This window comes from Aristolochia californica, unplaced genomic scaffold (genome assembly GCF_029961685.1).
Source record: "Aristolochia californica isolate CCGP_79_NKW_82.1479 unplaced genomic scaffold, dmAriCali1.0.hap1 SCAF_16, whole genome shotgun sequence".
Classification (NCBI taxonomy): Eukaryota; Viridiplantae; Streptophyta; class Magnoliopsida; order Piperales; family Aristolochiaceae; genus Aristolochia; species Aristolochia californica.
Genome location: NW_027181837.1, coordinates 22,249,790 through 22,503,104, shown reverse-complemented (window position 1 = coordinate 22,503,104; position 253,315 = coordinate 22,249,790). Strand labels below are relative to the sequence as shown.

The window sequence follows — 253,315 nt, the reverse complement described above, 5'->3', positions numbered from 1 at the left end:
TGCACCCACTCATTCACTCATTGTCACACGCCTGCGTGCTGCTGCTTGTCTGCTTCGTTTCTTCTCTCAATGTAATGAAACCTTTAGGACAAGTTTAACCAACCGACCATTGTACCTTCTTCCTCCAAGCACATGCTGAATGGACTGGACTGAAACAGTCGAAGGACGAACAGCAGATACACCCCAGAAACGACGGTATCCACCCATCCTTTCTATTAGCAAATACAAGAACTATCGCTTCCCCCGCAAGCGATGTAATGCTGCCTTCTGCTCCTTGCTCTGCAATCGATAGAGGTCAACCAAAGAACAGTTTCCAATTTCTTTTGATTAGGTTGCTAGGGAGATTGAGATGTGTTGTTAAACTTGCTTCCCCAAAAGCGAATGGAGTGAGTAGTGGCTTCAATAATATCTTCGGCGGTCTTCTGTTTACCTTCAAAAGTCTATTAATTTCTTTCTCTCCAAATGTTCAAAAAATTGCAACAAAAGTTAGCATCCTATACTGTTTTTTCTATTATTCCCATGGGCTGAAAGATGTCTGGGCTAGTAGGGAGTAAAGGGTAGAGGAGAGGCAAAGTTGAAGACCAAACTTAAGGAAGAATGCATCTCCAAATGTGCCCCAAGATGGGATAATGAAGGAAGAGATAACCCACAGGTTAGAATACTCTTAAGAAGGTTACATTTACATTTACATTGAAATTAATCTTTTGAAGAAAAAAAAAAGATCATAATGATTATTGTTTTTCCTTTCTAATACACCATTTTGTTGAGTTGTCATTGCATTGCTTGCTGATTTAATGAAGCCACAACTTATACGATTTGAGTATCCAAAAAATAGAAGATTCCTCTCTTATGACCGCCACCGATCACCTGTTTCTTTTGGATATCCTCAAAAACACAATGAGAAAGAAAAAAAGGATATAAAACAATTGAGTTTCTTGGTCAAATAGCTAACAGACATAAGACTTAGTGGGAATTGAGGAACAAACAAAAAATTAAAGAGAGATAATAAAGGAGAAATAATGGAAGTACATATACCCTATCTTTAGATTAGGACTCACCTGTAGTATAAACAAAGTAGTACATAATACAAGGTGATAAAGAAGATAAGTTTCCAACTTTACCTGTAAGATGTTTAGAGGATCCAAAATCAACGGTGGCAATTGTGGTTGTAGGTACAATAAGAGAAGAAATCATCAAACTCTTGCAAATGATCAAAATCTTCTTCTATGAGTACCGTCTTACCTAAGGGTGACTTCAAACCGAGCCAGCTCGCGAGCAGCTCGGTTCGATTCAGTAAACTTGGATCTCTAACTGAGTTCAAGATCCAGCTACGACTTGTTTGAGTTAACGAACCGAATTCGATCGAATCAAGATTTAGCTCGAAAGCTCGCGAGCATGCTCATTAACGGGCTCGTGAGTTGCAGGAGCGGGGAGGGGGGGACCGTCGAGTTCCTCCCATCCGCCGATCTGGCCGCCTCTGTCGCCGTCAACAGCTCCTTGTCGGCTGCTACATCCCCTTCCCTCCGATTTCTTCCTCTTCCTCCGATTTCTTCGCCTCTGTTTTCGCCCCCGCAGCTTCCATCCCCCCCCCCCCCGTCATGAAGCCGATTTCACACGTGTGAAAGTCACATGTGCGAGATCATAAACAAGTAAAAAAAAAAAAACTTTGTCCCTTCCTCATGGCTCTTGAAGAAATTGAAAAAATATTTTAGTAGAAATACATTCTTAGAGACTATTAGTGGTTTTTTCAATAAATATTGAAAAGAAATTTTTAGTAGAAATATAGGGATTATTAGTGCCTCATGTTTTTTGGAAATATTTTTCGAATTAGAAATTATTATTAAAAAATTATATAATTTTCTAAGTAAGATTTTCTTGCCAAGATGGGCTAGAAAATCGTATAGAAAAATTTTGAATTAGTATTTAACAGTTGACTCTATAATACTTTTAGCATGATGCAATTTTCATATCAATTTTGTGTTTGATATTTTATTTGATTAAAAATTTATCAATAAGTATATTAATATATTAGATTGATTATTAATTTTTATTTATTTCCCTAGAAGAGGCAATAAGAGGTCTATTTAACTTTCCTAAAAAAATTTTAAAATATTTCTTGTAATTTTCTAGTAAGTCTCTAATAGTAATAGGATTTATTTAAAGGTTATGTTTTTCCTAGAATATAAATTTTCAATCAGGGGCACTAAGGAGGCCATAGTAAATTTATGGCCAAATTACAAATTACAAAATAAGCTACACAACATTTGGGGTAAAAAATATTAATATTGGTGGGTTCTAATCCATTATAGAGATTCAATCTCGAACCTCCCCTATCATTCTTTTTTTTTAAATGTATGCATAATTTTATAGCTAATTTATTTGATATATATTTTATGTAAAGTATTAAATGTAGGTTATCCTCGAATTCGGCTAGAGCTCGAGCTCGAACTCGGTTAAAATTATTAGGCTTGAGCTCGATTACAATTTTAGGCTCGAGGTTAGGTCGACTGGAGCTCGAGTTCAAAATCTTTAAATCAAACTCGACTCAAACATAGGAAGGTTCAGACTTAGCTGGATTTGATGTCACCCTTATGCCCAATTTTAAGTAGAGGTCATGCCCAATTTTATGTAGAGGTCATGCCCAAATTTGTGTAAAATGTATGCCCAAATCTATGTAAAATGTATGTATAATTTTATATATAATTTATTTGACATGTATTTTTTGAAAAATTTTAAATGTATGATGGAGCTCGAACTCAAGACATGTAATTTTTGAAAAGTTTTAAATGAATGTTGAAGCTCAAGCTCAGCTCGAACTCGGTTAAAATTATTAGGCTCGAGCTCGAGTTCGAAATATTTAAATCAAGCTGGGCTCAAACATAAGTAGGTTCGGGCTCGGCTCGGCTCGATGCCACCCCTATACCCTTATGTGTACCCTCTTTGTTAACTTTAGATGCGATAGTAGAGACTTGATTAGCTTTGCAAAAATCTAGTTTGCCATACATTTTCTGACATCTCTCCACTACATGATTATTTAAGCCACAATAACTACATGTCCTGGAAGTATTATCTTTGAAATTGGAAAATCTACCACTTAAGCTTCTACCGTGACCACTTTTGCCTCATCTTCCTCTGCCTAAGTTGCCACTCCTCCTCTCTTGGGAGAACATGGCATAATTCTCTAACATATCATATTGTGAATCTATATTCTTGGCTTAAATTCAAAGCATGGTTGCACAAATCTCATCAAAAGAAGGTTTAGTAGAGGCGCTAAATACTTGTGATTTGACAACCTCAAGGTAAGACTTTAAATTTGAAAGACAAATAGCTGAAACAAGTCCTTTTCTTTGTTTCTCTTGAGTGACAATATTTATAGAGTATGATTGAGCAAGTATCCATTATGGTAAAAGTTCTTTATACCTAGCGAAGTGCGCGTGAAGATTGTCAACTTGCTTGGTTGTGTACATCTCTTGAAAGATATCATAAAGCTTTTGTAAGCTATCAAGAGTAGAATGTATTTGATACAAGTCTTCTAAATCTCTTTACAAGTATTCTAAATATATTTTATTTCAAGTATTGAATTTTTTCAAAATTTTATAGATTTTTAGTCCACTTATTTTTAAAACAATTACTAGATATTTTAATTATTTAGTTATTTTTGTTTTTATATTAAAATACTTTGATAGTCTAAATTTAAAGAAGGTTTTTTTTACCAAAATACCTAATTTTGAAAAATACCCAACTTTGACTGGTCCACTGTATATGTGTAAGTCAAAGGTGACACGTAAACTTTGACTGATTACATGTCACCACGTCATCAGTACAATGTGAGTAAATGAATACATTGATTACCACATCACTATTCCAACACGTCATTGTCTATTAGCCCTCTTTTTTGCCCTATCGTCTCGCGCCACATAAGCCCTCACTTCTTATTTTTTTCTTTCTATCTCCCTTCCTCGATCTTTCTCCTCTCCTCACCTCTCCTCTCGCCCACCACCGCTTTCCTGCCGCCACCGCTCAGCCTCGCCGTCGCACTCGATGCCCCCCTTTCCTCTTGCCCGCCACCACTCTCTCTTCCTCGATCTTTCTCTTCTTCTCTTCTCTCGCCCGCCGCCACTCCCCTGCTGTCGCTACTCGGCCTCGGCCGATCCCCTGCTTCCTGCACATAAAATTAACTAATATTTAATAAATATTTTAAATCAATAATAAAAGGTGTTGTAAAAATTTTAATTAAATAATATTTTTTAATAATTTTTTTTAAATAAGGTGATAAAAATTATACAAATAAATTGTATTTTTAAACTCTAAAATAACTTTTTTGTATTATTTTTTCAATTTATAAATATTTTAAATTGATAATAAATGGGTAAGACTTAAGAGTAAGATTTTTTCAATTTATAAATATTTTAAATCCATAATAAATGGGTAAGAGTAAGATTTTTCTATTTATAAATATTTTAAATTTCTAAATATTTAAATCAATAATATATTAGTAATTTTTTAAATTAATTAGTATACTTATTTTATTTTAATTAATAAATATTTTAATCGACAATAAATGGTGTTAAATAAGTAAGAGTTGATTTTTATTTTTTTATTAAATTTTTAAACAATTTATTATTTTAGATATAAGGTAATTATAAGTGTATTCATAAATTTGATTTAAAAAAATTATTCAAATATTTTTCATTTAATGATGTGGCAACTTACACGTGTCAGAATGGTGACGCGGCAGTCGATGTGTCCATTTACTCATGCAGTGCAGATGACATGTGACACATAATCAGTTAATGCTTACGTGCCACCTTTGATTGTACACATGTACAGTAGACAGATCAAAGTTGGATATTTTTCAAAATAAGTTCATGACATCGTTGTTTCTCAAAATATATTTTTGAAATTGGATATTTTGGTAAAAAACCCTTTGAGGAATTCTCTTTAGACTTGTCTCTCAACAATGTCTACCCTTAAACTGTACTTTCCATTATCAAGTTTATATTCAAATATAATTTAATAAATTTAAACTATTATAACATATTATAAAATAAAAAAATTCACCGGTTCTTGAGGATTGTATTGAGATTAAATTTATAGTCCGGCAAGGCGCGAACTAATCGAGCGGTCAGCCAGTCAAGCGTCTGCTCCTCAATCTCCTACGGCCTTGTCTGTACTCTGTAGTACCATTTCCGGATTCCGGAGTTCGATTCTTTCTGGTTGGTCCGAGTCCGGCCAGCCTCACTACCGTCCTTCTCTCTCTTCGACTCGCTCCTCTATCCCTTCTTCTCGCGCTCCTTCCCGGCCGTCTGTGTTCCAAAGACGGCGTCGTACGGCATGTGTGAAGCTGACCCATCTTCCATTTGTGCGAGGACCCAGTCCGCTATGCGCTAGTGTCCTAACTCTCCGTCCCTCATTCTTCACTTCTCACCTCTCAACAGACGAAGCCCGCCGCAGTGCTCGCACCAACGGACCAGTGTAACTTCCAACTCAGAAACCCAGTTCTTTTAACTCATTACTGAACTATATCGTTACCAAAAAGCGCAAATGGGGTTCAAGTTTTCTGCAGTCTTCTTTCGTTATTTCCCCATGAGTGACTGATTGAGTCTGCTTTTTTATTCGGATACTCGTTTTTTTTTTTTTTCATTATCCCGATAATTCTGTCTCGTTATGCTTTTTAAGCGTCTTTTTTTTCCCACTCTTCACATTTGGGACATACCATAGTTCTGTAACTTCGCTCAAGCTGAAGGCTTTTTATTGCATAATTGAATCGTTTTAGGACAGACTAAAATTACATGGCAATAAACATAACGTATTATGTGGTTCGGTCGCTATATTGTACGGAGAACAGCGTCGTTTTATTTTACCGCCGATCTGAAATCTCATATACATGTTCCTTTTGACTATACTGCCGAGTGTGGGGTATTGTTGATTTCTATGGGTAAGGTTGATTTCATGATTCAAAGGAAGGTGAGAAGAGATGAACTCTAGTTCATGGGAAAGAGGAGATAAGAAACCAAGGGAGAGAAAGAAGAGGAAAGGAGAGAAAAATGTATGGACGAATTTGAGTAAAAAAAGAAGAGGCTTGAATGCTCTACCCCGTGCCTTAAGGTAATATATATAATCGTGTAAAGGTGACTACAATGCCCTTAAGGCTACATCCATTAAAAGGAAAAAAAATATAAGTGGACATGTACCAGTTTGCATAATTACAATTCTATGTTATCTCAATGAAAGTTCTCCTTATTTAGTAGCCATGCCACCACTACACACATGGGGTGTCTCTTAACAAGTATGAACAAAATCCATTGTGCTTATTATTGCTACAATCTGGAGGGTTCCACCTATCATCTGGAGAATTGCATAGTGGAGGTGATGATTCTGTTATTCTTCCTTAACTAATAAAGGTTCGACAGGAAAACAGAAAATTTGATAGTTAATAGGTGAAATTCTGTTATTCCTTTGGTATGCTTATGACTTTGCAAGTTCTTCTGGTAGTTGATAGGTGAAGTTTGCTAAATATGGTGGAGATTGATAGAATGATGGTGCGTTTATATCTAGAAACACCTACTGATGTACTTTGTTCTTCACTGTTAAAGTGTTTTTTTTCAGAAAAAAACAAGAAAAAAGAGGAAAATAGGAACTCAGGCTGTCTACTTCTCTGGTGTTTTCCTTGTTCCTTTTCCCGCGTACGTTTGGAAATCGTCAATTTGTTGATGAAGTGTCACTGTTTATTTTAATATGATCAATCCCATGATTTTAATATCAACTTGATGGCTATGGTTATTTTGTTTTTAGGTGATAAACATGCCTTGGCGTGAAAGTATCTTTTTTCCTTTTGACCTGGATTGTGATGTCGTACGAAAGAGTTTACATGTCTGTCCCATCACGGTATTATCCTTTAATTGACCCAGCTACTTATTTCATATATTATTCATTTATATGTTTGAATAGATCTGAAAATATGTGGAAATGTTCCATTCAGAGCTGTATACCTTTGTCTTGGGATGATGCGTTCTATTTATGAAACTTGTGTTGCTTATTTCTGGTTTTCTACTTTAGTTTCATCCTGAAATTCTGACTAAGTAAATTGGTACTTTAAATCAAGTAAATGAAATATAGAATTCTTCATGATTCATAGGCCTTGTACCATTTGTTTGACATGGAATAATTAGTCGGAACTGTTTGTATAAACAGCTCGTTGGTTGTTGTAGAAATTAAAAAGAAAACTAAGACACTATTCTTAGAACTATAAACCTTAAATCATAGTGGTTGGTCTGGTAGAAAGCATCAAAGTTAACATACTAGGAGCAAAATGGATAACTATTGTAGCATGTTTATGTGGTTAAGTGCGACATATTCTGAAATATTATGTTCCAGAGAAAATAGAGATGCCACATTACTGATATTGATGATATGGAGGAGCTTATCTGGACAAAGATGCTAATATATGATATTGCCACATCATTTCTGTCCTATTCTTGGAGTATTAGGTTTACTAGGCAGACAGCAATGTGTATGGAGCCAAGATGTGGAATAGAAAACTGTGGAAGATCCTATATGCACTTAGTTTCTGACACTATGAAGTTTGTTATTGCCCAATAAGAGAGTAAAACAAGTAGCGTCAGCGCCTACAAAGTTAAGTCAATTCGATGATGAAATATTCTTTCTAGAATGTTTTATTTTTTATTTTGGTAGTGTATATCTATGCAATGTGCAGTGAATGCGTGAGGGATCAATTATAAATTTAAGGTTGAGCTGGGCCTTAGAGAAAATCATTTGCTTTATTGTATTTGGTTTGTTGTTCTCATATTTCTTTTTTGTGTTGGTCTTATTCCTTGAGCTTTTGTCTTGGTATTTGTGCCTTTTTATATTCCTTTACCCCCGTAGTTTGTGCCTCCTTAATGGATTCAAAAAATTATTTGCTCTAATTTAGAATTGAAGATGTTAGATTCTAGGCATTTAGCTCATGTGAATCTCAGTTTAGTGGAGAGAAAGTGGAGGAGAGGGAAGAAGAAGAGAAGGACAAAACTAGGAGAGGTTTTGAGGGAGAAGTCGAGCGAGTGCGAGAAGAAAATTTGCAAGGAGAGACTAAAAAAGTTAGGGTGAGCTCTCCTCTTCTTTTATTTATAATGAGCTGAAACTTTACATAATGACAAATATACCTTTTAACATAGTTGAGTAAAAAAAAGTTTTTAGCTTAAACAAAGAGAAACTAAAAGAAAGTACATATGATTACATCCCCCCCTAGGTTGGTGCATAAACATCAAAGACACCAAGCTTGGAACATGAACTTTGAAGTGGACCAGCCCCAACTATATTTGTAAAAATATTTGCTAGTTGATTCTTAGATGGAATTTTTCTCGAACAAAATGACCATCAATCTCAATATATTTAGTTTGCTAATGAAAATCTGGATTTGTGGCAACATGGATGGCAGCCTAATTGTCACCATGAAGTTGCATGTTTGATGCCATTGCATGCTGAGCTCGGACAATAATTATTTCAGCCAAAGTTGCTCACTTACTGTATGAGCCATAGCACCATATTTTATCTCTACACTTGATCTTACTACCACTTTTTGTTTTTTGTTTTCTCATGTAACAAGGTTGCCTCCAACTATAGTGCAATAGCCCAAAGTCAACTTCCTATCATTAGGAGAATCTGCCTAATCTACATCTTTAAAATCTTTAATGTTAACAGGCCTTGTCCCAGATTTTTCTTAGGATATCCCAAAATCCTTTCTAATGCTTGCTAATGAGAAAGCTGAGGTTGGTGCTTAAATTGATTAATAACACTCAATAATAAAAGAAATATTAAGTCTTGTCACAGTGAAGTAGATCAGCTTACTAACCAAGCATTGAAATTTTTCCACATCTACCTCATTGCCAGATTCAGCATGTAGTTTAATATTCAGATCCATAGGAGTGCCAAGAGGCCTACTCCCAAGCATGCCAATTTTTTCTAGTACGTCCAACACATACTTCCTTGGGGACAAAATTATGTCATGCCGAGACTGCAATACTTCAATCCCAAGAAAGTATTTTAATAAACTAGGATCCTTGATTTCAAAATCCTTGCATAACCTCTCCTTCACTTGTTGATACCATTTTTTGTTGTTGTCTATTAGAATTAAATCGCCAACATATTGCCATGAGAATCACACATAGATTAGTATTTTGTCAAAAACTGAATGGTCCACTTCTCATCTTTTAAAATAAAAACCAATGATAACTCTGCCAAAATTTTCGAATCAAACACGTGGGGACTGCTTGAGCCCATAGATGAACTTTTTTAGTCTACACACCTGCTCCCCCTCAACCACAAATCTGGGTGGTTGTGACTTGTAAATCTTCTCATGAAGATCACCACTAAGAAAGACATTTTTGACATCTAATTGATTAATAAACCAATTGAAGTTGTCAACAAAAGAGATAGGATGTGTACCAAATTAAGCTAGCTACCAAAGAAAAGATTTCTTCGTAGTTAATGCCATAGGATGGAGTGTGCCTTTTGCAACCAACCTTATTTTTAGACAGGCAATGTTGCCATCTAGATTTAGTTTCATTGTAAAAACCTATCTACAAGCCATGAATTTCTTACCATGTGGCAAAGTGGTCAACACCCATATGTGATTGTTATACATGGCAGCCTTCCAAACTGGATCTTGTAGGCCTCTTGATGAATTTTGGGAATAGACATAAAAGACAAGACTACGAGAAAAGAGCAACAACTTGGAGACAATATGTGAGTAGAGATAAAATTTGAAATGGGGTGGGAAGTAGATGGTTTTTGTTAAATACAAGAACGAGTAGGTTTCTAGATTGCAATGGGTCATTCATCATAGTGTAGTCCAAATAAAATGGGTGAGGAAGGGGAAAGACTATCCTCAGAATCATCGCCAAACGACACATTTGATTGGCTGGCCAGTCCAGTAGGTCTTTTGTAGGTCGTCATCCAATGGTTGTGGTATATGCTGGTCCAATAGCACAATAGGCCTAGACATACTTGTAGAAGAGTTAAGGCCTAAGGCCTAGAGGAAAGGTACCGATACTAGAATAAAAAGGCTTGTCCTCAAAAAAGGTAACATCTGTTGATGTTAAGGTTCTATAAGTAGGATGATAACTCACAAATTTTTTAATGTGAGAATAGCCAAGAAATATGCATTTAAGAGCTTTAGGATCAAGTTTAGTTCTATCAAGGGAGAGATTATGAACAAAACAGTCATAAGAAAACTCTTAGGTAGAAGTGGAAAAGGGCTAGAATCAGGAAATATTGTAGAAAATGGTTTTTACAACCAAGGACACTAGACTGAATTCAATTTATAAGGTAACATGCTACGAGGATTTCATATGGTCAATAAAACTAAGGAATATTCATGGACAATAACAATGCTCTAGCCACTTATAATAAGTGACTATTTTTTTCTTTTAATAACACCATTTTGTTGATGTGTATGCACTATCATATTTGGTGAATGATACCTTTACTTAGATAGTAAAATTGATATTGTAGAGAGAGATATTCCTTAGCATTATCAAATCTAAAAAATCGCACCCCTGCTTTGAAATGAGTCTCAACCACTGCGAAAAAATTAAAAAACAAGAAACACTTCAGATGGTTCTTTCATTAAGTAAATCCATATGACACAAGTACAATCATCCACAAATATAACAATATTTAGATTGAGTTATGTTAAAGACTTGAAGCGGTTGCCTCACATCCGAATGAACTAAAGAAAAAGAGCTAGAGCTAACTTTCTCTGAATAGGAAGGAAAAACACTCCTATGATGTTTACTTAACTCACAAAACGTGCAAGACAAAAACACCCTTTTTCGACTTGCTTGTTGATGGAAGCGAGGCAGGAGGCGTGGAATGAGGCGAGGGAGGTCAAGGAGGATGGAAGAGCTACACGAGGATTTGAACCAAGCTAAAACACTATTACACAGAATGGCGTGATCTGTCAAGTGCAATAGACAAATTTCGTAACCGGAGAAGATAGGAGGAAACACGAAAGAAAATGAAAGGAGATGGTAGGTTGTTGAAAGTAGAGCTGACCTGAGGAAAAAATCTTTGGAGACGCAGATTGGCATGTCTGCCTCCATCTTCTTGGTAGGAAACACTTCCTACTCCATTGCAAAAGTCACTGATAGGTCGAGTCAGCTAATCTAGATCTCATCTATCATGGGGAGCAAGTGGTCTTTTATATCCACCCCCTTGGTGGCCTGTGACACTTTCGTCCAACAGTTTGACATTGTCACCCATTCTCTGAGAGATGGAAAGAACAACTAGAGAACTTTGGACTGATCATATTGTTTTTTACCTCTTTGTTTTCAAGTAAAAGGGGGCCAACGGATGTAAAGTTACATAGTTCAAGGAGGGAGCAATCATGGGAAGAGTCTACCTCCCGAAGCTTTCCAACTCTGGCTTTGGATGGAGATAGGTTAGAGGCACAATTCTTCGGCAATCCACACTTCACCAGCCACCCCCTAGATCAGCCCACAGCCAACTCCACCATTACCCCCACTCCCTAAAACCAACTCGCCAAACCCAATTGAAACCTTACCAAGCACCACTCCAAACATCTCACATGCTACCCCCTACACTAACCCACTAGTCATCAACCTGGCAACCCACTACCTAGACGAGGGAAGTGAAATGCTCACTCTCTCTTATCTTCTCTTTTGACCAGCCCACTACTAACATAACATCAACCATTTGTTGGATAGCCAAAAACTTTTAAATTAGTTACACCCCAACCCACTCATACCTCTGTAATCAGGATTGGCTCCTATACTTCCACACCCAAGAAGAAAAACTACAAGCCCTGAAGCTCTCCCTCACCCCAGAAACACACATCAGGAAAATCTATGAAAGACCTCCTTTCCACCTAGACCACCTCCTCATACAAGAGTTGTGGCACCTGCGAGTCCTCACCCAAATCTCAAAATGTTATGGACAATTTGTTAAGTTGGGAGATGCCATCGCTAAGAAGACCAAACTTGACATGGCAAACCTCTTCCTCATACCTTTCCAAGCGAGACATGGCTTCTCTCTCCTCAAGATCTTAGTTGGAATTCTGTTCGGAGCAGGCTCTGATCACTGGCAAGAATGAGACGACAGATCTCCCTCAATCTCCCCTGATTTGCACATCGATCATTGACCATAATCATCCAGGTGGCCAACCCTCCTCAGTTTCTCACTTCCCAACCAATCAAAAATCCCCCACTGTCCCTCATCAACGGACACACAAAATTTCAACTTTAAACGCCCCACCTACCCACTGGCAAAAGCCAACCACAACTGAATCTGACCCCATTTTGACAAACTTGTTCCCCTACCCAAATGCTTTTCCTACCACCGTAGGCCAAACAACTTTCACTTTGAAAAGGACGTGACACCTCTACAATTTTCCCACATCCCGAATTCCAATATGGGAAGGGACACTACATTTGACCTCATTGATCCCCAGCTTATCCGTCATGTTGACAATTCAGTGGTCGGGTCAACACTTCCACAAGCGCAACCCCTTACTACCTTCCAGAGAGAATCTTCTTCCCACCAGAACAATGAACCTAACAAAGCTGCATCATCTGACTCTCCCCTCACCCAACAAACAGACTTGCACCCATTGACCAACACTCTCCTCCTCCGACTTGCACTTTGTTAATCAATTAACATGATATCAAAATATCATCTTTCCCTATACATTTTTGTGACATTCATTTGGAATAGAAGAGTATGTGCTACTTCCAGCAAATGGCGATTTTTACATCTGCAACCCTTTTTTTTGTGGGTTATACATACTGAATACTGATGAATAATCCATGAGAAGCACAAAAAAAATAAAACTTATGGTTCATGAACTCAGGACCATTATCTAAGCAAAAAGTACGAACGGAAACACCAAATTGCAATTTTATTTCATTGAAAATTTTGACAAATACATCGAAATTTTTTTACTTATCCCGAAGGAGATACACTCAAGTGAACCAAACAAGTCAGAAGTCCTACAAGGACACCAGACATCTGAATGTACTAATTCAATCAGACTGACTATGGCTGATACTCGGTGGAAAAGAACTCCTGCGGTACTACCCAGTCTACCACAATCGATATTGAAAGCTAAATCTGAAGGTAATGTAGGAACTGTAATAAATCTGATGCAGCTTCAAAGTAAATGGATGTCCCAGCTGTAGATGCCTTAAGTGAAGTGTCATATTAGAAGCCCTAAGTGCTATCTGTTGATTGTCTCGAGCGGCGTCCAAGTGGTATAGGTCTCTTTTCTCATGTCCGAAAATAATCATCCTTTTAGTTTTCAAACCTTGAAATATACAATGAGAAGGAAAAAATGTAATAAAACAATTTAACGATATAGTTAGTTGGCTTATTGATAGTAAACTGACTGGAAATTTAGGAATATATGAGACAAAAAATACAACAAAAAAATTGTATGTCGGGTGAACAATCTTTCACCTGTAACAGATGAAGAAGACCCCTTCACTTGTGATAGTTGAAGGAGACTCATTTGCTATTTGCACAGACTTACAAGATGAGGAAGGAGATAAAATAGTGAATAAGGATGACATACTTGACATATGTAGTGATGCCCCAAAATCAATAACCCATAAGGACTGAAAGACACATGTAATACAGATGTACCTGGTGTAGCTATAGCTGAGGACGAATTGTTGGCTACAAAAGGAATAAAGGTAGGAGTAGATATGTGTTGGCTCAATCAATGAAAAAGTTATTGAATTTCATCTTGAGAGCTATTGATAATCCTTGTTATCTTCCAGTGACATTAGATACAGTGAATTGGCCCATGTTGGACCAAACTTGTTCCAACACTTTTCAGAATTATGCTTGGACTGACCACAATGTATACACTTTTTGTTCTAAGACCATGGCCTCAAACTCTTCTATCACCCCCCTCTCCTTCTAGATGTCTCAGATTGAGTGGGAGTAGAGGACAAGTTAAGCTCTGCAAAATCTGAAGTCTTAGTGACCCTACTAGCTTTAGATACAACTGCACTTTCAACTCTAATTACTCTGTTATAATCTTTCTCTAGTGTAGGGACATTGTCATCTACTAACAACAGTGTTTGTAGGGCCTCATACTCAAGTCCTAAGCCATCCAAAAATCTTGCCACTTGAATCTGTCCTTTCTCTCATTTTTTTACAGGGTCTGTGGTAAGGGATGAAACACTAGTATCTCCTGCAGCTCCCCATGCTTTTCTGTGAGATACCCTATCACAGTCATTTTATCCCCTGCTCATACTAAATAACTTCACATACAATTCATAGACACGAGACAAATCGTTTTTTTAATAGAAAATAGACTTGAGCACGTCTTTAGCAGTGTCACAACTGATTATTTGATTCTGACATTGGGCTGCATAGAATTCAACATCCAACTTTGAACTAGATGATCCTCTTTCCCAATTTTCAGTTATATGGTCAGGATGGTGTAATCTCTTTGCAATAAAAAACTTCTTAACTGCTTGAGACCAATTCAGATAATTTAATCCATTTAACTTAGCAGAAGTAATTTGAATGTCGTCTTTATTTTTTGTAGACTCAGTAGTCTTAACGGAAGTAATAACCTCTCTAGTGTCTGCCATAATAATTATCAACTAATAGCCAGTAAAGCAGAAATAACTGTTAAGTTGGGTCCAAGGCCCATCCCAAAATGACTAGCCAACTTAGGAAACCTCTTTACCAACTAATGAACTCAAGATCTTTGTACACACTAATCTATGTGGGATTATTCCTTAACACTCCCCCTCACATGTAGACCCTTTTTTTTGTGGCTCTACAAGTGGATAATTTAGGTGTAGGTCCTCTTTTGTGGCTCTACAAGTAGATAGTTTAGGTGCAGGCCCACATATGAGAACCCGCTCTGATACCATGTTAAGTTGGGTCTAAGGCCCATCCCAAAATGACTTGCCAACTTAGGAAACCTCTTTACCAACTAATAAACTCAAGATCTTTGTACTCACTAATTTATGTGGGACTATTCCTTAACAATAACAATCAGCCAGAAAACTTCACAAAACACCTTATGAAAAACACCTTTCAGATTCAAAAATAGTGTGCCTAGACACATGTAGGCCCCACATTTCACAAAATTCAGATTTATAGAAGACCAACTTTGATACTCGATAACCCCCTAGTAATAGCAATTGCAGTAATTGTGCAAGAAACAACACCGAATATAAGCCCAATCAAGTCTGCACTGACAAAACCTATGTCCCAGACTGGATGACGCAGGCACTAGATTATTCTTCAGGACTTCATTCGATCCTCACAGGATTACAAGGACACAATAACTGCTTTAAACAGTAGCACAAGCCATTAACCCATAGGTTAAAGCATAAAAGAGGATAAAGAACTATCCTTTAAGTTCAATCAGTAGAAGCAATTGAGAAATCCAATCTTGGAGGGAAATTACAGATTTCATTAAGAGAGGAAACTCTACCTTAAGCTTCAATTTATGGATTAAATCACTCTGATACCATGTAAAATAGAAAGATAGAAGAGAAATTGAAGAGAAGAGAGAGGAAAGAAGCAGGAGAAAGGAGAGAATAGGGCTGCTTTGAACAGCCTACTCGATGGGAGAAAAGTCAAACCCATCTTCTTTTATTATTCTCACTTAAGCTCTTTTACTGCTACACAAAAATGCCCCTTATAAGAGGACTTATACATCAGTGAGTGAAAAGGCTTTAAGACATCCAGAATTACTAGTTAAACCACACCAACTTCATACCACTAATCTGGACCCCTTTGACTACAATATTACAGTACTACCTACACGTGAAATACTAAAATGCCCCTAACTTCTAACACTGATATACCTTTGAACATAGTTGGTTAAAAGAGGGTTTCTAACTTAAAGAAAGAAAAACCAAAAGAAAGTAAATATGATTACATATTTGTTTCTAACAGAAAAGAGGAAGTGCATTCTCCTGGTAAACTCACACCCTCATCTCCAATTGTACCAACTCATTTTTTTACCTGTTTTTTGTAGACATTCAAATTTCTAGGTGGCTTTCCTTTCATATCAAAGGACAATGTCTTCTTCTCTATCTTGTCTGTGACTAACAGGAAATTTTTTAAATATTCAAGTACACACCTAGAGCATACCATGGTTTTCCTGAATGTCATATAAGGAGATGGTTCGATGCAACACCTGTTCAAATGTAGATATTTTAGAAAGAAATAATACAATTTCTTGACACTGCCATTATTGCAGAGGTCAAGGTGCCTTTTACAAGTTTTCTAGTAGTCTGCTTCTTTGAGCTCGCCTAATAAAGTGCTCAGTGTAAAAAAAAAATCTTTTCAGTCTCTCAATAAAATGCTGACTATAATTTCTGTATAAAGCATTTTGGATGGGTTTTTTGTGTGGAACAATTGCAGGAAATGCATTGAAACTAGAAAATGCATGCAAAAACACATGGAGAGGATCTACTTCATTTCAGTTCAATACCCTGATCCCGGTAACTATTTGACTACTACGACACCCAGTCGGACATTGTTTTTCTGGTTTATGCCTCAAAAGGTTGCAGTAGGATATACAGGCAGGCTTGTTATTTGACCATGTCAGCTCTATGTCATTTCTATCTGAGCTCTATGTTTTTAAAATGTTTGTGTAATTCATCTCACCATTCTCAGAAAAAAAAAGAAAAAAAGAGCTCCTTAAAAAGACTAGTTAGAAATTGTATTACACAAGAAGATTACAAATACAAATAAATACCAACAAAGAACACAATTTAAGATCAAGCATGTGATACTGTGGTCAATCACTGGTGCGAAAGTGGGAGGTTAAAATATTTCGGCTGGTTTTCTCTGCTCTAAAAGTTACTGACATTGAACCATTGGAATGAATTTCTTTAATGTGCGACATGTTATTTCTTGAAAGAGTTGTGCAAGATAAATTAAACAGTGGGCTAAAGTCAGAAACTAGCCTTCTCCACAATCAAATACTAGCTTTGTATCTTCATGCTTTAGAATCTTGCTAGTTTTTGAATCTTGTATATTGATAAATAAATTTTTGCTTGTAAATTTACTATAGGCATTGCCTTTGAATAGTCTGGCAGAGTAGAATTGTCTATTACATACGAAAAGGTGGCAAAGTAACTGGTCTGTTTCCTGTCGTGTGATACTTTTAAGTTCTATAAAAAGCCCACTAGACTGGGGCAGTCAAACTTTTGATTTCTGGACGCTTCAAAACCCAAATTCCCGCTGGGTTTCGAAATGCTTTAAAATGTTGGGTGTTTTGTTTTCTGTGATATATTCTGTGTCCAACTGGGTGAACAGTTTTGTGATTAATCTACTTCTTTTTGAAAGGCCCTTAAGCTTTGGTGGAAAAGGATGGCCTTTGTTGGTTACCCTAAGAACCACAATCCCAAGCATAGGAAGTATTGATACAGAATCAGTAATTCCAATGTCCTTTTTCCTGAACAGAATGGAAATGAACAACCAAGTCCTTAGATGAATAGATGCTCTGGAGAAGGTCGTTGCTGTGTGTGGAAGGATGCTCCATGGTCCTGGTGTTAGCAAGCTTCAGTCTCCTGAGTCTTCAATGCTTATTATAGATCACTTTTCTGGAGACTTTATCTATAGAATTGTATTGGTCCAGGTGGCATCTCAAGAAAAGAGAGGGGAGGGGGCAGAGGAGGGGGTCAATTGAGTGCAAATTAATGTATTAATAACGCACACTTTATCTTTAACAAAGCCACAGAGTTAATCTGAGGAAAACGTGTTCTTGCCTTGTTCATATTGATCCAGTTTCACATCCCCTTCAACTGAAAGTGAAAAGCAAATAAATTTGAAAATGGTAACTTAACTAGTCCTTTTCTCTTTCTTCCACAACTTGGTTTCTCCCTCACTTCCAGTCGCCATTGATTTAAAAAAACTAAACAAAGACAAACCGATACCTTTTTTACACGCTGATAGCTTTTCAACAAACAAAGACATATCATCGTCCAGGACTTTGGTGATGGTTTGGATAGTTATCGATGAATTAATCAAAATGGGGACTTCTCTGACTTTCGGTGAAGATTAGGAAGTCGTCCAACTTTTTCAGGGCAGCGACAAGATAATATGAAAAAGTCTATCCGAATAGTGATGGAGAACAGATTTGCAGAAAATAAAGAACTTTGATTTGTTCGTCAATCTTATTTACAAGATCAATGAGAGTCTTCTGTTTGTTACCCCATTATATAATAAGTACTGTGAAAACAACTGGAGGTTGTTGCAAGTTATCTTGACGAAGATGGAAAATGGCCTTTGCCTCCCTCTTCCGGCTATTGTTTCCTGGAAAAAAGTTGGGTATCGAAAAACTTGCCCTCCAAATTGCCATTCTTATTTCAGACCTCAAATAATTCTTCTGATCAGTACCTCGTAGGTTCAAATGATCAAAATTATCTTTGGCCTATAGTTAGTACTTTTTCTTGCGTTTTTTTTTTTCTTTCATGTAGTCTTCACATTGGTTTTAATGGAGACCAGATCCCCCAAAACGAGTTCAGATTTGCTTCATTTGAAACAACGATTCATACCCACATGGAGAGATGCATCTGCGTCGTGACTGGACAAAGGGTGGAGGCAGGCCTTTACCTGCTAAATTCCATTTCCTGCATTTACTTGCGAGGAGAAAATTCTGTTCCGACTTTTCGGGCGGGCTACTTCTTACTTTGCAGGTGGGACACAAGCAGCAGTTTACTGGAACAAGCTTTCGTCGGCTTGTACAGACGACAGAAAACGAAAGCTTGCGAACTTGCAATTTATAGAATGAAACCATTTCCCACATTTCTTTTCCGTCGTAACTAGAGTCGTCTTAGCTTTTCTGTGCTAAAAATGGAGAAAGAACGAGACTTGACGAAGAGGAAGAGGAAGGTTGCGCGTAAGGATGGGATGGAAGCCAGTACCAACCCCACTACTCTCCGTAATCGAACAGCCAAAGGCGAATAATTCTCCTCATGTTACTTAATTTTAACTAAGTATGAAAAATATTAAAAGTATCCCATCATTCATGATCATATACTTAATTAATAACAACAACAACAACAACAACAATCGAGCCCAAGGCAAATCTATGCATGAGAAGAATTAGATTAATAATTCTAGCTTAAAAGATTCAAAGTAACTTGGTTCATAAATTGTCGGAAAGTAAAAGGTGGACTTCAAAATAATGTCCTACTTGTGAGATTTCATTAACAATCTCTTTACTTACCACGATTATAACTAAGATTATATTAAATATTTATACATAAAAGTGAAAACAAAAAATGGATATTTCTGGTACTCGGAGATTTGGTCATTTTCCTTCGATTCCGATAAAAACTTGGTCTGCAGGCTTCTGTTACGTTGGTATACCGTTCACACTTATATCGAAGTAGAGGAGACTCCCCTTCTCTATCAATTGACTATTTCGATAGCAATCTCTTTAGTTACCATGATTATAACTAAGATTACATTAAGTATTTATACATAAAAGTGAAAACAAAAAATGGATATTTCTGGCAATCGGAGATTTGGTCATTTTCCTTCAATTCTAGTACAAACTTGGTCTGCAGGCTTTTGTTACATTGGCATACCGTTCACACTTATACCGGAGTAGAGGAGACAGAAAGGAGAGGGAAAAACTCCCCTTCTCTATCAATTAACTCTTTCGACAATAGTAGCAGAGAGATAGAGGAGGAGGAAGAAGCTCATAGAGGAGACTAAAGGATAGACAAAAAAGGGAGGGGACTTCCCCCCTCTACTAAGAACATAGTAGGGCAACCATTTCTACTAGGCAAAGGTAGGTTACTTCAATCCACCCTTTCTTGTCTCTAGTTTTCGTTAAGATTTGAAATGGGTAAGAGTTATTTATACGTCGAGAGATGGCGTAACCGACTTTAAAATGCAAAAAAAAAAAAAAAAAAAACACTTCTCTGTATCGAGGCAGAGCTATCGGGTAACTAGATATAAAATAACCTTTATCGATATTTATTATTTTCTAATAAACAAGTAAATTGTAATTCGAACAAGGGTTTTTATTCCATATCCATTTATAAAGGAACAAGTTAGTTAATAGAAGAAGGGAGTTGGGCATAAGTGGGAGGTTCATTAAGGCAAACCCAAATGTGTGCTTACCTCCGTGACAAATCAAAGGGCCACGTGCATGGCCCTTCACCATGTGCCTTTGCCCCCTCCGCGTCTCTGACTATTTATGAGACTCGGAGCCGGCGCATTGCAACTCGGTTGTATATCCATTTTAATTGAAACATTTTCATTATTAGCTTTTATTTTTTATTTTATTTTATTTATATTATATTATATTATTTTTTAGCTATAAAAATGGACCAAATATGAAAAATTGATCGATCAATGTATTTTGATTAATTATATTTAGTAATTTTATCTGATTAATTATTTTATTACTTACGAATATATTAAAATTTTATTAAAAAAAGATAATACGATTTTTTTTGTGTGTGTGTGTATATGCCACAACAGGTTTTTTATTCTAGGGTTTAGGGTTTAAGGCCTAATTATTAGTTAATTAAATATTTAAATATTTTTAAATATATATTTAAAAAAAATTAGCCTTGGTTGCACTCTCGAAATAGGCTAAGGTGGGGGAAGTTAAGTCGGTTGAAGGAAAGCAGAAGTTGGGGAGGAGTGGACGGCATAAGAAAGTGGGGGCCCACCAAATCAAAGCGAGTGAAATACAGCTGGGGGAGAGAGCCCACAGACTCCACCTTAACTAACCTCGCAGAAGAAAGCCTACTAAAAACGGAAAGTGGAATTTCGACACGTGATTACGTGAACATGTGAAACGAAATCACGCATGCTTCACATGCAAAACTGTAACGGATGTCACGTTTCAATCAAGCCTCCGGCCAGCTATTTATTCCTCTTTCTCGAACCGCTCCAGAGCTCATTCATCCTCACTCTCTGGACTGCGTCGATCTTTGCTCTGTTCGGACGCCATGGATGGACTACTTCTCTGCTCCTGCTAATGCCGCAAGACTGCCATTAAGAGGTGGGTTGTGTTCTACGCCCCGAACGACATGGGGAGATTCTTTAACTTGGATCTCTGCCTGCTCCCCACTGGTTCCGCCAGCAGTGATCCCGCCTCCTCCTCGGATGCTTCTTCCCCCTCTCAGGAACTCCGCATATCGAGGTACGTACGTGTTCATAGTTCATACTTTTGCCTTTCTTCTTCCTCTTCTGATTTTTCTCTTACGTCTTTTTTTCCATGTTTCTCGACTGATTTTCTCTTTCATTATCTGGCATTGAAGAAGCGAGATTACACCGATGGAGAGCTCGCAACAGATAACGATATTTTACAACGGACGGGTTTGTGTCTGTGACGTGACGGAGATTCAGGTTCGTTTCCTTCTTTCGTGTTACCGGATATCGAAAGCTTCATTTCTTGACGGCCGGACCTGTTTCGCAAGCACTCTTAACGAAACTGAGATCGTAGTTTAGTTTCTAGCTTCACTATTTGCGCCGTCGGAGAGATCATCGTGATTTCATTTGAATCTTTGTTCAGGCGAGAGCGATACTGTGCATGGCAAAACGAGAAACGGAAGAACGACTTCGAGCCCATTCATCCTCGCCATCCTCGCCATGTACAACACAAAACACTCAAGCCCAGCCGACGGGGCTGTCGATGAAGAGGTCTCTGCAGAGGTTCCTCCAGAAGAGGAAAAGTCGAATCCAGTCCACTTCGTGTCCGTACACCCAATAGCCGCGGTCGCAGCAGACTTAGAACGACAAGATGATCATTGGAAGATCTGTTTCTTCAAATATTTTTATTATTATCACCCCCACGCAGCGTCTTCCTCTGCAATTTCTCAGGAACTAGATAGCGATGTAGAGCTGCTTGTGCCGACATTGTTGAACAAGACCGTCACCTTATCGATTAAACGCCTTGAAATTGGAACGGTGTGTGTCGGTATCGTGTATCGTTTTAGGACTTTAGTATTTTAAAATAAAAATAATGACACGATTTATTTGTTTAGATAGGTTTTAAGGCATAATTTTCGCGTTTGATTAATTTTAAAATTTTTAATATATTATGTAAGAATAGGCATGTTCAACACGTGCGTTCAACACTTTGGGTGGGACGGTGTGACTTTCTCTGAGACACATCTCTGACTCATGTCTTAGGAAAAACAGGAAACACAAACTGAGACGCATCTCAGACCTACAAGTTTCCTGATGGTCACCAGAAGTAGATTTTACTCACTCCAGTCATTGCACCTCCAGGCTTCAAATATATCTTCTTCAAAATAAGCAGGAAGCTTACATACTTTCTACTGCTGGACTAGATGGGTGTTTCAACTCAAACCTACCTCATGAAACTACATCAGTACTTCTTACCAGGTTTTTCTCTTCTTCCTTATCTTCACCCATAGCAGATACTCAAGTGTTGCGAGATACTGGTTTCACAAGAGTAATGGCTCTGGAATTCATTTGAGATTAAATACATTCTGCATATGAGCTGAAGAAGAATATACAGGGGAGGGGTGGGGTGGGCATTTGGGTTCCAGATAAGAAATACCAATAAAAAAGTTTTTAAGAGCATTCATAGTGTATTGGAATCCTATAATGAGTTCTCTCAAGTGAAAAACAAGCTTATTAGAGAATCAGAAAATAGTACACTTTTCTCATGCTGAGAAAGTGTTCCATGTTCTTCAATGCTAAAAGCATTTTATAACCTGGAAGTGGGGCGAGGCTCATCCCAATCTGTGATAATGTGATTGCGGGTGATTCCTTTGAGAGAGGTACATCCACTTAATGCCATTGTCAGCTCAAACTCTTCACGAAGCATTTGAAGAACTTTTCTTACACCAGCCTCACCTTCTGCTGCCAATGAGAACACTACCGGCCTTCCAATCTGTCCAATAATAAGAATAAAAGCAAAATGATAACTGGTTGTATGGCTCTCAAGAAGATAACTGTAATTGTACAGTCCAATGGGGGTACAGGACCAAGGAGAAACAGAAAATTCAAGCTCCACTTACAAACACGCCAGAGGCTCCAAGTGCCAAAGCCTTGAAGACATCTGTTCCACGACGAACTCCACCATCAAGGAACACGGGGACACGGCCTTGTGCAGCCTTAACAACCTGCACTTTGTGTTTATTATGAATTCATATCTAAATATCTTACCTCGATTAATTCCTTATGCAAACTCAATTACTGATAAAGAAAACAACTGTACATGATATAACCTTTATGAAAAATGTATGTAAAACTACAGAATCAAGTCTACTTCCATAATTTTAGTCACACTTGCAAACTTTACCTCTTCCAAACTACTAATAGTTGCTTGTACATAATCAAGTTGCCGAGCACCATGGTTAGACACAATGATACCAGCAGCTCCTGCTTGAATAGCAAGTCTTGCTGCAAATCACAAAAGAATGTGTTGGTAATGGAAGTTGTCTACAAGCAGATCAAATCGGAACAAATATATCTGATATCCAGAGTACATACTATCCTCTGCTGTCATGACACCCTTCACCAGAATTGGCATTGATGTGATTGTCTGCAACCATTTCACATCCTGTCCAAAGCAAACTAAGATATCTATCATCTCTATAAGAATAACATGAATTTGGAGCTCAAATAAAATGTTCTTGTCAATATTTCCTTGTGCATAATAAAAGTTAGTCTCAGTAACACTGCAACTGAATGTGCATTATGCTGTGCTGCATCAGGTGTTTCTACCTATTCCGATTTTTGTTCCTTCTTCATTAGTTTAAGTTGCTCTATGTAATCATCTAATACGAATCCCAAAAGGTGAATCAACAAAATCATAAAAAATGCAATCTCAGAAGCTTCATTTCTTAAGCAGAAGACATACAGCCAATTACAAAGATTTGGATCTTCTCTCCATTTCACATACCTTCCAGCTCAAAGAACGGTCAATTTGATCAGCAACATAGGAGGCTAGTCCAGAGTCGTTAGTCTGAATCACCAAGAAATAGATACAGTGAGACATGGAAAGCAGGGTAATGGATTGTATTCACTGTGGGCTACTTTCAACTCACCTGATCCATCGTGCCAAGGTTCAGGCCCTCAAAGTTTTTCAGTGTCAAGTATGGAGGCAAAGTAAACCTGAAATTTCATCCATTAGGATACACTTCCCATACTGGGATATAGAACAAGTGACTAAATCTGCTGTAATTCATAGGCAGCATGTTTGGAGAACACTTGAATAACGATAATCGGTACAGAAAGTTGTCATGAAGTTATGGAAATATTTTTGGAGTATTTGGTGTACTTTATAAGAGCCCATCTCATGATCAAGATTAGGCAATTAAATTAATTTACAAACAAAGAGTTCAGTTAACAATCTTAAAATAAAGGTCCTGACCCAAGAACAACCATTACCACCGAAAAGAAAAGAAAAAAAAAAAAGAGGAAAAATAGAATAAAATTTTGTCAAAGGAAAATTTTCAGCTAGAAAATGAGAAGATGACATCATGTGTATAAATCAGCCAATGTCATGCATATTTGCTGGTAATAGCAATATTAAAGAAAGAAATAAGAAAGAGACCTGTTCTTAATGTCAGCTTCCCTTCGCCCAAGTCTTGGAGTATCAACTGTGAGGGCAATTGCTTTGAAGCCAGCCCGCTCAGCCCTTCTAACAAGTTGCGCAACCACATTTCTGTCCTTGTAAACCTTCAGCATTTCAAAAGAAACCGAGGGGAGTTGGCATCAATTTGCGTTCCACAAATAAAACATTGAAACATCCATAGGTTGGAATGTGCCTTACAAGAGGCAAATCTTGTGATATGACAAAATACTTACATAGAGCTGGAAGAAGCGAATACCAGGTCCTGTGGATGCAACTTCTTCGACACTGGAGGTAGCCCATGAAGACAAAGTCTGTAGCAATTGTGCACCATACCAAGTAACATCCAGTCATGAATTACTACAGATGAACGGTTGGAACCACCCAGAAATGTTCAGAATAGAACAAATAAATCAATGAAAGGGATTAGAACAGTAGCTCAATGAGCACTGAATATAATGCCACCAAACATTGACATAGATATCAGTTAGGACATACAAAATAATAGTAGACTTTAAGGTGGTGCTTCTTTCACAGAGTAGTTCAGTCCAAGATATCCTATACAACACTAACTGGGATAGGGGTATAATAATAGTATGCATAACATAAGCTGAAAAGAAATGCTGTCCAGACCAATGTCACATCTAGACTGCCATAAATAAACCTGAAGGGACAAAATTGAGAATTGCATTTTATCAAGTTTAAACAGGGCATTTAAGATGACATCAATTCATAAAGACACTTAAGATCATGAAAGTCAGCCAAAACCGTGTTTTAGAAATAAGTTTCAGCTGAAGTGCCATCGTGCTTTAGATGGTGTACACGGTAAATAATGACAGGCCAAACAAATCACTAGAGATAAGGTGTCAAACCATGATAGTCCCAGCTGCTGATGCTGCTCTAGCTGTTGCATACTCTCCTGTGGAACAGAATCAAACTAGAAGTTAAAACATGCAATCTAGATTGGTCCGAACTAGTTTGTGTTTCTTTCTATTAAAAAGCTCAACAAAAGTTTGAGAATATTCCATACCTATCTCAACAAAAATAAATGTTCAAGTTCTGAAGTGCCTCAAAATATTTCACAAAAAAACATCTAATGCTTCTTTAAAAAAAAAATAGTGAGAATTGTATTAAAAGATAAAAAAAAAGTGAAAAACAGTACCCAGCTAATAAACCTGCTGATTATCCGTAATTACTCAACAATACAAAACAACAGAATTACAAAGTATCCTTGACAAAATTCCAGGAGGGACTTCTTGACTTTATATATGTTGAGGAAGCATTCCAAGGACTTGTTCAAGCAAATCATGTACCTTCTGGATGGGCCATCTTTTGCTTTGCTGTTGGAGCAATCATTATTGGCATTGATATCTTGTACCCCAAAACAGTAGTTGTCATGTCAATTTTGGTAACATCTATCAGTATACGAGGGCGAAACCTATGTACAGTATTTGGAAAGGATGTTAGATGAAGTGCAAAAAAACAGAACCAACAGAAACAGGGTGCCTGATTAAAAAATGAGAAAATTCATAATATACATATGGCTTTCCCTACTTCTAAAAGGCTGACTAGTGCAGACATGACATTTTAAGTAGCTAAACCTTTATATAAAATCCAAAGTACCAATGACACAAACTCTCTACTGTTTCAACTGGAAACTGAACAACCAGCTTTGCTAAGAAAAGAAAAGGGTCAAGATAGCTCATCTAGTTCGATTCTAGGACAGGACAAGGCAAGGCCATTACAGTTGTTTATTGTAAATGCTAGAAAAGAAAAAAAGGGAGAATATATTAGAAAGAAAACTCACAGAATCCTTGAAAATGCATTTATGTTCTCCTTAAGCGTCCACTGATCCTCTGCACCTGATGCATAGTAATCATATACCATCTTCGGGAGTTTCTCCTTGGCAATTGCCTCATACTCGGAAACATTAGTGATCTCCATCTTCACAACTTACTTTTTAAACCTTCATTTTCAGATAAACAAAATTAGATTCTTCTCCAACCCATAGAAACAGAAAGAAATAGGCATTTATCATTATTCATCCAAAAATGAAATGTAGAATTTCACAACAAATTCCAATGAAAGAAGTACATTAAAGAGAGCACCAAATTAGAAGTCAGCAAAGCAAACCAAAAAGAACAAAAAAAAAAAGCAGAACACAAGATAAGGCTGTGACATTTGGCCATACAGTTTAGATGCCTATTCTGACTCAAAACTGCTAATGCCAAGAAAAAAGAGGTACGATCTTGGACAATAATTTATTGGATGGAAGGAGAGGGGGAGAGAGAGAGAGAGAGGCAGGGACAAATATGACAGAGAAAAAAATGTCCAGAAACCAGACCATTAGACAGATCCAAGCCAATAACTTTCTTTGAAAAGCCATATGATTTGAAAAAACAAACAGCATTAGCTAATACAAGGAGAACAAACATAAGAAATTTAAGCCTAACCTGGGACTCAAATACCAACCATGCAATTTTGAATCAAAATCCACCAGAAAAACTAGATAAAAGAACTGAACAAAAAATGCATGCTTGAGCCAAAAGTTGAAGTGGAACCAGAATCTACAGCTCTCACAAATTGACAAGCCAAAATGCTAATGTTTTAGCTGCTGCAAGATGTTCACTCACAGATCAACCCCTTGTAGTAAACACAACAAAATGAAGCAAGTTAAAACAAATCAACTTTTAAAATTGCGATTATATTTGACACATCCACTTCATACATCAAGAAACAATCGATGGTAGATGGAGCATTGACTGATTCCGTAGTATGAAGATGTAAAATGATATATAAACCGTGCTTGAATTTAATATTTAGTCACGCAAAAGCATGAAATTCTACTCAATCTCTGATGATGTTCTCATAACCAGTGTTAGATGCGATAAACGTCTTATCCTTATGAGGTTTCCAGTTCCTTGAATACGCAAATGACAGCCCATATAGAATCGACCACTCGAAAGATTAAAATTTGCTCTAACCATTGAAATTCGTACATATCGTGAGGCAATCAACTTAGAAAAACAGAGAATTTAATCAGATATTACTATCTTAAAAACGTCCGGAAGCGCCACTGCATGTTGGAAGAAAACATATTCATGCTCATTCTAGTTCAAACAATCTGAACTAGAGCATATAAAGAAGCGTATCGTCAAGCATCCGAGAAGGTTAAAAAGCAGAGCCGTCTCGATTCACAGAAACTCCATTTCAGAAACACAATCTGGTCAAGCTTACTAGCTACAGTAAAGTTCATTTTTTTTATTAAACCCATTAAGAAAACGGTAGCATCTCCGTCTCCCGACACGAATAAGAAGCAGAAAACAGACAAAAAGTAGGAAATCGTAGAACATCTGACCCGTATTACAAAAAATAGAAACGACGCAAATTACAGCATTCCCAGATTGAAATTTGAAGCGAAAAAACGAAGAAAGCAAACCTCAGAGGGCGGAGGCCAGGTCCTCTGAGAGAGAAAAGTGGACGAAATGAAGCCGAGGGGGAGGCGCAGATAATAATATGATTGGCGAGGTTAAAACAGAACAGAACGATGTGGAAACGAAACGGGTAGCATGAGAGAAGAGAGAGAGAGAGAGAGCACGTAAGGATAAATGGGCAGTTATGAGTAAGAGTTACAAATGGTATGGATCAGTTTTTCGAGGTGTGGGAGAGCAGCAGCATCCAGTCGGAGGAAACGAGTTGTCTCTTTGTCCACAGATATCGAGCCTCCCTCCGATTATCTAAAACCCAGAGGAAATTCTTTAAGAAATTCAAGTGGATACGAATGGGTGCATGTGTCTGGCAGTCTTCATAGTTCTGTTATCATGATAAATGCTCTGCGCTTTTCTCTCTTTTTTCAATTTTTTATAGTCTTCAAAAATCCAAACTTGGTTTTCTACTAAGAAAACTAGAACTCAACCGAAAATCAAAAATAAAAAATAAACATAGGGTGGCGAGGAACCCTTATCTTCATGAACCTTGACTACTATACTGGGAATGATTAAATGGGTCAAGCATTGAAAATTTAGATTCATCATGTACCAGAGCTCGCAGGATATTGAGTTTGATTAAGCCTCGGGGCTCAAAATCCTGCAGGTTGACGTTGATGAATATTTTCAACGTCGTGCAGATGCAGAAGTACTTTTTGAAACTTCCCAGTTTCACAGGGAAAGGTGGCGTCATTTCCCACGGCCCTCCAAGATTGAGAAACTGAGAAAGACAAAATGATGGGGGAGATGATGTTTGGAACTTTAATTAATAATTGTTTGGAACAATTTTTTACCTGAATTATAACAGGTTTATACCCTGTAACTCCCCTTAAATAAGACTTTCATCTGTAATTTTACATTAAATTTTGTTATAATTATATCGATCATAAATTAGTAAATGATACACACTTTTATATAAACTAATTAAAATTGTATTATATTGTTAATTAATTGAAAATTATTAATTATATATTTATAATTGATAAAATATAATAATCATACACAATATATGAATATATAATATGTTTATCATATATTAATCAATTTATTATATATTAAATGACCTTTACTCCAAAAAAAAATTATATTACTACCATAGTATTTTACACAATCTAAATTAATCCTTGTAGTTATCTAAGTTAAAATTAAGAAATCAACTTTTAATATCATTTAATTACATTTATTATTAAACTCTAATTCTTTGACACTTGATGGAAGAAAAAAAATTATCTGCTAGGGGATAGAGCCTAGAAATCGATGAGGAGGGGAAGAGGAAGGTAGGTAACAATAGAGGAGGAAGAAGGTGAACTTGGTTGCTGGGGTTAACTTAAAACATCGGGTGATAAGTTTTGACATAGAAACGACTATAAAGCATTGATAAAAGTGTTATGGAAGTGGAGAAAAGAGGGAAAGTTATCGAAGGAGGGAGGTGTTGGAAAACAGAAGTAAATCCTAATCCAGGATTTACAACATGCCAGAAAATTAGGATTGTGGATAAATACATGGATCCATTCCGAAGTTTCATCTTTCTGTTGCGGAATCACTATGACAAACGATATAAACGGATGATTGGTATTGTAGTCTTCCTCGATTAAATCTCTTTATTCCTCAATGGGACCTTCGTTTTCTCTTCCGAATGGGGAGAAGGAAAACTCTGTGTGATTTAGTATATTCAGGACCATAACCATAATATGTCTCCTTATATAGGGTTCTCATAATTCTTTATGGTATCTACTCAATTGGCCCATATTTATGACCCATATTCTTTAATAGGCGTAACAAAATTAAACCACTTAATTCAGCATATTCCATTAAAAATAAAAAATATAATTACATAATAAATATGATATCGAAAATGATTAAAATTCAACATAGACATAAAAGAGGTGGGAAGAAATGTTGGTGTAGGAAGAAACAATGAAAAAACCTTAATTTGTGGTGATTTCACTACCACAACTGACCCAGCTCCCATAAAATACGAGTGGACTCGTCCAAATCGCGAGTCAATCCGGGAAGTAGCAAAGCGCTGCTATTAGTGACTTTCGATCCTCTTTGTCATGATCAGATACTGACGTGGCGATTTGTAGCCGGCCACGTCACACGTATAGATACGGAATCCGTAACACCAAGCTGCGAGAGTTTGCGAGGCATGTTAAAACGACAGTGAGCTCCCGAATCCCGATATTCTACACGGGCCAAAAAGCGACGATATATCGGGCTACAAATGGTTTTCTGTATGATCTTTGTCCGAGACTCGGAAGGACTGCACCAACAAAAGCAGATCTGATTCTGAAGCAAGCAGTGACTACGATTCCTCCTCGTCTCCGTTTCCTGCTCCTTGTTCTCCATCATCAAATTCACACGTTTTCGCTTCCTTTAAGCTCTATCAATATTCCCCTCTGCTGTAACGAATAGAATGGTGAGATTGAAGGAACAGGGTCTCACGTATGCTTATATCCTTCTATACATTACTTTGTCTAGTGGCCAGATCTTCTTCAACAAGGTCAGTTGTCTCTCTTCTTTCCTCTCACTATACCATTTTTTTGTGTTATTAGTGTTCGGTTACTCCGTGCTGTCTTTTGGTTTATACGCTTTGTGACATCTCGTGCATTTTCTAGAAAGTAATGTTTTAGGGTTTGCTGATGAACTAATTGTATCTAAAGATCATCTTCCTGTATCATTTTTTACCTTATTCTTTCTTCTTTATTTGTGGACTGGAGCGAGGCGGAGTTGGTACAGCGGAGTATGCACTAGAAAGGTCAATCCCGCCCCGATCGACGACTCGGCCAACCAGTAATTTGGGTGTTTTTTGACTTTGTAGTTGTGCTTCACACTTTGGTTATCAGTTTTTTCTGTTTCCAAGAAAACATCATGAGTGGACTTGCTCAAATGTGAAGTGATCCAACATCTGCGCTGACTTCCAACTCCAGTCCACTCTATTCTCAAATCATTGTTTGTTCTCTAGTAAATTTTATTTGTTCGAAAAAGAAAAAATGATTTGTTCAGGCAAATGCAAGTTGTATATTGATTTGTGTCTCTCAGACTCAGGAAACTGCTAAAGTTGATATTACCTGATATAATAAAAAATCATGCAAAGTCAACCAAATAGCTGTTATTTTTTTTGTTTTTTGAGAAAGGATGATTTTATTAAAATGAAGACTAAGCCCGAAGGCTACAAAAGCTCAAGAGAGCGATCCTATAACAACAAGAGATTCGGAGGAAAACTCCCTGCTTAGCGAAAACTACAAAATTAGCAGATCTAGGAATATGAGACCAAGTACAATTAAAAAGAGAGGCGATTTCCATCATCTCAAAATTATCTACCAATGATGTTAGGGGGGAGGCATGATCACACTAACCTATCACAACTCTGGAATCCCCTTCAACCTAGAGAGGGCTGCAACAGTGGTCTTGGAAAATACGGAGGCCGTGGAGAAGACTAACAAGCTCAGCGGTTGTCGAGTCAGTAATTCCTAGGGGGCCAGCATAGGAGATAATCTGATTGCTAGAGGAGTCCCGAATGATGCCACCAAAACCAGCCAGTCCAGGATTGCCGAGAGAGGAGCCATCAAAATTCAACTTGAGAGTAATAGGTTGCGGGAGGGGGGGGTTGCGCTTTACTAAATGTTAGGGGGTGCGAGGGAGTTTAAAGTTGGGCCAAACGACCATAGCTATTCTAAAAGTCCAAATTGTCTTTTTCCTTGTACAAGTGACCAAAAGTTTAAGGTGGTATTAACTTGTTCTTGTGAAGGCCTTAAAAATGAGGATGCCATCCCTTTTTTATTGAGATATGAATCATGTAGTCGAGAGAGAACTGAATATCCATGTGTGTCAAAAATAAAATGGAAGAGAAAAGAGAAGAAAAAGAATAGGGGAGAAAGGGCCATTGTACAGCCTGCTGGATGGGGAAGAAATCTACCCCCTTCAGGTTTTATTTCTCACTTAAGTGTTTTTATGAAAAGTCCAAAAAGCCCCTAACTTAAGGACTTATAGATGTGTATATAAAACACCATTCCAAACCCACACAATTTACACAATAACCACACTTCTTTAGATACTCTAATCTGGACCCTTTTGTCTAAAAAGTTACAGATTTACACCCCCCACCCCCCCCCCCCCCCCTCCCCACCCCCACGAGTAATTACTAAAATACCCCTGACTTTTAACACCCCCTAAGCTACAGTATATATGTCCAGTAATTCTAGTTTGGTGCAAAATTTATTGAAATCTGGCTTTCCAAGAGGTTTTGTTAAATGCCCAATCTGCTCAGTAGTGCTGGCATATGGGGTAGCTACCTTACTGTTTATCACTGTATTCCTTACAAAGTATAGATTAACTCAATATGCTTTTTTATTTTGTGGAATATAGGGTTGCTTGTAATAAATATGGCTACTTGATTATCACAATTAAGTACCATAGGGTCCTCTGAAGCAAGTTTTAACTCTTTTAACACCGACTTTATTCACATGAGTTTTCTAGCAATACGAGCCATTGATTTGTATTTTGCCTTAGCATTAGACTATGTCATAAAATTTTGTTTTTTAATTTTGTAACTAAACAAGATTCCCTCCAACAAATACACTGTAACCAGTGGTAGACTTCTTGTCAAGTTTAGTGCCAGTATAATTTGCGTTTAAATATCCCTCAACTCAGAGATGATCATGTGGAGTATACAATGGGCCTGTTTTTTGGAGCCCCCTTCAAATACCGTAAAATTCGCAGTTTCAAGATGAAGTTTTATAGCTTCAAGATGAATTTTGCGTGGAGATTCCATAAACTGGCTTACCACACTAACAGGAAAAACAATGTTTGGTCTCATAATAGTTGCATATAGTAATTGCCCGACTAACCTTCTATACATAGTTTTATCTTTCAACCAAGTGCTACTCTCATCCTTAAATACGAACCAACCTCATTAGGAGTATCTGCTGGTCTGGCTTCTAATAATCCTTGTTCACATAACATGTCAGTGATATATTTCCTCTGTAAAAGGATTGCTCGCTTACTCTTTGAAACTTCAATCCTTAGAAAATATTTTAGAGACCCAAAATCCTTGGTTTGGAAGTGTTTACTTAGATAATCCTTCACTTCCTCTATCCCCTTGGTGTGACGTCCAAACAATACATTGTCTTCAACATACACCACAAGAACTATGCTGCCATATGCTCGATACAAAACAAACAGAGAATAATCACAATAGCTCCACACAAACCCAAAGGCTGTGACAACTTTATTGAATTTGTCAAACCAACCCCTTGGACTCTTCTTTAAACCATACATAGATTTATGTAGCTTGCAAACATTCTCATTCTCCCTTGAGAAACATATCCAAGAGGTTGCTCTATATAAACTTCTTCTTGCAAGTCACCATAAGTAAATGTATTTTTGCTATCAAGTTGAATTAAAGGCCATTTCTTAGTAACTGCAATAGATACTTAAATTTTGACCGTACTCATGCAAGCCATTAGGGAGAAAATATTAAATACATCTACACAATATGTCTGGGTGTAACTTATGGCTACCAAATAGGCTTTCTATTTTTCCACTGTCCCATCAACATTTGATGGTATACACCCAATGCTAACCAATCACTATAGCACCACTGAGGGGGTCTATCAAGTTTCAAGTTTTTCTACTCATAATGCAATCATTTCATCATCCATAGCTTTCTTCCACTCAACCATCATAAGGCATCATGCACTTTGGTAGGAACAAAAATACTAGACAATGAAGTAGTAAAATACTTGAATGGAGATAAACTTTGGAAGAAACATACTTGGAAATAGGGCACCGAGTACCTTTGCTTATGGCAACAGGAAGATACAAATCATCAAAGATTGGATCTATAGGCATGGAGGATGATGATCGGACCATGTCAAGGGGAACGATCTCATGAGTTTGAGGTTGTTATTCATGCTTGGATTGTAGTTTTTGAACCTTTATGCTTTGATAAACCTACACAGGTTTCTTTTGAATAGAAGTAGAAGGTATGATGGGACTATCCATAAAAGGAAGAGGAAGAGGAGGCTCATCAACCACTATAGGATGTATACCCTAACTCAAATGCAGTGCCAAAGAATGGTGTAGAGTAAAAAAAATGTGACATTTTCTGAAATATATGTTCTCTTGTTAACTGGATTATAACATTTATAACTATTCTGAGTACGAGGAAAACTCAGAAAAATACACCCTATAGCAAGAAGGGACAATTTAATCAATTTGAGGATTAATTTAATGAACAAAACAAAGTAAACAAAACACCCTGGGTGTGACATCATACAAAGAACATTATGGTTTAAACACTTGCAAAAGAATTTTTCTTCCCAAAATTGAAGACAACATTCTATTGATCAAGTAATAGGATGTCAACATTGCATCTCTCCAATACAATTTTGATACATTCATTTGAAATATAAAGGTGCATGCCACTTCCAACAAATGGCGATTCTTCCTTTTTGCAACCCCATTTAGTTGGGGAGTGTACATGCATGATGATTGATGAATAATCGCATGAAAAACACAAAAAACAGCAAACTTATGATTCATAAACTCAAGACCATTATCTGTACGGGAAGTACAAATTGAGTTTTTATTTCATTAAAAAACTAAAGAAATGCATTAAAGATTTTTTATTTTTCTAGAAGGAGATATACCCAAGTAACTTTGCTACAATCATCTATGAAAGTTAAAAATATTGACAACCAAACAAATTGGAAGTCCTACAAGGACCCTAGACATTTGAATGTACTAACTCAAAAGGAACTTGAATATGATTGCTACACAATGGAACGAACTTCGATGGTGCTTCCCATGTTGACACAGTCGACATTGAAAAGACAAATATAAAGGTAGAGTAGGATTAAACTAACATAACTTCAGTGGAGATGGATATCCCAACCGTAGATACCACAAGTAAGGTGTCATAGTAGAAACTCTAAGTGTAGTCTGTGGACTATCTCGAACAACATCCAGATGGTATAGGCTTCCATTTTCATGTCCGGAACCAATCCTCCTCCTCATCTGCAAATCTTGCAACGAACAGTGAGATGGAAAAAATGTAATGAAACAAATAAATGATTTAGTAAATTAATTTATGAATAACAATTTGACCTGGAATTTAGGAACATACTACACAAAAGATAATGGTAAACTGTGTGTGGGATGTACTATTCCTTCACCCGTGACAGATGAAGAATATCCATCTGCTAACTACACTGACTTATACGATGAAGAAGGAGATCAGTTTTTGAATAAAGAGGACATACCTAACATATGGGCCAATGGACCTAGGAATACTGAGGTGACACTTGTAGTGCAAACATACCTGGTGTAGCCAGAGTAGCATTGGTTGTGGATGATGTAGGTGCCACTGTAGGAGCATACATTGGAGCAGCGACTAGGAATATTGAGGTGACACTTGTAGTGCAGACATACCTGGTGTAGCCAAAGTAGCATTGGTTGTGGATTATGTAGGTTCCACTGTAGGAGCAGACATAGGAGTAGTTGTGAGTTGGCTTAATCGATGGAGGAGTTGTTGGATTTTATCTTGAGAATTACTAGCACATTCTTGGGTATTGCCAGCGCCTTCAGATACGAATGTGTTGACCCATGTTGGTTTTCCAAACTTATTCCAGCATTTGTCACAATTGTGGTTGGACCATCCTCAATAAACCCATTTTCTATAACCTCGTCCACGACCTCTTCCTCCACCATCAAGTCCTTGCCCTCTACTTCCCCCTCTTCCCTTGGCTGTCTCTGATCCAGTGAAAGGAGAAGACAGGTTAAGAGCTGCAGAATTTGAGGCCTTAATGTCTTTACTAATTCTAGGCACAATTGCACTTTCAGCTCTAATCACTCTACTATAAGTTTTTTCCAAAATAGGGACACTATCAATTGCTAACATCTGTGCTCGTAAGGCTTCATATTTAGGTCCTAACCCATAAAAAACCTGATAACTTGTATTTGACCTTCCTTCTCACGTAATTTCATGGGATTTGTAGTAAAGGGGTGAAGTACTGCTATCTCCTGCATTACCCCACACATCTCAATAAAATATTTGGTAACCATCTTGTCACCCTTGTTAATACGAAATTTTTTACATACAGCTTGTACACCCGAAACAAGTTGCTTTCTTGGTGAAAAATAGATTCAAGAGTCTTTCACATATCCTTTGCTGTCTCACATCTGTTAACTTGATTACTAACATGTGGCTGCATAGATTTTAACATCCAAGTTTGAACTTGATGATCATTTGCTTCCCAATCTTCGGTTATATGATTGGGAGGATCCTCTTATATGTACTTTGCTTTTCGTTCCTCAATGAAAAATTTCTTTACTGCTTGAGACCGATTCAGATAGTTAAGTTTAACAAAAGTAATCTGAATATAATCCTTGTTTTTGCTGAATGGGCGTTCCTAGTAGGAGTAATAACCTCTCTAGAATCAGCCATAATAATTCCTCCTTACAACCACAATAACAACTGTAATACGAAGCCAAAAAAAACTTCACAAACACCTTGTAATAAACACCTTTCACAGTCAATAAAGGTTTGCACAGATACCTGTGGGCACTTCGAAATACTGAATTAGTGTTACGAATACCCTTTTGGAATACTCAATAATTTCTTCAAAAAAAATATTCAGAGATCGAGGATGAAATTACATTAAAAAAATGAAGCCTTGTGAAGTCTATGTAAGCTAACATGTATCCCAGACTAGGTGACAGGCAGTAAGTCCCTAGATGGCACTTCAAGACTTCATACGATCCTTGTTGGATCAAAACAGCACACAATAGCTGTTTCTGGTAGCAGTACAAGCCATTAACCCTTAGGTTAAGGCACAAAATAGAATAAAAAACTGACCTTTGATTTCAATTAGCAGATGATAATTGAGAAATCCCTGTCTTGGAAGAACTCACAGCTTTTAAAAAGAGAAAATTCGACTTTAGGCTTGAATTTGTGGATCAAATGACTCTGATACCATGTAAGAAAGTAAAATGGAAGAGAAAAGAGAAGAAAAAGAAAAGAATAAGGGAGAAAGGGCTCTCATTCAGCCTGCTGGATGGGGAAGAAGCCTACCCCCCATCAGGTTTATTTCTCACTTAAGTGTTTTTACAAGAAGACCAAAAAGCCCTTAACTTAAGGACTTATAGATGTGTATATAAAACACTCTTCTAAACCCACAAAATTTATGCTATAAGCGCACCTCTTCAGATACTCTAATCTGGCACCTTTTGTGTCTAAAAAGTTTCAGATTTACCCACATGAGAAATTAATAAAATACTTCTGACTTTGAACAGGAGATAATATTCCTGATTTGCATTACCCAAGCCTGGACTTAGATCCTTAGGCTTTTGCACTTGATGATGATGATTTATCTCCTTGGCTAAATACTCTTACCTATGCTTGTTCTGTTATATGCCACTTTAATTTGTTATTTGAGAGATATCTTATCATACAGTTTTGGTTAACAATTTTTTTTAATGTGATGGCAGTGGGTTTTGTCATCAAAGCAAATAAACTTTCCATATCCTCTGGCATTGACTCTGTTGCACATGGTCTTTTCTTCTGTTTTGTGTTTCGTTCTCACCAAAGTTTTGAAGGTAATTTTGCAGTGCTATTTTAAGTACTCATATATGGAAAGGAAATTGTCTACTTATTCTAACCTTTTTCTTTTGCATGTATTTTTATTAAATGTTACTATTGACGTTGGATTTGTTTAATGTAATCTGTTTCATTTCTGGAGCTAAATAATATTTGTATTTGTTTGCTCACAGATAATAAAAGTTGAGGAAGGAATGACTCTCGACATGTGAGCCCTGATGTCCTTCAATGTATTCATTACTTTCTGTTTTTTTGGAATAGATGCTTTTTTTCTTGTAGATTCATAACGTGTTTTCTACTTCTTTTATAAATGAACTTATAGGTTAAATGACTTTTGGTCTAACCACTTTCGGTTCAGTGGAGACCTGTCCATCTGGTTAACAAGAGCTGTTGAAAAAGTATCAGCAAATAACTAAGTAGAGTTGCTTGCTGGCCCATGTGTTTCTCATGATCAACATTTGCAGCAGAACCTTTTGTCAGTATCTAGCAATGACTTTATTATAAATTATTTGAGTGTACTATTTGCTTGGTTTAGCATGTACTTCTTTCTTCTATTCACTTTTTTTTTTTTTTTTTTTCAAATAGTGTAATTATATCTTTGCCATGAAGATATTGTTTACATAAGAAATCCATTGATTTGTGCAAATTGCAAAACATTTTTCAGTGAACATTATTTTGCTCCTTTATTGTTTGGATTTTTTGGCTTGTTTTGTGGACACCCCATTCTGATGACACTTTTTCAGTTCCAATGCAATCAAACTCTAACTTACTTTTCAATGTTTAGATACTTTACTTCAGTTGTCCCCATTGGTGCGATGTTTGCAATGACACTGTGGCTGGGAAACACTGCATACTTATATATTTCTGTTGCATTTGCACAAATGCTGAAAGCCATTAGTGAGTCACGGTCCTTTTCTCCCTCAGTTTTGTTGTTACTTAACTATTTTAGTTCCAATTTCCCTTTCATGTTTCTTATGAGATGTGTACCCCAATTCAGTGCCTGTTGCCGTGTTCATTCTTGGAGTCGCTGCTGGCCTTGAAGTAATGAGTTGCAGAATGTTTTTTATAATGTCAGTTATCAGTTTTGGAGTTCTAATAGCTTCATATGGGGAAATAAATGTGAACTGGATAGGAGTGATATACCAAATGGGTGGTGTTGTTGGGGAAGCTCTGAGGCTCATTTTCATGGAGATTTTTGTTAAGAAGAAGGGTCTCAGACTAAACCCCATATCTGTCATGTACTATGTGAGCCCATGCAGGTATGTCTTACATGCATACCAGTTAAAAAAGGCTTTCCTTATATCTGTCATTATTGATGTCGATTGATGGTGTTCTTCGTTGCTTGTAGTGCTCTTTGTCTGTTGATACCTTGGATTTTTCTAGAAAGACCAAAGATGGATGCTTCAGGGACATGGAACTTCTCGCCACTTATACTGGTCCTCAATTCCCTTTGCACGTTTGCTCTGAATCTTTCAGTTTTTCTGGTTATTTCACACACAAGTGCTCTTACCATCCGTGTGGCTGGAGTTGTGAAGGACTGGGTGGTTGTTTTGCTGTCAGCTCTTTTATTTGCAGATACACAACTGACTGTCATTAACTTATTTGGCTATGCAGTTGGTAATACATTCAGAACATATTATCTCTTCTGTGGTTTTTGTTACTTGTGCATTCTGTCGTCTCTCTCTCTCTCTCACTTTTTTTAATCATATTTCATCATCATCTTCTTCTTTTTCTTCTTCTTATCAATTAATTTCCTGTCTATCTAGATCTCTGGTTTCGCGCTTCACATACTCACGTCCATCCAAATCAACTGAAGATTTAATTGAATTTGTTCAGTGCGGAAGCTCCTTGTAAAATGTTACTTTTGATTTGTTTTATTCTATTCAGCGATCGGTGGTGTCGTGGCATACAACAATTACAAGTTAAAGAAAGAAGCTTCTCGCGTTTTATCTACCGATGTTGAAGATGGCACTAAAGAAGGCAGTGCTCAAGAAACACATGATATTGCATCATCAACGGCCTTGTCTTCAGTTCCTCAAAAATGAGTTACTTGACAAAAGGAAAATGTAATTCCCTGCTAAGGTAAGGTGCTTGTGCAGTGGATTAAAAGAGACCTCAATTCATATCCTTACTTCTCCTCATCTTTTGGAACTGAACTTTGTATGTAGGGTGGTGCTTTTGCAGCCATGGCAATTAAGACAACAGAGTGGCTGCGAAGGTAGATATATGTGGCATATTCTCCATTCATTCTTTGTCTTTGTAATTCTCTAGCCTCATCAAGCTCCAAAAACGTATCGGACTATCAAAATATAGGAAGGAGACAAAAGAAGAGAGTTTTGGAAGTTAAACCTTGAATCTTTTGAAAAAAAAGAATTGTATTGTGCAAAATCATTGTCATTACATGAACCCAATTTTGCTGCTAGTTTGTTGAGAATTGCCATGTCTTAAGACCTTATTTGTGTCCCGGTAAAGAGTTTGGTCCAAATTTTGTTTTTTTGCCTTGTATCTTTGATTGTATTATTTTTGAATGAATGTTTACATTATAAAGCTCAGGAGGCGTAATCCATTATAGGGTATTTCACAACCTTCCAGTAGGCGAAGATCACGTCAACTTGTGTTAGCACCTTATATTGGAGTTTAGTTATCTCTTCCTCCAGGCTTTCTTTTGGAGCTGCAGCAGGAAGTGGAAAATCCAAGGGAGAGGAGATATCATAGATGCTGCGAGAACTGATTAACATTAAAATTTACAATTCAATTAGGTAACCAAACTCTCAGTTGATAAATCATAATGCTCTTCGCCATAGACCATTCGGTTTCTCAAAAAATACATTGAATTGTTTAAAAGGATTGCTTCCCTTCATGCCAGGAGGAGAAAATTATCGTTTTAGTTCGATAAAATCAATCTAATCTTAACAGATGCTACTCTTTCTTTAATAAGGAAAGGAGAGCGAAGAACTGAAACTGTGGCTCAATGGTTTCATTGGGTTTTCTATTGGGGTCTCAAGTTTTATTCTCCCAGTGCTAAAAGTATAAGCCCGTGAGAAGAAGCCAACCAGAGTGAAACTTCCAAGCGTAAAGCGGGCGGGCGGAAAAGGTCATAGCTGTTTCTTCTAGCTTCCAATCTTCGGACCGAGCCCCATCGTCCGACACGCTTTGGCGAGGTAGGCGAGTTAGTAAAAGAAAATGAAACCGAAACGGAGTCGTCTTTTCTCTTTCGTTGGGTCCGGGCAACCCAACCAGCGCGCGCGGGGAAGGATAGTCGGCGGCCAGCCGCCCGTCCCTTGTCATCGACGCAGACGATGCGATCCCGGCACTCTGATACTGCGCCTCGTTGATGGCCTTGCAAATGACTTGGCAGCCCACTCTCCATCGCCGTAAATCCGGTCCTCTAGGGCTTCAAAACCTCGGTAATACTTGCTATCTCAACAGCGTCCTCCAGTGCCTTACCTACACTCCTCCTCTCGCCAATTTTTGCTTAAAGAATCAACACTCATCTCTCTGTAAGTAATTAGCCTCTTTCTCCTCTCCTTACCTCCCTGTTTGTTCCTCCTCGTTTTTTCACATTTCCAAGTCTGTGGTTTCTGCAGGTGAATCGTTGTCGAAGGCAGATAACAGACGAGACTGCCCCTTCTGCATCTTGGAGCGACGAATCGTCCGCTCTCTGAGCATTGAAGCGCCACTTGACGCTCCCACCAAGATTCAGAACTCTCTTCGTATTTTCGCCGAGCACTTCCGCTTCGGAAGACAAGAAGACGCACACGAGTTTCTTCGGTACGTCATAGACGCTTGCCATAATACCTGCCTCAAGCTTTTCAAGGAAGGCCTTAAGCATCAACGCAACGGCGGCGTTGTCGACCCGCTCTGCCATGACACTGTCGTCAAGCAGATCTTTGGCGGGGCCCTTCAGAGTCAGGTTAAATGTCTCTCCTGCGGGGCCGAGTCTAATAGGACGGATGAGATTATGGATATAAGTCTTGATTTGTTCCAGAGCAGTTCTCTTAGAGAAGCTTTGAGGAGGTTCTTCCAGCCCGAGGTATTGGATGGAAGTAACAAATATAACTGTGAGAAGTAATCTCTCTCTCTCTCTCTCCTTCTCTTTCTCTCCCCCCTCTCTCTGCCTCTCTCCTTACTGTAAGTCTTTCTTCTCACTTCCAGGTGCAGAAAATTATCTCCAGCAAGGAAGCAAATGTCTGTTCTCCAAGCGCCTAATATTCTTGTCATCCAGCTTAAGGTTTCTCTCTGTCACTAAATATGAAACTGTTTCAGTTTTGTTTTGACTATATTCTATCTTAGTTCTTTTGTTTTTCAGAGATTTGAGGGTATCGGTGGGAAAATTGACCGACCAATTGCCTTTGAGGAAGTTTTGACACTTACGAATTACATGAGCAAAGGAAGCCAGGTCCGTCTATGTGCAGAATTTGGCCAAATTCCTGGTCTTGGTATTCATGTCATCTATTGGATACATTACTCATTTATGGTTTACTTGTACACTTTATATGCTCTTCTCCCCATTACAGTCTGATATTTTTAGTGGATAAGTGGGTCTAGCCTTTATTCTAGACTATTTGAGGAGTCTAAAGGTCTAAAAGTATTTGTCTCACTACCCATGTGGGTTTTTCTTTATCTAAGCTCTTGGTTCAAGTTTCATGGGTGTCTAGGGTATCTTTGACTTAAGTATCGCATTAATATAACAGGATGTTTTAAGAGTTATTTTCTTCCAGTTCTACAAATATACTCATGATCCCTGTGGAAAACCACATTACCCGTATGTGGAAGTCTTATGCTATCTTCTACTGCATGGCGATCCCCCATATTCTTAGTTCAACAGTCTAGGTAGATTGCAGACATAGGAGCAGTCTTAGTTCAACAGTCTACAAATTTTATATTTCTCTGTACGCTTGGATACATACTATGACAGGAAGAAAAGAATAGATAAACAAGAGTAACTCCGGATGTATGCTAAAAGATCAGCTCAGTCAGATGTGAAAATGGGTTAAATCTGTGCTTTATCCCATTCACATCTTGGTACAATAGAGATTGGGTGATGTACTCCTCAGTTAGACGGTTGGGGCAACCTGGGTATTGTGGGTGGAGGAGGTGTACCTTGGGATAATTAGAAAATTAGTCGTCTTACAATCCAATTTTTTGCTTTGTGCCTCTACCCAGCTAAGGTGCGGTTTCTTCTGTAGTCTGTCAGCATTTTCATTGAATCCCGTTATAGGCCACTCTTGGTGGATGCTGATTCTGATGTTGTTCTCAGTTGGATATCTTTGCAGTGTCTTTTGTATATCTTGCACATATGCTGACTAGTTCCAATCTCTTGTTGAATTGCTTAGAGAAGAAGGGATTTTTCCTTTCACTCCTTACTGCTGGGATTTGTCATTCACTTTTGATATAGATCTTGATTTTTGTCTTTTTCTGTTGATTCCCTCTTTAAGGCCTTTATTTTTCTTGCTAAAAATATTTCACTTCAAAAGAAAAAGGAAACTGAAACATGCGTCCGTCCAACTTTAAAAAATAAATACATATAATGGGAAGTTGAGAAAATGCTTCACTTTATAATATCTTCCTCATTGAATCTACTTGGTGATTCTGTTATGTAGTGTGAAAGATCTCATTCTTATGGGTCAACTGATTATCTGTGTTGGTTTTCAGGACACAAGGCCAGAGTATAACCTTTTCGGAAGCATCGTGCACTCTGGCTATTCACCAGAATCAGGGCACTATTATGCATACATTAAGGTCTCTGCTTATGACAAGTTCATGTGCCCATCTTAGCTTTCCTCAATTGAGGCATTTTTTTATTTTAAACTCTCTCATTTAATTATTTTACTTCCTTTACCAAACCAAGGAGGGTTCCATCAGGTCAAAAGCTGATATAAAACTTAAAAACAGAGCTAATCCAACATAGTTAGGGTAGAGCTCTCAGGTTGACAAAGGTGGATTTTTTTTGTATGAAAATATGAACTGATTTTTACTAGAGAGTATGTCTCTCTGAGTTTAAATTTCTCCATGTGCTCTTCAGGATGCATCTGGCCGCTGGTATTGTTGCAACGATTCACATGTTTCACTCGCAAATCTAGAGGAGGTTTTGTCAGAGAAGGTTTATATTTTATTTTTTTGCCGAGCTAATCAGAGGCCTAAGACGGCAACTAAAAGTAATATTTCTGGTTTTGCCAGCAATGGGGGGGTTAAGTCTGTCTATTGCAATGGAAATGGTAAATCTGTGGATGAAGGAGCTAATCAGAGGCCTAAGACAGCAACTAAAAGTAATATTTCTGGTTTTGCCAGCAATGGGGGGGTTAAGTCTGCCTATTGCAATGGAAATGGTAAATCTGTGGATGAAGGAGCAACTGTGCCATCAAAACCAACAGTTCCTAGAACTTATGGGCCTGAACTCCTGCTAAACATTCCACCCAAACAAAGGACAAGTAACTTGAAACTGCCTGAGACCAACAAAAGGGTTGATGCGAATGGGAATGGGATCTTGAAGGCCGTCTATAATAGTTTATCATCTGTAGGGAGCCACGATGAGCAACCCAAAGAAACAGTGGGCATGAAAAAGATGAAAGTACCATCAATATCTGACAACTCTGAAGAATCTAAAATTTCTAAAAAGAAGGCAGAGTCATCAAGTGTATTTGATGGTAAGAACATTTCTGGAGGAAAAGGGCCATCTGATGTCATGGATAATGGAAGTCAAAAAACTTATTCGTTACCTGAAAAAAATGGAAATATTTCAAAGAGTACTGATGTTAATTCAGAAGAAGTCTGGGTTAGTGAGAGTGACAATGGTACTGGGAACATGGTAGCAGAATCCAGAAAATATGTCCCCAGCCATGTCAAACATCTTGAGAAGGGTGATTGTAATGCTGGATATTCAAAGCGAAAGTTTCAGGACATTGAAGAAGCAGAGATTCCAATTGCCTTGTCAAAATCAAGTGGAGAGGCCAGAAAGAATGACAGTTCTAATTCAGATCTTGACAGGTTTAAACAAGTGTAAGTCTCTCCCCATCTCAGAAGCATAGGCTGTAAATGAGCCAAACTAACCTATTTGCTGTAGCTTGAGGTGGGTTGAATTTGTTCATTGTTACCTTGAACATAGTTGGCTTGGATTGGCTAGGCTACATTACTCTTTCATGTGGAATATGGTATGCTAGTTGGATGACCTTTATGCATAAATGCTATGGCTTGGAATTATATATGTCACAATCAGCAATTATAGTAATGGTGCACTCAAAAAAAAAAAAAAAAAGTAGTGTTGGAAATGTGATTTATATGGATTTGACCTCTTTGCTGTTGTTGATCACAGTTCGAACTCCTTTTGTGAGTGACAGAAGCTGTTGAATCTTGCAAATGGTTTGATTGCATGGGTTTTCAACAGTAGTGATGGTACTGTAGACTGGGCCTTTGGCTCAATGTCTATTGAGGTTTCTAGCTTGAAGTCTTGGGCTCAAGTCTTACTAGAAGCACTCGGTGTAGTATGTTTTTGTGTGACATCAATATTAGTAAAAACAGTTGTGGTGGTACTATTAATTCAGTTGTTTGAACTGGGTGCTTAATGTACCAAGCCTTAAATCATGAACAGTCTCGTTAGGAAACTGAGGTAGCTCAACAGCATGCAATTCAGCTTGGCTTTTGGCTTCTTGAGGCATCACTAAAGATGCATTTTCTGTTTATGATATCTGTTTCGCAAACCATGGATGTGCCTACTATTCCACACAAAAAAATAAAATAAATAAAACTGTAGATGGCTGGTGAAACGAAAATTAGTGTGAAACATTTTGGTGATGTTAGGATTATGGACAACATATTCTGAAGATATAAACATAATTATAATTATTAGTTGCATAACACAGAAATCTTTGCTTTTAACCCATCTTTGTCTGTTGCAGTACTGTGCTTCGGTGTTTGGGTGATGTTAGGAACATGGACAACATATTCTGAATATAAACATAATTACAATTATTAGCTGCATAGCTCTCGTAAATCTTTGATTTTAACTCATCTTTATCTGTTGCAGTACTGTGCTTCAGAATGCCAACTTTTCTATAAAACAAGTCTAAATTTCTATGCCAGGTTTTTTTCTGTTGTGTGGGATACTTGTATATGATGACTAATATAATCTGTTTGATAGTTGAAGGCTTCTGTAGGATGATTTACTATTCTTGATTTCTCTCAGGCTTGTAAAAGATGCATCTTCAGAACTGCGTTCTTGTGGTTGGGCTGATGAAGTGCAGAATTTCATGTGTGAGAAAAAGAGGTTACATGTTCAGGGAACAGGCAACGTAATGGATTTGAGGTAAGTTTTTTATTTTATTTTATTTTGTTTCTCTCTTTTGTTGAATGCATTTGACAATCATTTGGCATCATGTGCTTTGTATCTTGTTAAAAGAAAATTCAATTTTTGTATTTGTCCTACTGTTTTACTTTTTAGAGAAAAAGGTCTACAATTTGTGCACATTCTGGCACTGTAGTTTACTTCCAAAACATAGTGACTATATACTTTTCCTTGCTGCAGGGTCTACCTTTATCCCTAGGCAGAATCTCCTGGCACTATTAATTATTTTTTTAGAGTTTTGATCATAAGCTATAGTTAACGCCTTTGTGTATCATCAAAGCCATTTTAACATAAGAAAACTGCTACAGAATTTTTATTGCATGTGTTGGATTATAATCTTTATGTCACATAATATTGAGGTAATTGTGGTCTCACTTCAGCCTGTATTGGATGTCATATACTCTGCCAAAATATCCTTGTTTTATCATGAGTTTAACTTTATTGATTCAAATTTAGAAAGAACTATTCTGTGTAAAGTTTTTTACAAACAATCATGTTGAGTAATTTCATTTAAGTTCCTGCTCGTGCCTTTTTTCAAATGTTTTGGGTATCTTGCAATGTTGTCAAAACTGGACCGAACCAGCTGGTTCAACCGGATTAAATCAGAATTGGACCCTTTTCTGGTTCTTATTTAGGCATATACTGGATTTTACTTAAAACCCGATGACCCGGACAGTTGGTCCAATCCAACCATAAATTGGATCGTTTGAATTGGATCCAGTTCAATAATCTGTGTAAGAGACTTGATTTTTTTTTTTTGTTGGAGGGAGGATATGAAGTTGAAACCCAACACTTGCATGAAAAACATCATACAAACTTACCAAACTATTCAACATAATTCACCATATATATATAGATAGATATAGGTGCCTTGGGTGTTTGAGTGTGAGCAACCAGCATTAAAAAAAAAAATGGTCTGCATGGTCTTTTTTTTATGAATTTTTGTTTACACATATTAAAAGCTCATCAAACAAATATAGGACTATTTGTTATAGATATTTCAAGATGTGTTCTGATAGCTAAACTTTCTATGTTGAGGCTTTTGGCTGTTGACTGGGACATGACTGAGATGTGTTGTTGTTTTTTTTTTTTTGTTTTTTTTTAATTTTTGAAGAGCGTGAGTGCATGTCTTCTCCAACCACTTAAGATCTTTTGTTTATGTTTTTCTGGAAGTATTACAAAGTGTAATAAAGAAGAGAATCAAGGCTTCTCTGTATGTGAAAGGACTGGTTAAAAACAGAATACTATCTATCAATCTAGAAGAGAGAATCTGACTTTAAAATGTTGAGTCTAGTCTTCTGAATAAGGGGTGGAAATGAGCCGAGTCGAGCCGAAGTAACCAGGCTCATACTGGAGCTTGAGCTTGGCTCGTGTATAATTCCATAGGCCTAAGTCCGGGTTGGCTCATAAAAAAATTATGGCTTGGGGTTTTACTCTGTAAAACATCATGACTTGACTCAAACCTTTTAGTTTTACCTCTTATACGATATGATACTTTTGTTAAAAATATGTAACTTTTGAGTGTGTTCATTAGCCATTGAGCTGAGCTAGGCAATGCTTGAGCTTGACTCTTTTTGTTTGTTGAATTTAGTTTGGGGCTTGAGCTCAGCTGGAGATTAGGTGGGAACCAAGCTAAGCCTAGTCAGCATCGAACTGAGACTGATCTGCTTGTGAACTTGCTTGCTTCAATGCCACCCCCTTATGACTAATGAGTCCGAGTCTTCTGTTTAGCGAACCTTGTGTTAGCATCCAAGCCCTGCAGGGGTGCCATTCTATGATATTGAGTTGGCTGAGCCACTGTCATAGGCCCCAAGAAATGAGAGGAGAGTTTCCTGAACCCCTGTGCTGTTGTACACATGGTCTCCATGGTGTCCGATGCTTCCCCTTCCCTTCTGTCCCGAGTTTTTGTGAGGACAGACTTACCCATGCTCTTTTTTTTTTAGTTTATGTTGATGACATAATTCACACAACGTGTGAAACTAGAGACAATTATTACCATTCCTTTTGATGATTCAGCTAGGTAGTTTTGTTCAACAAAATATTCAGCTTGTTAGTCTGTTGACATTCCTAGGTCTGTGCATTGTCTTTGTGCTTTGCACACTCTATCTTGAAGGGTCTATTCTGAATATGTTGGTTTTACTTACTTGAAAACTAGAGGTTACTGTAATTTGTAGAGTTGGTGTAGAAGTGCTGGATCAAGAGTTAGTTCATTTTGTTTCCTCAAAAAGTAAAAAGAGTTCATTTTGTCTTGCTGAAACCTTTTAATTTCTAGACCTTCTTGGAACTAGAGAGAGCATTCTATTTTGTTCCTAGGTTTGTTTGTATTTTTCTTACACCATCTCATGGTGTCTCTTCTGAATATGTTGGATTTATTTCTTGAAAACTAGAGGATACTGTAATTTGTAGAGTAGGTGCAGAAGTGCAGGATCAAGAGTTAGTTTATTTTGTGTTGCTGAAACCTGTTAAGTTTTAGTTCTTCTTGGAATTAGAGAGAGCATTCTATTTTGTTTCGGGTGAACTTTAATTGTTTATCGCATCTTAATTTTTGAACATGTGAATAGTATTCAATGGTTCATTTGTCATGTAACTTTTTTTGTTGTTGTGATGCAGGAGGATGTTGATTGCTGATGCCAAGCAGACTTTTATCTCTCAGATCCCTGAAGCATTGAAGGAAGATCTTATTGGACGCCTCAGATTATTTTGTAAAGAAAAAATGCTAACGGATTCTTAAAACTCAGACATGATGGTATTTTGCAGAACCCTCCCTCTAATAATTTCAAGAAGATGAATCTATTGTTGAGTATATACACTAAACAGAAACTGTGGACTCTTTTGCAGGCTCTCAACGCACTACTTCCTTGGCCGTTGAATTAATTTGTATTAGAATGCAACATTTTTATTTCGGCAACCGTTCGTTTTTGTGTGATGTGATCACTATAGGTATGTGATAGATTGTTTCTGGCACCTTGGTCAGAATATTCTTCAATAATTGCTTTGGGGTATGTCAGTTTCAACTAATATTTTTAATGCTGCCCATATTTTAGGTGCACTTAAAAAGGCAGATTGGAGAGGCAGGCTAAATTTTTAGGATGGCGTCTACCATGAATAGGTTATTTGTCTTTGGGAAATTACTTTCCCATTGGAGGCTGGAACTTGCATACTCGGAGATTGGGTTATATTTCTGTGTATATCCTTCTGTTTTGTGAGCACCCTAATTTTCATTGTGATTTTTTTTGGATTGTGTCGTCCATCATTGAATTTGAGAAATTACTTTAATTGAATAGGTACTTTCTTGAAGCATATTGGACTTGTATTAACTTTTACCCACCCAGTTAGTGCCTCTAATTCTTTTTTGTATGATCAGCTTGTAGTTCTCGATTTGTAAACTAAAAACAGAGAATAAATGGAAAAACAAAAACAAGCTGTACACTACTTTCATATGTGAAATGTTTTGCTTGTATGATGTGTCAACTTTTGATTGGATTTTCCTTCTCTATTGATGCTTCTTTGTTCAGTAATACTTAATTTTTTATCATTCTATTCTGTTGATGTAATTATCCACCAGATAAACTGTTGGCACATCATACAAGTGAAGAATTTTATTTTATAAGAAAAAAAGTGTTGTTTTCGGGAAGCAAAAACAGAAAAGGAAATGGAAAATATGGTTTTTGTTAATAGTTAGTATATAAAAGAAAGCTTTAAAGTGATCTGGATGAGTATCTTGTGGGGATTTGCAGAGTTTGCTTCGATTCACCTTTGAGTTCAACCAGCCTGAGTTAAAGACGACCAATCTCAGTTGATTTCACCACAAGACCTAATGGATCCCAAGTCAGGACAGTTGTATGGAAATCTTTGATGTCACCTCAGCTGCAAGGTGTTTTAGTGGAAGTTCAGTCATTTAATCCATAACGTATTTAGGGGATAAATGAGGAGCAAAAGATGATCAATGAGCAAACCCTCCACTCCTCTTATCTGAACCCAAAAGTCCTTTCATCCATCATGAGAAAAACCTCACTAGTCATCTGCCAGAAAGCTTAGCACAGAAGGAATGATGCCAATCAAACACTTGGATTACTCATCGTGAATAAAGAGTACTTCAAATTTTAAAGTGGAACTGTTGCACCAGGGTCCACTACTCAGTCCCCCGATCATTCTCTCTCCTCCACCCCCAACGTCCCTCAATCTCATTGAAAATGACAAAAGCTGCCCCTCAATAATGTAACCCAGGCTTTTTCATTCTTCTTCCACGCTTTCGTCTTTCATTCTATCCTAAAAAAACGAGTAAACGCTGAACTTGAACTCGTAGTTGGATTCTTCTGTTCCATGTAATTAAGCACCTTTTGCATCAAACGACCACGTTTACACTTTTCAATAGTACTTGGATTGCGATTTTCGGATACATTGTCGCAGTCTACAGACAATATGATTGATTCGAACAGTCTGCTTCTGGCTTTGAAATCTCACCTTTCAATGGAGACATTTTGATCCTTACGAGAGTGTCAAGGAATTACAGCCGCCAGTATGTAGCTTCTTCTTCAGCACTCCGGGCATGATATTTTACTGTAAATTAAATGATGAAAATCTCAAGCCCAGAACTGATAATGATCAAACAATAATAAAGTGGTGATGATTAATGCTGTGTGTCAAGTCGTCTTTCTCTTTTTGTTTTTGCTTTGCCCACTTGTGTAAGAAATAGATTTTCAGATTTCTGGGCATCTGTATAGTCCTCTCTCTGTTGACTGTAACAGTCCCCACTATTATTCCACCTCAAAGCTTCCACTTTCTGGAACTTACTCAATCATCGGATATAAATACAGGGATTCAAAGCGCTTGAACTGAAATCCAGAGCAAAGCAAACGCTTCCCTGGTTCCCTGATCCCCTGATCCCCTTGGTAGTGTTTCTCCCTTCCTTCGTCTCCACAATGGCACCACCACCCAGTCAGGAGGCGAGCCCGCTGCAGAAACAGAAGAAAATCCCCCCTTCTGTTTATTTCTTTGGAATCTCTCTCTCGCTCCTCTCTTTCTCCCTCGTCTTTCTCTCATTCCGAGACACTAAATTCTGGTTTTTGTTAAGCAACGCCATCATCTTCTTCGTCGTTGCGGATTCCGACGCTTTCTCTCCCAAACCCGACCTCTACGACGAGTTTCTCAAACACAGAGGCAGAGAGGCCAACTGGGTTACCTCTTATGATGCGTATTCCCGACAGGAAACTGAAGAGAAGAAAGAGAAAAAGATCGAAGAGGTAGAGAAACCTCCGAAAGAGAAAGAGATCAAAGAGGTAGAGAAACCTCCGAAGTATTCTAGGAGCGCGGCGGAGACAGCCATCGTTGCTGTCAATGAGGAAAAAGTGCTGCCCCGGTGTGATGCAACAAGACTTACAAGTACGGTTTCGTCCGAAGAAGACAACTGCTCAGGCATCTCTGACGAAGAGCTGAATCGCCGAGTGGAAGAGTTTATACAGAGAGTTAACAGAGAAATCCGTCTTCAGGATATTCGAGAGAGAAAATCCTTACGTGTTTAGATTATACGAAGATCATGTATACTGGATAATGCAAATCATGTCTTTTGGCAGTTTCCTGTTTTATTTTACTTTTTTAATCCTTCTTCTTCCTTCTTCCTTCTTTCTTTTGTTTTTTTGTTTTTTTTTTCTGTACGTCTTCGAGTTCACTTAGCTCTGAAACATGGTGAAAGCAGCAGTAGTAGCTACTTCAGCTCATGACAATGGGATCCATTAGCTAGAGAGTAAATCATTCAGCCATGCAACGCTCTCGCTGCGTCGATTAAACAGTCACAGAAGAAAAATCGTATCAGCAGGGACAATCATCAAAATTGTTTAAATAACCAAAAAGATAAAGCAAACCAAACAGCCGACTGATTCGCTGAACGGGTTCACTTTCTCAACCAAACCAAATTACATGCAAGGGAGGAGTCTGCAGACCCACCTCGCAGACGATCCATAAGGATTCCCATGTCAATCAAGAGGTGGACCATGCAAACTACAAGAAATCAAAACTTCCCCATTTTCGGTCTCCCTGAGATCAATGATTTGATCGAACAGGCTCGTGAGATATCGTTTTCTTCTTCGGCCCAAAAAATATCATCAACATGGAAACTTAAGGTGGGTAATCCCCCAAAATAATTTCTCAACTCATGACTGACGAATCGAAAAACATCAACATCTCTAAAGCAAGAAAGTGGCTAGCAGCTTTTAAAAGGATTTCATCCGAGGAAAGAAATGACAAGTCGAGGATTACCAACCACTGAACAAACCAACGGCAACAATTGCAGTCAATCGTTATTAAATCCGGGTTTAATATCTTAGAGACAGGATTGAATGGTAACCACTTGACAACGAAGCTGAATCCTCAACGTGAAGATTGAACAAGCAGCTTCATTAATGTTCGGATGCTGAAAGATCATTCAACTAGTCAACTCGTTCTCCTCGTTGCTGATAGTTAAAAATCATTCAACTACTCGACTTGTGCATCACGTTGCTGATAGTTACCAAAAATCAATTTGTACTAAATGGGATTGGGATTGGGATTGGGATTGTAACTAGCTGTGGTTGTGGCCATTGTTTGGCTAGAATGCTAAGTTAATTATGCCAATTTTCACTGGTTTAAGTCCTAGTCAGTAATATGACCACAGTTACTGCTATCTACTCTTTAATAATATGTAATTGTCGATGTTAGCTGCAGTTCTTCCATCCAGAAAATGACCAGTCAAGTTATAAGTTCATCTTCCTAATTTTTTCTGAACATTTATCTAATTGTAAATCATTCTCATTACCAGTAATAACATGATTACTAAGTTTGATTTATGAAAACATTTGTGTTTAACCATATGGTAATGAAGAAATGCAAAGGCTTGATCTTGCCAGGACATTTCAGACTTTTTGTAAGGGAAAGGGAGGGGGACCTCAAAAAAAACCTTAAGACTCCCACTCCAAATTAAAATCATGCAAGGATCTTAGCTTGCTGCTATAGCTTAATTAAGCAATGATATGAACTGCTAGCTAGAGTTGACATCAAAGAAATTGGCTGGTTAAAGGATATCTTTCTTGATTACAGCAAAAAAAAGTTTTTTGAATTTTTTGTGGTGCTTACACTGTCACCGCCACCTTCGTCTCTCACAGCACTGTGCAGATATTCGTGTCAGGGCAACAGAATTCAAGAAATGCTCTCGAGTCTTATCAGCCACGCCCTTCTCCTGCTTTCCTCTCCAATTGTCGTTTGACGTTATCTGATTTGTGAATCTTCCTTTCCGCAGATTTCCGCCACGTACCTTCTGTTAATCCTTTTTCGATTCTTCTTTCTCTTGTCTTCTTTCTCAATCATTGCTATTCTGTCCCGTGATTCGGAAGAAACTTCTTAGATTGAGGACAGGCGTCTCCCGTGGAGAAAAGAAGCTTTTGTTTCCTTCAAAAGCTTGTTCTACTTATTTCTAACCAGTTATAAGATAGTAGTAGTAAATGGGTGATCATACTTACCAAGAACTGAATGAACTGACTGCATTTCTTCAAAGAAAGGCTTAAAGCTTAAAGCATGCAATGAAGTTGTCACAGATTTGATCCTAACTCAAAATTTGACTGAATCATATAGATCTAACAACTTACAAAATCATGCTTTAACACAGTAATCTCGAACATAAACCTTTGACTTTATTTGCAGATATGGTGCATTGAAAGCTATGCCCCCTAGGGGTCTAGTGATGAAAGGTTGTGTTGTTTTATATCTCTTTTAGTGGATTTTAACTTAGTTTTTTCTACAAAAAGAAGAAGAAGAAGAAGAAGAAGAAGAAGATTTGGTGCTTTTATGAAACTAAATCGACTGATTGAACTGGGTTTAATTAGAACACGAACATTGGGTTGCTTTTGAAACGAAAGAGCTAGGAAGCAAAAGCCAATCAATGGATTCTAATGATTGGAATACTGAATAGACAAATCTGTTCTCCTTACCCCTCTCACAGATTTATAACACCATAGGGGTAAGGTCCATCTTTTATTAATGAAAAAGACTAAACATGGAGGGCACCACACCTCCCTCTCTTTTTCAAGGGGAGGGCCTATTGTGTATAATAATCTAAGAGGGAGGGAACATTTCTACCACATGCCAACAAAAGTTGGAAGCATAGGGTAGAGCCCCCTCCACCCCCTCTCTATTAGTGGCTTATGGGTCAACAATCCTTTTCAGTGGTGAAAAAGAGAAAAGGACTGGAGTAGAGCCTCCTCTAAAACCTTGAGTTTTGTTAGTGTCATCTTTTCGAATTTATGATGTTATCTCTATTAGGACTATGAGTTTAACCTGGTTGAACCATGGGTAGGTGTATTAGGAAAGATAGTTGACTTGCACATACCATCTGAGATTATGTTAAGCATTTTGGATGATTGTCTCAAATGTAATGTTATATAATGATACTTTTATATAGGGGTGAGACGTGTAGGCTCTAGTGATGATGTTGACCTAGGCGGTTTCTTAAGAGGGGGTGAATTAAGATTCTCAATTAAAAATTCAGTAAATAGTCTGAGAAGATAAAATATGGCATATAATTAACAAATACACATCATAAGGAGAGAATGATTTTTTTCTTATCGATGTTTCCCTAATGGTAATCACACACCATAAGGAGATAATGATTTTTCTTATCGATGTTTCCTTGATGGTAATTACACACCATAAGGAGATAATAATTTTTTATTAATGTTTTCCTAATGGTAATCACCGCCATCTCTCTTTAAGCTAGGTATAATCCTAAATTACACATCTAATCTCTCACCAAGGGATTATACAACTAGATTATGACTCTAGTAAGCTCTTTTCTTCTAAATTGAGATTCTAGAACACCTCTCAAAAGATAAATAAAAAGTACATAAATAAAAAGGAAAACTTACACCTTTTAATAGAGGAGACAACTTTCTCCTAGAGAGATCCACGTCTCCAATCATTTCCTCACAAGAGATGATATAGAGGAGTTTGAGATATTTGGGAATGTTGAGTGATTTTGAGAAAAAAAATTGTTATTTTTCTCTCAAATAGGGTTTGTATGAAAATTTCAATTGTAAAAGCTTTTGAAGTGCTTTGAATTGTAAAAGCTTTTGGTGACTGTCTAGATTTCTTGAGATATTTTTATTTGACTTTGACTCCAGGTCTTCAAGCCTTTATGCTTCCACTTCATGTAAGTTCATCTTCAAAGTAACAATCTTTAATGAGTTTTTGCTTTGGGTCTTGACTTGGCAACTTAATTGATCATTTTTTTGTCTTGAGCTTTTGCCATAGACCTCATAATATTTGTGCAGGAAGGTATTGTTTAAATACATTGATAACACCATTAATAACACACTTTCAAGCTACTCATTTAGTTATCATTAAAATAGTGGTGACCAGTATTATTTTACATAGGTCTAACAGATGATAGACTTCGTTGCTTTGGATATTTTTTTGTGAGAGTTAACTTTTTTTTTTCAACAAAAAGATACTCTTATGAGAGCTAGATCAAATCTAATTATTGAATTGGAATAAGATCCTAGGTTGCTTTCGAAATGAAAGAAAGGAGACAAAAGCTAATCAAAGGATTCTAATGATTAATGACTGAATAGACCAATCCTTTTGGCCATAACCCCTCTCAATTTATAGCATGATAGGAGTAGGGTTCCCTCTTTATTAGTGAGAAAGACTAGGCATGGAGGCCGCCAAACTTGCCCTCTCTTTTTCAAGAGGGCTTGTACAATAATAACAAGAGGGATGGAACACTTCTACCATATACAAACAAAAGTCGAAAGAAAAGGATAAGTGGAGGCTCCTCTACTAAACCTCCCCCGGATGGTGTATTTTTTTTTAAATGTGGCTCTAGGTAGCAAGACATAAAGACTCCTTATTTTAAAGAATAAATAAATTAAGAATGAATTAGTAGATAAAAAAAGCTAAACTCGTTGAAGTACTATCAAGAATAATGAGATGAATTGTCTCAATAACCACATTATTTTATATTTTTTATTAAATCTAACCGCTTCAATGTTTTGTTTATCCACAGTTAGGAATTTTGGTAAGATAGACTTCTATTTCTCTTGATGCTATGGAGACAAATTCATGCCACAAACTGCATGGATATTTATCATATAAGAATTATAGTTCTTGGGTTGGGTATGGTCGCGGACTATCCACTGATACACAAATTGGTGCACAGCTAGAGACAGAGTCCCAACTACTAACAACTCAAAAATGAGAGGAGGTAGCTTACCTAGGAGAGCAGAAGATATTCCTTCTTCTGGGTTTAAGCCTCTCTCTCTCTCTCTCTCTCTCTCTCTCTCTCTTTTTGTTTCTCTCTTGGGGAGATGGTGCTGGGATGATTGGTTGGTCATCTTTCACCTTCAACCACAACATTATCTCCTAAATTCAGTGTAGTTGTTTTTAAATCGACTCTTTCGTATTAAACCTCCTTTAAGGAGGCGGGAAGCAACTACCCTCTTCGCCTTTGTTTTTGTTTCTGTTGAGATTTCTTCCCCTAGGAAGAAATATAAAATATAATCTTATTTTCTCAGTACATATTCTGTAATCTCTGTAATTACGTGATTTATGTTAATCACTCTTAAACTCTCCATGTATAGTTTGTAAAACGGAAATTTAAGCCGACGATGTGAATGAGAAAATATGAAAGAAGTTTAAGTCATAATTTTTAGTTGGTATCAGGACAGGAGTTCTTCTCCTTCTCCTTCTCGTGCCAAAGAACAGAGCAGAAGCTCTGTCCTATAGCTTTCCGTCGTCTGAAGAACAACGCAAAAGCTCTGACCGGTAGCTTCTCATCGTCACCAATTCATTTCTGTCGTCATCCCACTTCGACGGAACTTCCGAACAACCCTGATGATCGTAGTCAAGCCACTGCTCGGCCTTCCATCAAACAGCAACCCAAACATCGCCAACGACGAAAAGATGCACCAACACCAACACCAGTGCCGCTGACTGCAACCGAGCAACTAATCGGCCTTCCAACAATCTGCCATCATCGCCGGTGAAGACGAAGCTGCACATTTCAACGAAGAAGACAAAGGTACAGGAAATTTTTTTTTTTGCTTCTGCTAACTTAGGTCTCGCATTTTATTTTTCTGGCGGGTCGCCAAATCGGACCACTTCTCGGACCGGACCGAAAACAGATACCCAACCCGGGTCAACCCAATGGCAGACCGAATCAGACCAGTTATCAAACCGGACTGAACCAAAAACAAAAAAAATGATGAAGTTTTATTTAGAAAGTGGACCGGACCAATTCTCTAACCGGACCAAAATCAAAGACCCAAATCGGATTAACCCAACGAACTGAAAGCAGATCAGACTAGTATTTTTGGGTGATCATCAAGGATCTTCTTGCATCATATCGAATGAATCAAAACCAGAGCGTATTTGTACTCACTGTGGTGAGACTGGGCATACAAAGTCAAGATGTTATGAACTTATTGGGTATCCAGAATCGTGGGATCCTACTAAACTGCCTGGTAAATTGAACACTAAACCAAAAAATCATGTTTCTGTTGTAGTAGCAGAAACCTCCACCTTTGTTACATCAAGTAAGGTTCTTAATACTTCCTTTCCTAGTAGAAATAGTGAATGGATAATTGATTCTGGTGTTACTGATCATATGACCTTTGACAATCATCATGTTATAATTATGAAACCATCTGAACAACATATCATATCTACAACAAATGGTACTCTCTCTCACATTATTGGAGAAGGTTCCATCACCCTCACTGAAAATCTGAGTCTTGATTTTGTATTAGTTGTTCCAACCTTTAATCATAATTTATTATCAGTGGCTCAAATAACTCGCACTTTGCATTGTATTGTGATTTTTTGGCCTAACTGTTGTGTGTTTAAGGACATTCGAACTCGGAAGACAATTGGTTATGACACTAGAAGGGGGAAACTCTATTACCTTGATTTGAAGCTAGAGAGTTCTCATAAGTTAGCTCAAGTATTCTCCGTGAATAAATTTGAAGAAAATGAGACTTGGTTATGGCATAAAAGGTTGAGTCATTCATCTTTTGATTATTTAAGGAAACTGTTTCTAAAACTATTTGCTAGATTATCTATTTCAGATTTTAAGTGTGAGGTATGTGAATTGGCCAAAAGCCATCATGTTCCATTTCAAATAAGCATAAATAGGAATTCAACACCATTTATGATTATCCACTCTGATGTATGGGGTCCACAAAATATAGCCTCTCTGAGTGATAAACGGTGGTTTGTTTCCTTTATTGATGATCACACCCGAATGACTTGGATTGGCTTAATGAAATAAAAAAATGAAGTTAGTTAGCTGTTCAAACAATTTCACAAAATGATAGCCACTCAGTACCATTCTATAATACAAACTCTCCGCAGTGACGATGGTAGAGAATTTATTAATCAAGGTTTGAAAGAATATCTAGATGATCATAGTATTAGTCATCAAACTACTTGTTTGTACACCCCTCAGCAAAATAGGATTGCAGAGCGAAAAAACCACCATCTTCTTGAGGTTGTTCGTGTTTCCTTGTTTGAAGCTCATATGTCGGCTAGTTATTGGGGGTGGAGCCATCACAATTGCAGCTTATCTTATCAACCGAATACCCTCGAGTGCGTTACAATTTTAAACTCCCTTGAGTGTTCTTCATGAAACTATAAGTTCACCTATTGTGCCAAATCTGCCACCTAGAGTTTTTGGTTGTGTAACCTTTGTTAATCTCCATAAGCCATTGAGAAATAAATTGGAACCCCGAGTTCTCAAGTGTGTCTTTGTTGGTTATGCTCAATATCAAAAAGGTTATCGTTGTTATCATCCTCCCTCTTGCAAATTGTATGTCACTCTTGATGTGGTATTTCATGAAGATAACATGTATTATGGTACTCCCAAATCTTCAATTTAGGGGGAGAACAAGATTGAATTGCTGACCCTTAATCATCATTTGGATATCTTGGATACTACAAGTAGTAAGTATTCAAATTACAACAGTGAACATCAAAATGATACAAATGAGCATGATTCACGAGATGAAGGCAGACAATACTAGATGGAAGTGATGCAACCAGAGTCTCAGCCGACATCTTCACAGGATGAAGACAGACAAGACCAGATGGAAGTGATGCAACCAGAGTCTCAGCCAACATCTTCCCCCCTTCATAATGTACCAGTGGATCAATTGCCTTCTGAGTCCGAGTCTATTTCTGAGCCTCGAGTAAGTTTCAAAACTCAACTAAGAGTGCTACCTCATAGAACCACAAGAGGAAATCCTAGAGTCAATTATGAACCTCTTCTCACCTCTAAATCTCAGTATCTCATGCATAATTTTGTGTCTTATCATAGATTGTCAAAGGCAAATGAAGTATTTGTGAATCAATTATCTGTTATATTTATTCCTAATAGTGTGCAGGAAGCCTTGAAAGATCCTAAGTGGAAAGAAACTATGAATGAAGAAATGATATCCCTCCAAAAGAATTCAACATGGGAAGTGGTTGACTTACTTGTAGGAAAGACACCAGTCGAATGCAGGTGGGTATTTACCATTAAATAAAAAGCCCATGGCAAGATTGAAAGGTTCAAAGCAAGGCTTGTCGCCAAATGATATACTCAAACCTACAGAATCGATTATATGGAGACACTCGCACCAGTGGCCAAAATCAATATTGTTCGGATTCTACTATCTCTGGTTGTGAATCTTGACTGGTCCTTATATCAGTTTGATGTTAAAAATACATTTTTGCACGGAGATCTCCAAGAAGAAATATATATGGAATTACCTCTTGATGTATTATGCAAAATAAAGGATTCAAACAAGTATGTAAAGTGAGGAAAATTTTATATGGTTTGAAGAAGTCCCCGAGGGCGTGGTTTGGAATGTTCACAAATTTAATGAAATCTATCGGATATAAGCAAAGCAACAGATCATACTCTTTTCCTGAAATATAACCAGGAGGTCATTACAGGTCTTATTGTGTTTGTTGATGATATGATAGTAACTGGGAATGTTCCAGAAGAAAAGAAAGCATTGTAAAGTCATCTTGCTAGAGAGTTTGAAATAAAAGATTTTGGCTACTTAAAATATTTTCTTGGTATTGAAGTGTCAAGATCCAATGAAGGAATTTTTCTATCTCAATGAAAATATGTTTTGGATTTATTGAAGGAAACTGGTATAACAGCATGTAATTCAGTCAGTACTCCTATGGAAGAAAATTTGATACTGGGAACACATTCAGATCAAGTCCCTACTAACAAGGAACGTTATCAGAGACTAGTTGGAAAGTTGATGTATCTTGCACATACCAGACCAGATTTAGCTTATGTACTAAGCGTGGTTAATCAGTTTATACACTCTCCAAGTTAAGAACATATGAATGTCGTCAACCGTATCTTGCTCTAGTTGAAATCATCTCCAGGAAATGGAATTTTGTTTAAAAAAGGTGGCGACTTGAAAATTGAAGGTTATACCAATGCTAATTAGGCTGGGTCAATAGAGGATCGACTATCTACATCTGGATACTTCACATATGTAGGTGGAAATTTGGTTACTTGGAGAAGTAAGAAATAAGAGGTGGTGGCTAGATCGTCAATTGAAGCCGAATACCGGGGAATGGTCAAGGCAATATGTGAATTATTGTGGATCAAAAATCGCATACAAGAACTACACATTGAGCAGACAAGTCCTATGAAATTATACTATGATAGTAAGGTAACATGTGATATTGCCCACAACCCAGTCCAACATGATAGAACTAAACACATTGAAGTTGATAGGCACTTGACTAAGGAAAAGCTAGAGGCAAGAATCATTGAAGTCCCTCATGTACGGTCTCAAGATCAACTTGCCGATGTGTTGACCAAGCCAGTGTCTTACCGAGCTTTTTACAATTGTCTCGACAGGTTGGGTATGAGTGATATCTATGCACCAACTTGAGGGGGAGTGTTGAGATTTCTTCCCTTACGAAGAAATATAATCTTACCTTCTTAATATATATTCTGTAATCTCTGTAATTATTAATCACTTTTAAATTCTCCATGTATAGTTTGTAAAACGGCTATTTAAGCCAACGATGTGAATGAGAAAATATGAAAGAAATTGAAGTCGTACTCTTTAGTGTTTCTACTTCCTTTGCTTTGGATCCCAATAGCCTCAAATTCGATCCATCACTCATGTCTTAGCAACTGAAGAAGCTGAGTTCCAGTAGGAAGAAGAACTGAGTGTCAAGATTTTTTAGGTAAGTTCCTTTTCTGCCGACCTTGAACTAATTTTATTTTGTAGTCGATTCACCTTCTATCTATTCATGAGACTTTTTCAATGTTAGACATGTTCAATGAAGTTGACCCATTCAATGTGATTTTCCCTTATTAAGTGGGACATTTATAACTACCCATCAATTCCAACTTCTTCTCTTTTGTTGGGAAAGAGTTTGAGAAGTTGGTACTTGAAGTTTTTTCACACTAAAGACAAAAAAGGGAATCTGGTCTGTCTATGACTCCATTAACTGTACTTTGGATATACTAGACAGCTTTCTAGAAATTTTTGAAATTTGTTTGCCATGGCTGGAGGTACGCAACTGGGTTTATGCTTTTCAGTTTTTTTTTTATGAATTTCAAAATGTATTTTAGAAATTCCAGATTTCATTTTCACATGAAGAACTTAGACCAGATAGTTACCAAATTCTGAAATTCAAATGCTCTTCATTTTGTTCAATAGTGCCCTTCGAACTCCTCAGCTTAATATTAAATCAGATTGAATTAGAGTTTCTGCTACTGGTGCATTTTTCCCAATTTAACATTGAGCAGGGTCTCCTGTTTCTTCTAGCAGAAGGCCTCACCTTCAGTCGTCTTCATTAAAGATCTTGAAATACCCAAAAACTCCAAAAACAGCTTAGACTCGATCACTGGAGAAAATGACGACAATGCAAAGGTTGAAGGCACTGGCTCTGGTTTTACATTGCAAGCATCTCCTTGTTCTCTCCTTTTTTCTTAAGCAGTAACAGTTTATTCGGCTTTTCATTTCTAGGTCAAACTTCTATTTGGAATTTAAAACGTCTTCCAACGATTTACAGGTTACTAATTGTCATGTGGTAGCCAAGATCGTCACTGATACTAGAGGTCTCCAGCGTTGTAATGTCAGTTGGTTTATTCAAACCTGAGTCTGGAGCTGCTGATCCATTTACAACAGACCTCTTTGATGTCTCCTTTTACTCTTCTTCCAGGTCTTTTTGGTACATACAGATGGAAATTCTTTCGCAAGAGAAGGCAAACTGATTGGCTTTCACTTTCATATAATTTGGCTGTTCTCAATGTACCAAATCGATCATCTATTTTCTTCCTCAAAGCCAGCTAGCTTGTTCATCGAATGACCTGATCTGTAATGACAATTCTGATTTTTACGGATGCTTGATAGGTACTGTCAAACTGAAGCCAGCAGTCACTGGAACATCAAGTGATCTACATGTCGAGCAAAGCTGCTTTGCTATTGGAAATCCTTATGGATATGAGAACTCTTTTGCCACTTGGGTGCACCCTGTTTCTTTCTTCTTAAAACATGTTTTTACAATTGTTGGGTGCAATATCTGTTCCAGATTTTAAACAATTTTGCCACTTGCTCTTCTAATTCTATTGATCCGATCCCTTAAGAGATGACAAAATCCTGCTATAAGTAGCTGTCTTAAACTGGGAAAGAAACAAGTTGGATTTACATCTTCCTGAATCTTTTATGTAATTCATTCTGATGCAGGTAGTGGACGACCTGATTGTTGATGGGACAGGTTTTGAATACTGAAGTTTGCTTGTTTTTCTCTTTCTTTCCTTCTTCTCCCTTTCTTTTGTTTATATTCAGCTTTAGATGATTGACAGGCTTTTATCAGTTTTCAATTCGTTCTTTACAACTACATAACATCCACACATGTAAATTACTAAAGCAACTTCCGAATCCAATCTAAATTCGGGTCAGAATTTTTGGGCAATTATCCAATTTGGAATTCGGAATGAACTTAATTGAATCGATATCCGTCAAGGAATCCGACATAAAACCAAAACGACACTAGAATCAGAGATCGGGCTTTGGTAAAACTTCAGTTGTTAAATGTATATACTGGTTTGAAGCTTGAAATTACCATAAAAGGGAACTGGTTTGAAGCTTGTTAAATTACACTAAAGCGATCGCTTACAGTCTATCACTCAGAAACCCTCAAGCACACGCAGTAAACCATCGTTTATTCTTTCTACATGCTGAAGAACAAGACATGGTCTGTTAATCCTCTCACTCAACGCCGTATCTTTTCTTCAGGGTAGTCATCACGAAATCACAGATTTTGTGGGAGTCCGGCAGGCTCTTGGCGACGCTGTCGATGTCCATGGACCTCTTCACCCAACGCATCAGCTTCGGGCACTCTTCCTCCACGCTGAAACCGCCTGCAGTCTCGTATGTGTAAAACCAGGCGGTAAATGGCAAGAGGGCGACGTCCACGTACCCCAGGCTGTCCCCTCCAAAGAAGGGTTTCTCTCCCAACTCTTCTTCCAGCAGCTTCAGTACCTCTATGTAGTCTTTCTTGGCAGCCTCCTGCTCTTCTCCTTTCTTCGTCCATATCCTCGTTCCGTAATCCCACATCTGCAGTAACACAGTACTGATTTAAAACGCTTCAAAAACAAAACAACAAATTTCATATATTGTCACCGACCTTCTTCTATGTTCTGGTGATGATTGTTGGAATTTATGTTTATATCGATCGGGCCAATCCTTGTATAAAATCCGTGGGGTTGCTTTCTTAATAGGCTCGAGCCTTTTAGCTCAACGGTTTCAACATGGTATCAGAGCAGGTTGGTCCCGAGTTTGAGTTTCGCTCCCCCCGAATTTTGTCCCAGGTATTTCTGGTGAATTTGTCCTGGGTTTTTCCAGGAGTTTGTTCCGGGTTTTTCCGGTGAATTTGTCCACGGTTTTCCCGTGCGGGGGAGTGTTGGAATTTGTGTTTGTATTGACCGAGCCAATCCTTGTATAAAATCCGTGGGGTTGCTTTCCTAATAGGTTCGAGCTTTTTAGCCCAACGGTTTCAACAATGATCGCGATGAACAAACAGAAACCCAATGATTGGAAATACTTCAAAAAGAAACTAACCACGTGAAAAATTACAGTAAACAGACTCTTCTTATCACTCGTAAGATAGTTAAAGGGTAGACAGACCACCTTCTTGTCAGTGAAGTCAGCCCAAAATCTAGCGTTGGCTCTTTCATAAGGGTCAGTAGGTAGAAGGGGAGTCTTGTGAGGCCAGACCTCGTCGATGTAATGAACGATGATGAGGGATTCGCAGATGGGTCTGCCGTTGTGGATGAGAACAGGGATTTTCTTATGAACACGGTTCATTTGCAGCAGCAGGGGGCTTTTGTTGGTGAAGTCTTCGTGCTTGTACTAGTAGTCGACTCCCTTCAAGGCCAAGGCGATTCGCACCCGCATTCCGAAGGGGCTCGATCAGAAATCCAGAAGAGTCACTTGGTCCGCCATGAGAACTGAGAGGTTTGATGAAGAGAACTAAAAATCTGGGTTTTTCTCCTCGATTGCTATATGTTTCTCGTACTGATCATCGACCAGGAAGTAGAACTCATAGCCGCAGGAGCAGGAGGGGTTAGTGTCTGTGACCGTGGATTACGACAAAACGAATGTTCGAGGCCTTTGTTTGAGCAGCTAACGCTTAGAAGTCAGCTACTCGATGAAGAGATGTGCACTGGTTTTTGTTCTCTTCCTTCACTTACAACAATGGTGGCTCCATCGTCCACTACCCATTGATTTACACTTAACATTAACTAATTCCAGTCTCGCACGGAACAGGAGACAGGAAATTTTTCTTGGCTGCGATTCCACATTACCCAACACCTGTAAAGTGGAGAATAGCGTGGCATCCTGCATTATCTATAGATTATCTCCACAAACAAGCATTACACTAGACACCCATGCAGCGCCACTGGGCTCAGGTCACTGTCCATCTTAGGGGGTGAAACGAGCTCCGTCTGGGATGGGGTTTTTAAAATCGTTCCCGTTAAAATAGTCAATAAACCCAACCCCGATCCAACCCAGTTTCCACCTTAGTGAGCTGGCTACCCTATAAATTGTCCCTGAAGACAACGAGACGATAAGGAGGGCTTGGAGCTCAGGTGATATCAGTCAACAACTCTCAATGGCCCCAAGTAAGAGAGAAGGGTGGTCCTTTCATGGTTCACAAAGGCACCACCAATCTGAACTCTACCTAAGCATCCCCATAGTGTTGCAATCAAAATCTAACTAGATGGTACCCTGAGGAGGAGATACCCATTTAGACATTAGGGCAACTTTTGTTGGGCCAATCATATTAGCAATCAAAATCTAACTAGATGGTACCCCAAGGAGGAGACACTCATTTAGACATTGGGGCAAATTTTGTCGGACCAATCATATGAGTAATCAAACTCCAGTTCACTCTGATTGAAAGGCTTCTAATGTTATCAAACTTCTTTCTGAAATAAAACCAAGTAGCAATTGTAGAAGTAATTTTGTTGATAACTTCCTTTCCTGAAGAGTATTTGTTGTTGAATCTTCAATTGTTCCTCTCAAGTTATAGTTCCCCAAGGCATATGAACAAGACAAGCGGAGAGCAAGGTCTTACCAAGGTTAGGAAGCCAGATAACCTTAGGTGACTTATAGTCTCTATGGTGCAAAGGACATAGAGTTCAATGCCAATTCAATTGAAAAAGTTTGTCCAAATGTACCTTGCAAGAGAATCATCTATGAGGAAATGGCTTACACATTCTTCAACCCTTCTATAGAATGAGAATAAGCTATTGGACATTCATGTCTGTCTCCTCCTTAGGTTATTTACAATGAGTATCTTCTTTAGAATGACACTTCAAAGAAAGAAGAAAACTCTTAAGGGGATTTGAGAGGTGCCCTGAGATTTCTGCTCCACTACTTGTCTCAGTATGCCAACCTTTAAAATGCTTATATAGTGAATAAACTTTAAATTTCTCTCTTTCATCTTGAAACTATATAATCTTATCATCAATAATTCACTTTCCCCCAATACCAACAACATCTCAAGTCACCATCTCAGTTCCAACTCAGCCAAGCTCTGATAGCTATCACCTTCACAGTACCAACTACCCACCTCCACCTTAAACTATGGGTCAAGGAGGTTATTGTTTTAGGCTAATAAGAGTTTACAACTCGTCGATGTATTTATTTATTTTTTGTTATGCTTAAACAAGCCGTGATTTGTTCTCATCACTCTCCACCGTATCTCTTCTTCAGGGTGTTCATCAAGAATTCGTAGACTTTGTGTGAATCAGGGAGGTTCTTGGAAACGCTCTCGAAGGCCAGGCACCTCTTCACCCAACCTATCAGCGTTGGGCATTCCTCCTCTATGCTGAAGTTAGCTGCAGTCTCATAGGTGTAAAACCTGGAAGAGAATGGCACCAGGGCCACATCCACATACCCCAGGCTCTCCCCGCCGAAGAAGGGCTTCTCCCCCAGCTCTCCTTCCAGCAGCTTCAGTATCTCTATGTACTCCTTCTTGGCTGCCTCTTTCTCTTCTCCCTTCTTCATCCATACCCTCGTTCCACTGTCGTACAACTGCATATACAGAAACACAGTGACAATTTCAAAACTAGAAACAATTTTTTTTTTCGTCTGATCAGGTGATAGAACAGACGAAGAAAGGAATGGAAAAAACAAATTACATTACCTTTTTGTCTATGAAGTCGGCCCAGAATCTGGCTTTGGCCCTTTCGTAAGGGTCTGAGGGTAGGAGGGGGGACATGTCTCTCCAGACCTCGTCGATGTATTGAACGATGATGAGGGACTCCGAGACGGGTCTGCCGTTGTGGATGAGAACAGGGATTTTCTTATGAACTGGGTTCATTTGCAGCAGCAGAGGGCTTTTGTTTGCGAGGTCTTCCTCCTTATACTCGTAGTCGATATCCTTCAAGGCCAAGGCGATTCTTACCCGCATCCCGTACTGGCTCGCCCAGGCATCAAGAAGAGTTACTTGGTCCGCCATTAGAACTCTGATCAGACAGTACAGACCGCCTCAACAACCAGAACGATTTTCCTGTCCGGTTGGTACTTAGTTTCTGGGTATCCTAGGAGAAGATTAAAATATATATAGCGGCTGGAGAGGAGGCTCCAGGCTCTTCTAAACTCTTGCATAGTCATCGGTTACGTCAGAAGAGCATTCGATGTCTTGTTGGCCACCGATGCAATGAAGTCATCCACTCGAAAAACACGAAGAGAGGTGCTCTCGTTTCTTCGTTTACTTGCCCAACAAGGGAGCCGTTCTCCATTATAAGCTCCGTCGATACAATCACTAAACCCTAATTCTCGCACTGAACTCGTTGGAGGTGAACTCTGGGACATAAATATGGGCCATGATCACATTTCCAAGACACTACATGATTTTGCATTCTCATACTCCGTTGTATTTAAAGATAATCACTCGTCCAAAGCTGCCTTGATCTAGATCTCTCATCATTACCTTCTATTGTCAACTGACGTTTCTTAACAAGGTTTTCACTAGCCACCAATGGAATGCTAATGAAGTTGTTCGTCCATTTTGAATAGTGATACAAATCAACTTGTTGAGATGATTGCCATGTCCTCGATGGTGAGTAACATTCTCATTTTGACTTGGTTTTGAGAAGACTCCCCGAGATGTTCGACTTTGTCCTCTTAGAGATACCCTCTTTTTGTCATTGTGTTGTGCCTTGTCCTCTTAGTTGTCTATTTAATGTAATCTTAGATAAATTACACTGTAGGAGATTATATGCATTTTGCATAGCTTGCCCCCAAAATATAGAAACACTCTTCTAATGTAAAGAGGTGAGTGACATTTTACACTTCTAATGTAAAGGTAAGTAAGTGATATTTTAGGCTAATAAGAGTTTTCTTAGTCGAGTAGTCGCATGGAAAAGTTTTTGTCACCTTCGTTTAGGTTGTGTTTGGAGCATGGAAAGTGGAGAGAAAACACAAGACAGAGAAGAGAAAAAAGAAGAAAAAATATTTATTTTCTCTTGTTTTGATGCTCATAGAAAATGAAAGAGAAAATAGAAGAAAAATATAGTTTATCTTGTTTGGATATATGAGAAAATTGAAAAATAAAAAATAATAATATTTTAAAATTTTTGTGATAAAAATTCTCTCAAAGTTTATTTTTCTCTCATTGAGTTTTTACTACTTAACAACATAAAATATTTTTTTCTCCCCTTCTATTGTCTTTTCTTTTCTGTTCCGTGGGTTCCAAACAGGCCCTTAATGTCTTTTTCTCTTATTGAAAGAATATCTCTCTTCGTTGGTCTTACCTTTTTATTACTCCCTCCGAACTAAAAAATAAAATAGTTACAATATCTTCCTTTTTATCCCTCCATATTTAAAAATAAGATAATTACATACCATAGAGATGGTAAAAGATATTTTTCGTATTTTAGGGGGAATTAGTCCACAATGAACTTGAATTGAAGTGAAGAATTAAATTGAACTTAAATGAATTGATTAAACTTCAACTCATCCTTGGGTGTTAGTGTAGACGAGTTCAATTGCACTGGAAAACAGATTCCAATGTTAGTGCCCCCGAATGAAAAATATGATATAAACAAGAGAATGAGTAACCTTTTATAATATTCTTAAATAAAACATATACTTAAACAAATAATTAACCAAATTAAACATGGTTACTACACTTATAAGTGATTTAACGTGTAGTATTAAAATATGTTAATAACCTAATTAACAAAAAAAACTATATTTTAATGATTCTAGTTTCTTATAAATTAATAAAATAATTATGTGTGACTAGAATAAATTACTAAAAATTAATAAAAAAGTAAAAAATAACATAAGCGCATATAATAAATAATTAAATTATTTTTTAATAACATAAGAAATATTTTAACATTAAAACTCACTAATTTAATATAGTAATAAAAATTAATATAATAAATAAATAAATATATTTATCGATAACATAATATATATTTTTATGTATTAATAATTAATAATATATTGTTACAAAATTTAAAACCATTGGTTTAATTAATTTTAGCAATGGGATAATTAAACCAAAACAATTTATCAAATATTTATTTTAAAAATATTTTAATTATGATTATTAAATAACTAATTTAATATAGTAATTATAAAAGAAATATATTAAATAAATAAAAATTATAAATTATTATTCTTATTACGATGGTTTAATTTTTCCTTAACTTAGGAAAAATTAAACCATCATCTTCCTCAACGACGGGCCACGACGACGGAGGCGACCCTCCGACGGTACGTCGAGAGTGAGGCCGAGAAAGAAGGCCTCCCGTGCTCTACGACGGAGGTTGAGAGGGAGAGGGGAGGGAGGAAGGCTGAGGGGGGGGGGAGGAGGAGGGAGGCCGAGAGAGAAGAGAAGTCGGGAAGCCCATAGGAGGGAGGGAGGGAGGGAGAAGAGACAAACAAAAAATTGGGAGAGGAGGGGTAAGAGCAACGCGCGAGTCAATTTGTTGATTCGCAAAATAGGTGTGATTCAATTAGTTGATTCATAAAATAGGTGGGAAACCAAATTCCTTTATTTTTGCCTGAGAGAATGAAGTGATGTAATTTAACTTCAATTCAATTCATTTTACACAAACGACATTATTTAATGAACTGCAGGGGGCGATTCATTCCACTTTATTGTGGACCCCCCTTAATTAAATTTCTTAAAATTTTTATCTTAATGTTTTTGGAAAACTATTTATGTTATTTTTATCTTAATGTTTTTTGAAAACTATTTATGTTAATAATAACTTTCTACAAAGCTACAATTCACTAATTCTGATAAACTCATATTTTTGAATTTTAAAATTCCATTAAAAATATTATCAATTAAAAATTCTTTCTTTGCTATTTTCTTATATAATTATAACTAAATATATATATATATTAATATTATATAAAAATTCAGTAAGAATATTATGATATAAACAATTAATGAATTATTATTTTTTTCACATAAATTTTCAACTTTACCAAAGAGTCGGTAAAATTGTTCTTAATCGTGACAATAATTTTTAATTAAAATTTCAACTATTTACATGGCCATAGAGAGCGACCTTAAGGAGCAAGAAGCCAAGCCAAAGGCGGCCGTGATAACCTTGTTTAGCGTAAGAATCTTGACTGAAAATCCTCTTTTAAAAGCAAAGAGTAGTGATTGAAGAACACTATTCATGGCTGCGCTGTCCCAATAAAGTTACAGAAACTCAGCTCACCTAATTGCTCTTTGAATCTACAGACTGATCTGAATACTATCTTCCAACAGTGGAAACCCAAAACACTTTCGTAACCACAGACTGATCTGAATACGATCTTCCAACAGTGGAAATCCACAACACTTTCGTAACCACTCTTACCTGTGCGCACGAAACACAATCAATCCTCGTTTATTTATTTATTTTTCTTTATGCTTGAACAAACCGTGATTTGTTCTGATCACTCTCCACCGTATCTCTTCTTCAGTGTGTTCATCACAAAATCGTAGACTTTGTGTGAATCAGGGAGGCTCTTGGAGACGCTCTCGAAGGCCAGGCACCTCTTCACCCAACCAATCAGCGTTGGGCACTCCTCCTCTATGCTGAAGTTGGCTGCGGTCTCATAGGTGTAAAACCAGGAAGAGAATGGCACCAAGGCCACATCCACATACCCCAGGCTCTCCCCGCCGAAGAAGGGCTTCTCCCCCAGCTCGCCTTCCAGCAGCTTCAGTATCTCTATGTACTCCTTCTTGGCTGCCTCTTGCTCTTCTCCCTTCTTCATCCATACCTTCGTTCCAGTGTCGTACAACTGCATATACAAAAACACAGTGACAATTTCAAAATTAGAAACAAAAGTTTTTTTGGTCTGATTAGGTGATAGAACAGACGAAAGGAGGGAAAAATACAAATTAAACTACCTTTTTGTCGATGAAGTCGGTCCAGAATCTGGCTTTGGCTCTGTCGTAAGGGTCTGATGGCAGGAGAGGCGATTTGTCTCTCCAGACCTCGTCGATGTATTGAACGATGATGGAGGACTCTGTGACGGGTCTGCCCTTGTGGATGAGAATAGGGATTTTCTTATGAACTGGGTTCATTTGTAGCAGCAGAGGGCTTTTGTTTGCGAGGTCTTCCTCCTTTAACTCGTAGTCGATTTCCTTCAAGGCCAAGGAGATTCTTACCCGCATCCCGTACGGGCTCGCCCAGGTATCAAGAAGAGTTACTTGGTCCGCCATTAGAACCCTTATCAGACCTCAAACCAGAACGATTTTCCTGTTCGGTTGGTACTGGTTTCTGAGTATCCTAGGAGAAGAATAAAATATATAGCGGCTGGAGAAGAGGCTCCAGACTTTTCTAAACTCTTCCCATTGTCATGGGTTACGTCAGAAGAGCATTCGAAGGTCTTGTTGGCCGGCCATGCAACGAAGCTCGATGTACTCTCGGTCCTATTTTTTTTAAGGGAATTTTACCAAAATATCGGTTTTAAACAACTTATTTATGAAAATAACGAAGATCACAAATTATTTACAAAATTACTAAACTTTGACCGGTCCACCGTATATGTGGACAGTCAAAGGTGACATGTAAGCTTTGACTGCTTACGTGTCGCTCCATCATCAGAGCGATGCTGTAGATGAACACATAGACTGCCACGTCATTATTATTGACACATCATTCGCCACATCATTACATGATAAAATTTTGAATAAATTTAAAAAAAATTAAAAAATCACATACACTTTTTATTACCTTATATCTAAAATAAAAAATTATTTAAAAAAATTAATAAACAATTAAAAAATTAACTCTTACTTATTTAACACCATTTAATATCAATTAAAATATTTATTAATTAAAAAAATTATCGTTATACTTTTTATTTTTTCATATTTTACAAAATAAAATAAAATAAGTAAATTAATTAGATTTAAAATATTTATAAATTAAAAAAATACAAAAAAAATATTTTAGAGTTTAAAAATACTTTATTTGTATATTTTTATCACCTTATTTACGAAATAATAATATTTACAAATTTTAAATATTTATAAATTTAAAAAATCTTACTCTTAAGTCTTACCCATATATTATCGATTTAAAATATTTAAAATTTTAAAAAAAATACAAAAAAACTATTTTAGAGTTTAAAAATATAATTTATTTGTATATTTTTATCACCTTATTTATAAAATAATATTTAGAAATTTTAAATATTTATAAATAAAAATAATCTAACTCTTACCCATTTACTATGGATTTAAAATATTTATAAATAATTTTTTTTATTTTTAAGTCTTACCCATATATTATTTATTTAAAATATTTATAAATAGAAAAAAATTTACTCTTAAATCTTACCCATATATTATCCATTTAAAATATTTATAAATTAAAAAAATACAAAAAAAATTGTTTTAGATTTTAAAAATATAATTTATTTGTATACTTTTTATCACCTTATTTACAAAATAATAAATTATTAAAAAATATATTATTTAATTAAAAATCTTACAAAACTTTACAATAATTTTAATTTGGCAAAAATTTTATTAACATAAAATCAGAAATTAAACAGTAAATCACATAAAAATCAATACAGTAATTAAACACATAAATTCAAATTAATATTATAATTAAATACAATAATTCTATTCAATTAACAAAAACCCTAAAAAATCACCCCAAGGTTTTGAGAGAATGGCCGGGACGAACAAAGGGGAAGGGAAAGAACGTTGGCGGCGAGAGGATGAACAGAGGGTTGAGCGGAGGGCGTCGAGGGCGAGGCCGAGCGGCGGCAACAGGGGCGAGGTCGAGGCCGAGGCAGAGCAGCAGCCGCAGGCGAGCGGCGGCAGCGGGGACGAGGCCGAGGCAGAGCAGCGGCCGCAAGCGATTTTCTCCTCCACGATTTTCTCCTCGCCTCTCATCTCGGCTGCTCTCCTCTCGCCGCTCGCCTTCTGCCGCCTCCCCTGCTGCCGCTCACCTCCCCTGTTGCCGCTCGCCTCCCCTGTTGCCGCCGCTCGGCCTTGGCCGCTCGCCTGCGGCCTCTGCTCTGCCTCGGCCTCGACCTCGCCCCTATTGCCGCCGCTCGGCCTCGCCCTCGACGCCCTCCGCTCAACCACTCTCTCTTCGTCTCAGCCTTATCATTCGTTCTTTTTCTCCGTTCCCCTCTGTTCATCCTCTCGCCGCCGACGTTCTTTCCCTTCCCCTTTGTTCGTCCCGGCCATTCTCTCAAAACCTTGGGGTGATTTTTTAGGGTTTTTGTTAATTGGATAGAATTATTGTATTTAATTATAATATTAATTTGAATTTAGGTGTTTAATTACTGTATTGATTTTTATGTGATTTACTGTTTAATTTCTGATTTTATGTTAATAAAATTTTTGCCAAATTAAAATTATTGTAAAGTTTTGTAAGATTTTTAATTAAATAATATATTTTTTAATAATTTATTATTTTGTAAATAAGGTGATAAAAAGTATACAAATAAATTATATTTTTAAAATCTAAAACAATTTTTTTGTATATTTTTTTTAATTTATAAATATTTTAAATGGATAATATATGGGTAAGATTTAAGAGTAAATTTTTTTCTATTTATAAATATTTTAAATAGATAATATACGGGTAAGACTTAAAAATAAAAAAAATTATTTATAAATATTTTAAATCCATAGTAAATGGGTAAGAGTTAGATTATTTTTATTTATAAATATTTAAAATTTCTAAATATTATTTTATAAATAAGGTGATAAAAATATACAAATAAATTATATTTTTAAACTCTAAAATAGTTTTTTTGTATTTTTTTTTAAAATTTTAAATATTTTAAATCGATAATATATGGGTAAGACTTAAGAGTAAGATTTTTTAAATTTATAAATATTTAAAATTTGTAAATATTATTATTTCGTTAATAAGGTGATAAAAATATACAAATAAATTGTATTTTTAAACTCTAAAATATTTTTTTTGTATTTTTTAATTTATAAATATTTTAAATCTAATTAATTTACTTATTTTATTTTATTTTGTAAAATATGAAGAAATAAAAAGTATAACGATAATTTTTTTAATTAATAAATATTTTAATTGATATTAAATGGTGTTAAATAAGTAAGAGTTAATTTTTTAATTGTTTATTAATTTTTTTAAATAATTTTTTATTTTAGATATAAGGTAGTAAAAAGTGTATGTGATTTTTTAATTTTTTTTAAATTTATTCAAAATTTTATCATGTAATAACGTGGCAAATGACGTGTCAATAATAATGACGTGGCAGTCTATGTGTTCATCTACAGCATCGCTCTGATGATAGAGCGACACGTAAGCAATCAAAGCTTACGTGTCACCTTTGACTGTCCACATATACAGTGGACCGGTCAAAGTTCGGTAGTTTTGTAAATAAATTGTGGTCTTCGTTATTTTTATAAATAAGTTGTTTAAAACCGGTATTTTGGTAAAATTCCCTTTTTTTTTACTGACCCAACAAGTCTCCATTATCCATTGAATGAGGCTAAATTCTCTAGCTGAACTGGAAAAGGAAAACTTATTGATCAATCTGAAGAACCTACCAATAGGCCTGATATTTATAAATAACTGCTGAAAATTTCGTAAATCTGTCCCTCGGAATCGAACATGTATTGGAAAGAAGATTATCGATTCGTCCTCCTCGGGCTGTCAAAGCTCTTATGGATGGACAGAAACAACTTCCTTATCTATATATCATCTTCGTCGTCTTTATGTGAGATTTATCAATGGGAGTTATATACGACGAGAATAAAGAGTATGTCTTTTTCCTTCTGCACTGAAAATTGAAAATCATATTTCAGCCTAATTTTATAAATTAGCCCAAGTTCTTATGTAACCTGGGATTCTTATATTATTGAAAAAATAATAACAAAACATGAAGAAAAAAAATATATTAGAGGAATTATTGTTTAATATTTTAAAACGGATGCAAGATTCATGTAGTAATTAGACAATTAGACAGTAAGTCAAAAAGGGGGATGACAGGGAGAAGTTTGCACACAGCCCTACCTTGTTATGAGTCCACCACTAATGTAAAGAAGGGGCAGGGCAAATAGAAGCTAACCCCTCCTCCCTTCCATCTTCTCTATCACTACCAAATGGGCAGTGGAAGAATAGGGAAAGAGGGCCAAGCTGCCTCCAGCTGGTAGACAATATGTGTGGTAATAAGGAACAATGCATTACTCGTTATGCAGTGTGATTAACTTTAAATGTTAATATGGTGCAGACTAAGGAGATCAAATTTAAAGGATATATAATGGATAGAAAGCCAACCTTGGTTATGATCTTTATCTTCGTTCCAAGTGCACAAGAATGTCATTTACTTATTACATTTCCAATAATGCCATTATCTCCATTTGATTATTAAAATCGATAAAAATCTCAAATAAATAGTATACGAATCCATGAGATATTAAATAAATTTAGAATAAGAATAATCGATTACTAAGTTATTCCATTAATAATTGATAATTAAATTAAAATTTAGGTGCACTTAAGCTTATATAGACTTAGATTCCCATCGTTTTATCCCTCTATAATACATTATGAGGTCATAAAACTCTTAGTGTGACTCTAAGAAAGATACATGAAGTATACTAACATAAAAGAAAATTTTGTGGCTGACAAGCTAGCTAAATGTGACTTCATATTTTTTGTCTAGTATAGGGGATGGTACTAAATTTTTATATCATATACTGTCGACATCTACATATATGTATGTAGAGGGTTGATCCAATACGAAAAATCATTTGGTGCAAAACATGTGAAACACTATATCAGCCATCCAATCAACAACTATTGCAGTCATCCGATCAACGGATATCTCAGTCGTCTGATCATGATTGGACAGCTGAGATAGCCATTTCGCATGTTTCGCACCAAATGTGTATGTGTATGTGTGTGTGTGTGTGTGTGTGTGTGTTGTGTGTATGTTATATATATGTGTGTGTATGTTATATATATATATATATATATAATGGTCCCTATATTTCTATTTATTGAAAAAACCACTAATAGTCTCTAGAAACGTATTTCTACTAAAATATCTTTTCAAATTATTTAAAAGCCATGAGGAAGGGACAAAGAGTTTTTTTTTTCCTTGTTTATGATCTCGCACGTAGGGGTGGCTTTGAATAAATTATATATAAAATTATGCATACATTTTTAAAAAATATAATGATAGGGGAGGTTCAAGATTGAATTTCAATAATGGATTAAAATGCACTAATATTAATATTTTTTACTCCAATTGTTATCTAGTTTGTTTTGTAATTTTTAAATCTGGCCATAATTTTTGAATCTGCCTCCTTAGTGTCCCTAGATAAAAATTTATATTCTAGGAAAAACTAAAAATATTTTTCCTATGATACATATTCCCAAAAAAAACCTTTAAATAAAATCTTATTACTATTAGTGACTTATTAGAAAATGACAGGAAATATTTTAAAATTTTCTTAGGAAAGTTAAATGGACCTTTTATTGTCTCTTCTAGGGAAATAAATAAAAATTAATAATCAATCTAATATATTATTATACTTATCGATAAATTTTTAATTAAATAAAATATCAAACACAAAATTGCAATGAAAATTGCTTCATGCTAAAAGTATTACAGCATCAACTGTTAAATACTTATTCAAATATTTTCTATACAGTTTTCTACCCCATCTTGGTACGAAAAATCTTACTTAGAAAATTATATGATTTTTAATAAAAAAATTCAAATAGAAAAATATTTAAAAAAACATGAGACACTAATAGTTTATAGAAAATTATTTCTAAAAAATTTATTTCTAATTTTTTCCAGAGGAAAAAGTTTTATTTTATTTTATTTTATGATCTCGCACGTGCGATTTCGTACGTGTGAGATCATCTTCACGCGAGGGAGGGGGGAGATTATTTCTCCCCTGTTTTGGTTTTCCGTCGAGACGACGCGGAGGGAAGGGGGTTACGGCGCCGGGGAGGACCTATCGTCTAGGATGACGGCTACAACGGAGGTGGCGGCGATGGAAGCGGCGGCGACGGAAGTGGCAGTGACGGAAGCAGCGGCGACGGAAGTGGCAGTGACGGAAGCAGCGGCGACGGAAACAGAGGTGACAACGAAGAGAGGAAGAAATCGAACGGATGGCCACAGAGGCGGCCGGCAAGCAGCTGCGACGGCGGTAGAGATTGCCGGCGAACAGCTGCGACTGCGGTAGAGGCGGCGACAACAACCGATGGGAGGGGTCGGCGGTGACGAGGGGGGAGGAAAAAATTTTCCCCCCTCACTCTCGATCCCACTCCCGCTCCCCCGCTCGCTCGCGATCCCGATACCGATCCATACAGATCCGACTCACTTCGAGCCGGCTTGCGAGCCGACGAACCGAACCTGGCTTTGGTCGAGCTCGGCTCGTTAAGGTAAACGAGCCGATTTCGGTGCTCGAGCTCGGCTCGAACTCGATAGATGACGAATCGAACCGAGCTGGTACCGAGCCGAACCAAGCCGGCTCGGTTCGAAGCCACCCCTACTCTCGTCTTCCACTTTCGATTTTATACTTTGACTACGCCATCCATGGCAGAAACACTACGCATGGTTTCCAAACAGCTCTTCGAATCTGCAGAGTCGGAAAACAATTTTTGAACAAAAGATCTAAACCACAAACCCAGGCCAAAACGCAGACTCTGATAATTAAGCCGTAAAACGCAATTGGTCATCCTTTTTTTTTTTTTTTTTTTCTCTTCTACTGTAAACAAGCAGTGGTTTGCTCAGAAAAATATTTTCCTCTCGCTGAACTCTTGTATAGACTAGTACTATTTCTTGCAGTTATTTCACTCACATCGGGTATCCAGCAAGCTCTGTGAAATCAACTGGCTGAGGGAGTATCATTCCTACCACGGAACAGGAAAATCCTAAGCGTATGTACCAGTTCATCCATAGTTCTAGCTGTTGTGAATAGACTGAAAGCGCTCTCCTTTTCTACATACCATCTCTCTCACCTCTGCACTTTCCTTACCCGGTCCTCACGAACTCCCTCCATCTCTCCACTCATCTTGCAGTTGGCTTTGCCTCCTTTTCTGCCTTTCTCCCTTTTTGACTTTCTTTGTCGCTATAAAAAGTTGATTTCGTCGTTAAAATTTTTGCACAACATAACATACAAAAGGATCCTGTTAACGAAACAAAGACCGTAAGTATAATAGCAATAGAAAAGTACGAGATTTTAAATTAGGTTCTATCTCAGATTTATGATGGATGTAATAGAACTCCATTGGTTGATTAGCTTCAATCTTACAGTTAGTCTGTACTTGATAGTTGATGAGAAGATTTGATCCTATATTTCATGTGAAAAATGTTAGAATACCGTAATCTTAAATCATAATCCAAAATTTTCATCACACTAGAATATTAGGATTCAGATACATACCTGGATCTATTCCGAAATTTCGTCTTCTAATGCGGAATTACTGTGACGAACAGAATGGTTTTTATGATCTTCCTCAACTAGTTGGATTTAGTGTGTTGGGGACCGCAACCCTGATGTTCTATTTATATTGTTTAATTAAGGTTCTCATAATTCCCCAATTAAAACAATATGGGTATCAACTCAATTGACCCATATTCATTCTTTAGTGGGCTTACCAAAATTAGACCGCTTAATTTTAGTCTATACTAAATATAATTAAATAAAATATGTTACCCAACTTAGGAAACGTGAGTTTCCTAACAAAAAAATCCAAGGATAATCACAAACTAGCAATGATTGTTGTTATATGTACTACAAAAATCTGGTTACCCTTCAAACTAATTTAAATTTTGAGGCATTGGGAGGGAACACAAAGTTGTGACAGAGTATTTACTTATTATAAGCTCTTGTTGCAGGTTTTTTTGTGGATTTTGGGAGAATTTTGTATTTTTTTGGATTTGGAGCTCATCTAGATTATTAATTTCTCTGCCTCTAAAAAACCTTGTATTTTCCAACAAAAATTTAATTTTATTCTTAAAAAAAGTAAAAAATTCATTTTGATAATTACAAATTAGTAAAAAGTAATTTTATTTATCATAGTGACATGCCCATGACAATGCATGCTGTAGCAACAAATACAACTACCAATGATGTCATATAATCTTAATTTGTAATGTATTCTTATGATTTTCATGAATATTATGCATTTCATATATGAAACATGTATAATTTTACATATGATATTTATTTATTATTTAATTTATTAAAATTACATATTTTAGTAAATCTAATTTCTCTTTAAGGTTAGGACTTCAATCTAGGCCATAAGCAGTTGTTGATAATGTCATCCCCGCCCTGCTTGGGTTGACGCGAACTCTATTGAAATATCCAGGATCAAATACTTGGAGCAGAAGAAACAGAGTGCTGGTGATGCATGTCATGACGTCTTCTTTGGAACTAAACTAGTGGAATGCCACCTTAAGAGTCCTATGATAGGATTATACAGTCAGATTATACCTAGGGAGCAATAATAAAATACACAGATTTAACGTGGTTCACCCAAATCGGGCTACGTCCACAGCTGCTGCAGATAATTCTTTATAGGGAATATAGTCTACAATCTTTACAATTTCCTTCTCATACAAATCCATACATTAATTTACTACTGCAGATAATAATAAATACAAATCTGTAAAAGAAAACAATGTAACCTGTATGAAGATTCTGAGACTCGTCGACACTCAAATAGCACCGGTCAGAAACAACACAAACCAAATACAGCACCGGTCAGTAATAAAACGAACCAGACAAAGCCTCTATGGAGGTGTTCCTTCTTCCTCTCCTCTGCTCTCTCCTCGACCATCAGGATACAACGCCCTTCTTCCTTCTCTGGTCTCTCTCTCTCTACACTGAGGATAGAGACTCCCAAAGGAAAGGAATCACGCAGCGTCGGAGCAGCACAACGACGACAAGCACAAAATTTTTGTTTCGATAGCAACGTCGCGGCGGAGGAAAGAATAGTCTTCTCACTGTATCGATCGCACAAGAGCTTCTCACTCGAAGCAAAAAGATTTATCTCTCTCTGAAAATCAGTCGTTCAAAGAGCTTCACTGGAAATTTTACTGTTTCTATTTCACACTGTGAAAAATCCCCATAGATGGAAAACCTCGGGAGGGAAGATATAAGGTGAAAGGGGTTTAATGAGGTTGAGTGTTCCAGACGCCAACCTCATAAAAAAAACCAAAAATCCCGTTATGTCCCTTTGACTATTCAAACCGAGTATTCCCTAACAATCTCCCACTTGAAGACTGATATCAATCTGTCTTCACACATATCAATGCAATAGCTTTATCTAGGTTTCTTCATTCTTGCAGACCAACTGAAGCTGACATAGCTCCAATTTATCAATAGTCACCGGCTTTGTTAGCATGTCCGCAGGATTTCCGTTACCTTGGATCTTCTTCAGCGTTAGCACCTCATCCTCTAACAAAGATCTGATGAAATGATAACGAAGACCAATGTGCTTGGTTCTAGAATGAAATGCAGAATTCTTTGCCAGATGTATCGCACTCTGATTGTCATTGTACAAAGCATTCATCCTTTGTTTGAATCCTAGCTCGGTTAACAATCCTTGAAGCCATATCTTCTCTTTACTGGTTTCTGTTATTGTTATATATTCAGCCTCAGTGGTGGATAATGCAACAATCTTTTGTATCTGCGACATCCATCTAACAGTTTTTGTGCCCACGGTAAACACATAACCAGTGGTGTTTATCCGGTGATCAACTTCTCCTGCAAAATTTGCATCTGCCTACCCTTGCACTTGCAATTCACCTTTGCCAAAGTGCAAACACTTATCTGTGGTGCCACGTAGATATCTCAAGATCCACTTTACTGCCTTCCAGTGGGTCTCACCTGGGTTTAACATAAATCTGCTAATAGCTCCCAGTGCATGACCAATATCTGGTCTCGTACAGACCATGGCATACATCAAACTGCCAATGGCTGAGGCATAGGGAACCTTATCCATGAGCTCTCTCTCTTCTTCTGTGTGAGGAGACTGATCCTTGGATAGACATAAGTGTTTGTCCAAGGGTGTGCCAACTAACTTGGCATTGCTCATGTTGAATCTCTGCAAAACACGAGTGATGTACTCTGATTGAGATAACTGTAATACTCCACTTTGCTTATCTCTTGTGATTTACATTCCGAGAATCTTCTTAGCTGGACCCAAGTCCTTCATGTCAAATTCTTTTGACAATTGCCGCTTCAAACTTCTGATCTCATCCATATCTGACCCAGCTACTAACATATCATCGACATAAAGTAGCAAAATGATATAACTAGATGTGTACATTTTGAAGTAGCAACAGTGATCAGCATTGCACTTCTGGAAACCTTCCTTCTGCATGAAACTGTCAAACTTCCTGTACCACTGTCTTGGAACCTGTTTCAAACCATACAAGCTCTTTTGGAGTTTGCACACCATATTCTTTTTCTCCTTTTCTGAGAAACCTTCTGGTTGATGCATATATAAGTCCTCATCCAAGTCTCCGTGAAGAAATACAGTTTTCACATCTAACTGCTCTAGATAAAGATCTTCAATGGCAACAATGCTCAACATTGTTTTGATAGTGGTGAGCTTCACAACGGGAGAGAAGATGTCAGTATAATTGATTCCTTCCTTCTGTTGGAATCCTTTGACAACCAATCGGGTTTTGTATCTCTTAGAGCCATCGTGCTCCTCTTTCACCCGATACACCCATTTGTTATGGAGAGCCTTCTTCCCTATGGGTAGCTCAACTAGTTCCCATGTCTAGTTGGAGGTTAGAGAATTCATCTCATCTTTCATAGCAAACTCCTACTTGCTAGCATCTTCAGTCTGACATGCCTCTTCATATCATTCAGGTTCTCCTCCATCAGTCAACAGTAGATAATTGATGTATCTCCTGTTAGGCACATGAGGTCGAGAAGATATTCTCAATATCGGAGCTGGAACAAGGGACTATGATATGTCGAACTGTTGTACACTATTCTATTCAACAGATTCCTCTGGCTGAGGGCTTACTACAAAATTATCTGGGACACCATCCACATCTGCATATACTAGCCCACTCTCTACTGAGTTACTGTCATCTGCAGTATGTCTGTCCTTGTACATCATCCTTTCACTGAAAATCACATCTTTGCCGTGGACCACCTTTTTGTTTTCATCATCCCATATGCGGTATCCAAACTCATCCTCACTATAACCAAAGAAGGTACATTTCTTGGATTTGGGATCAAGCTTATTCCTGCCTTGATCACTGATATGCACATACGCCATACAATAAAAAGCTTTAAGGTGAGAGAGTCTTACTTCTTTTCCGCTCCATACCTCTTCTGATATTTTGTACTCCAGTGGAGATGCTGGACCTCGGTTGATCAAATAAGCTGTTGTGTTGACTGCTTCTGCCCAGAATTGCTTTGGCATGACTAACTGTATACGCATACTTCTGGCTCTCTCAGTCAAAGTTCTGTTCATACGCTCAGCTACACCATTGTGCTGAGGCGTACCTGGCACGGTTCTCTCCAAGTGGATCCCATGATCATAAGAACTTCTTGAATCTAGTGTCTTCATATTTACTACCATTATCAGTTCTCAGCTTTTTGATCTTAAGCCCTGTTTCATTTTCAACCATGGCTTTCCATTTTCTGAAGGTATCAAACACTTCAGACTTGTGACTTAGGAAATAAACGCATACCTTCCGTGAATGATCATCAATGAATGTCACGAAGTAGTGTTTTCCACCAATGGATGAAACAGTTGTTGGCCCCCAAACATCAGAATGAACGAGCTTTAGTTTTTCCTTCTTCGGAGCTCTGTATGTGTCTGAAATCTAACTCTCTTATACTTTCCAAGTATGCATTCCTCACACATATCAATTTCTACTGACTGTAGCTCTGATAGTTTCCCCATGGAATGCATAATCTTCATTTCTTTCACACTCATGTGGCTAAGTCTCTGGTGCCACAAGTTGAAACCTTGGTTGCTTGTTGCAGCAACAATGGTACAATATGCTTGTGCTATCATGTAGAGAGTACCACTCTTCTTACCTCGTGCAACCACCAATGCACCCTTCGTAATCTTCCAATCATCACCATGGAAGGTCGTGGTGTAGCCTTCACTGGCTAGTTGCCCTACTGGGATTAAGTTCTTTCTTAGGTTGGGAATGTGCCTGACATTTTTCAGCTCTCATACAAACCCATTCAATTGGATCTTCACTACACCTTTGCCTACAATATCACACGGTTGATCATACCGAGATATACCTTACCAAGGTTCTTGGACACATATTTTTCAAAGAGTTTTTTTTGCAAGGTAGCATGGAACGATGCTCCAGAGTCTAATACCCAAGACTCCTCCTTGCTCTCTAGAGAGCATATCAATGCAGCATCATTCCCTGAAAAGGAAGCACTATTACATTGACTTTGGTAGTGCCCGTTTTTCTTGCAGTTCCAGCACCTGACACTTGAGTTCTGAGATCTGTTTGGGTTTCTGGATTGAGACCTTCTATTCAGATGTTTGTTTGGGTTTCTTGATTGAGACCTTCTATTCTGAGAAGTGCCTCGATGAGTTGACCTTCCAGGTATATTTCCTCTAGTTCTTCCTCTTGCCTCTGTAGACAATGCTGAAGAAATCGTTCCTTCACTCGATGATTTTCTTCTGATTTCTTCACTGAGAACTAGATCACGTACATCATTGAATTTTAACTTGTTACTTCCAGACGAGTTGCTCACTGCTGTAATAGTGGCATTCCATGTCTCTAGCAGGGAAGACAAAAGTATCAATGCTTGTACTTCATCGTCGAATTCAATTTCGACTGAACTTAATTGGGTTGTAATGATATTGAGTTCGTTTATATGTTGAGCTACTGATGCTCCTTCCGTCATTCGCAAATTGAACATACGCCTTATCAAATGCACCTTATTTGAGGCTGATGGCTTCTCGTACATCTTGGCGAGAGCTTTCATGAAACTTGTTGTGGTCTTCTCTTTTACTATGTTAAATGCAACATTGCGGGATAACGACAGTCGGATAAATCCAAGGGTTTTCCTATCAAAGAGGTTCCACTCTTCATCCTTCATACTGTTTGGCTTCACTCCATCAAGCGGTAGGTATAAATTTTTCTAATACAGATAATCTTCTATCTGCATTTTCTAGACACCAAAATCCGCCCCATTGAACTTTTCAATCTTTAACTTCCCTTCATCTGTAGACATTGCTCCCACTCAAATCTGACTTTCTGTATAATCTATCTCTGATACCAATTTGATAGGATTATACAGTCATATTATACCTAATGAGCAATAATAAAATATACAGATTTAACGTGGTTCACCCAAATCGGGCTACGTCCACAGCTACAGCAGATAATTCTTTATAGGGAATATAGTCACAATGTTTACAATTTCCTTCTCATACAAATCTATCAATTAATCTACCACTGCAAATAATAATAAATACAGATCTGTAAAAGGAAACAATGTAACCTGTATAAAGATCCTGAGACTCGTCGACGCTTAAATAGCACCCGTCATAAACAACACAAACCAAATACAGCACTGGCCAGTAACAAAACGAACCATACAAACCCTCTGTGGAGGCGTTCCTTCTTCCTCTCCTCTGCTCACTCCATCTACTCTGAGGATACAATGTCTTTCTTCCTTCTCTGGTCTCTCTCTCTCTACACTGAGGATAGAGACTCCCAACGGAAAGGAATCACGCACCGTTAAAGCAGCACAACGACGACAAGAATAAAAACTCTGTTTCGGCAACAACATCGTGGCAGGGGAAAGAATAATCTTCTTGTTGTATCAGTCGCACAAGAGCTTCTCACTCGAACAACAAAGATTTCTCTCTCTCTCTGAAAATCAGACGTTCAAAGAGCTTCACCGGAAATCTTATTGTTTCAGACACCTAACCTCATAAAAAAATAAAAAATTCTCGTTATGTCCCTTTGACTATTCAAACCGATTATTCCCGAACATTCTAGTCCAACCCGATCGACCTCACCGCTTGTGGCAATAAATTCTCGCGCCTGTGCTGCCTTCGCTTCATCGTCTACATTCCAGCAAGCGATACAGCTTTCTTTCTTGCTCGAACAGCCATGGCGGATGAAGTGATTCTTTTGGATTTCTGGCCGAGTCCCTTCGGAATGCGGGCGAGAGTCGCCTTGGCCGAAAAGGGGATCGAATATGAGTACAGGGAGGAAAACCTTGCCAACAAGAGCCCTTTCCTGCTGCAGATGAACCCTGTGAACAAGCAGATCCCTGTTTTGGTCCACAATGGGAAACCCATTTGTGAGTCGCTTATCATTGTCCAGTACATTGATGAAACTTGGAGCGACAAAGCTCCTTTGTTGCCCAAAGACCCCTACGAACGTGCCAGGGCTAAGTTTTGGGCCGACTTCGTTGACAAGATGGTGAGTTCTTCGGTCTTCGTCTTCTCCTCCCCTCGCCACCGCTCCGTGGTTCTTTAAATAGACATTTATCAGTTTTGTTGGACGCTTTGGAGCTTTACTGATTTGAACTCTGTAATATGTTAATCAGTACATACGAACCGACTGTCTGTGGTAAATGCTAATTGTTTGACGGGTTTTCCTGTAACAGATGTATGAGAGCGGATCGATATGGAAAACAAAGGGGGAGGCTCAGGAGGCCGCCAAGAAGGACCTTATCGAGGCGTTAAAGTTGTTGGAAGCAGAGCTTGGAGAGAAACCATTCTTCGGAGGAGACGGCCTTGGTTATATCGATATCGCTCTGGTGCCTTTCTCCTGCTGGTTCTACACCTACGAGACAGAAGGGAATTTCAGCATTGAGAAAGAGTTCCCAGTACTGTCGGCTTGGACGAGGAGGTGCATGGAAAAGGAAAGTGTTTCCAAGGGTCTTCAAGACCCTCTCAAGATCTACGAGTTCATGGGAATGTTGAAGAAGAAGTTCGGAATCGAGTAGAGCAGAAACTCTTCGTTTTCTACGTCAGAAGATGGAGCTCAGTGTGTTCTTCTTTTTCCTTTTAGCAGTTCTAAAAGATGCATTACATGCGATGTAATGGGATCTCTCGCCATGTAGCCTTTGTTTATTCCTTATACTGTATCAGTGTTGCAGAGCTCTTAATTGGTTAAACTACATCTGCCATGTTTTATTCTCTGTTTTTTCCCTAAATGGATTTGGTGTATTTTAATGATCTTATTTGCAAAGGAAGGTTTCCACCTTCTGCAAATCCAGCAAAAGAATAAGAAACAGCTACTCCCTGTTTATGCCATTTTGACTACAGCAGCAGAAAGGAATATGAAAACCAGACGAATATTCGCTTGTCCGAGACAGTAATGGCTCTAGATAGTTGAGGTCCGTTCACCCAATCAAGATTCTAGAGATAAGAGATTTGGTCGCCATTGATGCTGAACAGATTCAACAATGATGAGTTTCTTAACTTCCCTCTATATGTTCAAGCTTTCAACTACAAAAATCTGGAGCTCCGTTCGCCATTGATGTCCTGAACAGATTCAACAATGATGGGTTTCTTAAATTCCCTCCATACGTTCAAGCTTTCAACTACAAAAATCTGGAGCTCCGTTATCTGAATCGTCTTAAAAGATGAGCTGTTGACCTAGGGGCGGCTAAAAGTTGACGTGCAGCTTTCGAGTCAAAACTGAATTGGATCGAATTCATTTACCTGTCGCGATCTCGACCTAAAAAATTGTTTGAAATGATCCGGCAATGCTCGAAAAAATCCAGACCCGGGTTTCCCCGTTGATTCCATTTTTTTATTATTTATTAAAATAAAATAGAAATAGAAAAAAGTTATTAGATTTGTAATTTTGCTTGATTACTGGTTTATGTTTGTTGAATGGAATGAATCTGGATTCTCTCACCTCCCGCTAGCTAAGCTATTTCTGGCTGACAGCAAAAATCACTGTTGTGTGAGGAACAGTGAAATAAAAAATCGGAAATTGGTGCTAACCAAGGATAGTCGAAGACACTTAAAAAATCACGGCGAAAACGAATAATTAGAGAGGAACAGAATTCATGGACACAAATCTTTGATCAAAACAGAATTTTCCATTGCTTTTTTTTTTCTGTGATAAGCGTTGCTTTCTTATTGTGGATCAAAACAGATTTTTTCTGACTTGTTGATCAAATCTCCTTTGGATTCAATCTTTGTTTCTTTACTTCTTACGTAGAGACCACTAACAGCTTACGAGAGGAAGTCTTCATCACTTTCTCTTAATGTCTGATGTTCCTTGAAGAGGAAATCTCCCGTATAATCAAAACGAAAAAGTTTATTATGGCATGATTATAGGAAATGGATTGTTTCCTTGATCCTGTGATTTTATTCCTTTGATCCTAAAATCAGCATGTAATGCATTATAAATTGCCTTCTAAACGGAGAAGAATGATAAGTCGGAAAATATTGTTCGAAAGTGTCTGTGTCTCGGTTTCACTTATCTATGTGTCAATTCAACATAGTATCAGAGCGGGTTAATAACCTAGAGATTTGATCGAGATATTGTGATCGTCGGGACGACACAGAGAGAAAATTCCATTCTTTCTCCCTACGTCGTGCTTCCTGTTGCGGACCCGATTCCAAAAGCCGGGAATCAACTAGGAGAAGGTGTTGATGCAAGCTGACGGACGACTTCCCGCGACGCACTACCAGAACTACCTAAGTCTGGCTGATCACGTAGTCTCCTCAGGAGGAAGTCGGAAAAAAATCGTCATGGAATTGCAGAACTCTAGAACTCTGTTTTCTTTCTGCACCGACTATTTTCGTAGCCAAACCCCGCTGGAACCCACCAAACCGTTGCCGAATCACCGCTTGGTTTTTTGGCACATCACCAGCCCGTGCGAAGAGGAAGAGAATCGCCATCGCCGTGAACAAAATCGCCGTCACAGAAGACCGGTGAAAGTTCTGAAAGCTGCCAATGCTCGGCCTCCCAGAAAACCGTACCGTCACCGACAAAACCAGAAGACCTGCCATCACCAAAAACAGAATTGTCGTCGTCAAAGACGAAGACGACCAAGTAGGCGGAAAAATATTTTTCGCTTAACTTATGTCTGATTTTTATTATTCTGCCGACTCGGACCCGAACCCGAACTGGACCATAACCGGACTTGACCAAACCTAACCCAAACCGAACCACATCCGGACCCAAATTGGACCCGAAGCAGTCCAAAATAGGACCAACAACGGACCGAACCAGACCAAAAATAATTAAAAAATAAAAAATAAAATATTTGCAGCAAGCTGGGCGTTCATGCTATTCACTAACCCCCAACTTGAGGGGGAGTGTTGGAAAACATGACCCAATTCCACAAAACCGAAGACACTCTGTCGTCACCGAATACGCTATGTTGTCATCAAAGACGCTATGTCATCACCGAAGACGCTCTGTCGTCACCGAAGATGCTCTATCATCACTGAAGACCCTTTGTCGTCACCCATCACTGAAGATGCTCTGTTATCACCACATTACCGAAGACGCTATGTCGTCATTACCAAATATGCTCTGTCGTGACCCCGTCACCGAAGACGCTTTGTCATCACCCATCACCAAAGATGCTCTGTCGTCACCCGTCATCGAAGACTGTCTCAAATTAATCTTTGGTTCACCGTGAGAGCACGGTTTAGAAGTGCTCTCGACGTAGAAGACGATGAGACCAGATTTGACTCGGATTAGACTTAATCGAACTGATTTACCGAACCGGACTGAACTGAACATCTGAATCGGATCGTACAAATAGACTTCCGCTGATCACACCCGATGGAGCACTCAAGAAGAGCAGATATATGATATATTTTTGTCTCAAACCAAGCATAGTATGCAGCAAGAACTTATACAACTCACTTGGCAAGTTGGGCATCCAATATCTGAACACACCAACTTAAGGGGGAGTGTTGGCTTGAGCTGTCTGAGCTTCCTTTCAGAAGAGGAAATCTTCCGTAGAATCAAAACGAAAAAGTTTATTATGGCGTGATTGTAGGAAACAGATTGTTTCCTTGATCCTGTGATTTTATTCCTTGATTTTAGGATCTAAATTGATCCTAAAATCAACATGTAATGCATTATAAATTGTCTCCTAAACGAAGAAGAATGATAAGTCAGAAAATATTGTTCAAAAGTATATGTGTCTCAGTTTCACTTATCTGTGTCTCAGTTCAACACATTGCAATATCTTCTCGTTGTTCTTATTCTTTGTCTGTCTTTCATGGCCTAATAGGCTTGCTACCCCTTCCGTTGCAGTCCTGGAAGACAATGGCGTCATCCGAGTAATGGCTATAGTGGGAGAGCTGCTCTTTTGCAATCTCAAGTAATCCCATTGTCTCTTTCCTGCACAGAGATAACTCGCCAAATATTTGAATTTTTTATGTCGTTATTTAAATATAAAGATTGACATGTAATAAATAAATAAATAATATTATGGTAAAATGGATAAAAGTGGATATTTTAATATACATTTTAATAATTATTTATTTTAAAATTTAAGTTATGATTTTAATATATTATTTTTTATAATAAAAATAAAATATTATATAACTAATAGTCATGTTTTACTTACATATTATTTATTCTAATATTTATATATCGCCTATTTTAGCATCACTCTTTTTTTCTATAATTATTAATTTCAATAAAAAATTTTAAAACTGCTTATAATTAAATGATGGTATTTTTATTTTAAATTAATATTAATTTAGTTTTAAAATAAAAATATAATTTATCTTTTTAAGTATGGGATAATACTCGCCAACTCATTTCTGGCCCATCTCTAACAAACCCGAGAGGCCGATACTTGAAAGTCGTTAAGCCCGTGTTGGATATGAGGGTTCTGGGAGGGCATAGAACCATATAGGTCCTGGCATATTCCATTAGTCACCTTGTTCCACTCGACGGGAAAGTTTCAATTTAGGAGCCAGCAGCGGAGGTGCGACAGCTTCTGGTGTAGGGTTTTGGTTCTTCTTTCGCAAGGTAAGATTCTTCACGTTCGAAGGTGCTCGCTCTTGTCTCCTCTTGCTTGAGGTTGTCTAGGTTTAGGGTTTGAATGCCCTCCTTTGCACCAGTTCCTTCCAAGCTATGCCGTCTTTGTTGCCCGTTACCAATAATTAATTCTTTTTCACTTCCAGTGTGTTTTTATTTCCACCATTTCACTTCTTTCGCGGTTTATTCTTCTCCTTTGAAGGCTGCAATGTTTCGTTGTGTTATTCGCAAAAAAAATTGCGTTTTTTCACTGCGCGTTGTTCGCTCCTTGTGCGTGTTTCTGGTACAGTTAATATTTAGATGGTTTTTGTGGGTGGACTGAAGTTGTTTGTCTTAGGTAGGGAAAAACTCGGTGCTAACAAATGGAGCTTGAGAAGATTTGATAAAAACCACCACACCTCGAAGGTGGTGTTGATGATGAATTTATAATATTTACAATGCCATATACAGAATATTACAATCAAATTGAGACAGAAATTATACAAAGAATTAGCCTGTAATCAGGGCTAATTATCCTCAATGGAATATACAAAAATGGAGCCTTGAATCAAGGTGACATATCTTCAACAGCCTTGAATCAAGGCGACATATCTTTAACAGTATCTTCAACACCCCCCCCCCCCCTCAAGCTGAGCGTTGGATTGGAACGAACGTGAAGCTTGGATCGGAAAAATTCACAAAGCAGTCGAGGAACACTTTTGGTGAAGATGTCAGCAACCTGTAGGTGAGAGGGCACAAACTGGGTGTGAAGTTTGCCAGCGACAACAAGTTCCCGAAGAAAATGGTAATCTAATTCAACTTGTTTGGCTCGCTTGTGGAACAGGATTGGAGCTTAAGAAGATAGCACTTTTGTTGTCGCATAAGAGCAGAGGCGGCTGTGGAGCTGGGATCTTGAGATCATGCAGAAGATGCGTAAGCCAAAGAAGTTCAGCAGCGGTCATAGCTAGGGCGCGATACTCAGATTCACAACTAGAGCGGGAGACAGTAGGTTACTTCTTTGCACTCCAAGAAATGAGATTGTTACCAAGATAAATGGAGTAGCCTGATGTGGAACGATGAGTATCGGGGCAACCAGCCCAGTCAACATCCGAATAAGCGACTAGCGCACTAGGAACAATGGATGGACGAAAAATAAGGCCAAAATGGAGAGTGCCCTTAACATAGCGAAGAATACGCTTAACAGCAAAAAAATGATCTTCAGTAGGGGCGTGCAAAAATTGGCTGACAGAATTAACAGCATGAGCAATATCTGGGCGCGAAATGGTCAAATACTGAAGGGCGCCAACTAGAGACCAATAGAGAGTAGGATCAGAGAAAGGAGAACCATCAGCATACAAGTGTTAGGAAATAACCATGGGAGTGTGAACAGGTTTGTTGTTGAGCAACTGAGCACGAGTGAGAATATCCCGAGCATATTTTAATTGACTGATAAATAGACCATCAGAAGTGGGCGAAGCTTCGAGACCAAAAAAGTAACTGAGGGATCCCAAATCCTTGGTAGCAAACTCAGAATGAAGCTTATGAGTAAAGCTGTCAAGCAGAGATGGATTGTTGCCAGTAAAAATAATGTCATCAACATGAAGAAGCAAATATATAAGGCTAGAGTGTTGATAAAAGACAAAGAGAGAGGTGTCAGCGCGGCTGCAAGAAAACCCAAGTGTGAGAAAAAAGGAGTTGAAACGCTGAAACCAAGCACGAGGTGCTTGTTTGAGGCCATAGAGAGCTTTCTTTAACAGATAAACATGAGTGGTAAAGCGAGGATCAATATACCTAGGAGGTTGTTCCATATAAACATGTTCAGTAAGGTTGCCATTGAGGAAGGCATTCGTGACATCAAGTTGCCGAAGAGGCCATTTATTGGTAACAGCAAGAGAAAGCACAACACGGACAGTGGTAGCTTTGACAACCGGACTGAAAGTGTCAGTGTAATCGAGACCAGGTACATGAGTATAACCTTTGGCAACAAAGCGAGTTTTGAGACGCTCAACAGAACCATCCGACAAATATTTAGTGCGAAACACCCATTTAGAGCCCACTATGTTGGTGTTGACAAGACGAGGAACCAAAATCCAAGTGTCATTTCGTTGCAAAGCTTGAACTTCTTCATCCATGGCAGTAAGCCAAGCAGGATTCTTAACAGAAGATTTGAATCCTTTGGGTTCAGTGGAAGTAAGAAGAGCCGGAATAAGTCTAGAAGATCCCAAGACACTGAGATGCGCTGGATGACGAGGCTTAAAAATATCAACTTTAGCTCGGGTAATCATAGGATGAGAGCCCAAGGGAGAAGGCGGATGAGCAGCGGTCTCAATAGAAGGCGGACTAGAGGCCGAGGGTGGCAAAGAAGCACCTGCAAGAGGATTATCAACCTGCACAGACTCATCCAAAGGGTCAAAACAAATATTACACAGGGAGGAGCTGGATCGAGGAATGTGGAGGAGGGGAAGGGGTGTGTGGCTCAATATGATGAAGACGTGGTTCCAAGAAATTGGATATGTGAAGAGAAGAGAGTGGTTGGGCCTGGGAGCTAGGGATTGTAGGAAAGTGAGTTTCATCAAATTGAGCATGACGGGTGATATATAGCCGAGAGGTGAGAGGATCAAGACAACGAAACCCTTTTGTGAGAGGAACTATAACCTAAGAAAATGCAAGGAACACTGCAAGGAGAAAATTTGTGAGGCATATAATCACGCAAGCAAGGATAAACACGACAATCGAAATGATGAAAATTTTCATAATTCGGAGAGTAGTCGTATAAAAGGGCAAAAGGTGACTTACCTCCAAGAAGCGAAGTGGGCAACCGATTGATGATATAAGCTGCAGTGCTGAAAGCGTCAACCCAAAAGTAAGAAAGACGATGAGAGTAGAAGAGAAGTGTTAAGCCAGTCTCAGTCAGATGACGATGTTTTCTTTCAGCCCGACCGTTTTGAGCAGGAGTATATGGCAAGAGAATTGATGATGAATGTCGGAAGAATGTAGATGGGCTTTGAAGCAATTACTAGTAAATTCGGCATCACCATCACTTGGGAAAATCTTGATACGAGTGGAATGTTGGGTTTTCACAAATTTTTGAAATTGAAGAAAAATATCAAAGAAATCATATTTAAATTTCAGAGGATAAAGCCAGGTGAATCGAGAATAATCATCAATAAAAATGACATAGTAGAGAAAACCCAAAGTTGATTTGGCTGGGGAAAAACCCTAAAGATCGCAATGAATGAAATCTAACACATGAGACAAATTGCATTCATTTTGAGAATAAGGCAAACAATGATTTTTATCAAGTTGGCAGGTACTACATAGTTTGGGAGAAGGCAATAAAGACGTAAGAGAAAGATGTCATTTTAAAAAAAATAAAAAAAATAACAAAGTGATTCACATGACCAAGACGAGCATGCCATAAATCATATGAAGCACACAGAGATTTAATTCGAAGAACAGAAAGAAAAACAGTGTTGTCGCGCTCCAGCACATAAAGCCCTCCAACTCTTTTACCTTTTGCCACCAGTCTTCCTGTTTAACGATTCTGGATAGTGAAAAAAGTATTATTAAATGTAATAGAGAGGGGAAAATCAGAAGTTAATTTACTAATTGAAAGAAGATTTTTTGTGAGATGAGGAACAACCAAGACATCTAATAAGTGAATATTTGGAACAGGAGAAAACGTACCAGTGTGGGTAATGGATAGAGATGCACCGTTTCCTACGATCACAGAGTCTTTACCCGTGTAATTTTTGGACTGATCCAAAGTACATGGATCGGTGGTCATATGGGTAGAAGCCCCAGTGTCCAAAAACCAGTCAGCAGCCTCAGATCCAGAGAGAGAACAAGATGTGTTGAAGGCTTCAGCAAGATTAGCCGAGGAATCAGTCTAAGCATACCGCTGATTGCAACGATCAGCATAATGGCCCTCCATGCGACAAATTTGGCAGCGGGGTGCGCCCTCGGTTGGAAGAGTTGCGGTCGTGGGAATGAGTACGACCTTTGTGGTTACCACGGGAAGCAGAGGAAGTTCCATGGGTATTGGTACACCTGCAATTAGTGGTTGTGAACGTTGCAGTGGTGGCAGGAGGCTCAAGGGACCGCTGGAACAACTCAAAACTTTCTGCTTTAGAAACTAAATCTGAAAAATATAGGAGAGTGGTGAGAGTCATCTGAGCGGTAGAAAAATTGGAAAACTCAGCGCCGAGGCCACGAAGGAACCAGTGCATTTTTTCAATGTCCTCGACAGGGCTACCAATCACAGAGGGCTTTAAAAGTACGAGCGTACTCAGCAACTGGTTTGGTGCCGCGTTTCATCAGTTGCAAATCATCTTTGAGTCATAGTTCAGGGGCTTTCGAATGATGGCTGAAGTATTTTCCAACGCGACCCAGACATCACGAGCAGTGAAGAGGCCAACAACGACAGCCATGGCTTCCTCGGTGAGAGAGGAGAGCAGTAAACTGAGAAGTCATTGATCGACTGATTTCCATGCAAGAAATGTGGGGTTGAGTGTGGTAGAGGTGGCTGGTTCAAATCGAGGTGGCGGGACAAGAGTACCATCGACGTAAGCTAACAGTTCTTGACTCTCAAGGAGAGGAAGAAATTGGTTTTTCCAGAGAAGATAATTAGAGGAAGAAAGCTTGATAGTGATCATGTGGATTAGAGTGTTAAAAGGGAGAAGATGAGAAGAAAATTTGGAAACTATGGGAGACACTGAGTATTTTTTGTTGACTTTGACTTTGATCAAAGAGATAAACTAGAAGAAGTTGGCCCTCAATCCGAAGGCGAAGAAGGGTCCCGAAGGGACGATAGCTGATTCACCAAGAGGCATGACGACGTCTTTTGTAAAGACAGAAGCGAGAAGCAGCAAAGCCGAAAATAAACCGGTGGACGTGGAGGAGAAACCGGCAAACGGCGATCGGACAGCGATCGATGGCAGATTGAAACGGGAAGCGGCGATGAGTGAAGGACGAACGACGACAGAGAAAATGTCTCCAGCTATAGGTTTGTGTCGGATGGCAAAGAGCAGACGATGAACAGTGGAGATGAACAACGATGGGATGCACCGCCACCGGCTCCGCCAAGAAAGCGAAGTTGTCGTCTTCCTTCAACGACGACGATGACAGAGGCGATGAACAGTGATGCCGCGGAAAAGATAATGGGGTAGTGAAGCTCGGCGGAGAAAGAAAAAAAATTAGAATCGCTCGGCAGAGACAGGGTAGAATGCCTGCTCTGATACCATGAGAAGATTTGATAAAAACCACCACACCTCGAAAGTGGTGTTGATGATGAATTTATAATCCTAACAATGGCATATACAAAATATAATGAATTTTGAAATAAAAATTAGCTAATCTAATTTTTAATTTAATGCAGTCCTCTCTTTCCATTACTTTTTGGTGCCAGATATTTGTCTTTATTGGACGCATTGTTTATTCTTCTTCTTGCCTTTCTTTTCTTTTTTCCCCACAGGTAGTTGTGTTATAAGCTTAACTTGCAAACTGTTAATAAAGGAACCACCTTACTTCTTCTAGTATGGGTGAAACTGGCAAGAGATCACGCTCTCATAGAGATAATGATGTGGACGAAGCACCAAAAGAAAAGATTTAATCAAATACAGAAAGATACCCATGCTGAAGGAGATCTGGTTGTGTATCGAATACTTTGCCCTGGTAATGTTATTGGAAGTGTTACTGGAAAAAGTGGCAAAGTAATAAATTCCATCAGACAAGAGACACGTTCAAAAATCAAAGTTGTGGATCCTTTCCCAGGATCAAAAGAAAGAGTTTTGACAATCTACTGTCATGTCAAAAGCAAAGACGATAAAGAGCCAGATGAAAATGATATGAAACCTCTTTGTCCAGCTCAGGATGCACTTCTCAAAATTCATGCTGCTATAGCCAATGCAGTGGCTGCTACTCAGGATTCTGACAAGAAACGCAGGGAGGATGCTCAAATTCTTGTCCCGAATAGTCAAGTGGCAAATGTTATTGGTAAATCTGGTTCTACTATTAAGAAAATTAGAAGCAAGACCAGAACATTGATCAAGGTAACTCCAAAGGATCCCAATGATCCTACTCATTCATGTGCAATGAGCTTTGACAACTTTGTTCAGGTAAATGCTTACATACCTGGATTCAACTTATATGGCATGAATGGTTTCATGCGACTTCCATGGATAAGTAGCATCACTAAACCACAAAAACCCTTTTGACCAAGAGAAAATTCGTATTTAAGTGAACCCATTACTTTTTACATCAAATGCCCCAAAAATTGCAAGTTTTTGTTCGTTTTTGCGGATCTTGGTGAAAGTTTGAAGACAATTAGACAATAAGTCAAAAAGGGGGATGACAGGGAGAAGTTTGCACACAGCCCTACCTTGTGATGTGTCCACCACTAATGTAAAGATGGGGCAGGGCAAATAGAAGCTAACCCCTCCTCCCTTCCATCTTCTCTATCACTACCAAATGGGCAGTGGAAGAATAGGGAAAGAGGGCCAAGCTGCCTCCAGCTGGTAGACTTAAGTATATCATCTTGGGGGCTTCAGAACAATATGTGTGGTAATAAGGAACAATGCATTACTATGGTTTGCTTGATATAACAATCAGCCTTTACAAAAAAAAAAAAAAAAAAGAGAGAGAGAGCCAATTAACAGTCTATTCCTCAAGACTCCCTCGAGCACACACAGTAAGCCCAATCTTTTATTCTTTCTACAAGCTGAAAAAAAAAAAAAAAAAGCCATGCATCTGTTTAGAAGAATTCTTCCTTTCATGCAAGTCCGAGTCTCTTCTTCATGGCGGTCATCGCAAAATGGTAGATTTTGAGGGAATCAGGTTGGTTCTTGGAGACGCAGTCAAGGTCCATGCACCAGTTCACCCAGTCCATCAGCTTCGGGCACTCTTCCTCTACGCTGAAATTGCCTTCGGTCTCGTATGTGTAAAACCAGGCAGTAAATGGCAAGAGGGCGACGTCCACATACCCCAGGTTCTCCCCTCCGAAGAAGGGTTTTTCTCCCAGCTCTCCTTCTAGCAGCTTTAGTATCTCTAGTAACTCCTTCTTGGCTGCCTCCTGCTCTTCCCCTTTCTTCGTCCATGTCTTCGTCCCGTAGTCCCACACCTGCAGCAATCCAGTGATTTGGAATAATGCTTCAGAAACAAAAACTAATTCAACCGATTATAATAAACCTTCTCTTCTGATCAGACAGAAGGAACAAGGAAAAAGAAGGGAGAAAAATAAATAACCAAGAAAAAGGAACAAAGGGAAGAAGAGTTCAAACTTCAATCACCTTCTTGTCAATGAAGTCAGCCCAGAACCTGGCGTTGGCTCTTTCATAAGGGTCTGTGGGTAGAAGAGAAGACTTGTGACTCCAGACCTCGTCGATGTATTGGACGATGATGAGGGATTCGCAGACGGGTCTGCCGTTGTGGATGAGAACAGGGATTTTCTTATGAACAGGGTTCATTTGCAGCAGTAGGGGGCTCTTGTCTGCGAACTTTTCTTGCTTGTTCTCGTAGTCGACACCCTTGTAGGCCAAGGCGATTCTCGCTCGCACCGCAAATGGGCTCGCCCAGAAATCTATGAGACTCACTTCGTTTGCCATGAAAACAGATCGAGAGACTGGATGATCAAGATCAGAACGAAAAACCACAACGTTTATGCTCCTCCTTCGAGTACGTTTCCCGTATTGATCAGCCTGAAAATAGAATTACTTAAGCAGTAGCTCGGGTGCCTCTGTGGTCATGGATTACGCATAAGAGCGTTCTATAGGTCTTTCTTTGACCGCTGAATAATTAATATGGCGGTTCCCTGTCTAAATGGTCTCGTCTTCCACTTTCGATTTTATACTTTGACTACGCCATCCATGGCAGAAACACTAGGCATGGTTTCCCAACAGCTCTTCGAATCTGCAGAACACGCCATCCATGGCAGAAACACTAGGCATGGTTTCCCAACAGCTCTTCGAATCTGCAGAGCAGGAAAACAATTTTTGAACAAAATATCTAAACCACAAACCCAGGCCAAAATGCATACTCTGATAATTAACTCAAAAATACTACTTCAATTACTTTCATATTTTATCATTCACATCGTCAGCTTAAATAGCCGTTTTACAAACTATACGTGGAGAGTTGAGTGATTAACGGAAATCACATAATTATAGATATTACAGAATATGTACTGAGAAGGTAAGATTATATTTCTTCGTAAGGGAAGAAATCTCAACACTCCCCATCAAGTTAGTGCATAGATATCACTCATGCCCAACTTGTCGAGAAAATTGTAAAAAACTTAGTAAGACACTGCCTTGGTCAGCACATCGGCAAGCTGATCTTGAGACCGAATATGAGGGACTTCAATGATTCTTTTCTTCTAGTTTTTCCTTAATAAAGTGTCTCTCAACTTCAACGTGTTTAGTTCTATCATGTTGGACTGGGTTATGGGCAATATCACATGCTGCCTTACTATCACAGTATAATTTCATAGGACTTGTCTACTCAATGTGTAGTCCTTATAGGAGATTTTTTATCCATAATAATTCACATATTGCCTTGATCATTCCCCGGTATTCGGCTTCAGCTGATGATCTAGCCACCACCTCTTGCTTCTTACTTCTCCAAATCACAAAATTTCCACCTATAAATGTGAAGTATCCAGATGTAGATCGTCGATCCTCTATTGACCCAGCCCAATCAGCATCGGTATAACCTTCAATTTTCAAGTCGCCTCCTCTTTTAAACAATATTCCTTTTCCTGGAGATGATTTCAAATAGCGCAAGATAAGGTTGACGGCATTCATATGTTCTTCACTTGGAGAGTGCATAAACTGACTAACCACACTTAGTACATAAACTAAATCTGGTTTGGTATGTGTAAGATACATTAACCTCCTAACTAGTCTCTGATAACATTCCTTGTTAGCAAGGACTTTATCTGAATGTATTCCTAGTTTCAAATTTTCTTTCATAGGAGTACTGAATGGACTACATGTTGTCATACCAGTTTCCTTCAATAAATCCAAAGCATATTTTCGTTGAGATAGAAAAAATCTCTCCTTGGATCTTGACACTTCAATACCAAGAAAATATTTTAAGTAGCCAAGATCTTTCATTTCAAACTCTCTAGCAAGATGACTTTGCAATGTTTTCTTTTCTTCTGGATCATTCCCAATTACTATCATATCATCAACATACATGATAAGAGTTGTGATGGCCTCTTTGTTATATTTCAGGAAGAGAGTATAATCTGAGTTATTTTGCTTGTATCCGATATATTTCATAAAATTTGTGAACCTTCCAAACCACGCCTTCAGGGACTGCTTTAAACCATATAGGGATTTTCTCAATTTACATACTTGTTTGCATCCTTTGTTTAGCATAATACATCCGGGAGGTAATTCCATATATACTTCTTTTTGGAGATCTCAGTGAAAAAATGCATTTTTAACATCAAACTGATATAAGGGCCAATCAAGATTCACAGCCAGAGATAGTAGAATCCGAACAATATTGATTTTGGCCACTGGTGCGAGTGTCTCCATATAAACAATCCCATAGGTTTGAGTATATCCTTTGGCGACAAGCCTTGCTTTAAACCTTTCAATGGTGCCATCAGCTTTATATTTAATGGTAAATACCCACCTGCATCCGACTGGTGTCTTTCCTACAGGTAGATCAACCACTTCCCATGTTGAATTCTTTTGGAGGGAACTCATTTCTTCATTCATAGCTTCTTTCCACTTAGGATCTTTCAAGGCTTCCTGCACACTATTAGGAATAGATATAGTAGATAATTAATTCACAAATACTTCATTTGCCTTTGACAATCTATGACAAGACACAAAATTATGCATGGGATACTGAGATTTAGAAGTGAGAAGAGGTTCATAATTGACTTTAGGTTTTCCTTTTGTGGTTCAATGAGGTAGCACTCTTAGTTGAGTTTCGGAAGTTACCTGTGGCTCAAACATAGACTCGGACTCAGAAGGCAATTGATCCATTGGTACATTATGAAGGGGGAAAGATGTCGACTGAGACTCTCGTTGCATCACTTCCATCTGGTCTTGTTTGTCTCTATCTATCCTATGAAGATATCGGCTGAGACTCTGGTTGCATCACTTGTCTGTCTTCATCCTGTGAATCATGCTCCTTCGTATCATTTTGATGTTTACTGTTGTAATATGAATACTTACCACTTGTAGTATCCAAGATATCCAAATGATGATTAAGGGTCTGCAATTCAATCCTGTTCTCCCTTGATAGCTTGGGGTTCCAATTTATTTCTCAATGGCTTATGGAGATGAACAAAGGCTACACACCCAAAAACTCTAGGTGGCAGATTCAGCACAGCAGGTGAACTTATAGTTTCATGAAGAACACTCAAGGGAATCTTGAATTGTAATGCACTCTAGGCTATTCAATTGATAAGATAAGCTGCAGTTGTGATGGTTTCACCCCAATAACTAGCCGACATATGAGCTTCAAACAAGGAAGCACAAACAACCTCAAGAAGGTGGCGGTTCTTTCGCTCTGTAATCCCATTTTGTTGAGGGGTATACGAACAAGTAATTTGATGACTAATACCATGATCATCTAGATACTCTTTCAAACTTTGATTAACAAATTCTCCATCATTGTCACTACTGAGAGTTTGTACTGTAGAATGGTACTGAGTGGCTACCATTTTGTGAAATTGTTTTAACAGTGAACTAACTTCACTTTTTTATTTCATTAAGCAAATCCAATTCATCCGAGTGTGGTCATCAATAAAGGAAATAAACCACCGTTTATCACTCAGAGAGACTATATTTGCTGGACCCCATACATCAGAGTGGATAATCATAAAGGGTGCTAGACTCCTATTCATGCTTATTTGAAATGGAATACGATGGCTTTTAGCCAATTCACATACCTCACACTTAAAATCTGAAATAGATAATTTAGCAAATAGTTTTGGAAACAGTTTCTTTAAATAAACAAAAGATGAGTGACCCAACCTTTTATGCCATAACCAAATCTCATTTTCTGTAGATTTATTCACGGAGAATGCTTGAGCTAATTGATGAGAACTCTCTGGCTTCAGATCAAGGTAATAGAGTTTCCCCCTTCTAGTACCATAACCAATTGTCTTCCGAGTTCGAATGTCCTTAAACACACAATGGTTAGGCCAAAAAATCACAATACAATGCAAAGTTCGAGTTATTTGAGCCACTGATAATAAATTATGATGGAGGGTTGGAACAACTAATACAGAATCAAAACTCAGATTTTCAGTGAGAGTGATGGAACCTTCTCCAATAATGTGAGAGGGAGTACCATTTGTTGTAGATACAATATGTTGTTCAGATGGTTTCATAATTTCAACATGATGATTGTCAAAGGTCATCTGATCAGTAGCACCAGAATCAATTATCCATTCACTATTTCTAATAGGAGTGAAAGTATTAAGAACCTTACCGGATGTAGCGGAGGTGGAGGGTTCTGTTACTGCAACGGAAGCATGATTATTTGGTTTAGTGTTCCGTTTGCGAGGCGCTTTAGTAAGATCCCACCATTCTGGATACCCAATAAGTTCATAACATCTTGACTTTGTATGCCCAGTCTCACCACAGTGAGTACAAATACGTTTTGATTTTGATTCCTTCGACATGATGCAAGAAGATCGGTGATGATCACCCAAAAATACTGGTCGGGTTTGCTTTCTGTTCGCTGGGTTAATTCGGTTTGGGTCTCTGATTCTGGTCCGGTCCACTTTCTGAAAAAGACTTCATCAATTTTTTTTGGTCCGGTCTGATTTCTGCCCCTAGGTTGACCCGGTTTGGGTCTTTGTTTCCGGTCCAGTCTGATCCGTGAAAAAAATCCGGTCTGGTCCGGTTCGCTTACTCTTGTTGGGTTGATCTTGGTCCGGTCCGAGAACAGGTCGCTTAGCAAAATAATAAAACCGAGACCTAAGTTTAAGTGGGAAAAATTAAATTTCTTGTACCTCGTCTTCTTCGTCGAGATGGTGCCTCTCTTCCTCTTCGTCGACACCGATTGGGTTGGCGGTTTGCTGGAAGGCCGTCATCGTCGTCGTCGTCATCGGTGATGTCGGGAAGGTCTGCCGAAGTAGGTTTTGACGGAGTAGGTTCGTCTTCGTTGAGTCGCACGCTGGTGAGGCTCTTCGTCGTCGGTCGATGACGCTTTCCGATGGAAGGCCGATCACTGGAAGGTGGTTCGACTGCGGTTCGTTGGCGAATTTTGGGAGTTCGGGTGGCAGCGGTTTTGTGTTCCAGTGACGGCCGAACGGAAATGCAAACATAGTCTTCTTCGTTCACAAAGCAAACCTGCTTTTTTTTTTTTTTTTTTCGGCGACAGAGTTGAAGGCCGAGCGATGGCGGAACTTCCGAACAACGACTGAGATTACGGGACAGAGCTTTCTCTGTTCTTCAGTAACTGAGATTTCGGGACAGAGCTTTTGCTCTGTTCTTCGGCTGCGAGAGACTACAGACAGAGCCTTCACTTTGTTCTTCGACGACGAGAAGAAGAAGGAGAAGGATTCTCCTGCTCTGATACCAACTCAAAAATACTACTTCAATTACTTTCATATTTTCTCATTCACATCGTCAGCTTAAATAGCCGTTTTAAAAACTATACATGAAGAGTTGAGTGATTAACGGAAATCACGTAATTACATAGATTACAGAATATGTACTGAGAAGGTAAGATTATATTTATTCGTAAGGGAAGAAATTTCAACAAATTAAGCCGTAAAACACAATTGGTCATCCTTTTTTTTTTTTTTCTCTTTTACCGAAAACAAGCAGTGGTTTACTCAGAAAAATCTTTTCGTCTTGCTGAACTCTTGCATAGACTAGTACTATTTCTTGCAGTTATTTCACTCACCTCGGGTATCTAGCAAGCTCTGTGAAATCATCTGGCTAAGGGAGTATCATTCCTACCATGGAACAAGAAAATCCTAAGCGTATGTACCAGTTCATCCATAGTTCTAGCTGTTGTGAATGGACTGAAAGCTCTCTCCTTCTCTACACACCATCTCTCTCACCTTCCTTCTCTCCTCTTTTCCCTCTAGAACTCTCCCCCGTCAACCCCATTGAGCCCATATCTCCTTTACAACTCTCCACTCATCTTGCAGTTGGTTTTGCCTCCTTTTCTGCCTTTCTGACTTTTTTTGTTGCTATAAAAAGCTGATTTCGTCGTTAAAATTTTTGCCCAAAGGAGGGTTTTCAGCATAACATACAAGAGGATCATGTTAACGAAACAAAGACCGTAAGTACAATAGCAATAGAAAAGTATGAGATTTTAAATTAGGTTCTATCTTAGATTTATGATGGATGTAATAGAACTCCATTGGTTGATTAGCTTCAATCTTACAGTTAGTCTATACTTGATAGTTGTTGAGAAGATTTGATCCTATATTTCATGTGAAAAATGTTAGAATACGGTAATCTTAAATCATGATCCAAAATTTTCATCACGCTAGAATATTAGGATTCAGATACATACTTGGATCAATTCCAAAATTTTGTCTTCTGATGCGGAATTACTATGACGAACAGAATGGTTTTTATGATCTTCCTCAACTAGTTGGATTTAGTGTGTTGGGGACCACAACCCTGACGTTCTATTTATATTGTTTAATAAGGGTTCTCATAATTCCCTAATCAAGACAATATGAGTATCTACTCAATTGACCAATATTCATTTTTTAGTAGGCTTACCAAAATTAGACCACTTAATTTTAGCCCATATTAAATATAATTGAATAAAATATGTTACCCAACTTAGGAAACGTGAATTTTCTAACAAAAAAATCCAAAGATAGTCACAAACTAGCAATGATTGTTGTTATATGTACTACAAAAATATGGTTACCCTTCAAACTAATTTAAATTTTGAGGCATTGGGAGGGACGACGGAGTTGTGACAGAGTATATACTTATTATAAGCTTTTGTTGTAGGTTTTTTTGGGGATTTTGGGAGAATTTTGTATTTTTTTAGATTTGGTGCTCATGTAGATTTTAAATTTCTGTGCCTCTAAAAAACCTTGTATTTTCCAACAAAATCTTAATTTTATTCTAAAAAAAGTAAAAAAAATATTTTGATAATTACAAATTATTAAAAAAAATTATCATAGTGGCATGCCCATGACAATGCATGTTGTAGCAACAAATACCACTACCAATGATGTCGTATAATCTTAATTTGTAATGTATTCTTATGATTTTCATGAATATTATGCATTTCATATATGAAACATGTATAATTTTACATTTGATATTTTTTTATTATTTAATTTTTTAAATTACATATTTTAGTAAATCTAACTTCTCTTTAAGGTTAGGACTTCAATCTAGGCCAAAAGCGGTTGTTGATAATGTCATCCCTGTCCTGCTTCGGTTGATGCGAACTCTGTATTGAAATATCCAGGATCAAATACTTGGAGAAGAGGTAACAGAGTGCTGGTGACGCATGTCATGACGTCTTCTTTGGAACTAAACTACTGGAATGCCGCCTTAATAAGAGTCCTAGTCCCAACCCGACCGACCTCACCGCTTGTGGTTATAAATTCTCGCACCTGTGCTGCCTTTGCTTCATCATCTACATTCCAGCAAGCGATACAGGTTTCTTTCTTGCTCGAACAGCCATGGCGGATGAAGTGATTCTTTTGGATTTCTGGCCGAGTCCCTTCGGAATGCGGGCGAGAGTCGCCTTGGCCGAAAAGGGGATCGAATATGAGTACAGGGAGGAAAACCTTGCCAACAAGAGCCCTTTCCTGCTGCAGATGAACCCTGTGAACAAGCAGATCCCTGTTTTGGTCCACAATGGGAAACCCATTTGTGAGTCGCTTATCATTGTCCAGTACATTGATGAAACTTGGAGCGACAAAGTTCCTTTGTTGCCCAAAGACCCCTACGAACGTGCCAGGGCTAAGTTTTGGGCCGACTTCGTTGACAAGAAGGTGAGTTCTTCGGTCTTCGTCTTCTCCTCCCCTCGCCACCGCTCCGTGGTTCTTTAAATAGACATTTATCAGTTTTTTTGGACGCTTTGGAGCTTTGCTGGTTCACCTCATTTACTGATTCGAACTCTGTTGGTAAATGCTAATTGTTTGATGGGTTTTCCTGCAACAGATGTATGAGAGCGGATCGAGATTATGGAAAACAAAGGGGGAGGCTCAGGAGGCCGCCAAGAAGGACCTCATCGAGGCGTTAAAGCTGTTGGAAGCAGAGCTTGGAGAGAAACCATTCTTCGGAGGAGACGGCTTCGGTTATATCGATATCGCTCTGGTGCCTTTCTCCTACTGGTTCTACACCTACGAGACAGAAGGGAATTTCAGCATTGAGAAAGAGTTCCCAGTACTGTCGGCTTGGACGAAGAGGTGCATGGAAAAGGAAAGCGTTTCCAAGGGTCTTCAAGACCCTCTCAAGATCTACGAGTTTGTGGGAATGTTGAAGAAGAAGTTCGGAATCGAGTAGAGCAGAAACTCTTCGTTTTCTACGTCAGAAGATGGAGGAACTCAGTGTGTTCTTCTTTTTCCTTTTAGCAGTTCTAAAAGATGCATTACATGCGATGTAATGGGATCTCTCGTCATGTAGCCTTTGTTTATTCCTTGTACTGTATCAGTGTTGCAGAGCTCTTAATTGGTCAAACTACATCTGCCATGTTTTATTCTGTGTTTTTTCCCTAAATGGATTTGGTGTATTTTAATGATCTTATTTGCAAAGGAAGGTTTCCACCTTCTGCAAATCCAGCAAAAGAATAAGAAACAGCTACTCCCTGTTTATGCCATTTTGACTACAGCAGCAGAAAGGAATATGAAAACCAGACGAATATTCGCTTGTCCGAGACAGTAATGGCTCTAGATAGTTGAGGTCCGTTCACCCAATAAAGACTCCCTCTAGAGATAAGAGATTTGGTCGCCATTGATTCCTGAACAGATTCAACAATGATGCGTTTCTTAAATTCCCTCCATATGTTCAAGCTTTCAACTTAAGAAATCTGGAGCTCCGTTATCTGAATCGTCTTAAAAGATGAGCTGTTGACTTGGGGGCGGCTAAAAGTTGACGTGCAGCTTTCGAGTTAAAACTGTACTGGATCGAATTCATTTACCTGTCGCGATCTCGACCTAAAAAATTGTTTGAAATGATCCGGCACTGCTCGAAAATATCTAGACCCAGGTTTCCCCGTTGATTCCATTTTTTTATTATTTATTAAAATAAAATAGAAATAGAAAAAAATTATTAGATTTGTAATTTTGCTTGATTACTGGTTTATGTTTGTTGAATGGAATGAATCTGGATTCTCTCACCTCCCGCTAGCTATTTCTGGCTGACAGCAAAAATCACTGTTGTGTGAGGAACAGTGAAATAAAAAATCGGAAATTGGTGCTAACCAAGGAAGGATAGTCGAAGACATTTAAAAAATCGCGGCGAAAACGAATAATTAGAGAGGAACAGAATTCGTGGACACAAATCTTTGATCAAAACAAAATTTTCCATTGCTTTTTTTTTTTCTGTGATAAGCGTTGCTTTCTTATTGGGGATCAAAACAGATTTTTTCCACTTCTATTGATCAAATCTCCTTTGGATTCAATCTTTGTTTCTTTGCTTCTTATGTAGATACCACAAACAGCTTACGAGAGAAAGTCTTCGTCTCTTTCTCTTGACATTGTGTTCGCATGAGTTGTCTGAATTTTCTTTCATAAGAGTAAATCTTCAGTATAATCAAAACAAAAAAGTTTATTATGGCGTGATTGTAGGAAATGGATTATTTTCTTCATCCTGTGATTTTATTTCTTGATTTTAAGATCTAAATTGATCCTAAAATCAGCATGTAATGCATTATAAATTGCCTCCTAAACGGAAAAGAATGATAAGTCAGAAAATATTATTCGAAAGTGTCTGTGTCTCGGTTTCACTTATCTGTTTGTCAATTCAATATGGTATCAAAGCGGGTTAATAACCTAGAGATTTGATTGAGATATTGTGATCGTTCAGGGACGACGTAGAGAGAAAATTCCATTCTCTCCCTACGTCGTGCTTCCTGCTGCGGACCCGATTTCAAAGTAGGGAATCGATGAGGAGAAGCTACAGATGCAAGCTGACGAATGACTTCCCACGATGCAGTACCGGAACTACCTAAGTCTGGCCGATCACGTAGTCGCCGAAGGAGGAAGCTGGAAAAAATTTATCATGGAATTGCAAAACTCTTTTTTTCTGCAACTCTATATTCCGGTCGTTCCGTAGCCAAAAGAACGTTGTCGATGACCGCCGACGACCTTACCACCAGCCCGTTATTGTTACCGATTACTGCTATCGCCGAGAGAAGCCGACTTGTAGAACTCTGTTTTCTTTCTACATTGACTGTTTCCGTAGCCGAACCCCGCTGGAACCCACCAAACCGTTGCCGAATCACCGTTTGGTTTTTCGACACATCACCAGCCCGCACGAAGAAGAAGAGAATTGCCTTTGCCGTGAACAGAATCACCGTCACAGAAGACCGGCGGAAGTTCTAAAAGCTGTAGACGCCGAGCCACCGCTCGGCCTCCCAAAAAAACTTATCGTCACTGACAAAACCAGAAGGCCTGCCATCACCGAAACCAGGACCGCTGAAGACGAAGACGACTAGGTACGCGGAAAAATATTTTTCGCTTAACTTAGGTCTGATTTTTATTATTCTGACGACCCAGACCCGAACCCGAACTGGACCATAATCGGACTTGACCAAACCTAACCCGAACCGGACCACATTCGGACCCGAATTGGACCCGAAGAGGTCCAAAATAGGACCAACAACGAACCAGACCAGCACCGAACCAGACCCAAAAAAAATTAAAAATTAAAAAAATATATATTTGCAACAAGTTGGGTGTTCATGCTATTCACTAACCCCCAACTTGAGGGGGAGTGTTGGAAAACAAGACCCAATACCACAAAACCAAAGACACTTTGTCGTCACCGAATACGCTATGTCATCACCGAAGATGCTCTGTCACCACCGAATATGCTTTGTTGTCACCAATCACTGAAGATGCTCTGTTGTCACCATATTACTGAAGACGCTATGTCGTCATTATCGAACACGCTTGGTCGTGATCCCGTCACTGAAGACGCTCTGTCATCACCGAAGACGCTTTGTCATCAAACATTACCGATGATGCTCTGTCGTCACCCGTCACCGAAGATTGTCTCAAATTAATCTATGGTTCACCGTGAGAGCATGGTTTAGAAGTGCTCTCGACGAAGAAGACGACGAAACCAAATTTGACTCGGATCAGACTTGATCGAACCGAATTACCGAACTGGACTGAACTGAACATCCGAATCGGATCGTACAAATAGACTTCCGCTGATCACACCCGATGGAGTGCTCAAGAAGTGCGGATATATGGTATATTTTTGTCTCAGATCAAGCGTAGTACGTAGTAATAACTTATACAACTCACTTGGCAAGTTGGGCATCTGATATCTGTACACACCACTTGAGGGAGAGTGTTGGCGTGAGCTGTCTGTGCTTCCTTTCAAAAAATGAAATCTTTCATAGAATCAAAACGAAAAAATTTATTATGGTGTGTGATTTTATTCCTTGATTTTAGGATCTAAATTGATCTAAAATCAACATGTAATGTATTATAAATTACCTCCTAAACGGAAAAGAATAATAAGTCATAAAATATTATTCAAAAGTATTTGTGTCTCAAGTCAACACATTGCAATATCTTCTTCTTGTTCTTATTCTATGCCTCTTTCATAACGTAATAGGCTTGCTACCCTTCCGTTGCGATCCTGGACGATGGCGTCATCAGAGTAATGGCTACTGTGGGAGAGTTGCTCTTTTGCAATCTCGAGTAATCCTATTGTCTCTTTCCCGCACAGAGATAATTCGCCAAATATTTGAATTTTTTTATGTCGTTGTTTTAATATAAAGATCGACATGTAATAAAAAACAAAAATTATAGTAAAATGGATAAAAGTGGATATTTTAACATACAGTTTAATAATGATTTTAATGTATTATTTTTTTATAATAAAAAAAATATTATATAACTAATAGTTATGTTTTACTTACATATTATGTATTCTAATATTTATATATCGCCTTAATTTTCAGCATCACTCTTTTTTTCTTTTTTCTATAATTATTAATTTGAATAATTTTTTAAAAACTGCTTATAATTAAATGATACTTTGCCCATGCTACAATTCTAAATACAGTTTACTTAAAAATTAAATGAATAAAGGTATTTTTATTTTAAATTAATATTAATTTAGTTTTAAAATAAAAATATAATTTAACTTTTTAAGTATGGGATAGTACTCGCCCACTCGTTTCTGGCCCATCTCTAACAGACCCGAGAGGCCGATACTCGAAAGTCGTTAAGCCCGTGTTGGATATGAGGGTTCTGGGAGGGCATAGAGCCATATAGGTCCTGGCATATTCCATCAGTCACCCTGTTCCACTCGACGGGAAAGTTTCAGTTTTGGAGCCAGCTGCGGAGGTGCGACAGCTTCTGGTGTAGGGTTTTGGTTCTTCTCTCACAAGGTAGGACTCTTCGCGTTCGAAGGTGCTCGCTCTTCTCTCCTCTTGCTCGAGGTTGTCTAGGTTTAGGGTTTGAATGCCTGCCTTTGCACCAGTTCCTTCCAAGCTATACCGTCTTTGTTGCCCGTTACCAATAATTAATTCTTTTACACTTCCAGTGTGTTTTTATTTCCACCGTTTCACTTCTTTCGCGGTTTATTCTTCTCCTTTGAAGGCTGCAATGTTTCGTTGTTTTATTCGCAAAAAAACATTGGTTTTTTTTCACTACACGTTGCTCGCTCCTTGTGCGTGTTTCTGGTAGAGTTAATCTGTAGATGGTTTTTGTGGGTGGACTGAAGTTCTTTGTCTTAGGTAGGGAAAAACTCGGCGCTAACCAATGGAGCTTACGTTTCCCCCCTTTAGTCTAGTATTTCTTTTCGAATAATATATATTTCTTCATTTGCTAATGTTTTTGGCTTTCTTTAAATATCTTTTTATTCTTGTTAACCGTTTGTAATCTTTGTTTAGTGAGTATCGGCTTTTTGACTCTACCCATTCGAAGTTATTATCTAGGGCTCTTCGGTTATCAAAAGACTTTTAACTTTTTAAATACATCGTGTTAGTAAATCACATGTTTACTGTTTCTCTCTCTTTTGTTTTATTTCTTAACGCAATGTAACGAGCTTTGGTTCCTGCTTAAACTTATTTTACACTGAATCTGTCTTTTTTTATTTTCTTTTTTTTGTTGGTGTTGTTATTTACTCGAAAAGATCTTTTAATGATGTTATCTTCGTGCTTAGTTGAATCTTTATGCTTTTCAACTTTAGTTTACCATATATCGTTCTCCATTTAATCATAATTTTGAAATAAAAATTAGCTAATCTAATTTTAATTTAATGCAGTCCATTACTTTTTGGTGCCAGATATTTGTCTTTATTGGACGCATTGTTTATTCTTCTTCTTGCCTTTCTTTTCGTTTTTTCCCCACAGGTAGTTGTGTTATAAGCTCAACTTGCAAACTGTTAATAAGGGAACCACCTTACTTCTTCTAGTATGGGTGAAACTGGCAAGAGATCACGCTCTCATAGAGATAATGATGTGGACGACAAGCACCAAAAGAAAAGATTTAATCAAATACAGAAAGATACCCATTCTGAAGGAGATCTGGTTGTGTATCGAATACTTTGCCCTGATAATGTTATTGGAAGTGTTATTGGAAAAAGTGGCAAAGTAATAAATTCCATCAGACAAGAGACACGTTCAAAAATCAAAGTTGTGGATCCTTTCCCAGGATCAAAAGAAAGAGTTTTGACAATCTACTGTCATGTCAAAAGCAAAGACGATAAAGAGCCAGATGAAAATGATATGAAACCTCTTTGTCCAGCTCAGGATGCACTTCTCAAAATTCATGCTGCTATAGCCAATGCAGTGGCTGCTACTCAGGATTCTGACAAGAAACGCAGGGAGGATGCTCAAATTCTTGTCCCGAGTAGTCAAGTGGCAAATGTTATTGGTAAATCTGGTTCTACTATTAAGAAAATTAGAAGCAAGACCAGAACATTGATCAAGGTAACTGCAAAGGATCCCAATGATCCTACTCATTCATGTGCAATGAGCTTTGACAACTTTGTTCAGGTAACTGCTTACATACCTGGATGCAACTTATATGGCATGAATGGTTTCATGCGACTTTCATGAATAAGTGACTTTGTTTTACCCTACTGAATGTGCTAATGTATTTGAAGGGACCGAACTTTGAAGAACTCTTCTCTGCCCTGTCTGCTAAATACAAGATCTGGTATTAATGGTTGAACTTTTTCAGACCTCTAAATATGGGTGTGGTTGAATCCTAGTATGCATTGAGCAGGCTCATTGAGAAAGCTGCCACAGAAAAAAATAAAAATTGGAAGCATATTTTTATTGTTCAGAAGTATCATGTCCATGAATTTTAATCTTTTCCATTTTCTTGGATTGAATTTTTTGTTAAAATTTTTTATGTTTTCCATCCTCTGCATTATATAGAACATGAATCATGAATGTGCATGTAAATGGGAAAAAAGAAATATGGAGTCTTAATCTATCTATGTATAGTGCACGGACTTTCTAATTTAGCTGTTAGGTTTTGTATTAAAAAGAAGGACATTAGGTTGAGATCTAATAGCTTGAATCCCATTTTGTCTGAGTATATTATCTTTATTTTTGTATATCTTTATTTCCATTGTAAGTTATTGTTTTGACCTTTTTTTTTCAGTCCTGATGATAGGATATCTTTATTCCAATGTTAGTTATGGTTCTGATTATTTTTATAATTTTTTCCATCTTGGTGATAGAATAAGATAATAGCACTATTGTGTGATCCATATTTTGTTACATACTTTTGCTAATATTTGTTCAAACTGTACAATTTTCATGTAGATAAGTGGTGAGGCTGGAGCAGTGAAGAAAGCACTGTTTTCTATATCCGCAATTATGTATAAGTTCTCTCCAAAGGAAGAGATTTCTCTTGAAACTTCTGTGGCAGACCTACCACCAAGCATCATCATTCCATCAGATGTTCCCATTTATCCTGCTGGTGGATTTTATTCTAGTGCAGATGCTATGGTTGCCCCTCAATCTGCACCACCAGTTATGGGTGCAACACCTCATGTCCCAGAAATTCATGGATATCCTGATACGTCAGGTGGATGGCCTATTTATTCATCTGCTCTTCCTGTTGTTTCTGCATATGGTGGCCCGACCCACTCAGAGGAGATGATAGTACGAGTATTGTGTCCCTCAGACAAGATTGGTCGTGTCATTGGCAAAGGGGGAAGCTCCATTAAAAGTGTGAGGCAGGCGAGTGGTGCCCGCATTGATGTCAATGATCCAAAAGAAGACTGGGATGAATGTGTTATCACCGTGACTTCTTCAGAGGTTTGGAACTTAGCCTTTGCGTTCTTAATGTATTTTCCTCTTCAGTTCACAAGATTAAAATCCATATTATTCTGTTGACAGTCCTCCAATGATATAAAGTCCACTGCGGTTGAAGCTGTTCTTTTGTTGCAAGGAAAAATCAATGACTATGATGATGATGATACAGTGACCATGCGTATACTTGTGCCATCAAAGATTATTGGTTGTCTTATTGGAAAGAGTGGTGCAATTATCAATGAGATGCGTAAGAGAACTAAAGCTGATGTTCGTATCTCAAAAAGTGAAAAACCAAAATGTGCCTTTGATGATGATGAACTTGTAGAGGTGTGTTTGTACTCTTGTGGGCGTGTTTATTTATTTGTACGGATTAAACTATACAGTATCCAACTTATGATGTTCTTAATCATGTTGATCTATAATGGGGATTACTATTTCCCTTCATATCTGCTGTCAACCTCTGCCTGCTCTCTTCTAGCTAGAAATGGTTGGTTAGAGATTCATATATAATGAGTTAAATGCTATGCATGTGCTATGTATGGGATAATTAAAATAGTGTTATGGAGTCTGTCAGGCCAATTCAGCTTGGTTGAGCGTGAACCCGAGCCTCTGTTGGTTCTTACTGGACAGAGAGTTGGTCCACCGGCTCAAATGTACTTCGAAGAATTAAAAAACTGAAATCTCTGGAGAAAGGCCAGCCAACTGATGTCTTGACTGGCTTGGGCCTGAATTGGCCATGCCACCAGTCCAATGAGCTTTCTGGTGGCTTGAGCTAGTGATCTCTGACTAATGGGGTTTGATACTATTCTGTCATGCAGGATCCTTGAACCTCTCATCCATATGATAGAAGTGCAGCAACTTCTATTTAGCTATAGTGTTCCACTTTCTTGTGCATTTCTGCTTTTGTTTAGTTCTTTCCTTCTTCTGTGGAGTATTTCCTGTTAATGGATAGTTCCTTATGCTGCTACTCTTTCTTTTGTTTGCATCCAGGTGGTTGGAGAGGTTGGAAGTGTGAGAGATGCTCTAGTTCAGATAGTTCTGAGGCTGAGGGATGATGTGTTGAAAGATAAAGAAGGTGTAGGTCGCAGTGCTCCACCTCCCCTTCCTCCTGTAGAACCTCCCATGTATGCTACTGGTGGTGGTCTTGCTGTTCCATCAGCAGCTTTGCCAAGTGTTGCTCCTTTGGGTTATGATCAACGCATGGATCACCCTAACTCTGGCTTAGGCATGTTTTCAACCAGCAGTCTCTATGGATATGGATCATTTCCGGTACTTAATGTCTGCAACCTAGCAACTTTTTCTATTATGTTAGTTAGGTCTATCAATTTGGTAGAGGAAGTATCTTACAGCATTTCATGGTTTTTTTAGTGTTGAAATTGGATGGGACAATATCCTAACATTGTGAACTACATAAACTTCTGTACATTCTTAAATGAGGTCCCTTGTGTGCAGAAACTGCATTAACCAACTGAGCCTGGGTTGCTTTAATAGGTCTCTATAAGTGAAAACTAACTGAAACAACATTATTCAGACCAAATTTTTGAAAATCTGCAACACTTCTGTTATTGAAGAAACTTATGTTTTTGTTTGTCAATCAGTTAAATGCTGTTGTTGGTAAGAATTATTCCTATAATTTGTCTTTGTTTTCTTGTCCAGCTTGATGACTCGCTTGTATTTGCTTTGTAGGTTGAAAATGGTTATGGATCCATTCCTTCTTATTCATCAAAGGCATATGCAGGGTTTGTATTGACCTGGAAATTTTGGTGTTTAATTGGCATTTTTGTAGCTCTTATATATTTCTTTTTTTTAAAAAAAATCTTATTGTGCAGATTGCAGCCTTCACCTCTTGAGATTGTGATTCCTGCAAATGCAGTGGGTAAAGTGATAGGAAAAGGTGGGGCAAACATTGCAAATATCCGTAAGGTCAGTTCCATCCATATATTGCCTTGTCTTATTCCCGTATTTGGAAGTCCTATGTGGAAGTGTACCTTTTATCTGCCTTCAAGTACTCTTTTCTATTTGCTATGTTCTGTTGGTCTACTAAAAAACTCAACATGAGTATATTTTGTTGTCACTTTCCTTTTGGCACGTATGCTATCTAATTAAGTTCATGTCATTTAGTATGGCTGCTTCTTGAGAAAATTGTTCATTTGTTGATTTTATTGACAGTGCATGGAATTCTTAACTTCATGTAGCTGTTAACGATAGTTTGTATATCTTATGCGTTATCAGATTCTCACTTTTTGTCCAAAGAAAAGAATCACATCTTTTTTTTTCTTTTATTCATACTGATTTTCAAATGAACGATCTCATCTCTGATTGTGATTTGATCAGTTTATTCATCATTGTTCAGTTTTCAAAACATAGTCCCATATATTTATTTGTGCTCTCTGTTCATTTCTTCTGCTTGTTTTTGTAGATTTCTGGTGCCGTTGTTGAGATTCTTGATTCAAGATCATCTCGTTCCGATCGTATTGCTCAAATATCTGGTACACCTGAGGAGAAGCGTGCAGCTGAGAACTTGATTCAGGCCTTCATTTTGGCCACATAAATCATGCTATTTTCAGTTTGTCATGAGTCTGGAAAGGTGAACTCTACTTTTATTTGGCATATTCCGTCTCAGAGGCATTCCCTGTCCTTAGATCATTCTAGGTTCTGCCTCTTGAGAGAAGGGAAATGACATGTCATCCTAGGAAGTCATGCTGAGCCACTCTTTTCATTCCATCAAGGCAAAGTTCAACTCAAAATTGCAAAGGGTTTCATGGCTTGACGTATTTCTGGCTAATCAGACCATTCTGTCTTCGACGTTTATGAATCTGTTCTCTCCTGTTTGCCTTTAGCAGCTTTTAGGGTCTTTCTTTCTCTGCTTTTTGTTTAATCTCAGTGCGCTCTGTGCGACTGGTGTGCCTATCGATCATCTCAGTTCCTGTTTCTTTTGATGTTTTATCCAAATTAATCTGATCGTTATCAAACACATTGTTCAATCTATGTATGTATTTTCTTTTTTCAAGTGTTCCCAACATTCCTGGCATCACTGGTAGTATGATCTATCCTCTTTGTCTCACTGGAGTTAAAATTGTTTGATTGGTTTTTTTTTTTTCTCAGTGCTTTTTGAATTGTAATTTATATTAGTAAACTTCTACTCCACCTTAAAAGATTTTATAACTTCTCCCCCCTGGATGGAAGTCTGATAATCCCATTCTGGCATCTGGAGAATATTTTTGAAGTCTAGAAGAATCGTCATTGTTAGGTTTTTTGTTGCTTCTGTTTAGTTTTCAAGGCTGCAATAGGCTACTTTCACAAGCTGGGAGACATCCTACTTGTGTTCATTCTCATAACTCCATTTTGGCTTCAGAGTTGTTGTTCGTCAATCTGCGGTTTGATAGTTGGTCCGTATTTTAAATAAGTCTCTCATTTTAGCTAATATATGACTGTTCAGATGGATCCAAACCATTCCGTCCACTGCATTTTTCCTTCTGTTAAGTTCTCTAGGGGCAGTAATATGCATAGTAAACTGTCTTTGTTTAATCTGTATACTGGTTTTTTACAAACTGGCTATTCTCATAACCTGATGGATGTCTTCTTGAGCCATGTACATAACCAACCGAAGTTTCATCTGACTGGTAGATTTGTGAATTCTATTATATAAACCGTTTTCATCAATTTTCTGTTTGCTAGATCTGTAGGAATGTAGCAGCATATCTGGTTCTTCTCTAGAGTCATATCTGTCTAAACCCGTAGATTTCCACTGATCTGCCCAATTGTTGACAACGTCATATCTAGAGTCATATCTGTCTAAACCCGTGAATATTTCTGTCTGTTGAGGTGCCCTAAGCGGGTGTTATGTTTTTGAGGAAAGGCAAATGTACGGTACTGATCGAGCACCTATGGCAATGGGTCTCAGACCGTATTAAAAGGGCAACTGCAGCATGGGTTTCTGAAACCCATTAAAGTTTAGGACCTAGTAATGTTTTGTTATTTTTCTGGGGATGCTCTGGTTCTTTGAAGAAACTGTTCGAGTCGTGAGAAATGGTGGCATGGCTCCGTAAAGCCTATGATTTTGGGGAAGAAAAATGACTTTACTGTATGATGTGTACGTTAACGTGCTGGCTTGCTTTCTTGTTTTCTATGTTGTGTGTGATGCCCCTTGCAATAGCAAATGTTAGTCCGGGCTTGCTTTGTACTTGTGCGGGTATGTGGGCTGTTCTGTGCCTGTGCAAAATTGTTTACTTTTACAATGGCGACCCCCACTAGGCCTAATCTAATACCTTCAATTATATGAGAAATACAACATCTCAGTCAAGATTCAAGGGCTAGTAGGGGTTGTCTTTCCCATTGTTGTCTCCACAAGTAGAGTTAGTTTTTGTGTTTGTTTTGCTAAGCGCCAAAAAACTCAAATGTTGGAAAATATTTTGCAGCTTTCTGATGCCTTTGCTATGTTATTTCCTGGCGCTCCCACCCTCTTGAGCGCTTAGATAGGCAAAGAGAAGGAATATCCAAGTAATGACATTTTACCGGTTTACGAATGTCACTTTTAAAACTGCCGGTCAACCTTACGGGCGGGTGAGACTGCCCGGCGGCCTTTTCTCTGGCCTCCACCGCATGCCTGGCTAATGCCATCAGATTTCATGGATGATTCTTTGATATCCTAGTGAAAGAATGTTGTTTATCTTCTATTTAACGCAAGCAACCCTCACCCAAGGCGCAGTTCTTTATTTCTCTCTTTCAAGTGGTCTCTGACGTGTGTTTCTAAGTGTTTTCTAACCTCGAAATGTCATTAATTGTTCTGGGATCAGCTCCTACCCAAAGGAAGGGATTCCAGTAGCCGGTGAGCTACGAAATGTAGAAAACCCAGCAGGGAAAATTGATTCATGTACTTCGTTTCACCGACTGGTATGACTTTCACACGTCTGAAACGTCTTGTAGGCTTTCCAGTCATGGTGCATGGGGTGAGTCACTTTTTGTGCTGGTTTTCGTGCCCCTTACGCACTCCCAAACATCCCTTTTTGTCGGAACTCGTGAACACCCACCCCTCTACCCTACGATTTTTCCTAGCCCTCAAGAGACGGACAAAGTTGTTCACGGCTGAGGAGAGAAGAGCCAGGGCCAAGGGGCAGTTTCGGAATCTCAGAAGTATCTGAATGATCCTAAAATGCATTTTTAAATGCTAAATGGGTAAGACAGTAGAAAAAAGAAAGCTGCGAGTTGCGACTGAGTGATCCGAATCAGCTCTGCAAATTCAGAGCAGAAAAAACGATTAAACAGAATTCAGCGAGTGAGTTTGGTGTATGATTACTTTGTTCGAAGCAGGCAACAGAGTTTTGGAAAAACGTTTGGAGGATGGCAACCTGGAGAAATTTGCCGTGTCTGTTCAATAGGATTTGTAAAAGGAAGTTTAGCGCTCTTCCTCATGGGAGCCCTTCCAGTTCTCTAGAGCTGATTGGCTTGGAATATGAGTACAGTGCTCACAAGTACGTTTTCTTCTTCTTCTTCTTCGTTTTTTTTTTTTTTTCCTTCTCTCGCGTCGTTACTTATAGTATATTAATGTTCATTCATGTGTTGTATGATTGATATGTTTTCTCGGTCGGAATTTTCTAATTTATCGGGATGAGCATTCTTGGATGTGTATGCGATTACAGTGTTATGTCCTGTAGGCTCATGAAAGTGCTGCTAGAGCGAGCTATGCGATATTCTATTTTCTCTTATAATAATTTGCTTGGATGCTTGCATCGTAAAACTTGTCTCTGCCTTTTCACCGTATCAGTTTACGACTATTGTGCATCTGTTTCAATAGGTTAGAAGTTTGTCTAGATGCGATAAGCTTCTTTTGGTGTACGAGAAAATCAGTGATCGATTTGTATGAATTGCTCGTTATGGTTAACATATACTGTTTTCATAACAAATATAGCGCATCATTACCATTCATTTGACAAAGAGCTTCCATCGGGTCTTCATTTGTTAAAGGAGTTTGCATGCGAATGATTAATGGATATTTGGTCTTCGCATGATGCTATCTCCGTTTCCCAGAAGAACAGATTACTTAAACTGTTGCATTTGTTCTCTACTCTTAGATAGTTGTTTAAAGTTTTCCTGCTTGCTTTTCGCATTACTTGAATGGAAGTTCTATCACCTGATAATCTCAGGTTGAAGACGAGCGGTCAGAAACATGTTAATCTTGTATCTGGTTTCAGATCAGTTCCAGAGGCTGCCACACAATGTAGTATATTACCTAATTAGGATGCTTTCATTTTTTTCATTTTCTTTTTTTCATTTTACTCTTTTATGAATGATGAAGATGCTTGAAGTTCTCGTTTTCTGTTACATCCATATGTATAGCGTTTCATCAAAATCATACACAAGGGAGTTATAGTGCCCTTAGTGTGTGAGGCTAACTGACAAGGAAAAAAGAAGCTGTTTGAGATGGTTATTATATCGGTGACTGAGAAGTGTTCCACCAATTTTGTTTGGTTGACTAACAACAGGTAGAGGAAGTCTGATAGTAATTTGGGTAGAAGAGGAGAAAAGGTTTTGTAGACTGAAAAGGGTTCAGGAAGATTATTCCAACACTTGATGATGGGATCCCTGTATTAACCTCTATGCCATCTACAAAGTGTTTACTGGCTATCTAGAATCTGGTATTTGAAAGACTTCAAGCATTGTCAGATCGTGTTGGTTGCACTATTAAACCTATATGCTAGCTATTGAGGGTTCATTTGTCTGTGATTTTAATTTTTCATTGGTGGAAAAAGATGAAACTTCCTATGGTACACTTGAAATGGTTATCAAAATCTGGCTAACACTCAAACCATTTGAACTTGTACATGTAAACTAAGATCTAATAACAAGGAGCATATCCTTATAGTTAAACAAGATCTGAATATTGAACATCATGGGACCTATTACTGATTTTTTTTGTGACTAAGCTGTTCTGATCAGTATGCTGGGAATGGCTAACTGTCTCTTGTCATTGCAACAGAGTGCCTGTAGGCCTGGGACCATTTTCACTTCACAGGGGCAAGACCTGGAGAGCCGTGCTAATAACTACTATACTGGTTTTTCTTTGATGTGAATATATGACATTCCACTTGGTCCCTCTAGGATACAGAATTATTATTATTATTCTTATGATTATTATTATTATTATTTTAAAGTAGGGTACAGAATTTTTTAACAACCGTGATGAGAAAATTGATCATTTGGTTAATTATGAAAGCTTATAGACTATGCATCCAAGTGTGACATGGTTTCTCTCCCTCTCTCTCTCTCTCTCTCTCTCTCTAACATGTATATTATTCCCTTCTAATCTCCTTTAACTTCTACCTTGAAAATAACTTGTTTGCTGGAGGTCATTCTTAATCACATGCTACATGGGTTCCCTTCTCATCATGTCACACTCTTAGAACTGCTTCACACTAGGACGTAATGCAGATATGTTGTGTGCTTAATTCAGCTATCATCCCATCCCCATGGTGTTTTCTCAAGCCAAGGGTACTTGCATATGGGATCCTGAAGGCCACAAATATTTGGATTTCCTTTCTGCTTACTCTGCTGTTAACCAGGTTTGTATGGTTCTTTATGAATAACTGTTATTGGCTTTCCATTTTTTATCTCATGTTATGTTCATAGAATTTTTAATTTGTCACTCACATGTACTGCAGGGACATTGCCATCCAAAAGTCATGAAAGCAGTAATTGAACAAGCCGGAAAACTCACTCTCAGTTCTAGGGCTTTCTATAATGATCAATTCCCAATCTTTGCCAAACGCCTGACAAGCATGTTTGGCTATGAAATGATGCTGCCAATGAATACTGGAGCAGAAGGTGTTGAAACAGCTCTTAAATTGGCAAGAAAATGGGGTTATCTAAAGAAAAATATACCCAACAATAAGGTGCTCAATGTTATTTATGAATCCTATTTGAAATTTTTACTATGATTAAACAAACTAGTTTTGCTCAGGCTCTTATTGTCTCTTGCTGTGGTTGCTTCCATGGTCGAACCTTGGCTGTGATTTCTATGAGTTGTGATAATGATGCTACCCGAGGCTTTGGGCCCTTGTTACCTGGTCATCTGAAAGTTGAATTTGGAGATGCAGATGGTCTTGAGAACATCTTTAAAGGTCTGTTAGTTGGGGTTTGCTCTTTGTCATTGGGTTTTTTAATTTGAATCTCAGTAAAGTTATTATATTATGTGGTATGCACATTCTTTTGGAAAAAACCTTTCCTGCTAACACTTGGGAAAAAGCTAGCGTGCATATGCTTGGGAAAAAGCTCTGACCCTCTCAAAATGGTCTGAGTAGATCCCAAAAAATGATACCTCTTGTTTTTGCAGTCCACAGTAAATTGCTCTTTTTCAGGAAATGAGAGTCGCATTCTTCTTATGGAAGTCACTGTGATTCAAGAATTAATCTGGAATTTTTCTTCTGGGTATTTCAGAACACGGAGATCAAATAGCAGGGTTTCTATTTGAACCTATCCAAGGGGAGGCAGGAGTGAGTACTCTATTCCCATCTGTATATGTTGATGATTATGGAGTCATGTTCCTGTGACCCTTTTTTTGTGCAATTCCTTTCTTTCCTTGTCAAATTCAATATTTATAAGCATGTGTTACTGATCCATAACAATTGATCTTCAGTACTTTCCTAAATTGTTTCCTAGTCGACACTGGAGACTGTGTGGTTTATATGTATGTACTGTGGAGATAATTACTCTCTGAGAAGTGTTTACTTCCATCTGATCATTGCAGTATCTAGTTGGCTGTTTCGTGCTATGAATTGCTTTGCTTATTCCTTTTTCTCCCCACATACTTCCAGGTTATAGTTCCACCTGATGGATACCTGACAGCTGTTAGAGAACTTTGCTCTAAATACGATATTCTTATGATAGCAGATGAAATTCAAACTGGCATAGCACGCACAGGAAAAATGTTGGCATGTGACTGGGAAAACGTCCGTCCTGATGTTGTGGTGAGACAGTAGTTTAATTTCACATTTTTATTTTTCTGGAAAGTTTGAACATGTCAAACATCCTAACTTCTTCCTGCCTATGGCCACGTAAAAGTCCTTCATTGTCCGCATTCTGTTCTCTAGTCTGACTTTCTTTTTGTTTCTATTTTTTTGTCTTACATTTTACTTTTGGGTAATAGATACTTGGAAAGGCACTAGGGGCTGGAGTCATACCTGTGAGTGCGGTTCTGGCTGACAAGTATGTCATGCTTTGCATTCAACCAGGAGAACATGGAAGGTTTGAGTTTTTATTATGATTTTTGTGCATAGTAACATGAGCATATTGTCCTTCCAAATGTCAAAAATAGTTCACATACTGAAAACACCTTTATGAATTGAGAGAGCTGCCTATTGAAGATTAACTGACCATAGAAGTTGTGTGTACTTATATCTCAAAATTGACTTCATTTAAAAAAGACATTTCATAGTTCAATTGGAGTTCACTTCTCAATATTTATAATTTGTAAGTAAAATATCATGACTTGTTGTAGTTCATGCTATGTGAATTATGATGAGTATTTGTATTGATCACGTGTACCTGATTTAGACAATGCATTATGATTTTGCAAGGTCATAATCAGATTATGAAAATGTGGTCCTTTTGAGACATCTGATACGCATCAGATTTTTGCTATCAATGTGGAAGACCATCATTTAGGTTTGTTTTCGGATAAAAATGGAGTTATTCTTGTCATTTCAAGTTAGTTGTGTTTAATAGCTATTAAAAGTTTTAAGTTCCTCTCCTAGACAGGGGACATCATATTTTTTAAATGGTAATGTGGTAATTTATTATTACTATCCTAGGTAGTTTTTATTGATAGATGAAAATGTAACTTATAACAGTAAACCGCTAACTGTACGAGTAGCTCACATGGTTGTGGGACATGTGCAGAAAGGTTATTTATATCTGCAAATTGATAAGACAACACATCCTCCTGTACCTGTCATATCTTTCAGTAATGAGGGGCATGCTGGTGAAGTAAAATTGTTATCAGACCAAAGAATTGGGCCTCTATAGATAAATGATGATTTTCTTAACCAGGACATCCCCATGAGAGAGGGAAAAGACACTAAAAGCCCTCTATATTCATATTAATTGTTTTCAAGATATTATGTTTTACCAAAATAATCTCTAAATACATGTTAGTAGAATTATAATGCGACAGTACTTATGTCAAAGATTTCTTATGATGAAAGTAGGTCATTTTACATGGTAAATATAGATGTAGATCAAGATCAACAAACTTTTTATTATCTAATAGATGTTGGCTTATGTACTCTCACTACAGTTTCAGTTTATATGAGGAGGGAATTTTGTCCTGTATCTGTAAAAATAGAGAAACGAAAGAAGATGAAAAGTCATCTATATCTATTCCTTTCCTTTTTTACCCTATGTTTCTGTCCTATTTGCTTTCTTTTTTAAGATGTTTGTTTTATGTCAGTTTTACCAGACAACTTTGGTTGTTCTTTTCACAGGCAAGCTTTACTATAAGAGCTTGCTTGTGGAGGAAACTCCAGTTTCTTTGGTATACGGGGCCAAAAGTACAGTCCCTGATTGAGGAAAAAGGGCCTATTCTCTTTAGATCTGTCAACTACTATCATAACAAGCTTGCCTTCTGATTCATATCTTGGTATGGATCAGAATGAGAAGTTTTGTCTCTGTATCCGTGTGGACAAATGAATTTTTTTTTTTAATCAGATGAACTCTGGGAATTTCAACAAAAAAGCTAATCAGAAGAAGTCTATTCAGTCTTTGCTTTCTCTTTTTCTTAATAAGCTCATTTAAAAAAAAAAACTAAAAGTACTTCAGTGCTTTAGGAAATAAGAACTTCTATATCTAATCCTATCTTCTCATCTTAAAGATTCCTTTGTTAGATGACATTGTTCCTAGAATATGGGAGTTTGAGGAAGGTAATGGCAAATAGTTGTAAGCAAAGGTTGAACTTTATTTTTTTGCAATTTTTTACCATGTTGCATGTGAACATTGTATATATATACCTATAACTAGTTTAAAAATTCCAGTTAAAAACCATCCTGATTTAAGGCCAATTTCATTCTCAATCAATAAAATTCAATTTTTTCACCTGGCTGACATCTTAGTGGACCCAAATGTAGCCAACTGGCGTTCTACTTCTATACGAAGAAGTCATTAGAAATTCGTGGGTCTCAATGTTTTCTGTCTTTGAATATTGTCAGCACCTTTGGAGGAAATCCTTTGGCAAGTGCAGTGGCAATGGCTTCACTTGATGCTGTTGAAGAAGAAGAACTTGCTAAGAGGTATCACCTTTTACAACACTGATTTACTCTATCAGGCTAAGTACAGAACATGATTTCATGTCAGTATTCATGGTGATGTTCGATGATAAATGGAGTTAATATCTTTTTCTCAACAAAACCTGGCCCAGGGAAAAGGCTCTTAACCTACTTGTTATTCATCTACACTCAATCCTTGCCTTGGTAAGTTTAACGCTGGCTGGCCTGGTACAAAAATCTCTATTTGGAACCATGGCCAGAGCCTTGATCTGTGCTCTGACTGTGGTATATGTGATAAATGAGCTTAATATGATGCCATTTCTGGGACGGTTGATATTAGCCTGTGTGATTTTTTTGTCCAATAATAGATTCACTTCACCCCTTGTGCTGTGTATGCAAATGCAACGTGTGCATATGATTAATGGCTATGATCCTTGTGAATACTACTTTCAGGCAGGATTTTTAAAGGATGACCTACATACTCTAAAACCGTTCAAAGATAATTTTTTCTGTGTATTCATATGGATCATCATGTAAATTATCACCATTTAGAGCCTTGTTCCAACTATGTAGGAGTTAGCAATCTGAATCCTTCTCTTCCTTTGTGGTGTAGTTTACTTTCCTTAACACTTCAATTCAAGTACATTTTTACTTTTCTCCATTTCTTTTCTATCAATTGTCATTGATAAAGCCTTTCCTGGGCTGAATCGTTTCTGATTTCGTTTTTCATATCTTTACCACCCATATATGTTGACATTCTCATTTCCTCCACACTCATTTTCCGTAGGTGGTGCTTCTCTACTATCCAAACACACTGTAAAATTTACGATATTTGCACTGCATTTTTTTCCCGTTCTACTAATCCATAGCACCAAAGCTGCAAATCTTTTCTTCATTCATTATAACTAGTGACTTTTTATGCTGCAATTTTGTAGAGCTGCTGATATGGGGCAGGAATTCAGGAACCAACTGAAAGAACTGCAAAAGCAGTTTCCACAAGTAATAAAAGAAGTGCGTGGAAGGGGTCTTCTCAATGCAGTGGAGTTGAACAGCGAAGCCCTTTCTCCTGCCTCTGCTTATGATATCTGCCTAAAGTTAAAGGAGAGAGGAATTCTTGCTAAACCCACCCATGATACAGTAATCAGATTGGCACCTCCGCTCTCTGTAAGGTGAGAAAACATTACTTGCTTAACTAGAAAGCTGATTATGCTAAGTTTAATTAATGCAAACATAACATGTACAAACAACTGCTTGTAGTCCCTTGTTTTGTTTTATTAGGTGCTATTTTGTATATGGCTTCTTTAAGTTGGGTTTATTCATCTGGTGTGTTGGTTTCAGTTTGGAGGAGCTTCATGAAGCATCTAAGGCATTGTCAGATGTGCTGGAGATTGATTTACCAACAATGCGAAAACAGATTAGAAAACTAGAGACAACATCAGCTCCCCAAGTGTGCGACCGATGTGGGCGAAGTGCATATGCTTCTGTGGATACTGATGCTTGAAGTACGTCTTTATTATGTATCTCGTGCATATGAACTAAACTTTATAGCTGAACGAGAAAGTTTTAATAAAATTTTGAGATATATGTTGTCGTTTTCACTGGTACATCATATTACTCCTCAAGAATGACCAGGCATCTGTTATTGCCACTATGGTACAAGGTCTAGGCCTTGCACTTGATGAGCTAATTGTTTGTGGCCTAAACATTTCTAGTAGGGTTCATTCAGGACTTAAAGATGCAGAGACATAGGGTTATGTTATCCATATTGGAGGAACTAAACTGGTTCTCTTCCATGCAATCCATTCAACCTTGTCCATTGTATATTTTTTGCTCATTTCTTGTTCTTTTGCTTATTGAATGTTGTTAGTGGGAACAATTTACACTATCACCATCTATGTCAAACTAATGAAGATGCGTATAACCATTTCCATCTCTTCTTGATCAACATCCATGTAGTCATGCTCGTTCAACATAACTTCATCCTCACTAGAAGACCACTTTAATGACCATCTCTACTGGAACCAGATGACTTGATCTCCTTCAGATACTTCTCGGATGACCTCTCAGGGCTAGAAACCCTGTTTGACCCTATAAACTCGTAACCTATCTTCATCCTGGGAGATGTTCATCAAGGTGGTCTGCCAGTGAAGATGATGAAGTTAGATGAGAATGACTATTTGGATGTTGATCAGGAAGATGGAAATGGTGATGTCAGTGGTCATCAGTTTGACCCGGATGTTGATGGTGTAAATGATTCCCACAAGCAAATATGTTGGATGAATTTGAGTTACTTGGTTCAGCACAAAATTCGTTTCTTATAGGTTTTCTGTGAAGAAGCTAGTTTATTTAATTGTTCCTTATCGAAAAGATTGTTCTTTAGTTTCTTCAAATATTATACAGCTAAAACGGGACAGGTATAGCATCAGTCTTGTTCATTTTATTGGTTTACATTTTTTTCGGTTGAAAATTCTCCTTTTTAATTTATTCAGTGTTTTAGGCAGGTGAATCTGATTGAAGACAACCTGGCTGAGTGAGGTGGAAGATTTGACTCCCAACCTGATTAATAATCATATTTGCTCCAATCAGCCTACCTATTGATCCCCTTCTCTTTAACTGCCCCTTGGTAGCTCCTTTTTAAGTGTTTCATTATATGATGGTATGCATTGTCCCATCTGTTAATAGTTTATACTTCTCAGTTTCGATTATCTGCAAGGTCTAGATCCAGAATATGGAGTACTAATATAAAAGCTTAATGTTTTGTGCTAGAGACTACAGCTTGGAAGGGATATTGTGGGAATTAAATATTATGAAACATAGTTGTACTGTGAACCTTACCCATTTTTTAATAGATATGATCATGTTTATGGAATATGAATGTATAGGGGAATTGATCTAAAATCATAAAAAACAGAAAAGCATTAGGGAACATGGTTGAGACAAAATATTATAGAAACTCTGGTACTAGTGTCAAGACAGCCATATATTACTTTTAAAATATAGTTGGATCTGTAGGGTATTAAATGGAAGAGAAGAAAAAACAATGTGAAAGGCTCATTTCTTTTGTGATTGCAGTATCAAGACGACCCTTTAGTTCCTTGTAATACTATATACATCTATAATATTGGCTAATTATGGTGCTAGTTAAAGACTGGAGAGTAGTTTAATTGAACTTTAAACAAGAACGTCCTTACGTTATGGAGACGTGGACGTTGCAATATGTTGTAAAAGAAAGAGCTTAGATTGTCTGAGATTGTTTGTATTATTTTCAGCCAACATATGATAGGATATATTTGAATATGGTATGAATCTCCTTGAGGTGGGGGGGGGGGGGAGTATTTTAGTGGAAACGAAGACATTAAAGCTCAAAGTGTTTGTTTAGAAAAGAGAGAAAAAGAAATCTTAGTTGTTTGATCAATGAATGGTGGAGCCAGGTCATTGTGTTAATGCTTTTGTATATCGTTATTCTTATTATTACATGATGAATACGTAAAGGAGACAATGGTATGGATATAAGAGTGGTTGCAGGGAAAAGAGGGAGAATCTTCTGTAGGGCCCTGGTCTCACCTAAACATGAGGCTGAAATCCGTAAACATCTCAGGTATCACTTGATCTCTGCCATTAATGAATTCTTCTTTAAGGTATCTATATCTCTCATCCTCCCCCAACGGAAACAAGAAAAAGTGTGAGCTTAGGATCAGAGATAAGTGTACCTTATTTATAAAACCAAGTGGATTTTACAGCAGTCTGCTGATCCCGGAAAGAGTTTCAACTCACTCAGGCTTCAGGTTTCTGGGTCTAGAAGTTTCAACTGAACGCAGGTTTCTGGGTCTAGAAGTTTCAACTGAACGCAGGTTTCTGGGTCTACAAGTTTTAGCTGAACACGGGTTTCTGGGTCTTCAAGTTTTAACTGAACTCAGGTTTCTGGGTTGAACAGATCCCATTCCGAGATGGCTTTGGCTTGAATCTTACGCATTAGTTTAATATACAGGAGAGACAGAAAGATAGATGACGGGAAGGGAAGGGAAGTAAGGCGTGGGTGCATGTGGAGGGTCATGTGGGTTGATTCTGAGTGCGTGAGGGTGTGCACGTCTGTGGCCATTCACATGAGTCATAAATGTTCATGCAAGGCCGTACAGAGTCGCATGTTTTAAAAGAATATTTTGAGTTTTTTTTTTTTTTTTTTTTTTTCCATAAGACCGAAGGGGGTAGTTTACCCTCGCCTCTTTGCCTCTTATCTTTCACATGCCAAAGTGAGAAAAGAGGAAGGGTCCTTCCATAATTGGTTGGAAAGGCCGTGCTCTTTCATAACATGGGCAGCCTCGGTATGGATAATAAAAATTCCGGTTTCTGTTTTATAGTCCAGTTAACTGAAATAAATTAAATCTTCCCATTCTTTTATGTTAGAATGAGATTTGAGGTCGGTCTCTCCCAGCCTGTTCTCCCTCCTTTTGGAGAAGAAGGAAAACAGCAATGCAGGTAGCTTTTAATTTAATCAAAATGCCGTTTCCTTTGTTGGTGGGTTGGTTGCTGAAGCCCTCTAAGGTCCGAATCCGACAAAAGGAGTATCGGACTCCGATTCGGGATTCCGATCCAGACACGGACATGCACATATCTTACGTCGCCTTTATTCGATAGTATATTTGCATTGCAAATAAGCGACCCGGACCAGTCGCAGAACCCGGCCCTTACATTCTACTTCTCGCCTGGTTTAGGGCTATGTGCCTTTCCAATGTGGTGAGATAATGGAGAAGTTGAGTGGTCTTTCCGAAAGAGAGGGAAAAGGAGGATAAGTGCCCTTATCATATCCCTTTACATGTAGAATTGCACCTGATAGAGAGGAGGGAGAGGGTGCGTTGCCCACCAACAAAGGGAGGAATCAGTCGGTAATGAAAGAGGGATAAGAAGGGGTGGCCCGATCAAATTGGTTTTGTAATAGACTAAACCTGGTTCAGTTAGCCGGTTCGGTTCAGATATGGTGATACTGAGATTAAGAGTAAAAGAGAAAAAGGCAACAAAAAAAAAAGAAAAAAGGCTTTGCCTTTTCCGATTCTTCTATGGCCACGCCCTAGATCTGACAAAACACGAAGAAGAAGCTCCAGAAGAGGCAGAAGAGAAAAAAATAAACAACCTCTCTCTCTCTCTCTCTTGACTCCAATGGCTCCTTTTCCATTCTAGGGTTAGGGTTTGAGTGAGGCGAGGTCTCTCCTCTCTCTCCTTCTCTGCAAAGTTTTCTTCCCACTTGCCTTCTTCTCTTCTCGTCATCTCTGTAGTGGGTACATCCATCGGAAGCGCCCGTGTTATTTAATTTCTTCTTCTGCCTTCCAGATAAGGGCTTATCCTATCTCTCTGTCCCTGACTCTCCCATTTCGGTCCGTCTGATTGCATTCTGTTTGGATTGAGGAGATCCGGAAATCGGCATCGATTAGGCTCCGTGTGTTGCTGTGTTATTTTATTTTGTTTTTCAAATCTTATCTCGCGCAGAGGAGAGAATGGCATCGCCTCGGCAAGATCTCTTCCTCAGGACCCACTACCACCTACCGGACCGTTGTGAGCCCTCCACCCCCTCGTCCCCGCCCATCGACCACTTCGATAGATTGCCGGACTCTCTGTTGCTTCTCGTCTTCAACAAGATCGGCGACGTCAAGGCCCTCGGCCGCTGCTGCGTCGTCTCTCGTCGATTTCACGGCCTTGTTCCCCAGGTTGACAACGTTGTCGTCAAGGTTGACTGCGTCATCTCCGACGATGACCCATCCTCCCCCAACTCCTCCTCCGACAAGGGTAAATCCGTCTTCTCTCATCTTGTCCGGTTCGTCCTTGGCGGAATCGTCAAACCCCTTCAAGCCCTTGGCCAATTTCTCGGCCCCAAAAAATACGACGCCCACCCTAGTCCCGCCTCTGCCACCTCCCCAGGGGACCACGCCGACGTTTCTCATCACTCCCCCACCGAGGTTCTCAAAAATTTCAACGAGATCCGGCAGTTGAGGATCGAACTTCCAGGCGGAGAGTTGGGTATTGACGACGGAGTCCTTCTGAAATGGAAAGCGGAATTTGGATCCACTTTGGACAGTTGTGTCATTCTGGGTGCTTCGTCAGTCCTCTCCTCTGGTGCCAAAAATCCACTGATCTTTGAGAACAACTCGAGTCCCGTAGAAGCTCTCTGTAATGGTGGGGAAGACAATGGAAATATACCCGAATCCTTCTACACCAACGGTGGCCTTAAATTAAGAGTGGTTTGGACAATCAGCTCTTTGATTGCCGCCTCTGCTAGGCACTATTTGCTTCAGCAGATTATCTCAGATCATCGGACTCTTGAGAGTTTGGTTTTGACTGATTCAGACGGCCAAGGAGTCTTAAAAATGAACAAAGAGCAATTGGGGGAGTTGAGGGTCAAGCCCCTTTCGGCTTCTGCTTCAGCAAATAGGACGTTGGTGCCTGCGCTCAATATGCGCTTATGGTATGCTCCCCACTTGGAACTACCAGATGGAGTTGTGTTGAAAGGGGCAACGCTGGTGGCAATAAGACCGAGCGAGCAATCACTTGTGAGAAAGGAGGTTTCGGACATGTGTTGGATCTCTAGTGTTTTCGACGAGCCATACGGGACAGCAGTGAAATTGCTTCTCAAAAGGCGCACTTACTGCCTTGAGATGAATTCTTTCTGATGCAACGGAGTCTCTGCCACTTGAGGTAACTGCTCTTTGCTTTCTCTCTGTGTTAACAAGGAATCAAGAAGTCGGTAAACGATTGATCTTTTGCTGTTTGCTCTTCTGTGACCGCGGTCGTTTGTCAACAATTTCTCATTCTTTCACCTTTCAAGTACCAAAATGGTATTAATTCTACTGTTGTTGAGCTACACTGCAATTCGTTCAGGGATAAAAATGGTAGCAACTATGTTGTTGTTGGCCTGCACTGAAATTCGTCTCTGTATCATATTACTGTGAGGTGAATCATGTTATCTATGAGAAAGATGAGGACCCTGAAAATTGGAGACAGTTGCTGTTTCGGTATTCATTTCCTCCGACGCCTCTTTCCTTCTACTCATCTCATCATGTGAATAGATCTAGCTTTGTTTTTTGAAAATGAAAGGATCTAGCATTGCTGAACCTTTCTATATGCAGATGATGATCATAGTGCCGTTGTCTTTGTCTGGGTACAAGAATTATAGTTGGAAGGTTTCCAACTGCAATGTTGTCATACCACTTGCTGAATTTCAGGTGGTACATACCTGACCATGCGAGAGTGTTCTACTCAAAGTGCTAGTATCTATTATTAGATTGCCTCTTGGAGTAAATTGTTACTCCAAGAGAAACTGTATGCTGCTAATGTTAAGCTCCACTTATTATGCTATACTTATTTGATAATACTTGAGTTTCTATTGTTTCTTTTGATGAGTATGTAAAACATGTCCGATGCAGGGGCTGGCATCTTGGTTGTCCTAGATGTCTTGGCCCATGTCAGAATCCAAGAGTCTCAGGTGCTTATGTGAAAATTTTTGTGATGTTCATTTTATATAGGGCACTCTTGCTCTGATGATGATATCATACTCTTCTAGTTCCATCTCAATTGTATATTCTAATTAGCAAATTCAATCCAAGGAGAAAATATGATACAGTGGTATCTGTTTTGGATTTTATTACTCAACTTTGCTATTCTTGTAGTCTTGCATGCTTGAATGAGAGAGATGGGAGAAACTGATTCATGAATTTTGTTTCAGGATGGCAGATGGGATAAATAGGTTCCCTTGTATTGGTAAGGTGGCAACTCACTCCAAACTGCTGATGCGATGACCCTTATTAATCATGGGCTGTTGTAAATCTTCTTCCTCACCCTTTGCTTCATGTGGAGAAGCTTACCAGGCGTTTGTTGTTGTTGTAAGAGTGCACACATCCATGATCCGTCTGTACTAATTACAGATATATCTATTAGTGTCATCTTTATAAAGTAGGATCTGATGACGCCTGTATATGTTATGCGTGGATGTGTTCTGCTGATGTTTATAAGTAAAGCCTCTTTTTTGTTTTCCATCTTTTCCTTGTTGTTCATCGTCGTTTATTTCTTTATTTCATTTTCATTTTGTTCTTTAACCTGCACTTCTTTACTGTTGGGGTCGTGTAATTCCTGATATCTATGATTAGTGAGTTCAGGTAAGCGATGTATGTAGCTCAGTCTAGATTGCTCCAACAGCTGAAGCAGAAAGAATCAACAATGCAGTGCTGTTGCCTTTACATTCATCACGTACCTGCCACTCCGAGCTCTTTCGGTTGCCTAGTCTCAACAAGCCACCTTCTCGAAAAGAAAAACAACCTGGATCTGTGTAGGACAACCAATGCTGAGTCAAATATGGACAAGTCACGTTTTCAAAAAAAAAAAAAAAAAAGGGTCTGTTTTCAACAACCAATGCTACCAGCCGAAGCTCCATGAATGGATGCTCATACAATTCTTGGTTATCAGTGTTTACTACAGTTGCCTCGAGAGTGGCTTTGACAAATTCCCTTCCAACTATTGAATACAGTGTTTGTCATGATTGTTGAGAGCAAATTTTCCACTTTGAACTCTTTTAAGGTCGTGGGGATTGCTTGCTTCGATGAAAGACAGATGGGTGTAAAGTCATTAGCTCTTCAAGGCTGGCTGGACCTTAGAAACACCGAGAAGCCGTGCTAGAAAGTTTAAAAACGTAAGAGTTGTACGTTTTATGCAATCCTGGCCTTTTCTGGCCTTCGTATATATGTGATCGGAAACCTGCGATGTGATTGCAATTGTCGATGTCTTAATGGTGTACTGATCAGGTCGTACCATGAGCTGGGGTCATAATGATCCAACCGGACAATGGGAGTGACCACCAAAAATCATGCTCGAAAATTGGTGGCAGATACGTGCTCTCACATAATGCTTCCTAGGTTGGCAAAGTTAGGTGTTTTTCACGTATTGTGATCACTTTCGTCGACAAGGTTGTTTTAATAAAAAAAAACATATATTTCAAGGATAGCCGAAACCTAACACTTCTTACGATGAATGGTAAGATATCGGCTATCTTGGAAGTATTTTACAAAATTTGATTAGGTTCATAATAACTGGTATTAGAACGGGTCTTTTGAGGATGAAAAAAAAAAATTTAGCTGTAACATTTTTGAGACTGTCTGACTTCGATGTCTCACACTAGGGTGGGTGGAAAATGTAGAGATTTTCTTCCCCGGGTCACAATCCATTACTAGAAATATGGATTTGAAACTCATCCATTATAATATCATACGCCTATTGGGCCGCTTCTGATCCACAAAGCTTTTTCGCTTTGTCATAAATTAGTAGAATAAAGAACAGAAGAAGAAGAAGAAGCCGCCGTCTTACCATCTACAAAGTCGGATGGAGGACTGCAGGCACGAGGATTTTTGGCGTTGCAAATCCTTTTCAATTACATAGCTCGCTACGTATGCATGAATAATTTCATATGCAATGCAAGTCATATCAACATAAACTTCTTTCGTACAACAATCGAATTCAAGAAAAACCAAAAGAACAAGAAATTTCGTTTAAATTAAACGGCAGGTGGGTGAAGGCGTGTACTCACTCTCTGCCGCTCGCCGCTTCATTCACACTTGCTACCTACCTGTGCAAAAGAGATTTTGTTGATAAACAGCATTTCTGCGAAAATAACTTTTCAGGACAAGCTTCAACAGGGGTGGGTCTCACCTAAGAATTTCTTTTATTGGACGAGATGTTTCAAATCTCACCTCAACATATCTGAAATGTTTTGGAAAAAACACAACTGAAGACACCCTACCTCAGAGCTAAAACATACCGTCCTACATGGTCCAACAATATGGACCACCCCTACTTGGGGTGATCTCGAATTTGGCCATCAGTAATAGGTCACTTTGACCAGCCAACCTGCTTCCAAATGAAAGCAATCAAACCGAAGGCAGAGGTCGACTGCCAGGACCAGCTTCCAAAACGTCATGTTGGCCGTGCTGTTGTAGTGGCCTAGATGTTATTGTTCGCGGTCCATCTAAAGTGTCCGGGCGAGTACCAATATCTATAACATGCAAGAAAATAGAGCTATGGATGAAGCGACCGAGCTTTACCTTCCCAGGATTTGCTGATTTGTCCCCGAAGCCCTCAGGGTTTTCCTCCCTGAGGTTATCTTTGCATTCGGGTCCAGGAGAACAACCTGCCTAACAGTAAATGTCACGCATTACAATAAATATCATTTCGTGAATATAATGTTGTAACAGGAATAGAGAAGGAACGGTTCATGTACAGTACACACAAGAATAAGTCCACGTTTCATCTATCAAGAATAGAATGTACACAATCCTACTCAGAAATAAATGCGGAAGATCCATCTACAGAGTGTCGGATTTGAATTAGTTAACCTGTCTACTCAGTCATTAATAAGTGTCGTAATTATCCATATAAAATCCAACATAGGCAACTTGCTCAAGTTTACCTCATCTGTTTACTGATCTAATCCACTGAAAATGAAGACTGCACATCAACTAGGAAGAATTTTTTTACTGCTAAGCACAAAGGTCTTGCGATCTTGAACATTGATTTCACTTAGCTAAACATAAGAAGGTTGCCCACAGTAGTATTAAGATAAAGTAAAGAGGAAGAACCAGCTGCTTGATTCTGTCATCTGGTTTTAATTACACACGCATGTTACATTCTTTTCCTGTCATCTATGGATGCCATCTGTTCATTTCAGCTTCTTCATAAAAACTAACGCTTATATTCATTTTTTTCACTTATATGTTGTGATAATGCCATTTTTTGCTCTATCATTGCTCTATTAAAATAAGTCAGAGGAGTTTTATTACTTATTTATATAACTAGTGTTTCAGATAAATGGAAGAATCAGAATTTAACAAATCACTAATTAAATTCTTCAGATAACCATAAAAACCTAAAATATGAAAAATTATATGAACCAATAAAGCAATGAAACGTAAACATTACTCATCTGTAAATAGACAGCTTATTAAATAAGTGGTCCACTATTTAGAAAAAAAATATAATTAAACATCTAATTCTTAGGCTAGAATTGCAATAGTTTCTTCAATATAAATGAGTAATCAAGTCATAGTACTGAAATGCACTTTACTCATACACTTCATCTGAAAAATGGTAAACAAATCAATAGATAATTTTACACATTAAAAAATTTTCTTCTATACCTAAACCGCTTTCAAACAAGTATAATTGGAAAAATTATGAAACTTTTCATGTTAAGCTATCATAAGTGAACAAAAGAGCTAAAGTGCAACCAAATGCGTTCATGTCTAGAGTGTTCGAATATAAGTTTTGACCACGATCAGCTTTTGCTATCTTTAGACAAAATTGACAATAATAATTGCTCGAGGATCTTCCTTTCTTCTTACCCTTCTACAAACATATGCATTATCCCTAATTTTTTTTTTTATATATGAAAGTAGTGCAAACAAGAATTCATTGATGACTCAAGGAGGAAATTAGGAGGAAAAATACAGAGCTTCCGTAACTGGATCTATCAATTCTTCTGTTTATCCATTTCAACAATGTCAGTGTGTACTGTCCTCTACTTTTTGTCAGTTCCCCACCGAAAATGCCTTAAAATAGGTGAAATATTAAGCTTCTATCAACTAGTGTAGTCTTCTACTGTGTGTCCTTCTAGTATCCAACGTTCCACATTGAAGAGCTAGCTTAACAACAGCCTTGTTGCCTTAACCTTATTGCCATTACATAGCATGATGCTGCTAGTCCAAACCTTAGTCATCTAGCTTTTCTTATATATGTCAAATTCTTGAGGGGGAGTTCGGTCTATTGACTTATTATCTGCACCTGACAAAATCCATGGGTTACAAGGATTTTCACAAGCTAAAGGAGTTGGTAAGAAGGGATTTTTACGTTGTAGAATTCTACTAGACAGATTGTTACAGAGAGACAAGAAGAACCTCTCTATTAGAAAAGAAGTTAGGGTACGGCCTCCCGCTCCCCTTTTATAACTTTTAATTTAGTATTAAGTCATTTTAATTTTTCTACTTGTTAAAAAATCTATATCTAATCACCAAGGAACTTATAAAAAAAATTGATTTTTAAATTCAAAAGAATCCTTAGAACTTATAAAATCTTCATAGAATCCATGAATTTGTATAAATGCATGTGCATTCTTATTCTAAGAGATGTGGCTCATAATATTTTATTATATTTTAGCCACATCCAAACCAATTGATATTTATGAAAAATTAGAGAATGAGTTGGGGTCAGAGGTGAAATATCATTCAAACCAACAAAAAACTGGTCCTAGGGATAACACACTATCTAACCGCTAGGGATGTAAACAGTGTATGCACAAAAAAGAATAGTGTACCATTCTGATTACCATTTTGGTACTCCGTATCTGTACTATTCAATTATTTTTTAAAGCATTCCGGTTCCATTTATTTACCCTGTTAACAACCAGGTAAACGGATAAATAAACAAAAAAGAGTAAAAATTAATAAAAATTAGAAAATTAGAAAAAATACAACATGTTTACAATATATGAAGACAGTAAAAAATTCATGTAACAACAAAAATAACAAGGTCCCTATACATAGGTATATACAAAAATTAAAATACTACTCTCACACAATTAGTAAACATGTGAATGAGTAAGGAATAGGTAATATCCGTTCCATTCCGTTTAACAAACGATAAAATGGTATACGGGTAAAATTACCCCATTACATATTTTCTTCAGTTTTCGTTTCGTTTAATAAATTGACACCCCTACCAACCACTCTTGAAAGAGTGCATAATAATTAATTGATCGAACGCCTATGGCACTATATGCCAGATAATACAAACTATCGTGTCATAAAAAAACCTAAGTTTTTCTATTCTCTCATCTTGTTCATCTCCTCACAATAGCTCTTGTCCCTTTTTGGTTACATTTCTACTCTCAATTGATATTCCACTTTTCATTAATTCACTTCTTGTCCTTCTCTTTCCTTCTTCTTTGCATCTCTTTTTGCCTCTTGCATGTCCCACATTCTACTTTCTACTTCCCCAATAGAGAAGGTCCAATGCTCACTGAGATAACTCTGTTGAGATATCGATCGGGTTGGTCCTTGTATAAGGTCTTGTTGCGCCTCTCACTAAAGCCTCGAGGTTTTAGCGCAACTGGTTTCAACATGGTATCAGAGCAGGTTGGTCACAAATTCGAATCCCGCTCCCCCCGAATTTGTCCCTTGTATGTTGGGACCCGAATGTACACGGGTTGTCCCCATGCGGGGGAGGGTTGAGATATCGACCGAGCTGGTCCTTGTATAAGGTCTTGTTGCGCCTCTCACTGAAGCCTCGAGGTTTTAGCACAACTGGTTTCAACAAACTCAAATAGGCTCCGTGGTGAAAAATAATTTATGGTTTTCAGCCCAAATCTTAGAATTTGTCATATATATTACTCAAATATGCTCCGTGGTGAAAAATAACTTATGGTTTTGAGTCCAAATCTTAGAATTTGTCATATATATTACTCAAATATACTCCTTTTTTGAATTAAGTCATATTTTTTAGTCCAAAATTTAGAATTCCTCAAACATATTTTTTATTAAGTGGTCAGGTAGTTATCAAATTTCTTAGACAATAATATAGAGTACTCCTTAGAATTTCAAAGGTGCTCATGATAGGCATACACGGTGAACTTGTGAGATTGTGACAAGAAGAGAAGAAATGAATGGAGAACTGAAAAAGTGGGAAGAAGCTGATGGAAGGAAAAACTCATAAGAGGGGTAGAGAGAAGAATAGGAAAGATATGCAAAAGAGAAACAAGGAAAAGATAAAAATAATACTTTTCAATGACAAAACCTTGACATGGAATGTCATATGCAGTGTGTAATGCCACCTGTGGTTATTTGAGCTAACATTTCTCCTTTTTAATAGCATGGTGTACTCCTTTTGTATTAGAACCAGTTACAATGCCACAAAACTCCAAGAACAACAACCATTTTAGCATTGTAGACTCCAATCTTCATCTAATAATAATTTATTTTTCCTCTTCAACGTGGGAGAAAGGAAAACAAGGTGCATCCCCATATCTTTTGCCGTAAGTTAGAACTAAATGCATGGTCAGCGAGAGAGAGCTATTATGCGCTCCATTTTTCTCTTCTTTGCCTTGTCCTTTCTCATTTCTCTTTTGTTCTCTCTTATTCCTCACTCCATGAAGTAGTTCCTCATTTCTCTTTTGTTCTCTCTTATTCCTCACTCCATGAAGTAGTTCTTCATTTCTCTTTTGTTCTCTCTTATTCCTCACTCCATGAAGTAGTTCCTAAGCACATTCTAATCTGCATTTCTGTTTTTCATAGAAAAATAGGCAAAAACTTGTAGCTTTGAAAGATGTTGGAATATTTGTTTGTATCGACCGGGCCAGTCCTTGTATAAAGATCCGTGGGGTTACTTTCCTAAAAGGTTCGAGCCTTTTAGCGCATTGGTTTCAAAAATATATATGTTAGATGTGATTTCTTTCCAAATCCGCCAGCCACAGTGAGGAGTTCATTATCTAAAATTAAAAACACAACAACATCACTAGCCATACCCGATGTGGGACTTCTACTACATTAACAAGCTTAATTAAAAAATACTCAAATATTTGTATGTTGACAATCCAATCCAAATGACACCAATCTCCAACCAGATCAAATAACTCTTTACTAGTTACGCTCCTTGTGCAGTTGATTATCATATAAGCAAAAGGATAACTTCATCACGAACCATCCAGTCACATATGTTGTCTTCAAAAGAATACCACTCCTATTTGCATGCTAAAGATAGTCCAGTCCACACCTCTTTTTTTTAGCAGAGAAAAGTCAAACTTCTATGATGAAAATGACTAGAACCTTCAGAGACACTAATCCTAACCAAACGGTGAAACTTCTGTTATGAAAATGATTAAAACCTTCAGAGACACTAATCCTAGCAAATGGTGAAACTTCTGTTACGAAAAATGACTAGAACCTTCAGAGACACTAATCCTAGTCAAATGGTGAAACTTCTGTTACGAAAATGACTAGAATCTTCAGAGACACTAATCCTAGTCAAATGCTCACCATTTTGTAGAAGTGTTGTTACATTGAGCCTGCCTCCATCAGTTAAGTTTTCCTCTTATTGTTGTAACTTCTCAAGAAAAATAATTCAAACCAATTAAGTTTATGGCAAGGACAACAAAGTGACTATTTCCAAAAGCTATGAGATATATCTTGAAGCCTAATTGGACGTAACTAAATATCATTTCCTCATCTGGTGCGTCATGTTGCATATGGTCTCTCAGTTAAAGCTCCAGTACCACTACACATGTTTAAAATGCCATATAATTTCCTCCGAGACTTTCTGTAACTTGTGTCCGATGATCCTTTCACTTGCTGATTCAAGCATCCATTCAGTAACGTACCGGCCATTTACTTAGTCTCTTTGAACCTCTCCCTACCTTCGCTCCCGAAGGACACTGTCCGAATTCATGTTCCCTTATTACTTAGTTCCATTGTAAGATGCTTTCTAGTTAATAACGTCCCAATCCTTTCCACTTCCGTCCACTGTGCATTGGAAAACATAGTCCACTCCACTTTCCGTCATTTTTAATGGCTTTACTTTGTATTCCATGTATGAAGATTTCCTCGTTTGAAGTATTAAAGTCAACTCGCAGACAACGGCAGTTTGACGCATGGCTCTAAATTTCACAATTCTCGAAAAAGCAGCAAACAAAGAAACAAAGGTGACACCTGTCCAGAGACAGACTTGGCAGCAATAAGAGTAGGAATCAGTTAGGAAGGTAAGACAATCCGGTAGAAGATGCTTTAACAGGCTACACCGACAACTACTGGTCCGATAGATGCCGGCGGCGCGAAAGTAGCTGCCGCGTGGTGACAGGTGCACGAAACGTTTTCCTAAATTGCATTTTTAACCAGCCCAAAGCATGCATGTGAAGTATAGAAGAGGATGACAGACAGCAATAGAACCAGCAAAATTATGTCAATTTAATCAAGTAGAAAACGGGATAACAAATTAAGTATAGTTAGGTCCTTACCGGTGAACGAAGGCGAGCGGAGGTTATGCTGCTCTTTAGTGGTTTCAGCTTTCCCCTTTCCCCTTGAGATCTGACTGCCTACAACCATCACCATAGTAGAGGTGAAGGCGACCATCAAACCCGGCAGGGAACTGATTCTCCGGTCCAGGAGGTCCAATGAAGAATGGAACCGGTCCATCAACCGGAGAAGAAAACCTCTGAATATGAGGCAGCGGAGACTGTGAATTGGACTGAAGGGTCCCCCTATTAAAACCAGCCAGGCTGGAAGAAATTGAAAAGTTGAGATTGTAATCACTAGTTGGAGGTGAGGCAGCAGTAGGGATTAAGTGATCAGGCAAGAATGAAAACTGTTGCAGCTCTGAGTGCTCAGTGGCGGTGGTGGTGATGTTCAGTGGCACCGCGGTAAAAGGATGGCTGCCAAAGTGCATCTGACCAGAAAATCCGGAAGGGTAGTGGGGTTTAGAGACGGATGGTCCCAACATTGTGTGCCCCAGGTAGTCCATAGGCGCTGAAGGGAAATGCCGAAACTGCTTATTTACCAAATTAGAGTTATGGTCGTGCTGGCCAGTGCCAATGGCGGAGCTGCTGCTGTTGTTGGCTCCAGTAAGCAGTTCCGTGAAGGAGCCTTGCGAGTTGGATTGCGGATTGTGGTCGTGAAGGAGATGAGACTCCCTCTCTCTCTCCTTGTCCTTGTCTTTATCCTTTTCCTTCTCCTTGGCAGCTCGTTCTCGCGCCCTTTCCCTTGCCTTGACGCGGATCTCTGATCGGGATAGAGACAACACAGACCCTTTACTCGTCTCCGAAGTACTGCTGCCAGCAGACTTGGTTAAAGAGAAGAGCTGCTGCTGCTGCTGCTGCTGTTGATTTTGTTGCTGGTTCTGGTAGGAGTTGAGTTCGTTTTCTGCCTCCAGTTCAAAGCCGGTCTCAGCCCGCTTGTCATCGCTCGCTTGCTGTGGTGTTGGCGGGAAAGCCCCATTAAGAGAGGGCAGCTCGGCTATGGAGTCGGCAGCTTTTTTTATTAGCCACTCAACTGCTTTGCTCGGTTGGTCATAACCTAAGCGATCTTGAAGGTCGTAGAACTGAATCGCAGTGGACACCGAGAGACGTACTCTCCGATCTCTCAGTCCCTTAGCAGTGATCACCTTGCTGTGGCGATCTTTGCCGCCTGAGGCTCGAGAGACCCTAAAAATCCTTGAAGAATGCCAGGCCAGGAGCTGACCTTTGTCCTCCACCCCTTCGCCCTCTCCGTCTTCGTCGTCTTCATCTTGGTACGAGTCGCCCATCTTTTGCCCTAATTTGGCAGCTTCATTGCTTCTTCCGTTTCTCCACCGCTTGCGAGACTGTGAATGAATTTCCTGGACCTCCATGACGCTTTCATGCCGAAAATTGCGAGAGAAGAAGAGCTCTAGCTTTTGAAGAAGGGAGAGTGAGGATGATTGAGGTTTTCAGTGCGGTGCCATACGCATTCAAGAGGTGGTATAACAGTACTTTCATATGCAGATGATAAAAAGGCTCTTTTGGTGGTCGAGATATCGCCTTCGGAGCCGGAGACTGTCAGCTCTACGTGATAGCTTTTGCAGTATTTCAAAAGCACGCCTGGAGAGGTGAGCTTTGATGCGCAGACGCAGAGAAGGACCTAGAGAGCTGGTCAGGGCAAAGAGAGAAAGACAGAGAAACTGATTAGAAGCAGATACTGAAACGTACCGCTTTGCTTATAGTGATCGAGATCGGACAGTCTAACTAGCCTTAAAAAGGATCAGTTTGCTCTAGCTTTAAAGATGACGAAAGCAACAAAAGGAAAAGCTGGAAAAGCTTACAGGGAGCTTTGAATTTCTGTGGTTTGAGCTTCCTCCGATCCGTGCGGTTCCGCTCTAGATTGAGCTACGGCTTCCTGAGTCCTGACCAAGAAAATAAAGAAACCGCAAATGAGTCGCTGAGACGTCTGTATTTTTCGTTTCCACCGCCAATAAATGAAAACGAACAAAGATTATTAATCTTGAAAAAATTCCTTCAAAAATACATCATTAACTTCCTCAACGCTACTACTCGCACATATACGCCCACGGCCCGTCTGTATTGCCGCAATAAATCTCAGCTGAAATTCACTGATTCCAGACAGCGCCAATCGCTTAACACTAAGAACCAGATTTCGAGCTCCGTTGCTTCAAATGTTCAAAAACCAATATTTTCTCAGCCTTTTCTTCGGTCCGGAAAAAAAGGTAAAAATTCGAGAAGCTCATCTTACCGGAATCTTCTCGTTTACACTACTCATGCAAGCGAGAGGAACCCGCAAAAGCTCGTAGATCTGTTCCACCACTTCTTTCCAAGATCTTCAGCTGCAAAAACCACTTCATAATCGACACAAAAAGGATAAATCGTTTCTTCCATAAAAACTAACACGACGTGACTCCCTCCATACTCCTCTCCCAAGCAACTACCAAAATTCACAGCTAAACAACAACAACAAGCACGACAAATTCGACTAATGCGACTTACTCTTCCAGATGTCAGAAACGCTTCTCAGCTCTTCGACCTCGCCACAACCGAGAACAAACCAAATAGGAAGCCGGGAGCAGATCCTCGACACCTCCAATCTCAAAATTGAAGCCAGGAGAGGAGGTCCGGAGTCCAGACCTTGCAGACCTTAAAAAATGGACGGATTTACGGACAGATGCAGCAGCTTTACTTCCGTCCTCCTCCCTTTCTCGAGATTCTTGCACGAACAGATCGAATGAGCGAGGATTTGTGTGGAGAAATCGAAAAGAAAGCAGCGGTTTTTATCCGAAATCAGGCGGAGAGAGCTCGCCGACCGAAGCCCTAGGCCTTGAGACCCTGAAATCCCATTCGAGCAATCACCGGGCTTATCGGGAAAGGACTGACACTCCGCCGCTTCAATCCCTTTTTTATTGCCCACTCTTAACATTAACCCCTGTTCGTCTCCACTAATCACAATAAGGCCACAGACATACGACCTTCCTGACGTAAGTCACGGCTCGAAAGAACCCCGCTGGAGATATTTTGTATTTTGTCACTTTTCTATTAAGATCGATCCGTTCAACACGCAATCTAGGCCGTCCAAGGAGTGGGACCACAGCCCCACATCTCATCCTTTCTAACTAATTACGAAAAATAATTGGAGCCGTCAGGATCGTACCATTGCTGGTTGGGCGGATAACTATTGTTTTATTAATTATTATATCTGCAGTTTTTATTTATTCTGAATTTAAAACATTTAAATCAAATTGCCTTTTATTTATATCAATTATTTTATTTTAATTTTTATTTACCATTAAATATGATATATTGTCCAATTTCACATATATAAAATATATGTAAAAAAGAGTTTATTCTAAGTTTATGTAATTAATTTTTATTTAAATTATTAATTTATTAATGACCGACTTAAATTTTCTATTTATTCTTTTCCCTCACATGCCTATGTGTGTGTATATGTGTATATATATAATGCTGATACAAAGGAAAATGTAATATGAAATATGAATTGAGGCTCGTATAAGTTGAGAATTTTGGGTTCTTTTCATAATTCCTCCACAATGCCATTACTGTTTCATGTATGCTATCTACCTCATATTTATCCTGAATAATTGATTTAAGAACATCTGAGTCTCTGACAGGTAACAAAAATTTATTATATTCTCTATCTCCGTGTCTTTTACACAAGTTTGTTATCATAGCTTACTTAAATTCTACTAACATTAGTTGCATCCAATTTGTTATATTTTAAAATATATATTTTTAAATTTATTATTAATTATTTAATTGTATTTAAAATAATATTATTATCTTCACGTTATAATAAAAATAAAAATAAGAAAAATCTCAAATAAACATTTACACGAATAAATAGGACAATAAGTATATATTGAATACGAAGAAATCAAATATTAATTATTAATATAAAATTAATTATTATTTTTTATAAAATAAACCATATGGATTTATATTTATACTATTTTTTATATTATAAATTAGATAAAAGACAATCCTTCTTATCATTCCAATAACACTTTCTTAAGCTTATGGTAATATAATACTGACCCCCTAAGCAGGTAGGCTTAGTAGATTAAAGCCAGGAAAGAGATGAATTCAGTTTTGCTGTCTCCCGTCCATTGGCTCCAGCGCTCTGAAAAGAATAAACAAAGAAGAACCATGTCAGGGATCTTTTTCCTCTTTCAAGTTTGAACCTCTTTCGTCTCATCGCCGATTCCTCGCCCCATGAATTTTGCTGCCAAGGGTTTGAAATATTTCGTCTTTTTAAGCTGACTTCCGTAAGCAGGAATTTAATTCTGCTAATGACTCATGCGTTGACGTACTTTTCGATGGGACTGGCACTGCCGGGTGGGGAGGAGGACAATGCGTCTGGTTTGTTAAGTATGGCCGTACATTTAGGCTTTATCCAGGAAGAAAACGACCCGGCTACGGACTGCTTGAACAGGTTGATCCGATCCAAGTTCCGCTCTGGTGATCTGTGGGAATGCAATGCTGCTATCTGTTTGAGGAGGAAGGAAACGATGGGATGATTTTAATTTGAATTAGGTTTTGAGGGTTGAATGGTATCTGTTCGGAGAAATGCCCCTGAGCATTCTTGAGTACTGAATTTGATTTTTTAATCGAATGGGTAAAGTCGATTGTTTAGAGATTATGTTCTTCGTCCGAATTTGGTGTTTTAATCGAATGGGTACAGTCGATTGTTTAGAGATTATGTTCTTCAACCGAAGGAAAAATCCATGATCTATCCTTATTTAAGGTTCTTTCTCCGGGCAGATATTCATATTTTTCAGAAGAAGCTATCGCATTAGACGTAGTTTTGGACGTGAAATACATTTCAGATTTGAGCGTACAGATATCTGATTGGTTTCGATTCTCATAAATGGGAATTTCTGGGAAGCAAAGCAACTTTAATGTTGGAGCTTGGATGCAAGAAAGAGGCTGAAAAGCTTATTGGTCCGCTACACAGGGAAATGGGCGGGTGCAGAAGAAGAAATCGGCAAAGAGAAAGAACCCAGAACGCAAAGCGGAGGCCACAGCGGGCTCCCCTCGCGTAGAGCTGCAGCGTTGCGCCCCGATTCTTACCCAAATCATGGCGATGTCCCCCAGTCGGTTATCAAAAATTCGCGAAAATCGACTTTGAAATCAGCAGCCACTGCGTTTCGTGGAAAGCAATGCTCCGGCACCTGCCGGCGTTAATGAAGCCGCGCATTAAAAAAATCAGCCCAGCAGCAAAGCAGACAGCACAGATGCGATTAAAAAAACAAGAACAGGAGGGAAGACATCGGCAGAGCACTTGGGAAAGAGAAAGTACCATCAGCATGGCTTCTAGCTTTTTTTTTGGCTCGCTCCTTGGGCTGACACTTCGCTTTCGCTTTCTATTTTTTTTAATGGCGGGCACATGTGTCATGGTCTCAGGCTAACCAGCCCCAGTGAAATGTTCCCTTTGTGCAATGCACGCACACTTTTCTAGCAAAGGGAGAGTGTGGAGACACCACTTGTCATGATGCCTCCTCACATCTACTCTAATCTAATCTCTTTCTTTTTCTTTATTTTCAATTTAAACATCATCGGTCTCCTAAGTTTGAGCAACCCTAGATCTTGGGTTGATCTTCCTTGGACTGATACTGGGTTATCGATTTGACTCATTACCGCATTGATTAACTTTAATTCATTCACTACTACATCAAATACGATCCAATTACCTAAAATCTATGATGTGTCTCAGAGAGAGATAATCGGGTTGATTTCTCGTGACTAATTTAGATCCATATAGATGCGATTACGCAGTGACAGTAGTACCACCCTTGTCTAATTCATCTGATCTTCTCTTCCGAAAGACGAACTGCAGTGCCCGCCGCTCCAGCATCTTCTCCACCTCTTCGATGGGGAGTCCCTTCGTTTCCGGCACGAAGACCACCACGAAAATCAGAGCCATTACAGAGATGAACCCGAAGATCAAAAATGTCCAAGCAGTCCCGATTGCCTCTGTAAGTGAGAGGAACGACTGTGCGACAATAAGGTTTGAGATCCAGTTGGCTGTAGCAGCCATTCCGCCGCCGATTCCTCTAAACCTCAGTGGGTAGATCTCTGAGTTGACGATCCATGGCACCGTGCCCATCCCCGGTGAGAAGAAGATTATGTACAGAGATAACCCGATGAGCGCCATCCATCCGTTGCGGCTCGGGCAGCCTCTCGAGTACCAGAGCCTGTCTTCCCCGTGGCAGATATCCCTCACTGTGGAGTTCGAGATCAAGCAGGCTCCGGGAAACAACTGTAAAAAAGACTGAATTGCTCAGAGTTCTGCCTTGTCGGACTGGAATCGAGAAGACGAAAGTGACGAGAGGATGTCACGTACCTTGTTGGTGGAAGAAGCGCAGAACCCACATTCTGGAGACGCTTTCAGGCATTTTATACAGTCCCAAGAAGCGGAGGAAGACGACCGGTAGTCCGGGCAGGTGTAAGGTGCAAAATGTGCGGTTTCGACCTTGCTGATTCGAGGCGAGTGAGAAGTGGTTTCATGGAAGACGGCGGTCAGTACTCCCAACGAGACGATAACACCCGTAAGACTGAACAACAGAAGCTTCTTCCTGCCCGTCCTGTCTATGAAATAGATGCTGACGATGGAACCGAAGGCGTTCAGACCGGATGTGATGAGGGAGAGCAGGAGAGCAGTCTGATTTGATGCGAATCCTGCTAATTGGACTATGGTGGGACTGTAATACATTACAGTATTGATGCCGACGAACTGCTGGAACACTTGAAGGCCGATTCCGGCGATCAGTCCTCTCCGCACTGCTTTCGCCTTCAGTAGTTTACTCAGGTTGATCTTCTCGGCGGAGCCTGCTTCTTTGATCTCCGTCTCGACGGATTCCTTGAGCGTCTGCACCTCTGCTTCCACTTCGTGCGGTGGATATATTTTCCTGAGAATCAATTTGGCTTCCTCTTCTCTTCCCTGAAAATGGGGTGACACTGAACATCAAGAACAGTCCACAGTATTGACAAACTCGTCTTTCACAATGGGAATGAAATTAATCCTGGTACATTAACCTTTCTGTAGAGCCAACGAGGCGACTCGGGGAGAAACAACATGAGCAGGAATTGTAACAGAGCCGGAAGCCCAGCAATTCCCAGCATCCATCTCCATGTTCCCGGCGCCTGAAAACAAATGAACCCGTGTCATATTCAGCTCAGATTGGTCTTGTGGAACGATTCTCTATGAATTTGGAAATAAGGAGAAACAAAATTACAGGGGGTCACCTTGGTGAAGGCCAGATTAATGAGATACGACAAGAACTGGCCGCCGGTGATAAGGAAGCCATTGGTACTGACGAGAGAACCTCGGATTTTAGCTGGAGAAGCTTCAGATATGTAAAGGGGGGCACTCATGGATGCCATCCCGACGCCGAGGCCAACGAAAACACGACCAAAAATGAGAAGACCTGGGTTTGGAGCGGAGGCCATGACCACGGAGCCTACGAAGAAGAGGAAATCCGCAACCAGTAACGAAACTCTCCTTCCAAATCGGTCGTTCGTCCAACCTCCGATCGCCGCCCCGATGATAGCTCCGGCGATCGCCATGCTCACGATGCATTCCTGTTAGTTTACATGAAACATAATTCAGCCGTTAGCACATAATTTATGTTTATTAAAAAATTACGATTGATAATAATTCCGAAGCAAAGTTAATGGCAAGTAATGAAAATAAATAATATTAATTTACTGAAAATTATTGAATTATCAAATAAAACATTAAGATATTATTTTATATTTTCCGTCTTATTTCTGAAACCCCGGGCCACGCGATGATGCAAGCCCATAAGAAATGTGGGCTTGGCGGCCTTCTTGAAAATTTTAGACCTCATATAGATGGCTACGTGGTGTGAGGATAGATGATGGAAGAGACAAAACCAGTCACACGACAGCCTTCCCAAACTTACAGCATCTCTGATTCAACTTGAATTTCCTTCGTTTTCATCCGGAATCTTCTCAATTCTAAATGATAAGTGACTTCTCCTCTGAGAAAAGATGTGATATGCGATGAAGTTGGAATCAATTAGCTTTAATTCGACAAGACAAGTAAATCTCTCTCTCGAATTTATGATTAGATGTGCACCTGTAAAACGGTTCTGCGATCGACTGATTTGAAGTCGTCTCTGATGTAGAGAAGAGCTCCGGAAATAACGCCTGGTTAATTCACAAAGAGTGTAAGTCCAGACAAAGAATTATGCCTGTGAAGGAAACTCTTTTAGCAAGGAGATCGGTACTGTTCATTCATGGCTATCTAATCAACGAGAAAATATAAACCAAAGGAAGCAAAGAGAAAATGGGGAAGCTCGACTTCTTTCCATGGAGTTGGCGAGCTTTGTTTTTTTTTTTTTTTTTGTGGGGGGGGGATATAAAAATGTCTGCAAAAGCTGTCGGAAGCTGAAAAGGAAGAAGAGACGACTGCGAAGAGGTTCAGACGAAAAAATAAAAAAAACAACTCAAGAACGAAACCCATTACAGTTACACCCTTTGTCTGTGCTGGGATATCTCTGAATTCCTCGCTAAAATCAGTTTTCTTCCAAAACAGGGAACAGATAAGTCTACCCCATGTCAGAAAAAAACATTTGCAGAAACAATTTACAGAAAACAGACAGGAAAAGAAATGCTGAAGCAGTAGAGGAGAAGTACGAGAAGAGGAAAACTGAGTTGGAGAGAGAAAAACAATGGCTGCCGAACTTGAAGAAGAGCTGAAAACATCACCAGCTTGAAAAGTGGAGAACAGAGAAGAAACTTTTGAAATAAAAAGGAAAACAAAAAAACAATAAAGAGACCTGTGTCATAACCGAAGAGCAGACCACCAATTCCTGCGGAGAAAGCGAGGCGAAGAACGTAAGGATTCCTCCATGCCAGCGAGAAACACTCTCTGAAGGCCGACGCCTCCGCCGGATGAATTCCTCCTTCCATTATTCTCTAAACCCAGAAGCAGAATCTCAATTCAGAGCTCCAAACTCTTCACGTAACTCCAACGACCCAATTTCACCCAACAGAATCAAAACCAGACACAGCAGAAGGCGATGATTTCATCAAGGTCGGACAGGAAAACATATATATAAATCGCGCACGAAACGAGAAACAGAAAAACACGCAGCAGAGCTGGTGCAGTCCTGAAGCAAGAAAGGACTGGAGCGAGTTGAGGCTAGAGAAAATCTCCTATTTATGGACGGATTTGAAAAGAGCTTCCGGCCAGAGTCAAGATACAATCACCTGTGTCGTTTAACTCCCCACACAGTAACAGTAAATGAATAGAGATAAGATCGAAGTGCGTCATCAGAGACTGAAAAGTATGGGATTAAGTAAAAAACGAGGATCGAGGGGACGATTATAATATCTTATATCTCCTTTCCAAAAGAAAAAATTTTACACAGACTTACCATGATCACGCGCCATTACTACTAAAAAAACAGTGTTCACAAGTCAAAACCGCGAGTCTGTTCCTTCCAACAAGTGATCTCATGGTTTGGTAAATTCTATTTGATTCAAACTGGTCTGATTCAGAAAAGTGGTTTTGTTTCATTCAGGTTTTTTATTCCTTTGATGATCAGTTTTTTGCAGGAAAAGAACAAAAAACTCAATTAAAATCAATAATCGTTAAAACAGAACGGCCGGATCACCATCCGTTCAGATATATATTTAAAGAACAATGTTTTATTAATTATTTTTCCTTGTAAAATACATTTAAGAAAATGTTGGAAGATGATCCAAAACGAAAACATAGTGGTATTTGCGGTCAATCAATATAAATTAATTTGTAATCTGATTCAAATCCAATTAGCAACTATGGGTGCATAAGAAATATATTGAATCGATTATGTTTAATGAATAGATCCAAGGATCAAGTAGGAAATGATCCTTTAAATCATCTAACTACAACAAAATATAAGATCAACCAACATTTATTGAATTTAAAAAAGAGTCAAAAGAAATGGTTTATGGAGAGATCCATGAATCAGGATCCTAGATACAAATGGTCTAGTGGGAGAAAGAAATTCGACGAACACCATTTTCGTTCGATTTGATCGATTACGTGTTAATCAACATTCGATTGATTGGTTCCAGGTTATCCATTCTGTCATCCCTGCGTAAGGGATTGGCAAGGAAATTGCAGGTCTGATTTTTCTTTGAATTGCTCCAGCATCATTTCGTCTCGGACGCTGGACAAGAGCAATAAATTATTTTGTTGTCTTTGCTTTGACAGTAATTGCTCTCCTGCTTCTAGAGACACCACTTGGCAATATCTGCTGCTAACCCTCTGTCTCTCTCTCTCTTTCTCTCTCTTTTGACAGTAGCATTGGCCATTGTTGTAAGCAATTTGAACAAACATGTCCCAAGGTTTAGTAAAAGAGGATTTCCGCCTAGGTTTGTGGAATTCAAGTTGTTTATCATAGTTGTTCTTGGACCAGTTTTGGCGATTACTACAGCAAAGAGTTTTTTTCTGTAAGGAAGCTGATCTGTTGTGCAGGTTCAAAGCACTTGGTTGAGATTTGAGAGGAAGACATTGACAAGGAATTTCAGCTTGAAAAGGAAAGAAATGCCAAATCCTACCTAAAAAGGATACCCAGCCCCACCGGCCACCAGCCCTCCTCCTTTCAGGTCGGTTTTCATGAACATGGAAAGTCCAGGAGGAGAAAAAACAGGAGAGGAATTGCATTTTCAGAGATTATTTGAACGATTTCTGAGTCCAAATTCAGAAACCAAATCGGGGTTTTTAGCGGAGTAAAACCCTGAGTTTTCTTTGTGAAGGAGAATAAAACTTCTCTTTCAAAAGCCAGAACATTGATCAGAACAGGGACATAACGCATGCATGGGAAAGAAGACGAGACGTAAAGCTAGTATGGTCCCAGAGCTTCGTCTGTATTCATGGAGGAGACGACGGATATTAAGAGATTCCCTTTACATAATCTCTTTGCAAAGCTCGTAAAGGGCTTGTAGATCTCGGACATGTATTATTCAATGTGCAAAAGTGGTGACTTTTGGGGAATCAAAAGAAGCTCGAAACTCTTCTTTCAGGAAAGGGTTCAGCTGAGAATAATATCTCTCGCTTTTCCGATTCGGATAGAGGATGACCAGTTCTTTTTGACAACCACTGGGTTCAATTTTTTACTCTCTCTTTACTGATGAAACGTCTTCGAAATCCAAATCAAGTCAAGGTGGTTTTCTCAGCAAAAGCATCATCATTTACCAACTATCTGGAGGAACAGAAAGATACCTTGAACAATGATGGTCATGGGATAAGACCGGTAAGCACTCGAAATACGGAAATCATTCCTACCCAGAATTTCTTTCTCCCATTATCTCCCCCCAAAAACCAATTAACAGTTAAAAAAACAAGACCCAACAAATTGTTGTTCATCGAATTCGATCATCAGGGTGGATCTGTGATCTGCTTTATCAAGCGGTGCCCACTGCCCACTATCTGTTTACCGAAAATCCTGATCAAATGCAACTTTCAGAGTGATGGATGAATTCCTACTTCTACACGTGAGCCATGTTCAGCTGCCTACCCACATCGAAATGGGACCCGAGAAGAGAAGACCCCACATAGTGCTTTCATGACGATTCACTGGAAGGACCACCTCATTATAGTTACAGGACTCTGCTGTCTGTAGCTCTTCACTTGGGGAAGACAACACTTTGTGGTCCTCAGTCCTCGCTTTGATGATATAAATGTTGACCTCTCTTTGCATGCTTCGATTACAATTAGATCCAAATTTCTCTTCTGGGTTTAGGAGCCGAGAGGAAGAGTCCTTCAAGGCAAGGCTACACAGCAAGCGCCAAAAACATTTGTCAGAACTAGATTGAGCACCAGAGATCTCAAATCTATCGAGTATTCGTATCATACGAAGAACAGACAAGTGCCTCAGGACAACTCCTAAGAGCAATCACTCAGCCACAAACTCGGATCCTACGTGTTCTAATCCCAGTTGTTTTCTTCTGCAAATGTAAACTCAGGCTTTCAGTAGCAGGAGACCAGACAAAAGGAAAGGTTGAGATCCCATTCCATCCACTTTCTGCTAGTCTAGATAGCAGTAGAGTATGCTGTGAGACCAAGAACATTGTGGGGGAGATCCCATACTTTGTTCTTATCTTCAAATTTATGAACGGCGAGATCACTAATGGGATTTCAGACACTCCAGTCTTGGCATCGGATGAGGCAATGAAGCAAAGAAATCACAGAAGATCCAGAAATGCCATTAGCTGGATGTAATCTTCCTGAATCCCTCTCACATGTAAAGTGGATGTGGTGTTGTCTGCCAAAGAAGATGTGATGCCCTCTAGACGAACAGTCCCTGAACTGGGAACTGGAATTTGAGCTTCGCCAATCTTAATTGCAGGCAGTAGATTTAGAAACTTAAACTTTTACAAGAATTATTTATGGCTTATTTGTTTAGAATCTGTTTTATGGTTTAACGATTGCTTCTGCTTTCAGATATGATCATGTTTTAATCTGAAATGGACCACTAATTTGGGTGAGACAGGACTGTTAGAGTATGTGAAATGGATTTGATTGATCTAGCCAAGCTTCATTAATCCTTATCTTATTACCCTTGTCTTGTCAAAATCTAAGGCCCATCGATCTAAGAATTCCTATATGAATAACACCTATGCAAAAATGTATAAGCACAGTGGGCTTGTAGTGACCCCTATCGGCCCAAGTAGCTGCCAGTCTTTCAAGAATAGATCCCTAAATAAAAGGTCCATCGCATAATTTTAAGAATGGATCCCTTGCCTTGTCAATAAAGGCCCAAACTAATAGAAGCAGTTATATTTAAGGCCCACCCATCTGAAATTCTTATCACCAATGCAGAAATGTATAAGCCTACTGGGCTCGCGGTCGGCCCAATAGCTGCAACTCTTTCAATTGTGGACCCATAAGTAAAAGGTCCATCGCCCTATTTTTAAGAATGGATATCCTTAGATTAATGCACCCTTGTCTTGTCAATAGGGGCCAAACTAATAGAAAAAGTTATATTTATGGCCCACCCATCTGATAATTCCTATCACCAATGCAAAAATGTATAAGCCCACTGGCCTCGTGGTGGGCTCACTAGCTACAACTCTTTCAATAATGGACCCATATATAAACGATCCATGGCCTATTTTAAGAATGGATATTCTTATATTCATACCCTTGTCTTGTCTATATGGGCCCTTACTAATAGAAGCAGTAATATCTAAGGCCCACCGATCTGAGAATTCCTATTATGAATCATATCTATTCAAAAATGTATGAGCTCAGTGGGCTCATACTTGCTTCCCACTGGGCTAGCCGTTGGCCCAATCGCCGCAACTTTCAATTATGGACCCATAAGTAAAAGGTCCATCGCCCTATTTTTAAGAATGGATATCCTTATATTAATGCACCCTTCTCTTGTCAAAAGGGGCCCAAACTAATAGAAGCAGTTATATTTATAAGCCCAATGGGCTCGTGGTGGGCTCAATAGCTGCAACTCTTTCAATAATGGACCCATAAGTAAACGGTCCATGGCCAATTTTTAAGAATGGATATTCTTATATTCATTCCCTTGTCTTGTCTCTATGGGCCCTTACTAATAGAAGCAGTAATATCTAAGGCCCACCGATCTGAGAATTCCTATTATGAATCACATCTACTCAAAAATGTATAAGCTCAGTGGGCCCAAGTTGCTGCCACTCTTTCAAGAATGGACCCGTCCATCACCCATTTTTAAGAATGGATATTCTTGATTGATACCCTTGTCTTGTCAATATGGGCTCATAGAAATAGAAGCAGTAATTTCTAAGGCCCATACATCTGAAAATTCTTATATGCCCCAGTGGGCTCGTAGTGAGCCCCATCGGTCCAAGTTGCTGCCACTCATTCAAGAATGGACCCCTAAGTGAAAGGTCCATTGCCTATTTTTAAGAATGGATATCCTTAGATTAGTACCCTTTGTCATGTCAATATGGGCCCATACAAATAGAGGTAGTAATATCCAAGGCCTTCGGGCCAAGTTGCTACCAATTAATTCTGGTTCAATTGAGTTGAACCGGCCGATCCGATCCTGGTAACACTAGTTTAATTAAAAAAATAAAATTATTAATTTTATTTTTAAAGGTCAATTTACATGAATTGTTTCAAGTGATTATTTAGGTTTAATATAATTCATAATTTATTATTTTCAACTTTTATTCTTATAAAAATATATCAAGGGATACGATGGGGTCGGATGTGTAAACAGATGATGGGTTTTCGTTAATAAACATTAAACCAAACCGAACCACGCCTACCCCTAAGCAGGGGAACCAACCATGACAGGAGGCCAAGTTACCGTTTATAAATCAAACGGTGGCGTGATGGAAACGGTGACTTTCCATTCCATGCAGTCGCTGAATCCAAAGATGGTAAGACAGGATTCGAGTCCACTTCTTACTATCAATAACACTCGTGAAAGATTCCTTTTACAGTCCAAATTTGATGAATCACGGTAGAGTTAGCAATCACACTCCTCCTCCTACTATGATTCTGTAATAAAAACAATTTAAATTCTTCCTTCCTATCTTAACAGCAAGCCATCGTCGTCCCCGCTAGATCAATGACCAAGCAGAGAGGTAAGTATCTCATGCACCCAGAAAGCTTTTCTTTTTCCGTTTCTTGTTTCTCATGTTCAATGAATTGTGAAAACGGGAATAAGAAAGCCCAAAGCAGTACCCTTTTTGTCTCCATGCTTTTCTCTGTAAAATCTGTCTGTTTCATGGAGTTCAGTTCAATCATACTTGGTTCCTAGTGCAATAGCTCTTGATCATCCATGTTGTTGGTTTTCTTTACGTTTTTTAAACTCTTTATAGGGTTCAATGGCTGTCTTCATTCTGTTCAAGACAGGCAACCAGAAGCCCAGAATTGAATTAGACGATTTCTGAAACGTCTACAGAGTTAATGGGAAAAATTATAGGTAACTGTCCTCCTTAAAACTCTCCCACCCATCTGTTTTGTTTCCCTGTTATTGACACAGTCAATTCGACTTATTTTGGGGAAGAAAAAAAAACCATGATTAGCTACAGGTCTTTTAATCTGCCTAGCAGCGTTTTCTCAATTCTTTGTTTTTTTTTCTTTTTAGTTTTCACCTCTAATGGAAAATCAACCTCAGAAAAAAAGAAAAAGAAAAAGAGCTGCTGTATCTTCTTCTTCTTCTTCTTCTTATCCTAACCTTCTTCTCCAATTCTTCTCCTCTCTCCCCGCTACTGTATTTGAAACTTGTAAACCACGGGTTTACTCGCCTGAATCCGCTCTGATCCATTCATGGCTTGTTCCAATGGAAACAGAGATGCATTACCTGGAGATGTCGCCCAGTGGAAGAACAGAGATTGAGTACGCCATCTACAAGAAGTCCTACTGCAATGGCGGCGGCAGCCCGCGGTACACGAGTCTCAAGGACATCATCCCAAGTTCGCCGTTAGCTGGAAGTCTGCTCCCGTTCGAGGGGGGCATCGGCTTCTCCTCCGCCAACATCACGATCAAGAACCAGCTAGTTAAGCACGCGGCGTCGATGTACCTGCAATCGACAGCGATGCTGGCTACCAGAAACCGGAACTGCTTCCCGAGTTTCTGGGCTAGGGCCGTGCGGAGGAATCCGGCGTGTACGTGCCTGGGCGCCATCACGAGACCCATCCGCTCGTTTCTGCAAAACATGGCGAATCAAATCGGGGACATTTGGGGTCGCAGGAGCATTTTCGTATGAGCTTTGAATTCGCCCGTATAAGTTTCCTTGTTATTTCGTTTTAATTTCCGGCATATTTGTTTAAAATCTTCACCTTCTTCCAGTTATCTCTGTGCTTTCTTTCTTTCTGTGATCTGTAAAAAGATAACATCAATGTCGATCTTCTTTCATTGTTCTCGAGTATTAGAAAAGCATTTTCAGATTCTAACCTTAGTACGAATGAATGATCACGAAGTTTATCTCTTTGTTTATTATTGTTTTTAGGGAATTTTACCAAAATACCGATTTAAAATAACTTATTTATAATAATAACGAAGACTACAAAATATTTACAAAACTACTGAACTTTGACCGGTCCACCGTATATGTGGACAGTCAAAGGCGACACGTAAACTTTGACTGCTTACGCGTCGCCCCGTCATCAGAGCGGTACTATAGATGAACACATAGGTTGCCACGTCATTATTATTGACACGTCATCTGCCATGTCATGATAAAATTTTGAATAAATTTTAAAAAAATTAAAAAATCAAATAAACTTTTTATTACCTAATATCTGAAATAAAAAATTAAAATTTATTTAATAAACAATTAAAAAAATAACTCTTACCTATTTATTATGTGGTAAGACTTAAGAGTAAGATTTTTTTTCTTTATAAATATTTTAAATCTAATATTTTACTTATTTTATTTTATTTTTTAAAATATAAAGTTATAAAAAGTATAATGATAATTTTTTTAATTAATAAATATTTTTATTGATATTAAATGGTGTTAAAATAGTAAGAGTTATTTTTTTAATTGTTTATTAAAAAAAATTTAATTTTTTATTTCAGATATTAGGTAATAAAAAGTGTATTTGATTTTTTAATTTTTTTTAAATTTATTCAAAAATTTATCATGACGTGGCAGATGACATGTCAATAATAATGACGTGGCAGCCTATGTGTTCATCTACAGTGCCGCTCTGAATTTCATCATAGTGGCCTTTTTAGTCACACATGGTCAGACTATTCCTTAATACTCTCCCTCACGTGTAAGCACAGGGATAATTTAGGTGGAGACCCTCACATGTAGTACGTGGATAATTTGGGTGGAATACCTACATACATATTGAGTTATCAAGCTTCCCTTAGACTTGATCTTTCGTTTTCATTTTCCCCATGTCTTCCTACTACCCCTACGGTAATGCCTGGAAGACCCGTAACCCGTGGCAGACCCCAGATCCTCCCAAAGAATCCTTGTGTCAAATTCGGGACCGTAACACTTACATACCTTTGCTTCAGTCCCAGGTCTAACAAATCCACGTGGTTGTTCCATATAAATCTCTTCATCCAAATTTCTATTTAGAAAAGCAGTTTTAACATCCATTTGAAACAACTCATAGTCATAATATGTAACCAATGTAAGGAGAGCTCGAATAGACTGTATTCGTGCAATAGGAGAAAATGTTTCATCATAATCAATCCCGTATTGTTGAGTAAAACCCTTGGGAACATGACGAGCTTTGAATCTTTCAACTTTACCTTCAACATTTCTCTTCCTTGTAAAAATCCAATTGCACTTAATGGGTTTAATCGATGTAGGAGGATTAACAAGTTTCCAAACTTCATTTTTATACATCGAATCCATCTCTTCTTCCATGATCAATTTCTACTTGTCGGAATCCACATCAAGGAATGCTTCCTCGTAAGTGTTAGGATTAATAACATCTTCGTTCAACCTTGTTCTTTCATAAGTTTCTCCAACATAAGTATAAAAATCTAAAAATGATTGGAGTCGGATCTCTACGAGTTAAATATGTAAATAAAAAATATTCAAAGTTATCTTGAATTTTTTGTATATCGAAAATTTTGATTGAATACTTGCAAACGATAAACCCATTTCATCCCGTCGAAGAATAGGGTTCCGATACCAGCATTAGAACAAAAATAATGGCCTTAATTCGCTCTACCTGGGTCTTCACTGCTGTTTTCTTGTATGGACACGACGGACAGATCCGACATCCGAACGATAGAAAGAAGGAAAAGAAGTTAACCATAGAAGGCAAAAAACAGGATGTGTACAATGACCATCAGAGTGATGATGATGGCAGCGGTCTCCGCCAAATCAAATCAGAATGGATCAGAACATCATCTCACCTCTGCCAAAGCTAAAAGGCCCCATCGTCTCAGGTGAGGTTCTCGGTGTTTTGACGGCGTTACTATCTCCGAGGCCGCCATTAAAGTCCACCTCCGCTCGCCGTTAATTCGTCTCGTCCTCCGTTCCGTCCCTAATTTCCTTGCTTTTAATAGACGAGTGAGATTTCATGTAGGTGCAATTTTTTATCAAACAATAATTTTCGTTTGAATTTATCTAATCCACGGTAAATCAGACTGGTTGAATCTCAACCCCATTCCATAATCAATGTAAGAGACTTTTAATTTTTTTTTGTTTGAAAGAAAACATGAATACCTATCTGGTTAGTTTGGTCTGAATTTTAACCAGACCGGTCGGGCTTCTTCTTCTTCTGTGAGACGCAGCCAATGGACAGTCGCCATTATCGAGCTATCCGCGGAAACAGTATAAATAACACGAAACCCCAGCAGCGGCACGCGTTGAGGCAGATGATTTTTTCGCAGGCGGAGGAAGCTCAAAGGTGGTCAGAGATTGTCGGTTCCAGAAAGAGAACTGGTAGCAGGGGTATGAGAGCGTTTTCTCATGTTGTTCGGGTTCTTCCTCCCTCTTCGACCTTGTGTGTAAAAACATATATGTACAGCCCTTGACAACGATCTCGCTCAGTAAAGCCCTTGTTGTCTGCTTGTTTCTTCTTCTCTCGCGGAACTGTAACCAGGTTCTTTAAAAAACGACTGTTTGTTTTTACTATTTTTGCTCTTCTTAGGAGTCCTTCCTCGATTGGAACCACCCTGGCCTGTCATCAAGAGGAAGGAGTGGGAATCGCGAACTGAAACATCCCAACGGTATTTAATTCTTACCAGGGTATCTCCCACAATTTCTGTTTTTCTACTTGTATTTAATAATTTAAAGATTACACCACATTTTTTTGTTTTTTTTTTTCTGGAACAGACCAACAGTTTCTGCTTTTACAGTCTTACGTCGCTCCTAATTTGTTGCAGCTTTAAACGCCTGTTTTGTTCTGTCTTTTACTACTTCCATGCCCCTTCGTCTCTGCTTCAAAATCCTCCCTCCTGTTCGATTTCTTGTTCTTGAGACGCACTTCAGGACATTGTCTTCGTGTTTTGCACAGAGAGCACTGGTCTTCGGTCTTCGTTTTCTCTCTTTAAGCATCTGTCAGCTCGTACGTTAATCAGGCACGCTTGCTGTATTTGCACAAACCGCCGTATCGTTTCAGAAACAACCGATTCCTCTCTCGGCAAAAAATAGAAACGATGAAAAAGTTAACTTTTCAGTCCGAACTACGAACGTGATATATATCCGATCTTCGTCTTCCTTATCCCACGGTTTTTCAATCTGGGTTTTCTACTCCTGGCTGCTTCAGTTCGTCCTGTATTTTGGTTTTCCAATTCGAGCCTTCGTTTCATCACTTCGCCTTTGTGTCGAATCTTTTTAATACAGCTTTCAATTTTGGCTTCCGTTACGGTTAGTCTCTGAAACCGAGCTGCATTTCGCGTTTCTCCATTTTATTGCTTACGCTTACTGTTTAGTGTTCGTCTGTTAAGAGAAAAGCTGCTTGTTCCCTCTTCTTGTTTTTCTTCAGAAAGCTCTGTGGCATTTGCCCGGTTGGACTGATCGTTTGTGATCAGTTGCTCAGGGAAAGTAAGCTAGAGAACTGGGTTGAGGTATCTATCGGGTGATGCAATTCGTGAAGGAAACAGGGGGGATGGTAGGTAGGTGCCTGGTGATGGGCGAGCGGGAACTGTCGGCGATGACACCGTATGAGCGGGTGCGGCGGCTGGCGACTGGGAACGCTGTGGTGGTGTTCAGCCACAGCGGCTGCTGCATGTGCCACGTGGTGAAGCGACTGCTGTTCGGGCTCGGCGTGGGGCCGGTGGTGTACGAGCTGGACGAGGAGAAATGGGGGTCGGAGATGCAGGCGGTCCTGTATCAGCTCATCGGAAACGGCCAGCAGCCGCCGGTTCCGGCAGTTTTCGTCGGAGGGAAGTTCGTGGGGGGTCTTGAAAGCGTTATGTCTCGCCACATCAATGGCACCTTGGTTCCTCTCCTCAAAGAAGCCGGAGCTCTTTGGCTCTGAAATCTGAATCTCTTGCTTCATCTTCTTCCGGTTTGCTTTTACTGTACCCCCCCCCTTCTTCTTCTTCTTCTTCTTCTTCTGCTTCTTCTGTTTTTCTCTCGTTTTTGTTCCAAGTTCATTGATAGAGAAAACAAAAGCAAGCACACACAGACACACACATATATATACATATATATCTTCTTCCTGTCTCTGTTAAATTACCATATGCGGGTCTTTCATCTCCTGCATCCTTTTGCAAAAGGAAAAAAGACTCAGATCATCTGAGTTATGATTATTTACTGCAAGCTTTCAATCAAATTAAATCGTCAAAGAGACGATATTTCTCTGTTAAATCAGCACATGCTGTTCTTTTGCGATGTCCTCCATTGTTTTCAAAAAAGAAAGAAAGTCCCAGATAAAGAGACAGTACCCATAAACGCATCTATCTTTCTCTGGTATATCAACATATGCCGTTCTTGATCTCCTCCATTGTTATAAAAAAAAAAAAAGAAGACCTAGATCATCTGTCTTTCGCTTCATCAGAGTCTTTCCATCAAAATCGTTAAAGATGGACAGCACCCATAAACACCTCTCTTTGTCTGTTAAATCAACATAAGCTGCTCTTTCTTTCGTCTCCTTCTCTTCGTTAAAAAAACAAGAAGTCGTCTGATCAGTTTCTCTTCACAACAATATTTCCATCAATATCGTTACACAGACACGAGTACCCATAAACACATCTTTCTTTCGTTCTCCGTTCAATCAACACATGCTGTTCTTTCCGATCCGGCAATATTTTGAAAAGCAAAAGAAAACGAACCCAATTCAATCCAGTTCCTTCACTGCAACCTCTCTGTCGATATCGTTACAAAAGAGAGCAGAAATAGTTGAGAAACAGGTTATTTCAAGTTGGATAACTGACAGAAACAATCTTCTCTCGCACCCAAAAAAAAAAAATTAAAAAAATCAGAAAAAACAGAATGTTGGTCGGGATAGACGAATATTACGATCTTTCATGATTATCAAACGTATTTTTCCGATCACATTACCATTAGAGAAGATGATAATAATAATCATAACAAAAAGAAGCTGTGGCCTACGTCATGGACAGGGGAGAGAGAGAGGGAGAGGGGTAATAGCCAGTCCTTGCCTCAGCTAACGGTCTTTGACGGTCTCGGAATAAATGAAATAAACTCCATTTTTTTTCTTTCACGGATTCCTGAGATGTCTCGTGTCTGCAAAAGAATGCGCAAGCCTAACCAATCGGTACCAGGAGATGATCACTCATTCCAACAGACACTGTACTGGAAGATTCCCATTTCCACCGGCTCTTGTGGTGCAGCCCAAGGAATTTTCTCCTGTTTGCAGAGGAACGATCTCATGAAATCTGAACGATAAACCAGTACAATGGGATTCGGCCGTACCACCCAAAACTTTTTGTACAAGAAGAGATTACTAATTTATTTAGGTTTAGCATCTCAATCTTTGGAGGATCATCTAGCAAAAACATGGGTCAGTCTCAGAATTCAATTTATGAGTTTGTCTTCCTATAATATCTCACCAAAAATTTTAAGCTTGTTTCTATGTTGTATTGGTTAATTCCGAATTTGAATTTTCATACGAAAAAATTGTTGTTTGAGAATGATCTTAGGTTTAAATCTCTACCTTCTTTACTGCTTTTTAAAAAAATTTGGTGTTCAATAATAAGATTTCACTTTCTTCCGGCTGGCAACGTTCAAAATCTTATGCTCGCCACTGGAGAGAGTGCTCTACTGCGAGTCTCGCCAGACCAAAGAAGATGATCGACCGAGTGACAACAACAGAATACTGTGAGGCCGTGCCGTCCACACTTTCAGTTTCAGCGATTCGCAGAGCCGGAGAGCTTGTCCTTCCCGGCCTCCGGCTGCCGGTCGGTCCTTATTTCGCGCCCCGAACGCGCAGGTCAAAGCGATGACGAGAGAATAACAGAAACCCGAGCAAAAAAAAGAAGAAAAGAAAAATTGCAGTCAGAGACGACCATGACCGACAGCGCATGAGGTTTAGATCAGAGGCAAGTACGTACGGTTAAGCCCCCCGCTTTCGTGTTTTTCTTGTACGACGAGTCTGCTCCTCCGCTTCTTCTCCATCCTCCCGGCGTCCGAGACTCAAGCTTTTTTAATCCGGTTTTTGACGGATTTCTGGAGTTTGAGCTGACCATACCTTTCGGTTTTTCCAAAACAGGGAACTGGAGTCGCCCAGAAATAGGCCCCCAACTTTTGGTCTCGCTCAGAAACCAGAATTACAAGTCCCTCATGTTCATTACTCGTGGTACTAATTTAATTACAGTCATGGGTAGAGATGAAAGATGAATTTGAGGAGGAGATTATACGCCAGGTTGCCAGAAGAAGTAACTTGTATGAAGGATGATAGCTCTTCTTCTTCCTTGATTTTTCAGGGCCATCAGGGACCTATTCCGGCTGGTTTCACCGTACCATATCGGAGTTTGACCTATCTGATGATTCAGAAAAAAACAATATTTGCCTGAATTGATGAGCCATGGTTGTAACTTTCTAAGTCCAGTCTCCGATAAAGCACTGAGACTACAGATTCTGAGCATCATCTCAACATGCATTTCACCATATCCTTTGTACGATTATGTAGAAAAAATTTCAATTGAAATCAATCATATTTTTGGGTCACTTCTTCTCTAATACCTCTCGCTCTAGCCCAAGTAAAAAGATCATCTGCGCCCCTACCTGGCAAAGCTGAATTTAGAGTTCAGTTGTTCACGTTCCACAAAGGTGTGCTGCAAACAGTGAAAAGATCAGTCTAGCGTTGGTTGCAAGAGGCCAGCTTTTAGTAAAGGCATTCTCCTTTCAGTACAAGATTGACAAAGTCCAGCTCAACCCCAGCTTCTCTCAAGGACAAGAAAAGAGCCATTACTATCATGTCAACGTCATGCTTGGGTAATTCATTCCATTTTCATCTATGAAATGCTCTTTAGGGTTTGCAGGGACAAGTCTCTCTTAAATGATTGAAAGCCAGAGATAAGCCTCGAATCACTGGGGGCACATGTATCTCACAGAGATAGTCCACATGAGAGACAAATGGAGATGGAAACCTGTCTCTGTACCCTTCTACTGGGGTTGGGTAGAGGGGTGCTCTCCTCTTCTCCTGCACCGAGGAGAATGAAACAAAGACAGGCTACCATCTCTGTTCTTCATAAGTAGGGCACAAGAGATACACATTCCCCTACTCACTGAAGGGCTAGCGAATCCATGTTGACTAACAGATATGAACCCTTCTGTCAGATATTTACTAATAACTTAAATAAAAAATTGTGGCTTCTGTCCAGTGACCACTTGAACTATTGAAATTAAGACGACAATGATTATGATAATCAGATGCCCATTTAGTAACTCTACCATCTATGCATTTGTTTATAAAAAAAAAGAATTGGATAACGATACCGGAGGGACTCGAGATTACGAAATTCAGTAATGAGGGGGAATCATTAAGGGGAGATTGGATTTTTACAAGGGACAATTGAGGATCTTGCAGAGATAATTACTCTCTTAACGTGTCTTCTTTGCACGTTTAGGCTGCCTCCTCACCTCCCTTCTGGGATCTTCAGGTGTTACCATTTCAGTATATGGCTGCATTAAAGAACAAGACCTCCTAGTAAGTAAAGAACATGAATGTTTTCCCTTGGCAAGTAGTAAACATGTACTTGAAATAAACACCGTGAAAATGAACTATCATTCATGGTTCTAAGACCCAGCAAATTACCAATTTATACATTCAGGATAGTCAGATTTGATGCACACCACATATAACACTGAAATACATGAGCACAAATTGATTGCCAATATCATTCTTTGAAACCAAAAGGAAAGTAAAACCGGCAGCATTGAGATATGCAGGCAGGCCACCATAGTTGAGTCATTGATGCAATTCTTTCTAATGACAGGTAATGAAGACGCTTCCCATTCCCGGAGGTGGCAAATTTCATGAAGGGAAGCAATGTTCAGTTCAATTTTTCAGGTCTTGGCTTTTTCATAGAAGTCACAAGGTCACTTTCCCAAAAATAAATTGTTGACTAACAACCAACCAAATTTGACTAAAACTTGAGAAAAATTGAAAGTAGAGGCCATTTTGACAAGATTAACTAGGGTTAAAGCAGAAGACAGAAAGTTGGATCAATAGGACAAGAGTAGTACTTTAAAATGCAAAGCAAAACCAACAACAAAAAGGACTCATGGTAATATAAAACCTAGATGAGTTCTGAGAATATACAGAATTAACATTAACAAATATATAAGGCAGTCCCTGAGAGGAACAATAAATCCAAAATCAAAGATGGATATTGTATAAGTGGTTGAGTTAGAATATGCCAAGACCCTGGAATCATGTCCGCATCTATTATCCCTTTCTAGAGCTATCAACACTCCAGTAAAGTGACTAAAATATGAGGTAATGAGCATATAGAGCATACATACTATTGTACTCCATAAGTCATCTGATTACTTGGTCCAGAGAACAACTGAAATCACCCACATATTTTATTAATCCGTTGCCCGACATGTTGACTAACCCAAGAAAGACATGTCAAAGACATGTATCTTTTAGAATATTGTAACTGAATGCTAGAATTCATTAGCAATGGAAAATCAATACTCTTCTTTTTGGTGTAACACCCACAAGGTTGATAGTTTCAAATTCAGTTCACCTATTTTTCCTTTTATTCCAGTTTCATATAGAGAAATTCACGTCCCACTATCAGGAAATAATTGCCTAATTTTCACATTGAAAATGATTTCTCATCTGCAACAAAATTGATTTTTTCATTTCACCTCAGTTTCATTAAACTTGGAGATTGAGAGGTTACACTTAATTCTCTCTCACACCATTTAAAGTTATCCAAGCAACTTCAAAACCTAGAGCATGACAACAAGTGTTCATGTAGCATGGACTTAGAAATGATGAACATGAAGAAGAAATGAATGATGCATCAAAGTTCCCTTGGTCTGATTTATATAAGAACCTAAACCTTAAGTCTGAATATGACATGGCAAGCATAAGAATGTAAGACCATGTTAAAACAGAAGGTACACCAAAACACTTCTGTCTGGATCAGACAACTGAATAGTCTACAATGAGCAACTGATGCATCATACTTTAGAGAGCTACTGAGGTAATATAAGCCTAGAAGATCATCAATTGTTTGACATCAAGGAATTAAAACTTGACCATCAATTTATGTCTGATAGATAATCCATAACACTGAAACTGTTTTAAAGTAAGCATAAATTCAGCCATTTCAAACATAATAGAAATTAAAATAGAATCTAAAATTAACAGTTTATCCGACCTCCTCCCATTTTTTTTGGAGTTCCAAAAGTTCCCGACAGTATTTAAGACATTCAGCATGGTATATAGCAGCAAGATCTCTTATCAAGGCCTTCCGTCTGATAATGCCAATCACTGCATATACATTTGGAGTAAGAATAAGTGTTGGATGGTAAGAATTCTATAAAAATCTACTGAGTTCATATTGGAAATTCTCTAGCATTACGGAACTGTGTGCAATAGATAGAATGTAAAGAAGAGGAGCATGCTTGTACAGAAAAAGAAAAACATTATCTGATTTAGTCAAAGAATCAACCTATAAACAGAAAACAAACTCAAGACGATCTATTGTTTACAGATTGAAATTGAAGTCCAAATGGTAATTATGAATCGAGAAAGCAAACAGGATTGAGCAGTCAATAAACTTGCTGTACCAGTAGAAAGCACTCATGAAGTTTTTTGAGAGGCAAAACAAACTAATGGCGGAGCAGAAGACCAACTATTGGCTTTCAAAACCAAATACCAATGACTGGCAACTAATTTTGCATTGTTTCCTCAGGGATTACTGATTTTAACAGAAAACTAGCAGAATCTACTATCAAAAGTTTGTTGGAAATTTGCTCACCAAAACCACTCTCTCTCTCTCTCTCTCTCTCTGTCTCTCTACAACTTCTCACACACAGACAAGAAGAAGAAAGGCTTCTTGAATAACTGATTGCTCTCTATTTTACTTGATGATTTACATAGCTAAAGAGGGGTATTTATACACATACTTGGCAAACTAATTGCCACACACGTAAACTATTTCTTTGTTTTACATTACACGTTTTCCTTCTCCCCAATCTTTTGCCAACACAACCAAGCTAGCTCATCTCTTGATCGAGAAACTTCCTTGAGTTGGGCTTCGGTTGGACTTTTATGTGACTCCGTATTCCATCGGTGTGCTTATTGGCTTACAATTTTCCATCGTGAACTTCTTCAGGATCTCCTTTGCAGAGCCTTCCTATGAAATGAAAATTTCATTTTTTTTTTGATAAAAATGTATTTATATTAAAACAAGAGAAATACAAAAGAGGAGGGAGCAAATCCCTGACAACAAGCAATGAAATGTCTGTCATCTCGAATTCCTTGGCCATTGTTTTCTTGAAGTCACCAAACAAGTTTGGGTTACTACCGGTAAAGATCAAGTCATCCACGTATAGGCACATGATCAAAACATCTTCCTTTTTTATCTTAATATAGAGGGTGGGCTCGTATGGACATTTGGTAAAGCCATTCTCTTGGAAGTACTTGTCAATCTGGCTGTTCCATGCCCTTGGTGTTTGTTTCAACCCGTAAAGAACCTTCTTTAGCTTCAAGACTTTGTCTTCATATCCCTTCTCTTCATAACCTAAAGGTTGCTCAATGTAGACTTCTTCTTTGAGCACTTCATTTAGAAATGCAGACTTTACATCCTTTTGATGAAGTTTCCATTTGTTTTGAGCTGCTAGAGAAATGATTAGTCTTACAGTTTCTAAACGGTTAACAGGAACGAATACCTCATCATAGTCAATGCCAACTCTTTGGCTGTATTCTTTTGCAACTAGTTTTGCCTTGTGTTTTTAGATCTCTCCCTTGGCATTTCTCTTCGTCTTGTATACCCATTTGACACCAATGGCTTTGTGCCCTTTTGGAAGTGAAACGAGTTCCCAAGTGTTGTTCTTCTCAATGGTCTTGATTTCTTCATCCATTGCATCTCTCCACTTATTCTCTTGTGCAGCTTCTTGAAAACTTTCTAGTTCACAATCAGCAAAGAGGCAGAAAAGTGTGAGATTACCAGATTGCTCAGTTTCCTCATATAGTAAAACTCTCAGGTGGGAGATGTCGGGCTTTCTTCCACTCCATGTTTCTTGCGGTGCCTTTCCCTAAACACTTCTTGTTGGAGATCGATTGGACAAGTAGACCGCACACGCCACTGCTTCAACCCAAAACTCCTAGGGTAGTTTTTTGCTTTTGAGCATACTCCGAGCTATGTTGAGGATAGTTCGGTTCTTTTTTTCTACCACGCCATTTTGTTGGGGGATCTAGGAACTGTCATTGATCGACGAATTCCATTTGCTGCGCAGAACTCTTAAAATTCCCTGGAAGTAAATTCTCCTCCTCGGTCGGATCTCATGGCTTTGATCTTTCTACCACTTTCTTTCTCCACTACAACTTTGAACTTCTTGAAGACTTTGAAGACTTCAAAGACTTCTGATTTCTGTTTCAAGAAATATACCCATGTTTTCCTTGAAAAATCATCAACGAAGAGAAGGAAATAATTGCTTTTACCGAGAGAGCTTGGCTTGATTGGACCGCATACATCGGTATGGATTAGCTCGAGTGGCTTTTTGGCTCTTGAGTCTGACTTTTTTGGAACGCTTTTTCTGAATTGTTTCCCTAGTAAACATTCTTCACACAGTTGGTCAAGGTGATTGATGCAAGGTAAGCCTCTCACCATTTCCTTCTTGGACAATAACTCCAATCCTCCAAAGTTGGGATGCCCAAATCGAAGATGTCATAGCCACAATGCGTCTTTATAACAAGCCTTTAGACACTTTGCAACATCGTTTTGAATATACAAAGGAAACATTCTATTCTTTGACATTTGCACCTTGGCAATTAAATCTCCTTTGCCATCTCTTATAAAAAGATTACAATTTTTCATGTGAATATCATAGCCTTTTTCTAAGAGTTGACCCAAACTCAGGATGTTGCTTTTCATATTAGGCACGTAGTAGACATTTGAAATTAATTGGTGGCTACCATCTTTTGCACGAATAAGGATGTTACCTTTTCTTTTCATTGACATTGTGGAATTATCTCTAAAAGAGACATTGCCACTCATTGATTCATTGAGTTCTACGAACAAGCTCCTTCTTCCACACATATGGTTGCTTGCACCGGTGTCAAGATATCAGGTGTGTTCTCTTGACCTTCATTATTGTCTCTGTATGCTAGTAACAACGTTCCTTTCTCCTCGGTCTTTGCTTCAGCATAATTAGTCTTTTCATCGACCCTGTTTTTGGGAGTTCTACATTCTTAAGCATAATGCCCAAACTTTTGACAATTATAACATTGAACTTGAGATTTTTTGTACCTCGAGTTTGGATTTCCTTTTCCACGACCTCCACCTCATCCACGGCCTCGGCCTCTATCTCAACCACGTTGGTTTCTCTCGTAGCCTTGTACTTCTTCCTTTTCTTTGATTTGCATCTCGAGGAGTTGTTCGGTGATACCTTGCTTCTTCTTGTGTTTTTCTTCATAGGCTTGCTATGATCCTTGGAGTTGCTCGATCGTCATTTCTTCCAAGTCTTCAGTTTCTTCAATCGTCACGACGATGTGCTCAAATTTGGGATCCAACGAACGGAGTATCTTCTCTATATTCTCACATCATCTAACTTTTCACCATTTCTTTTCAATTGATTAGAAACAACTGCTACTCTTGAGAAATAATCCGAAATAGACTCGGATGCTTTCATGTGTAAGGATTCGAATTCACCTCTTAATGTTTGGAGACGAACCTTCCTCACCTTTTCGACTCCTTTGTAAGAGGTTTGCAACTTCTCCCACACTTCTCTGGTGGAGGTTGCACCCAAAATCTTTTCAAAGCCATCATCATCTAATACTTGATATATGAGGTAGAAAACTTTCTTGAATCATTCAAAGCTGTCTTTTGATCTTGTGTAAGAGCATCTTCATTTTCTGGCTCGCTAAAGCATTTCTCTACGATATCTTAAACATCGTGTGCTCCGAGGAGAGCCTTCATCTTGATACTCCAGTTGTCGTAATTGTTATTGTTGAGAGTCGAAACTTGGAAGGATGTCACACTATTTGCCATGTCACTCAATATAGTGAGAATTTGGAAATTTTGATTGCGCGGATAGATCTGGAACGTCAAAAAACTTTGGGAGGGACTTTGACGACTCAGTCAACTTGGCTTGAACAGCTCCAACTCGGTGAGCTGACTCACTTTCTGACAACGACGTTCTGGTGGCGTGTGGCGGCACGTCAGATGTCCTATTGGGGCGATTCTGGCAACATTGGATTCGTCTCATCAAGAGCTTTGATTTGATATGCTATAATGTAAAATTTGAAACAAATTTCCAATTGCTCTGATACCACTTTGTTGGAAATTTGCTCACCAAAACCACACACACTCTCTCTCTCTCTCTGCAACTTCTCACACACAGACAAGAAGAAGAAAGGCTTCTTGAATAACAGATTGCTTTCTATTTTACTTGATGATTTACATAGCTAAAGAGGGGTATTTATACACATACTTGGCAAACTAAATGCCACACACGTAAACCATTTCTTTGTTTTACAAGTTTTCCTTCTCCAATCTTCTGCCAGCACAACCAAGCCAGCTCATCTCTTGATCGAGAAACTTCCTTGAGTTGGGCTTGGGTTGGACTTTTATGTGGATCAAGTTTATAATCCAACAAAGTTTCACCACGAAAACTTCTGAGAGGAATAATCATCAACAATATGTAGCTATTCAAATTGTATCTATCATGATTCAAAACCGGAAAAGTTGAAAACGAAATTGAATCCAAGCTTGTGGCCACATAACCAGAATCGGCGCATAGATAAGTAGCAAAGAACTAAAAGGACCGCATTGAAATTACCCATAGCCTATAACGGTGTCGAATTTACAATGCAAAAGAAAGAAGAAACACAAAAAAACAGAAGCAAAGAGTCTCCCATCAAGAGAGAGAAAAAGTCCCCCCAAAAAAGTTAGTATTAAAGAAGGAAGGCCGAGATGAACAAGATAAGCGAGAGGCAGATAGAGCTAGATCAACGGAAAACAAGGAGCTGAAGAACTCAATCGCGCGAACGTCGGCCTAAAATCAAATTATGCCGTCATGAGACAGAAACAATAAATGAAAAGCAATTTTAGGGCATCAAGAAAGTCGATAAAGAGAAGAAAGACATACTTAGGGACGGATCGAATGTTTCAACTTTAGGTAGGGGCTCCTGGGCAGGAGGAGGGGCAGTGGCGACATCAGCTGAAGGAAACTCTTCACCCATCCTCCACTATCCACTCCCGCCGTCCACAATTCGCAACCCAGTCCCAACTCGTCGACGACGAGGCGCTTTCTGGTAATGTAATGTGAATTGGGCAGGCGAAATTGACTGTGTGACCAGGGCGCGTACCCTGAGGGCATTTTTCATTTTCGTGAATAAAAATCAAAACCAGAGAGCGAGTCGTAGAGAAGGCGCGACAAGAGGCCCTTGGAGACCTCCGGAGTTTGGTTTTCAGAATCCGCCTTTTAGAAGATCGGAAGGCTGAGAAGTCACTTACGTGGATCCAGGAAATCAATTTATTTACATGTTAATAAAATCAAGATCAAGATTTCACAGGTAAATATTAGAATTTTTAAATTAAGATAATGAAATAATCAAATTAAACAATAATCACAAAACGCATAAAATAAAAAAGAGTTATGTCATTCAACTAGATACATAGTTAATTGAATTACATGAATGATATTGTAACCATTTAGAATGAGAACTGGACGGTCTATCTTAATTTTTAATCAGAAAGCCCTATGTTTTAATACAACCTCGATTCATTAAGATTTATTATTGGACGTTATTTATTAAAAGAAACGCTCTGAAGTATTTAATATTGAATCCTATGATATCCAACTCTAATACAGTGTTAATATTGAACATTAATTACATCTTTAAGATCATTTGCTCAACCTAATCACCTCACAATCAAAGACCATGGAAAAATGGAGGGGAAGTAGTACATGAAATCTGTAAATATCTTTCCCACAATTCTAGCTCTACCAAAATTCAAACAAGTACTTTGACAATTATAATGAGATCAACAAAACTGCAGTTTGAACCAAACAACAACGATAAGAAAACAGCGGAGAGGACGATGGTTCTGCTCAAACAATGGCATTTGCAGCACTTGCAATTCTGGGCCAAAGATCAGCACACTCCTTTCCAATGGGTCCAGTGATTGCAGATCCTATCACAAACAATGGGCAAAAAATTTCAGTTTGCAAGAAAATTAAACGACAGATGCCAAAAAAAAAAAGGATTCGCCAGATATTCATGAAGTTATACCTTTCATTTCACCTTTGGGGTTTACGATAACACCTGCATTGTCTGCATTGATGGAAAAGAATAAGATTCAGTTTCTTGATTTGGTTGTAGCAAGCAAAAGAAGAATGTGGGCTTAATTCCAACAAATATAAATATAGAAAACAGTATTCTCCTGCTTTGAATAATCCCAGTTACAAGCAAACAAGAGATCACACAAGTATAACTGATGATTCATAGTCATGAACTGGCACCAGATGCAGGCACGAGATAATTAGACAGGCCAATTGATCGAGACCAACTAATTTATGACTAAAGGTAAGTTCTTTTAACAATAATAGAATCAGAACTCAGCATATTAAGTTAAAAAAATAGTATTGCAGCCACCAAAGTTACTGAAAGCTGTCCCTGAGATACAAAGCGAATAAACACAACAGAGTCCTACCTTCAAAGTACATAAAAACACCATCCTTTCTCCTCCAGGGTTTCCTCTGGCGAACAATCACAGCAGGCATCACTTTCTTACGGAGGTCAGGCTTACCCTTTTTCACAGTAGCCATCACCATGTCTCCTACACATGCTGATGGAAGCCTGTTAAGCCTGCCTTTGATACCCTTGACAGAAATAATGTACAGGTTCTTTGCACCAGTGTTGTCAGCACAATTGACAGTGGCTGCCACTGGGAGACCCAGTGACATCCGAAACTTGTTTCCAGCAGAACCTCCACGTCCTGCAAAGTAAAAAACCCACAAAAGTACAATGTGGTTGATAAGTGATGCTCAGCAATGAAAACATAGTGAGTGATGCTCTGGATTCAGCAATGAAGAAACAGTGAGTGATTGCTCTGGGTGCAGCAATGAAAAAACAGTGAGTGATGCTGTGGATTCAGCAATAGAAAAACCTATCTAACCAACTTTGTACAAGGTCAACATGAAATACAGTGTAAAAGAGCTACACGAGAAACAAGAACGTGACAGAATACTAAAGTTGATATTTTCCTCCCAAGGTGGTTTGAGAAGGTGGGAAATTATAAACACAGATATTCTCAAAAAAATACACAAGCTCAGAATACGAACTGAACGACTTGTAGGATTGGTTACCAACTCAATGAGATTGACATGAATCGCATACAAAATAACATATACAAGTTTCCTTTCGGATCTAAATGATGAAATATTATCAACAATATCAACTGTTATAGATATATATCATTCCACCGATTCTGTAACAAGTTGTGAAGATCTACTGAAAGTAAATATCACTGGACATAAACTCTCACGTACATAAAAGCTTCCATAATCTCGTTGCTATAGGAAATTGAAACACAGGATCCAACACCTCGGCGTAGTCCTAAAAATAACAATCTAAAGCAAACGAAAGCATTCGAAGCGTTATCACCAGTAAAACACCAATGAAAACCAGCATTGATCAAACAAGCAGTGTACAAAAGAAAGTGCCGGGCAGGGGCAAGGATCTGCACAGCAGTCGCAAGATAACAGTATCATAGTAATAAAAAGAAGGGAAAGTCGATGAAGTGACAGGAAGAACTCAACACGTTCAGACTCAACACATAAGAATATGACATCACAACTAAAAACTTCAGAACTCACACAAAATTGATGAAAGAAATTACTCGTAACAAACATCAACTAGAAATGATTTGCAAGCCCCGGCAGCTAAGAATAAATGCACAAAAAAACAATACAGAAAAGAACTGAAAAAAGAAATGAAATCATCCTTAACGATGTGCAATAAAAAAATTTTGCCGGAAGAACCAAAAAAGAAGAAAAGGAAGTCGAAAGAGCGCACCTCGCTTCGACATCGTCGCAGCAGATTAGGGTTTTGGAGGTGGAAACCTTGATGTCTCTAGGTCGCTCAACTCGTTCTAAATAGAGGTTTCTCCACTCGAGGCACGATAGCCCCGCGGCATGGAATGCTAGTGGGCCCGAAAGATGACGTGTATCGTGACGATTCGCTGGCCTTTCGTTTTTTAAATTAATTAAAAAAAAAAAACCCACCCCGAAAGACCCAAACTCGAGGTTTTAGAAAAACACGTCCGCGTTCTTCCTTCCTTAAAACCTCTGCAAAACCACAGGGAGAGGGAACATCAGCTCGCCATGACTCTCCTCGCTGGTTCTTACGAGAAATTCATCTGGGGCTTCGCCCTCAAAACCCAGTCTCAATCTCACAATCTGAAGCCTCTCTTCTCGTTCCCTTCCCATTTGGGTCCCATCAAATCCGTCGCCGTGGCAGGCCCCGTCGCCGCTTCCGGCTCCGCCGACGATACCATCAAGGTCTACGACCTCTCGGCCAGCACAGAAATCGGTTCCCTAGCCCATCACTCTGGCGCTGTCACGACTCTTTCCTTCTTCACCCCCGCCTCTCTCTCCTTTCCTCGTAATCTCGTCTCCGGCTCCGAGGACGGCACTGTGGCAATCTACGACGCCGATCCCTTCGTCCACCTTAAGACCGTTCGTGCTCATAAAAGTGGGGTTATCGATCTGTGTGTGCATTCTTCGGGGAAGCTTGCGCTTTCGGTGGGAAGAGACTCGTGTTTAGCGATGCTGAACTTGGTCAGAGGTAGGAGGAGCTTTTGCTGTAGGCTGGATAAGGAGGCTTCGATCGTAAAGTTTGATTCGGAGGGCGAGAGATTTTTTATGGCAACGGAGGAGAAGGTCACCATCCACAACTCCGAGGATGCGAGAATTGTCTGCGAGATGGATTGTCAGAAGCGTGTATTATGTACCTGCCCAGCCGAGGTCAGTGTTTTCTTAGCTTTTCGTAGATTCGTACACAACCGTTCTAATGTTTATTTATCTGCATTGTATTTAAGCTCTGTCTTTTCCTTTTTCTAGCTCCAAGCAGTAGAGGCACTTCATCTAGTTAACAACGGAGCCGTCACAGCTGAAAATTCAAGATTTTTCTAAATGCTAACTATTTGACTCGTGCATCAGTGAACCAGTTCTGAAGTAATTAAAAGCAAAAAAATGTTACTTTTTTAATTTCTCTGGATCTTTGATTCTCATTCCTTACCTATAGCACCAGGAAACCTCGTTAGGTCTTTAGCTCATGATGTCATACAAGTAGTACTCGGTATGAGAGTGCCTGTTGTTAGGTTTTGGTTTCTTGGAAGTCTCTTAATGTAACCGCATAATGTTGTGCTGGGCCTTGGTGAGAGTCGCTTATACACGTTTATTCTCTTGCTTGTGTAATAGTTGATCCCATCTGCCTTTAAGAGCAGCTTGTTGGCTGGGTATAATTTACTCTCATCAGGTTATGGTTTTATATCTGCATGAGCAGGCTAAAAGAGTAATGTCTGAGTCAACTTCCAATTGTTGTATATCAGACAATAAATTTAGTTTTTCCTCCCTAAAATTTGATATGTATTGGTATTATTATACAGTGAACCCTGCTGTAACCTATAAAGACAGTTTGGCATCTGTAATATTCAAAACAAAATGCACCATACAAAATATAGGTGTTTTTTCAAATGAAGATTGCATGATATGATATTCTTCAATTTAGTCGCTTTCACTTTTTTTACCAATTAAAGAATTGTTGGACTTGTTGCTTCCATATGACATGTATGAGAGTGATAGCATTATATTCCTATTTGTGTGTTCTTGTTAGGTTTTCCTTTATGGTTTAGTCAAAGAAATTGCCACATCTTAGTTGCTCTTTGTTCTCATTTAGTATTCACTGAAATGATAACAGAACAATCTTTTGTTCACTGGTGGAGAGGATCGTGCTATAACTGTGTGGGACACGTTGACTGGGAAGGTTGCTTGTTGCATTGAGAATGCACATTCTACACGTGTAAAAGGTCTTGTTGTTTTAGGTAGCAGACACATTGGGGATGCCTCAGAAGACCCATATCTAATTGCATCTGCATCATCGGATGGAGTCATACGGGTGTGGGACATGCGTATGGTCCACAAGGAGAAGCCAAATTCATTGGCTGAAGCTAATACAAAGTCAAGGATTACATGTCTTGCTGGATCATCCCTTAAATGTGAGTTGCTTCTGTCCTTTTCTTTGTCGGATCATTTATTATCATCCTTCTATTAATAAGTACTGCATCAAACCAGAAGGGGTTGGGTGGTATTTAGCACAAAGACTCGAACTGACCTAACTCTCAAGAAGTTTGAAATTCATGCAACACATGGAATAAACAGTAGAGGTTGAATTGCAAGTATTAGTGGAAGTTCTTGAAAGTTGCACTTCTGCTATCCATTTTGCTCATTGAGTCTAACTGCATGAGGCTGCTGCAGTTATTCTGCTTTTTAATCTTTAGCTTTTATATATTATCACTTTAGGACTGCCTGTCATCTTACCTGCTTAGTCCTTCCATGTGTGTAAATAAAAAGGAACATAGTGTCAGGCTATGGTAGAGTTGTCTAAATAGATGTGTTCTGAACTTCATTTTTGTCTAAATAGATGTGTGTGTTTGTGGTGGATATATCTTGATATTCAAAGGGTAATTTCCGAATACAGCCTTGTTATATGGCATATTTCCAAATATAGCCAACTAGATGTTGTAAGTCCGAATGTAGTCTAATTCTAAAAACAGCCAATGGATTCCATAAATTTGGATAGTAAATTAGTCATTATATTATTAAAATATTTAATTTAAAAAAAAACAAAAATGAAATAAAAAAGGAAACCTGCTCCTCCACTCCTCACTTGCCGATGCGACCCTCCTCTCTCTACACTACGCACCAAGGGGTGGGGCAATCTCTGCCCCTTCACTCCACCAAAAAAGGATGGAGGGGGTGGCCCCCGCTCGCTCCCTTTTCCTCCCTGCTACTCAAGGGACTGTCCCCCTATCTGACAATGATGAATCCCTGGTGGATGAAAGCAGTGGCAACGTCTTTGAAGGAGAAGAAGAAAACATGGATGTTCAAGATCATGAAGAAGCTGAGGTGATTGGTGATCCCTTGCGAGTCACCTCTCGGCTTCACTAACATTATGGCCTCAATAGTGCCAATGAAGGTGAGAATGACCAGTTTGGACAAGAAAAGCTCCAACATTCAATAGATGTTGGTGAAGTTTTCGATGGACTAGGATTCAGGTCTTGCTCAGAAAAGAATTTGCGAACTTGGGTCTGAGGCATCAGCAAATGTTGTTGTTGTTCAAATTTTTGCCGGCTTCCAGTAGTCATCTTCATTGACAATGTAATCATTGCTGTGTGGAGTTGGAGTGCCTGGTATTATGTCAGTGGAATAAGAATAGAAAACAGAACTACACCACACAAAAGCATCCACGACATCTTTATATGCTACTTAATTCTCCATTTCACTAGTTAGCTTTTGTTGTTAATTGTATCAACTTAAAAAAGAGAAAAGCCTTAACAGATTCCGGGGAGGTCTGATCGAGTGAATTTCAGAAGTGGTAAACCTCAAGATGTCCATGACTCCTTTTTGGTTTGTGCTTAGTGGAGAGGGGCAGAGGGGCTCTGCCTCCCCTTCCCTGCCGTGGGCATCTTGCAGAGCGGAGAAGCGAGGAGGACAGGTGCCGTCTCTGTCCATGAAAAAAGGGGAGGGGAAGGGCAGCCTCCTCCTTTTCTTAGTTTTTAGTTATTAAAGGGAGTTTTTAAATTAATGTAAAAATATTGAAAATAAAGAAAATTAATGAATGATAATTAAGTGATTTTCACTATTCTGTTACAATCTATTAAGGATGTTACTTTCATTATCCGTTACATTTGACTTACCTGGCCATATTTAAAAAGAAGACATCTAACAAGGCTGTATTCGGAATTCATCCATATTCAAATTATGATTCTTTGATAAGGTTTACATGTTTGTGGTACTTAGTAATCATGTTTCACTCATTTGGTGTCCTGACAGCTTCTCAGAAACCCTTGATTGGAAACAGTGGTGAGAAGGGAGAACTGGATGCTTTGATGCAAGATGTCTAATCTCTCATAATTATGGTCAGTTCGGTTGAGACCCAGATGATGGCATCGTTATCCAGACTAAAAGTGCTTAAAATCAGCGACATATACTTTTCTCTGATTTGTTTTGGTGGATTAGTTGCTAAATCCATCTTCAGTTTTGATCTATTTCCGAATTGTAAAATTACGTGATGTCAACTCTTGTGATTAAGCACTGATAAAGTTTGTGATTGTAAGATTAAAAATGGTCAAATTTGTTAAAAAACACATAAGATTCTGGTTTTGTTTTCTTGAAGTTAAAACTCATATTTGCATCTTACAAAGGATCTGAAGAAACTTTTTGCTTACCTAGGATAAGGAAGTGATGATTTATACCCAAAATACCTAAGAAACATTCAAACATCATCCTCTTGTTTCAGTCAAATTAGAAAAACATGTGAGGCACTAATTTAAATCACAACATAATGTGTGACACTGCATCACACTTGAATTTAACTACAAATGAAAAGTATGTATCAAAAAAGGCAAGCAGCCTTTCAAAGGTGGTCAGTATTTGAGCTCTGTACATACAGAAAACTGTTTTCAGAAGAAAGTCTTTGCTGTACCATGGTTCCAACCCCTCTCCTTTTCCTTCTGCACCGGGAGCTTCTCCTTCCCTGTCTTTCCATAGTTACTGACTAATATGCGCTGTGTCATCCTGCCTTGGCTCCCAAAGGATACTCTGACCCTTTCCATTGCTCCAAATGCACTACTTCTTTTACTGTGCTGAGGTGGTAATGGTGACTTAATGTATACCTTCTTTTGAATGGTTCGCCTCAGAATATTATTTATCTTTGAACTTCTGCACCCCACTTTGGAACTCCAAGGTGTCATCTCTGACAAGTTTTCTCCTGCTTCTGTATTTCTCTTGTCAGCAGTGAGTGGGAGTGGTCTTGGCAATGGAGGTGGGATTAGAGTGGCTGTGGGACGTACTGGTGGGTGAAGTGGGGTCGCAATTGCGGGTGTAGGCCAAGGCATCAATGAGTTGCGCCGCTGGGATACAGGTGTCACTGGGATGCGGCGTGCAGTTGTACATATAGATGCTCTGCTAGGTCTTCTTGTGATTGTGAGTTCTTCAGCAACATCAGGCTTGTTTTCCTTCTGAACAGATTTGTACTTGAGTAGGCCAGAGATAGGAGGTAACTGAGGCTTGTTGCTATTGTAATCAGTCAGAGGTCGGATAACATTTACAAGGTCCTTGATCGATGTGGTTGGTGGATCAGATACTTGTCTGATCCCAAACTGACGCATTGCCAATGGAGGCTTAGCTATTGTTTGCTGTTCCTCTTGCTGTTGGTGTTGCTCAGCAATTTTTGTGTCTACGTGCTGTCTTGCAAGTCTTCTCTCTATCAGGAGCTGTGATTCTAATTCTTTCACCTGCACAACAGAGCATCTTGTTTGTGTCACCTAATACGCACATCAAGACAGTCCTATTGGATGATATGTTTCCATTGAGAAATCAATCCAAATGGTGATTGGCAGTTACTGTATACCTTATCCTGTAGGTTCCTGCAGTTTACATCTCTTGTCCTAACCTTTAACTCAAGGCTCTGAATTGTCTCCTCCAGTCTTTTTATCTGGTCATCCTTGCACTTTGTATCTTGCTTGACCCTGTCAACCTGATTGATTTGGGAATCAGATTAGAAAAAGAGGGATGAGAATGAAGGAGATGAAGGCAAGAAGTGGAGGTGAGATATCCTTGATGGCAAGTGAAAGTAATAGACAATAGCAAATTTCTGTTGGCAGCCACATTAGTAGAGAGCATTTGACTGATTGATGATCACAGCAATAGCAGTAATACCTGAAAAGCAATATGAAAGGAAATATACTAAAAAAATGTCTGCTGTACCATCTGTTTATATCTGAAAAGCTCACTGACATCAACTTGCTTCTTAGCCGGGCCAAGTTCGATTCCCCTGACTCTACTGGCAAAGTTCAGTGAACACAGAGTCTCACTCAAATCATTCTCATTCGGGCTCATCTGCACAAACATTAATGTCTTGGAGTCTCCCCCTGCAATATTGAACTTAGTCAAATACGTAATAGATAGATATATTGATACAGAAACTAGAAACAAAAAAGACACAATGAATGCACCTAGAGAATCTTGTAGCAAATGGGTGAGCTTTGAATTCCTACATGATTTAGGGGAATGGGTCAGAAATCAGAATTCCTAGATAATCAAAATATTCATCTAGGAAGGCAGACAATGTTACCTGAAAGGAATGTGTGAGTTCTTATTCGAAAGGGCAGATATTACATCACCCAATGCAGAAAGAGATCTGTTAATATTTTGTGCTTCCTTGAGACGGTCACCCTGAACTTCAGTCTTGGCTATTCTCTCACTCCCAGCAAGATCAACAAGCCATAGTTTACTTCTTGTGCTTTCTCCATTTATCATGTTTTGCCCCTTCACCATCACGCAGTGAATGCTGTGGACCAAGGAATGCCACATCCTTAGACCAGTCCAAGTTTCAACAAATATGTGAAAGCATATTAGTTAGCAGTCAAAGACTCACCAGTGTGACCTGCTACTGTGCTCATTAGCATTGGTCGATCCAACTGCTCTTGCATTTGTCCCTGTTTGGAGAACTTCCCATACTTCATTCATGTTATGTACATTTGCCTCTACTAGTCCAGGGACATGATGGACCCCTTCTGCAACTTGCTTTATTTCAAGCCTGGAAATCATTAAGAAAAAAAAGGACTTAATGATGCAAACCAATCACCATAAGAAGATGGTTCATCTTAGAAGAACAAATACTTGTAGAGTTTGACCTTTTGGTAGCTGCTCCAGGTTGAGAAGCAGACAAGAGCAGATCACGTATCTGTTCGTTATAAACTTCCAACACACTAACTGAAATTTCATACTTGAAAACCCTCTTTCTTTCATCAATTATTCTAAACAACTCCTCTAGGGTGCGGTAATTGACTCCGCGTGCTTCTTCCGTTCCCTCCATAGTAAATGTCTTTCCAGTGCCCGTTTGCCCATAGGCAAATATGCAGACATTGTAGCCATCCAGAACAGATGCTGCAAATGGTGCAGTATCTTCAAATACATCAGCTGTTCCAAGCAAATTCAAAGATCATCTTAGTCCAATTGTAGTCGAGATTGCTACTAAAATTTTCTATTGGAGATTTTACTACTACTTTTGACACAACAATTTACTTGACCATTACAAATTGACACAACAATTTACTTAACCATTACAAATTGACATAACCATTATACCAAGGACCATGATACTATTCTGTACACTAGATTTACCTTGATCTGCCTGAGGGCCGAAGACTGCATCAAATTTGAACACTTTCTTTGGTGCTCCATTAGCCTTCACAGCGAGTTCACCATCTTTTTCTGACTCAAAGTCAATTGCCATTGTAGACCCTTCTGCTAATTCTTCTTCATTAAGTGGTCGACATCTACAGAAGACCCTTATATTTCCTGAAAGATAGATGCCCAAGCTGAAGCTTCTTAGATTTTGTAACATGGCAAGACTGCATGAATTATAACAGTTGCTTTATTGCAAACCTTTGAGCTCCAGTACTTTATTATATAGTTCTTTCCGCTCCTTTGCCCCTTCTGTGTACTTGAGTTTTAGTTCTTCATGTTGCTTCTCCAAGCTTGCTCGTTGGTTCACTATTTGAAAATATAAAAAAGTCACTTCGGTTCAGTTTCTTGACCTTTCAGGTAAATGACAGCCACAGGACCAATTCTGATTGCACAACTTACATATGGACTGGATTTTTGTTGTTATATCACCTACATCTGCAAGGCATTTCTTGCATTCCAGAGTTTCCTCTGACAGCTTCTGGTGTTCTGTCTTTAGGGCCTGCCAGTTGCACAAACAGCGAGATTAACAAAGAGTAAGTAAGCACCGTGGTTGACGAATTTTCACTTGAATGCATGTCTAGAATGAAAGACATGTAAAGCAATCAGCACCTTGAATTTCTTGCTTAATTCCTTTAAGGATGAAAACCATCTACTTTTCTCCTTCACTTGCCCCTCCACGGCATAGGCTGCATAAGGAGACAATTTAAGCAAATCACCAAGTTGCACTACAACCGATAATAGATATCACTAAAAGAAGATTTCTACCCAGCGAGCCAACATGCATGGACTTGCGCATAAGCTCATTCTGAAGCTCCTGCAGAGATGTCCAAGCTTCAGTACATTCCCTGCTTTTGAGTTCATTATCCATTTTTGCTACTTCTAGAGATCTTTTATTTTCTGTTTGCTCCTTGCATAGCAACGAGTAATCCCTCCTCAGCTTCAAGACTTCCATTTTATAATTGCAATTGGTGCATCCTTCCTGCCAAATACCATCTTGTCAATAACTTTGAATAAAAATCCTCCAAACAGAATAGTTGTAGTTTCAATCACTAAATTCTTCAGTGAAATTATCTTTCGCAAGTACTTCGTTTAGTTCATGATCCCCTACATAGGAGCTCTCCAAGTCTTGTCCTTCAACAGAAAGAATATTGCCCGCAGTCGGCCTCTGCCATGATCTGCCTATTAACAACAATGCCATGCAGCTGTTTATCAGGGAGTGAGTGAGAGAGCAGGAGTAAGATATAGAAAGAAAAAGAAGGATTACTTATGATCTTACCGTTGGAAAAACCTTTCCTAACTGAAATGCCACAAACAATCGGATTGCCATTTACACCTTGAAACCTGATCGATAGCCCCTCTTTGCCGTTTACACAAGCTTCCAGGTTGGACAATATAAGAGGCTGATTAGAGCCTACTCGAGCATAAATATCAATGCTGGAAACAACCTACAGCCAACGTCAACCCAGATAAATCACTACCAGAGTCTACCGAATACTGAAAATTCTTCCTGTATGGCATGAAAGAAAGAAGTCTTACCTTTTCTTCCTGTATAAAGATATCAAACACCCTCATCCCTGGAGGGCCTTCTGTGAATACAATCTCTGCAAAATGTAAATCGACAAGATAGTCTCCAGCTTCCAGGGCTTGAAAATGGTACGAGAAGTCCCCATACCGAGCTGTTTGATACAGCCCAATGTTTCCTTGTTCTCCAATCTTGGCGTCTGTTGAAATGACCTCACCCCCAGTGAAAAAACTGTCTTCTTGGAATTGGATTCCGCCCTGAGCTGCAATCCTATCTGTTCCTCCTACATTTATGCTCACCACAGGTGACACAGACTCTACTGGATCTTCTCTTCTAGGCAGAAGCTCGAGAGAGGCTACCAAGGACCCAGTTTCGTTCAAGGCTTTTACTTCCAGGAACATTTCATTTGTCCTTGAAGATAGGCCTGGTTTGGCATCTGATCCAACTCCATTTTCTAGGGAGAGCTCAACGGAGGATATGAGATCTCTTCTCCGACTTGCTTTACTGATAAATTCTGGTGTTTCATCGCAGCTACTTTCAGGGATGTCTGGGGAGCCGCTGCGCACAACCAGATCGAGCGATGACGAAAAGAACCCCAGAGAGGAACGAGCTGAGGAAGAAAACAATCACAAATGTGAAACCCATTTGAAGTCACATATCTTGGCACCTCACCAAAATGAGCCTTTAGAAAGATAAGAGACTTACCCTTTGGATGTGTATCTCTTATTTCGCTCATCTCCCCCATTTGGGAGGTCCCGAGTTGCCAAGAAACATCTGTTTGGATAGTAAAAGGTCAAATCACCAACACCAACATAGGAGAAGGAAAAATTGTAATTCTTTTTACTAGAAAGGAAAGAGAGGTCAAATTACGTTTGCTAGAGGCGCCATCAGTTTTCAGTCTGTCGTCTCTGGGCGTACCTTCCATTTCAAAGCTCTTTCCTTGCCAAGAAATATCTACAAAAGAGGTTCATCACTTCCCATGTTAAGCAAAATCGAACACATTTCATTCTGGAAGAAGACCAACTTACAGTCCATTGCGTCTACGGCAAGAGGGCACTCGCTACTCTCCATTTGGACCAATTACAGACCCGCCTTCCTCTCAACTCTGAGTCTTGCAAGAAGAAGAATTCAAATCGAACGAAAACTCGGCCTTCGTCAGGTTTAACAATCGACGAAGCGAAGCAATCCTGGTCAGAGAAAACGCGACGAAGATGGAAGAAATCACAGGGATCCCGTTGACAACAACCGATCTTGATGGAGCTTGGGTCTTGCCGGAGATGTTCGATCCAAAAACAGAACGCGATAAATATTTAGCAGCGGAGCTTGAATTTAGAAGGAGAAGATTTGAATTGTTGAAGAGCAGAGAACTTTTAAGAAAAGAGGTTTTCCCACGGGATGCCGATAATTTCTGAAAACGGTCGAGAAGGAAAGCTTTCATACACCGGCTATGACTTCAGGGACAACCGTTGAAATTTTGAAATTTGAACTTCACTGGGTTCACGCAAGATAAATTACCCATAAAGTAAAGCCCCGGATCGGACCCAGGAATGGCGAGTGGGCTGACGGCCCAGTTTTGTTAATTCATCACTTGGAAGTTGGAAGACAGTGAAGATTATGAAAACTATTTTACCAGGGTGATCTCTGCACCTTAGTTGGCTTGAGAGGGAGAGCAGGTCAAGTTACAGGGATAAAACTTCTTCCTTTTATTCTATGTTATCTTCCTCACTCGGCAAAAATTGATTCTCCTCGTCATACCAGTACTGACTTTCTTGTTTGATATAAATGATAGTTTTTTCATCATTTATAAATTGAAGCTAAAGCTAAAAACTGTTTTAAAAAAAAAAACTTAACCTGTACCATTGCTATGGAGGTTTGCCTGGTGTTATCTGAATCGAACAGGGTCTGATTTCGTATATATTTTGGTGGCGATACTTAAACTCGTCTACTTTTTAACTGGTCTTGAGTTTTTCTCCGTCGCGACTCGCGAGTTCTGACTTAACACCTTCACCTAACATAACGAACGCATTCATCATCCCCCCTCTTTCTTTTATATTTGTTCAGAAAACCAGTTGAGGATTCTTGTGATCTTCTCTTTGTCTCTTCGACGGAAGGTATATATTTGTTTTCCTTTATCGTCATCCCAAGCAACTTCTGGCTTTGTCTGAGATTCCCAATCTACTAAACCCATTTCGACTTTCAACTATTTCTCTGTATTTCCCCTCTTCCCTTCTGACTTAAGGACCATTTGGGAGAGTGATACCCAATTCTCATTAAAAATTTACTCCCCCTTTAGTTTCTTTCTTTCTTTCTTTTTGGACCAAGTTCAGATACACTTCCCTTCAATGTTAGAGGTCCCCATTTTTTTAAATTTCAGGAAGATCTAGTACTTTTACTTGATGGGTTTGGATCAATATTAGCTATTGAGTTGTCGACGCCTCAAGTTCTTTGCTGGAACTCGCTTAGAGTGTGGAAACAAAAAGGAAACTGGAACTTCTCTTTGATGTTACCGTGGGGATTGCTCACTCCAGTTACGCTGTATGGGTGTTAAGAAGGAATTTGTACTAGTAGTTTAGGGTTCGGATGGATTCGGAGGGAGGTAGTTCATCGGGAACTGGGCAACGAACTTCATCTGCTTCCCCTGCGTCCAGGAGGCCAACAGGTTTCGGTCTCTTCTTAGTTATTTGGCCTTGAATCTGATTTCTTCTACATTTTGGTTGTGGTCCGATAGATGTTCATTTGGTATTTAGGATCTCAACTACAGAAATAGTGGCCTTTTATGCTTCGGACGTTGATTTAATTTTATTTGAAACTGATTTGTTGAGACTTCAGAATAAATTTCGTTGTAACTCTTATATCTTCTTGAAATGAAAGTTACAAATTGTAAAGTCTTTTTCTTTTCTCAATATTGCTTAGCGAATATTATTGGAGAAAATGGAAATATGATTTTCATGCAGTGCAACCTTGAGATTACGGTGTTAAATCTCCTCCAACCCCAAAATTTGTTATCGTTTCTTTCATGGGATGGAATCATTTGGCTTGCCTCTTATATCTTCTTGAAATGAAAGTTACAAATTGTAAAGTCTTTTTCTTTTCTCAATATTGCTTAGCGAATATTATTGGAGAAAATGGAAATATGATTTTCATGCAGTGCAACCTTGAGATTACGGTGTTAAATCTCCTCCAACCCCAAAATTTGTTATCGTTTCTTTCATGGGATGGAATCATTTGGCTTGTTGTTCTGCTTCTGACCCAAATTGAGGGATAAGTAAAAGGTTTCTATGATTACTTGCAGCTTATTATAAATTCACCCAACAAAATCTCCCGGCTTGTAAGCCTGTTTTGACTCCAGGATGGGTAAGAGACAAATGTCTTATCCATTGAGTTTATTGTTCACTTTAGTAGCTCATGTGCTCAATGACAATCTGAACTTGGTCTTTTGCAGGTGTTCACAACTTTTTTGTTGATAGGTGTTCTCTTTATTCCTGTTGGATTTGTCGGTCTGCGTGCATCAGAAAGTGTAAGATATCCATTTTATTCCTTGCACCATTGTTTCTTTGACTTGGGCTATATATGTTATGCAGTTGCAAGAACATCTCCAAATATTTATGGCTGCAATCCATTTTGTAGGTTGTAGAAATTGTTGAGCGCTATGACACGGAATGTATACCTGAGTTATACAGAAGCAATAAAGTTGCTTATGTCAAGGACGATTCAATTTCTAAGAACTGTACCCGATTTCTAAAGGTGCTTCTAGTAGTTCCATACGATTGTTTCCTAGACTTAACTTCATGGATTCACCATTTTTTTATATATAAAATTAACTCTGTAGATGTTTGGACTTCTACACTTCATATGCTTCATGTATCACATATTCTTTTGGGTTTGGACTACTAAAAACATTTTTAATATATGTAGATCAATTTTGTTATTTCCTGTGCTGATTCAAAGCTCAAATAAACTTTAACATGGATCATTGTTCATTTCTGAGTCACTAACCAAAGGGTTGACCATCTAGAAAATTTGAATGTTAACTGGTCTTAGGCAGGGCCTGAGTTTGTTGAAGTTGACAATTTGAAACACTGGACTGAAAAATCTTACAGTTTCTGAGGTTTAATGGTCAAGATAGGTGTTCATAAAGATTTTTGACTTCAGTGTGTTATGTTTTTTCCAAGCAGTCCATTTTCCTATAAAAAGTAACATAGTTTCCTGACACTTAGCTGTTTAGAAAATGTTTGGCCTGATACAAGGAACACATGTCATAAATTGTTTTGCCCTCTGTCTAGAGTGTAATTCTAAAAGAACTAGATAAGTCAGTTGTTCACTTATTATTTAGAAAATGATTTCTAAGTATTTAGGTACTTCCAATCCTTGTAACATCCATGAGTTTTTTGGTCATTTTCAGTCTAGTTCGTTTCTTATTAACACCTGCACAGACATATGCACGTGTATAAGAATTTTATATTGGTTATAGGAAACATTTACTTACCCAACATCTGTTTAGATTATTTCCTGGGAGAAGATCAGATAACAAAAGCTTTTTTAACAATTATATGGAAAGCCTACTTCACACTTCAGGGTGACTGAAATTACTTGTGGTTTTCCAGGTGCAAAAGCACATGAAAGCCCCAATCTATATTTATTACCAGCTAGATAACTTCTATCAAAACCATCGGCGGTAAGAATTCTTGCTCTTATCACAATGTTGTTTATAGTTTCGTAAAAAAAATATACTCACTAAATTTTCACATTTTTGTTTGTTATTTTTCTATTTTATCTTTTGGAACTTGGGATCAGACGTTATCTCTTTCACCGTATTTCTTGAATTTAATAGTAGTCTTGGTCTATTGCCCAATACAAAGAAATTCCTCTAGATTATTGATTCTCAACTTCCCTCCCCTCCCTCCCTCCCTCCCTCCTTCCTGTAGAGCATTTGATTGGCTTCTTTTCAATTCTAGTGGTTTATCCAGTAAAGACAATGTTTCCACTCACAAAGGGCTTTCTGGAATGCTGTCCAGATATGTAAAAAGCAGGAACGATCGGCAACTTTTGTATGGACTAAAGTACAATGACACTAGCTCATGCCAACCTGAAGAGCACATGAATGGGCTCCCAATTGTTCCTTGTGGTTTAACTGCCTGGAGTTTGTTCAACGACACATTTACATTTTTCCGTGATGGGATAGAACTAAGGGTCAACCGGAAAAATATCGCTTGGAAAAGTGACCGGGAGCACAAGTTTGGGAAGCATGTCTATCCTTTTAACTTCCAGAATGGTAGCCTGATAGGGGGTAAAATGCTGGACCCAAATATACCTGTGAGTATGCAAACTTTTGGATAACTGTGAAACATTTTTTAAAACCTTAGAATTGACAATCAAAATTAAAGTATGAAAAACCCAATATGCATGATTGTAAAAGTGCAGTAGCTACATTGGAGTGCATAAAAGTACTCTTCATTATTATGGGATATTCTTAACAATTTTGTTCTGTACATGTTTTTCTTTTTGAACAAATTGTTGATTGCAGCTATGCAATAAAGGTTTCTTGGTTGTCTTGTTTTGACCTTTCTTTGTTTTTCTTTTGACATGAATCAGTTAAGTGAGCAGGAAGATCTTATTGTATGGATGCGTACTTCTGCACTGCCAAACTTTCGGAAGTTATATGGCAGAATTGAAGAAGATCTAGAAGCTAATGATTACATAGCTGTGAATCTTGCAAACAATTACAATACTTACAGCTTTGGAGGAAAGAAAAAGGTTGTTCTTTCAACGTCAACCTGGTTGGGAGGAAAGAACAACTTTCTTGGTGTGGCCTACATTGCTGTTGGATCCTTGTGCATCGTTGTTGCCTTTGTGTTTGTTCTGCTTCATATGAAAAATCCAAGGTCAATATTTCCTATATTCTAGCATTTCAAGTACAATTCACTCTCATTTTGTGGAGTTCAACTTGGTATTAGAGGCATATGGATCACTTCAAGATTTTTGAATATTATTCACCTATGAAGCATTCCATTTATCTGTTCAGAGACTTAAGTCTGTCCATATTTTGATTTTCCTATTTTTGTTCCTTTTTGAAGACCGTATGGTGACACGGCTTTTCTAACTTGGAACAGGAAGAGTACTTTCTAGTCAGTACTATGTGTCTCCCATGGTGAGTAACTAAAAATTTTTATTTGAAAAAAGATAGCATGTTCTATTGTTTTTGAAATAATCATGCTGTTCATCTTGCAGGTATTCATCAGTTCACCCCTCACTGTTGAAGATCATGGGATGAGTACGCTTGTGCACAATCTGAAGGCTCAGTTCAGTATGCAACACTATGATTGTTCGACTTTTATTTTCATGCCACTTCTTGCAACTGGCCGAGGGGAACTTAATGACAAAGAAAAGGAACCTGCAAATCATCCCAAATCATGGTTGTTTACTGGTTTGGTAATACATATCTTGTTGGTAATGCTAACATGGTGGTTCAAAGTCACACACATAGAAAAAACAGGACTTCTGTTGTATGTAAAAATTTATTCAACTTTCATCAGTTAACAGATACTAGATCCATCCTGCAAAATATAAGGAACACATTCCTCTTTTTACAATGGCAATGGTGACTTAGCTAATGTTTTCCACCTGAGGTGTGTTTGCTTGGTGTCATCTCAGAATTAGTTTACACAGTGGAGGGCTAGTTGGCATGGTTTGGCAGGCATGCATTTTGGTTGCTGCACTGAGAAAGTTCCTAATATGCTCGTGCATCTTTTATTAAGTGGGGGGCTTTTGCCCCAGTCATAAGCCAGGGAAAAAAGAATTGGCGACACTCTCTTTCCTTTTGCTTCGACCCTCTGTTCTCAGAAACATGTAAAGTGCAGAAGGATCGTTTGAACAAACATATGACAACCTCCACTCTGAAAGAGTAAATGGGTGTGGTTTTATACATTTGAATGTTTCCTGTTTTGGTCTGGGTAAAAGCTGATTTGAGGATTCTTCGTTCTCGCATATTTATAAGGTTCAGGCAGACTTACAGAACTCCCTCAGCCACCATCTTCTGAAGTTTAAGTTTAGGTTTTGCATGTTTGGATGCTTTTGATGCGTATTGAATTTGCAGAGAGCAGAGGAAGAACGGAAACACACCAATCTACCAGATTTCTACTAAAACAACGGAACACAATTACTACGTAACCGAGGATACTCTCCAAATCTCCTCTCGTTCACCATTTCCAGCAGGTTTCTACATTACATGAGGAAAAGAAAAGCTAAAAACTACCATAACAGAAACTCCATCAATGGCACGAGCTAGACCGACAACAATCAATCTACTGGGTTGGGGCTCTCTTCGAGGATTGTATCCAATTTCGGAACAGTAGAAGTTTTACATGGAGTAATGATAAGAGGCGGAGCCACCTCAATCCATTGATGGAGATATTGAGCTTCAATTCTTGCCATATGTCCAAGGTCACTGATCTTGTTGCTGCTGGTCTTGTGGGTTTTGAAGCTGGAGGACGTACTGAACGGAAGAAGCTTCAACCAATTCAAACGGGAGAGCATAAACCAGGGAGAAGAAGCTCTACTAACGACGAAGATAGTGAGTCACTTGATGATGCCTTAAATAAGACCAGCCAATCTCCATCGTAAATAAAGACAGGGAATGACACTGTAATTTCTGAGAAAGCTGAGAAAAACGGGCCGTTCATTCGAGGAAAGATCTTCCCGGAAGTTTGGACATTATCGGTGTCTTGATAACTGACAATTCGACTTGCTCTTATGTTTGATTGTGTCGTCAGTGGCTGATCCCTACGGCTACTAATGGCTCCCCAGGAAATTCCCCCACTGACCCGGTGCAAAGAGAGACCTGGCAGCTTCTACTCCGTTCACGTTTTCAAATCTTGGCTTTCTGTTGGTCGATTGATATCGATGTTTGAACATATTGATTGTTTTTATGAAAAGCTTCCATGAACGTTCTTAATCTGAATACAAAGACGAGAAATACATTAACCCAGAAAGATTTCCTGCAAGTATTCTGAATATTTTTAGTGAGCACGATTCTTACCAAAGCATTTAGAATACCTCCATCCTCCCAGAGATGTAATGCAGCAGATTTTTTGACTGGGAATTCTTCAAATGTCTCCATCTTTCTGTTATCGATCAAGGAACAATTAGGTCTTCTCTGATCTACCGTCTCTGGGAGTGGTTCTTTCTTGTTTCGTCCACCATTAACGAGCAAACAAGACACACGATAGAAGATTTGTTTCTCTTAAATTCATAGGATGTGATGAGTGTCACATGTTTCTCTGTATCACACCAATCTTGAGTAGATATCTATATTTATGATTTTTTTTCTTCGTAAATGTTAACAATCTTCTGATGATTTTACCATGATGGTGTTTAAGTTAATATTTCTGCAACAATTCTATCAAAGAAAAATATATAAGAGAACTCGTCAAAATCCTGTTAGCAAAATAACGTAGAAAAATTGGATTTCCGTAACTTGAAACAGAAAAAATCTATACCGAAGTCTTAAAAATATACACGTCTGTCTTTGTGATTTATTCAACGCCTCATTGTATCTCCTGTGAAGCTGCAAACATCTTCTTCACGGAGCGATTAAGTCCATGGTCCAGAATATGTGATCATAGCTCCACGGATCCGTCTTCAGGAAATCATCAAAAAGAAACAGAGCTCCACAAATCATCTCTTGATGGTGTTTTCTCCCGTTTCAGAATCATCCTCAAAAATGGTATCCAGATTCGGAAGATAGGAGATTTTAGTTAGGCAGATGACAAGGGCTGGCTGGATCTCCACCCATGGAAGCACATGTCTGGTTTCCTTCCCCAAGGTTGTCAGTAGGTATAAACTTCCCTTCGCCATTGATGCTCGCTTTTGATCTTTCTGGACGAGTTGAAAACAGAGGCCTTCGAGCTTGATGGTAAGAAGGGAACCACTCGGAGATAGTTATAAAGAGAGAAGAGAGAGAGAGAGAGTAATTGTGACAGGAGCCAACGGAACAAGTTGTTTGATCTGTAAAACGTATCAAGATGCAATTTTGGCCTTCCATGCGTGTAATGTGAAGAAACCGTCTAGAAGAGTTGAAATTTCTTGGTTGACAGGAAACTCTCGAGTCGTCCGAAGCTTTTAGTGTTTTTTTTTAAATTCCAGAAAGTTCCAGATAGTTGTTGAGCGGATAGAATTGCTTCAGCAGTCCCATCGTCACGGGTCATGGCTGAGAAGCACCTTTGACCAATGCTAATTCTGGACTGAAGATTACAGATTCCATTGTTGAGCTTCAACACGAATGAGTTTAAGCCTTGGTACAGCTTTTGGGTACTCGCCCATAATCAATTTTTTTTTCTATTAAAGCAATGTTCAGTTGATTTTTCCGTTGGAGAACGACAGTAATGGCGCAGATAACAGGTGACGAAACCAGAGAGAGAAAATCTGGAAAGAAAGAGTGATAACTAAATGTATTGAAAATCAGAAGTTTGTACGAGGGAAATTTCTATGAAGAAGATGATGAACGAGGAATTAACGGGACCCATTTGCAGAAATCAAACGAGGTTAAAAGGGGATGAAATTGAAGAGAAAATTAAGCAGGCCTCCGTTGTCATCTGGCAGACACTGCAGCAGAGCAAAAACCCCAAACATGTATACAGCCGATCATGGCACCTGTCGTTGGGGACTTAATTGTGAGACGATAAAACTCGAAACAAGATAGCTTTTTCTTCTTTCAAGTATTCAGCGACTGAAAGTTGTTCGATAACTGGAGACTATTAGAAACAAATTCGTTAACCATTCAATCAGAAAGAAAGAGTGGTTGCCATTGCAAGAGCCATAACCAGACTGAAAATTCGAATTACATTAAACTACCCAACTCAACTCTACAAGGCTCCGTTCTGGCTTTTGATTTCCACGGTGCTGAATATAAATTAAAAAAAAATCAGCTTCCTCTTTCCACCAACAAGCCATGATCAATCTCTGCTTGTCTCCCTCAAGACCACCAGGTATACTTAGTCCGTCTCCGGATGCTCCCAGGTCTTGGTTCACGTTCCATTGATCATAGCTCCACGAGATCCAAAAAAAATATCAGAAGGGGGGAAATTGGGTGAAAAAAATCGGCCCAGAATGTCACACATCAGGATCCTCGTCTGCATCCAGAGGTTCCTCGAAAATGGTATCCAAATTCGGGACGTTAGAAGATTTAGTGGGAGAGATGACATAAGCGGGCACCACCGCCATCCATGGCTGCACACGTCTACCATCCTTTGCCATGCGATGGAATCAAGAGAGTTCCAGCTTCTCCTCCCTTTCGCAATGTTTCAAACAAGAGAGAGAATTGGAAAGCGGAGGATTTGTGTGAGATTTAATGGTTGAGGTGACGAGAAGCAGAGCTGCAGGCCTTATAGCGCAAGGAAAGAAAACGAACTGTAACAGACAGAAGAAACGTTACACCAGACACTCTATAATAGAATGTAAGTCGTCCCCATGTCGCCTCTGCTTAGAAAGAGAGGAGGAAGCTCAGGAACTGCTTCCTGAAAAGGAGGAGACGAAAAAAGAAAAAGGGCCAATGGCAGAGGAAGCAGGTCAGATCGGCCAACGAACACCTTGTCCAGAGCATGGACTCAGGGCAGGTGGCAGGGGACTTGTTCAGACCACCAGATCTGACCCGGCTGAGTCGCAGTTCGACCCGCTGGATGGGAAAACCCTGGTCTGAATAAGAATCAAAGGAATAGCATAATCTCTTAGGTTATCGGATAATATTTTATTATATTTATCCTATTTTATTATACACGTGTACTTTATACTTATTTCGCTCGTGGAAGGTGACCCCATGGACCATGAGGAGGTCATAGGCAATGTCGTCTTTATTTTCGCACGTACCCACGTTAGCCGTAACCGGTCACCACTTTATCCATGCGCCCCGGGCCCACCTATTGTCTCACAAAAAGTGGCAAAAGAGATGGATGAATGGAAGTCGCACATCAAAATGAGGCAGACGTGAAGCGACCGCACAAATGTGACACGTGTGTGACATCTCTATGCAGTCGGTGGGAGTCACGAGGGACAATTCACTTAGATTTTGTCAATAATTCTAACTGAAATGTAAAAAAAAATCAGATTGTAACTTATCCAATATGGTCCCATAGGAATAGTATTATTGGGGGTTAGTAAACTTAAAAGTCCGAGATGAAGATTATGATGTCCTTCATTGGTTGAAGTTATTAGTGGAGCACAGATGACATTTAATCTGGATGATGGGGACGAAGCGGTCTTTATCTCCACATTTTAAAATCCTTCATCTCGAATAAGATAAAATGGTCTTTAACGAGATGAAGGACACGCACGGCTTTTTTTTTTTTTTTTCTCACCTCGCACCCCCCTATCTCGAGCGTCCTCATTTCCTTTTTTTCCTCCCTCTCTCTTGCACCCCCTATCTCGTCTCCGTCCTCTGTCTCTCGGTCTTCTCTCGAACTCGCCCTCTCTCGTCTTCATGCTTCCCTCTCTTCTCTCGGACTCCTCTCCGTTTTTCTCTCTCACTTCTCTCTCTTATCTCTCTCGACCTCCCTTTCTTCTCCCTTTCAGCCTCCCACTCCCTTCTCTCTCTGGCTATTCTTCTTTCCCCCAAAATACTTTCCAGTTTTGTTTGATTTTCCCATTTTGATTTTGAAGATGAAAATGAAGATGAACTTGTCCACACTAACACCTTGTTTCAAAGATTTCGAACATGAACTTGTCCACACTAACACCCATTTCGAAGATGAAGATCATGTAGATGCATGAGATAAAGATCAAAATCAAGATCAAATTTCTAGTTTGTTGACCCCCCCCCATCATTCCATGCCTTCATTTTTAAGTTCACATGAATTTTTTTTATTTTATATTATTTTTATAAGAACATATACATTTAATAAAATAATAACTATTTAAAAAATCTTCATAAACATAAAAAACATTAGGGTATTTTTCATATTTTGTGCACGTTGGAGTTATTTTTACAAGGATTTGAGGGTCTCATACATAATAAATATTTATTTGGCAAAATAAAAGCTTATATTATATTTCACATTTGTCATGGTTTTTTTACTACCCTTATTGCGTTTTTTTTATTTTTTTATTTTTTTATTTTTTTATGTTTTCCAATGTTCATACTATTAAATCAGAACTGAGCTTCATCACTTCATCCAGAAACCCAAACACGAGCTTTCAAACAGCAGCAGAAGTTTCAAAAATGGCGGTCGATAACTATTAACAATCCGCAAATCTGCAGCGAGAAATCTTGTGCTTCAAATCCCCATTACCTTTCACAGATAATCACGCCCACCCCTCCCCTGTCCCCCCTAAAATAAAACAAGATAACAGATAAAATAACAAAAAGCAGAAAGAGAGTTTTCTCTGAGCAAGAACTAATTACAGAAACGCACGGGCAGGAAGACGAAGAGTAACTCCGTCATCCAAACTCGAACCTTAAAACTTGAAGCTCGAACTCGAAAATTGAACTAGAGCGCGAGCTTCATAATTGTAAATGAGTTCAAAATCGAGTTGCAGGCTATTACAGAGGAGATTCAAAAGGGATAAAGAGGGTTTAAATGATCGATCATCATCGAGGTTTAAAAGGTAAATAAGATTAACCGGTTGGTGCCACCGGACTAAGAGACTATAATGGTAAATAATACAAAGTTGTGAGGGTATAATAGTAAAAACATACCTCAAATGATTTTGTCAAATTTACGCGCTTGCCCTTAATAGAAGCTATATATAGAGGGAGGGGAAAAGTAGAGAAACAGATCAGCAGAAGAAGCTAGCCTTCAGCTCTTCCGGTTCTCTCTCGGTTCTCTCTCGGTTTACGGCGTTTTTTGTCTCTGGGCGCGACGCCGACATCTTGTTCTGATAAATTTGCTCAGATCTGCTGAAGAAGCTTTTAATTTTTATCTGTTGATGGCAAACTTCGGAGCTTGCCTGCCGAGCTAGTCGATTTCCTGCTGTGTTTCGCCTGTTATAGGCGTTAATATACCCTCTACTTTATCCGACTGTTGTACGCTCTGCGTTACGCATGAGCTGGTTCATTAAGCTAAGATTTTCTCCGAATTCCAATCATTTTATCATCTGTTTGTTGATTTTTACTCTCCATTACTCGCCTCAATTGCCACCGGCTTTGTTTAAGTTTGAGAAGCTGTTAGAGCCTAGACTTTTGACGACGATCGTACGGGAGGAAAATGGAGTCTGGACGTAAGTGTAATCGACAGTTGAGGAGAGGTACGCAGTTCTTCTTCTTTTTATGATTTTGTGTTTTTTTCCCTTGAAATTTAATAATTATTAACTTATTATCATTAAAAACAGAAGAGTTCGTTAGTAAGGTTTAATTTGAGGGAATTTGTACGAATGGCTAGCCTGATCGTTTTTTTAGCCGCTTGGTGCAGATGAAGGAAAAAAATTGAACTCCATCTCCTTTCCCAGAAAGTATTTCTCTCTGTTTCTTTTTCAATATTTTGGAGAAATGGTATTTGCAGTTCATTTGTCGTCTCTGGTATATTCTTTTATAAGTTTCCTGTTCATTAGACTCAAATATGTGAGATTGGGTGGCACAAGTCCCGACACTATATCTGGGGGACACGGAAGCTCACATGCAGCTTCTGCATAAAGAAACGCCCCACATGCCCCTAAACGTACTGTTATTCTTGCAGCCGGTCCATGTGTTCTTGCTTGCCGCTTATTCTCTTGCATGCTAAGTATTTGCCTACGATCATGAACGACTACTCATGAATTTTTAGGTTTTATGGAGAGGCCAAGCTTGTTCAAGCCCCGGATCACTCTCTTGAGACTCGGCGTAAGATCCTGCTGAGTCAGGCTTGGAATTCTTGACTCTTTTGAATCCCTTAATATATCTGCTATGGGTGGGTTGAAACAGGTATGGTTGGGTGCTGTTCAAAGTGATCAGACTCATTTTGAACTTGAACTCTGCTGATCCAGGCTGAATCGACTGATCAAGTCAGCTAATCATCACAGAGCCAAAGGTCTGGGTCTATTACCAGAGTTGCACTTGGCTAAACCAGTTACTTGCTTTGAAGAAAAATAATGATTAAAACTCATCGAACACACATAAAACACAGTTCCTTCGAAAATAATTCTGTTTCTGTAATTTTCTTTTAAAAATTTACAGGTACGTGTAGTCAGGTACTTTCGTTTTTGTACCTACAAGTGGATGTTAATTGAACTTTAGAATTGATTCTTTTGAAAATTAATCCCGAGCCATAATCTAATAAATTGTTACTGTTCTTTTTCATGACTCACTCTCTGAACGGCATAAAACAATTTTTTTACAACCCATTACTTTAGGTGGTTAGTGTATTAGCTTTGTACCCATTGTGCCAAATTGTTAAGAACATCAATCATTTTTATTTTATTTTTTTCATTTTGCAGCTTCTTGCTATGCACATGTAGAAAGAAGGCAATCTTCTTCTCCTTCAGTCATTGTCATTGGTGCTGGCATTGCTGGCCTTGCAGCTGCCCGTGCTCTTCACGATGCTGCTTTTCAGGTAATTGTTTCAAATTGCTTATTCGATCTATTTTGATAATGTGCTTAGGACTTTTTTTCCCTTTATTTGTTCAGCTTTTGAAATTACACAATCTTGACATGCTATAATACGTTGTTCTCAGGTTGTTCTGCTTGAATCACGACAGAGAATTGGAGGCAGAGTGTACACAGACTTCTCATTTGGTTTTCCGGTCGACATGGGTGCATCATGGTATGCCCTTTTCCTTTTCTCTTTTTATCATTCAACTAATTTGTTTCCAGAAAGAAAGGAAAGTTCTCTACCTATCCAAGTAGATGCTATATATGTTGTCAATCATGACTCAGGTTGCATGGTGTCTGCAAAGAAAATCCCCTGGCCCCTTTGATTGGGCGATTGGGATTACCACTCTACCGTACAAGCGGTGATAACTCTGTATTGTATGACCATGATTTGGAAAGGTAACTTTTATAGCTGCTGCATATTTCTCGTATAAAATTGCAATTAATGATTCTTGATGACAAAGAAGGTTGTTCAGGGTGTCATAGCTTTGACTTTCATTGTATTTACTATATTTATCTTTTTCATAGCTATGCACTTTTTGACAAGGATGGTCAACAAGTCCCTCAAGGACTGGTCACAAAGGTTGGTGAGGCATTTGAGTATATTCTAAAAGAGGCAAGTTTCTCATGAACTGTCTTTATTTTTTTCTTTGTACTAGTTTGTTATGGTGGATATTTGCAAAGCTTGCTTATAAGTTGATGTTTGCAGACAGAGAAAGTGAGAGAGGAGAATAAAGAAGACATGTCCATTCATCAGGCAATTTCTATTGTTCTCGAAAGATGTCCTGATTTAAGGTTTGTCTTTTGTGTACTTAGTACCAATCATGCAACTATGGCCGCTGAAGTTGTATAAACATTCAAAGAAGAACTTGGGTTTGTGGATTGGGCCTATGGCCCACTGGCCATATAGAGGTATTTATAGTGTGAGGTCATGGAATCAAGTCTCACAGGGGTTATGGGTGTATTGTATGTTGGTAATCAACATCCAGAAGAAGAACAAAAAAAGTTGTATATACATTCAAGCTAATGTCTTTTGAAATGTGATTTTGCTTACAGACAAGAAGGACTTGCACAGAAGGTTCTTCAATGGTACTTGTGTAGAATGGAAGGTTGGTTTGCTGCAGATGCAAATACCATCTCACTTAAATCTTGGGATCAGGCATGTAATCCCCATCAGTTGTAATTGTCTTGATTTCAATGGAATTTTTCTTGTCTTTTTCTTACCTTGAATACTACCGAACTTGACTTGAACTAAGCTATATGTAGGTTTGTCATTTACACCGCATACCTAGTCTTCGATTTTAAGAATTAATTTTTGTCCTTGGTTAAAATAGTGATGCTTGGATGTCCATTTCTGGAGTTGTAAAGCATTTTCACCTAAACGAAGTTGGTGATGCAGGAGGAGCTGCTTTCAGGGGGTCATGGACTTATGGTTCGTGGTTATTGCTCTGTTATAAATACACTTGCCAAAGGCCTTGATATCCGTCGAGGTCACAGGTATTAAGGGACTGATAAAAAAATTAATCCTTTAACAGCTTTTGTTGTTGATCATGTGTTTTTTGTCTAAAGGCTTCCTGGTTTTTTAACTATAGTTTTCCTTTCAGGGTCACAAAGGTTACTCGGCGATATAATGGAGTAAAAGTGACTGTTGAGAATGGAACAACTTTTGTAGCAGATGCAGCTGTTATTGCTGTTCCTCTTGGGGTTTTAAAAGCTAACCACATTAAGTTTGAACCAAGACTTCCCGAGTGGAAAGAAGCAGCTATTGCAGAGCTTGGGATAGGAAGTGAGAACAAAATAGCCTTGCATTTTGATAAGGTCTTCTGGCCCAATGTAGAGTTCCTGGGAGTGGTAGCATCTACTTCCTATGCATGCAGCTACTTTTTAAATCTTCACAAGGCAACTGGTCACCCTGTTCTTATTTACATGCCAGCTGGACAGCTGGCCCATGACATCGAAAAGATGTCTGACAAAGCAGCTGCTAATTTTGCTTTTCTGCAACTAAAACAAATTCTGCCAGATGCATCTGAACCGGTTTGTACATGTGCCCAGGTCTCTCTCAGTTATAATTTCATTTGTGCATCTGCTCGTCTATACTCCATTTGAGCTTAATTGCCGTACTGTGTTACCTCTAATCTTTATATTCGCCTCTGAATGCTCTGATTTCCTATGCATTCTCTTTGCAGATTCAGTATTTAGTTTCGCATTGGGCAACAGATGTGAATTCTCTTGGTTCTTACAGCTATGATACCGTTGGGAAGCCACATGATCTTTACGAACGCCTACGAATTCCCATTGACAATCTATTTTTTGCAGGGGAAGCTACAAGCATAAGATACCCAGGTACCGTGCATGGTGCCTACTCAACTGCGCTGATGGCTGCTGAAGACTGCAGAATGCGTCTCTCGGAACGGTTTGGTGAATTGGATCTATTTCAACCAGCCATGGGGGAAGAATCGATGTCAGTTTCTGTGCCTCTCCTCATCTCTCGTATGTAGCTTTCTCTTAGCCCACACCAATATCATTCTAGTGTGCTCTTCTTCCCCCACTAAACGTAGTTATAGTTCAGCGGGGGGAAACCATAGAATGTTCATCTTAGAGATGAGCTAAAACACTGAAATAGAACATCATTCTGTGACTATGTTATTGTGGAATTTGTATGGATCAAATTAATTAGCTGTGGTTTATGCATTCGTGTTCCAATTTTATAATAGCATGTCCTTCAAATTCTCTGATGACGCATAGTAGTTTCTGAATTTTCAATTCAAAAGTGACCCATCTGTCATATGAAGCTTTTTTCTATTATTGGACCCATCGTCACTGCCAGATATTATAACATTTATGGGAATCTTCGGTGGTGGTGCTCGGTTGATCTGTTCTCATTCTCTAGCACTAAACTGAAGTGGGTTTCAATTGTATTATATGACTAGGTTCCTTTTATATTTTATTTAAAGATTTCGCGCTTTTGGAATCTGGATTCTTGGGGGCGTCACACAAATTATTAAATGTACACAGCAACCTCGAAAGATAATAGTTAATAGGAAAAAGGATCTCCATCAGCTTCCATTAATGAGCAACGCCATTGTGCTGAAAGTGTACAAAGTGTTTGCTAAATGATTTTTATGTTTTTTTGGTTGAATCCTAGAATGGATGAGTTGCTGATGCCTATTTCCACTTAGATTTTGGTGCTGTCTCAAACTTAGTAGAGAGTCGAGAACTAAGACCAAATATATTACATACACGCAGGATCGAGGTGACTTCATAGAACTGGATATGAGATAAGATATGGTGCACACGAGATCATCCCAAGATCCTACAGAACCATTAGAATCATCAAGTAATATTAGAAAAAAAAAAAAAAAAAGGGGTTTCAACCAAAGCTGGATGATGCACTAACTCAAAACTCTTTCACTCACTCATTTAGCAATCAAGTTGAGAAGCTTGAGAGAAGCAGAGATTGTTCAAAGAAAATGAGAAAATCTGTGAATATCAACATCTCAGTTATGGAAATGCATAGTGGAACAGATTATTTATCCACTGATGTATGAAAATGACTACCTCAATCTTTTCATTCCTGCTCAATAAATAAGCAGCAGCTAAGCAGGAAGTGGCACTTTCAAGAAGAAAAAATATTCCTGCTTAATGTGAACCCTCTAGCTGTAGTGCTTCAATCTTTGGCATTTCAAGTTTATTTCACATAAACCCAAAACCTCACACCTGAAAAACCCAGCTTCTATAGACACCACGATTTAACCCCGTTTAGAGGTAGGCACCGGGTCGGGTTTCGCGGGAAACTCGACCCGAAAACCCGGGGATGGGGCGGGAAAATACGCCGTTGGGTCAGAGATGGGTTTTCTCGAACCCGACGAGTGCAAACCCGCTCAATACCCATAATACCCTTATGTAAATATAGTAATGACATAGATTTAATGGTACAGTGATGTACATTTTTAAATTTATGAGGGTTATTTAAGGAAAAATAAATATTTTAAACTATTTTGTATTCGAACGATCAACGGCTTAAATAGATAAGAGTTTCATCTTTTTGTGATTTTTGTGGTATGTTTTCAGTTTGATGTTTTTTAGAGCCTTTTTTTTTTATGCTGATTGACAAAAAATGGAGGAAACACATCGGTAGCTTGATAGCTTCATAGGGTTTAGGGTTTACTTGCTGATTGACAGAAATGGAGGCACTTCAATCTTATTCTCTTTTCTCATTTTCTTCGAATATCAGGTTTTTCTTACTTTTACTTTTTTTTTTTTTTTCTTTTCTCCTTCTTCTGCAGATTTTTTTTATGCTGATATTATCTATTTCGAATTCGATACATGGCGAAGCTTTTACTGACTCTTATCGCTCTTTTCCTGAAATTCATTTGTTCGTATATGCATCTTGTTTATGCAATTCATTAACTTTGGGATTGAAAATGGGGTAAGTGAACGATTGTGTTTGCTTTGAAGTGTTAAAGAATTTAAGCCATGTATCTCCTCTATATAAGAGCCTCTCTCGGGTAAAACGAAATAAGAGTACTTGTGCTGTTTTACTCTGTTGCTTCTTTTTTCTGGGCTTTCGACATTTCCTACCGGTTTATTTCTTTTTAAGTTGTCCGGAGGAAAAGAGAAATTCAGGGGAAATTTGCTGGTACGTCGTATTACAACGTGTTTTATGGTGTAATGTATGCTTGTGGGGTTCTTCACTGACATGGATACAGAAGGATAATGGATTCTAACAAGTTCCGGAGACTAAAGTTAATTATCCAATACTTCCTTCTTGATCAATCTTTAACATTTTCTGAAGTGGCCAACGGTGTCATAGGAGTTAATTCTTCATTTTAATCAAGACATAACTCTTTCAAAAAAAAAATTAGATATTATGAGCCAAAGAAGAGTCACTAACTTCTTTTGTCATCTGTTTCCCCACATGGGCAGCGTATTAGTAAATGTTAACCGCTTGAAGTTATTGATGAATGTAATGCTGGAGTTGTTCAGTTTTCTGAATTGAGCTAAAGCATTTTGCAAATACTATGTTGCTATTCTACTCCATCATGCTAATTTTTTAAATCAAATCTCTTGGTTTCAGCAAAATGAAGGTACTTGGGAGCCCATCTATTCCAAATATTAAACTCAAGCAAAGAACAGAAGTAGTTGCTCTTGGAATGTTGGCACCTAGGAAGTTTATGCAGAAGAAGAAGAAAGTTGAAGTGTTTAAAGATGCAGCCGATGAAGCAGAGCAGAAACGATGGAGGAAGTTGATGAATGAAATTGATGAAGCAGGCTCAGCAGTCTCAATCCTAAGAAATCAAAGGGCCAAAGGCCAGGCACTCCCAAGGGATCTGGTTCTGGGTACCCTTGTGAGATTTAAGCAATTAAAGAAGTGGAACCTTGTCAGTGAGGTACATTCAGCAGAAACAAGTAATCACATGTCATTTTGATTCACTAGGACTTATCTAATCGTTTTCTTTTAGATCCTTGAATGGCTTAGGTGTCAGCACTGGTGGGATTTCAAAGAGATGGACTTTCTTATGCTAATTACAGCTTATGGTAAACTAGGAGATTTCAACAAAGCTGAACGGATATTGAGATATATGAATAAAAATGGGTTCCCACCAAGTGTCATATCTCATACTGCTCTGATGGAAGCATATGGTAAAGCAAGACAGTATAACAAGGCTGAAGCAATATTTAGAAGGATGCAATCATCAGGACCTGAACCGTCACCTATAACTTATCAAATTGTACTCAAGATTTTTGTTGAGGTATGTCAGTCTCATCCCAGTTGTAAATTCTAAAACCCCTCTAAAGTGACATGAGTTAGATGTAAAGTTTTGTTCCGTTATTGAAATGGCACGAGTTAGATGCAAAAGTCCAAACCAGGGTATGCAACAACATTATTGTTAAGAAGTATAGAGAACATCAGCATCCCCTCGCCTGTGGCGGCATTAGGATTCCTTTCAGGAGATTTTAGAAATTACCTCAATTGTATCTTGTATATGGTCTCACATTCCGAGATCCGCAAATTCGGTAGCAGATGTACTTGCCAAGCAGGAAACTACCCTACAATCGCTGGTTGTAAGGGACCTGCTCCCTCAAATTTTGTAATTTCCCTTTTCAAAAAAAAAGTATAGAGAACATCAGGATCTATTCTCTTACCTTAATGCATTGCCTATTACTGTTTTTTTTTTCTAATAACAATGAGAAGTAGGATTTTACTGAAAAGAGGCTTGCAGGGGTGAAAGATTACAAAAAGGATTGCATTACCAATTATTTGACTTCTTCTACTGTTAAGTTTCTTATTCTTTCTTGTTATGGAATAGTCCCACATGGATTACAAAGATCTTGAGTTTATTAGTTAGAAAAGAGGTTTCCTAAGTTGGCTAATCATTTTGGAATGGGCCTTGGACCCAACTTAACATAAATTTTTTCTAACTCTTATGCTAATTTTGCAAGTGAATGATTTCATTTCTTGCTTGTGTATGTTATGCTACTCTTGCATGGGAAGTTGTTCATTGGGTTCAGTGTTGACCTTGATATATAAGCTGTAAATTTGGTTAACTATTTGCTGACAGGCCATATGCCAACAATCTATCTTACTGTGAATCTCTGATTTCTCTTGCATGGGAAGTTGTTCATTGGGTTCAGTGTTGACCTTGATATATAAGCTGTAAATTTGGTTAACTATTTGCTGACAGGCCATATGCCAACAGTCTATCTTACTGTGAATCTCTGATTTCCAATCCAAAATCGATAGAATAAGAGAATTGTAACTTTTTTCGTTGAAGATGATTAGGTCTAGTGGTTGGAAGGTTAGACAAGTGAATTCTAGATGCAGTTTCTGTTTTCATTCGTATCCATATGTTTCTGTAGTCTAGCTAATTGCATCCTATTTACAGTGAATGAATTCGTTTCCTTGGGTTTCCATATGTTTCCATGAGCTTGCTTCCAATTCTACATGGAATGACTGATAAGCATCATTATGTAATGATGGACTGGTCCACTGTCATGATTTCTACTTTTGAACAAACTGGGGCTGCACACTCAACACTTGAACCACTTTTCAAGGATCCTCTAAAGTGCCATCTTACAAGCTAGGACAACATTTTTAAGACATTAAATTGCCAAGAATATATTACTATGTTAAATATTTGCAAAGCCAATTAATTTGACTTATTTATGCTGTAACTGTCTATTGGGCATGACTATTAATGTGGATTGGTTGGTAATATTACTGTCTTGTATCATATATAACTTGTTTTAATATGTTCACCCCTACATACTTTAGTTCCATTATGGAATAATTAAATATCGTTGTTCTTTCTAGATTTGTAAGCATAGAAATATTTCTTAATAAATCTCGTATTCAGTCAATTTTCACTACCATGAGATCTTTCGTTATCTTATATGCATATAGTGATACCAAATTTTGTTTATCGTACTTTGTAAATTTTTTTTCACTGTGGTTATGTTTGTGTTAGTATATTAAGTTATTGTTCAATCTTCTACTTGTGAAACATTTCTACAAGTTCTGTTATGTAATTTCTTTCTTAACATTACTCTGCATATCCACAATATTCCATTTCCATAATTATCTATTTTTTGCATTTTCTGATTTTCTGGATCTTGTATCTGGATGTCTTAGCTGACCCTGTCCATGCAGTTCATCAAATGCTTACCTTATGGTGTATATACATTAATTTACCATTTTCAGCGGTGGATTTTTCTTGTTCTTGTTACTGATTTAATGAAGTGATGGGGCTACTACAGGCTGACAAATATAAAGAAGCTGAAGCGGTGTTTGAGACCCTTTTGAATGATGAGAGTTCACCATTCAAGCCAGACCAAAAGATGTTCCATATGTTGATTTACATGTATAAGAAAGCTGGAAGTTATGAGCAAGCTCGAACGCTATTTACAAGAATGTCTGAGCGAGGAATACCCCAGTCCACTGTTACTTATAATAGCCTAATGTCTTTTGAAACGAACTACAAGGAGGTCTCCAAAATCTATGATCAGGTAAGGTGTTTTATGGCAAAGTTCAGATACCTTCGTTTTGCTTGTTTCCAATTTTTTTTTTTCTGCATGTTGATCTTAAAAAGGAGCAGAATGTAACATGTTGGACCCATTTCCTGCTCTTGAGTGTCTTTTTACGATTTATGAACGATTTTGTTGAAATGCTGAAGCAGAACTCCTTATTTTAGATGCAAAGAGCTGGTGTTAGACCAGATGTTGTGAGCTATGCGTTGCTTATTAGTTCTTACGGTAAGGCAAGAAGACAAGAAGAAGCACTTGCAGTTTTTGAGGAGATGTTAGATGCTGATGTCAGGTGAACTTTCCTGGATTTGTTATACTGCTATGTCTTACTATACATGCCTGGATGGCTTATCTATCAAAGTGCCCTATTATGGATAGGCATGGATAGGCATGGATAGGCCAGAATGAAAATTTCTCTTGAATAAAACAACAACATCACCCAACAAAATTTTCTTTAATTCATTTAGTTACATCCTATAATAATGCTGGGACCAGGTGACCTGGGATCAAGCTATGTCTGGTAGGCTGCTTGAGCACACGGCAAAGTAGGTTGAAGTCAGGGTCAACTAGAAGTATTTTGTTCTTGTACCTTGTCTTTAGGTCTGAATCAAAAATGTCATTCATCATAACACACCTCAGCAAAATACACAGAGGCGAGTCCTCCCACTATATTAGGATATTTCTGCATTGTATGTATAATATCTTGTGTATAACTCTTCTCCCGTTGGAACTCTTCATGTTATTGTAATTTAATGCATAGCTACCTTACACCTTAAGGCAGATCAGTGTGATCAAAGATATTCAGATCACTATTGTGCTTTTCTAATACTCAGTTGCAGTCAATGAAATGTTTTGGGCAACTTTCAATTGGACTCTGTATCCCAGGTTAGACACAAATGAATGGTTGAGGGCATGATAAATACCAAGCTTTAGTAGCATTTGTATTTCATTTGCTTTCACTAATTAAGACACAAATGAATGGTTAAGGGCATGATTAATACCAAGCTTTAGTAGCATTTGTATTTCATTTGCTTTCACTAATTTGTCCTTTAACGTACCCAAGTGTGTTTGGTAAGGTTTCATCAAGATCTTATAGATGATCAACGTAGAAGTCAAATTCTTGTTACTTGAGCACTTTAAAAAAAGATTATTTGAAGCAATAAATGTTTCATAATTGTGTTGAATTCACGTTGATCTTTTTCTACAAGAAGAAATGACTGAGTTTACTTTGTTGTTTGGCCAGCTTTTAGCTGTTTTTGTTTGTTTTAATGACAATCGCCTTCCAAAAAAAAAAGTCCTAATGGGTAATCTTGAGTGTATTCATTTTGGTCTTGTCAAGAATTGTTTTTTGCTAATGGTGTTTGTTTATTTTCCTTCAGACCAACACGCAAAGCTTATAACATTTTGCTTGATGCATTTGCCATATCTGGGATGGTGGAAGAGGCTAAAAAAGTGTTCAAGAGCATGAGACGAGACAAGTAGGGAGCTTTCTAGTGTTGATAACCAACTATTTGGTAAGACCGTCATAGCGATTTAATCCTCTCTTTTTTTCTTTTGGCAGGTGCACCCCTGACCTCTGTTCTTATACTACATTGCTATCTGCTTACATCAATGCATCTGACATGGAGGGAGCTGAAAAGTTCTTTAAAAGACTGAAACAAGATGGATTTGAACCTAATGTTGTGACATATGGAACACTACTTAAAGGATATGCAAAAGTAAATGATCTTGAGAAAATGATGAAAATATATGAGGATATGAGACTGCAAGAATTAGAAGTCAATCAGACCATTTTCACTACTATCATGGATGCCCATGGTAAAAATACAGATTTTGGGAGTGCTGCCATATGGTACAAAGAAATGGAGTCTAGTGGCCTTGAGCCTGACCAGAAAGCTAAAAACATTCTTCTCTCGTTGGCTAAGACTGCAGAAGAACGAGAGGAAGCTAATCGGCTTGTGGGTAATATTGCTTCTCATTTTACCGAAGGAAAAAAAAGTCAGGTCTCAGAACTATTAGACGATGATGATGAAGAAGATGAAGATGAAGATGAAGACGGAAATTTTGTGTCCGTCAAAGATGGTGGGAATCAAGAGGTAAGTGAGCATAACTCAAATAGTCTTGACGGAAATGACAGTTCAGATTTTGATGAAGACGAAGATGGGGTTGAAGTAGGAGAATTATTTTCTGTGAAGCCAAATGAATTGGTGTGTTAGTCAACCATGCTGCGGAAACTAGTGGTACTGATTGAGTTGGAAATCTCTTTTTTGTAAACATTCTCTGTTGTATGATGGAAATTCAGATAAATTAGATCAATGAAAGATATTTTCTTAGGCATGTTTTTCTTTTTTCGGATCATCATTTTCCTCCTACTATGAAGCTCGTTCACTGTGAATGTAGGACTCAATAGTCTGGTATATCTACCTGGAATATTCAATAATTGTTTCTTCTTCAAATTCTCTTGGCCGTCTGGGGCTCTTTCTGAACAGTATAATTAAAGCTTTTCTGCCTGCTTATCTATTGGCCGCCTGAGGTGCTTCCTAACAGTATAATGGAGCTTCCCTGCCTGTTCATCCGCAAGCATTACAAATTGTCCAAGCTCTGGAATATTTGCCAAGAAGATTCTTAATCCAGTTCTCTGAGTTTCTTTAGGACCTAAACCACTTCAGCTCGTGGTTTTTTTTTTTTTTTTTTGTCAGCCTGCATCAGCAAGCAGTTTCAAGCTCTGGTTCACACCCTACTGACTTCAAGAGTGCTGTCAGTCCTATCAAAGCACCATAAATCTCCTGTGACTTATGATGTCTCATGTCCAAGGAATAGAACTCCGTAACTGCATAATTTACCTCTATCAAACTACATCCAGGTAATTTTCTGACACCTACTTTCCTCATCACCAATTTTAATCTTGCCTTATCTTCCCACCTCCCTAAAGCTCCATACATGTTTGAAAGGACCACATGGTTTCCTATATTCTCAGGCTCGAGCTGGATCAACTGTTTCAAAGCAAACTCAGCCAAACCAACATTTTTGCGAATTCGAGAAGCTCCGAGTAAAGCACTCCAAATAACAGAATCCGGCTCCATGGGCATCTTCTTGATAAAAGCCATAGCTTCAGATAGCAAGCCAGCTTTACCTAGAAGATCTACCATACACCCATAGTGTTCAATCTGAGGGGCAATCATGTACTGATCTGACATCAACCAAAAATAAGTGAAACCATCTTTAACTAAACCTGCATGCGTGCAAGCACACAAAACACCAACAAATGTAATCTCATCAGGTCTTTCTCCGCTGCTTCTCATCTGGTTGAAGATGTCCAGGGCTTCAGTTCCATACCCATGCGTAGCTAAGCCATTGATAATTGCATTCCAAGTGATCAAATCCCTGCAGTTCATGTTGTGAAACACGGTGATTGCATTCTCAATACTTCCACACTTGGCATACATGTCTATCAGGCCGTTATTTATGTAAACATTGTTCTTGAATCCATTACTGTCAGCATAGACTTGAACCCAAATGCCCAAGTCAAGAGCTCCTAATCTAGCACAGGAAGACAAGACAGTCACAAGTGTTGTGTCATTAGGTTTCACTTCAGACTCCTTAAGCATCCTCTTAAACACGGTCAAAACCTCAAAGAACCTCCGGTGTCTAGCATATCCTCCAATCAATCCATTCCATGTGAATATGTTTCTTTGGGGCATTTCTTCAAACAACCTCTCGCTTGCGACAAATTCCCCACTGTTTGCATAAGCAGTCAACATAGTGTTCCAGGACATAATGTCCCGGGTTGGCATCTGATCAAAGAGCTGCCTCGCCGACGCAGTTTCACCCACACCCACATGTCCGGAAACCATGGTATCGAACAAGATAACATCCCGCTCAGGTGCTCGGTCGAAAACACGACGAGCAGACTGGACATCACCTGACAAAATATAGCCCGCGACCATCGCAGTCCACACTACAACGTTCCTTGTAGGCATTTCGCAGAACACATCATATGCAGATTCCATATCACCCCCCGCCGAGTACATTTCGATCAGAGTGGTACCGACGAACTCGTTTTCCTGAAATCCGCTTTTAGCTACAAACCCATGCACCTCTTTGCCTTCCGTTATTGCAGACAATTTAGCACAAGACTTGAGCACAAACGGGAAGGTAAATTCGTTCACTTCCACGCCACGCTGCTTCATAAGAGAAAACATAATGAACGTCTCTCTGTAAAACTCGTTTTCAGCATATCCTTTTAACATTGCGTTCCAGAGGAAGACATTTGGTTCGGTAATTCGATCAACGAAATGGCGGGCATACGCCATGCTCGTTGACCGTGCCGCGGCAGCAACAATTTTAGGCGCAAGGTACCGGCTTTCATCCAGGCCGTGGACAACAACCTGACCATGGGTCTGTTGGAGATGTCTAAGACTGCTACATGTTTGCAAGATTGAGATGAACCTCTCTTCCAATATTACATGGGGAAGTTTCGGAATAATTGTTGGAGAAAATTTTCCTATTTTATGACAACAGGGGAATCGAAAAGAAGTTCTCTGGGTCGTAAGAGGGAAGAGAAGCGCTAAACAGTAGAGCGTCGCTTCTCTGGCTTCTCTGCAAACAATTGGCGCGAAGCATGACTGTAAGTTCCGGAGCGAGACGAAAATATCATTACTGTCGCGTAGTTGCCCCTTGGTTTGTATCTCAAAAAGTGAGGGAAATGAATCCGTCGAGAACGATGGAGGTAATTTATAAACAAAAAAGAGTAAAAGAAGGCCTTTTTTGTTGATAGAAATCTACTAATTAACTAATCTGCTGACTGATTGAAGAAATTAAAAAGACTATAATTTAAGCCTTCATGATATGCTGAACCAACTAAACTGTGTATGCACTATCTTTTGCAGAAATGCTCTACATTCGCCACATTCTGAACATTCAATCTACCACCTTGACTCCCTATCGTCTTTTCTGATTAACGTTAATGGTGAAACCCTGCTGAGTTTCTGAAAATGGGTCACTTCAACTCCTTGTTTGCTTCTTTACGGTAAAAGCTGCAGAGTTGTTCACACTTTCACTGTAACAAAAAGTTCTGTGGGAGGATCAATTAATTAATTGATTACTTCTGAATCTTAATTAAAATTTCTTTCTGAGCCTGTCGCAAAACCTGGGTAGTTCAGCTTTTTCTAAGATGATCAAAAGCTTGACATTTTGCAAGATTCAGAAAGGGGAAGGAAGATACGTAGCAAGAATACAAGTAGACACCAGCAGAACCTCAGCTCAGCTTAGATTACAAGAATAGACATTACACTACCTGATCAAACTTGAATACACCAAACACTTACTCCGCAGTCACCGTAAGCCATGATCACCGAAAAACAGTTTCATGGATTACCTATACTGCTCCTTTACTATATGCTTGACTAAGCGCACTTGCAGTCGTGGCCATATCTAGCAAAAGCTTTCTGCTTCTGCGCATGGAAGAAGCATGAAGAAGAGGAAGAGGAAGAGGAAGACGAAAATGAGGAGCAAGACTGATTCTCCGTTAACTCCATGCAATCTTCTTCAAAAATGGTGTCAAGTGTTATCGCAACACGTCGTCTCGAAATGCTGACGACAGGGGGCGGAGCCACTGCAGAGAAAGGAAGCTTCGGCGACGGAAGAACCGCCGGTGATGGTGGCGGCGGCGCCTCATGAGCCAACTGAATTTTTTCCATTGTCGGCAGTACTGGCTTAAAAACTCAAAAAGCTCTCGAATGGCTTGTTCTCGTCATGGGTGGTATATATATAGAAGAAGACTCAAGTGCTGAAATGACGACGATTATGCACTCATTTACAAGATCACCATTGGCGGGTCCTTCAATGGAGGGGATCTCCCGATCCCAAGGGAACACAACTAGACCAGGTTTAATGCCGTAATGGACAAGATATCTACATACATACGACGCTTGATCACATAGAATTCTTCATGTGAGTCTTGTTTCTGGGTTTAGCTACAATCCAGCAGAAATCCGGGTCTTTGTTCTTCTCAGTACTTAAGTCTTACCAGATGATCTGTTGAAACAGAGAAAAGATTCACGGTCACGGTCCCTCACCTACGTTTTTTGCTGTAGGTTCAGTGAACCAGAAGCTGGTTCGGAAAGTGTTGTCATGGCCCCTGTGGAAAGGTGGTGGCTTGATGGTAAAGAATTGAGTGCAAAAGTGCATCATCAGAATTCTAAAAGTGCAAAGCTGGGACAGAGCTTACCTTTAGACCAGGAAAGAGGAAAGAGACAGCAGAGGTGTGATGATAAACTTATCTTATATTTTCAGAGATAAATCCATTTGAAAAGATATGAAGGACAGGGTGCCATAAATCTAACCGAAAGTATACAGTGTGTCGGAAAATTATAGACGATCGATGAACTAAGCGTGATATCATACAGACGAATGAGTTCGACCCGTAAAAGTGATAACTACGAAAATCGACACTGCTGCGACGGGCATGAGGGAGCTCCAGCTATTCAATATTTATAAGATTACATCAGAGTTTTCAATGATTCAAAGTGAGACGACCTCAAATTCTATCGGTTCTTATATTTATCTCTAATATTTATCTCACATTCAGCATCATCTTCTAATTTTATACCGTTCAAAAATTTCCTTCCAACGTCGGAAAGCTTCAAAATGCACATCTGAATCGAATCGGAATGTGCAGCTGTAATTTACAGAAGAACCCGCAATGAATTCTGTGATGACTCCCTTTACAAAAGCTAAGATTTGGACTTTTTCCGTTGCATCAATACTGGGTTGGATGAGAGGAGACGAACGTGATGAATGAGACTACATTTGGCCAATGGAGGAAACATCTGGTTGCCGACTTTTGAATCAGAGAAAACCATTATTTTTCTGTCTCACTGTGAGAGACGAACTCTGGAGACTGCATGTGGGAGCTTCATCTTTATCATCGGAACCAGAGGATCACATCTTCTTCATCTTTATCCATTTTCTGTCGGATCTTCAGCACCCTTAGGTTCACGCGAACAAAGTCACACCTACCGAGAGGATGACCACATAACAAGTCAATCACATGCTCCCACATGAGGATAAATGTGCACTTTATTCCTTCCCTCCATCAAAGGGCACTTGAGATAAAAACTACACTGTTTATACCATGATAATGATCAAAATCTCTTTTTTATTAATTTTCTTTTCTTTTCCATGGGTGAGGAATTGATAAGATTAAAGTGGAGGATTGGAGCTGAACCGTAACATGCAATTTGATTTGAAAAAGTCGACTTGGCGGGCCATTCTCATGCAGAAAGTATACAGAAAGGAGCTTTCTACAGAGCACGAAGCTATCCGGCTCCAAAAAGTATCAATTGTCCTTTGCCTTCTGCAAGTCGCAATGGCGGCCATGGGCGGCTTCAGCATTAATTAAAGAGAAGGATCGACTGCGAAATTTAATTCTAGCTCAGGTGTTTCCATTTTCCATTGAAAGATTAAAGTTTTTGTGACGACTTCCATGACGAGTCTCTTCGAGGCTCCATCTTCATTTTATCTCCATCTTTTTAGTCACTTTTTTTCTGGAAAAAACGGGCAACCAGTCAATCACCAGAGACTCCAGAAACCGAAACCCAGAAGATTATCCATTCGCCAAAGAGCCGCGTGTCCACTTCTTCTCTCCCTTGCCATGAATCGTGCATCGTTGTGTCCCAATCCAAGCATTTAATATGAAAAGCGTGAGGCGGTTCTGCAGTTGGACGTTTTTAAACAACTGATGGAGACAACAGACACCAACAAAGAAATGGGACGCCTATAAATTTCTCCCCTCATCAATTGGTTTTCCTCATAAGCCAATCCTTTCCTGCAGCTCTCACCTCTGTCACTCTTCTTCTTCTACTACTTTTCAGTCTTTTGGAGATAAGAGAAATGGCTGCTTCTTTCCTTTCCCGATTTGTTTCTGAGGTTGCTCCTCCACAGGTTGTCAGTGTTATGAGACGCAGGGTGTCAAAAATCCTAGAAACCATAGTAGAGGAAGATAGAATGGAAGTCTCTGAACTTGTGGCTTCCTCAAAAAGCTCTGCCTTTGCTGCTTCCTACCGCAGGAAAGAGGTGGAGGGATCGTTCCCTATCTTTGGCAAAAAATGGAGTTCTGTTCAGCAATAGTGAAGTTTTGATCTTATGACTCAGTGACAGTAGCAGGCTCTGTAATATTTTTACAGTAGTCTTCTCGTCACTCCAACAGTGTTCACTCGCTGAACAGGGTTGTTGTTCCTTTTCTTCCTCTTGGACTTGATCCATGAGAATTGAACAGCTCAGAGAGTGCATATCAGGATCACCCTTTTTTCTGCTTTTCCTTCTTTTACCCTGTTTTTCGCATGTAGAACTCCATAATCGGTTGTAATGTGATCTCTATTTTGCCACTTACTGGCACATGTTCACCTTTACATTAGACATCCGAAAAAAGCCATGGTTGTGCTTCCTTGTCTGTCGAGTTGCTTATAGTGTGATCTGGCTTCAAACACCATCTTACTCCACCAATTGAAGATGTGTTCTAGGTCACTCGGGTACAGTTCCATGACCAAATGCACTCACTTGAATGCTATATTAAGAACTCCTTTTCCCACCTGCATGCCATGGGAGTAAAATGAACCAAGAATCAATATCCACCTGCAGAAGTATCTCCGCAGCAGAAATTCCAATGAGTGAACAAGACGAAACATAAATATATAACTGCATAATTCAAAGGCTGTACACAATTTAGTTTGTCTTCATGACCACTTTCATTCTTGCTCAGAGGAATCACAGCGTAACTAACTGAAAAGATTAGGAATGATCATCTAGGAACAGGGGACTGTAAGGTTTGATCTTCTTACATCCTCATTCCACAAATTAAGTAATAAAACAAACAGAAGCAAAAAGTTGGAAAAGAAGGGTATTTAATGAATATAAAAAACAAGAAAGCCTTGTCAAAAACATTTCCACTCCTTAGATGTCCAGCATAGTGGAGCACCGGGTCCGGTTTCACTGGAAATTCAACCCGTAACCTTGCAGACAGGTTTTAAGTTTCACCCCATGGGTCAGGGACAGGATTCACACGGGTTCAGGGCGGGGGACAGGTTCTACCAAATCCAACCCAAACCCGTTTTGTCCCTCACCCTAACCAGACCCAATTAACTTATATACTATTTTTTTAATTGTAATTATGTGTTTAAAAATAAGAGAGAGAACTTCTTTATTATACAATATAATAAGTTTTTATATATAGATTATTTTTTAGAATTTTTATAATATTAGATGAATGGTAGATTGAGCCATTGACCAAAACAGGGATGGGTTGGGGATATGAAGATGGGGAAGGACAGGGATCGGGTTAAGGGTTGGGATTGTGGGGATGGGGAACGGTGTATTTAGGTTTTTTTTGGTTTTGAGTTTTAGAGACTGGATTTGGAGTAGGGTTCAGGTTATCAAAAACCCAAGTAGACCTATTACTATTACCACCCCCAGTCCAGTAATACAGGCAATAGGCACATCTAGCATCTGCTAGTTTGGCATAAAAGTTCACAATAAAAAAAGCAGTGAAAATAGGTTGACTACACATTGTATGTGGATGAACAATATTTTTCTTTTTGAAATAGATGAGCAATACTTTTGACAAACAATTCCCTTGGTTCTGCCAACAATAGAGATCCATTCAACCTTGTTTTAACTGGTGGCGGACTCTCACCACCAAATGCTTTAGCAAAAAGTCTTCCATTTTCAAACATGAAGGGAATGCTACTTGTAGGATTAGGATATGTTTAGCCTGGGATTGATCTGTGCCACTTTTGCTCAATTAATAATATATAAAAGCCAAAAACTGCACTCTTATGAAAGAACCTTCTCTCTATCATCCTCCAATTCCTGTTAACATGTATCCATCAGCAACGACTAGAATTTCGTTCAACCAAGAAACAGCCATTGTTTGGCAGCAAAAACTGCCTTGCAAAGAAGGGAAATGCTCTCAGCCACTAACTGAAGATAGGCATCATGAAAACTATATTTCAAAAGAAATTTCTTTCAAATAATCCGATAAAGATGTTTGAGACTTTGATACTCCTCATGTAGGCCCCCAATAGGCAAACCCAGATGTCCATCTTCAAAGGTTCATAAGAAAAATCACACCATAAATTTCCAGATCCCAAGTTCAATTAAAGATGATTTACATAACACGGATATCAAACAAAAGCTCCAAGCTTTGAACTTTTCACCCTAAGAATTCTTGACTTGCTCTTAGGATGGAAATGGGTCAGGGACAGGTTGGGTTGACATCAACACGTCCTTAATTGGATTGACCAAATTCCTACCCTTTTAATGGGTCAAAAGTATACCCAAGTCCAAATGGGGCAGACTCTTATTGACCTGCCTAGAAGGTAAAACTATAGAAAACAGAAAAAATTATTACAAATATGAGTATATTTTTGTAACTGTTAAAGTAGCTAGGTTTCATCTTCACTACTTTATTACTTTCATTTTTTTTTAATTTTGACATGGGGCCATGTACCTCAGACATGGTTAGGGTTGGTTCCTGGTTGTTTGGGTCTGGGTATTCAACCCTAACCTAACCCGTTTATTAATCAAATCACCACCCTAACCCATACCTATCCCAATTATTGCATGTTTTGAGTTCAAGTCAAACAAATTTGTTTGGGGACTCAGGTTGGATCAATTTTTGCCACCCCTACTTGTTTACATTTAACATTTTTGGAGTCTTGGTTGATAAATTCGCATCCACATTTTCAACAACTTAATCCTGTCATCCAATTTGTGAACCTTCATTACCCAAAAAAGTCCAATGCAAAGAAATAGGACACAGTTCCCAGCATAAAAAGCTCACCCAATATATTATCAAGACAGTGATCCATCAAAATCTCAAAGTTGTTTCATGCACTATCCTATTTCTGACTGCAGCAAGTAGTACACTTATTCATACAGTCAAAATTTAGATTAATGAGCAGCTTGTAATTTTTTTCTTTTCTTAGATAGCAACCTCTTCAGTATTACATTGGCAGCAAAAGCCCATGGGTGAATGACTGCTGCTTAGAATGACTATGGAAGAAATAAGACAGAAAAGTTCCCATATCTATTTTGTACAAGGAAGAGTCTTAATGATTATTCTCATAATTATCAAAGAATTAATGAGATTATAAAGATATTAAAACTTTTCTTGATTGATTGAAGAAAAATAATTTAGACTTTATCATGTATAAGGAAAACAAATTTTTGCACTTTCTTGCAACAGGAAAAAAATAATAACCATACCCTTCAAGAACAAGGTTAAAAAAATCAAATGCAAGCTACCCCTACAGATATGCATACAACTTAAATACCAAGAGAACTACACTGGTTCAAAGGTGAACCAATAGATAACAATTGAAATGCCAAAATGGTAAACTCACCACTAGTGTTACCTGCAGATCTGAAAATTGCACTGCAGCCTTCAGGACATACAGCTCTGACCCTTTATCTGTTTTCTTGCTTTACTACCTTTATCATTCCTTTTGCCTGTGCTATTAGACTTGAAAATAGTCCTACCCGTCTTAATTCAACAGATTCCCTTCATCCTTCTAAAGCCGTTAAAAATGCAACAAAATCATCAGCTTCAGAGAATTGCTAACTTAATAGGCATCATATGGCTTGAAAATTACCCGATAAATAAAAGGGATGAAGCAATTTGACTGAATCAGCAGGTGGTGAGTAAATATTACCATCATTACCACCGGCTTTTTCCAATAAGTGAAATGCTTAACCTGGGCATAGGAAGAGTATCACATATATATAGCCTGCAGGCCGTACATTTCTCCTTTCTTTCAATAAAATCCAGCACCATTATTTTTATTAAAGATGTTAAGGAATAGTCCTACATGGATTAGTGAGTACAAAGATCTTGAGTTTATTAGCTGAGAAAGAGGTTTCATAAGTTGGCTAGTCATTTTGGGATGTACCTATACCCAACTTAACGTGGTATAAGAGCAAGTACTCATATGTGGGCCTACACCTAAATTATCCACTTGTAGAGCCAAAAAAGAGGGCCTACACCTAAACTATCTATTTGTAGAGCCACAAAAGAGGGTCTACACCTAAAATTATCTACTTGTAGAGCTACAAAAGAAGGCCTACACCTAAATTATCCACTTGTAGGGTCACAAAAGAGGGCCTACACATGAGGGGGAGTGTTAAGGAATAGTCCCACATGGATTAGTGAGTACAAAGATCTTGAGTTTATTAGCGAGGAAAGAGGTTTCCTAAGTTGGCTAGTCATTTTTGGATGGGCCTTGGACTCAACTTAACAAAAGAAATCATTACTTTACCAAATGCAGCATTCTATATCAATTTTAAATCATATATATACTACTATAGAAAGATAAACTTCCACTATATGCTAGCAATCCGTGCTGATTTGAGTGACACAGTTGCAGAACTGTAAGCAACCAGGACTGATATGCCTCTCGAAGAAACCTGTCGGTTTCATTGACAACCTGAGAATTATACAATGCAAGCAGCGTAGTTGGTCAATCCTAATTGATCTTGTGCTCTCCACAAAAGTGTAACAGCGGAAATAACACCGGCAGACCCTAAGCGATGCCATGAACTCCCAAAGGTGCAATGGAGTAATAAGGCTGACTAGAAAGCCAAATACAGGCTTATACTTAGAATATAGCAAAGATGTTGAAAAATAAAACCCTCTGCAGTGTTAATATGATCCATCAACCTTTAAGGTGTTGCTGCAAGTATATCTACAGAACTTTTTAACTCTTCATGAACATCATGTGTGTCATACAAACTACTTAGTTCAAACTTGGGTCTTTTGATGTGCTCCGATATTTCAACTGAAATTGAAGATTGACCAATGGCTAGGCCAACATGCAGACCACAGGTTGGTGCAATAGAATCAAAAACCTGCTTAGCCTAAGTAACACGCAAAAGCAAATCTATTAATCAGAAGTCTTTACCGTCTATGCTTCAAGAATCAGCAAGTAACAATTATTCAACTGCTTTGTTAACACAAGTATCTTCCTATAGTAGCACACTCATATGGCTGACTACGCACACTGGCTTATAAGGTTTGACAAAATTTTAACTATAGAATCACTCCAAGGAGATTGTCAAGCTTGGGATTCCAAGATCATAGATTGAAATCAATATTCAAGTTATTAAGTAGAACCTGCCCAGCTAGATCACGAGTGGGCATCATCACTAGAGCACACAAGCATCGCTGGGCAAGGGTTGAAAGCGTTTGAACAATAGGCAGGGCATATGCAAGAGTCTTCCCACTTCCAATGGACAAGTTTATACAGAGGTCTCCGTTGAAAGCACCAGGTTCAACTGTCTCTTGCCATACTGCCATTTGCACTGGAAAGAGTGACTCAATGCCCATATCCTGTAGAGCAACCTTTAACCTGCAAGATAACGTAATGGTGACATAAGCTTGTTGAAGGGACATTCTATGAATTGGGAAGCAAGAGAAAAAACAAAAAGTGAATAATACTTGTAACATTTGATGATTTGAACATGGTCCCAGCCATCCAAGCTGCCCACAAACCAACAAGCCGGAAAGAGTTTTCACAGTCTCATTGTTCCGAGCATAACAGAAATCAACAGGAGAAGAGTTCATAGAGGTGGCATATGTTCCCTAAACAACGGGGTTGAGCATCTCTCATACTCAATCTCCATCAGTACATGACTTGAGACAGATGGGAACGAAATAAGGAATATCAATTTCTATTTTACCGCTTCAACTTTTCCACATTGTAGCATAACTATAACCGGAATGACACCCAGTAAAATACAAACTTTAATCTGATGAACCAGATTGTAGACATGAAAAAGTAAGAAATCAACAGGACTTTGCTCCTCGAATCAGACAGAAGTTGTAAGCCCAGGCCGGAACTCAGGTTGGGCCCCATTGTAACAATTCAATACGTTTTTAGACCGGCATCTACATTGATGTGACATGGGGCCTAACAAAAAAATACGCTCATGAAGTCATACCAATATTCAGTAGCTAAACACACGTCGGAGCTCAACTGTTAGCTGTCTTTGAGGATCAAGCTTCGACTGCTGTACTCCAGGGCGTCAAATACGAGATTTTGAATGCAAAGAGAAACAATCTTTGGTCTTCTTCGAGCGCAAACTCGAAGCTCTTCAAGTTCATGGTCGGTCGTCCCGCTGTTTAGAATGTCTCAACGTCTCGATTCTTGAAGAGTGTATCGTACTAGAAACCCGATTTCGCCTGGGATGCAATCCGATACACAAGTATCCCCCTAATCATTAGGGAAGCTGGCGACTTGCAAGGACTATCATGGTTTTATACACAAAAAAATGAAATATTTCTTACTCCTTCCTTCCTCTTCCTTTTTCTTCCTCCTTCTTCTATTTATTTTTTTAACACAAACAAAGGCAAGGGGAGCATCATCCTCCCACCGTTGGCTTCTTGTCATTGAAACGATGGGATGCCAACGAAGGCAGGAGGCACCCTCCCTACCCCTTTTTCCTTCCCTAGCATCCTCTGCAATGTTGAGGGCCTTATCAAAATAATAATTATTTTTTATTAATAAATTTAATATTTGTTAGTTTATTGAATCTGTGAGTACATATTATTTTATTTGAGTAAATAGATTTTTATATATTAGTTGTTAATTATTATATTATAATTATTTAATTAAATTACTTCTAACGTTCGTAATTATTTACATTGTTAGTTATTTAAAGAAATAAAATAATTAATTATTTTATTCATAATCATTTAAACTAAAATTTAAATATTAATAAATATTTATTTTATCAAATTAAAAAAATATATAATTTGGAGTAGCTAATAATATTAAATTAATATTAAAATTAGTACTAAAATAATTTAGAAGATATAAATGGTAAAGAATTAATAATATAAAAAGGACCATTTATTTCATTGTATTTGTAATAATATTATTACCTCAATTTTTAGTATTAAAATTTAAAATTCATAAAATAAAAAATAAAAATTATTGAATTTTATATAAATATTATATATTAATTTATTTATGAAATTTTTTATTAGTAAAAAAAACGAGTTTTTAAAAACTTTTGGTAATATTAGATATCGTTGTTTTGTTTAATGTCAAAGAAAATCGTCGTCATCATCTCGCGGGGGTAGTTCCCTCTTGCTCTGACGTTTAGGTGCCCCGATCAGATCCGCTCTCCCTCTCCTCCTTCGAGTCTGCGAGTTCTGGGGTTACAAAATCATCCTGCACGATGTACGGTTTCGAAGCCCTAACCTTCAACATTCATGGCGGTTACCTTGAAGCAATTGTGCGAGGTCACCGCGCCGGCCTTCTCACCGCAGCCGATTACAACAATCTTTGCCAGTGCGAGACTTTAGACGACATCAAGATGCATCTCTCCGCCACTGAATATGGGGCTTATCTCCAAAACGGTAGGTTCATGCATTCCTTCTTCTCCTTGTAATTTGTTCATTCAACTTGGAGATTTAGTGTCTACTGTGGGTACTCCATTGTTATCATATCGGCTATCCGAACGTTGCTGATGTTTGCTTGATACATCCAGCTTATTGCTTCTCGCGCGTCTTTAGGAATACTGATTTGATTCGTATTGAGTAGTTGGATTTGATATGTTTTGTTTGATTGCTTTGCAGAGCCCTCCCCTTTGCATACAACAACGATAGTGGAGAAGTGTACTCTTAAGCTTGTTGATGAGTATAAACACATGCTATGCCAAGCTACAGAGCCATTGTCGACCTTCTTAGAGTATATAACGTATGCATCACTTTTTTTCTCGTCGATATGATGCATTTAATACTTTAAATGCTTCTGGATGTGTATATAAGTAATATTTATGATTCCCTTCTGTTAAGCGCGGCTTGTTTCTCTGCATTTAATCTTGTGGTGCTTTCTTTTCTAGCTAAATGGTTTCAAGCCTAAATCTTTTTGGAGGTTAATCCTCCAATTTCTTGGACAATGAATAGACTACTCAGATTTCTCTGGAAGATCTATAAATGTGGAAGATTCTAGGCTTGATTACTCAATACCTGTTAATATCCTTTTTTTTTGTACCAGATATGGTCACATGATTGACAATGTGGTTCTTATTGTTACTGGAACGTTGCATGAGAGAGATTTTCAGGAATTGTTGGAGAAATGCCATCCACTTGGCATGTTTGATAGGTAGCTCTTGTTTAGCTTTGTATTATTGTTGTATGTTTTATACCTTAATAGTAAGCATCTAACTTCTCTTTCTCAGTATTGCTACGCTTGCAGTTGCACAGAATATGCGAGAGCTCTACAGATTGGTGCTTGTTGACACTCCTTTGGCTCCATACTTTTCTGAGTGCATTACTTCAGAGGTGCTTTTTGGACAACATTCTTTGTAAAGAAAGTCTTGTTTATTTTTTATGCTCAATTGTAACATAGCCCCTTTACTGCTGATTTGCTCAATGAAACAATGAATTGCTTCAAAGACTGGATTCTTAGCACCTGTTCATTGATGGTCTCATTTTGTTTTGACTGGAAGGAAGTTGAAATGTTATGTGTTGATTTCTATACCAAGATTCATTTGTTCTCTTTTGATAGGACTTGGATGATATGAATATTGAAATTATGAGAAACACCCTCTATAAGGCATATCTTGAGGATTTTTACAAGTTCTGTCAGGTATGTTGACACGTGCTAGAAAAATTCTTCTCTTGTGCAGTAACTGAAACTAACATTGACACCTGCCTCATTACTGATCTAGAATTATGTTCCCATTAGAAACTGGGTGGAGCTACGGCGGAGATCATGTCTGACCTCCTGGCCTTTGAAGCCGACAGAAGAGCTGTAAATATTACAATAAACAGGTGAGTTGGTTGTGGTTGATCTACGTTTTCGTCATTCTTAATTTTCACTTTGTTTTTTTCTTTTGCAGTATTGGCACTGAGCTGACGAGAGATGATCGTAGGAAGCTGTACTCTAGCTTTGGCTTGCTGTAAGTTTTCATATGCAATTCTTGTTTTTGGAGTCCTTTGAAACTGATTGACTTCTTCTTTTATTGATGATTTGCATGTCTTTGTAGATATCCCTATGGCCATGAGGAACTTACAGTCTGTGAGGACATTGATCAGGTAGCTTTGATATATAGCTATTTACTTAGTTTGGTATCATGTATACTGCTTTCTACCCACCTCAAGAAGCACAATTTGGAACTAGATTTTGCCTAGAAAACATAGAAACGATTTTTTTTATGTGCAAAATAGAAGTAGCCACCATTACATGTAGACACACGAATTGTGATACAATCCCAGGGAAGTGTCTTAACTTTCCTTGTCATAGTAGATGTTGCAATGGTTTCAGCACTAATTCAAGATAAGAAAGTAAACCAGTTACGTAAACAAACTTTATTTAAGTGAAACTTCAAAAAATAGTAAATCTTGAATCTGTGGGAATAAGTTTTTAGATGTCGCTGTGCAAATTTGGTCGTCTCCTTTGCTCCATAAAGACATCATTAATTCAAACATGTGAGATATCATTCTGATATGTTTGTATTTCTCAGTGTGATAAGATAAATAGCAGTATTTCTTAAATTAAGTGCAGTCACATGTTTACATGCTCGTGTTTTTGTAGTGGATGATGAATTTGGCTCAATTTTCTTTCTTGATTGCTCATTTGAATCCACATTAAAAATATTATTGCGGTCATGGCTGATCTAGTGATATTTATATTGAGGACTGCAGGTTCGTGGTGTCATGGAGAAATACCCTCCATATCAGTCTATTTTTGCCAAATTATCCTATGGAGAGAGCCAAATGCTGGACAAGGCATTTTACGAAGAGGAGGTGAAAAGGCTATGCTTGGCATTTGAACAACAGGTAGGATCTCTGATCTTTCTGCTCTGATCAGCCAGACAATTAGTGTTTCACTTTCCATTTACTTGTACAACACATGAAAAATTGTGCTTTTAATTTATGTTCAATATTTCATCTTTATTCATCTTCAGGGTATCATTATTAATCTGACCTTTTTTTCTTCCTTGCTGACTTCCTGAACACTAATGTGCAGTTCCACTATGGGGTTTTCTTTGCATACATGAAGCTTAGGGAACAAGAGATCAGGAACCTGATGTGGATTTCTGAATGTGTGGCACAAAACCAAAAGTCTAGGGTTCATGACAGTGTGGTCTTCATATTCTGAGACTTATTATGAATGGTCAACTGTAACCTTATTTCATCTGTACATCTATTATTATTATCCCCGTGTTGGGTTGTTATAAGTAGCAGAGCCGGGTGCTTTTTCTACATTGCATGTAATTCTAGGTTCATGTTTTTTCTGCTTTACATGAAATTGAAGTTCGAATTCGCAGACTAAAAGCAATAAAAGTTGAATTATATTTGAGTAAATGAAGCATGTATGCTTACCACGTAATTCTATTGACTTCTGAAGTTGCTCAGATCATGAAGTTTCTGTCGTGTTGCTGTTTTGGTTGCTATCTTTTCACATTACATATTCAATAAACTAGCTGTAGCAGGGCTGTTAGTTTGTGTGGGTCTCGTAGAACTCACTCTGCTTGCTATATTCTCTACTATACTGGTGACAAGTTCTTTTAAGTAGATACGCTGAAACCAATGACATGGATCCTAAAATTTTCGCTACAATTCCTATACATCTACAAAAAATTAAATTGCCATTATGCTTACACTTGAGATAGAATGAGATCTCCCAATTAATCGCCTTAAATGCTTCCTTGACCTCCTATCTCGACAATACCTCCAAGAACTACCACCCATTTTACGCCAACAAATTTCTTTCACAAGCAGATGAGATTTCTTTTTTCAAAAGCCACCCATAAACTACCACTTTTTTAGCTAAATCAAACTGGCGATTTTATGCAAGTGGTAATAGGCACCATTTACCATCATCCCAATAATTTTCTTAAGCAGAAACGCAGGCAACTGCATTTATCAAATTCGACCAAGGGAGATACTTCTACAGAATTGCCTCATGATTTTCTTAAGCAGAAACGCTGGCAACTGCATTTATCAAATTCGACCAAGGGAGATACTTCTACAGAATTGCCTCATGCAACAAGAATCAAATCACTAGTGACCTTCGGCTGACAAAAAAAATCGAAAGAGAATTCATTGGGTTTGGTAATCAATATCGAGCTTCTAACGATGTAACTAAAGCAATTAACGTAGGTAAACTCGAAAAATAAAAAGAGTAATGAATTATCTTTAACGTCAAGATACTATCCCAATTAACATCAATTCATCCACACTACGAATGGCAAACTCACAACATAACTAACTATAAACCATAAATATCCGCCAAAATTACAGGGCTCCCGGAGTCCACTTAGTCGTCAAAAGTAGTCTTCTTCCCTGCACAAAGATATTGAATCAAATAAAGATAAAAGAGTATATATGATGCATGGAACACGACTGCATATAATAGACCCTTCAGGCATTTCAATGATACTAATCAACTAAAGAATTACATCCTAGGAAGGTTTATTGCAGTAACAATTTAAAGAGCTATGCAGGGCTTATGCTGAAACAGGAGAAACCATAAAAAAAAAAAGTGTTTACTCACCGGTACCCGGGGTAGCCATGCTGGGTTTGCCAGGTGTCCCACGACCTCTACCACCACCTCGTCCCCCAAAACCACGACCTCCACCACCGCGTCCCCCACCACGCCTACCACCAAATCGACCACCACTATCTCTGCCGCCAAATCGACCACCACTGTCTCTGCCACCACCTCGACCACCACCATCACGATTATCAGCCCTTGGCCTTGCCTCCTCCACCATCAGATCATAGCCATTGATATCTGAACCGTTGAGTTCCAAAGCCTTGGAGAAACCATCATCACTGCTGAAGTCCATGTAAGCAAGCCTGATAAAAATGGAAATGAAATACCTCAGCACAAAAGATCAGTGGTACTAATTTACATTGAAAAATAACTCAAAGAGTTAAAATGGCTTATTGTGAAGTTCAACATACCCCTTGGGAGCACCAGTGTCATAATCCCTTGGGATAGAAACTCTAGTAATCTCTCCACAGGAGCCAAAATGCTCTTCCAAAGCACTTCGAATCTGCAATCAGCAACCTCCAAAATATCAGCACATCGCTAGAGCACGGAGTAAAAAATTGAACTTCAAAATTAAAATTAAAATAAAAAGTACAAAAATTCACCGCATCTTCTTCAAGAGATTTGTCAAACCCACGAATGTATATAGTCTTCCCCTGCTCACTTCTACCGCTTTTCTGGTATGAGCTGTTATCTTTGCTGCATAGTGTATATAGAGCAATGGGTCAGCAAAAGCAAAAGATGCAGGTTATGTTCTTCCAGTTAGACAACACAAACTTCATTGTTTTTTAGGAGAGCAAGGGGAAATACCCGCTTTGAGGAGTGTATGCACCTCTCTCACGAGCAAGATCAAGTCTCACACCACGGCCTAACAGATCTTCACCGTTCAGTTTAAGAGCCTAGTCCCACATATTTCATTAATATATAACTAGATCAGAAGAAGGATTCCAAAGGAAAAGAACATGAAAGGAAATACAAAAATATGAAAAGAAATTGTGTTCTAGCAACTGTTCCTCATGTCTTCTTGAAAGAAACCAACTACAGACTTGAGGAGATGTCAGGAATTCAATTTATTCAAATGAATCATTTAAAAAGTTTACCTCCTGTGCTGCCTCTTCAGAAGCAAACTCAACATGCCCAAAACCCCTAAAACGCCCATCCTCACCTATAGCAAACCGAACATCAACAACTTCACCTGCGTCTTTGAAGAATTCCTCCCTGAAGAATTAAGGAACATTCAACTGTCATAACTCACATGCAAGAATCAAGGCAAGCAGCAGAAAATATAAAGCAATTGACCACAAGACAACTACCCTTGACACACACACACACACACACACACACACACACACAGAGGGAGAGAGCATACACATCAGGACGTTCAACACTAAAGGACAAGTTGCCAACAAAAAGCGTTTTCGAGCCAGATGTTTGAGCTTGAGGAGTGGCAGGAGTTTTAGGCTACAGAAAATACAAAAAAGCATCCATCAAGCTCTCAATTGTGCAGGTCAGTAGTTTGAAAATTATAATGAGCAAGCAACCTACAGCTTTCTTTTCAGATTTTGAAGCAGTCTGCTTTCCTATTGAGGCATCTTCCATTTCAACATCATTGGCCTACAAGATTACAATTCCAAGATGCTTTGCTGGTCAGATGATTAAGAAAATGTTGCCACTGATCAGATGATACTAAACGAAAATGTTTTTGAATAAAAACTACAAATATTATGACCAATGAGAATAAAATTTCACCTTTTTCTTTGGAGTCTTGGCAGGATGTTCTTCCTCACTTTCTTTCTCAGAAGAATCATCATCATCATCATTACTACTCTTTGCAGGAGCTTTGATTGGCTGCAACAGTAAAACAGTAAAAAATAAACCAAGAAACCTAACTCATTGATATTGGAAAGTTAAGTCCTATTATGTTATTAATACCACTGAATTCACAATTAAAAAATGAGAAAATACCACCTGCTTCTCTTGTGCCTTAGGCTCATCGTCTGAACTTTCATCAGAGCTATCATCCTCATCACTGCTGCTTTCCTTTTTCACAACCTTTGGTAAAGCTGGTGTTTTCTGATTTTTAGTTTGAGGCTCGTCATCAGAAGTCTCATCCTCATCACTACTGCTCTCCTTTTTGACAATCTTTGAAGGAGCTGGGGCTTTCAATTTTTTCAATTTTTTCACTTGAGGCTTTTCATCGGAACTTTCCTCTGAGCTATCATCCTCTTCTTCATCACTGCTTTCCTTCTTAGCTGCCTTTAAAGGTGCCTGCTTATTTTGGAAGGGGAAACTTCAGAGACCTTTTGTATGAAAAAGAATATGCACCACCCAGAAACTTATGTCTTTGTATTAACTAAAATACAATATAACACCTAGGCAGCCATTTGAGACCTTGTTTACAAATAAATAATCTATGCTGCTGTGTTCTACTCTGACTTTACCACCTCAGCAACTGATTAAATTGTAATGACATTACACAGCATCAGAACATAGTTCTTTAAGGGATCATGTATAAAGAAAGAAACATAATACTTTCATTAAGGTCCAAAACACATTCTGGAGAAATGTTTAGATGACCAGAAACACTGTCCTCGAACAGAACCTAACCAACAAGCAGACAATCACAAAACCAAACAAACATAATGCCAATGAAGCTAAACTTTACCTGTTTAGGTTCCTTTGCTGGGGCACTTCTTTTGGCAGGAACTACTTTGGCAGGTTCCTGCATCATGATGTCAAATTAATTACAAAGTAGTTGACATCATAAGAAAAAGGAAGAGAAATAAATAAATATGAAACAAAACAAAAAAGCAAAAAAATCGAAATATCAAAAAAGAGATACAAGTCTTAAATAAACCAATCCACTTAACAAGCAAATGCTCTTGAGAATTGTAAATTAGATAAGAAAATCCAAAGCTCACATCATCCTCAGAGTCACTATCTGTACTTTCACTAGATTCTTCTTTCTTCGTTGAGGCAACAGCAGGAGCAGTTTTGGATCGTGCCGTCGAAGGAGCTGGTGCTTTTTCTGTGACTTTCTGCAAGAAATGACGCATCATAAGACAAACATAATTGAATTAATAAATAAAAGTTCTACTACATGCTAAACAAGACTTCATTTACCTCATCTTCTGAATCACTTTCTGAAGAATCTGAACCATCACTACTAGATTCTTCCTTCCTTGGGGGTGCGGAAGCAGCAGCTTTTTTTGGTCCAGGAGGAACTTTGGCTGAAGCATTCTACCAAAATATGCAAACCGCTCTATATTTAGTCATTTCATTTAACCGCATAAACAAGACAGTTTTATTTCACTACATATCAATTCACACCAAAAGTAAGCACAATTCTTCATGCAGTTTCCCATGGTGACAAAAACACATCAAATGTTGCACTAATTCATCAGATTCACTCTCCGAACTCTCTCAGCTCTCACTCAATTCTTTCTTTGCTTTAGGAATAACAGCATTTGTGATTTTAGATGCCACTTAATAAAATTTGATAATAAAGAAATAAAAAGAAAACAAGAAGCTTACCCCATCTTCCTCAGATTCACTATCAGATGACTCATCACTTGATTCCACTTTCTTTTTGGGGGCAATAGGTACTTTTTTAGGCTGTGACAGAACCTTCTTTGGCTATTGTAAAGCATATGATCAGTGTCCTCTATCACTCTCAAAATTAAAACAATAATAAACATCTAAAACAGAACTCAGTAATCACCTCATCATCTGAACTGCTATCAGAATCAGAACTGCCACTTGATTCCTGCTTCTTGGAAGCATTAACAGACCCATTAGCCTTTGCTGCTGGCTTACTAACCTTAGTTGCAGGAACCTGAACGTAATTGCAAAAGAACGAATTAACAGACTGAAGAACATCAGAAAATACAAGGAAGAAAATATTTTTTACTGCAATAAAATGTAGTCGGTGCACCATCAGAAACAGGAAGTACTGTTGTACATGAAAATGATAAACAGCTAATAGAGTTCAATAGAAGTTGACCGGTACTACTTGAAACTCACTTCATCATCATCAGAATCACTCTCAGATTCAGAACTGCTAGCTGGTTTTGCTTTCTTCAAGTTTCCAGCAGATCCATTTTTGGAGACAACAGAGGATGGTTTCTTTGAAAGAACAGCAGCTTTAGCAACAACCTCCTGATAAAAGAGTAAATACAAGCTAAGAAAATTGACAAAGAAAATGTAACAGACAATTAAGCACCTCCTCTCATACAGCTTTAAACCTATTTATATAATTATTTCATGAAAATAATAACTTTAGGCACTTTATGTGGATAATTGTCCATATTAAATTGATGTATGAACTTGCAAATGATATAGCATTAAGAGGGGAATCTAATTAGAAAGTAAATGATGAAGATAATCAAGACAGCCTTAGAAACGTAGTGCTATAAAACTACTCGTCTAAATTCATGATATGACTTGCACAAGAACATAAAGTCTAGAGATTGATTCCAGGCACAGATTGAGGGGGGCAAGCAACACCCCACCGGAAACTCCTACCTAGGGTGCCAGACTTGACCATGCAAGAGGAGGAAGATACTAATGAGATGTAAAACATAAGAAGGCTATAGATGGCTGGAAGCACAGATTAGCATTTGCAATCCCATGCATCAGTGTATATGAGTGAACTTTGTAAGCAAAACATCTAGAGAGTCGGGGAAATGCTTTTTAGGACATTGAACAGTGAGAAGCAACACAATTTTTAAACAGTGACGAAGCGACGCATATAGAGGAAAGAGTGGTAAGTAGCTCACCCAAACTAAATATAGTTGACCCAAGACTTAGATAATTGTGATCCAATAAAAACAAATAAGTAGGAAAGTGAAATATCTAGCTCAAAAAAGCTAATAACCCATAACAAACTTCAGGGTAAATCTCATTGATGAAAAAGCTTCAAGGTTAATAAAAGGTACAAGTAACAAAATTTGTTTTAAATATGAAGACACCTCTTCTTCGGATTCAGATGAACTATCCTCTAAGCTGCTTGTCTCTTGCTTCTTTTTAGGCACAACTTCAAAAACAGGTTTTCCTTTCCTGCTACCCTTCTGCACCTGAATTGCAGCCTCTACTTCTCGTTTCTGCTTTTTGGCAGTAACCTGTTTCTCAAGTGCTGCCTCTGCTTCCCTCTTACCTGAATATCAAGAATGCCAACATTCTAATTTCAAAAAAAAAAGAGAGAAATAAAGCATGGACTGAAATGCAGGACTAGAAAAAGAATGAAAACTAACTCTTCTTTGCAGATTTCGCTGGAGAAACTTCCATGGGAGTTGCAGCAACCTTCTTGGAAGGATCACCGGAGTAAGACACAAGACGCATGAAATGTCAGAAGTCAAGTAACAGACAGATATAAAATATGAATATGAAAAAATTAAAATAAAAAATATACCTCAACATTGGATTTCTTGCTAGACTTCCCCATGTTTATATCAGTTACTATAGGGTAAGCTGCGACTAGACGATGTTCTGTTAAACACAATTGTAAAACGGTTCTAAGCTACTGAAGTAACTATGGAAGTTCAAGAATATAAAATAGAATTACTCGAATGAATTATAAGTGTAGATATATAAATATATATATATATATATATATATATATCAAAGAACGACATAACGATGGGAAGAAAAAGATAGACAGTGTCAGAAGCTAAGACTAACAATCTAAACTTCATAATAATCACTAGAAATATGAAACCGATGGTATCAGTAACGGACTAACACTTTGCCGACAAACACTACAACACAACATAATTTCTGCTGAAGTTCACGCCACGACCCGTATATTAAAAACAATCAAACAAGTAAAACAAATCTTTAGTCATTTGTAGCACCCGCTCGTACGGCAGAGTAAAATAACAGGTACAACGACACATTCAATTGGAGAGATCAAAGCAGCAACAACATACCCAAGCAAAAATCAATAATAGGCTAAAAAAGTCGAGAAACATGAAACCGTTTCAAAATCTAAGAAGAATATGCAGCATAAGAGCTCAATATCATTCGACAGCCTATCTGTAACAAAGTGCAATATACAAACATGCATTTCGACAATGAAGAGCCTTTCTTACCTATAGATATGATAAGCGAATACTACGATAGACGAAAGACTATCAGAAAAATAACTGGGAAAACCCTAAAGAGTTTAGGGCTTTAGAGAAGTCGTTCGCATGAACCCTCGTTCGAAGTATATATATACACTTTGTAGCCTCCTCGTCGACAAAAATATCCGAGGTTTAGGGTTCTAGTGGCATTCTTGAAAATATTTGCTCCGACGCTGGTAATCTGTAGGGGTAGAGCCCAACATTGGACGGTCCTCGCGGTAGCCTCCACCGCTGGTGCCGACACCATCGGGGGTTTCTCTTTTTCGATAAGACAAAGCCCTAGACTTCTTTCTTCCCAAAGAAAAGCAAAAAGCTTACTTATCTGAGCATCCCGTAAATTGTTATTATGTTCTTTATTTTAAAAACTATTTATTAATTTTAAAATGTTTAATTTTATCTTAGTTTATTAACAGAATAGTTAAAATAAAATTATTTTATAAAAAATGAAATCAATCAGAGTCATTTTATATAATAAAATAGCCTCCTTTTTATTTATATAAATTTATGATTTTAATAATTATATTTGATTTCTAGTTTAATAGTGATAATTTAGATATTACAAAATTAACCATTTGATTGAGTATTTGGATATTATAAAAGTATGTATTTGTTTAATCATTTTACTTTTTATATATTTTATTAAATAAATAATAAATTTTAATTTATAAAGATATTCATTAATTTAAAACACGTTAAATTTTATTTTTGTTTAGTCAAATAAAACTATCTAAAATAAATTTTAAATATATTAAATTCATTTTATATAAAAAATACCCTTTTATTTATATAAATTTTTTTTTAAAATATTATCAGAATAGTTAAATAAAATTATTTTATAAAAATTAAATCAATCAGAGTAATTTTATATAATAAAATAGCCCCCTTTTTATTTATATAAATTTATGATTTTAATAATTATATTTTATTTTCTAGTTTAATAGTGATAATTTAGATATTACAAAATTAACAATTTGATTGAGTATTTGGATATTATAAAAGTAAGTATTTGTTTAATCATTTTACTTTTTATATATTTGATTAAATAAATAATAAATTTTAATTTATAAAGTTATTCATTAATTTAAAGATGTTAAATTTTATTTTAGTCTAGCCAAATAAAACTATCTAAAATAAAATTTAAATATATTCAATTGATTTTATATAATAAAATACCCTTTTTATTTATATAAAACTTTTTTTTAATATTATATTTTATGAATATTTTAAGATATTGGAAAATCAATAATTTGATTAACATTTGGATATCATAAAAGTAAGGATTTTTTAATCAATTTTTTTTGTATTTAATTAATTAAATAAGATTAATTGATTTCAATTGTTTTATTAATTTCAAACAGGTTAAAATATAAATTATTTTAGTTAACTAAAAATACCTACTAAATGAAATCTATAAAAGTATTTTTTATAATAAAATACCCTCTTTTTATTTACATAAATTTATGAATTTTAATATTATATTTAATTCATATTTTTTAAGAATGAGAATTTAAATATTAAAAAATAAAAATTTGATTAAATTTTGGATATTATAAAATTAAATTTTGTTTACGTATTTATTTTTATATATTTAATTAAATAAATAAAAATTATATTTATTTATTAATTTATACAAATTAAAATCTATGTTAACTTAATAATAAAAATAAATAAAAGTATCTTATAAAATTTAAATCTATTAGATTATTGAATTAATAAATTTCTTATGTACTTTCTACTATACTTTTTACTATATATTAACATTAAAATTTATTTTTCACTATATTTTTCATTGCGCATACTAACATACAAAAATAATTAACTTTCACATTCCTATCAAAATGTTGCCTTATTTTGATGCATCGATTCATGACAAGACACTTGTATGATTTGTACAAATTATATTATTATACGAACAACAACAACAACAACAATTAAAGTAAGTTTTCCAAAACTTACTATTCCACTCCTTATTTTTCAATCATGTTCATAAACACAATCCCAACTTCACCGAACAAAACCTTATTATTTCCCCCTCCCCTAGTAAGGACAATATCAAGGCAAGAGGGTAGAGATCCCTTTCCCTTCTTTCGGTCAAGCTCATATTTTTGTAAGAACAGGGGGAAGGGGAAGAGAATGAGGCAATCGAACCTAACTCGCCCTTCACTTTCGAGGCTATAAAATAATTCAACGAAATACGAAATGAATTTTTATTGTAAACCAAATCAGTTTATTAGTTTTGTATAGGCAATAAAACAAGGCTAAACTGTCTTGACAAAAACATATTATGAACCTATTAACAATGTTAATTTAGCTAATCCATAGATATCATAGGGTATTAAATAAAATTACAATAACACCTCTTAAAATATTCTATAGATATAAAAAAATATAAAATATTATATACTCATAATTTTTGCATATTATATATATAAAATATATAAAAGTGTAAGCTTAAGAAGGTTGTATTCCTACCAGGGTTCTTTGCTATCCTAGCCCATATTTAGATTGCTTGTTCTAAAGCATATCAGGAAGGGAAGGTGAGTGCACATGATATTCTTGATTCATTTGATTACTTTCCCATTTTATGTTTGCATATGGTTGCAGGTAATATAGACTTATACTTCTCACTCAGCTGTAGTTTGCATCTGGACTAGAAATAAAGGAGGCTTGTTGGAGGACTCTTCTTCCCAATTGAGCTGTAGGTTGAAACCCGAGAGTTGTGGAATGTGAAAGAAATGATTATTGAGAACATCGCGATGTTTGGTTTTGGCCTCTGCTCCCTTTAACGTTCTCTGGATTTTATGTACGCATTGGTAGTGCTTGCTTATTTGAAGTTGTTGTACGCCTAAGATTTGGTGATGACTAAAACGAGTATCCCAGTCTTCTTTTCTTATTATTGTTTACAACTTGTGTGATTATATGGCCTTGCCAAAAGTATCATCAGTCTTGTCAATATTGGTTTAGGGTTTGACAGGAAATTGAGGCAAGCCAAAAATGACATGTACAGATTTGATCTCGTTAAACATCCTTACTAGGTATTTTGTTTCTCCTGTTTCCTTTCCAGTGGTGGTGTTTGTTGTCTTGGATTATCTGGAGAATTTTGTCGGGGCTGGTTTCTTATGGTATATTGGTGTCATTTTCAGAACAAGATACAAGGAACTATCCTTTAGGGCATTAGCGAAAATGTAGAAGCAGGTGTTGTTGAACTCTGTAATAGTAAATTCTAATTCAGAATTTACAACATGTTAGAATATTATAATTGAAAACATACCTGGATCTATTACGTAAATTTCGCCTTCTGATGCGGAATCTCTATGACGAACTATAAGAACGGATATGGTCTTCCTCAACTAAATCGCCTTATTCCTCAATGGAACCTTCGTCTCTCTTCCGGATGGGGAGAAGGGAAAGTATGTGTGATTTAGTATATTGGGGACCATAACCATGTTGTGTCTCTTTATATAGGGTTCCCATAATTCCCTATGGTCTACTCAATTGGCTAATTCCTTAATGGGCTTAACAAAATTAGATCACTTAATTTCAGCCCATTCCATTAATAATAGAAAATATAATTGCATAATAAATATGTTAACCAAATTAGAATAGGAAATGTGAATTTCCTAACAATCTCCCACTTGGGTTACATATCATTCCTAAAACAATTATATTACAATTCTTTAGGCGCGCATCTGTATACTATTAATAATAGAATCATCGTATATATTAATAATGGAACCACCGCAACTTTCATCACATTACATTCGTGACTAAACCACGATGATCACCATACTAATACACTCAATGACATAGATCAAATATGGATGAGTAGCATGGAAATTACATGCAATGTGATCTCAAACATGCCTATTTCCAACTGGTCCTTCTTTATTCTTTAGTGAGATTTTTCCATAGTCCTTAATGCAATGTCAACGTTGCACATAGAAAAACACAAGCAAGTTCATAAATAAAATAATAAGCAATCAATTTTATTAAAAAATCAAAAAATGCAATGTCTAAAGCAAACATATAGTACAAAAATGACTCCCACTAAACCAAGGTATCCTCAGAAATAATGCCCATATGAGCAATGTGCTCATGAAAGACCTTAGGCGGTAAACCCTTGGTTAATGGGTCTGCTAGCATAGAGTTTGTCCATATATGTTCTATAGAAATTTGCTTATTTTGAACTCTCTCCTTAACAACTAGAAACTTGATGTCAATAAACTTTGACTTCGTCGAGCTCTTGTTGTTGTTAGAATAAAGTACCGCCGAGTTATTATCACAGTAAATCTTTAATGGCTTGTCAATGCTATCTACCACTCATAGCCTAGTGACAAAGTTTCGCAACCATATTCCGTGGTTGGATGCCTCAAAACAAGCAATGAACTCTACAACTATGGTTGAAGAAGCTATGAGAGTCTGCTAAGCAGACTTCCATGAGATAACTCCTTCACCCAACATAAAGATGTAGCCTGATGTGGAGCGTCTGCTATCTTGGCATCCAGCAAAGTCGGAGTCAGAGAACCCAATGATCTCTAAATTGTCTGATCTCCGATAAGTAAGCATGTAGTCTTTTGTTCTCCTCAAATAATGCATTACGCGTTTGGCTGCCTTCCAATGTTGCATACCCGGATTACTCAAATACCTGCCCATAATTCCTACTATAAATGTTATGTCGGAACGAGTACAAACTTGAGCGTACATTAAACTCCCTATTATTGAGGCATAGGGAATTTTCTGTATCTCTATTCTTTCAAAATCATTTTTAGGGTACTGTTTGAGACTAAACTTGTCTCCTTTAGCGACGGGTGTGTCTCCTGGTTTACTATCTTTCATGTCGAATCTACTCAACACCTTATCAATATAGCTCTTTTGTGACAACCTAAGGATACCTTGAGAACGATCTCTAAGTATCTGTATACCTAATACAAAAGAGGCATCACCAAGATCTTTTATCTCGAATTTCTTCATCAGAAATTTATTGGTTTTGTGCAGTAAGCCTATATCACTACTAGTGAGTAGAATATCATCGACATATAATATCAAAAAGATGTATTTACTCCCACTGAACTTATGATATACACAATCATCAACAACATTCGCCTCAAAACCATACGAGGTTATGACTTGATGGAATTTGTGATACCATTAACGGGAAGCCTGTTTGAGACCATAGATGGATTTCTTCAATTTACAGACCATAGACTTTGGATCACCAGATACAAAGTTTTCTGGTTGTACCATATAAATCGTCTCATCAATGTCTCCATTGAGAAACGCAGTTTTGACATCCATCTGATGTAGCTCTAAATCTAAATGAGCCACTAGTGTCATTATTGTTCTAAAAAAGTATTTCGAAGACACCGGAGAGAAAGTCTCTTTATAGTCTATGCCTTCCCTTTGAGTAAAGCCTTTAGCGACTAGACGGGCCTTATATCTCTCGACATTGCCATTTGAATCCTTCTTGGTTTTAAATATCCATTTACAACCAATGGGCTTTACACCTTTAGGCAACTCAATGAGATCCAAACGTCATTGTCTTTCATAGACTTTATCTCATCTTTCATGGCATCAATCCACTTTTGAGAGTTAGAACTGCACAAAGCTTGACATAAGTTAATCGGGTCATCTTCTGTCAATCTGACGCCATCCTCATGTTCTTGGAGAAATATGACATAATCATCTGGACTATCATTTCTCCTCTCTCTAGTGGATCTCCTTAATGACACTTCTTAAGGTTGTTGAGTTTGTACTAAAGGTGGTGCAAGAGGAATAATCTCACTGTTGTCTTGATCTGGAACAATGTCAAGAATAGGAGCCTGAACATTGTCCTCTAGTGCCTGAACTGTGTCTTGAACGACAATAGGTATGAAGACCTGATTACTATCAATAACAGATTCTTCTTCAAAGACAATATTCCTTATGTTTTCTTCCCCTCCAAACTCAATATCCTCAATAAATCTCACGTTTCCCGTTTCAAAGAAGGATCGTGATGTGGGATCGTAAAACTTATAACCCCGAGAGTGTTCAGGGTAACCAACAAAATAACAGCTAACCATCCTTGAGTCTAGTTTTCTTTCATGTGGCCTATAAGGTCGTGCCTCAGCTGGACAACCCCAAATGGGCAAGTGTCTAATGCTAGACTTTTTGTCTGTCCAAAGTTCATGGGGGTTTTGGCAATTACTTTGCTCGGTACCCTGTTAAGAATGTACACTGCGGTCTTGAGAGCTTCTCCCCCCAAAGTGACTCTGGCAAAGAGGAATGACTGATCATACTCCTTACCATATCCTTAAGAGTTCGATTTCGTAGCTTTGCAACACCGTTCATGCTGGGTTTGCCCGGCATGGTGTATTGCGGAACAATTCCACATTATTTGAGGAAAATCGCGAAGGGTCCTGGACATTGTTCTCCTGATCCATCATACCGTCTGTAGTATTCACCACCACGGTCGGATTTGATAGCCTTGATTTTCTTTCCAAGTTGAAGTTCAACCTCAGCTTTGAAAGACTTGAAGACGTCCAGGGATTGTGACTTCTCATTTATTAAATATAGGTAACCAAATCTAGAGAACGTAATGAAGTATTGTTGGCCATTCCATGAAGCTATAGGGAATGGACCACAAATATCTATATGTATAAGTTCTAAGACATCTCTAGCTCTTTCGGCACCTAATTTTCTAACATTTGTTTGTTTCCCCTTGATGCACTCAACACAAACTTGGAAGTTTGTGGTATCTAGGGGTTCAAGAATTTCATCCGACACAAACCTGTGAATTCTCTGTTTAGAGATATGTCTTGTGCCATAATGTGGCGGAATTCTCACTTAATTTTCGCTTCGTACCACGTGAATTAATTTGCAATATTTCTCTATAGGAACTAACAACATCAAACATATATAGATTATCAATTAAGGGACCGGAACCAACAAAATTTGAATTTTGGTAGAGATTAACTTTATTATTTTCAAAAGAACAAGAAAAACCTAATTTATCCAAAATGGAAATAGAAATTAAATTCCGCCTAAAAGACAGTGCAACAAATGTCTCAAATAAATCCAAATAAAATCCAGTGGTTAATTGTAATCTGAAAGTTCTTATAGCTTCTACTGCAACTTTATTGTCGTCGCCCACAAAGATGAATTTTTCAGCATCACTTGGCGGACGGCTCCACAGGCAACCCTGCAAAGACATACTAATGTGAGTGGTAGCACCAGAATCTACCCACCAAGTGTCTTTAGGTACAGAAGCTAAATTAACTTCAGAACAAACTAAAGTTAGAGGCATATCCTTCTTTACACGCCAGGCGGCGTACTTGGGACAATCCTTCTTCATATGTCCCAACTTCTTGCAGAAGAAGTAGGTAAACTCCTCAGCCTGCTTCTTTTGTTTCTTAGTTTGAGAAGAACCTACCGCAGTATCCTTACCTCTCTTCTTCTTCTCGTATTGAGAGGTTGAGGCCAAGTGAGCACTTTCAGTCTTACACACAGTGAGATATAAGCTCATTTAGGGACCATTTGTCCTTTTGAGTGTTATAACTCACTTTGAATTGGCCAAAGTGTGTAGGAAGAGAGATTAGAACCAAGTACACGAGCAAGTCCTCAGACAACTCTAACTTAAGTGACTTGAGTTTTGATGCGAGATGAGACATTTCTATGATGTACTCTCTTATGTTCCCTTTGCCTTTATACTTCATCGAAACGAGTTTAGCCAAAAGGCTACTCGCCTCTAATTTTTCATTCTTGGCAAAATATTGTTCAATTTCTTCTAGGAACTTCTTGGCGCTCTCGCTCTCTGTCATAGAGCCCCGAAACGCCTCCGGAATGGAGCGTTTCATAATCATCAAACACATTCGGTTAGAGCGCTCCCACTTCTCAATTTTAACCTCATTGAGGTTATCAGAAGTAGAAATGGGTGGCTCTGTCCAAAGTGCAAAGTCTAAATCCATACAACCGAGGACAATTTCCACAGTATCTTTCCATGCCTTAAAATTCGTCCCACTTAACATTGGAATGCTGCTTATTTGAGTAGTAACATTTGAAGCAGTAGCAACAAAAACTGTATAAAGAACAAAATAAACAAGCATACTCACATTGACTAACATGTCATATAAAGAAAAATAGACAAGTACAAAATAAAATCCAAATTGGGGACCCATCTCAAGATACCTAGTACAACATTAATTCCTAGTCTTTGGACAGAGAAATTAATTGTAAGTGGTACTCTCAGTGCAATGATCAAATACTGACAATCAGTTCTGTCAAATAATAGCCTTTCTTTGGACCGACTATTGTTCACATAAAAAACCTTTATAATTGTCACGCATTTATCATCACAGGTACGTTGTTTATTTGGCCAAATTGTGTCTTCCTTTGGGCCGAGCACAATTTGCATAAATAACTCTGTACAAACATCTATGTATTTTTAGTCAAATTATTCTACACTACAGAGGTTACTTTGGCAACATGTAGCTTTAAATAATTTGATTGAAAATACTAGACCAACTGAACAAAATAATTTTTTTTTATTCAATTGCCCAACACTGTGGCACTGCCCCATTGGCGCCGCGACGTTGACCTTTATTTCCTTGGAGCTACAATAAATGTTTTGTAATATAATATATATAAAAAAAATATTTAGTCAAATATAACAAACAAATATGAGCAGCCTTATTGGGTATATACGCCAAACGCAAAAGTCAGCTCGATCGAGCCAGCTTAGCCCGAGTCGACCCGATCTATAGCAACAGGTTCTAATTGACTCACCCGAGCAATCTCATTAGGTAAGTCTTAAAAACCCCAAGTTTTTTTTTTTTTATTATGGCAATGCTGCAATTTGCCCAACGACTACGACAACCGTCCCGACAGGCGCTGCTGCCGCCCAAGGGCCACGACAGCACTCCCGACGGGCACTGCTGTGGCCCAACGGGCACGGCAGTGCTCCCGATGGGCACTGCTAGCTCCCAACGGCACGACAGCGCTGTTGTCGTCCAAGGTTTCTCCAGTGCCCCTCCCCTGTTCTCTCGCCGAACGTCACTGCTACAGCGCGATTTTGTTGTTTTTCGACACTCTTTTCCCCTTTCGATGATGGAAAAAACGCTGCCAACGGACAACTTCTTCCGTTGCCCTCACCCTCTTTGCTCACGCGCAAAGAGAACAACAAAAAAACAGTGGGCGGGGTGGATGTGGGGGGGGGGGGGGGGGGGGGCGGCATCGATGCAGCGGATTGCGTCGCTGCACCGTTTGACGATGCGGCTGCGCACTGCGCACAGGAGTGCAATCTATGCCTTCCTGCGCGTGCCAGAGGTGAACTTGCCGGAGACGAATTCCGTGGAGAAGTTAAAAGTTTTGCACTCCATGGAATTAATCTAGAAATCCTAATAATCTAACATGTACTGCTCTGATACCACTTGTTGAACTCTTTAATAATAAATTCTAATTCAGAATTTACAACATGTTAGAATAGTAGAATTAAAAACATACTTGGATCCATTCCGTAAATTTCGCCTTCTGATGCGAAATCTCTATGACGAACTATAAGAACGGATATGGTCTTCCTCAACTAAATCGCCTTATTCCTTAATGGGACCTTCGTCTCTCTTCCAGATGGGGAAAAAGGAAACTGTCTGTGATTTAGTATATTGAGTACCATAACCATGTTGTGTCTCTTTATATAGGGTTCCCATAATTCCCTATGGTATCGACTTAATTGGCCCATATTCATGGCCCACATCCATGGCCCATTCCTTAATGGGCTTAACAAAATTAGATCACTTAATTTCAGCCCATTCCATTAATAATAGAAAGTATAATTGCATAATAAATATGTTACCCAAATTAGAATAGGAAATGTGAATTTCCTAACAGGTGTTACTGCTGAGGATTCTAAAAGTCCTTGGTTCTGCTGCTTTTCTTGAAAAATATTTTTTCCTTGCAGAAGTTTAAGTGTATAACTGGTCAAATTTATTTTGTTGCGATAACATATTTGTCTTGAGAACTGTTATTGATCAGTAGGTTTTATTTCTCAAGTGCTAAGTTGTGAATGCTCTCTGATCTTCTTGGTAACTCAGGGTCCCTCACAGGGGTTGATGTTGCAAAGTGGCGCTTGGCAGCTAACAAAACAATGCTGCAGAAATACTCTGTAGGAGATGGCTGTTGTCTTTTTGTTGCAGATGGAACAACTTTTTTCCCTATTACCATCAATGATTTATCCAGATTCAAGATTAGTTTAGTGATTGCTGAAGAAATGTTTGTGAGAAGATTATAATCATCCAGTTTTGGCTAGTGGATTTATGCAATCTGCCATTTGTATATTCTTAATATCCTTGTTGGTTGTGTATTGAGTTCACTGCTACACAAGTTATGGTTCTTTCGAGAAATGCTTAGGCATGTTACATCTGAAGAGAAGATAAATGTATTAAAGGAATGGACATCTAGGAGGTGGTGGAAAGAAAGAAAGAAGGCTTCTAAAGCTAGAAATAATTTGCATACGAGTTTCAGTGAACATGGAACCATAATGGTTTTACATGATGGCTCTCACCTTTACGTTTCTTCTGCATTTTTCTCTGTATGGGAGAGTAGTGCATTCATTGTGTTGCTTTCTGTTCAAACTTTGTTTTCTTTGTCACTTCCAAATCTACTAAAGAAACTGGCTTTGATCCTAATTTCTGTCTCAAAGTTTTTCCTTTTCTAATCCTATTGTACCATGATTCCTTGGGGTTCCATGGGCTGTTTGATCGAGGTGAGTTTGCCACAGAGAACCCCAAGGACAATAAACTAATACAATAGGAACCCCAAGGAAACTAATACAGTAATCATAAACTGACAACTTAAGCACATTAAGAACTAATACTATACTTCTAACACTCCAATAACTTGAAAAACTGAACTTCTGAATTTTCCTTGCAATGCTTTCCTTCCTCTTGCAAAGTCCTATGCTGCTTCAGTTGATACATGTTGAGGCACTGAACGCATATCCATTGAAGACCCATTGATGTTGGCCATTGTGGGATGTCATCACTCTGCCTCTTTTGAATTTTCTATTCTACTTCTAGTGAAAAAATAGATTACAACCCATGGAAGCTGTATTTTTTCTTTGAAGACTGTTTTTTTCCCCACATCTCTTTAAAGTTTGAAAGAGTATGCATGATTTATTGGAAAAATTATCTCTTAGATATTTCCTAGTATAAATAGAAATTCCTTCTTGATGTCGAGATGAAAATGAAATTACATAGAAAGGAAATGCTGCCGAGAACAACCAGGTTTCTGAGGTTCATTTTTGTCCCTTTCTGGCTGCATGATTGCTGCTAGAAATTGTGGACTTGAAAGATCTTCTTTTGTCAACATGACCAGCTATATTACTACTCTAAAACAGAAGATTGTACTAGTCACTAGATCAGTGGTTCAAAAGGCTGTAGTGACTCGGTTCATTTCATGGAGTGGGTTAGCTAAACTGGAATTATTGTCTCTGGGAATTAATCCACCATAGAAGCTGATACTTTTATCTTTCTTCACTGCTTTTAGGGATCAATGAGATTTTCTCATCTTCCCTTGTCTTTGATGGAGATACCTCCTCGAGTGTAGAGAGAGATATGTGGATCTGTTATGCAAACCGTGATGACAGTGTTTGCTAGGAAGTGATCATGTATTCATTTTCATTTGTATTTTTACCAATTTGTGCATGCATTATTTAACTCCATGAAGTTCATCTATTTGGTGGTTGATCATTACAAGTAGGGGTGTAAACGGTATACAGACGAAATCGAATAGATTGTTTCGTATACTGCTTCGATTATCATTCTGGTATTGTTCGATTATTTTTTAAGGCATTATGGTTTCATTTATTTACCCGGTTTATAATCGGGTAAATGGTTAAATAAACGAAAAAATAGTAAAAATTAATAAAAATATGTAAAATTCTTACAAAAAGAAAAAAAAAACATAGCAATATGTCTATAATATATGAAGACATTAAAAAGTCATATGATAACATACATAACAAGGTCCCCTATATAGGTATACAAGGAGATTACAATAATACCCTTGCATAATTGTCAAATGGGTAAATAGGTATGGAACGGTTTTTTTTTCGTTTAATAAATGATAAAATGGTAAATCGGTAAAATTACCCGATTATATATATGGGTAAGATATTTTTTATTTTTAAATTCCTAAATCAATTTTTTACCAAAAAAACATATTATGTGTGTATAACACATAGGATGAGTGATCATTTGATTGGGTAATTGAGCCTCGAACCCATGAACCTGATCACCTTCTAATTTCACTTTGATCATAGGAATTGACCCAATTTTTAATGAGTGATAAGTGATTATTTTGGACAATTTGTGTTTTCTACATCTTTGGGAGGTTTACATTCTAAGAGAAACCATTATCATAAAATGGTTTTACAAATAATAATATTTAAATTTCTTTATAAAAATTATTTTTCAAAGATGTTATGAGAATTGGGCCCATTGAAGCCCACATGTTGAAATTTCTAACTATTTTTTATTTGATTTTTTTTTTCAGCAGTAGAAACTTCTAACTAATGGATTCAAATTACGGAAGACTGTTCTTTTTCTCACAATCTCCTCTTCCAGACTCCCTCCCTGTGATCTCTCCAACCTTCTTCTCCTTCTTCTCCTTCTTTCTCCTCTTTTGAACAAGTCTATCAATATGAGACTCTTAAGATATAATCAAATCAAGCAAATGGAATCTATTCTCAATGTGAATCAAGAAAAAAGAACAGTTAATTTGACGATTCAACTGCTAGGAACAACTGTTCTTAAGACTGGACCAAATTGGACGTACCAAATATGTGGTTGGACTTAAACATGCTCTTCTGGTGCGTGAGTTTGAGCAAACTGGGTTCCTGCAACTTCCGCTCCCAGATTCATTGTGAAAAATAACAAGTGAAAAATGGAAAAAACAGTCAGGATTGATTTCACTGAGTTAAGCCCTTTTGATTTTTTACATCTGGGTTTTCTTCTGGTTTTATGGAGCTTTTACAATGAGTAAAAGAGATGCATGAGTACTTGTGACAATGGCTGATTTATAATGCCATTCCTGAACTGGTAGCCATTCTTTTGGTCTGACAGAGTTACAACAGATCAAGGCCGCAAACAACTGGCCCTGTAGGAGCAGTCTAATCCCAAAGACGTTGATCTTTGACCCCTTGGTCTCCCAAACTGGTGGCCTTTGTATAGCAAAGTTTGTCAAATTGTCCACCCGATGATGGTTCTCTTCTTCTAAACCCTTAATGAAATCGCTGTGAGATTGGTCCAGATAGCTTCTTCTTCTTCTCCATCAAATTAGCTCAACTAGCATAGGTCCATTCACTCTCGAGTAGAGAGCAGAAAAAAACGAAAAAAAAAGCAGAAGCACATTGACCATGATTAAGATTTTAAACTAAAGTAATCGGCCAAAATCAGTCAGCTTTCTCTTATTTGCTCGATCATGATCCGATGATGATGATAAGAATATTTTTCTTTCTGGGCTTCCTTTATCATCGACAAGAAAGAGCAAAAGGGCAGGTGACCCTCTCCCACCTGGCAAAATGTGGTTGGTGGGAAGTGACAATTTGAGCCTGACAGTGATAAAGATGAGAAAGATGCAAATCATATGGCTGGATTCACCACATAAATGGGATCAATCGACCTTGACAGTCTTTATCTTAATGTGTCATCTTCCTTTAAGAAAAGTCCAACCACAAATACAAGTTAGAGGGGATAGGCATTGGCACAAGGTTTAGTCAAATTGGAGTTTTTCTTCAATGATTGCTTTACATCACCACTACAATTAGTCAAATTTCCCTTTTTGGTGGTAGATATTATGATTTGGTTATGCTTATCTTGAGTGATCACATAGCATGCTTAGGTGATAGTCCCTAGTGGAATCACTTTCATTTGTTTGTCATGGTGAACTTTTTCCTTAGGTCAAATTGTCCTTCACTTTTTAGTTTCCCTTATCTTGTTGGGTCATGTAAAGTGTATCCAATTCTATTCCGATTATGGACTAGAGGAGTTATCCCAACTCACTTGTGTTGCCATTTTTTTAAGTAATTGTTCTATAATGTTAAATAAATTATTACTTACCATTTTTGTGACAACTGGCGGCTTGGTGGTGGCGGTGGCAGTGACTCATGTTGGCAAAAGGATGAATGCAGTTGATGCGGGATGGGGAAGATCGAAGGAGAAAAGGAAATAAGAGGGCAGGGTAAGAATGACGGCGGTGGCAACACAGTTGGGGAGGAGACAAATGATGGGAAATCGATTGGAGCTGATAGGGGAGGGGACGGGCTGCATGTTGAGGAAATTTTGAGTTTTGAATTTGAAAGAGAAAGCTGAATGGAAGGCCAATTTTTTTCTTCCATAAATACCATTTCCGTAAAATTTAATAGCTATGTTTCAAATAAAGAAGCTTAGGATTTTTTTAAATAAGGTATTAAACACCATTAAAAAGTTATTGATATAAATATTTCCATAAATACTTTGAATGATGTTATTAAATCATGCGACTTTATTACCAATATGTCATTTAATTTTTTTTATGGGTATAAAACCCCACAGGTCGGGTTTGGCGAAATCCAAACTCGAACCTGACGAGGGTTTTTTGTGAACCCCATCCATGATCTGCGAGGGAAAAAGAAACTTGTCCCTCAGGTTTTCGGGTCGCAGAACCCGACCCCGTGCCCACCCCTAATAGGAGATGCATCATGAAAGGTCTCACGAAGGGAAAGGGGACGTCTCACCATCATCTAGTCAAGGGAGGAGACGTCTTTCCAACCATCCATTTTTTTAAAAGAATGTAAGAATTTTTGTTTTAAAATTTTTTAATAACTTTTGAATAAAATTATGTGCATAGTTTTGTCCTAGCATCGAATCGAGTCGTGCCTAAACTTACTTACGTTCGAGCCTGGACTTGATTTAAATATTTTGAACTCGAGCTAGAGCCGAGCCTAGCCTCGAGCCCAATAATTTTAATTGAGCTCAAGCTGAGTTCGAGCTCCAACCTACATTTAAAATTTTGCATAAAATACATGTCAAATAAATTGTGTATAAAATTATGCATACATTTTAATAAAATTGGGTATAACCTTTACTTAAAGTTGGGCATAACTTCTGTATATTAACCCTGCATAAAATTATCTATATACTATGCATAAAATTATTCATAAAAGTTGCATAATTATGCATAAGTTTTTGTTCAATAATCAAACACAAAAACATTCATTTGAAAAACAACTCTAGTTTTGACCATTTGTACTCAATCAGATCGTTTTGATTCAAGGACTGGAAAACAAGATCATCGAGACAGAGAAAAAGTTTAAGAAAAATGGTTTTGGATGACTTAATTGCATGCCCATTTTTATTTTTTCTTTGGAGCATGGATTCATACAGGAATAGTTCTGAAATAGAACCAATCTGTTCTTTTGATAAACTTGAGTGGAGTTAGCATTAAGAGAGTACCTCAAATAATAAGAGGAGCTACAAATTGTACCTTCCAGCATCATGCAATTTCTTTACCAATTTGTACCTCAAACAAGTTTATAAAAATTTCCAGTCTTCTAGAAAACAAGTGATAATGTTGAACCAAGTACCAAGGTGTAAGCATATTAACTCCACCACTTGTACTAAACAAGTAAAGGTAGAGGCCTTTTTTTAAAAATCTTTCAAGGAGTAGGATAGATTTCTGAAATAACCCTCCTACTTAGGGGGAAAGGAGGAAATATTTCTACCACATATTATAGAACCATAACAAGGTTATGATATAATTTATAATAGAAAATTTTGCACGTGTGAAACTTGCATGTGCGAGTTCACATGTATGTGCAGCTCAAATGTGCGGGAAGGGGGAGGGGGAAGAGTTCTGTGTAGCGCCGACGATGGTGGTTGAGCAGAGTGAATGGCGGCGGTGGGGCGATAGTGACGATAGAAGTGTCGGGGAAAGGGGAAATTTTGTGTGGTGCTAGCGATGGTGGTTGACCACAGCGGACGGGGGCGACAAGGCTACAGAAGCGTCAGGGAGGGGGGAATGAGAGATGGAGACAAAGAAGAGGGAGAGAAAGTTGCGAGAGGGGCTCGGTGGTGATAAGGATTGGCGACGATAAACGGGGGGATGAAGAAATCGAAGAAAAAAAAGTTGTTGAACATCGTTTCCCTGTTCCCCCTGCTTCCCCAGAAGTTGAGATGAAGACACCTCCCGCCTCTCGGGCCATCGTTGAGTTAACGAGCCGGCTCGTGAGCTTTCGAACTGAACTATGGTTCGGTCGAGCTCGGCTCGTTAACTTAAACGAGCCTGATCCGGATCTCGAACCGAGCCAAAACCGAGCTGAAGCTCGAGGCGCTCACGAACCGACTCGGTTCTATGCCACTCCTAGTCCTAATGAAGAATAAGCTGAGGTTAGAGGAATGAAATAATGAAGTTTGAAAATCAAGGAAGGTAATGTTCCAAGGGAGTAATATTAGAATTTTTTTAAGGAAATGGTGTGATTAACATTAGAAACTTAAGTATATAATGGTTTTCTTTGAATAAATCTTGTTGTGTTTGTATCAATATCTACTTTCTACGTTACTTTTCGAACGAGGGAGATGAAAATATTTTCCAAAATTCCAAATAACAATAAATAAATTTTGGAGTTCTCCTAACTTCTCAAAAAATGTTCGACCAATTTTCCCCTTTTCAAGCATGAAAAAAAAAAAAGATCGAATATTTTTTTTCTCATAAACAATTTTTTTATTATATTGTTTCAAATTTTTTTTTCTCATAAGTATGTTTCCAAATATTTTTGATATGTAATACCTTAAAGCTAGATTAAATTTCTACACTATTAAGGTTATCAATTTTTGAGAGAGAGAGAGAGAGAGACTTTAAGCTTAGAAGATCCAAAAAGTCAACAATTACTCATAGTCTTTTTGAGTGCAATTGAACCTTCCACTCAATGGCCAAAGCTTATGCAAGAAATGGAAATTGGTTTGTAAACTTCAGCATGAAGTGAAATAGAAGGCAGGCCTTGGCATATTTTCCACTTTCCAGTCTTTGTTCCAATTATTATTGGCTCATGCAGTCTTTTCATCACTCTTAACAGTCTTTTGCTTTCTTTTTCTTTCACATCTCCCACCCTCTTTTTCAAGCCTCCATAACATCTCTTGAGTGTTTCATCCAATTTATGATTACAGTGCCACCCATTTAAAAGTGGTTGCTAAACAATTATTCTAGTTTATCTACTCATCTAAAGAACAAAACAAGGTTATAATCATACTTAAGCAGCCTTGATAGCAATGTGATTTTCCCACAAAATGTGTTTTATAAGTAAACAGAAATTAAATTCATGTGGAATGAAGTGATTTTCATGTATTATGGTGGCTAAAGCGGTGTCGATCGACTTAGATTTTCATGACAATATCGACGAAATTATGAACTTATTATGTGTTATGTTAATGGATTGATTAATTTAAAACTAAGAGAGGTACCTTTTGGCATAAAAATGATTTAAAATGAACCCTCTAAAACTTTATACCAATCCCATAAGTAATCTCAATTGCTTGCACCATCCAACACTTGCTCAAGGTAATCAAGTTTAACCCTTGAGATCTCCAGTGTCTTCTTCCAAACTCCCATGCAGGACTCCATGTCTCCCGCTTGGGGTGAAACTTTCCCAGGCTTGCAATTACTTGAATAGTACGCGAAACCCTTCACAAGATTGTCTGCAACCTGATCATCTGTGGCACAGAAAAGAACACTTCTTGCCCCTGAATATATAACAACAAGAACAAGGGCAAGAATTCTGTAGTATTAGCCTGGAAAAAACTTATTATGATTAATGAATTGTTGTTGGGATTTCATTACCTTGAGCTGGATCAAACCTCCAGAATGATTTCTTTCTAAACCCAGGAACCTGAAGAGCATTTTTGAATTGATGTTTAGATTTGGCTATCTTATAATCACAATTAGCAAAAACCCATAACTAAAAACCAGTAAAAAAGAAGTTATGAAGCCTCACCAGGTTAGTTGTAACAATCCCTGGATGCACTGCTATGCACTGAATGGAAGCTTTCTTCTCCAAGAGCTTGCTAGCAAGAATCTTGAGGAACATGAGCTGCAAATAAAGAACAGAAAAAACCCTTCCTTTTTAACAGCACAGACCGTAAGATTGACTTCTGTGAGTAACAAAAATAAAAATTTCCTGTTGCCAGTTTGCAAATATCAAATGAAACAGACCCTTTTCTCATTACGAGTCAAAAGATGAAGAAAGGTGACTAAGATCTGTGACCTGTGCTAGCTTGCTAGTTCCATAGGCTCTTATGCTGCTGAATCTGGAGTCTTCAACCTTGAGGTTCCAGTGTTCAGCATCCACTACCGAACAATGATGTGCCTGTGTCAAATATCAAATCAATCTTAAAAAATAATTAAAAATCTTAATCGGAAAGATGTTAAAGTTGGGTATTAGATCCATCCCAGCTAATTTGAGAATGACTAATATAATTGTGGAAGAGAGAAAGAGAGTAGAAAGATTACCACGGAATTAACATTGATAATTCGTGGAGAGGAGGCTCTGACGAGAGAAGGTAAGAGAAGCAGACTCAACAGTGCAGGAGCCACATGGTTTACCTGCAGATGCTGTTCTATTCCATCGCTGGAAAATCTCTGCGGTTCTGATAACAAAAGACAAACATCACCATTCTTTTGTTTTTTCACATCAAAAGTACAAGACCCAGTTCCATCAAACACTTTTTTTTTTAGCGTCTCTGAATTAATCATGGTAAATTCCATATCTGATCGTTCTACGTCGTGTGCGAGTTTCTGGTACTGGAATATTCACCTCCCATGCGCAAAATCCCCGCGTTGTTGATCAGAACGTCCAATGGCTTCTTACGTGGCTCCCACTCGCCGGCGAAGCTCCGGACGGAGGAGAGGGAGAGGAGGTCCAGCGCCATCACCTGACGTCATGTTTACGTTCATGGGCAGAGGAGAGCGTTACAGGTCTGGAAAATGGACTGTGGAAGAAGACAAGCCATGGCGGAAGTACATATATCAATCAATGCGCGCTTACGTTACCTCCACGTTTAGCTTCACGGAGCCTTGCGCCTCCTGTTGCCATCCTCGTGCAATTTCTCTGGCGGCTTTCGTGTTTCTGCATGCAATTGTCACGTTCGCTCCACCGAGTGCCAGCTCTCTGCAATCAATACCCTTCAACAGTATTCTATCAGGAACCAGTAACGGATACCAAAAAAAGAAGGCGGCAGCAATGGAAGATAAGAAAAACTGGGTGCTGGGTTTCTATCACAAAAAAAAAAAAAAAATTGGGTTCTGGGTTTCAATCCAATCTGATCGATTAACAGGACGGTGCTAGATACGGCGGGAGTGACCAACCATGAACGACTCGATCGATCAAACCCAGAACAATGATTTACTCTAATTTTCTTCTTTCAATACAGGAGTTAATTGTTTTGAGTAAATCGGAATAAAGAAACGGAAGAAGAAATGGTTTAAAATTCCGGCTCTTCACAGAACAACATCGAAAGTAAATATTCGATCAAGATGAGTGGGAGGGTAGAAGAAGACCTGGCAGTGCACAGTCCTATTCCGCTAGTGGCTCCTGTAACGATCACAGAGAGGCCGGTGAATTGATCGGGGAGGAGGAGCGGAGAAGAAGAAAGGTGGTAGGTGAGGATCTTCTGGCATAACATCTCCTTCACCATCTCCCATATCCCTCTCAGCCATGCTCTTCTTTCCATTCCTGCAATTCTCTCTCTCTCTCTCTCTCTCTCTCTCTCTCTGATTTTTCTTCCTATTTTATAATTTGCAGGGCCTCGAGTAGGAACTGTTGTCACTTTGGTTACTCTGACGTTTGATTTAATCATCGTGTCAAGAAAACGACTGAAGTCACCAAAGCCACTTCTTGTTCTTATTTAGTTTTTAATGGGAATACAATTCAAAGGATCCCTAGAAGCCGGGATTTGCAAAAAGAAAAGAAAGCAATAACTAAAACAATTAATAAAAAAATGATGAGGTACATCAATAACTGGTTGCAGAAGATGGTTGAAGAATACAATCACATGAAGACGATGAGACACATCACATAAAATCTCAGGGAAATGGGGTAGAGCAATAACTTTTGATAAGCCATTTCACCTAGTTTTGTTGATAAAAATAAGAAAACAAGAAAGAAAAAAGATTACTAATTGTTCCTTAGGATCATGGAAAATTATTAGCCTCAATGCATCGAAATGATAAAGAGTTGAGATATAGACAAAGAACAATAACACCGTGTAGGAGTCTTGAATGAGATTCATCTATTCTTGTGTTAATTTTTTATTTGTTTTAGCTTCCATGGTAGCAAGTTAAGGAAGGTGATGCTGCAAAGAGAGACCAGAACTGATGAAACACTGTCTTTTATGCAGAAGGCTTGTCTCTCCCGTGCACTGTCTATTCAGCAGCTTACACAATTCCCTAAGAAGAGGAGACCCAGCTCCTGTTTTGAACCTCTTTCTAATGCTATTCTACAGCCTTTTCTTTGTCTTCTATTGTCATTTGCATAATGCAACAGTTAATGATTGAGATGATTAACTAGTAAAGTAAGGCCATTTGTTACCAGAAGAGCATGCTATTCAGAAGTTGAGACAATAAATGATGGAGACCATTAGAAAAACTGAGGTTTGAGAAGCAAATATAGATCATGGCATCCTAATCTAGCTCGGCCTTCATGTTCTATTGATTTTTTATTGATTGATATCTTGTTGCCACCTGCAATACTGCTTGTCTATTTCAGAAGTTCTTCGAAAAAGAAGTCACCGACTTTCTGCTATACCAGATCCGAATTTTTAAACCCATTTTTTGTTTCCATGAGGGAGATGACAACTGCCCATCTTATCTATATCTAAGAGATAGGGGGTCATCCTGAAAAGAAGAACTGCTAACTCCTCTTACAGGATAATGAATTATCCCTAAGGAGTAAGAACTGCTAACGGCGGACCCTTGCATTCTGATGTTGCTCGTAACCCTTTCAGTGATGCATCAAGCGTTATATGTTGCATTTCGGCCGATATGAATATGAAAAAAAATGAAGGGAATTAAATTTTAACAAATTTTAATTTTTTTTTAGAACGGATTTCCGATAAGGACAACCATGTTTGGCCCTCTAGTAACATTGAGCCTTCACATCAACCAATAACGTCATTGCCGTCTCAGGGTCTTGGGCTGTCTCCCTATTCAAATTCTAATGTCTAATCCATGCCTGCTGTAGCTTGTCCTCAAGCGAGATTTAGATTTACTGTGTAGAATATTTTAACATCGACTGCTTGCAACTTCGTTTCCCATTTTTATTCTTTCTTCAGTGTCTGCTAACATCGTCTTGATTCCATCTCAGGTGGTAGCAGCAAGGAAAATCGGAAACCACTGTAACCCAACTCGAAGACATTGTCAAGTACACATGATCGAAGGATTTCCAGGTGAAAAGCACATCATGGGAAGGTATTTTCCAGACTCAAAAATCTGTTTCAGAAATAAACAAACTGGGCAGAGCTCAAATCCTCCTGCGATGAACTGATTGATTTCTAATTGAAAATTCTATTCGAAGAACTAACTGGCCACCATTACAATTTTTTGAACTTTTCTCAAGTAGTAAATGAACTATCGAGAGCTTCCATTATTTTCTATCTGAGGATATGATGAGGAAGACAATGCTGGACTCTTCTTTGTGAGGGAGAAAATGAATCGTCCAATAATGGGCTGTCAAGGTTTTTTCTCCTTGCATCAGACAAATTTATGTTGTCCACGGGCAAAAACAAGAACCCACATCAAATCATGTTCTTCCACCGTTTGAATTACTTGACAAGAAGCTGAGCACCAAGTACTTCCATCCCACAAGCAAATATGTCATTTTCTACTTTTGTGATTCTTTTAAGTATCCAATGTTAGATATTAAACTGAACCGCATATTTGTAATTGATTAAGGGTGGTATTTATACGATTTAGAATATAAAAGATAAGCTTTACATGAGAAAATAAATACAGCATGGGATAAATCAAATGAGATTTTATCTGATAAGTTGTTACAAGGTGGGACCCATCATGATCACATGAACTGGTGGGACCCGCTTGATCATGTGTCGTGGCATGATGACTCTTATAATAAGAAGTCTTACAGAACCAAAATTATTATGGAAGCAGGTCTCACATAAGAGTTTCAGTTTAAAATTGTTTTAGGGTTTAGTCTTCTATTTATGTTGAGTTATTTAATTATGCTAGGATTTATCTTTAAGTATTAGAGTTTTGGTGTAATTAGGACAAATGTAGTTTAATTGTAATTAGACTCTACTACTTTCCTCTATTATAAATAGGGGTTCATGTAATCTGATTATATTAAGTCAATGAAGCTCTCCACATTTCAATTCGTGAAGAATCTCTCTCTAGCCTAAACTCTTTTTCTTTCTTTTCTCTTCTCTCCTCTCTACTTGAGTTCTCTCTCTCTCTCTATGCTCTTTTTCTTCTCCCTCTCTCATCTTGCTTGAGATTTCAATTATGGGGTCCTAAATTAAACATGACATCAGAGCATCAAATTTAGGATCCCCGTGTTAAAAGAATGCTCTAAGAAGTTATGATCAAAGCTACTCATAAAAGGTTCTTTGTGAAGCAAGATTGAAGTTTGTGAGATAAGTTTTTTATTCTTGTTATTATTACTTCATGCTCTTGGTTTTCGGATCTTTAGAAGATGGTTCAAAAGTGCTTTTATTGTTGTCTTCATCTTATGAAATTATTGGTATTTATGCATCTCAGATTAGAAGAAGTTTACCAAATCAATTTTTTATCGGTTTGCAAGTTCTAGGCTAAAAATCAATTTATGTTGAGATTTTCTGCATAAAAACTTATAATTTTGTGGGAACAAAACCTTCCTGATGAAGAAAATTGTTCTTGAGCCTATTATGAGTGTTTTTTTATCCATTGGATTTCAGAAATCTAATTACTTAGCTTCTATGCTAAACTTCTCCATTAACCGAGATATTTGAAGAACTCTACTCGGTTTTGTGTTTTTATTTTTTTGGAGATTTTTTTGAAAGCCACGAGGTTGTGGATTGATCGTGGAATTGAATATATACTAGTTTATCCCAAGCTGGAGTGAAACATATTTTTGGAATGATCTTGGAAAGATCTAATTCGGAATTGCTACCTTACCTTACTTGATCTCATGCTTATTGATTGATTTTTGTTATTCTTTACAAGGAAGACTAGAGAATTAATTATATAAATTTTT

General features: G+C 38.4%; 27 protein-coding genes, 2 long non-coding RNA genes and 2 pseudogenes across 48 annotated transcripts; 16 read left to right on the top strand and 15 right to left on the bottom strand.

The window, feature by feature from the left end:
• The first annotated feature begins 5,136 nt into the window (after positions 1-5,136).
• LOC137952817 (uncharacterized) lies at positions 5,137-17,675 on the top strand. Of its 2 annotated transcripts, XR_011112323.1 has the most exons (4): positions 5,137-5,475; positions 6,597-6,686; positions 6,796-6,888; positions 17,464-17,675. It is a non-coding gene; the product is annotated as an uncharacterized lncRNA (long non-coding RNA). The 2 variants fall into 2 exon arrangements; XR_011112322.1 differs by lacking the exon at positions 6,597-6,686.
• Positions 17,676-20,989: 3,314 nt separating this feature from the next.
• On the top strand, positions 20,990-21,894 carry LOC137952816 (protein TIFY 5A-like). The gene is made up of 3 exons (XM_068799888.1): positions 20,990-21,169; positions 21,288-21,375; positions 21,542-21,894. Exons 1-3 carry the CDS (start codon positions 21,057-21,059, stop codon positions 21,737-21,739), a joined length of 399 nt encoding a protein of 132 aa, XP_068655989.1. The 5' UTR covers positions 20,990-21,056; the 3' UTR covers positions 21,740-21,894.
• Positions 21,895-22,330: 436 nt separating this feature from the next.
• Positions 22,331-28,156, bottom strand: LOC137952815 (glycolate oxidase 1-like). Its single transcript, XM_068799887.1, has 12 exons — positions 28,017-28,156; positions 26,385-26,543; positions 25,891-26,015; positions 25,450-25,496; positions 24,814-24,891; positions 24,560-24,684; positions 24,051-24,117; positions 23,906-23,968; positions 23,494-23,563; positions 23,303-23,403; positions 23,019-23,123; positions 22,331-22,891 (listed from the first exon to the last, which is right to left on the bottom strand). The coding sequence occupies exons 2-12, from the start codon at positions 26,519-26,521 to the stop codon at positions 22,706-22,708; spliced, it is 1,104 nt and encodes a 367-aa protein (XP_068655988.1). The 5' UTR covers positions 26,522-26,543; positions 28,017-28,156; the 3' UTR covers positions 22,331-22,705.
• Positions 28,157-30,270: 2,114 nt separating this feature from the next.
• Positions 30,271-40,151, top strand: LOC137953288 (probable sugar phosphate/phosphate translocator At3g14410). Of its 3 annotated transcripts, none has more exons than XM_068800612.1 (8): positions 30,271-30,565; positions 37,555-37,662; positions 37,837-37,871; positions 38,448-38,560; positions 38,661-38,922; positions 39,012-39,280; positions 39,551-39,745; positions 39,832-40,151. In XM_068800612.1, exons 1-7 carry the CDS (start codon positions 30,479-30,481, stop codon positions 39,706-39,708), a joined length of 1,032 nt encoding a protein of 343 aa, XP_068656713.1. In that variant the 5' UTR covers positions 30,271-30,478; the 3' UTR covers positions 39,709-39,745; positions 39,832-40,151. The 3 variants fall into 3 exon arrangements, with proteins under 3 accessions (XP_068656713.1, XP_068656714.1, XP_068656715.1); XM_068800613.1 differs by lacking the exon at positions 30,271-30,565 and adding an exon at positions 30,575-30,855; XM_068800614.1 differs by lacking the exons at positions 30,271-30,565; positions 37,555-37,662 and having other exon boundaries at positions 37,860-37,893.
• Positions 40,152-40,894: 743 nt separating this feature from the next.
• Positions 40,895-49,415, top strand: LOC137953683 (ubiquitin carboxyl-terminal hydrolase 25-like). The gene is made up of 10 exons (XM_068801148.1): positions 40,895-41,163; positions 41,251-41,731; positions 41,819-41,894; positions 41,973-42,062; positions 43,319-43,405; positions 43,689-44,662; positions 45,846-45,965; positions 48,615-48,750; positions 48,843-48,944; positions 49,049-49,415. The coding sequence occupies exons 1-8, from the start codon at positions 40,998-41,000 to the stop codon at positions 48,733-48,735; spliced, it is 2,115 nt and encodes a 704-aa protein (XP_068657249.1). The 5' UTR covers positions 40,895-40,997; the 3' UTR covers positions 48,736-48,750; positions 48,843-48,944; positions 49,049-49,415.
• Positions 49,416-50,926: 1,511 nt separating this feature from the next.
• On the top strand, positions 50,927-51,526 carry LOC137952756 (uncharacterized). Its single transcript, XM_068799814.1, has one exon. The coding sequence runs from the start codon at positions 50,927-50,929 to the stop codon at positions 51,524-51,526; it is 600 nt and encodes a 199-aa protein (XP_068655915.1).
• An 11,736-nt stretch (positions 51,527-63,262) lies between these two features.
• On the bottom strand, positions 63,263-64,498 carry LOC137952899 (probable glutathione S-transferase; annotated as a pseudogene).
• Positions 64,499-66,247: 1,749 nt separating this feature from the next.
• On the bottom strand, positions 66,248-67,022 carry LOC137952898 (probable glutathione S-transferase). The gene is made up of 2 exons (XM_068800000.1): positions 66,708-67,022; positions 66,248-66,595 (listed from the first exon to the last, which is right to left on the bottom strand). Exons 1-2 carry the CDS (start codon positions 67,020-67,022, stop codon positions 66,248-66,250), a joined length of 663 nt encoding a protein of 220 aa, XP_068656101.1.
• A 3,233-nt stretch (positions 67,023-70,255) lies between these two features.
• LOC137953212 (probable glutathione S-transferase) lies at positions 70,256-71,287 on the bottom strand. Its single transcript, XM_068800496.1, has 2 exons — positions 70,932-71,287; positions 70,256-70,822 (listed from the first exon to the last, which is right to left on the bottom strand). Exons 1-2 carry the CDS (start codon positions 71,244-71,246, stop codon positions 70,475-70,477), a joined length of 663 nt encoding a protein of 220 aa, XP_068656597.1. The 5' UTR covers positions 71,247-71,287; the 3' UTR covers positions 70,256-70,474.
• Positions 71,288-85,102: 13,815 nt separating this feature from the next.
• Positions 85,103-86,248, top strand: LOC137953114 (probable glutathione S-transferase). Its single transcript, XM_068800343.1, has 2 exons — positions 85,103-85,444; positions 85,632-86,248. The coding sequence occupies exons 1-2, from the start codon at positions 85,130-85,132 to the stop codon at positions 85,971-85,973; spliced, it is 657 nt and encodes a 218-aa protein (XP_068656444.1). The 5' UTR covers positions 85,103-85,129; the 3' UTR covers positions 85,974-86,248.
• A 10,498-nt stretch (positions 86,249-96,746) lies between these two features.
• On the bottom strand, positions 96,747-97,578 carry LOC137953318 (probable glutathione S-transferase parA). The gene is made up of 2 exons (XM_068800659.1): positions 97,264-97,578; positions 96,747-97,094 (listed from the first exon to the last, which is right to left on the bottom strand). The coding sequence occupies exons 1-2, from the start codon at positions 97,576-97,578 to the stop codon at positions 96,747-96,749; spliced, it is 663 nt and encodes a 220-aa protein (XP_068656760.1).
• A 273-nt stretch (positions 97,579-97,851) lies between these two features.
• LOC137952755 (secreted RxLR effector protein 161-like) lies at positions 97,852-98,859 on the bottom strand. The gene is made up of 2 exons (XM_068799812.1): positions 98,520-98,859; positions 97,852-97,943 (listed from the first exon to the last, which is right to left on the bottom strand). Exons 1-2 carry the CDS (start codon positions 98,857-98,859, stop codon positions 97,852-97,854), a joined length of 432 nt encoding a protein of 143 aa, XP_068655913.1.
• Positions 98,860-104,577: 5,718 nt separating this feature from the next.
• LOC137953024 (probable glutathione S-transferase) lies at positions 104,578-105,679 on the top strand. The gene is made up of 2 exons (XM_068800204.1): positions 104,578-104,933; positions 105,103-105,679. The coding sequence occupies exons 1-2, from the start codon at positions 104,619-104,621 to the stop codon at positions 105,445-105,447; spliced, it is 660 nt and encodes a 219-aa protein (XP_068656305.1). The 5' UTR covers positions 104,578-104,618; the 3' UTR covers positions 105,448-105,679.
• A 3,737-nt stretch (positions 105,680-109,416) lies between these two features.
• LOC137953153 (KH domain-containing protein At4g18375) lies at positions 109,417-116,582 on the top strand. Its single transcript, XM_068800400.1, has 8 exons — positions 109,417-109,513; positions 110,480-111,124; positions 111,905-112,402; positions 112,484-112,726; positions 113,390-113,668; positions 114,086-114,138; positions 114,229-114,322; positions 114,819-116,582. The coding sequence occupies exons 2-8, from the start codon at positions 110,543-110,545 to the stop codon at positions 114,948-114,950; spliced, it is 1,881 nt and encodes a 626-aa protein (XP_068656501.1). The 5' UTR covers positions 109,417-109,513; positions 110,480-110,542; the 3' UTR covers positions 114,951-116,582.
• A 946-nt stretch (positions 116,583-117,528) lies between these two features.
• Positions 117,529-126,483, top strand: LOC137953229 (ornithine aminotransferase, mitochondrial). Of its 2 annotated transcripts, XM_068800514.1 has the most exons (11): positions 117,529-117,870; positions 119,850-119,958; positions 120,058-120,288; positions 120,357-120,516; positions 120,833-120,888; positions 121,210-121,362; positions 121,542-121,639; positions 123,598-123,678; positions 124,590-124,823; positions 124,993-125,156; positions 126,152-126,483. In XM_068800514.1, the coding sequence occupies exons 1-10, from the start codon at positions 117,740-117,742 to the stop codon at positions 125,153-125,155; spliced, it is 1,416 nt and encodes a 471-aa protein (XP_068656615.1). In that variant the 5' UTR covers positions 117,529-117,739; the 3' UTR covers position 125,156; positions 126,152-126,483. The 2 variants fall into 2 exon arrangements, with proteins under 2 accessions (XP_068656615.1, XP_068656614.1); XM_068800513.1 differs by lacking the exon at positions 126,152-126,483 and having other exon boundaries at positions 117,530-117,870; positions 124,993-125,469.
• Positions 126,484-128,712: 2,229 nt separating this feature from the next.
• LOC137953429 (F-box protein At5g46170-like) lies at positions 128,713-132,321 on the top strand. 2 transcript variants are annotated; one of them, XR_011112380.1, is made up of 3 exons: positions 128,713-130,338; positions 131,366-131,651; positions 131,796-132,321. XR_011112380.1 is itself a non-coding variant. In XM_068800839.1 (2 exons), the coding sequence occupies exon 1, from the start codon at positions 129,144-129,146 to the stop codon at positions 130,311-130,313; it is 1,170 nt and encodes a 389-aa protein (XP_068656940.1). In that variant the 5' UTR covers positions 128,713-129,143; the 3' UTR covers positions 130,314-130,338; positions 131,366-131,675. The 2 variants fall into 2 exon arrangements, 1 of the variants encoding a protein (XP_068656940.1); XM_068800839.1 differs by lacking the exon at positions 131,796-132,321 and having other exon boundaries at positions 131,366-131,675.
• Positions 132,322-132,970: 649 nt separating this feature from the next.
• LOC137952521 (transcription factor TCP24-like) lies at positions 132,971-142,545 on the bottom strand. 10 transcript variants are annotated; one of them, XR_011112306.1, is made up of 7 exons: positions 142,181-142,545; positions 141,930-142,032; positions 141,705-141,846; positions 141,502-141,582; positions 139,685-141,328; positions 133,731-133,816; positions 132,971-133,251 (listed from the first exon to the last, which is right to left on the bottom strand). XR_011112306.1 is itself a non-coding variant. In XM_068799597.1 (6 exons), the coding sequence occupies exon 5, from the start codon at positions 141,049-141,051 to the stop codon at positions 139,729-139,731; it is 1,323 nt and encodes a 440-aa protein (XP_068655698.1). In that variant the 5' UTR covers positions 141,052-141,328; positions 141,502-141,582; positions 141,705-141,846; positions 141,930-142,032; positions 142,181-142,545; the 3' UTR covers positions 135,833-136,073; positions 139,685-139,728. The 10 variants fall into 10 exon arrangements, 1 of the variants encoding a protein (XP_068655698.1); XR_011112304.1 differs by having other exon boundaries at positions 132,973-133,255; positions 133,731-133,820; XR_011112298.1 differs by having other exon boundaries at positions 132,976-133,255.
• A 2,780-nt stretch (positions 142,546-145,325) lies between these two features.
• Positions 145,326-148,849, bottom strand: LOC137953337 (probable inositol transporter 2). The gene is made up of 6 exons (XM_068800697.1): positions 148,513-148,849; positions 147,810-147,880; positions 146,954-147,289; positions 146,744-146,851; positions 146,052-146,648; positions 145,326-145,967 (listed from the first exon to the last, which is right to left on the bottom strand). Exons 1-6 carry the CDS (start codon positions 148,643-148,645, stop codon positions 145,476-145,478), a joined length of 1,737 nt encoding a protein of 578 aa, XP_068656798.1. The 5' UTR covers positions 148,646-148,849; the 3' UTR covers positions 145,326-145,475.
• A 10,452-nt stretch (positions 148,850-159,301) lies between these two features.
• LOC137952754 (glutaredoxin-C9-like) lies at positions 159,302-159,628 on the top strand. Its single transcript, XM_068799811.1, has one exon. It carries the CDS (start codon positions 159,302-159,304, stop codon positions 159,626-159,628), a length of 327 nt encoding a protein of 108 aa, XP_068655912.1.
• Positions 159,629-162,878: 3,250 nt separating this feature from the next.
• Positions 162,879-170,170, bottom strand: LOC137953995 (uncharacterized). The gene is made up of 3 exons (XR_011112463.1): positions 169,891-170,170; positions 164,955-165,067; positions 162,879-163,239 (listed from the first exon to the last, which is right to left on the bottom strand). It is a non-coding gene; the product is annotated as an uncharacterized lncRNA (long non-coding RNA).
• LOC137953974 (uncharacterized) lies at positions 168,196-169,071 on the bottom strand (annotated as a pseudogene).
• Positions 170,171-170,576: 406 nt separating the features above from the next.
• On the bottom strand, positions 170,577-172,887 carry LOC137953389 (large ribosomal subunit protein uL14). Its single transcript, XM_068800764.1, has 4 exons — positions 172,823-172,887; positions 171,459-171,743; positions 171,038-171,079; positions 170,577-170,939 (listed from the first exon to the last, which is right to left on the bottom strand). Exons 1-4 carry the CDS (start codon positions 172,833-172,835, stop codon positions 170,857-170,859), a joined length of 423 nt encoding a protein of 140 aa, XP_068656865.1. The 5' UTR covers positions 172,836-172,887; the 3' UTR covers positions 170,577-170,856.
• A 199-nt stretch (positions 172,888-173,086) lies between these two features.
• On the top strand, positions 173,087-177,181 carry LOC137952920 (uncharacterized). The gene is made up of 3 exons (XM_068800030.1): positions 173,087-173,772; positions 174,728-175,025; positions 176,863-177,181. Exons 1-3 carry the CDS (start codon positions 173,131-173,133, stop codon positions 176,931-176,933), a joined length of 1,011 nt encoding a protein of 336 aa, XP_068656131.1. The 5' UTR covers positions 173,087-173,130; the 3' UTR covers positions 176,934-177,181.
• A 23-nt stretch (positions 177,182-177,204) lies between these two features.
• On the bottom strand, positions 177,205-183,206 carry LOC137952919 (kinesin-like protein KIN-14R). Its single transcript, XM_068800029.1, has 18 exons — positions 182,833-183,206; positions 182,675-182,758; positions 182,510-182,578; positions 181,819-182,414; positions 181,559-181,727; positions 181,367-181,461; positions 181,048-181,261; positions 180,892-180,968; positions 180,682-180,781; positions 180,481-180,588; positions 180,217-180,393; positions 179,727-180,012; positions 179,468-179,629; positions 179,165-179,380; positions 179,046-179,083; positions 178,798-178,961; positions 178,442-178,567; positions 177,205-178,325 (listed from the first exon to the last, which is right to left on the bottom strand). The coding sequence occupies exons 1-18, from the start codon at positions 182,873-182,875 to the stop codon at positions 177,492-177,494; spliced, it is 3,558 nt and encodes a 1,185-aa protein (XP_068656130.1). The 5' UTR covers positions 182,876-183,206; the 3' UTR covers positions 177,205-177,491.
• Positions 183,207-183,743: 537 nt separating this feature from the next.
• LOC137952876 (putative ALA-interacting subunit 2) lies at positions 183,744-188,811 on the top strand. Of its 2 annotated transcripts, none has more exons than XM_068799976.1 (9): positions 183,744-184,463; positions 185,097-185,158; positions 185,247-185,321; positions 185,432-185,548; positions 186,409-186,479; positions 186,820-187,117; positions 187,397-187,686; positions 187,915-187,952; positions 188,033-188,811. In XM_068799976.1, the coding sequence occupies exons 1-8, from the start codon at positions 184,385-184,387 to the stop codon at positions 187,928-187,930; spliced, it is 1,008 nt and encodes a 335-aa protein (XP_068656077.1). In that variant the 5' UTR covers positions 183,744-184,384; the 3' UTR covers positions 187,931-187,952; positions 188,033-188,811. The 2 variants fall into 2 exon arrangements, with proteins under 2 accessions (XP_068656077.1, XP_068656076.1); XM_068799975.1 differs by having other exon boundaries at positions 183,745-184,463; positions 187,879-187,952.
• A 5,772-nt stretch (positions 188,812-194,583) lies between these two features.
• On the top strand, positions 194,584-199,042 carry LOC137953363 (polyamine oxidase 2-like). Of its 4 annotated transcripts, none has more exons than XM_068800731.1 (10): positions 194,584-195,037; positions 196,202-196,317; positions 196,439-196,527; positions 196,641-196,754; positions 196,884-196,971; positions 197,065-197,150; positions 197,412-197,514; positions 197,755-197,852; positions 197,960-198,389; positions 198,542-199,042. In XM_068800731.1, the coding sequence occupies exons 1-10, from the start codon at positions 194,998-195,000 to the stop codon at positions 198,851-198,853; spliced, it is 1,476 nt and encodes a 491-aa protein (XP_068656832.1). In that variant the 5' UTR covers positions 194,584-194,997; the 3' UTR covers positions 198,854-199,042. The 4 variants fall into 4 exon arrangements, with proteins under 4 accessions (XP_068656832.1, XP_068656830.1, XP_068656833.1 ...); XM_068800729.1 differs by having other exon boundaries at positions 197,960-198,407; XM_068800732.1 differs by having other exon boundaries at positions 196,884-196,975; positions 197,069-197,150.
• A 1,384-nt stretch (positions 199,043-200,426) lies between these two features.
• Positions 200,427-206,767, top strand: LOC137953523 (pentatricopeptide repeat-containing protein At3g59040). The gene is made up of 7 exons (XM_068800948.1): positions 200,427-200,589; positions 201,433-201,745; positions 201,818-202,108; positions 204,114-204,362; positions 204,548-204,672; positions 205,760-205,858; positions 205,942-206,767. The coding sequence occupies exons 1-7, from the start codon at positions 200,540-200,542 to the stop codon at positions 206,594-206,596; spliced, it is 1,782 nt and encodes a 593-aa protein (XP_068657049.1). The 5' UTR covers positions 200,427-200,539; the 3' UTR covers positions 206,597-206,767.
• Positions 206,768-206,900: 133 nt separating this feature from the next.
• Positions 206,901-209,028, bottom strand: LOC137953524 (pentatricopeptide repeat-containing protein At1g08070, chloroplastic-like). The gene has a single exon (XM_068800949.1). The coding sequence runs from the start codon at positions 208,691-208,693 to the stop codon at positions 207,086-207,088; it is 1,608 nt and encodes a 535-aa protein (XP_068657050.1). The 5' UTR covers positions 208,694-209,028; the 3' UTR covers positions 206,901-207,085.
• A 10,466-nt stretch (positions 209,029-219,494) lies between these two features.
• Positions 219,495-222,753, top strand: LOC137953234 (V-type proton ATPase subunit d1-like). Its single transcript, XM_068800524.1, has 10 exons — positions 219,495-219,798; positions 220,018-220,138; positions 220,439-220,546; positions 220,623-220,725; positions 220,952-221,032; positions 221,132-221,217; positions 221,286-221,345; positions 221,433-221,481; positions 222,091-222,225; positions 222,416-222,753. Exons 1-10 carry the CDS (start codon positions 219,618-219,620, stop codon positions 222,545-222,547), a joined length of 1,056 nt encoding a protein of 351 aa, XP_068656625.1. The 5' UTR covers positions 219,495-219,617; the 3' UTR covers positions 222,548-222,753.
• Positions 222,754-223,548: 795 nt separating this feature from the next.
• On the bottom strand, positions 223,549-230,133 carry LOC137952967 (nucleolin 2-like). Of its 2 annotated transcripts, none has more exons than XM_068800108.1 (20): positions 230,035-230,133; positions 229,356-229,432; positions 229,198-229,249; positions 228,916-229,100; positions 227,969-228,103; positions 227,667-227,780; positions 227,480-227,581; positions 227,069-227,185; positions 226,867-226,983; positions 226,611-226,667; positions 225,914-226,213; positions 225,695-225,793; positions 225,491-225,559; positions 225,315-225,406; positions 225,046-225,163; positions 224,756-224,844; positions 224,551-224,644; positions 224,359-224,450; positions 223,946-224,250; positions 223,549-223,734 (listed from the first exon to the last, which is right to left on the bottom strand). In XM_068800108.1, the coding sequence occupies exons 2-20, from the start codon at positions 229,386-229,388 to the stop codon at positions 223,709-223,711; spliced, it is 2,196 nt and encodes a 731-aa protein (XP_068656209.1). In that variant the 5' UTR covers positions 229,389-229,432; positions 230,035-230,133; the 3' UTR covers positions 223,549-223,708. The 2 variants fall into 2 exon arrangements, with proteins under 2 accessions (XP_068656209.1, XP_068656210.1); XM_068800109.1 differs by having other exon boundaries at positions 229,198-229,246.
• Positions 230,134-247,599: 17,466 nt separating this feature from the next.
• LOC137952785 (dehydrogenase/reductase SDR family member FEY-like) lies at positions 247,600-249,800 on the bottom strand. The gene is made up of 8 exons (XM_068799851.1): positions 249,628-249,800; positions 249,121-249,238; positions 248,885-249,002; positions 248,581-248,717; positions 248,336-248,437; positions 248,060-248,161; positions 247,912-247,963; positions 247,600-247,814 (listed from the first exon to the last, which is right to left on the bottom strand). Exons 1-8 carry the CDS (start codon positions 249,798-249,800, stop codon positions 247,600-247,602), a joined length of 1,017 nt encoding a protein of 338 aa, XP_068655952.1.
• Between the last annotated feature and the right edge of the window lie 3,515 nt (positions 249,801-253,315).

Bases quoted from the DNA above. Each gene is read 5' to 3' on its own strand.
- LOC137952816 (XM_068799888.1), top strand. From the start codon at position 21,057: ATGGGGAGATTCTTTAACTTGGATCTCTGCCTGCTCCCCACTGGTTCC. The intron at 21,170-21,287 runs GTACGTACGTGT...CTGGCATTGAAG, and splicing joins CAGGAACTCCGCATATCGAG to AAGCGAGATTACACCGATGG. The intron at 21,376-21,541 runs GTTCGTTTCCTT...ATCTTTGTTCAG, and splicing joins GTGACGTGACGGAGATTCAG to GCGAGAGCGATACTGTGCAT.
- LOC137952815 (XM_068799887.1), bottom strand. From the start codon at position 26,521: ATGGAGATCACTAATGTTTCCGAGTATGAGGCAATTGCCAAGGAGAAA. The intron at 23,564-23,905 runs GTATGTGAAATG...TGCTTTGGACAG, and splicing joins ACCGTTCTTTGAGCTGGAAG to GATGTGAAATGGTTGCAGAC. The intron at 23,124-23,302 runs GTAAAGTTTGCA...CACAAAGTGCAG, and splicing joins CTATTAGTAGTTTGGAAGAG to GTTGTTAAGGCTGCACAAGG.
- LOC137953288 (XM_068800612.1), top strand. From the start codon at position 30,479: ATGGTGAGATTGAAGGAACAGGGTCTCACGTATGCTTATATCCTTCTA. The intron at 30,566-37,554 runs GTCAGTTGTCTC...ATGTGATGGCAG, and splicing joins GCCAGATCTTCTTCAACAAG to TGGGTTTTGTCATCAAAGCA. The intron at 39,281-39,550 runs GTAATACATTCA...TATTCTATTCAG, and splicing joins CTTATTTGGCTATGCAGTTG to CGATCGGTGGTGTCGTGGCA.
- LOC137953683 (XM_068801148.1), top strand. From the start codon at position 40,998: ATGGCCTTGCAAATGACTTGGCAGCCCACTCTCCATCGCCGTAAATCC. The intron at 41,164-41,250 runs GTAAGTAATTAG...TGGTTTCTGCAG, and splicing joins GAATCAACACTCATCTCTCT to GTGAATCGTTGTCGAAGGCA. The intron at 45,966-48,614 runs GTAAGTTTTTTA...GTTGTGATGCAG, and splicing joins GGCAACGTAATGGATTTGAG to GAGGATGTTGATTGCTGATG.
- LOC137952756 (XM_068799814.1), top strand. From the start codon at position 50,927: ATGGCACCACCACCCAGTCAGGAGGCGAGCCCGCTGCAGAAACAGAAG.
- LOC137952898 (XM_068800000.1), bottom strand. From the start codon at position 67,022: ATGGCGGACCAAGTAACTCTTCTTGATGCCTGGGCGAGCCAGTACGGG. The intron at 66,596-66,707 runs GTAATGTAATTT...CTGTATATGCAG, and splicing joins CCGACTTCATAGACAAAAAG to TTGTACGACAGTGGAACGAG.
- LOC137953212 (XM_068800496.1), bottom strand. From the start codon at position 71,246: ATGGCGGACCAAGTAACTCTTCTTGATACCTGGGCGAGCCCGTACGGG. The intron at 70,823-70,931 runs GTAGTTTAATTT...TTGTATATGCAG, and splicing joins CCGACTTCATCGACAAAAAG to TTGTACGACACTGGAACGAA.
- LOC137953114 (XM_068800343.1), top strand. From the start codon at position 85,130: ATGGCGGATGAAGTGATTCTTTTGGATTTCTGGCCGAGTCCCTTCGGA. The intron at 85,445-85,631 runs GTGAGTTCTTCG...TTCCTGTAACAG, and splicing joins CCGACTTCGTTGACAAGATG to ATGTATGAGAGCGGATCGAT.
- LOC137953318 (XM_068800659.1), bottom strand. From the start codon at position 97,578: ATGGCAAACGAAGTGAGTCTCATAGATTTCTGGGCGAGCCCATTTGCG. The intron at 97,095-97,263 runs GTGATTGAAGTT...GGATTGCTGCAG, and splicing joins CTGACTTCATTGACAAGAAG to GTGTGGGACTACGGGACGAA.
- LOC137952755 (XM_068799812.1), bottom strand. From the start codon at position 98,859: ATGTATCTTACACATACCAAACCAGATTTAGTTTATGTACTAAGTGTG. The intron at 97,944-98,519 runs GTGAATTATTAT...CCTGCTCTGCAG, and splicing joins GGGAATGATCAAGGCAATAT to ATTCGAAGAGCTGTTGGGAA.
- LOC137953024 (XM_068800204.1), top strand. From the start codon at position 104,619: ATGGCGGATGAAGTGATTCTTTTGGATTTCTGGCCGAGTCCCTTCGGA. The intron at 104,934-105,102 runs GTGAGTTCTTCG...TTCCTGCAACAG, and splicing joins CCGACTTCGTTGACAAGAAG to ATGTATGAGAGCGGATCGAG.
- LOC137953153 (XM_068800400.1), top strand. From the start codon at position 110,543: ATGGGTGAAACTGGCAAGAGATCACGCTCTCATAGAGATAATGATGTG. The intron at 112,403-112,483 runs GTTTGGAACTTA...TTCTGTTGACAG, and splicing joins TCACCGTGACTTCTTCAGAG to TCCTCCAATGATATAAAGTC. The intron at 113,669-114,085 runs GTACTTAATGTC...TTTGCTTTGTAG, and splicing joins ATGGATATGGATCATTTCCG to GTTGAAAATGGTTATGGATC.
- LOC137953229 (XM_068800514.1), top strand. From the start codon at position 117,740: ATGGCAACCTGGAGAAATTTGCCGTGTCTGTTCAATAGGATTTGTAAA. The intron at 120,517-120,832 runs GTCTGTTAGTTG...TGGGTATTTCAG, and splicing joins TCTTGAGAACATCTTTAAAG to AACACGGAGATCAAATAGCA. The intron at 123,679-124,589 runs GTATCACCTTTT...GCAATTTTGTAG, and splicing joins GAAGAAGAACTTGCTAAGAG to AGCTGCTGATATGGGGCAGG.
- LOC137953429 (XM_068800839.1), top strand. From the start codon at position 129,144: ATGGCATCGCCTCGGCAAGATCTCTTCCTCAGGACCCACTACCACCTA.
- LOC137952521 (XM_068799597.1), bottom strand. From the start codon at position 141,051: ATGGAGGTCCAGGAAATTCATTCACAGTCTCGCAAGCGGTGGAGAAAC.
- LOC137953337 (XM_068800697.1), bottom strand. From the start codon at position 148,645: ATGGAAGGAGGAATTCATCCGGCGGAGGCGTCGGCCTTCAGAGAGTGT. The intron at 146,649-146,743 runs GTTAATGTACCA...CCCCATTTTCAG, and splicing joins CTCGTTGGCTCTACAGAAAG to GGAAGAGAAGAGGAAGCCAA. The intron at 145,968-146,051 runs GTACGTGACATC...TCTTTTTTACAG, and splicing joins GCGCTTCTTCCACCAACAAG to TTGTTTCCCGGAGCCTGCTT.
- LOC137952754 (XM_068799811.1), top strand. From the start codon at position 159,302: ATGACACCGTATGAGCGGGTGCGGCGGCTGGCGACTGGGAACGCTGTG.
- LOC137953389 (XM_068800764.1), bottom strand. The intron at 171,080-171,458 runs GTAGGACTCTGT...CCATCAATGCAG, and splicing joins TGTTTTTATGTACTTTGAAG to ACAATGCAGGTGTTATCGTA. The intron at 170,940-171,037 runs GTATAACTTCAT...TGTTTGTGATAG, and splicing joins CCCCAAAGGTGAAATGAAAG to GATCTGCAATCACTGGACCC.
- LOC137952920 (XM_068800030.1), top strand. From the start codon at position 173,131: ATGACTCTCCTCGCTGGTTCTTACGAGAAATTCATCTGGGGCTTCGCC. The intron at 173,773-174,727 runs GTCAGTGTTTTC...AAATGATAACAG, and splicing joins TATGTACCTGCCCAGCCGAG to AACAATCTTTTGTTCACTGG. The intron at 175,026-176,862 runs GTGAGTTGCTTC...GTGTCCTGACAG, and splicing joins TGCTGGATCATCCCTTAAAT to CTTCTCAGAAACCCTTGATT.
- LOC137952919 (XM_068800029.1), bottom strand. From the start codon at position 182,875: ATGGAGAGTAGCGAGTGCCCTCTTGCCGTAGACGCAATGGACT. The intron at 181,462-181,558 runs GTAAGATCATAA...TGTTGTTAATAG, and splicing joins TAGGAAAGGTTTTTCCAACG to GCAGATCATGGCAGAGGCCG. The intron at 179,084-179,164 runs GTAACATTGTCT...TAAATCATGTAG, and splicing joins AACTCACACATTCCTTTCAG to GAATTCAAAGCTCACCCATT.
- LOC137952876 (XM_068799975.1), top strand. From the start codon at position 184,385: ATGGATTCGGAGGGAGGTAGTTCATCGGGAACTGGGCAACGAACTTCA. The intron at 185,159-185,246 runs GTAAGAGACAAA...GGTCTTTTGCAG, and splicing joins CTGTTTTGACTCCAGGATGG to GTGTTCACAACTTTTTTGTT. The intron at 186,480-186,819 runs GTAAGAATTCTT...AATGCTGTCCAG, and splicing joins TTCTATCAAAACCATCGGCG to ATATGTAAAAAGCAGGAACG.
- LOC137953363 (XM_068800729.1), top strand. From the start codon at position 194,998: ATGGAGTCTGGACGTAAGTGTAATCGACAGTTGAGGAGAG. The intron at 195,038-196,201 runs GTACGCAGTTCT...TTCATTTTGCAG, and splicing joins TAATCGACAGTTGAGGAGAG to CTTCTTGCTATGCACATGTA. The intron at 197,515-197,754 runs GCATGTAATCCC...TTGGTGATGCAG, and splicing joins CACTTAAATCTTGGGATCAG to GAGGAGCTGCTTTCAGGGGG.
- LOC137953523 (XM_068800948.1), top strand. From the start codon at position 200,540: ATGGAGGCACTTCAATCTTATTCTCTTTTCTCATTTTCTTCGAATATC. The intron at 204,363-204,547 runs GTAAGGTGTTTT...TCCTTATTTTAG, and splicing joins TCTCCAAAATCTATGATCAG to ATGCAAAGAGCTGGTGTTAG. The intron at 205,859-205,941 runs GTAGGGAGCTTT...TTCTTTTGGCAG, and splicing joins AAGAGCATGAGACGAGACAA to GTGCACCCCTGACCTCTGTT.
- LOC137953524 (XM_068800949.1), bottom strand. From the start codon at position 208,693: ATGGCGTATGCCCGCCATTTCGTTGATCGAATTACCGAACCAAATGTC.
- LOC137953234 (XM_068800524.1), top strand. From the start codon at position 219,618: ATGTACGGTTTCGAAGCCCTAACCTTCAACATTCATGGCGGTTACCTT. The intron at 221,033-221,131 runs GTATGTTGACAC...TGTTCCCATTAG, and splicing joins ATTTTTACAAGTTCTGTCAG to AAACTGGGTGGAGCTACGGC. The intron at 221,218-221,285 runs GTGAGTTGGTTG...TTTCTTTTGCAG, and splicing joins GTAAATATTACAATAAACAG to TATTGGCACTGAGCTGACGA.
- LOC137952967 (XM_068800108.1), bottom strand. From the start codon at position 229,388: ATGGGGAAGTCTAGCAAGAAATCCAATGTTGAG. The intron at 227,186-227,479 runs GTAAGCTTCTTG...ATATTTTGGTAG, and splicing joins GTGAATCTGAGGAAGATGGG to AATGCTTCAGCCAAAGTTCC. The intron at 225,407-225,490 runs GTAGGTTGCTTG...TATTTTCTGTAG, and splicing joins CAAAATCTGAAAAGAAAGCT to CCTAAAACTCCTGCCACTCC.
- LOC137952785 (XM_068799851.1), bottom strand. From the start codon at position 249,800: ATGGAAAGAAGAGCATGGCTGAGAGGGATATGGGAGATGGTGAAGGAG. The intron at 249,003-249,120 runs GTAACGTAAGCG...ACATGACGTCAG, and splicing joins CCGTGAAGCTAAACGTGGAG to GTGATGGCGCTGGACCTCCT. The intron at 247,815-247,911 runs GTAATGAAATCC...TTATATATTCAG, and splicing joins GAGGTTTGATCCAGCTCAAG to GGGCAAGAAGTGTTCTTTTC.